The sequence below is a fragment of the Cinclus cinclus genome, chromosome 9 (assembly GCF_963662255.1).
Source record: "Cinclus cinclus chromosome 9, bCinCin1.1, whole genome shotgun sequence".
Classification (NCBI taxonomy): domain Eukaryota; kingdom Metazoa; phylum Chordata; class Aves; order Passeriformes; family Cinclidae; genus Cinclus; species Cinclus cinclus.
Window position 1 is genome coordinate 15,946,066 of NC_085054.1, and position 288,358 is coordinate 16,234,423.

The 288,358-nt window shown below is 39.0% G+C and overlaps 1 protein-coding gene across 1 annotated transcript; it reads right to left on the bottom strand.

Annotated features, from left to right (window-relative positions):
- Positions 1-32,430: 32,430 nt before the first annotated feature.
- On the bottom strand, positions 32,431-233,251 carry CNTNAP5 (contactin associated protein family member 5). The gene is made up of 24 exons (XM_062498016.1): positions 233,239-233,251; positions 232,676-232,786; positions 225,096-225,289; positions 180,095-180,242; positions 172,981-173,184; positions 170,918-171,102; positions 167,151-167,294; positions 156,773-157,037; positions 154,291-154,440; positions 152,672-152,843; positions 135,776-135,882; positions 122,667-122,786; positions 110,810-111,010; positions 83,686-83,842; positions 74,863-74,990; positions 74,514-74,684; positions 72,210-72,428; positions 66,240-66,479; positions 64,709-64,933; positions 49,884-50,014; positions 48,335-48,419; positions 38,713-38,931; positions 33,618-33,689; positions 32,431-32,627 (listed from the first exon to the last, which is right to left on the bottom strand). The coding sequence occupies exons 1-24, from the start codon at positions 233,249-233,251 to the stop codon at positions 32,431-32,433; spliced, it is 3,858 nt and encodes a 1,285-aa protein (XP_062354000.1).
- Between the last annotated feature and the right edge of the window lie 55,107 nt (positions 233,252-288,358).

Consider the following 288,358-nt stretch of genomic DNA (forward strand, 5'->3'; position numbering starts at 1 on the left):
ATACTAACAGCACTATAAATACCCATTTTAAGGCTTAGAATTTCACCTGAGTCCCACTAAAGAAGATGGAAAGGTATATCTTGATGTACATGCTCTTTGGATAATATTTTTTACCAGGGATTACTGTAATTCACCTTTCCTTGTTCTTTTAGGGCAGTATTGTCAAAACTCTCACTGAAGAATTAATTATGAAAGCAGGTGGTGTTTAAGCAAATGCTTGTGCTCTCTTCCCCTCTGGTGAAGTAATGGAGGAACTGTACAAATCACACTGATTGCTGCCTGCCCTGCCCCATATAAAACAGACATTTTCTTATAAAGTCCTTAGAAATCTTTCAAGGGAAAAGTGCTATGCAAGTATTAGGTAGAAGTATTGCTGTTCCTATTTGTTTTAATTTTTCTCTAACGTTGCGTACAGACTTGTGTCTTCTGAACACAAGAACTTGGCTGGACAAAACCACTGCAGAATTTCATCTTATATTGACTGAAAAACAAATGTTTTAAAAAAAAAGGATAATAAGGAGCACTGACACTAAAAAAGACCTGGAACAAATTGCTTAGAAAGGCTGTGAATGTTCCATCATTGAGCATTTAGAAAGAAAGGGCAGACAAACATCCATCACAAAGGAAGACACGTTATTGGGAAGGGGCAGCAGAGTACAGAGAAAGTTGAATTCCTTCCTAAAGGGGGATCTTTTTTAAATTTATTCCAAACATAGCTTGAGGCAAAATAACTGCACGTTAATAACCAGGGCCATTCTTTTCTTCAAGTTTATGTTATTTTTGGTGGTACCAGTTCCAAAATTTGGGAAATATGTGCTGGCAACTGTTCCTGTGGAATAACACGGCATTGCAAAGGGTGGGTCCAGAGTCTGCTCCTAACAGCACTGAGCAGGATCATCAGTCACTGTACAGGGTGTCTGCTCTACTGCTGCTCACCAGGTAGAAGGCAATTACAAAGGATACAGAGAAGAACCCACCAGGGAAAGTCACTCCTCTCATTAGGTTCTTTCATTAGGCTTTGAGAAGACACGTTGTGTGTCTGTGAATCACAGGGATGCACATCACTGAATGTGCAGCAAGCAGGAATATCTGGGTACCTACAGCACTGCCAAATCCCCCAGCCATGCAGCTGGGGCCAGATGGAGCCTCAGTTCCTTCTTTTCCTCATGTTGTGTCCAGCACAGCTAAGTTACCACTGCCACAGGACTTAGCTGTAGCAAAGGAGGACCAGGTGCAGTTGGGTTCCTTGAGAGAGGTAATCTTTAACTTGGTCATTCCTTTTTGTTGGCAGTTGCAAAAATCTGTCTATTCCTTTGTTTTGACTAGACTGTAGGGTGCCCTAGATAATATCTAAAATCTATAAAGAATGTAATATATACACGTGTGTGTCTACATATATATGTGTGTGTGTGTATGCACATACATATATGTGTACATATATTATATACATATGTTGACATATAAAATACAGAAATATAATAATGTGTGTATCAATGTATACCTACTGAAGACACAATAAAGAGATGTATAAGCCAGGCAAGTAATAAATTAAGTTTATGTTGGTTTTGGACAGTGCTTTCCTGGCAGGAAAATTCCTATAGATCATTCTGTCACTGGACTGTGGTTGGGAGTTGGCCGCATCTCTGAAAAAGTCCTCTGCAGAATATTGTCTTCTGCAGATAAAAGTTGAGTGGCTATTTCTGTAAAGGAATTTTGTCTCTCTGAGCACAGTTTCAGGACACAGCTGCATTTACGTGAACCTTGTTATAGCATTTCTTAGATCATACCAGAGAGACTTATGACCTTCATAAAGCCAAGAAGGACAAACATAGCTGCTTTAAAAGCTTTTAGGAACTGATCATTTTTCATGCCCACTTGTCTCTGGCAGTTATAGTAAATTTGCTGTTCTCTGCATGGCTCCAAGATACACTTTGCCTTATTACAGAACCACAACAAAAAATACTGTAGTAATATATGATTCTGGCTTCAAATGCAGTTGTACTGCTTTGGTTCATTTCCATTTCCTTTTAACTTAGTAATATTAGCTAAACACCAGTGGTTCTTCTGCCTCTAAAAGGTGACATCTAGAAGTCCACAGAAGTTTTTTTGTTTGGTTGGTTGGTTTTTTTTGTTTTGTTGTTGTTGTTGTTTTTGTTGTTTTTTTTTTTTAATGTACAGCTTTCTTAGGTCCAGGTGTCCCTAGAAATATTATTTTTGCTATAGTAGTAGGTACTCACCATAATCCAGAATCCTGTTTTGCTCTGCTGTGTGTACTTCCTAAGGAACAAGACCATCCAGTCTCAAACAATGTATGATTTCTATGGTTGTTATTATTATTATTATTATTATTATTATTATTATTACTACTACTACTACTGCTACTACTATTATTTGTTAACTAAGCAGCACAATGATTCCCAACCTTAGGATTTAACAGGCCAGAAGTGAACTGGCAAACAGAATACATTACTGCCAGAGAAAGCAGGAATCCAAAGGATTTACCTGGACCTGCTGATCTGCATGCTATAGAAACAGAAACAATGCTCTTCTGACACCAAATATCTTATTAATGAAATGTAAGACAAGATAAAAGGTGCAGACTTCTTTTTGGAAACAAATGTAGAGTTGTGATAAACTCTCCTGAAAGTTCAACCTCAAGGACAGCTGAGTCTTGCTTGATTTTTCTTATCACTGCTGTGATATAAATAATTAACACTTTGCTAGAAAGTGTCCTTCAGGTAGAAATATACAGTCAATTAAGCTGTCCTTAGTATAGTTATTCTATTTTTTCTATCAGTTTCCAAAACCAGTATTTGTGCTCCTTTTTTTATTAAAGAGAGAATTCACCAGGCAAAAAAAAGCACAAAGTTAACCGTGCAATAATTCCTTGATGTTTGTTTTGAGATGATTTGGCTTGTTTCTGTTTGTTCATGTAGCAGTGGAATATGCTTTTTTCCCAGGTGGCACTTACAAGGGTTTCTGGCATCAAGTCTGCAAGGCAATGTGTGCCCAGGTTTCAAAAAAAATGGCTCAGTTTCTGAATAGAGCTTAATAGCTCAAAATGGAGATTGGAAACATGCAGAATATCGTCCTGTGGGGATTTTTATAGAACTTGGTCAAAGGCAGTAATGTTTGTTTTTATTGATATTAACTAATTAGACAACTTAAAATATCCTCCCTCTGGAATAGAATTTGGTAGAGCACTTAAAAAATCTCAGTTTAGCAGAGGAACAGAAAGAAGGTCATTTACTTTTAATTTTGATAGCAATTATCCTTAAAGTTTTTCTAACCCAGATATATCAACATTAGAAAATAATGCAATATTCTAACAAAGGAACAGGGAAAATTGTGAATACCTCGACTTTTTTTTTTTTTTTCTTTTTAAGGAAAAAAGAAACAACTCACAGGAAAAGCTCAAATTATTTAGGAGACCTGTCTTAGCATAATAAAGGGGGTGAGATGCAGCTAAATCCCACATGTGAAAACAGTCTCTGTGTTCATTTTGCTGTGCTGGTTGTGAGGGACCTGCCCATGGTGGTGGCTTCCTGGGTTGATCAAAGTCCCAAAAGGAAGATGCACCCCTGGAGAGGCATCACTGCAAGAGATTCCTGCCAGCCAAAGATGTAGAAGAACTGACTCAGGCAGTGGAAGTCAAGATCTAGGGAATTTATAAGACTTCTTGAAAGGAAAAAAAAAAAAAAACAGATGCTAAACAAAACAGCCTCGAATGTGCAGGCACTTTTATTTCAGAAACCAAAGCTGAACATTTCTGTGAACTGAGATGCTACAAATACTGCAAGATTCATGATGAATTATTGAGAGATGGTAAGACTGCAATTTTTGGAGTTAAAGGAAATGAGGTCTATGCCATGTGACCCCTCCCTGAAAGCTCATTGTCACTGACACTGTTATATACTTTACTAGACCACAGAGAGCAAAATATCTTGTGGGTTTTTGGTTTTTTGTTCTTTTTTTTCCACAGACCTATTCTGGAGCTCAATAATGATGATTCACAATGTGGTATTAAACATTAATGTTCTTTACAACATCTGGAAAATACTGACTGGAAAATTAGGAGGAGATTAATGTTTCTTCTGATATTTTTATCCTCTTCACGCCTCATCATCATGCCCACTGTACCATGAGATCAACAAGATTAGATATCTTTGAAATATGCTCACCAGCAGAATATGATATTCAGGCTGAGGTAAGAAGATAAGAGCAACTGACCTGCAAGATTAAGGTGACAAATTATATATCCAACAGGACATCTTTGTTCTAAATAATTGAGGTATGAATCCATGATGCACAGTTGTGTTGACTTCTCCTCAGCTGAATTGTGAGTCATAAAAAATATAAACAGTGTTTTGTTTCTGATTGTTCATGGTTCAAGTGAGAGTGAATAACATTGGTCGACACAGAAGATGCAGGGAAAGAAACAAAGAACTTTGAATAAATAAAATTAAAACCATTAATAAATAATGCATCTTTAAATTTCATAGTATATAATAATGTAGCCTATAAAACTTATATCCATGTAGTATATATGTATAAATAATGTATCTTTGGTAGATACTAAATTTATAGATGCCTATTCAATACATCTATGTACATAAAATATATGCATATAATCTATAAAAGCAGAACATTTGCATATAAATATATACATATATATGATATATATATCAATGATAGATAAATAGATAGATAGATACCTAAGATGTAGATATAGATAAAAATGTACATGAAAATCAAAATAACCCATTGTCCATCTTCCTTGAGAAGTGCTTCAAGATGTAATTGGCTCAAAATTCAGAAGGATAGGTTAGACCTTGGGAAGAATCCTAACAATTATGCTCATGGATCATATGGAACAAAATAGCTTATGCTGTCAAAAATGAGCATGAACATCTGCTGGTCATGATATAGATACATTTCATCCTTAAGATTGCCTTTCAGCATCCTGCTAGCCTTATGATACTATATCCTTCCAAACTTTTAAACTCTGAACATCAGTAATGTGTTTAACTGAAGTGATGCAGTCTTGAAAGGACATATTGCTTCTATGGATTTATCTCTTATATATGTATATATATAAAGGGGATATCTAGTGAAGAACATGCTCCTCTGCCCAGCAGAGAGTGAGTTGTTGTAGGGTTTAGCCACATGATATAAAAGAGCACCTAAGCTTAAGTGACAGTGCATTATGAAAGTGAAATTAAAGTTGAAAATGGTCAGCATTTCTGGGAAAAGAGGTGGGGGGGCAGGAAAAAGACAAACAGCCAGGTGTATTTGTGCTAGTGATTAAATGTTCCACTCAACACAGGTTTTAATATGACAATGGGGAAAAGCCTAGATTTCCTTCTTTCTGTCAATTACTCGTTATTTATTGCTCAGAATTTTATGCAAGCACATGGAGGGTAACTAATGCATCTTTTTCTTATGACAGTTTCCAAGATTTTTGAAGGAATATTACAGGACTTTCAGGATAAGATAAAAAGGAAGTGGTTTGAAAAGGGCACCGTTAAATAAATGCATTCTAAAATAAATGTTGAGTAATTCAATCATCAGAATGTATGAAGAGAATAAGCTCCAAAGTGAAACACAGTGACCAAAGAAATTAGTGGAGCCAAGTTGCTAAGCAGAGATAAATAGGGGTCTAATTGGTTTTATACATCTCAATTGAGGTACTTATTCATGTGCAAAAAACTCACAACATTAAAAATAATTTGATTTAGAAATTGTTTTCATGGAAAGCATTTGGTATGAAGCTCCTCTATCAATGTAATATAATGACAGCAGAAGAGAAGATATTTCCAATTAAACACTTGAAAGCTTCATATCCATAAATTAGTTGGTAGGCAATAGAGTTTGTATGAACTGTGACTGAATGGGAAAATATGTTCTCTTCAGAAAAGTCATGCAATTGAATGGCATAAACAGGTTCTCTAAATTTTAGGTCAGTACTTATCTTTGTAGTTAGATGAGAATTATGCTTTCTAATATGTTTAGCTGCTCTCTTGTACTGGAGGATATCAAAGTAGCTTAAAATATTTATAAGATTTAGATTTAGACTCAGAAGCAATCAGAATCACAGAATATGCTGAGTTGAACGGGATCAAAAAAGAGCACTGAGTCCAGCTCCTGGCCCTGTGTGTCCATCCCTCATTAACTTTCTCTTGGGAACTATTTTTTATTGGTCAAAGTTAGTTTGGACTGCCATTACCCAGGACTTTCCAACCTCAGGCAGATAAATAAGATAGTAGCTAGATTATCCAGTATCATGCCCTGGTTTTTTTACTCCTGTTTTGTTCGTACCTAATTCTTGCTGCTCAGTGAGACAAGAGAGGTGAGAGCAATATATTTAATAGCTGACATATTCCAGCTGGTGATGGATGGGAGCTTTGGGCCTGTCCAACTCAAGCTGGAATTTAACATGGATGTCTGACCAGATGGAGTCTTTGGTTGCCAGAGTTTTCAAGGTGACCTCTGCTCTCTTACGCAAGGAGTCTCACCTGGTCAACCTCCTTCAAAAAATTCACAAGGATCAAGGGCACTAGTTCCAACAGTTTTGACCCCATTGACTGAGTCCATGTGGTCCACATTTCTGATGGATAGACATGCCCAAATGAGTAACTACCCTAAGAGTTTAGGACAGATTTCATAATTAATTCAAACTCCAGCTTTGGGCTATATGCTTCTAACCTGGCTGCTTTTATTTGTCATAAAGAATGCTGTGGGCACAAGAGCCCTGTGTTTGTTGTGTCTTTGTGAAGAAAACCACTAAAAAATACATAAATTTTGGCCAGAATACTGAGAAAATCCTTAAAGCAGTAGCTCAGTAATGCATTTTGTGAATCAGCCAAAGGTGAAATCAGACACTGACCTTCTATATTCTTAGAAGGAAACAAGAAACTCATGGGCTCTGCTGTTTGCTGTAATTTAATGAAACATGCATAATTCAATGAAAAGAAAATAATCTTCTGTCTGAAAAGCATAGCTTCAAGACAAAAAGATATGTCACATATATACTGACATCACCAAATTAATTTTGAGTTTTGAAATACTAAGCTCTAATTAAAATTGTATTTCAGTAAATGGAAGGTTGCAATAGTTCAGATTAAAAAAATAATGTAGAAAGGTTTTTTTTCTAAATGGAAACGAGGCCTGTTTCATACCCTTCAAACAAAGTTTTGAAATATGTAATTTTGTTTCTCAAAGCAAGGTTTTGTGTTTTTTAACTGACATTATGGTCCTTGAATATTCTGAACATACATGGAATAATGTTTATCTCCTACATGATTTTCATCAAACTTAATGTCCCAAAAGTCCATTAGTAAGGAAAAAGAATGGAGAAACATTTCTGAAAAACTTGTGCAATGAATGATGAATGACAGCCACTCAGAAAAACAAAGGATTTATTGTTTTTAAAATAAAATTAAGATCATCAGATTACTAGTTTTGCTAAAGAGGGTTGTCATTTAGTACTCAGCCCAGACAAAAGGATATCAAGTTGAAAGTTTTGTGATTGAGGTGGAGATGTGATCTGATTCACCACACCTCACTTTGGAGATTTGGATTCTGAATAGCAGAAATTTTTTCCTCAATTAAAAGAGTAAGTATTTTTTTCGAAATTGAAAGCTGCTTACCCACCTCTGTCCCTGATAGGAAGTATTGAGGATTGGTGACTGAACTACTTCCCTGGGCATCCTGTTCCCATGCTTGAAAACACTCCCAGTGGAGAAATTTTTCCCAATATCCAATCTAAATCTCCCCTGGTGCAACTTGAGGCTGTTTCCTCTTGTCCTATTTCTTTTAATTAGTGAGAAGCAGTGACCCTCACCTGGCTACCATCTCCTTTCATGTGGCTGTACAGAGTGATGAGGTCTCCCCTGAGCCTCCTTTTCTCCAGGCTAAACACCCCCAGCTCCCTCAGCTGCTCCTCACAGGACCTGTGCTCCAGACCCTTCACAGCTCTGCTGCCCTTTGGACATCTTCAGGAATGGAGGTGAAGCCAAAGAGCAAAGAAAACAATCTTCTCTGCTGAAGCACTGAAAACTTGTTCTCAGGAAGCCTAAGGAAGGGAATGTATGTCAACCAGGAAAGAGAGCAGGAAACAAAATACTGGGGAAAAGTTGTCAACCCCCATGGCACAACTGGTGACTCCTCTGCTTTCTGCCAGGTAGCTATTTCAGGGAGGTTTATCATCCTGGTGAGTTATCAAAATGAGTGAGTGAGTTATCAGAAATTATCAGCTTAAGATTAATTTTTTAATTGTTTTTATTACATGTTCCCAGTCAAAGGCAGCAAATGGCAGAGACTGTCCCAAAGCCAATGCAAGAATTTCCACTTTCCATAGGTTAACATTGATCTTTCTCTTCCCTCTCACTTCTGGGCTTCATACTAGAGAAGCAATCAGCAGAAACCCAGCTAATTTGAACACAGAAAGAAATAACTCGGTACTGGAAAATTTTTTAACCTGTCCACCTTTAATTTCCAGCAACAAGGGAGTGTGACCTCCTTGGGGAGCCTGTTCCCTTTGCTTGAGTTAACACAGTAGAGTCAATTTTCCCACTCACGTTTCACACAGAAGGCTATTTCCCAGCTGCCAGAAGTAGATACTTTGCTGCTTTTAAAACTTGAGGAGTTCTGTAATTGCAACATTAAGTTATTCTGTGCACAAAAATCCTTGATCAGTTGCTGCTCACACAACAGATGCCAAACTTTTGGGTTTGTGCTATTTTCTTTCTTTTTCTATTGAAAACTTTACAGAAAACTGAATTTTTCTTCAAGAAAATGAAAACCCCACACCTTTTTTCCTAGTTTGACAGTCCTAGAGGATATTTTTTTTCCCCTGACCATGTTGAAATGATGTGGTTTGGTCTATTGCTTAAAATGAACAGATTTTATGTCGAATGTATTCAACAGGATCAGAGTTATTTTTAACTGCGAAAGTGTTTTATAAGATCTGGAGTTAATACTAAACATGCTGTTTACTAGAGGTAATGCTCACAGCTAGAGAAGTTTACAGCTGAGTTTAGCCCTTCTGTATTGAACAGGGTACATACTTTTAAAAACTTCTCTTGGAATACAAAATAACATTAACATCTGTTTACACATTTGTATATGTATATCTTCCGGTGTGTGTGTGTGTTCTTCTGATCTCTGAAGCTAGCTAAGAAATAAGTAGATAATGTTCTTTAGAAAGTGTGTCTCGCTTTAAAAGTTTTCAAGATAATGAAATAAATGAGCCACTTATAAAACATAATGCACTCTAAATCCATTGACTTTTGAATATATAATATCAAATAATATATAATCTTTCTTGAGGGTATATGTTAATTTTCTTACAAGAACTACAGCCCAACTTCTTAAAGGTATTTTACTTTTTAATTCCCAGGGAAATCAGTGTGGATTAGGGACTTAAATTGGCATTAGACTTTTAAATAATTTTGAGAATCTGGATATAGTCTCTTAGCCACAATGGTATTTATAGCAATTAAGAAAAATAATACTCCAATTATAAGTATAAAGTAGTTTTCATAATTGACTGAAACATATCTGTCAATACACCAAAGGCAGTGCCTCAAATCTGGGAACACTCAGTTGTTCATTGAAATTGTTATATGTGAGAAGCAACAGGACTGAGCCTTGGCTAACACCTGGATACAGGTTGCCCGTAAAAAAATGAAGGAATCTTTCAGTTGCTGTCTGCTGGCTCCTGAGGGATCCAGTGAATGTCACCAATGCTGTCTAGCCACAGATCCTAGCACTGTGTCTTGTCCATGCTGGCAGCTAGATTAGGTCACTTGTCCTAATCCCAGTACAGGCCATCTACTTGTCCCATCTTCCCATAATTTCATTCAAATGCTGCATTCCATTTTGGTTTTGTGTTGTTTTCTAGACCCTTGAAATATTTACTATCTGCTAACAAGTAACAGTTTTCTTCTGCCCCAAAGGTGGCTGCATTCATCTCTGTGGTGACTGAAATCATCCTTGGGCAACATTCACATTCATAAAATGCTCATGGGCACTCAGATGAAGATGATGGATATGGTCTACAGGGAAGAGAGTGTTTCCCTCCTGCCTGACTAACACAGGTGGCTGAATTAAGTCAGCTGGTGCAAGTATACATATAAACACAGAATTATATTTATATAGCTTTATATAGATTATAAAACCACTGCATTCTCACCAGGCCATTGTGAGTTTTTCCCTTTCTGCTAACTTGGTACAACACAGCATTCCCATGCATTTGTTTTAACAATCACTTTCTTTTTTTTTTTTTTTTTATCCAGAAACTGTCCTTTCAATTAGCTGCTGCTAATTAAAAAAAACCTAACAAATATCCAGACTGTTCTGAAAACTGGTGATAGTCTATGCATTAAATGAATAAGGACAAGTAAAAGTTAAGCTCATTAAGGTTTACAGGGGTTAACGAGCAGGAACATTAGTTGAACATTGCTCCGAATTTTAAAGAGAGACTTTGCTGGCATATGAGCTACCACAGAGGCTGGATCTGAAGAGATGTGTGGGGACATGAGCAAAATATCACAGGTGAGGGCAAGAATTTACAGACATCAGCTGCTCCAGACCTGCTGTCATGGAATAGCCAGTATGTTGTGAAAACATAGGCTAGGTTTCCCTTTGGATAAAGAAGGATAAATGGCATTAACTGTGTGCTGCAATGGCTGAGAGCAGTGAGACTTGGAGTAAAAACTATTGCCTGGAGGCCAAGCACAACAGGGCCTCCCACTAGTGCAGAAAATCATAACCATTTCTGTCTGTCAGGAAAGTCAGGAAGCCAAGGCTTTTGGGGAAGACTGTGGCCAGTAGGACCAGGGAAGTGATTCTTCCCATGCACTCAGCACTGGATAGCCTGCACCTTGAGTCCTGTGTCCAGGTCTCAGCCACAGAGTTTAGGAAGGACACTGTGGTGCTGGAGTGAATTCAGACAAGGGCAGCAGAGCTGTGAAGGGTCTGGAGCACAGGTCCTGTGAGGAGCAGCTGAGGGAGCTGGGGGTGTTTAGCCTGGAGAAAAGGAGGCTCAGGGGAGACCTCATCACTCTGTACAGCCACATGAAAGGAGATTGCAGCTAGTGGAGGTAGGGCTCCTCTCCCAGGCAGCCAGGGACAGGATGAGAGGACACAGCCTCAAGCTGCACCAGGGGAGGATTAGGTTGGACATCAGGAAGAATTACTTCACAGGAAGGCTGATTAGACATTGGAATGAGCAGCACAGGGAGGCGGTGGAGTCACCGTCCCTGGAGGTTTAAGGAAAGACTGGACGTGGCACTCAGTGCCATGGTGCGGTTGACCTGGTGGTGTTTGGTCTCAGGTTGGACTCGATGGGCTCAGAGGTATTTTTCAACTTAATTGTTTCTGTCATTCTGTATGCAGAGAGGAATTGGTACAATATACTGAACTCTGTTACTGCAGAATATGTATATATATACATTATATATATATATATATATATATATATATATATATATACATACACACATATACACACACACATAAAAAGCATGTGGTGTTTTATTTAACTGCTGAGTCTGTGCTCCATGCCACATTCTGGCACACTACAACATTCCCAAACAGCTCTCTTAATGTCCAAACTGTCAACTGCAATAATCTCCAGGACAGGTTATTTAAAATAACCAAGCAAGAACCTTAAACCAAACTGAATTAAACAAACCCATTTTCCTATTGTTTCAAACAGACCCAACTAGTTAATGCCTATAAGTTAATAAATGTTTCATAAATTGGGTTCAGCCACACAGATGCTGTGACTGAGCTATCCAATAGAATTTGTATTCTGGAGTAAGGTGGCCACTATTTTTGTAAGGCAGCAGAAGATGCTTGTATAGGCAGGAGGAAGGTAATAAATGTCATTTCAATTCTTCCAAATGTGGATGATAAGGGGTAATATGAGGGTGACTGGGAATAAGAAAACCAAATCTAGGTAGAAGCATAGGTGGAAATGACAATTAGGCAAAAGCCAAATTGAGCCAAACCAGGTCTAACAGTGGCAAGGATATTTTTATTTTTTTTTTTTTTAAATAGAGGATATAATTAGAAAAGACTGAATTCCTCATGTACATACAGAGAATTCACTCTTGAATTAGGCCTTGACAAATGGTGTTTGCTGTTGGCATCCTCTCTGAGAAGTGGCTGGTTGTTTTAAGGTTCTCTGTGAGAAGGGCTTGGCTGATTCTAGATAAAGAAATGGGCCTGCTTTGCATAAAACTACTAAACCACATGTATTAAAGACTTGAACTCTCAGATCTCATGGGAACCTGTGACATTTACCTCAGGTGTTGACCATGCTTTAAGCATATTTGACCACTGCCTGGTAAAAATTCTGCTAGGGGCCCAGTGCATTGATTATTCCAGAGGAAGCTTCCCCTAGTAGTCAGCTGAGAAAGAAAACAAATCCCTGATGACTTGCAAAGGCCTTGGCTTCTTCCTGGTATTTTTAGGTAAGCTGAAGTATGAGGTCTCTGATGCTCAACAGTTTCATTCTGGCTTCCCTGAGACCCAGAACCCTGTATTACAAAATAGGACTAGCTCTTTTAATCTTATCTGACCTTTGCTGCACAGATGTGTTTTTCCAATTCTTCACTCATCATAACTTGTCTGCACTACATTTCTATGTGAGGAAAGCATTAAAAATAATTATAAAGAAAAGTATCCACTGAGTTCTCAGCAGAATGGTTGCATTTGAAATTATTCTTTTGTTTTTCTCATGCCCTGTATTTTAGGATCTTTGAGTAAACAGAAGTCAATTAACTTTCATCTCGCTCTTTTGTGAGCATCTTATTAACCTCCAGTATGTAAGGAAATGTGTCTGAACAAAGATGCAGATTATCAATATTAAAAGGTCATTTTCATTATAAGTAATGAATGGGAGCATAACTGGGGTACTGAGGGATGCTGTGGTAACTATTTTTGTTTGGGGCCTAGGGAATAGAAATCAGCCAGTTTGAGTAGCACAAAAATATTACACAAAGTTCCTTTGAAATGGTGACTTTCAATACAAGGTTAGGGCCTCTACAAGTGGCACCATCTTTGCACAATATTAAACCAATCGTCTGCCCCAGTAGTAGCTGCAAGATGGGACAGCCAGCAAATGCTTAACAAAGGCCAAACCAAATGCCAGAAAATCTAATCTGCCTGCAGAAAGATGCAACTCTTCTGATAAGCCTGGGCCATGACCCAGTCTGTCTTGAATCCTGAACTGGAGAGTTTGTCAGCCACAGCCCAGGCCAGCCCTCCTCTGGCTCATGGTGTAAGGGAGGATTAGCATTTGTTTCCAGGGGCTAAATTGCCACATTGTTAGATTTTGTTCTGGTTTTTGTTTGTTTGGGTTTTTTTTGTTTGTTTGTTTGGGTTTTTGTTGTTGTTTTTTTTGGGGGGGGGGGGGGTTTGTTTTGTTTTGTTTTTTTTTGTTAACAAAACACACGGGATCTTGCATTTGGGCAGGGTGCTGTGGAGGTCTGCCCCTTAACCTCTGGTGGTGACTTGCACTGAGGTCTGTTCCCTTGATGGGAAGATTGGTTCCCGAGTCTGCTATTTGAGGCACTTTTTCCTGAATTGTGATTTATTCTTTTCCTTCATGGGAAATTACATCAATTTGCTACAGATCAGGACCATTACAAGTGCAAAAATCCTCTTTAGAGATTTGTACAGACAGTTTTGCAGATATTTGACTTCTTGAGTAGGGGAAGGTTTTTGCATAAAAAGCTCACCTAAACTGAGGAGTTTGTAACAAAGAATGCAGCGACATGTTTATTTCAAGTCTTAATTTTTTCAGCATGATTTGAAAACCACCCCATCTTCTTGGAAAGTGTCTGGCTTTTTGGGTGAGAATATACAAATGAATGTTCAAATCAAATTTTGCAGACAATGCCTGTAGATATTTTGACTACTGAACAGAGGGTTGAAACTATTTCCAAGTCTATTATAACTGAGGGGAGATGGAAACGTGTAATATTTTGGTCCTCTGAAGAAACCAGACTCTTGATTCATATGTGGGAGCACTGGGTATACAAAACATTCTGAATGTTGCCCCCCAACTAAAGGCCATTGTGAATTGGTAGGTGGTGTCAACACCACAAACGTTCCCTGTGGGGCAGTCCTATCATGTAAGAACAGTTAGTCTTCAGGAATTAGGAATGCATTACCATAGTGACTTCTAAGGCACCTGCCACTGAGGCTCTGAATATTTTAGTGGATGCTCTGAGCTACTTCAGGGTATGAAAGCCTCCAGGTGAGAGAGCTAGGATGATATCTTCAAAGAACTTATTCAGAACTGGGAATATTCGAAGTTGCCTTGAAGATATTTTTAAGTCCTCACTTTTTGTAGTAAGTAGTTATCCTTTGCTTAGGTATCAAATATTTTAGCAAATTTGCTTGAAATTCAACAAAGTTTTGACAGAAAAGAATAAAATATTATTTTCTAAGACTAACCACAAAAAGGGAGGGAAGATAATTAGGAAACAAAAAATGCAAAATAAACAGGGCTTAGTAAAATTGAATAAAATATGTATTTTTAATTAGTTTTGCTGATGAAAATGACAGAGAGTTACAGAGTCAACTAACAAAGGTGTTTTGCTACACTGTCTGTCTTGAGAAAAGTACAATAGTTAGAGAATCTTCGTAGAAAATCATCTCGAAAGCTCTGAGGATTTGGTCATATGATCTAGGAGATCTGGGTTTACTGAATATGTTCTTTCAAGACTTCTCCTGACACGGGTGAAGAAATCAAAGCAGGAAGTTTCGCCAGAAGAAGAACGAACGAGCTCTGGTTCCGTTTGGCTTTGGATGTTGTGACTGAACTATCCGCTCCCTCCTAATGAAATAAATCCAGGGCCGAGCTTTTCCCGGAGCTGGCTCCAGCTGCTGTCTTTCCCCAGGCGCAGAGCAGGAGCTCCCTTTTCCGATCTTACGGGCTCCGTGCTCTCTCGAAGCCCGGAGGAGCCCGAGGCTGCGGACCGCGCTCCCCGGCAGGGCTGGGAGCGGCTCCCGGCTGGAACACCAGTAGATGGCGCTTGGGAATGCGCAATCCGCACCCGCCGGGAAAAGGTCATCTATTCCATCCATTCCTGCCTCCCGCTGATGAAGGATTACAGTTGAGACGCGACTGTCTCAAGGTAAACCATAGCAGTAACACGATGACCTGTAATTTCTTAAAACAGAGAGAAAGGCAGAGCTTTTTTTCTTTTTTTTTTTTTCCTCAATACACCCTGGAAATAATTGACTCACTGCATTTCCCTCCCAATACAGAGATCCTCTGATGGCTCTTAGAGTGATGGCAGCGTTTGTCTTTGGGGTTCAGAAACCTTAGTGGAAGTTTCAGCTGAATAATGGGACTTCCCCTGAAGCTCCCCCCCCTCCTCTGGTGTTTTCTCCCTTTCTGGTTTCTGGTCAAGGCGTCCCCGGCAGGTTCTGCAGGAGAGTTCTACCCAGGACAGGCAGCCTGAACACAAGATGGGTTTTAGAGCATTAAGTTAGGATTACTGATGGTGGTGGGAATCACCGCTGAAGCAGCTGCAGCTGTTCCCTGTGCTTTGAAGGGACCACAGCTGTCCTGGTACCAGGCACCTGGGGTGATGCTGCTGTGAGTGCCAGGGAAGTGCCTGCTACAGGAAATGTTTCCACTTCTCTGTGTTGCCTGCTTTAAGGGAAGGGCAGTAAAATTCTGCTGCCTTTGATGACCTGGTCCCCGCACTTTGTCCAAAGCTCTGCTACCAATTCTGTAGTGCTGAAAGGCTTTTAAGCTAGCTTGGATCTTTTCATTATATTTGTGCACTGCAAGTTAAATGTCCCATAACCAGCTACTCCATTACACAGCAAAGGCTAGGCATTTGTTGTGACTGAACAAATAGCAGAAAAGGTGAAAAATGTCAGGTGTAGGGGGGGTGTGTGTGGAATTTATGCAATTTTTCATAGAAACGACTTACCATTTTCCTAGCAACTTTACCACAAGGGACCTCAGCTCTGTAGATGGAGGCAAACAGCTTTGCTTTAATGTGAGAGAGAAATTCTGCTAGCACTTTGCCAGAGTAATGGGCACAATTATGCAGCTTTGTCCCCTGACAAGGCTGGCATTGCAACGGGCCTCTTTATCCCAAATGAGCAGCTGAATAATATTTTTGACAACTTATTGTGAGGAAAATGCAGAGTGTTTTTGAAAAAGGGCTTGTTTTCCTTTCACATAGTTGCAAACAATTTCACCTTTTCTCCATTGACACATAATACACATCTGAGCACCCCTTTCTAGCCTTATTAATATGGCATATTTCATATCATGTAGAAGATTTTGAATAATTTACCCATGGAAATGTTGACAAAATCTTCGTATTTCTGTGAATTTTACATATGCAAATAAATCACTGCTTTTCCATTAAAATTTATTCTAGAATTCTTATTACCCTGATTTAAATTTGTTTTTTATAAACCTTTCCTTTTCAAGTGGCTTCAGAAACACTAATCCAGAAAACCATGCAGCCAATCTTGGTGACCCAAATCTGAATTTCCATTTTATAATGGCTTACAGCATTGGTTCAAATGTAATTATATCAGTGAGAATTTTTCCATGAATCAAAACCTGGCACAGAGACACTTAGTGTACAAATGTACACATTTGTTTTCTATTCCTTGAAAGAGGCAATATTCCTACTCCTTTCAGTTTGTATTGGAGCAGGTACTAAATATTTTGGCCAAGTTGCACAGTGAGTTAGTTTTAGTGGAACAGAATTCAAATGATTTTACTACACTGTGAATTCTTCCCACATTCATATAATTTAAATCTTGAAGAGAGATCAAATCATTCATTAACCTCCCACAATTAGCCCTAAAATATTTTATGAAATTTAGAGCCTTCTACTTGCAGAGAGGTTAAAAAGGTAAATAGAGAGAGAAGAGTGTGGGTGAGAAAGGGAGGAAATATCTCATTTAGGTCTAGTTGACCCTTGAGCACAGATTAAATGGATGAAGAAGAAAAATGAATAATTGCAAAAATGAGAAAACAGAGAGAATTTGACATCTCTCTGGAGGATGAGGGTGAAAATGCATGCATGTTAGGATGCTTGGCAATTCTTAGCATTCAGAGCAAAGCTGGCTACCATTCAGCAAAATCAGAGCACTGTACAAAACTGCAAAAGTGATAATCTTTCAGAAAACAAATCTGTGGGTAAGATAAGAAATTATCTGGGGAAATTTCTGCTGAGATATTATGATAAGGGTTAGAAGGTAATTCAGTAAGTGTAATCCCATGGAAGGTGTGTAATAATAACAAGGGAATTTAGTTCTGGGAGAAATATCCTAGTTGGGATAACAAACTGCGTCACTATCTATTACTTGGTGGAGAAAAATATAAGCAGCTAATTAATGCTTTGGGGACTTAGGAGGAAGAAAAAACAACAATAAAAAAAAAACCAACAAACCAGAGTTCTCCATCTTCCCTAGGGATAAGGAAATGCAGGAGGTAGAAAATGATTTATTAGTTTTTGTTATTTTATTTCAGCCAGAACTTTGTCAGAGGACTACAAAGCGTAACTCAGCTTTAATCAGTGTAAATTTTGAGCTTGATTCATTTCTGAGTAGCGTTAAATTTCACTGGGTTTATAATCATATAAATGCAGAGCTCTCAAGGTGATCTAGTCCTTAATAGTTACTGGTGAATGTGGCCCAGTCATTGCATTAGTTAACTGTACCATAAGGATGCTAATGAGGGGAAGGGTAAGTCAGTAATTCTTTGCTAGCATAATTCTAATGAACTCTGAAGGAATTTATTGTGCTGTAGCTTGTTTCTTCTGAATAGCATTGTCTGTAATGCAAAATAGCAAAAAGAACTTTCCGTGGGGTGGAGAAAGTTAGGATACATATTTAGCAATAGAGGTTATTTATAGATAGAGAAATAAAAACCACCAAAATACAATACAAATCTGAATATAAGCCATGTAAAAATAACGTTTCGAATATAGGGTCTCTTGAAAAGCAGTTGTTAAGCACTTTTAATGGATGTGAGGTAAAAATGTACAGATACTGCAAGAGAGGTCATGGACTGTTTGACAATTCTGGGTAATGATAGGAAAGCTGCTGGAACAATAGAAATGGGAAAAGTAAGGTCCCTTCTGGCTCAGTCAGAAGATGGTTTTGACCTATTGACGTAACTCAAGAAATTCCTGCTGATCTTCCAGGGAGCAAGGGACTTTGATTCAGGTACTGATGAACTGTTAAAAGGCTCCTGAGCAGCGATGGGGTGGAGTGGGAAGGCAGGGGACAGTTTTGAGTTGAAATACCAGTGTCCTGACATCTCAGATGTAAAGTCTGTAAAAAGCAGTCAGCTTCTCCATTTCACCTGCATGTCAAAAGCTGCAGCTTGTATATGGTCAACATTCACTGGGGAAAACAGCTGTTCACTATTTTTTAACTATGCTGATTACATTTAGCTCAATGCCTCTTTAAACCCGAACTTCTCCCTTATCACTGTGCCTCTGAGAATTCTGTCTTCTGGCAGAAACACTTTGAAATTTTTTTTTTTTTTTTTTTTTTTTTGCCTATGAGGTGCAGATGTTTAGCAGCAAGCCTATTTTTCTTTCTTTGCAAACTTTCCCCCTGAAAATACAAAAGGAAACTTCATCCAGATTTCACGCCGTCCATGAAATCAGAGGGTTATCTGTCAGACTCATGACTTCACTGGATTTTGTGCCCATGTGTGAAAAATATAGATTTGATTAAAATGGGAACTTGTGCTGCAAAGCTCTGCATACTGATGATGTTTTGAAAGGCTGCTGTGCTGTGTTTCAGTTGACAGTCTGCATGCTCTGTGCACATCACACATGGGCACACTTGTTGCAGCTTCACATTGTGTGTGAAGGGGGACTCGGCTTGCAAAGCAGGAAGTCAGCAGCTCTGCATTGACAAGGAAGTTAAGGGTGAAATTTGGTAGCCTACATATTGGCACTTGGTACTATTACAGACATTTTTGGTTACACTGCTTCTTCTTTATCTAGTATTCTGGTATTTCACATGAAGTCCTCCATCATGTCTGCCAATAATGCATTTTTGTTGCATAGTGAAAATGCCATTAGAACTATATTTTAAGGAAGCAAATTGAACATGAACCCCTAAATAAGGTTACTCACCATGAAGCTGAATCCCATCCTTGCCAATCAGTCGTGATGGATTTCAGCCTAATATTCACTGTCCACAAAACTTTTGAAGTAGACAACAGTACCTCACCTTAGAAAGGCGTCAATTTCTATTTAATCATTAGAAGATTCTGTTCCTGTCTTTTTTATCTATGCTCAGTCAGCATTAGCACACTGTCTGTTACCTTCTCTATAGACATAAGTCCTTTCTAATCCTGGCCAGGCTTCCCATTCTCATGGGTCTACATGTGCTGCAGGTTTGTGTTTGGACTCTCAGTGAAGTATTCTGAGTGAGAAAGTAGCAGACAAAATCCATGAGTATGAGAACAAGACTCAAAATGTATGTGAAATGATTTTCTAGCTGTGAAAGTTTTTTTTTCTTTTTTTTTTCACCCATTTATGCATACTGTTAAACCTGTAAAGTAACACTGATAATGACACTACTGCTTTTGCATATTTTGCCTCAGGCTCTCTCGTGGTGCTAAGCATCCAAAAACCCACGAAAGTGAATTATGTTTGTGTGGTTCCTGCCCACTGATCCTGCCCAAATGAATTTAATTAATGCAATATTGGAACTTTAAGCTCTTCTGAACATAGCTGGAAATTCCTCTGCTCCAAATTCTTGTGGTTGATTAATAATATTTTTTGTCTTGGTTCTGGATCTCTTTCCATAGTGCATGCAAGGTAGTTTATGTTCAAAGGCAAGGACAAGCTTGCTGTACCTTTGTCTTTTGGTGATGATAAGTTAGCGCTTCATGGTATTTCTCTAGAAACTTTTTCTTGTACTAGACTATGAAATAAACAGAGACATTCCATAATGGAAGCTCTAGTCTGAAACTACCAGAAGTTAGCGTATTGCATAAGATGGCGAGTATCAGTCCATAAGAAAACATCATGGAGATTTTGACTCCAGAAGCATAAAATCCTTAAAAATATTCACAAGTCTTCTACAAAGATTTTAGAATATTATGAGAGCACTGTCAAATCAAATGCAAATTTAAATCTAATTAATTCCCTACAAGGGTAACAAACCCCTCTGCTGTTTAGTTTACATGAATATGTTGCTAGACTGGGCCTGAAGCATAATCCTCAGCCAGAAAATAGATGTAGGAGATGGCTTCAGATCCAGAAAACACTTCCTTGGTGCTGCATGTAGTGCTGCAGTGAATGTTTCCAATTTCCCATCCTGGTAAGAATTTTCTGTAGGCACTGCCCAGACCCAGGGCTGCCATTGCTGGAGTGAACAGAAGTGCCACAACCCTGGGGAGACCCATTGTCCCTCAAAACAAAACAAAATAAACAAAAAAAAAAAAATAAATGCTGAGCTCAGGAGCCCCCTGAGACTCTGCAGCCCTCCTTCAGTTAGGCTCCCTTTCAAACACAGTTCCCCTAACTACAAAAAGCTGTCTTGCTGCTGGACCTGCCAGCCCAGTGGCAGCAGGAACCTGTTTAGCAGATCTTGTTGTTTCAGAGAGCTGCTGCTCTTCTTTGGAGAGCATTTCCATTTTCTTTTTCATCCCACTCAATGAAAAATCTTCACAAAGCTCTAAAAAACTTTTTCAAAGACAGTTTTTGTAATGAAGTTGCAATTTGATTCTTCTTTGCCTTGAGATGTCTGGTCTTTTCCCTCTAAGATCACCAGATTTTTTTTTGTTTTGTCTCATAATGGAAAGAAATATTAATTATTGTTTTTTATTATTTATTTTAATAGCATCAAAGTGTAACCTCACCAGTAGGCAGCAGCCATGCTAGGATCATGAGAGGCACAGGAAACATAGGGGCTGAAGCAAATTTAAAGGTGACTTTTTGAAAGCACCATAATTATTATATATTGGCCAATTTGTGGCATATTATCTCCTGTAGCTTTTAGTGGATCGTAATACATTCGCTAAATGTCCTCAGTATCCCCATCAAACAAGCAAGTTTCGGTTTAGTCAGGCACACACCGCACGAACCCCGCATGTCACTGAGAGCCAAAGAGATTTGTTTCCCTTCACCTCCTTGTACATGCAGCCAGCAGCTCAGCACTTGAGCTGTGGTCCCAAATGCATGAGCCTTGTGGGTATTTGGTGCCAGTCAACAAGTGGGATTTAGGATATTAAATACCACATGGGATAAGAGCCAAGAAGCAGTGCAAACTTCTTTTGCCTTAGCAAACTCAAGTTCTTCTGCTTTGAAGGAAAGAATTTATTTATTCCAAGGAAATAGTGATCAGGGTTTTTTTTTTTTTTTTTTCAATAGCTGACAAGGGGAAATGTATGCCAGAGTGAGCTTACACACACACACACACACACACACACCCACACACACACATATATATATATATATATTTATATTTATACAGACACACCCCATATATAGGTTCATGTAGGTGTAAGTATTTTATCTGGTGTGTGTATACATATTGGGTGGCTGAGTATATATCTATATATACATATATATATTTGCATGTGCACATATAAAGCAACACTGGTCTTGAGGAATGACTGATTTTCTTTTGTTTTTCACAGCAGTGTCTCAAAGTGATACGTTTGGTTTCAGATCCCAGGACTATCATCTGCCCTAATGGATACATGGAGTCCCTTGGGACTCTCCTTTTATTCTGCAGTTTCTTTAACTTGATGATGTTGAGGAGCCTCTGGATCACATTTTAGGGATCCTACACAATAGTCTGTTCTGGAAAAAAAAAATCCTTTGCTCCTGCAGTAGCTTTCTTATTGCAATATTTACTGAACCCTTGGCAGTGTTGGGGGTGGAAAGAGAACCCCAACATCATTTCTTCCCTGTCACTTTTTAAATGGTCTCCTCCCAGCTGGAGGCAGATTTTTTTTCTTCACAACAGCTTGCGGCCTTTTAGGAGGATGGGGTGAGCTAATAAAAGAAGATTTTTGCTTAACAGTTTGGGGCTGAGGTGCTTCCCCATCCTGGGTACAAGCAGTAATATGAAGCAGAGCTGAAGTCTGTGCCAGGCAGCTCTTTTCTGATGCATGAGCATTTGTAGCAGACTCTTAAATCATACTATTGGTGCCCAGTCAGTGTCCTGGTTTGGAAGGTGGTTTGGGCCCCATCACTGCAGAGGTCTGAAAACATTTTGTTAGAGAAGAGTGCCTAAAGAAATAGTTAAGACAGTCAAACAGGAAAAGGGCTGCTGCACGGCAGGAAGGGATTGAGCTGCTCTTTCCATTGCTTTGGCAATAGGACAAACTGTAATAGGTTTAAACAGAGGCAAAGGCTATTTAATTTAGGCTTTGAGAAAGGAAGAGAAATTATCTCAAGCTAAGAAGAGGTAAATACAGACATCGCCGGCATGGGGGTTATAAAAAAAATATAACTTTGTATGGCTGCTTTTTATGATCACTTGGAGGCCAGCAGGTATAGAAAAATAAGCAGTGACTGCAGCTGCCTAGTACTTACACTGTGGGGAAAAAGCAAAAATGTGCCACAGCTGACTCCAGCAGGGCTCCTGCTTTTCTTTCACAGCAATGTGCACTTAATGGTATTTGCCTGTATACATTAGCCCATGGGCCTTTGGTTGAAGGAAAAAAGCTTTAATGTAAAACACCTGCTACTCATGTGGAAGTTGTGAAAGAGGCTTTTTTTCCTCCTTAATTCTGCCTGATGATAGAAAAGGAAAGCAGGTGGTGAGGAAGAATGATATTTGACCACAACCTACGATGATATCTTGTTCCCTATTCCAGACATTACTAACTAGCCATAAACTGCAATAAATGAAGTTTTATCAGTCTGCCAAATAGATATATGCATTTCCATTACATGAGTGCAATTATTTAATGTAACCTCTGAATAATATCTTTAACTCATCGTGTTCCTATTCAGGAAGAAAGAAGCATAATGCATTGAAAAAAATACCAAAAAACCCCAAACCACCCCAAAATCATGGGAGACACTAAAGCACCCATTTAAGGTGTTAAATAGTTTTTCTCTCTCCACTCAGAAAAATGAAAGTCAATTAACATTGACATTTCCAGACTAAGCCATGCAAACTTAATTCCCAAGGTCTGGATTAAAAATAAAATGGTAGGAGATTATACTATCCTTACAAACCTTTGTAAAGTTACTGCTCCCACTATATTAGCTATGAAGAAAATCTGAAAGATTTATATAGTTCTGGTTTTTTGTATTATTTTTAATATTATTTTTAATTTTTTTTCTGAGTAAAGCAACTCAGTGTGGAATTAATTGTTACTTGAAGTTTTGTCTAAGACAAGTGCTACCTGAGCCCACCTCCTGCAGCCACCAGAGATAAGGGGACACCAACAGCAGGAGGGTTGTGTTGGCAGGATGGCTGTGGTGCCTCCGTGCTGTGTGGCTGGCTGTGGACTGGGATGTCTGGGCTAGGCTGGATCAGCCCCATGAGAAGGGCACTGTGCACCACAGCCTCTGGAGCCACAGCGTAGGTATTGCAAAACTGTCCTGCCACAGAGCTCATCTCCAGGCAGGACTTCAAACCTCTGTGTTAAACTTACCTTCTGGGTGACAGGCTGTCCAGAAATCACAGGGGAAAATAAAACTCACAGAAAATTTCCTAAGATAATGGGACCCACATCTCCCCTGATAATATGAAAATCTTTAGCTGACTGAAACACAGAATATGCAAGAACTAGAAGTTTATGGTGAAAACTGAAGCAGATCTAAGCATGTGAAACTCTTGAAAAAGAGTCCTTCAGTCTGTACTTCCTAGGATGTTGCTGTTTTCTAAGTTAGTGTTTATTGGTTCTCAGTTGATACTATCAAACACTGGGATTTTCAAAGGAGACTAAGAGATTTATGTGTTCAGCTTCCAGGGAAGGGGAAAAAATAATCAGATCAAGCACCTAAAGCCAAGACTGCATCCCTGAGAGCGAGCCACATCCCATTTATCATGCTAGGGACACGTGTGAAGGCAGCAGGGTGTGAGTGTGGTGCCTGTGACAGCCAGAAGTGCAGCTGTTGTGTGATGGAACAAACAAACCCTGGATGTTTCTGCATGGCAGGCTGGGGAGGAGGAATGCTTGTGCACACATCTGTGAGGGTACAGTGCTACAGAGCTGTGACCAGGCACGTTTTCTAACCAAAACCAAGGCATATCTGCAGGCACAACTTTTAGTCAGCCCACCAGCATTAATGAGTTATGTCAGGGATGTGGATGATGACCAGATTTCCTCTGACATTAATTTTTAGCCGTAGCTGAAGTCAAGAAATCAATAGTATCATCCAGTGAGGTATGTTGGCTTAGAGTTAACATGTAGACACCTAAAAATTAATTTTCCCACAACCGGTACTTTTTAATGTTCATTCAGCTAGAAGATAAAAACACAAGAGGAGGCATTTGTCTTCGACACAAAATCATACAAAAAGTCTTTTTTTATTAAATATACATTACTTACAGTTTAAGTCTTCTGTACAACAGTAACCATAGAAAACAAAAGAAGCTAAGGCTAAATTTTTTCAATCCCTTAACAGGGTATTAAGACATGTTACATTGTCTACAAAACTGACTTTGACTGAGGCAACGTCCTGTGGAATTCTCTTTAGAAAACCAGATAGTGAAAGGGGAATAATCTAAATCTCCATTTAGCTTTTTCATTTATTTTTCCTTTGCTAATAAAATTAACAGAGCTCTAAGAGATTTATTTAATACAATCTGAGTTGAATAAAGTAAAGTGAATGATGACGGGCTCACCTGTAGAAAGAACCAATTTTTTATTATTACAAATACTTAATCTCAGCTGCCATTTTACCTTTTCTTTTTTTTTTTTTTTTTTTTTTTTTTTTTTTGGGGTGCCTTTATCCATTAATATCTCATAAAATCATTCTAGTGTTAGTGGGCAGGTCCCTGAGTTGGTTGACAAGACACCACACACAGATCAACCTTCCCCAAACACAAATTTTTGGAAACTCCTGAAGGTGACTTAAGCCACATAATGGGCTTTGTGGAGCTGAAGTTCATTGCCTTATCCCAAATTTTATCCACAGTTCTGCTAGAAAACAACACAATTTCAGTGACTGCAACTCTCATTGACAGCAGTAAGGGAAGACAAACATAAGGTCCTGACTTGGATCTGTGTATGTCAGCCCGAGTTTGCAGGAGATCATCAAAGCAAGAGCAGTATGAGGCTAAATTGATCTGTGATGTACCTGGGTTGACCTAAACAGGATTACAACCATCTCTGAAGCTGTCTCTGTTTCTTTCACAAAGGGGGTTTCAAAGCAGGTCAGGTACAACAATGTTAAGTTTCTCACTATCATTAATATATAATAGTCTGTGTTATATGTTAAATTTGCAAAAATCACCAAGTAGAGATTTTTATGACAAGATGTCTGAATAAAAGAATGTACCTCTTTGTTCTCCTAAACTCCTGAAACTTCAATTCCACTGTGTTGTGAATGGAAAGTGAGGCTGTGACTGGCTGTATCTAAGCTTTACTTAAGAAACAATCCTTCTTCTTTCTTGACAAAATGGGTGCTGCACTGGCAGGAATGACAAAACACATCAGAAAAGGGTGTGTCTAAAGGATGCAAGAAGGAGCTGCAAAGGACATGCAAAAATGAGTAAATAATTTCCCATGCAGAATTCATTCCAAATGGACTCTATTTAGGGCTGTGGGATCGAAATTTGTGAAGAGAGTTATGACTAGCATATCAAAAAGTAAGTGGTGTTTTGATGTGAACAGCAGTCCGTAATTTAGAAAAACGCTGCCACAAGCATCCTAAACAAAGGATTGGAAAGTCTCTAAGCAAACACCATTCTTTGTACCCAACATTTGATTAAATGTTATGATTGAGGGAAACCATTCTCAATTCTCCTTTGGGTTATCCAGGAGAGTTCCAGTTCTAACTGGGGAGATTCGGATCTGGTATCAACCAGAGTTTTGAAATCCACTCCCATGTCTGAAGCACATCTCTGATATTTTACAGATCATCAGAACAACTATGTTTCGGTGGATTAAGTAGAAATTCATTCCATGGCAAAACCCAACCACTGAAAAGTACCTGAAAGCCTCATATCCACCTGATGGTTACCATGCATAGCTTCAAGCAGAAGCCAAGAGCTGTTGCCTCCTTCACTGCCCCATCACAATGGTAGTTTGAATTGTTAATGTCCTCTTTTCCCCTCATCTCTAGGTGAATATATATTTCCATGGTGGAGTGCAGTCTCCCTTCTGGTTGAACACCCAGCTGACATTTTGGTTTCTGTAACTGCCAGGAGAAAAATCATAATCTTAATTTGAATTGTGAAACAAGCTCCTCTCAAGCTCCTAGCAGCAACTTGATAGCTCCACGTGTTAAAGGAAAAGGAGGGATAAAGAAAACAGAGGTGAACTAGATATGGAGTGACATTCTCAACACAAACTGTTGCCTTAATCCTTCCTTAGCTCGGCTTGTAGACTCAGCACATTACAAACAACAAACATTGAGTTTACAAATTACAAGAGTTCACCAGAAAGTGTGCTTTTTTCCCAATTTTTGTTTTTGCCAGAGTAACTTAGTGCAAAAGATCACAAAAATAACTACCAATACACTGAAATATTCAAACTCTCTATATGCATGTCTTGAAATAAACAATCAGAGAGAAAAGCTACTTCAGACCCAAAAGAAGAATGTGTCTAGAAGTTTAATGTACAAAAGTAGCAGGGAGGAGGGGGCCGCCCACACCGAAAGAGGACATGAAGAACTTTAGACTGGGAAAGAAAGTGCAGCAAACTGCAGAGCCCAAGGGAACAAATCATGCTTTGAAGCTGTGATAGCAACCTGTGAAGAAAACCCCCAAAACCTTCAAAGACATGGTGAAACTCTAACTGTAGTCAAGCAAGAAGCCTCCCACCAACCTCTGAAGACTCTGGATAAGACCCTTGCTTTGGCAGGGGTGTAGATATAGCACTTGGCTTGTTTGATAAGTAGGCATTTAAAAAAGAAAAAACTGCATGAAAGCTTTGCAATAGCACTCAGAAGGTCTCAGACTTTGCTCAGGTCTTTTACAAAGTGTTCCTTTCTAAAAAATAAAATGGAAAAGAAACTCCTTCGTGTCCATGAAAAAACAGCAGTGCAGGAGAATACTTGAAACCGGTCTTGTTTAGGGAAAACTTTGTGTAGGTGAAAGCAACAGACAACAATGGCATGAGATGGTCAAAGAGGTCGAGTTCTGCCTCCTCTAGAGTCTTCTAACTTCAAGTGGAGGATGCATGTCAATTGACAGGCTTCCTTACAGAAGGAAGGTTGATTTTGTTCTGAATATGAGATTTGTTTTTTTCAAGGATTCATCTCATTAGGAACTTAGGGGTTCTGAGGAACCAGAACCCCTTAGGGATAGGAACTTACTATAAATTAAAAAGCCAGCAAGTATCAGACATAGCTACTTGGAGCTAACAGATGCCAGGATATGACAGACAGGAGACTTCCTTCCTTCCTGGAGCTGCAGAGATACCCTGGTATCATTTCAAATGGCACCAGGCATGTGGAAAGGCATCTGAGGGGACTGAGTGAGCTCTAGATTCAGAAATTTGTGGACCTGGCTTCATGTATGCTATCTGCCAAAGCCCCCATGTCAGCCAAAAAAATGGATGCTGGATCTAGAACAGACTGAAAGGAGAATTATCCACTTCCCCACCAGTGACTGATCAGATTGTCACTAGCTCAAAGCACTACTTTGAAACTCAATTCTCATGCATTTGGCTACAAGGAGATGTATGAATTTACTAGGCAGAGATGTTTGGTGTAATTTCAGATGCAAGGTGTCCTTCACTGACCACAGCTGTCACCTCAGTACAAAAACAAAGTCACTTGTAATACCCGTGTAGATGTGTCTACTGGATCTTCTAAACTATTGTAAAATTCTGATTCATAGACATATTCTGCTAGAAGTAACTTATCTATTGCCAGGAGATTACCCTATCTCTATAATCAATGGAGAAAAAGAGGCTTTTCTAGTAATTCATTTTATCTTACAGGATGTTTGAGGCATTTGCCCTGTGCTCACCAACCACAGGGCTGGACAGGACTGGGTGACAATTGTAAAACAGGCAAAACCAAAAACAGTAAAACAGTAAAACCAAATGCAAAATGAAACAAATCCAAAAAAATTCAGATAAAAGCAATATCCAAGTGCTTTGTAGGTCTCCATCTTATCTTCAGCAAAATCAATAAGTGACTTCATTAGGAAAAGATTCATAACCCCTCACCATAGTGAAACAATATGATATATTGATTGCTCCTCACCCAATATGTGAAATACTTGATCAGCTAAATTCTAATATAGTCAAAGATCTCATTAAAATAAGGATTTGGATTACACTTTAAAAATTGAGCAATTGATAAATAGGATGATTTAAGTCTAGCTAGATGAGGTTAAAATAAAGACAAGAAAAAGCATCTCATTTTTGTAATCTGGTTATAGTTTTAACTTAAATGTCAGGAGCATCTCATGACTGAACACACTCTGATAATTGCACAGCTCTATATGTCTCATTTTTACAGTCATATTTACCCTGGTGGGAATTCTGGCTTAGCCCATATGAGTTAAAAGTATGTCTTTTATTTGGCTTTTTCATGCAGACCTAACCTAAGTGCTGAATCATGGCAAGAACAAGGAAAAAATAAAAACAGTGTACAAGTTAAAATGTGACTCAAAACACACACACCGTCCTGCGTCTAGTAAGTGAAGAAAATAATAGATAATTAGATAGTTAGATAAAACACTAACTGCCAATTACATAGGTAACTTACTTAGGACCAAAGTTTTATTTCCAAAAGAGAGATGGGACTAAATTTTCAAAGTTATTTAAATGTCTTGTAGTATATTAGAACATTCCAAAGCAAGGCAGACACAGAAATTAATTAGAGTTAAATGCTCATTTTGTTTGGTCACTTAAACATTGATCCACATCCTCAAGAGACTAAATTCCTTGTAAAGCCTATCCTGCACCCAAGTGGCAGCCAAGTTAGTTGGAGTTAGCTTTCTGACATCCAGATTTCCTTTGTTTTCTATAGCCAAGCACTAGAATTCACAGAGTCCTTCTGGGCATCCAGCTCAGAATGCATGACTAAATATCTTTATAAGCATGGTCAAGTCTTTTCTGGAAAACAGGAATTTTCAGTGCCTAAATTAATATCTAAGAGACTTCATAATTTCATAGTCTAAAAATCCCTGCCTAGCAATAACAATTTTCAGAGGTTACATATCATATCACCAAGAGGAAAAGAAAGGGACAGTATCCTTCTACCAGTCCCTTATTTCTTTTATGAAGCTCAACTTGGGGAAGGAAGAAAACCCAAACAGTGCCTCCAAACAACTCTTTGACAGACTCAGGTTTTCCACTGAATGAAATCTGAAAATTTAGGTATAAAAAGTATTATCCCCTGGCTTTACTGAAAAAATATAATCTAGAATGATAGCTAAAAGAAAAAGGAAAAACAACCCATTTAAAAAGAAACATTAAAAAAAAATTTCAGAAATGGTTTTAAATAGATGGTAAAAAAGTTCTAATTTGAATGAAGAAAATTAATTTTAGCTCAAGTAGATTTTTTCAGAACTGTATTTCTTCTCTTTTACAAAAAAAGAAATATTAATTGCCTTAAGGAAATCCAATTATGTCCTCACTAAAGAAAGCATTAGAACAAAACAATTTAAAAACAAAAAGGAGTTCAAGTTTAGAGTACTTCATTTAGAATATTTTAGCTATCTTTTAATGAGAATAATTTTGACATCCTGATTTAGAAGTCCGTACAAATATGTTCATTTTTTCAGCCCTGTAGCATAAAAATCTTCCCATCTCAGTACATCCACAGCTATAGATGCATGTCTCTGTATACTCATGCATACATTCATGTGAAGATCTTTCTTTTTACAGATGCACCTAGCTAAATTTTCAGTGTTTTACCTTCCTGTTCCACTCTTCATAGAGCCATTTAAGCACATTAGCACACCAGAGATGTCTCATACAGAGGCCATTTCAGAAAAGATGACTCAAACATGGGCAGAGGCACCCATGAACTCTCCTATTCCTCCCTTCTGCCATGCCAAACAAAGCAGCTTGATCTGCAGGAAGGAAAGAGAATAGATAATTGCTTTGCCAGGATTTTACTGCCAAAAGCAAAGCAATGTTAAGAGAATCCAGCTACTGAGTCCATCATTCCACCACTCACCACACACTGTCAAGTAATTGTGTCACTCAAACAGCCAGTGTGTGGTGAAATGGCTTCAGCTGACCCTGGCTGAGGAAGAATGGCACCAAACTAGCTTCTATATAAATAGCTTTATAAAATAGCTCAGTGAAGAGTTCTGGTTATAGGGCTGGCCTGATATTCCTCTTCACTTAAGAATGATGTCACTCCGAGACTGCTTTCTCTTCCCTGAACACTCCAAGAGAAGTGGTAAAGAATCACCATATCCAAACAGTCATTTATTTATTTATTCTTCCTTCTCTGCTCTCTCCACTCATTAAAAAAAACTCAAACAAAAAAGTCGAACAAATAAACACAACATACCTTTCCAGTGGACTGCCTTGAAAAACAGCACCTGTTGCATGTGTAAGACCATCTCTAGTTTGCTGTGGATTATTACCTCATACTAGGATTTTTTAATTTTTAATCTATGTAAAAAGGACCACTGTGTGGAAACCCCAGGATGAGTGCACAGGCTGCAGGGCAAAGAAGGAGATTTAGCTGCACAATCAATTGTGTTTAATTAATTCTTATCAAGAGTACTGCAATGAATAAGACTTTTTTCCCCCCTTTAACTTTAGGCTTAATTCTACCACCAGCAAATTCTACATACTTTTTAGAAGCCCTGCAAAGGCAGATGTCACACAGACACAACAGGGCGTTCAAAACCTCACTGGCTGGCACTTCTTCATTTCTTACTTTTTTGTGATTGTAAAGGAGGCTTTTCATCCTTGCACTGTAACCATGCAGCACAAGTAAAATGGGCAAAACTGGATTCTTCAGTAGTGTTCCCAATCAGGAAAGGACAGAAGATTTGAAAATGAAGGAGTGAAGATTAATTTGAAGTAGAGTGTTTGGGATCTCTTTGTTTCCCTAATGTTCTTCCTAGTAAAGAGGATATATGAAATATTACTAATATAATATTATACTGTTTAGATCAGACCTCTCTCTATTTAGCTTTGAAGAAGTTATTCCAATTTCTACAAATAGGAAATACCAATCAATCTTTCATGCAGTTTTGGGAGGTTTTTTGAGGAGTAGGATTTATTTTTCCTTTTCTTTTTAGAAGAGCTGGCAGAAGGTGTGAGTCATGTTAAAGATTCAACAATTTTGGTTTTTTTTCTCATCTATGTTCTTTTTCTTTTCCACAGTGGCAACAGCGTTTAACCTCAGTGTGTGATAATCCTCCATGTGGCATGAACAGGCATATGCTCATTTCTAACATTTCAGACAAATACAGAGCACCTAAGTCCTAGCAGCTTCCTAAACCCCTTGGAGATTCAAGCTATTATTTTCCATGCTTCAGCTAGGGTTATACTAGTGTATGTTGGGTCTACATAGCCAGCCTTATGAGATGGAGGTGAAAAAGGTGCATGGGAATGATATTTATTGTTGATACATATATTGTTGGAAAAGTACTGAGAAGCCTACAAGTTACAGTAAAAGGACAGGAGTTTGGGGGAAGGAGCTTAATGAGGACAGTTTTATTTTCCTTTATGTCATACCAGCTTTTCAACTGGTACAAATTGATTTAACACATTAATTTATTTAAACCAATAAACAATATATCAATTAATAACATTTGAGAAATTGGCTGGTTCTTTATGATTGTTGTAAATGAGCCCGTGAAATAAATCAGGTGTTCTGATCTCATTCTTTCCCTCTATCCTGTCCCAGTATCTGCAGAGCTATGTGTTCAACTACTTTACCTGTACTTTACATAGTCCAGCTCTAGTGTGAAAGCAATGACTTAAAAGGCTCCAGAGGAAAAAAAAAACAACCAAAAACAACCAACAAGTAAATGCAGGGACTTTGAAACATCCAAGAACTGATAGCAGCAACCAGGTGTGCATGTGGATCTTATTTTGTGTAGGATGGGATAACAGGTCTCTTGAGCTGCAGAAGTAAACTGTGATTGCCAGGCTCTTGTGCAGAGAATGAGGCACTGTGACTGTTCTCAGTGTTTCCTGTGCAGGGCGGTCTTTTCCAAATGAAAAAGGAGTAAGCAAAAAATGAGTGTAAAAAAAAATCAAAAAGAAAAAAGGGAGGGAGAAAGGGCTAAAGAAAAGGAGGTTAGGGGAGGAAGAGTAAGAGGAAATTGCATTGTCCATCAGATAAAATATTCCCGTTTGCACTCGCTCACTGTGTTTTGCAAGTCAATGTCAGCTTTAAAGGAGCTCTCAAGGTTTTCTGGGTATTCCTTCTCCTTTTTCTGGCTATTTCGATGTGCTTGTTTGTGTTGATAGAGGAATCTGCTCATGATGGCAATGATGCAAAAGATGATGAATATCACAACTGCTATTACACCTGTAAAGGGGTAAAAAAGGAAGGATAGAAAGAGTGAAAACCAAAACAAAAGCCTCAGTTACCTCAAAAATGCATTACCAATGCACAGCAGCTAGCTGGTATGATAGATCAGTTCATCTCAGTCCATACACAACCATATATCTCTATCAAACCCTCCCTGGTAGTTTCTATTTTGTCACCTTAACAACACTTAAAATAGGGCATGAATTGATATAATTGAACTAATTTCTGTAAAGTTATGCTTCCACTGGAAATAAAGTTAGCGCAGTGTGTTTGCTTTTAAAACACTAGATCTGTATGCTCATACAAATTCCTGCTTTGTCATATCTTCTGTATTATCTCTGGGAATCCTTCATGAGCCTTGTACGCTTTGGTTTATAGCTTCTAGATATTATCAAAGCAGCTCACTACAAGGCATGCTATAAAACAAACAGAAATAAATTGTCTTCTAGGCTGTTACAGGAAAATTAAAACCATACATGAAATTATGAGGACAATATTCCCCAGTATATAAATACTTCCATATAAATGGGTGAGTTCCACTACACCACCAGATTACAAAGAGAGAGCTCGAAATACAAGATATGTGAATACTCTGCAAAGTATTCACCAGGGTGGTATGTAAAAAACTGCTACTTAGCTGGGTCTTAGAACACAGACTCACATGGAATTAGAGAACACCTGGAACCTCTGGAGACCATCTTGCCCAGAACCCCTGCTCAGGCAGGCAGTCAGACAGAGTTTTGTTGTATTTTAGAAGACTCAGGTTCCTGATGATCCATGTGTGACCACAATAATCCATAATGCATAATACTTAGGTAGCTTGACACAGATACATGCTAATAAACAGAGTAGATACTAGACCTACATCAGATTATAAAAAAAAAAAAAACCCTAAGACTATATTCCATGGAGCCCAGACTTAAAGTCTCCTAGATTTTTGCCTTGACAGAATTAATTTTTAACTGTAGTCTTTAAAAATTAAGTTACCTCCAATCACAGCTGAATCACTTCTGACTGCATTGGTGAGAGGCTCTCTTTCATCTGTCTTCCCAAATGGATCTGCAGTTGGTTAAACAAAAGAGAACTTATTTTCTGTATCAACTGCTCATTTTCTCTGTGGCTTAGACAGAAGTGTCCTCTTACTCTCATGAATTCTAATCTGTTTTCAAAAGTTGTGATTTGGGGAACCAGAAGGTTCTGAAAAATAAAGTGAGTTTGCAGAACAATTTTCTTATACAGCTTCAGGCGCAAATTCTATTAAGGGTAATATTTAAAAGGAAACAGAAAGTTTCCCACTAACAGCTGAAAGTGTTTCAGTTCATCAGAAGAATCAGAGAGACATTTCAACTGAACATCCTGCTGGGAGCTTTTCTCAGTCATAGATGCATTGTTATCTTTTTTTTTTTGTTACCTAAGAAATTATATCAGAAAGAAGTCAAAAGAAAGGGATGCTTGCAGATGAGATATAAAATTTTAATTCGATCCCACGAAGAGAAGCAGTCTCTGCTTGGGACAGCTTCTTGGGACAGATGATTTTAGCTCTGTTACAGAAATGCAGTGGTTACATTGGATCCAAAACAGAGAGGGATCAGAAATTAACTCATATTAAATGTTCTTTGATGTTTGAGCTCTCTTGTACTCTGTCTCTAAATGACTCTTGTAGAAACACTAAAACAGCATGTCAGCTACTTTACTCAAATTCAGATCCAAATCTGAGGGGTCAAGGCCTTCCTGATGTCAGTGGAGTTGCAGCAGTGGAATTACTTTTGAGTCCAACATGTTTCAGAAGATGCCATGTTTTCTACTGCTAGCTGAATCCAGCTTTTTTGCACATTCACATTTTTCTTTTCTCTTCAGCTTACCCTTTCCTTTGAAGGGATTCATATTTGTGTGTCTCCCCTTTACAAGTCTCCAGGCTATCATACACAGAATGTGCATAGGGAGAGAGTCAGGGATCACTGTCTCTGCTATGTATTATGCAATGCTCTGTAAAACTCATCTTTCTGATGCTAGAGGTGAAAGCCTCACTGAGAAATTTAGTGTTGCAAGGTTTATTGTAATTGAACAGCCTCACCTTACTAACAGACTCAGCCCCATTTTGGCATGCCATTGCTGAAGAGAACATTTTTTTATTGAAACAAGCAACAATTTCATGTCTGTGCATGAAGACACTCTGAATCATAATGATGGCGGGTTTCTACAATTTAGGTTCTTAAAGGGGACACGTTTTCCTTATTATCTATGTCAATGAGACCAGTCCCAAAGAGTTGCAAAGACACGAACCTCGAAGAGGTTTTGATGCTTTTAAGAATGCAGCTCTTCTTGCAAGTTTTAGGGGTGGAAGAATTTTGGTTCAATCTCATCCATACTGAAAAGATGCAGTCCCTTGACTGAGCTACAGATACAAAAGGGACTTCTGGGGCCCAAGTGAACACCTCCAATACACCCATTACCACATGAATGGTAATCACCAATTACAGATTTGAGCCCTCAGCTTGAAACCTATTGATGAGAGTCCCCTTGCCTGGCTATTGTGTGCACAGAGTGACATTCCCAAGAAAACAGTAGTCATGGCAATGCTTCATCTCATATACTACATTTGTGGGGCTGGAATGGGAATAACAATGTATTTTTACACACAAATATAGAATGCATCATAGAAAAGCTTTGGCTGGAAAGGAAATATGGGGGTTATTTAGCCTAATCTCAGGCCTGTGATCATAATCTCAAAACAGGACAAAATTCAACATTAGATCACAGTTGATAATAATTTTGTACATCATCAATAGATTAATCTCACTTTGTTTTTCAGTATATATTGAATTAGTTATATATATCAAAACTAGTAATTTAGGGGGTTTTTTGGGCTTTCTGTTAATCAAAGAGGAGAAGAACATGCAATTATTTTATACTCTTAGATGGCTGACAAAGATTGATAATGTGACTCACTTGTTTCTTTCCACAAAATAGAAGAGGAGAGCAATCATTATTTCAGACTGAAGATGAGTTAACTTTCTGGATAATGAAAGTTTGGTGAGATATTTTTTACCCCATCCCTCAGCTAAAGCCGGTGAATTCAGTGACAATTAAAAATTTACATCTGTTCTACAACAGTTCTGTACTAGAGAAAAAATTGCAACTGGTGCCAGTGCATGGCACTAGTCAAAAAGAGTAATGAAAAATTATTAACTATGTATGAAAAAGTATGAAATCATATTTCTATATTAAAAATTGTATAAGATGTTATTTGTGCCTAAAAGATTAATAAAGATTTGATACCTAATGCAACCAGCACTCTACTACTTTTTGGTTACCAGAACTTAAGCACTGAGAAGACATCAGAACAAATGTTGAAGAGTTTCATAATGGAGGCCAACAGCCACAAGCCCCAGGAATTATATTTTGCCTGGGAAATAAAATCAGGATACAAGGAGAGGATGGTTTGTTACAGTGCAGCAGATGGCCTGTGATAGCAGAGCCATGCCCAGCGAGAAGACAATAAACTCTGAAGCCAAAGAATAGCAATACTGCGTCTCATCTAAGACCTTAACAGGGCATCCTCCTCCTTTAAGATAAAACTGATGGCATTACAACTTAATTCAGTGAGGTTGGAAGCCCTCCTGAGGTCACAAAGCTACCTAGAAATCATCTAGTCCAAACCCCTACTGAAATCCAAGTCTATTAGAGGAAGTTTTTCAGAGGTGTATCCATTTGGGTTTTGAATATATCCAAGGATGAAGACTTTACAACCTCTCTGGGCCTCATGCCACTCTTCTCACCAGGTCTGTATCCTGTGGGATTCTTCCAAGCAGGTCCATGAGAGGGTCAAAGGTTGCAGTCATGTGTTTCTGCCGTTTTTCCTTCCTCTGAGGATCTTCACCATGTCATAACTGCTACAGCCAAGGCTGTCCTGGCATATCCCTAGCCAGTCAGAACTCATTTGGAAATACCAGGTCCAGCACAATTAGCACAATTGAGACAGAGCTTCACTTTCAGAAGGAAATCTTTTCTGTGTAGTTCCAGACTTATGAAAGTATTTGACATTTTTTACTTTAAATGCTTGAAGACCTGCTCTCAGCTGAAGAGGACAGGCAGCTCAAGACTCCAGCATTCACACAGCTGAATCTCCTCTGTAATTTTCACAGCATTTTAACATTAAGAAAGAAATACGATAGGAAAAGTCCACTGTCTCTATGCCATCAATATGGAGCACAAAATAACAAAATCCTTACATGTGCCTCAGCGAGGAAGAAGGAGATCTGCAGATCTTTGTTAGATATCAAAACCACAGTAAGTCAACTCTCATTTTGTATTTCCTAATCAGAAGAAGTGTGTTCAGGTAACTGTGTGAATGAATTTTATTCCATATCTGTCTGTGAGGAAACTTTTTTGAACACAAGTATTCCTTTCTGAAGGAAACAGCTTCAATTGTTTTCAAGTTACAAATATAGAAAGCTTTTTTCACACACATAAAGAGTTTTCCTAGTGGGCTTTTTTGTTGTATCTGCACATTAGACTATAGACGCAGACATGTACAGCCTCCTTTGAAGTTCTAATTTTCTTCTCAGACACTCAATAATGAGAAATTGGGAAGTGATGAATTGAGATATGAGCACTAAACTTGAAAGTTAATCCTTGACTCTGTTTTCTTTTTATTTCTAAAATGTGTCCTTTCCATGTAGAAATGTAATGCTCAAGTACATCTATAGAAATTATAATTTGTTACAAATTGGAAATTTTTTGAAACAAGATTCCACCGCCCATTGCTTTTACTTTAGCATATAAAGACATGAAGTCTTCAGAACTCACTTGTTCTAAAGATCTTATTCAGGCTTTAATCAAATCCAGTGTGAATAGTGAGACTAGAATGTGAGATAATTCATCACATTGAGAGGAAATCATATTTTAGAGCACAGAGTGGCAAGACAGGCATGAGTTTTTATAATAATTCTACATTTCTGATGCAACAGTGCTTAACCTTAACAATAGACTGCAACTGATTGGATGCTTTAAATATTTAAGTTCAAATGCTACACTCTGCTCTGTGTTCTGCCCTGAAGTTCTGAGCCTCAGGTTTTACTGCTTTCTAAACCCCTTAGAAAAATGAGATCATTGAGGTGACAGATCACAGGGCAAAGAGTTCATATTTTCAGTGTCATTGCCCATTCAGGACTCACAAGACACATTTGTCTGTGCATCAGAGCAGACACCTCAGACAACTGGAGGCACTGAGAAGGAAGTAGGGGGCTGGGGAGGAGCACATGCACACTGGCAGACGCTCTCCAGAGTAATCAGCAGCCTTTTTCCCCATGCAGAATGCTAATAGCATCATTTGTTTTCTGCTGAATATCTTAGGCAGAAGCTGCAGGAAATGGGGATTTGATGCAAGTACAAATGTGAAAGGAATTGTATTATGATCTAAACCATAGTTTTATTAGTTTTCAAAAAGGAGAAAGTAGCATTATAGGTCAAGGGGCAAAAAACAGCCTTTAATTTGTACCCTTTTCTGGTCATTAAGAATTCTGCCACATCCACTGGTGACTAAAGCAGCAACTTGATTGTCCCTGTTCATGGCGACAACATTTCCAGCTGCTCTCAGTTTCCTTCTCTGCATACAAATTCAGGTATGCAAAATACATCAGATTCTCAGAGGACAGCTGCAGGATTGTGAAAGATACACAAACGATTGGGATCATCCTGCTGGTACTGCTCAAGTAGTGCTAGCTCTCTCTAGTCAAAGAGAATGAAGTACAAGAATCCAGTGAAGTCACACGTGTCAAGGGGTTTGTACAAGAGTTTTTGCTCATTTCTGTTATAGTGAGAACAACTTTGAATTGCTATTTGTATGACTTCTATTTCTTTATCACTACTGGGATACAGAATCTGTGTAACATTTATATTGTCCTTTGAGATCTGCAGAACCAGAATTATCTGGAGTGGACAGGAATGATAAATCAGGTGCATAACCAAACTTTCAAAGCTTTCCCACTATATCTTTGGGATTTGTTTGTTCTAGGCAGGCATGTTTTAGGTGATCCAGGAACTTCGTTACCCTCCCCAGTTCCCTCCCAGCAGGTCATACCTGATGAAGAATATATTGTGGTTGCTGTGTTCACGTCAGCTTCCATCACGGATGCACAGCTGGATTGTGTCAAGGAACCTTTGACAGTCACGGGAGCAATGCTGGGATGGCGTAAGGCAGCCTTCAGGGGAGCAATGTGGTTGTACTGAACAGAGGACAGGCAGCCAGTGAAACCATAGACGTTTGCCTTGGAGACTTCAGGGTCCAGGGACAAACTGTCTGCGGTACAACAGAAAAACACTCTGGCAACTGACAGTTTTAGGAAGGCATTAAGAAAATTAATCCTCTTTTGCCTTACCTGCCCCTTTTATATCGATTATCCAATTTTAACTGTTCAGGTTCTCCTTCAATAGCTACAAGTTCTCCCTTGCCTGACCCATGATGTCCCCAAAGTCCTTTCTCTAAAATGCTACTTACCTTGAATTGTCTTGCAAATAAAAGCCTGCGCTGCACTTTTTTCCTCATCAATTTTCTATACTAATGGACAATACCTACCACAGCATATCTAGTAACTATGACAATAACAACAAAAACAACAACAATAATCATACTAGTAATATTAAGTAAAATAGCAACAATAAATACCACAGAATTCTGGGGCTGATACTCTTTAACTTTTTTTTTTCTTTTTTTCTTTTTGCATCTGCTAACAGCATCAGTTGCACACATATGGAGAAAGACCCTGCTCTCTATTTTCTGTCATAAAATGGTTTATGTGGCCTGTCACTGAATAGCTTGCTACCTCAGCTTCCCATTCTTCTTGAAAAGTTTATGATTCAATTTTTGCGAAGCACCTATTCATGTGCTACTACTTTTTTACTATTAGAATTCCTAGGAATCTTCGTAGTTATGAGTCAGGCTATCACTCTACTAGCACCATTTCACTAATAAAATAAAGAATGAAACTACATCTCTTCTTATCAAAATCAAAATTAAAACAAATATCCCTTTGTTACTTTCCAGCATGTAGATAAAATAGCACAAATAACTCATCTGTTGGTATGTGTCCATTTAAATTTCATAAAGAGAAAGTAAGCCAAAGGCAAGTTTTTTATCTAACCATAGAATGATTTGGCTTGGAAGCAACCTTAAAGACCATCTCATTTCAACTCCCTGCTATGGACAGGGACACCTCTTGCTAGACCTCGTTGCTCAAGGCCCCATCCAAGTTGGCCTTGAACACTTCCAGGGATGAGAATCCATAACTTTTTGGGGCAGCCTGTTTCAATGTTCCACCTCCACAGTAAAAATATTAGTTCCAAAAGTTTTAATGTCAAAGATTGTGTGGCAAAGTCAGGAAAGGGCAGTGAAGCCATTTTCTATTTTCTCCAAACTCACATTATTTACTTTCCAGAAATTGAAATTCATGCTCCTCAGAGGTCTCAAATAAGATGCACTTTATATCTAGGTCAATCAAACAAGAAAAAAAGCCTGCTAACAGAAAAAAAAAACAAAACCCAAACCCACAACTTTCTAGCATCTAGAAAGTTTTAGTAATACTTCCAATGACATTGGGAAATAAGGGTTCCTAGCTTTTCAAGTTTGGTTTCAAATCTTCAAAGAATAAGTTGCTAAATTTTAAAATAAAGTCAAATTTTTGCATTATTATTATTAAAATACAATGGTTTTACAAGTGGTCAGGATTTAGAAGTCTTCTCTCAAAGCTGACATTGCTATTTTAATTATATAAATATTTTCATATAAGAAAATATGTAGTAATCTCAAAGCCAGCCCAAATCACACATTATTTTTGTACTCAAGATCTGTGACTGTTATGCCATACACCTAGAGGGAATTAGCTGAGAAAGATTTCTAACTATGTTTGAGCATCTTTGCTGAAGTGTAACACAGAAGAGTGTGGCTGTTTCTCAGCAAAGCAAGGTACAGTATCAGCTTGCTCTCCCAGGAGCCTTACAGGAGAAATGCTCAGTTTGCAGAGCTGTCAGGGGCACAGCCTCTGAGCTGTAAGATGGGAAGGGAAGCAGTGAGGCTTTGCCACTGGAAAACCAGCAATCTTGCAGAAGTTTACATTTGCCCTTCTGAAGGTATGTAGGAATTGACTGCCTTTTGATTTTTAATGAGATTTTGGCTGGAACGTTATAAAACAGACAAAGAATTGCTTCCAAGTTCCTGCAAGAAGGTTTATGTATACTAAAAGACTGATTTACAGTATTTGCCATCTTTGTTGAATTTATAAAACCCTTTGTAAACATTCCTACACTCAGTCCTTATTGTTTTCTTAGCTCTGACACAAAAGGTGAATTTGTTGCTATATTTTATAACCAGGCAATCTCAGTTGCTCTGTTCTACCCGAATGTGCAAAAAATAAAGCCTAAGAAATAATGCGTTCCTCCTTCATGGTACAGTAGTTGGAAAAGCCTAAGATTCAGTACTTTTACAGGCATTTTTAAAAGTTACATTAAGGGCCCATTCCATGAGCCTTTTGTCAAAGTAAGCTTTGCATGAATGAGAACTTGGAGATTTGTTGTTGAAAGACTGAAATTTGGAAAAAAAATAAAAAAAAAGAAAGAAAGAAATCAAAAGAACAAACCAAAACCCCTGAGTCCTGTGGTAAAAATTCTATGTGCACTGATACAGTTTGCTTTATCATACAGCTTTAGGTGTGTGCATACAGCTTGAGGTCTGTGTAGAAAGGAGGGCTTTCACTGTTCTCAACGAGCAAGCTGCACAACTTGGCTGTGAATGACTTGTGCTGCCCTCTGAATTCTTGAAAGGATCATGTAAAACTGTGATTATGACACGTTTAGCTCTATGAAAGGCTTATTAAAGGACACTCTGTCTTTTGAAGGTTTTGCATCACAATAAAATGTTTTTTCAAAAGGTGTTTTCACTGTATGGCACAGTGCACAGTCAGAAAAGCAACTCGGTGAAGTTCTATGGTCTGTGCTGCAACCAAGGTCATAAGAAACTTCAGTGGCCTTCCTCTGACCTGGCAATGCTGAGAATCTTTCCATGCATTTCACTGGTCTGGAAAATCACACAGAATTGCTGCTGATGGCTTGGTTTGATCTGACATTTTAGCATTTCATTTTGGTTCCCAGCATCGGAGAATGAATTATTTTGGCTAATTTCTCCACAGAGAATAAGAAGGTAATATTTTTCAGCTTTTAGTAATTAAAGCGCTCATTCTCCACAAATTACGTTTACCCTACATTTAGGAAGCAATTTTTAAGCTTTATCTGCTGAATTGTGCATAACTTGGCCTGGCTGCTTGTTGGATCCTGTAGTTGATCCCTGGAAGCTCTCTGATATGTCACAGATCAGCAAGCTTTATGTTGGTTTTCCATGTATTTGCAATGGCTTTCCATGATAATGAGGATTAAGTCTAACACCTGGTTGTATTTTTTAAACTTTATGGATTGCACCAACATAACTTATACGCTGATTTATTCCTATTCAGAAAATCAGTCATCCTGTTGCCCTGATGTTTCATTATGCACCTCTGCCACATACAACACACTTGTTCTAAGAGTTTAGATAAAGGAACTTTAAGTCTTCGTATCTCAGTAACAGCAAAATAATTTTCATCATGGACCAAGCATCAGTCTTCCCAGTAATGAAACAGCAAATTGACATAGTAAATGACAACAAGTAGGATACGCAACTGCAACCATAGAGAAATCAGAAGTGTTATTTTTGTGCAGGGAGAGTGGGCAAAATACCCTTTCTAAAGGTATCACTGTGTAAAACAGGACCATAAACATTATTCAACATATTTCTGTTATTTATTTATAAAGAAATATTGTTTTCATTTCACTCAGAAACTTAAACCTCATTTTACCAAGGTGCTGAACAGGACTGGCAAGACTGCTCCCTGGACATTGTCACCAGATTTGAGCCCATGACCTTAAGGTAAAAGGCTCTTGTAGTCTCCACACACTGCACCTGTCTCAGAAGAGCTGACTACAGGGCACTGTGCAGGTACATTGAAAAATGTGCTGCTGTGTCCATCAACGATCTCAGTAAACACTGCTGACACTAATCATTGCGTGAGAAAGAGCAGAAAGTGTGTCTTGGGTTAGACTGTAACCCAGAAATATAATTTTGGAATAATCTAATTTCCTGGTGTGAGTTTGCCACAGAGACAGTGGAGTGAAAAGCACAAAACTTTTTCCTGGTTACAACTGAGGTCAACCAGTTAGACTCTTGCTTAATGAAAGAATAAATTTGAATGGGGGACAGACATCAGACATTCAGTGCCCCACCCAAGCACTTGTGCAAAAGCAAGAAACAGCAAGAGCAAAGTAAAGGCACCTCTTATGAGGCTTCCCAGGAATGAACAGAACGCCCAAACGAGCACAGTGAGCCTGGATTTGTTTTGTTGCAATTGAACACTTTGTGCCGAGTGCAACATCTAGGGATTTTATTTCATTGGGCTTTGCAGAGATAATTTAAGGCATGCATTTATTATTTTTTCTCAAAGACAGCATATCATTGAAAATGAGGCACTTGGAGTTGCAATGGGAAATTTGTTATGTATCATATTTGACATTTGAATCCTAATCTGTCACAACACAACCAGCCCTATGTGATTCTGCACGGGCTGAAAATATAATCTATAAAAAAAAGAAAATATGCAAGAAGATGGAGAGATGATGCACTAAAGAATATATGCTTGTCCCTGAACCAGACAGCTAAAATCAACTCAAGTAGCAAGGATTCAGTCTAAAAATAAAAACTGTGGATCAAAGCAGATGACCTTGGACTCCTATTTAGGCAGAACTGTCATCAAGAAAACAAGTGTTTAAGCATGGTGTTATGATCATAGGGTAAATTATATTGCTGGGGAAGAACTGGGAATAGATCTGGCCTCTTTTTGATGGAACTTGATGGCATTATTAGCTTAGACCGTGGATTGCTTGGACTGCCTGGGGTAGCCAAACTTTGGTAATTTTAGGTGCTTGCCATCTTGGTCCCAAAAGCCTCTCCTCTTTTATCTTATGTAGTAATTTCCATTTTCCTTAATGCTTTACTAGGCTACTAGGGGGAAAACCAATGACTTTTAAAGGTACCCTAAAATTCACCTAGGAGCTCTTTGTTCACAATATGGTCTAAGAAATAGGTATTTAGAATAAGAAGAGTCTGAAGTAAAGAAATGAGCTTTGCAGTGACCAGAGGAGTCCAGTATCCCGTATCCAGTCCAATATCTCTTGCAGACACCGTTTTATTGTTTAAACTGCAAAATGTGATTTGGTGAGCTTAAAAACATGAAGGTCTTTCTATTAAAACAATAAGGGAAAAAAAGAAAAAATGGACTTAAGTATTTTTCATAGAAAGTCTCCAGAAGGAAGTACTTTTTTAAGGCAGCTTTTGTATTTCAGAGTTAATGACAACTTACCCTTTGTGATTTAATTATCCCATTTTCATATATCCCTATACAATATTCTTGGACGAACTGCTCTGTGATCTCTTCAGTGTACAGATTCCATTTTCTCCTCATGAACTTTTAATAAGAAAAGCTATTGCAGAAATCATAAGGATTGTACTGCACCTACATAATGATTTTAATAAAGTTACTTTCCAGATAAACTTTCCTTTAGGTACACTTTTATCAAAACTGAATGACTCAGTGGAAATCTGAGTGTGTTTTAGCTTGGCCTTTACAGATAAAAGATATCATGTTTCTGTGTTAAAATACACAATCATTTATGCTACCAGTCTGGGAAGGTCTGTTAATTGAGCACTTTGAAGACACAAACAAATTAGCTCAATACCAATAGGTTCTAAAGAAATACTTGCAATCTTTTTCTTAAAAATCCTGTTGAATCCTTTCAGTGCTGCCCTTTTACTCTGGAGTCCCTACACAGCTACCATATTAAGTTGCTCAGATGCAAATATACAAACAATGAAATTCACTTCTCTGCATCAGAGATTATTTTTCCCAGGGACAATAATGGTGAAAAATTTAGACATGTTGGGGCACAGTACAAAGTTTTCAAGGATTTATTAAAGTAAACCCGCAAACAAATAAATCATATTTTCCATGGTGATAGCAGCTTTTTGTAGACAACACCTCAATGCATGCAGATGTTTTCTCTGAGATCAGAGAATTACAAAATAATTTGAAAGACACCTCTGAAGGTCATGTAGTTCAATCCCTTGTTCAAAGCAGAGCCAGCCTCACAGTTAGGTCAGAATGTCCATGTGGTTAAATACAGCAGTATGATCTCTGCAAGGAGCACTTAAAGTAAATGAACTGGGACTCTGGTTAAGATTTCACTGAGGCTTTGCCATAAACTGTATGACCCACTTGGGGCCTGAATCCAGTGCTCACTAAAATCCATGGAAAAACTCCCATTGATACTGATGAGCTTTGGATGGGTCCTTTTGTGTCCTGACTCTATATTTGTGAAGTAAAAATGACAACAAACGACAGGATAATAATATTTTTCTATTGCTGTTGGGTACAGAGAGGATGAATTCAACAGACGTCTGCTGGCTACTTGAATGATGCTTCCTTTTACTCCCTTGTCTTCAAAGCCACACTTATATTTAGATTGATCTTTCCAAGGCAGCTATATGGTCCCATTACTGTGTATCTGAAGAGCTCACAGCCTTTAATGCTTTTATCCTCCCAGCACCCCTCTGATGCTGGGCTGTTCTATTATCTATGCTTTACTGATAGAGAAGGGAGATAGTAAAGCTCAGACTGGTTCCAGTGGGAATAAAATGCCTGCTTACCTTTATATCTGCACATAAATGGCTTACCCAAGGTCATTCAAGTAGTCTGTGACAAAGTGAGTGTCCCTATGTTTTGAATTCCAGGTGAAACTCCTCTGCCTTAAACAGAGGGATTTTTCCCCAGAATTCACAGCTGAGTGTAAGGCAACCATTGGAAAAAATAAAGCCAGTTTGAAAAGAAGAAAAAAAAATAGAGTATAAGTACCTAAAGAAAGTGTAATGGGGCTGGGGTGGGAGCCGTAGAAGCAGGGGAAACACTATTATTTTAAAACCTGGTCATTTTATAAAAGTGCATTTCTCAAAATTTCCTGCTGTCACAAGAAAATCTGGTCAGGAAAAAGTTTCAAGCTTTTATGATGTCCTGCTGGAAGACCCCTTTGAGATTTCCCAGTCAGTGGAAAATTAATGGTGGAGTCAAAAAAGAAGGTATAATCATCTGATTAGGCAACCAGGATCAGGCTGTAAGAGCAGAAAAATGAGCAGTGGTGTGACAGGAAAGAAGAGAGACAGATTTTCAGAAGATTATAGCATGGATATGTAGGACATGTAGAACAGAGAGTTTTTTACGTTATTCTCTTTCAGTGGACCCTTACATTTCTTAATGAATGCCTTTAGGTGTGTAATCCCAGTAGCATCCAAACTAAATGCTACAGGAAGCCTATGTCTACTCCAAAGCATCACATACCTCTGGAAGTTTATGCTTTGCTGAGGGCATGAGCAATAAGAAGGAAAATCTTGACAGATACTGTTTTAAGTCATCTGTGTTTATCTGGTGATCCACCATTAAAAGAAGCTATAGTCAATAGTATAAATGATTATTTAATATATTTATGTATGTTCCATATTCCCAAAATGAGAATGTCCAGATCTCCTTTCTGTATGAAAAAACAGTACTCAACACTGTACCAGTAGGAATTTCTAGCTTGGTTTTGTTTTTTCCAGCATGGAATAGTGCGTAACCTGAGTAAGTTTGGAGAAGATACAAAATTGTGAAGAGTGGTTGGTAGATCAGGTGGTTGTGTCACCATTCAGAGGGACGTTGACAAGCTGAAGGAATGAGAAAACAAGAACATTGCATTTCAACAAAGGAAATGCGAAGATCTGCACTTGGGTTAGAAAGAACCCCATCCAGCAGCACTGGTTGGGGCTGAGCAGCTGGAAAGCAGCTTTGCAGAGAAAGACAGCTTCCCAGTGGGAGAAAAACATGGACTTACTGGAGTGAGTTCAGTGAAGGGCTACAAAGGTGATTTAGGGACCAGGGCATCTCTCCTGTGAAGAGAGGATTGACAGAACTGGGACAGGTTATCTTGGAGGGAGAACACTGAGCAAGATCTGTGATTTTGTGAGGGCACAAGGACTCTATCCAGCACAGCTATCCCACTCAGCTGTGGGATAATAGCTGGAAAATTAAGGTATAGAAGAAACAGTTTTTGGAAATTCACTCAAAATATGTAAAATAAACTGTAACTGGGGGTAGACTGCAGTTAAAGTGATTTGCTGGGACGAATTGTGTGATTACCAGTAAAGCAATAATATCTTTCACCACCTGGATGGCCAAGTTTATGGCTTTAGTGTCATTACAAAGCAGGAACTATTGCTATCACTAAAATGAAATCCCAATGAACTTTGGGGTGAGATATAAAAGATGGAGAAAAGTTGGTGGTGCTCAGTGGAACCAAATGCCTGACCTCTGGAGATACACCTGGGCTTTTTGGCTTTGCAACAACTTGCACTTGTGAAGTTAATAATGTTTTTGTGACTAAATCTAGTTTCTCTCCATAATGCTGAGCTGTACCATGTCAGCTTCCTGGCTACATTTTTGAAGGTCTTTGTGCTACCTTCCATCTTTCTGGTTAGTAAATCCTTGCTTTATTGATTTGGTGTCTATAGCTGGAGTTCTAGGTAGAGGTCAGGATGTGTAATGCTCTTTCAGATTTTCATCACTAAAGCTGACTGTTGACAAAATGAGAATTTTAGCTTAGCTCTGAGTAGGGCTGAAAACTGTCAGGTGCCCAAACCTGTTCACAAAGGCTTTGAAGATGGCTGCATTCTGAAAAAAACCCATTATATGTAACTAAAGGGATAATCAGTACTTAATAAAACGAGATGCAGAATGCACTATTGCGTTCACTCTACATAGTTACACTGCACAAGCAGGCACTAGAGGATGTCTACACTGTCTGTCTAGCTGCCAGTCCCACAGGCCTCCTGTGCTAATAATGAAACATAAAATTGCAATGGTGACTCAGGTGTCAGGCTTGATATGGAATTCCAATTTGAGCAAAGGACTGAATTGCCTGTAAAGAAGGAAGTATTTAAAATCTTACTGAGAAAGAACAAGACACTTATATAAAGGAATATGACATACTTGACAATAAAAAAGAACAGTTCTATTTTCCTAATTTCAGGCAGGGCTTTCCTGGTCTTGTAATGGCTTTGTAGTGTGGATGAGGAAAGATCAAGAAGGTCCATGTACAGAACATACAGAATTATGGCCTAAGTGCTATATACAATATTCCTCGCAGAATTCAAATTTAAAAAGACTGGCAGTGCAAAGAAGGTAGAGAGGATGAAGGCTCACTGTGCTGTTCTTATCATTAGAAAACAGAAATGGCTGGAGAGGAGCAAGCTTCAGTCAGCAAAATGGTATCATTAGGCCAAGATGTTGCCCTGTGCAGCCACACAGGCTGTATGAATCACTTCACTGGAGGGAGCAGTTGGAATACTTAATATTGCCATTGGGGCACACAAGTAAAGCTGCCAAAGTTTAGCATTGATGATATAAATAGGAGCACTGCAAAGCTCAGGCCAACTCTCAACAGCAAAACCATCTAAACAAACCCCCAATTCTATCAAAAACCCAACACACAGCACAGCACTGTAACATTCAGGAATCAGGAATATTTTTAGTAGAACCTACCTGTGACCTTGCCCAAAGTGAGTGACTTAATGGCCTTAAAATCAATCTCAGAAAAGTTGTGTTTGAGTTTGAGGACTTGATCAACCTGGAAAAGGTCAATAAAATTATTTCAGTACAACAGCACATGGACACCCCTAGATCTCATTGTACTGCAAACTTCTGGGAATCTTCTCAGCTGCAAATCAGTTAATTCTGCCCCCAAGCGTGATTCAGTTTCTAAAGATAGCAAAGTGAATACTCTTTGATTTTAGCATGAGAAGCTGAAAGGCATACCAGAATAGTCATATAAAGGACTTTGAAGAAACTTCCCCTGCAGAAAAGCTTAAAATGTTTGACCCTGAAATCCCCCTGCTTCCCAAAACCCATGTCTAGTCACTTCAAAATACACTCAAAGGAGGCTATTCTAGAAATGTATTGTGAAGAATTAGTTCTGCACAGAAGAAAACCACAGAGCAGCAGACAATAGAAGACTGGTACTTCAGGAAAATCCTGGATTTTAGCATAACCCTTCTTCTTAAATAATGAGGCCTACCCACGGTAGTTGTGTGATGTTATTTTACCACCCAGAGATGGAAACCATAAAGAAAAAAAAAAAAACCCAAAAAAATCTGTGCTGTGTGTTTTTGTCTTCTCATTCTATTCCTTAAGATGGACTCTGCCACACTTCCCTGCTAAAAGATTTTTTTTTCCCAGATGTAGCCAACCTGTTTTCAATATGGATGGCTATAATTAGCCTTAGAAGAAAAGCAGAAGGACCAGTATGTTGGTCCTCTTCTCCCTGCCTTGGAAAAACAGATGATGCAAGGAAAGAAGGCAGAGGAGCAATTTTGTCCCTCATGAGGTTGTCACACTCAGCATGGCTTGCTTCTAGTTTCTAGGATGGGGCACTGCCATGTACATGGTGGGTGCACCCTGCTTTCTCTCAGCTTCTCCTTTTCTGTGAGAGGATAAGGCAGCTGGGGTCACATTCTCCCTTGGGAAACATACCCTAACCAAACTTAAATTCATCAGCTGTTTTTTTCCCTTCTGCAGCTTTCCCATGGTCTGTACTGAGTGTTTCAGTGGAGACTACAGATCACACAGACATCCCTACATCCCAGACCCACTCCAATGAATGTCTGGCCAAAGGTGTTTCCTAATTCAGATTGTCAGAAGCAAAGGGAGGACCCTTCAATGGAAAACACCACAGTTGGGCAGTCTTTGAATAGGGTCCAAATGGAACTTTGCAGGAAGTTACAGGGCTGTTCTGCTGAATCAGTGTTAAACCTTTGCCTCCTGCTGGTGATCAGGCACTGAGATCAGGGAGTCTGATCCCCAGGACCCACGGAATCACAGAATGGCTTGGTTTGGAAGGGACCTTAAAGATCATCTTGTTCCAACCCTCTTGCTGTGTACAGGGACACCTCCCAGTAGACAAGGCTGTTCAGAGCTCCATCCAACCTGGCCTTGAACACCTCCAGAGATGGCAGTCCACAACTTCTCTGGGCAACCTGTGCCAGTGTTTGTGGCCTGAAGCGTTATTTAACACTCAGCATAAGCCATGGCATACCTGAATGATGAGCTCTCTGCCTTCTCTGTTAATCTTCACATGGTGCAGCTCTCGGTTGGCAAAATTTCCAGAGTCAATGGTGAAAATGAGGAGCCCATCCTTACTCAGCTTGTATCGGACCTGTAAACTTCCTTAAAAGCAGAGCAAAACTGTATGTATAAAACCCGTGTCAGTAATATAGTATCACTCAATAACTTTACACAACAAATAGCTCACATTCTTTTTATTGCTATGGAGTAACAAGGTTAATAAGTCAAGAAGAAGGTCGAAAGAGTTCAAGCTGTAATGAAAAGTGTGAAGAAAATAATGTATTGGAGGAGCTTTCCTTCCTACTGGGTTAACAAACTGCTATGGAGACACATAACTTAATGAGTAACTAAGTATATCAAAGGCAAGTGTGCCTGTCTGCAGGTCAGAATGAGCACTGCCAGGAGCTGATCTACATCATCCTGTGAGGAATCACTTCCAGCAGAGGGCATGCAGGGCTTGCACTGCTCTACTAAACTAATAATGCTGGGTTTTTATCATCCAGATGTAACAGACAACACAGAAGACAGTGACAACTCTAAGAATTATAACTTCATTTCAAACAATTAAAGGCCAGTACTTATATTATCATTTTTGTGTCATAAAGAAGCACCTTTACTTCTAACACATCTGAAGGGTTTAATGTAATTCACATAAAAATGAATGCCAAACATCTCATTCAATCTTGTTCTCAAAAAAATGCATTGTGACTTCCAATAAATAACAGTACCATAGTGAATCAAAATGCACAAGGAAACAATGAATCCAGTATTAATTTTAATCCTTTAACAAATGACTATAGGGAATACGTAGAGATGATATAGACTGATATAGATAGATACAGATGCTATATGGACACATGGAACTACATATGGCATAATCTAAAAGAAAACTATTCTGGTAAAATCTTTTCAAGCACATTTTCCTAGGAATTAAGTAGCAGAGGGAAAAAACAAAATCTGAAATTTTTAAACTCTTTTTATGCATCAGCAAGCAAAATACATGGAACTGTAGTACCATAGAGCTAAAAAGCTTTTCTGGTGCTATTTTTTACTGTCTCCAAAGAGAAAATGAATGCTGACAGCACCCCAACCCTAAGAAATGGTCCTGTATTTATACCCTGCTCTGAAAAGTGTCAGGAATTTTTCCACCTCTACATGTCTCCCAGTGAAGTTGGCAGTCCTTCAAGATGGAATCCCTAGTCTAGTTAAGGTCATTCCCCACCCCCTCTTTTCCTTTGGCAGGGTGTTTTCCTCCTAAGAGCTGTACTTTAAAAAAAAAAAAACGTTTTACAAAATTCAGTGTATCCCAGATGAGCACTGACACTCTCTGGGATTTGTAGGATAGAAAAAAAGTTTCTAAAATCAAGAGAGAATATAAGAATGAATTACTAGGATGAAGGCTTTTTAGCTGATTGAGAGGTCTGCTGGATCAGGAGAAATTTTAAAGTGAAAATAAAAAGAGAGTGATAAAAGGCATTTAAATTCTCACACATAGCTATGGACATTAGAGGGGAATTTGTGAAGACATCAAGGTCAGTAAAAGCTGCTAAATTATTCACTGTGATATTATAGGTCCCAATTCAGCTGCCCCAAATCGTACTACACAGCTCCCAGCCCTCATTGCATAGTGAGGGCAAGGAGGTGCTGTCTATCACCATGACTGTCACACTCAAAGGTCCAAACCTAAATCACAATCACATTATCTGGTACTGGACAGAAGAGGCATCCACAGGGATTAACAGCACAAACATCTTAGAAACACTTTAGAAAAACATGACAAAAGAAGTCCAAGTGCAAGGAAGCTCTTCAGATTTTCTCTAGGCAGTGGGAGAGCTGATAAAAAGTAGCAAGGTTGACTGACCCTGCACACCACAGCCAAGATGACCACGAAGTGTAAGCTGAAACTAATATATGATAGTCTAACACACTGGTTCCAACTAAAAATCATGTCTCAGCAGAAGCACTTTATAGGCTGCCTCTTTCCTTGAGTCTTTGAAAGGGATGTAAAGCAGAAAATGAAACAGGACCTGGGTGTGGTCTGTGATCTTTGTAAATGTGAAAAAAACTTCTCTGCTCTTTTTGAAGGCTATGAACTCACATGTATATAAAATTATAATTGGTACTACTATATGCAGGTGATCAACCTCGACCACCAGCACATCTGTATTCAAAGGGAGCCAGCATGGCATGTAGTCTCTCCAGGCTCTCAGCTGCAGCAAACAGGGATTTACCCATTGACTGTGTCAGGAAAGCACTGATTTTAAACCAGAAACCATCTGTTCTGCTGTTTGGGAGAAAATGGAGGAGGTTCTTGGCATCCATTAAGAATAGGTCTTACTTTCTGAAGTGGTGCAATTTCACCTTAAATCACGTAGAGAGATCGGTCAATGGCATTTTATTTTGTCAAATCGCTTTGAATTCCAGTGGTAACTTTTTTTTTATGGACAGCTGCTCTTCAAAATTATTGAATTTAAATTGGCATCTTGCTGGAGGCCAAATTTGCATTAATATAAACCAGAAGTACACGGGCTCATCTTTTGAGGTGTTTTTGAATTTTCACCTTTGTGGATGACAGCTAATTTTGCTTTGCATTCAATACTAAAACTTCTGTGTTCAGATTACAGAATAATTTTCCTGGCATATTAAATTGACATTTTGTTAGTTGACAAGCAAAATAAATGGATTGTTAATTAGGATTATTATTAAGAATTTTATTTTGTCCTCTGAATTTTGATTATCTGGTCCACTGACTTTCTCCATCATATCAGCCCAGTGTCAGTAACTGCAAAGTGAAATCAGTGCATAAACCAGCTCTATTCTCCCTATTCTCTATTTTGCATCATTTTTGCCTCACAACAGGGGTTCATACTAATCATGGGCAAAGTAATTTCTGTCAGTCTTTTTGTAGTCATGTCTGTCATCCTCTTTTCAGCTCTCCATGTCTGAGCACGCAGACCTGGACTGTCATAATGCTCAAGCACTGCACAACAAATTGTGTTCCTTCTCTGAGGTACGCTGAATTGCTGGAGCAATTGTTATTAAATCAGTAAGGAAGGGAGAGAAGGGAAAAGAAAGATATCCTTCTTTTGGCCTTGGTCTGGAAAATTTTAGTGGGCACATTATCCCAGCAATATTAGGTAAGTGTAGATTCACACATGATTATTGTAGTTATCCATCTCCTTCAGCTTTGAGTTCTGCCTCTGGAGCAGCCTGAGAGGGAGGCAGGCTTAGCTTAACCACAGTTACCGAGCACAGCACGGCTTCTTTTCAGCACTTCCTGAGGAAATAATTCCATGTGGGCTGCCATGCTGCTGGGATGATACCACTGCCAGTGTCAAAGCTGGCTCGCTGCACAGAGCTGTGGTCTTCAGCCTTCAACCTGCAACACTAAAACCCATGATTGCAGGGCTGAATGACATCTCCCTGATGACATCAAACAGCTCAGAGCCATTTTAATGGGATTCCTGGGGGTTTCCTTGTGCAGAGAGAAGTCCTGGGAAACAGAGACCAAAGGGCAGTATTTATGCCATCTCATGCTGGTGACTAAGTCTGAGGTGGCTCTTCTGAAGCAAAGCACTCCCAGGACACTTTCAATGATGATGGAGACCAGCACTTGTACTTGCTAGAGGAACACTAATGATCAGTGTCAGCATAACCAACCTCCAGACAGCTACAGGAACAGCATGGTGCCTTCAAACTTTTTTTTTTTTTTTTTTTTTCCTGAGGATAAGCTGCCATAGCAGCTCTTATGCCTAGTGGTAACAAGGATACAAAACTGGTTAGAGATTTCAAAGTGTTCAGTCTGAAGAACAAAAGAAAAAAAAAAAAAATTCCCAGACTGCACAGTGTGAAGAAATAGTGTGGTCATGGTGTTATGTATTCTATGTCCCAAACCTGTGCTGGTTCAACATGCCAAAAGGAGATCTCCTTTCTTCTGTCTGTGTCTACAGTAGCATCTGAGTGGAATGTCAGAAATAATCTGTTGGCTTTGTGATCTATACCCACCAACTTTACATTCATTCTGGACTGCCAAAGCCTGTATTGAAACTCAAATGGTAATTTTAAAATCATCATACAGAAAAGGGAAAATGTTACAGAGTGTTCTAGCTCAGGAAAAGACTCCCATGTTTGAAAGACCTCACCAGTGCTAGGTATTTGGCAAAAAGGTTAAAACAGCTTTCTAGAAAAGAGAAGTGGATTATCAGGAATTTGGTCTGTAAATCCATAATTTTTAAGTCAAATTTTTGGCACACATGTCAGCAGGACCACAGGTCTTGTGTCATTTCATCTTGAAGGATCAAACAGCAAGGAAGGGAATGGCATCCATTGGAGTCTGAGACTTCTCTGCAGGACCTTTATTTATGGAAACTGGTTTTAAACGAGCCCAAATTGAACCCAACAACTCTTGCCAACTTCAACAGCACTTTTTAATGACTTAAACTGTCTAGAGCAGCTGGTGAGACATCCTGCTCTGCTCAGAGAAGCTGAGGTTAATTCAGGGAGCACATGTGGGTGACACACGTAAAACATACAGATTTATCACCATCATGTAAAATCATTTACACATTTAAACCAGGGCATCTGACAACTCTGATTTGGGGAGAATATGTATGTATGAAATAGTGAAACACTGCATTAGACAAAAGGGCATTGGACTACTCCTGCATGTCTTGGTGCCTCAGAGTCACAAAGTAAACACACACACAGTCACACCCAGTAAAGTGTTTAGGAGTAACAGAAGTTTTTACAGCTGTCTCAAATTGACAGTCACCCTTACTGGACTGCTAGACTTTAACTACACCACCACATGCACCCTCCAGACTCACCCAAGCTATAGCTGAAAGAGAAAATAATTAAGGAAAGCACAGACTAAACAAATGATGGAATATATTAGTGAGGCTACTGATGTTGCAGTTATGAAAAAAAAAAAGTATAAAAAATTTGAACTATTTAGCTCAAAAACCATTTGCAGCTCATGAGGCATAAATGTTTGCTCCTTCCCGATTTCAGAACACCGCATGACATTTTTCAGTCATCTCTACCACAAAATATATCTCTGGGAACTTGCACAGTATCAGTGTAGCAGTGTCCCTTTTCATAGCCTAGATATTTAAAAATGAACCACCATTTTCTTGGTTAGGAGCAGCTGGCTTAGAAACATGTTCCTTAATTAGCAGCTTCTCCCCAGGGATATTTACTCAGTAAATTTACTCTCCACTGGAAGTGCTGCTGGTGATTTTAAGAACAGAGCCCATCTCTTCAGTGTCCAGTGGCATTTAACCAAGAAAGTACTTGCAATTTTTTAGGGGGTGACTCCTGCTATTTGTTTTGCATGAAAAAACAAAGAAGAAAAACTGTTGAACATGTTTGCAGATATCACTACACAGCTATTACACTTTCTTAAACATTACCATTTCATAGGTTTAAAAGAAAAATCAGCCACTCAATTTTTTGCAGTCTCTTCCTATAACAAAAAAAAAACAAACCAACCCCTCCCCCCCCCCCCCAAAAAAAAAAAAAAGAGGAGGTTATTTGAATGTCTCTCACTCAATGCTTGAGACATTCAGGACTCAAAAATCATATTCAGGCCATCCTATATTAAAAAAAAATAAAAGAAGAAAAACAACACTTTCTCTTCACATTTCATTTCTTCAACAGAAAAAAAACCACACACAGCAAAAGAAGCCTATCTGGAGCCCCGTGACCTCAGTTCACTTTACAATCCTGCTAGACAGCTGGACCCAGATTGAGATTGTCACTTAGACATCAATAAATGTAGCTGGTTCCCCTACATGACTGAGAAATGTGTTTAACCTTCAAAGACATCTCATTCCTAACAGCTGCCAGTTGGCTGAACACAGGCTGACCAGCAATTAACATGGAATGGGCAGATGCTTCTTGCTTCAAAGGTAGAAAATACAGCAAAATCTAAAAAATGACCCAGAGGATCACAGTCAGAGAGCTCATGATGCACATACTGAGTGGCCTAAACACAGAGCTTATTCCAGTGGTTTTAAGGGGACCACTTATCTAAACAAAACAGCTCGTGTACATGGTGATGTGGCTGGATCTAAAATGGGAATAGGGCTAACCCATGGATGTGGGAAAATAATAAACACTGTCTCTCCAGTTCAGCTCATGGGTTAGCATACACAGTATGTTTTTTAGCATATGTTTGTTAGCATACACATATGCTTTTATGTACCCTGGAGGCAATGGACAGAGCACTGCCATAGTTTGGGATCTACCAGCTTTGCTGACAAATTGTCCTCCTTCTTTATGCCACAGTTTATCCACTGGTGAAATACACAAAAGTTCAACTGCTGGAAAATGACAGGAAACCTCTAAGGGAGAAGCAGTTTTAAAAACCCATTATTAGTCATTATCATTATCTCCACATTCTTAGGCTTTTCTTTTTGGTGAAGGAAGTGTTTACTGTTCCTTTTACTGTGATGCAACATTAACTATCTTTTTTTTCCCTGAAGGTGATTGAATATAAACATGAAGAAGAGAACTGAGGGTTTCAGTTCCAGTTAAATCTCCCTGAAAGCACCTGCTTTCTGATAGAAGGATTTATTCTAGTAAACTTTAAACCATGCTTTTTCTACAGATTCTCTGAAATTTTAAAACACTTTCACTTTAAGAGCCTTCATTAACAAAGGCTATCACAGAATCATGGAATGGTGTGGGTTGGAAAGGACCCCAGAGATCATCTAGTTCTAATTTCCCTGCCATGGAGAGAGACATGGGAGGGCACACCTCTCATTAGACCAGGTTGCTCAAAGTCCTTTCCAAGCTGGTCCTGTAGACTTCCAGGAAGGGGTATCCAAAACTTCTCTGGGCAACCCATTCCATGTCCTCAGCACCCTCACAGTAAATTTCTTCCTAAAATCAAATCCAAACATACCTTCTTTCAGTTGGAAGCCATCCCTCCTTGCCCCATCACTCCATACCTGGTAACACATCCCTCTCCAGATTTCTTGTGGCTCCCCTCTAAGTACTAGAAAGGCTCAAAGTCTCCTCAAAGCCTTCTCTTATCCAGGCTGAACCCCAGCCCTCTCAGCCTGTCTTCACAGGAAGGGTGCTTCAGCCATCTGATCATTTTTGTAGCCCTCCTCTGAACTCGCTCCAACAGGACCATGTCCTTATGCTGGGACTCCAGAGCTGTCAAGGGAGAATCCCCTCCCTTGACTTGTTGGCCGTGCTGCTTTGGATGCAGGGACCGTGCAGGGTCTGGTTGCCTTTCTAGCTTGTGAGATCGTGCTGCCAGCTCACGTTGAGCTTCTCCTTAACCAATGTTCCCAAGTAGTTTTCCTCAGGGCTGGCCTTAACCCATTCTACATCCAGCCTATATGTGAGCTTGGGATTGGCCACAGTCATACTCAGGACCTTGCACTTAGCCTCGCTGAACTTCATGGTATGAAGCCTCTGTGTCATACTATAGGGCCCAATACTCATATCTTTGCTCAAATCTCCTTTTCTGTCTTCAAACACACACGGGATGCCAATAGTCTCACACTCAGACATTCAGGCCCTGTGGTTTACTCACCTTTGTATGAAGAAGAATCTTGCCAGGCTTCCATCTCCCTCTATGTGTTTTAATTAAGACTCTCAGAGCAGCCAGGATGGCAGGAAGACTTTTTATCCATTACCCAGCGAATGGAATATAAAGTATCATCCTATGAATTTTATTCCAAAAGTTTAATCTTGCTTTGCAAATTATGCAACATTGTTAACGCTGTGTCAACAGTTCTTGGGGGAAAAAAAAGACAGACCTGTTGTTGTGATGCCCTGAGAAAGTCATCCCAGCCTGTCCTCACAGAGATTCTGCCCCATAGTTTCCATTTCTCCTAATATCTTTTAACCATTCTTTTTTTTTTCCATTTTGGCAGTACAGATGCTTGTTCAAGCAAGGACCCGTTTCATGCCAACCTAACGTATAGCCATTATGTTCAGCAATGAGAACACAGAAAGAAGATGGTATGAGCAGGGGAAAAAAAATGAAGCAATTTGAGCACTGCATGATGCCTGAGCAGGAAAGTGAGCAAGAATCTTTTAGACAAAACTAGTGAAAAGTAATCATACAGTTCTTCTAAAACCTCCTTTTCATTCTTAACTTGTAATAAAGGCAGCACAGAATTTTGTGGATTAATGGCTTTCTGAGGTTAATGATGCTTGTTTGTGTTGAGCTCTAGAGGAACTGCCTGACTGGTCAGGAATCTCTGGGAAATTTTCTACTCCTCTAACCAGCAAGTCCATCTAAGGATTGCCTATGTCATGGGCTATGCCAGTCTCTGTGAAGAGAGAAGTCAGATCCTTTAGTGAGTGACCTCCTGATTATGGCAACCTTTCAAGGGAGATATTTGAGTTTAGAACTAGCTGCTACCACTGGGATACCAAGAACTGGTTCCTGTTCTTAAGTCATCTAATGGGAAAAATTAGAGGAAGAATGAATAATTTAGTAAAACTCTGTTTGAAAGAACCATATAATGGTTACATTACCATTGTAATGACTTTTCTCTAGTAAAAAATATGCTTATACATAAAAACTTCCAGTAGTTTACCTTCGAATGCATACTTTTGTGATTTTGCATAGAATCATGGAATGGCTGAGGTTGTAAAGAATCTCTGGAGGACATGCTGTCCATCCCTGTCCCACTAATAAGACCCTTCAAGTCAGCTGCCCAGGGCCATGTCCAGATAGCTTTTGAATACCTCCAAGGATGGAGACTCCACAGTTCTCTAAGCATGATGTGTCTGTACTCAGCCACCCTCACACTAAAAGTCTCATATTCAGATGAAACCTCATGCATTTTGATTTGTGCCCATTGCCTTTTGAGTGGCCTTGCAATGATATCTTCCAGTTCTCTCAGCTGATGTGGCTGCATCCCACCATGGCCCATGGATTTATGTGTGCCCAATTTGCTTAATGCCCATTCCCTGATTTGATCCTCTTTCACCAAGTGTACATCTACCTTGCTCCAGACTCAGTATTTGAAGTATTGCTCTCCCTGTTGTGTACAAACAGATACACTGCTCCCAGACAGCACTTAAATCAGTGGTTCTGCTGGACAACAGTGCTTAGTACACAGGTTAGTCCTGTCCACAACACGGATAATCTTAAAACAAAAACAACTGCAAATTTCCACACATCAATTTGCAAGGTTAAAACTTTCAATAAAAGGAGTTCTGAAATACCCTTATTTCAGAAATACTGAAGAGCATATGTATATATACATGCACATATTTATGGAGCATCTATTCAGACAGGACCCTCTGCTCTTCCTCTCATTCCTTTCAGGACAATTCCAGGGAAATCCAACATAAAAATGACTTATCAGCTGGGAAATGTGAACTAGGAACACAAGTCTTCTGGGAGATAAACACCTCCTGTAAGCAAATGGAAACACAGGTTTTCTTCCCAGCTGATTATCTTCAGCCAGTGGTCTGGAGTTTTATGCCAGACAGCAGTAAGTTCAAAGTCAGTCTGTACATAGCCAGAGCACAGATCAATTACTGAGGCTGTTAAACCTTTCCTGCTCTTCATAATCCGATTACAGTTCCCTTGTTTTCCCTTGTGGGTCTCCAGAACATCTATTGGCCCTCAGTACAGCAAAATAATCTTCATGAGTACAAACATGTCCATGAATTCAGCTAATGAGACAGATCTTTCAGTTCTCTCCTCTTGGAAAGCAGAGACAGAGATCTGCCAGAATCCTTGGCTGAATGTTATGGCAGTTTCTTCTTTCAAGTTAGTTTTGCAGACTTAGAAATTTTAAGTGCCATACGCTAACACAAACATAACATAAAATTGTGTTTGGGTGCCAAATCCACCTCTTTCCTCAAAGACTTTTTAGTACTGGAGTTGAAGTGAAAACTACAATCATTTCTATCTTCTGTGAAATGTGCTTACAGCATGGAAACACCTAAGTGACCAGTGTGATTTCTAACAACAGAAGTTTCTCTCTTTAGATAAATAAGGTGATAGATCGTGCCACCCCAACCCTGCCTACTCATGGTACCAAAACCAGCTTCTCATTTAAGGTAACTGGGAAAATTTCTTTTATATTCATCATCACTGATCAAACTGTCTCTGATCCTTCATTCAGTAAATAACATAAGATTTCAGGGGCCAACTGCAACAGTTGCTTGCAATTATATTTAGCAGACATAGATGCTATCTGCCGCATAATGGCTGTGAACCAGAACTAGACTGGGAACCATCCTCAGTCACTCACAATTGCTTGTCTCCTCCACAAAGCTGTTTCCCACAGTTCCCAACATGATTTTCTTTCCTGCTCCTGATCTGTTAGAAGTAACTATACCTGAACCTTGTCACCATTTCCCACTTCAGCCACATACACTGTGCAGGTTTTTCAATGCCTGATGCAAGTCTGTAGGGCACAAGGTGTCCTCAAAAGAGAAGACAAATGCACAAGCAATAGTGTAGTCAAGAGGCTCTTTCTGAAGCAGTTAATGTCCCAAAACTAAGACAGGAAGGGAAGGAAGCAAAGAAGAACCAGAATAATCAACCCCTGAAATCCACCTGAGTCCTATTTCCCCAGTTTTAGTTTTGACCCATTAAACTTCAGTGTACAGTGTCAACAGGATCAAAAGATTCCTTGCCTTAAAGACTGAACTGGATTTTTTGCATCTCTTTTCCAGTCAGTGAGAAAAGCTTTGCTTGCTAGAGATGCTGCTCAACATACTTGAAGGTAAAAACAATAAGGACAATTTACATGCTTTCATTGGAAAGGCTGTTTCTGACTTAGAGACAGGAGGAGATTACAGGAGACTATGTGTTTGTAAGAAAAAAATCAGTAGCTTCTCACTGACAATATTTTCTTTTTTTTTTTTTTTTTTTTTGAGTGTTAGCTTACCTCTGTTACATATTGTGATTTCTTTTCCTATTTCAAGACTTTATAGGTCAGGGAAGTGGAGCTGATATAAATCCTGCTACTGTATGCTGAGTATCTAAGAATTACTTAAGATGTTTTCATTTGTACTGTTGTTTTTAACTGTGCCTTTTTCTTTGTATTTAATCCTTCCTATGCAAAATCAAAATCTCGCTTCTCCAAAATAAATGGAGAACACAGCTCAGTGTGATGGCAATACATGCTGGAAATTGGAAAAAAAAGAACTCAAATTGTTTAATTTATCATGAGATTAATAATAAATACAGAAATTTTTTCAATCACTCTAACATAGTTTGAGAATCTATCTCTCTTCTTTGATGCTCGATATCTGTTTTTTTTTTTTTTTTAAGTAGATTAGGAATCATATTGTTTCCATGGAGAAAGCCAACAAAACTGAGACTCAAAGACTTGTGAAAACATTTTTCTAGACAATATATTTCATCATAATTATATCGCATTTGATTTTTTGCAGGGGAGTAGGAAAAATGAAGAAAGCATAAATAAAAATATTTGAAAATTCTTTTTTTAAACATTTTTCTTTCCCATCATTTATTACCTTTAGGGAGCAAGGCAAAGATAATATTTCAAAGGTACTGGTAACTTCGTGAAATCATATAATTGCAAAAATGTACAGTGAAAAGCTAGCTTGGGAAAGAAAAAAATATTCTTTTCTTGGTAGTATCTTCCCATGATATAGATAATTTGTGTGGATTGACACACTGAGAAGACTAATTAGAGATATTTACCCATTTTCTGTAGCTTGGTAATGGGCCCTATAATTTGAAATTCCTACAGAAAGAGATACTAAAAATGCCAATCATTACAGTACTGCTATCTCTTGGATGTGGGACCAATGGGACTACATGAGTTTTACATGCACACCCACCTATATATGTGTGCATGGATATGTATAAGTATATGCATATATACACACATCCATCTATATACCATACATAGACATATATATGTAGCAGTAATTTAAAAATCCATGAAAGATTGGAGAGGAAAGGAAGATGCTCTTACATGCATACAATTTTCAAATTACATGTATGATTTCAAGGCATCAGTACTAACTAATGGAGGAAACAATCCCAAAGTCATCTTTAAAGACACCACCTTTTGAAACCTTACCTGAAAGTTCCAGGACATGAAGGTAAGTGACACAGGTAAGAACAAAGTCTGTGGCATGGAATATGTTCTATAGGTGGAAACTACTTCTAGAAGTATTATATATATAAAGATTTATTGAAATCAATTGGTTTTAGGAAATATTTCACACCTGACTGAATTAGACCATAGCTGCCTATGCAAGTTCACTTTCATATAAGCCATTTTAGTATACTCTAACTATGAATAATCCTTGCAACCAGTTTCACTTTTTCAATGTCAAATATTTAACATGAGAAGTCAGAAGTAAGAAAAGCATTCTTCTCATAGTCACTTATATTAACTAATAATTTGCCTAATTATTTTGTAGATAATAGAAAAGAGGAATAACAGAAGCAGTAGCTTCAAAAATAGTTACAAAAGGTGAAATATTATAGTACACGTAGATTGTTCCTACATATTGTTTTAACAAGTGAAAAGGGAGTTGGGATTATGGTAAGGAGTATTACTGCTCACATCCTAAGTGAGAATGCCCATTCCCATTTCTCCAGAAGCCTAACCTTTATTTAACCAATCAGCTATCCAGCAGGGACCTGCTTATGTCCTACTATACACTGTCAGACTCAGCAAGATTCCTTGAAAGTGAGCCAATAAGAAAGGAGGAATCACACTCACTTTTAATGCTACAAAGGACATTGATATTCATAGTCCAGTAACTTTATGGCAAGCATAAACCTCTTGGAGGAAGAAAGAGTAACATATCTGAACAGTATTTTCATTGGAATAATTTCAATTCCAACAAGACAAAAAAAAAAGTGAAAGGACATGAAATTTAACAAATTAGTCCATTTGGGACAAAAGGCAGAGAATATACATGACTGAAATGGCTGTCTTGTAAAAATGTCACAGAAGCATGCACTGAGTAATCCTGAAGGAGACTTTCAGGAGTTAACAAAGGTCAGCTAGTTATTTTAATCATTCTTTGCATATAGTGCTACACTTTATAGTCCATAATTTTGGAGCCTGACTCTCACCAATCCTCTAAAACACTGTTACCACCATATTACAAGTGACTAGAAAGATGTGTAGATCTGAGAAAAACACCACTGTTTGTAGTGCCTGACTGTTCTGTGACCTGCTCCGCGTGATTTCCACATGTACTGAGAGTGTCTGTCTCCATCTAAGTCAAAGCTGAAATATGCAAATGCTGCAGCTGAGAAAATGATAGGTCGTTTTCATTTTCTCAAGCTCTGCTCCTGCTGAGCTGCTACAGGACATCCTCATGTCTTGATCCCAGCCCCTTCCCCAAGCACTATTAGAGACCCCCTCCTAGAGCTCCACAATTATAGGTTGCTTATAGTGTATTCCATCAATAAAAGTCAATTGACTCATGTTTCTAAGGTCATTTCAGACTACTGTGGCAGCAATAAAGGTGATTTAAATGGATATTACATTGTGATTAACTTTAGGGCTATTTCCAATTACCTGAGTGGCATCAAGAGACCTGAGTGTAACTGAGAAGCAGATTCCAAGGTTTTACCTCAGCAGGGGATAACCTCCATCACCCCGGAGCTACACACTAGAATATTCATACATCGGAAAATCACAAACACTTGTCTACAGGAGCAAATTAGACACAGAAATCTGGGACTGGACAGGAGAAGGTTAGGATCACCTCAATAGTCCCATCTCCCTGACAAAGCTTCCCTTGGAGCAGATCCATTCAGGCAGTTACTATTCCAGTTGCCTCTCCCAGGGATTAGGGTGCCAATCCACTATCCCATGCTTATCTCAATGCTACCCACATGTAATAACCAAGAGAGAAACTACTGCAAACTCCATATTGAGAATAAAACCCTTTTTTTTAAATTTTTTATGGTTTCATTTGATGGTACTTGAAAGCTTAGCTATTTTGAAATTTTCAAAGCTTCAGAGTGGTCTGGGTCATTCGGTCAAATCATTCAACCACATTACATTAACTTTCTATTGTTCTGCCATAGGCTACTGAATCACCAATAAGCTTACTCATCACTTTCAGTGCTCCAGTGCCTGATCACTCTTGAAAAATTCAAATTTCCCATTTGTCTAGGATGATGTTTGTCTGAGTGAGTTTTCTGAAAGCACTGCAAGGACTCAGGAGCCACAGATTTACTGAGAAGACAATAGTCTATGCCCCTAAAATCTTTACACAATTTCAAAAAGTACCCACATCAAGTATCTTTAAACAAGAAATAGATTTGTGCCTCATGTTTTGGTCAATTAACTTAGAAAACTTTGACATATTCTGGCTTTGATATTCAAATGACCTTATTCCATTGAAACAATCCAGAGAGGGGCAATATATGTGCCAAGATACAATGCAAAGGACAAAATTATAGTATATTCCTGCATTAAGCACTCTTGTACATACATGGTATTTCTCATTCCCTTATCTTGGTGGCCTAATGGATCTCACTATGGAATAAATAGCAAGGAATTACCATTGTACAGTCTTGCCAAATGGAAGTCAAAGAACATTTTAAGCCCCAACAAGGAGATTACTCAAATACTGAATAGGCAAACGTAGCACTGAATGCTAAATAAAGGGACATAAACAAGCGTGATGGCCATTTCATGAACTGAAGACCATGAAGTTGATAAAGTTGAAGAGAAATGAACTTAAATCAGTGCAGAATTCTATACTTTTCTTCCCCTAAAACCCCACAAACAAACATATAAAACCTTAAGAACTTCAGTTACATAGTCTCCCTTGGGTGGCACATCAAGACCTTACCATTCTTGGAGAGAATCACAGCCAAATATTCATGAAAGTAGGTGTTGATATACAGCAGGAGACTTGGAGTGTGTGCTGTGAGAAAGCTGAATGCAATATTCTCCTTGGACACGACAGCATCCACATAAATGGCAGAGCTTGAGGTGCTGACATTCTTTGTGACAGGATAAGGCTCTTGGAAAGTATAGGTAACAGAAGTGCTGGCTTCAAATAATGCAGACACCTCTGAAAACATATATGAAACAAAGAAATTATTTCAGCTACTGCATTTTCAGATCTCTGAGGCAGGAATGAACAAGAACTAAACACCTCAGAAGTAGAACACAGCAAAACACCCTTGATCCAGCTAAGATCAGCCTTCCTTCACTTATATAAGAGTGTGTCCTTCCTTACAGATTGTTTGCCTGGCACAGAAAAAAAAAAACAGTGTATGGAGACATAAATTCAAATATTTCAGTGCTGGAATCAGAATTCCACAAGATGGAGCAGCCCAAATGTCTGTCAAATAAATATTTGTTCACCATCTTCTGAAAGTGACATGTAAGGTAATATCCTCTGTCTTGCCCCCACAATAGATTTGTTCTTTCCAGTCTCCTTTTTGAAGAAGTTAATTATGAAAGCAACACGTTGACCGAAGACAGCCAGTAAGGGAAGCTGTCTTCGGGACCATCAAATGAAGAGACATCTACCTGTGCATCCTCAGAACTCATGGTTTTCCATTAAGCAACTATGCCAATTTGCACCAGCAGATGATGCAGCCCACTTAGCAAACCTGTTGCATTTGTGAGGTGGGGGACACCCATGGAAATTAGAAATTCACACTGCACCTTGCTGTCACTGAGCAGCGATTTTGCTAGTTGCAAAAAGCATGTTTTCTAAAGTAGTTGTTCCATATTTGCCCTGCTTTTTTTTCTGGGGTTGACAACATCTCTTATGAGCCACCAGAAAGGTTCAGTGAGGAAAAATTCACCAAAGACTGAACCAATGCAAATCAGTTTTCTCCTGAATGCTTCATGCTTATTTTAAAAATTTCTTAACGTTTGGATGGGTTGTCGCGGGAATGGAAAAAAAAAAAAAAAACAGCAGAAAAAGACTACCTCTTTTTGTCACATCAACACTCTAAAACTTTGTAAAGAAAAGCCTTAAGGATTTGTTAAAGTGAGCAAAATAAGATGAGGTTTAAAAAATAAGCAATCTAAACATTCAGGTATGGTAAAACACGTGCTATAAAAAAATTCACCCCTATTTCCTAATATCTGGGGATAGTTACATGTGGATTACAGGAATCATAGTGAGATAGAGTGGTAACCTTTATTAGTACAGATAACACCATGTTCATTTCTGAGGCCAACACAAGTCAACAAAAGGAGGTGTTAGAGCCTGTTTAAGATAAACATTTAACTGAAGAAACAGCTGATAATATAACATCTTGAGATATGGGGGACACCAAGCTGACACTGGTGAAATGGTGCTGTAATTCGGAGTTTTTGCACCAACGACTGAAGTTCTTGGATCAAAGCTTGCTGCCTACCTTCCTTGCAGAAAGGTCCTTCATAGGCTGAGTTGGTACAGTCACAGAAGTAGCCATTATACTTTTCCACACATTTTCCTCCATTATGGCACAAGTTCCCATAACTGCTGCAATGTCCTGGGCATCCAGGTTTAACACCAGGTGTCATTTTAGCTCTTTCCTCGAGGTCAAGTTTCTGTCCATTTAAATGCAGAGATCGAATACATCCCAAAAAGCCTTTCTGTCTGGAAGCTGTTCCTCCTGAGAAAGAGAGAAAAATGGACAGGCACTCATAGGTGAGTCTGCACAGAAATCAAAGCCATGATGTACAATTTGTACATCAGGTACAAATATGAATCCAAATATTTTAAAAAAATATTATATATCAATGCATGCAGTGGCAAAAGATGGACAGCCCTGGAAACTAAAGTTATCTCTCTATTTTTATGAAAGAACTAGGAAGCTGCATGTGACACTTTCTTTTTGTCATTCTTCTCTATTTTGGCTTATCTACTGCCCTGTCTGGCATTGAAACTGCAAATTCATTTAGGAGAAAGATTAGCTTCTTTATCTTATGTCTGCATATCACCAAATACACGAGGAAACCAAACCGAAAATGTTGGGGTTTTGTTGTTTTTTCCTATTTGTTGCCTTAGTACAAACAACACCCTAATCCCAGCAGCAGGAGAGTTACACGTGCTGATGAGCCCAGCTAGCAGGGATGAATCATGTTCAGCACCAGCCCTGATGGCTGAAGGGAATTTATGCATGACTGCCCAGCCTGATGTGTTGCATGTCAACAGTGGTTGTAGGCCTGAAATATGAGTTCAGTTCACAGATGTGTTATTTATTACAATGCTTAAACATAATTGCATTTCTTCCTGAAGACCAGAGCTGTATGCAAGAGGGCAGGTCACTTTCTACAAGCTAACTAGCTTCATATCTGTCAAATGAAACTGCTAACAGTGTTACAGCGAAGGCACTTTTCCATAAGAGGTAATCACTGAGAATGATAATAATGATGATTGTTGAAGTTCTCTATGAAAATATAACCATTTTTCTTATCATATGCTTTTTTTTTTTGGCAGTTGCCAATGTTCTGCTTTTGAAGATACTGCAATTTTGATTGCTGCTAGGAAATCTAATTCTGGTTCAGGAGTTATCAGCATTTGCAGACTTTTAGAAGCTAGCTTTATTGGTGATTCTTCTGCAAAAGTAGTATGAAAAGAAGTTATTATTCTTCTGTAGAAACCGGCTCTCTTTCATAGTGTACGACTTAAGCGATCACATCACTTGATAAGCCCTAGCAGAAGAGCATTTGTTTTTTTCTATAAATTAATTAAAGAAAGACTTCTGCAAACTAAAGAGAATGCAGCAACAGTCTGAAAAGGCCTGGTGTTCTACTACACCATGCCGTCATACTTTTCTGTCTGGAACACTAATAGCAGAAATGCTGGATGTGAACTAAAGTAATTGAACTATCAATAGTATGCATGAGACACATTTATTTCATGCTCATTTTTTGACACCTTTCTCAGAGAAATAAATATTTTTACGTTGCTCTTTAGCCAGCTATTGTTTCAGGTGAGCAGATGTTAGCTTGCTTATTTTAAAGGCCCTCTGACGAGAAGAATCAGACTTTCTGCATTTGCTGCACTGCACACACTAATCCTTTTGTTTGGAGATTTTGTCCCAAAACAAAACATACCATACAGATTTTTCAGTAAACTCCCTGTAAGTAGAAATGGGATTTCTCCCTTTAAGGCTACTGGTTACTCTGTTTCCTTTTGCATTGGATGCCACCACAAATTTTACAAGGATGAATGACAGTTTCATTGCCTCTTCTCTGCACACACACAAATCCCAGCTGTGACATACAAAAAATGATAAAAACTATTGCTAACTGTTCTATGGATGTCTTGTTTATTGTACTACTCGTATTCTTACTGCTCTCCAAAGCACTTTGGAAAGCCATGTAAAGTTTTTCACTCTTCTCCTCTTCTATTTTCTGGAGAATATAGAGCTTAACACAGAGCAGCTATATGATCCTAAATCCACACAGCATTGATTAAATAAATCTACTGCTTATTTTCGACAGTTTTCTTCAATTGACTAGACCTAATCTTTATATACATTCCCACAAAGCAGAGGAAAAACTGAAAACAAACATACAAAACTCTTCCCCAAATTAAGCTTTGCAGAATCTTCCAACTCTAAGCCTGATGGACTATAGACTTTAATAGATGACACCTAAATGTTTTATTCAGGAAAACAGATTTTAGGATAAGCCTAAGGACCATAAACACCAAGGTTAAGGGTGTGCATTGCTGAGTAGAGGTGACAGTCAAATGAGCCATGCTTCTTTTCAGCAAGGTGTTCATACAGCTGAATTTTTATGAGGAGCCTTTGGGAAAGGAAGAGAGTCTGAGAGGAGGGAACAAGAAGCTCACAACTGAGCACTCACAGCATAGCCTAGTGACACAACTGGCTAAACAATTAACATTCTAGCAATGAGTTGAGGATTTGCTTTAAAAAAAAACCCAAATGACTTTTTGTTAGTAGAAACTGGATTAGGGAGGCTGAAAATAAGTATTAAGAGCATTTGTGTAACTGATACAAAGAAAAGGAAAGGGCAGAGAAGTATAGGAATCATAAGCAGGAGCAGGAGAACTTTCTATGCTGTTCCTCGGAAGACCCTGAAGTCGCACTTTTTAGTGTCAAGCTGAAAGATATGAAAAGCACACAGGATACACAAAGAGTTAGGCATTAATTCTGCCTCTTGGCCTCCAGAATATTCCAAGGTGTCTACAAATGCTTTTAAAACCAACAGCACAAAATAAACTTCTTATTTTCCTATCATTCCCTCTCTCTGTCTCCAGAGAAAGTTTCTCAGATGTTGACTTTCTCTGGGTTATGTTAACTTTGGACTGTCTACAACAGACAGAGGAGATTCACCCAAGGATTCATTCTTTGCTTACTTCCCCTCAAGACAAAACCAGGAACCCAAACACTTAGCTTTGCTAATTTCCTAAATGTACCAAGCAAATAGCACAAAAACTTCTGACCAAAGCTTTGTACATCAGATTAATTTCTCAGAATTTTTATTTTGCTTCTCTGATCTTACCAGTCAGAGTTCAAATCCTATCCTCAAACTGGTCTGGGAGGACAGTCTTTCCTTTCCCCATGATGGAGCCTTATGGTCATGCCTTCACCAGTAGGCAAGACAGGGCTTCATGTCAGACTACGCCACGAGATGATGACACAACTACTCCAGGACCACAGACAGTGCTGCACTGTACAAAACCATCTCACTCATACTGAGTGCTGAAAATGACTGTCCATTGAGAGGAATGGTTTTTGCATGCCCCTTCTGAGCAAGTAATTTGCTGAATTAGCTTGTTACTGGACAGTTTGGTGCAGTTGATGTTACTTGGCCTTCACATTTGTTTGGGGTTGGCTCCTTCTACTGCACTTTTTTCAAATTTACAGAAGAAATCTGGCCAGGTGCAAGGATATCTGTGCTCTGACAGGACTATAATACAGTCGGAAGCAGTTAGATACCTAGGAAGCACTAAGAGAAATTGAGAAATGGTTTTCTAACTTCTTTCTAACTGCATTAAAATCCAAGCTTGTTTGAATGTAGTGGCAATGCAAAGTCATTTTTCTCTTCCACTTCACAGACACACAGAGCTATCTCAAAAGCCTGCCACACACAGTCATTAAGGCTGGAAACCCTTAATCACTGTCAGTATGCAGAATGCTGCAGAGACAAATACATTGTGGATTATAGGGGGAGTAGGGAGTAATATTATGTGCTGCTGCTTCTTTCCTTTTTACAATGGCATTTATACTTTTATTTTTCAGATGGGTTAAAACTCTCTCTGCATGGCTGAGGTATTAAATCCGTAGCTTTTTATTATGAGATTCAAATGAGACTTTCAGTAGAGACAAACTATATCACATCTGTGTACTGCTGGACTTCTGCCACCTTTCCCCTGGAGCACCCGGGGAGAAATAGTGCCAGAATCAGGAGGCTGCCCAGGTTTCCAGCCCTTCTGACAGCTCTCTGGAAAACTTAGCAAGTCACAGATAATTTTGGCCTTCAATATGGCAGAGTTAAGGCCTGAAAAAGCACTCCCAAACTCATTTGTTTTTCTGCCCCTTTTGTTCATGGTTCAGTGAAAGTGTGGATGGACAACAGACTGCAACATATTTATTGCACAGTGAGACCTTTTCACCTCTTTTCACCTCATTTCACCTCACCGCTGAAATGAATACCTATATCCTAGAGTTTTTTGTAAACACTCACTACAATCAGAATACAATCAGTTGGAAGTCCCTGCTGGAATTAGCTGTTCCAACATGTTCCTTAAAGCATAGCTACATTCAGAAGAGCTACAGATTCACTTCTCCACTTCTTCACTTCTCCATGCTGTGGCAGGTACAGGGCTTTGTGTTTGTCTTTGCTCACAAGGGCTCCTGTTGGCACATTGCTCTGGTGAGGTCCTAAACTACCATGGATTTTCATGACACAATTCATCAGCCATGTCACTTTAAAACCACCATGAAATTCACACAGGTAACCTGTTTATTTTGCTGAGGCTGAGCAGCAAGCTTACAGGCAGATACTGCTTTTCAGACAAGAGATAGTAAGCAGTTGATATATATGACATATCTAATACATGACCTATGATAAACCCATCATATTTAACCTTTTAGAAAGAAACAACCAAAAAATCACCAAGTGTATTCACTAAATCTCTAATTTTCCTAACTAGAAACAGTATGTTGGCTACATTTCTCTGATGTTTCTAAGGTGTCTGGCAGCCCAAACCTGCTGCCTCCCACAGAACATGTTCTTGGGATCAACGTAGTACTTGAAAAACAACTGATTATCAGCATGCTTCATACCAGAAAACAGAAACCTTATACTGTGACTTTCTTAAGCCTCCCTTCTGTGAGTTCTCCTCTCCAGCAGAGTCTAACAGAGATCATTTTAGGTATAAATCAACAGCTCTGTGGGAAGGACTCCTGACATTGATGGAGCCCTATCTATTTATTAACAGATTAACTATTTACATTCAGAGCCCAGTAATTACTGCACACATACACAATTAAAAGCTCAAATGAATACCCTGAAACCTGCTAAAGTATAAGGGTATGAATATACTTTATTAAAATGCACTGACAAATCAAAGTTTGCTACAGCATTTCAGCTAAGTAAAAAAATCCATGTTAAGGAAGGAATCACAAGTTACTTGAATGGCCCTGCACAAGAACAGTTACATCCCACTCCATCACTGAGCAGATTAGTCAGAAAGAAAGCATTTGAATATACAAAAGAGAGAATTCCCTTCATAATCCATTGTCATATTAACAAATAGAAACTAGTTGCAATCCAGGTTTCTTGTGAGAGGGTAATAAGTAAACAAAATATAAGCAAAGATTTTTCTTTCCTCTTTTAATTTTCCTTTTTCTCCTTTGAAAAATCACTTTCAAATAAAACACCTGTATTTGCATTGACTGTGTTCATACCTCTCTCACTCATGGCCTCTCTAGCCAAATAAGGGTTTTGGTAGGCATGCTTGAAGGAACAGACTTTAAAGACCATACTGTCTTCAGGCTGTGCTCCAGAAAACTTGCACGACAAATTTTTGACTTTTAAAATGTGCCTAAAGAGAGAGGTCACATTTCTTACAGCATTTTACACAGCCAATGCTGCATAAGAAGAAAGGTTATCCACTCTTTGGCAGCAAATACATTTCAAGAGTTTGACCCTGAAAATACCATCGAGTACAGCATGGTTAAACTATGGTTTGTGCTTTGACTGTAAAGAGAGTTGTTTGGGTTTACTTCACGTTGCTGTGCAGGAATAGAAGAAGAGAAAGCAACATCAAGCCACCACATATAAGCTCAATGGTGAGATAAGAGCATACATCACCAAAGTATATGAAATACTGTTATCTACAGGAACCCTTGGACTGTCCCTACCTACAAATAACTGGCTGTTGAGCTGCAGGCGGAAATGTCCCTCAGCAGGGGCCTCCAGGACCTTCTTGGGGAGGCTGTCCACCTGCAGAGAGGTTTGCTTGAGGTTCCTCTCTGCCCGGACATAGTGCCACTGGTTGTCATTCAGGGGTGTGGGAGACTGCACAGTGGCTTCGGTGGGGCCGTTCCCGACATCTATGGAGAAGGTGATCTCCTTGGGGGCTGAAACACATAAACAGATGTGAAGAGGAAGTGAAAGTCTGAATTAAATCGTGGTTTTGACATCAACAAATCTTACATAAATATAGGGTCTATTAACTTTTATGTCAGCAAATAGTACAGGATCGTTTACCTCCCATCTCCTACACAGCAGTTTATACATAAATTTAAGCCTGCAGCCTCACTGTTTGATCTCTGCTGTGATTAGGCTTGGTTGTGGGTACCCATCTTTTCTTGTTATAAAAATCACAGTGCTCTAGAAATGGCACTCTTTTGGAAGTAAAAGTGCCGAATGCTGCACAAAAGTCACACAACAGTCCGAGAAGATTTTGGGCAAACAGTGCTAAGATGGGAGAAAGGACGAAGATCTTTCCAACTAGATCTTTCAAAATGCAAGCACTTAACATAACTTGGCTGCATGTGGTATGAGAGAATCCTACAAGCATTTGTTTGCCTAAATCTGACCCAAGATGCATAGAAAAATAGATGAGTGAAACTACTTAATAGATGATCTTAAATTAAAGCTGTATATCTAACACACATATAGAAATATTAAGGTTCCTAGAAACAGGGCAATAGTTGAAGAACAAAAGTCACATAAGAGAGTCCACCCTTCTCTGCTGGAAGCCTGAAAGGGGCTAGAATTTTTTAGCATTTTTGCTTCTGAATCATTTTCCTCTTCCTAAAATGACAAATGCACCACAGAGACCAAAAACCAGGTCCCCATATCACACAAGCAGAAGATTGTGGAAAATTCCTAAAAGCCTTGTTATTTCACGCCCAAAAAATTGGATAGGTCTGGTTTTGGAAGCTGCGTCTTAGATAGTTAAGATAGGAAATGCTCAATAGGGATAGACAAAGATCTATTCTGAGCCTCTGCATCTGCTAAAAAGTCATTTCCCTTTGAAGCTGCTGCTCCATGGAGCTTCCTTGATAAAAGGCCTTTAGGCTGCAAATTCCATCTGGCACCAAGAAGCATAACAACAAACTACTGATGAGAAGCCTAAGTCTAAAAGATTTTTTCCCAAACTTTTAAATAACTCATTTCTCTATGAGTACAGATATAACACATATCCAGAAGCTTTCACTGAACAATCCTCTTAGTCTACACTATTTGTTGTATTTGATGCCATTTCACATTTTACTTCTGTATCCTTGAGATTAAAATGTATTACCCTGAAGTGCAACCAAATTGAACCTTGACGTGCAATTAACAGTAAATCACACCTCATTACCTTGTGATAATCCACCATGACATTTACCACTGGATTAATGAATCAAAGGGCCTTGGGGCCCTGTTTTATTTAATTTTATTTTGGGGTTATTATAAGCATATTATTAAATTCATAGCACTCAGTTTGTTTTCCCTAAGCTTGACAGAATTTGGAGTACACATGTCATATTTCATGTCAAAGCTGTCGTACTCTTTTGTCACTAATAAATATCTGAAGTCATCACAACAGGAGTGAGGCAAAATCTCACTAATTAAATTCCCTGATATTTTCCTTATACACTGAGTAGCAGTTACACTGCACTCACTTAATAGATTTTGAAGTATTCAAGATCCATTACAACTGTAACTAACTTATTTTGCATTAGTGTCCTGTCCTTCATAAACTCTCACCTTGTAGCTGTACCATACACACTGAGTTCCTCTGAAACACTTGAGCTGCATCAGACTGGGTATGTTAATGACATGGAAATAAAAGTAACCATCAGAACGGTTGCATTAAATTTTTCCACTTTCAACCAAAATTACAGCCTACAGGTGCATCTAACCACTATTTTCCCCTGGAGAGCAAAACCTAAGTATTAGTGCTGAAAAAAAAGAAAAACAAAAAAACCCAACATTTGTTTGTTAAAGAAAGGCAAACCTAGCCATAACAAGATTGTGTGTTGACCAAGTCTATACAGGGAAATTTTCATAGAAGAGGTAGGCAAATCTAGATAAAAGAGTCTTTATGTCTCCCTCTTATCATCTCCAGGCACCTCTAACCATCTAAAGATGGAACAAAATATGTCCTTCCCAGTTCTCTACATCTGTTAAATTGGGCAAAACCATCAAGACTTCTGAGCAGTGAAACTTACAGCTTATTTCAATTCGTATGAAGTCTTTAATCCCAAGGTTTTCCAAGAACACTCCGGACACGGCGGTAGTTTTGAAGAAGAAGGAGATGTCCACACTGACCTCGGCGTGGAGCGTGGGGAAGTGCAGGTAGGAGGCCTCTGTGTTGAAGGAAGCAGCATTCCAGAACTGCCCTGCAAACACAACCCCCTTCTCTATAGTTAATTGGCACAGGACAGCAGCTGCAAGCTGCATGTGGAAAGACACCTTTTATCAGAGAAACAGGGGTTTTTTATAAAAAAAGGACAACAACAACAACACCACCAAAGGAACATTCGGTACCTATGGAAATTGAGAAGAGCTAGTACTCACTGTCTCCATAGCAACGCAAAGGGCCGATTTTCCAAGCAGCCTCAGAATTTGATCTGTTTGTGTCAGTGATCACAATCTGAGTTACAGGCAAATGGTCTTTGAAAGTAAGGAGGCCGGTATCATTTGTCCTGGATTTCAATACACAAACAGAAAGAGACAGATTAACCACAACCCCCCCAGCATTCCTCATGCAAGACAATACTTAAAAGATGCTTAGTTAAAGATCATTTGCAGAATTACCTGGAAGAATTATGACAAGTACACACTGTTTAAGATAAATATGTTCCTATGTATGCTCTATGTTTATATGCAATACTGACCACTGAAGACACCATTTGGATACATGGCACTGGCTGGGATGGGCTGTAAACCTGCTTCAGCTGCCATGCTGACTAATGGGCATTAATGTAAACTGGGCCCTACTGGGTTTCCTCAGCAGGATTTATTTGCTGCAGATCAGGTCTAAGTCCAAGTTTACATTTCTGTCAAGTTATCTGGGGACAGATAATGGTGTTTTACGCTGGCTTTATGCTTTACCCAAGCAGGAAGAGGACAGGTGAAGCCTGATCCAGCATGCTGTTTGGAAGGGGGAGCCAGACAATTACTGATCTAGCTTCAAGATGGCTGGGACATAACTGACCCTGCACACTGCAAAGAACAGCTGCATTGGCAGAGTGGGTTCAGCCCGAGTCGATCCTTTGCATTGCACACCAGTGGACATTTTGGTTCAGCAACTGAAATACTCAAGGTGGATTTGCTGCATTGTCAAACTTCTCATGTTTGTTCAGCTGGGCTTGTTCTTCAGCTGCTACTAATACATGGCTGCTAAAAAGGAAAAGAAAGATTGATTCTTAAAGGAAAATTTGTTTATTTTTATTCTGAGTCAGCTGAACAAGAAGTTGTCCTCAAAATGCAGTGTAATGTTTTGTGGCAGGTCCTTAAGCCAACCGAGTGGCTTTGGCTCTGGCAGGGTGCACATTTGTGCATTCCTCCCAATTAGCTTCATATGAACCCTGACCTCACCAGAGCAGAACTGCCCTTTTGAGATCTCTATCGACTGATAATAGAGAGGTGAGTGCTACTGAATCTCATCCCTACAGTGATGTGTTTTTTCTTCTCCTTTTCTCAAGGTTAAGGTTTGCTGCACATCTGGACACAAAGTGCGGCAGAGCATCCTTCATGGAACCAAATCTCAGTAGTTTTGGAGAAAGGATCTCTACCTCTGCACAGCCCAACAGGGCCTAGACTCAACTCACCTGTCTGTAATCCCAAATTTATACCCACTGCTCTTCCAGGCAGGTGCGACGCAATGCCTCAGCAAAAAGGTATCACTGTTTGAGTGATAACACTGCCAGAGTCTGACATTCCAGGCAGGATCCCAGACCTGCCCATATCCTGCTTGTAATGCCAATTTCCATAAATGTACCTCAGTGTAGTTCCAGATATGGGAACAGACACAGACTTCTAGCAAAGAAATAATAATCAGGACAAACACTGCAGCTGTGCTCTCACACACAGCCTCAAATGTTTGCTTGGCTAAGTGCTCTACTCTGATTAATGTTAGATGAAAATACGAGTATTTTGATCTTTTTCATAAAGGCTGCATACATTGCATTTATTTTTCATTGCTTATAATTGCATGCAGCATAGTTAATTGTCTCATAATGCCAAGGGGAAAGAGAGGTACCCTCTCCAATGCTAACATTTTCTTCTTGCTCCAGTGGGTGTCAGACATGCAAATAATTACAGACAAAGTGCAGCAAGATGAAATTCCCAGGCACGAGGCAGAGTGAGGCCTTCAGTACAGACTCAGGAGGAAAATGATCATGTATGAATCCAAGGTACATGGTCTTGGAATCTCTTCAGAGCAGACTCTCAGGATCACACTCACAGCTTATTGTATCAATATTTAAAAGTTAGCATAAATATTCTTAACAGATTATGAAAACTACTGTAACAAAAGCTAAATTATTTTAGTGTTTCATAGGAAGATAATTAAATAAGGTATTCCAGAGTCAGAGGAAGAAGAGTAGGCAGAATTAATGAAAAAAGGCAGAAAGATGCATAGTAATGGGACATAAAATATTCAATATACACATGAGCAGCTAAGCTGGTATTTTCTTTTTTAAAATATTTTTTTTCAGAAACTGCAAAATATTTAGGGAGGTTTCCTGCAAATTTATTTAAATTTTAAAAAATAGTGCAGTCTTTTTACTAGCTATGATCAGCATTAAAATAAAAATCAGTATCTTTCTACAGTTAGCACTCAAAATATCTACAAAAAACCATGAAATGGTGACATTTTAAAGATATCTATTCCACATCTCTGAAAACTGCATTGCTTATTAGATATTCTGCTGTATTGCATGAAGTTCTTTTATATCAAATTTTATGACTGAATTTTTACTACTTATATGCCAGTGTCACAGTGAACTTTAGTAGCATATCTCAAGTGTGAGAGAGAAATATATTCTAGAATTAATAAAATCTTCACTTCTTTGTTAATGCCTTGAAAACTCAATCAAGCTTCTCTTCAAACTTAAATAGCACATTTTATGCATTTTATTCTCTCACACATGGAAAAAAACCCTCATATAATGATATGTATTTTCACACAGGCAGACATTGAAATAAAACCTATCAGAAAAACATTCTGTCCTTCAGAGAACATGTCAGTGTGAGGAACAACATATCTATTGTTGCAGTTAATTATTATTATTTCATAGTAGGAAACCATGTTTCTGGTGAAAGATCAACACCTAAGTGATTTCAGCTAAGAAAAGCAGAAAAGAGAGTGGAAGACACTGTGAGTGTTTCAAATTCCTGGTATTCCTTAAATTGAACTTATTTCAGACTCCATTTCCTACAAAGCACCACGATTCCTCTTCTCTATGTGCTACACCATGGCAGCCTCTCAAATGCAATGTATTATTCCAGAGAGAGCAGCAAAAGAGCTTTGTGCACCTGTACAATAACTTCCTGGAGGCACTGCTGTGGCACCACAAACTACAAATATACCAGGGTTTGGACAAAACATTTGAAATTTTGCCTGAAGGGGGCTTGGGGATCACTTTTCATGTACTACACTTTTCAAATAAAATTGCTATTTTCTGATAAAAAGCATCTGCACTCTGATGTGCAAATACATTATTTTGTCTTTTAAACAAAAGTAAAACCTTGTTAATTAAGATTTATTAATTTTGTATTTGTTCCCAGAGCTCCTTTTTACTTATATGTATTTTAATTTAGCACTTCACACACTTGAAACCAGATTATATTTGCTTTTCCACAGCTGCTTTTTAGGTTAGTCAAACCCACTATTTATTTCTCTTTAGTGGGTTTCACATGGCAGTCTGTGGCTACTTCCACCAAGCACACCCCTTGTAAGTTAACTCCTGATTTTACAAAAATCAAGGCAGGTTTTATCACTTTCCTGAAAGGAGTCTTCCGATTACAGAAAATGGTATGAATAAATTAATAAAGTTGAGAAGTTGACCTGCTTACCTGACCTAGCACTCAATTTTGCACAGAATCAGATGAAATTTGGAATGTTTTGAGGGTGGAAACAACCCTCAACAAACAGATGTCTTTTTTCTGAGCTCATTGTATAAAGGATAGTGTCAATTTGTCCCTTTCCACAAGCAAAACCCAAACCAAATAAATCCAATAACGCCCTTTAAATTAAATCACTGAAAAAACAATTATTTATGGGTATTAAATACAGTTGGATGTCATTTTTTTATCTGTATTAATTAATTAATGCATACATCTACCCAAAGGACTTCTGCAATAATCTATGAGCCAAGTTGCACATCACATGAATGTTCTATGTATGGACCAATTAAAAAAAGATGAAAATAATTTGCTACTGAAGGTGATAGTGTAGCAGCTGGATATGTCAAGGTGTAGTAAAGGCAGACTCACATGTACATAACAAATAACTATTTGGATGATAACATTATGAAACTATTTTTCTTTTTCCTTTCTACTACTAAAAGTGTGCTCAACAAAACCCTTGCTTGATGGTGTTCTAACAATGTGAGCCATCATAAATTGCTAATCTCTAGGTAGACATTTCCATATTTTTTATAACAGATGGTAGAACAGTGGTGCCATTAAACATAATTTATTCTCATATGATCCCCTATTGGTATGTTTTTCTCTTGCACATTAATGGAAACTCTGGTGGGATCTGAGCCTCAGTGGCTCAGATATTCAGTACAGATTTTCAGGAATACTGTACATTTGGGGAAAAGAACACTATCATCAGCAGATGGCAAGGAAGAACATAAGGAATGGGCCCGTGACACAAGCTTCTATCAGGAAAAGTTTTGAGGCCTATGCAGGACATATCATAATTAATCCAAAGGAACACATTTTATTGCTATCTTGCCCATGAGCCATATCCAAAAATGTTTTTCTGGGTAAAATAATGTACAGTCACAAGAAACTAAAAGACTCCAGCACAAGGGGACATACCTAACAGCTGAAGGCAAGATGCACTGCCTGTGTTTGCCTGAATTAGAGATATAGAGTTGGGTAATTAGAGTAATGAACTGCTTCCTGCCACCTCAGGGACCTGCTGCAGTCAGCCCTCTGCAGGCAGCCCTTCCTGGTTGTTGACAAATGTAGTCATGACAGCAGACATCCAAGACAACTCTATACAGGCCAGGTCACCTCTGGCAGGGTTTATTTATGCACTCGTGGGCTCTCAGGAGATGCCTGCACTGCTTCTCAGGAATGGATTCAGTGTGGGATAGTGACTGAACAAACAAAATCTGTCAAATCTGAGCTCGTCAGGGTTTCTCTGCCCTGCTCTCCTCAACCCTTCCAGTTTTATCATCCTTGGTCTGGTATAGCTTAGCACAAATACAGCTCATCCAAGCCGGGCTTCATTCACCTCCATTTGGCTTTGCTTCTCCTCAAACAGAGCTCAGTATATTATTTACACATCTGAGAGACACAGTGGGTCTGACAATAGTAATATCCACCCTCTACTTTGTTCCCCTTATCATGTCCTGTGGTTTCACGGATTCTTCTAGTGGCCCAAAGCCACGATGCAGAGGTGAACGCTTGTTACTTTGGAAATGGCAAGACTCAAAGATTTAGCTCCCCAGTGAAGAAAACTGTTCTGTAAGACAAAAGAGGAGGATACTCCTCAATTTTGAAAAATAAGACTGCAGAATGGAAATAAATGATGGCCAATCAGCTAATTGTTTGAATCAACACCATCCACCACACTTTGCTGAGATGCCTGAGCTTCTTGCACAATATGAGTTCCAAAAATGCCTCTATTTCTGTACAAAATAAAAAGCTGAAAAGCTCTCCAAATTCACAGAGTTTCCAGGTGATTACCATCAGCATGGTTTGGTTTGATGACTGGCTTCAGTCAACATTTGCATTTGAAGTGGAAAATGGATTCCAGATAGAGAGACCAAAGTAGCAAAACGACTTCAGGACAGTCATATGCCTCACCTCAGCATGAAAGAGTTTCCTCCCATTTAAATGCAAGGTTTGGTGAACACCAAGACCTTAACTGCCAAGGCAAGAGAATTTTGCTTGAGATGAAAGACAACCTGGGAGAGGTATTTGAAGATTCAAAAGATCTCATGATAGCGCTATCCTGTCAGTATCTCAATAATGATTTATTCTTTCAGTCAGTTTAACACATTTCCCCAATCAAGAATGCATTTTTGTTAGAAACAAGTTATATATTTTGAAAAACAATCACTAATATATCTCATCTATTTATAACTTGTCCCAACGTTTAACTATTGTCAGTGTGAGGGAATAGAAAGACAGAGAGACAGAGAGACGGACAGAGAGACAGAGACGGAAAGAAACAAAGAAAGAAAGGAAGGAAAGAAAGAAAAGAATGAAAAGAAGTAAAAGAAAGAAGAGATTTTCTGAACTAGGTTTAGCTTCAGCTTGAAGCCACTGGATTTTAATGAATGTTTCCACCCACTAGCAAGTGCTTAGAGCAGTCAGATATCTTTCCTTTTTTTTGGCAGCAGATAGCCAAGACATGTCTTACACCTTTTCCGATCCCTTGCTTGGGTCAACAAAACAGGAGCAGTTGCAGGTGCCTCTGTTTCCTCATCAGAGATCTCCCATTCTCCAGAAAATACCTTGAAGATGCTCCACTATTCTGAAGTGATAGATTTCACTGTCATCGTACTGTGGAGTTTGGAAGAATGACAAGCCATATGAAAAAAGATACTTATCAGTACAATGCTTTAATAAAAATGAAGGTGAAAAATACAAAAGCCTTCCCCATCTAGAATGCTTAACTGTAGATCCCTATTCATCTGGCCAGGGGGACTAACTTGATGTCAAGTAAGAGCCAAAAATAGCAGCTGGCTCAGGTGTCTGCTCAGATATCATTTAAAAGTCAGCATGCCTAGAAGTGCATATTGTGTGCTGCCAAACACCTGGCACAGGACTTTGTCAGGTCTTCTTTCCATTGTTTATAATTTCTTTTGCTGCTCTGAGAATTTACTAGCTTCTTCTGTACCCAAGACTTAGTTTAGGGAAAATAAATCAAAGCAAAATCCTAGGACTGTCTCCTCTTCAGGAGGATGCTTCAGCCATTCTGGAGTTTCTACCTTGGAGCAGCATGATTTATCTAAAAGGAGCAAAAATGATTTTCTGGTTTTCCACTCTGCAGCACCCATTTTATTTCATGCTGAGGCAAATAAATGCATCTACTGCTGTCTTGCTCTTTCCACTATAATGTATAGCAGGTTAAAGTCACAGTTCAAATCTCAGCAGGTTTCAGATTCGAATGCTCATTATATATCAGGGGGTCAGTGTTCTAGCAGGGAAACACAAAACCAATCTTCAAGAAGCATGAAATTTCTTATGTTTAGAAACTCTACATAAAGGTCAGGGTTTTTTCAGCTTTTATAAAGCCAACCTCCAAAGTAAAATTTTCTCATGGATTAAAAACCTAAGCAACTGAATCTCCAAACCAACAAACAGTAGGCAGTTTAGTGGAGGTAACTTTTTAACTATTCTGTTATTATCATGAAATTAGGAGAAACAAGTTGCTCTCTGAGCTGCCAAGGTAACGATGCATGATTTCCAACATCTTCTCCCATGAGGGTTTTCCAAAATCTAATAAAAGTGTACGCTTCCTTAGCTTCTTTCTTGTGGGCTTTAATTGGCTTTTCCTCCTCAGCCTGGCATAAATTTTCATAGAATGTGTAATTTTACTTCTGAGACTTCTCCTTCTCTATCTAAGATGTCTGAAACGTGTCTGCTTGTTCAAAATCATTGGGGGTGTGTGGGGGGGAAATGGAGATAAACACTCATAGCATAACTTGTTTACGTCTCATTTCCTGAGGAGACTCAGCTGAAATATTATAAAACTGCATTTAGCTTGCGCCTTGAATTGTTTTTTACAACCTAATGGTGCAGTGCCCTGCAGTCTAAGACTACAACCCCAATTTCTGCCAGAATAACACCTTTCTCTGCTTGAGCAGTGAAAGATGGAATGTGGATCATGAAAAGAGCCAAGCACCAGTAAAAACAGATGCTAGTGATGCTCATGTGCAAATCTCGTCAAAAGTACATCTGATAATCAAACATTAAAGAAACAGATCAACATGCACAGTCAGGCCATTCAAATTACATTCATAAGCCAATATTTACATAAGCATCTTCCTGCAGAAATCCCCTTACATCTACAAATTTTGAAAGTGAATAGTGACCCCAGGGGTTAAAGGCTCCAAGCAAATAATCACACTGTCTAGAAATCAAGTAACCAAAAAAAGCCCAACACTTACAGTGACAAGTAATTTCAGATTTTTATTTTTTTTATGTTTTAAGACCCCTCACCATTCCTTTCTACTCATTTTAAGTGAAGGTTTCACAGGTCTAATTCAGACAGTGTTTCAAACACAGCAGCCTATGACAGCAAGATATTTCTTGTCTACTTCCATTATTCATAATTGCTGAACTACTCGAGATTACAGTATTGTTTTCTCTCCAATAAAGGACAGCAGATCCTATCAGTGAGTGGTCTAGAAGGGAGACTGAGTTGAGTAAAATGTTTACATGTATGTTCAGTGTTTCAAACTGTATTTCCAATGGCACTCATTTGGTATTTCAGTCCCCTCAAACACATTTGGAAAGTTCACCAACTAGTTCTTGGTGGCTGGAGTGTCTCTGAAAGTGCAGAGAATGACAGAAGATTGTGAGGTGGCCTTCCTAAATTCATGCAGCATCAGAGCACAAGAAAGGTCAGAACTCAAGGAAAGCTTTGAATTTTCATTTTGAATTTTCAACTCAAACTTCCTACAGAGACTGAACCAAAGCCTACAGAAGCTAAACAACTCTTCCTAATAACCTACTAAAAGAAAGTTAAGGCACATTATACTGTTTCATAAGAAAAATATGAGAGTGTATTCTAGTACATATTTCTTGTTTAACTGTATCTGAATTTTTCTGTCTAGGCCTCAACTTCCTGTTCTGATGTACAGCTATGAAACAAGCTCATAGAGCCTTTACCCACGCAATGCTCCAGCTGAATCAAAACTTTAAAGGAAATAAAATTACTCAATTTAGCATTCAGTAAAAAAGATTTCTTTGAAGACCACCCCTCCCAGCAACCTGCTTCAGCCAGATGTCTTTGGTTCAAAAAAGAAATTCAAGGTGAAATCAGAAATCCAAATTCTAGTTTCATTTGCATTCTTATCAGATTACACTGAAGCCATTTAAACTTCCTGAACTGCAAAGCAGGAAAGATTGAAGCCTTATTGCCTTACTTGCTATCCCCAGCTCTTCACACAGACACTGCTATACACATGTGAAAATTATTACCATTCTTCTCTATCTGCGTCACAGTTGCAAAAATATCTCATATCCAGACAACTTTCTTCCAATCCACATGCACACTGTTGAATGCCCGGAAGAGATCCTCCCCAGTAAAGATGTTTTTCATTGGCACGGCCAACCCACCAAGCAAATGGAATTCCATCTGGATGAGAGGAAAAAAAAGGGGGAAAAAAGAAAAGAGAAAAAGAGAGAGAAAGAGAACTTGATAAGCAAATTGGATTCTTGTGAGAAAGCAAAAGAGAACGGAGGGGGTCATGTTAGACAATACTCAAAGAAAAAATGCAAACTACAAAGTAAGAAGCCACAAATTTTGCCCCAAGTTCCATTTTATAGAATACATGTTGAGAAAGCAACGGTTCTGTTGTAATCCTATTTGGTTTGAGACACAGCTGTTTCACCTCAGGGCTCATGTGCCAGTCATGCACAGGATCCTTGGCACCTTTCAGCTGCAAAGACTTTGGAATGGTGAAGCCAACACCACTGTCTGCACCAGCTGTGTCCAGCGGTTTTTGTGTGACACTGGGGGGGTAGATCTGATCACTGAAGGAGACTGAAAACAGTTCTCCCGCCACAGCTCACACCGTACAGATTGTACTGTACCACACAGTATTGGACAAGGATCTCTTTCAGTGCCAGCTGGTGTTGCAGGAGCCTCTAGCCCTTGACCTGGACTTCTTACCTTAAGAGTCAAATATAAAAAATAAAAATCTACAGTGTGTTATAGAAATAACACACTGATCTACTACTATGAACATAGTTCCTCTCAAAACTAAGACTAAAATTTCTATTGGTTTCTCAGGGAGGAAGATTAGGAATTTTAATGTGTTCTCCATGGGTGGAATTTGCAAATGTAAACCTTGATGAGATATTAAAACAGGTAGGATGTGAGTGGGGAAAAAAAATATTTCCCTGCTTGGGAATTAATTTATCTCCATGAAGCTATTTTCTATCTACAGGAGCTTTAAGATCTATGTATTTATGTTAACCAAGACAGTTTTTTTTGTTCACATTTCAGAATCCGTTATGCATCAAGCATTAATAGTCAGAGTAAGCAGAATCTGATGTAATGAAATTCACAGATCAACATTTTCTAAGACTGACTTTGTCTTCCAGCTCAGCTAACTTTTTCATTGACTCCTTAATCCTTAAATCAAGAAATGTAATCAGTTATACATACAGGTAGATGGCAAAATTTAACAAAAATGACATATCAAGATTTTTTGATCAAAGGAGCTTGGAAAAATAAACTGTACGGCTAATGAAGAAAGATGCATCAATTTATTCTTCTGCTTTACTAACATTATTAGTAGGGAGTATTTCTCATTATACAAGGCAAGAAAATCTAAATTATGAAATGCAATCAAGGTTAACTGTAGAATGTAAGGGACTAATTAAAATGAGTTTTAGAATCACTTGGCAAAATTAATTCATGTTTATTTTTATTCTAAGCTTAGACTGCTGAACTGTAAATTCATGAAAAAAGGAAAATAAAAATAGGAAGAGCAACTCCACTCTCATGATACCAACAATTAAGACATGACGAATTTGACCAATACCCAGAGGTACTCATTAGAAAAACACAATCCAAGTACATCTAAGGATTCAACTTACAAGAATGTACACATTCATTTTAGGTCTCATATTATTGTCAACACATTTATACTTTCTTTTCTATTCAGCTGATTTTCTTGCAGAAGTTGATTGCTGCAGCCAGTGAAACAGTTCTATACTATATTATTGGGAAATTACTCAGTAAAGCTTGAAATAGTAATGTTAATTGAATAAAAGGGTGATTTGTCTAGGAGTAGAAATAGATATTATACAGAAGTGCTTAATCTAATTTTAAAAGTGCCCATTCTGGAAAAAAAAAATATTTAGATAAAGATAAATTCTTCAGGCGAACAGCCAATAATGGCGTTCATTAATCAAATACAATCTGTGTCAGTTTACTTTGGTGGAAGTCATTGTATACTTAAGCATAACAGTGAAATAAGCAATCCTTCGCGTGTATTAAGAATAAGTAATTTTCTGACGTCTTTTTCAGATCTGTTGTTACTTGTTTTATTGAGCAATAGCAAGTAAATACATGCACACTCAGATTTATGGTACGGACTGGCAAAGAGGTAGAAGCACCACAGTTTGAGTCATTTACAACTAAAATACAGAGCTAAAAACCAGAGCAGTCAAATTTATAAGAAACAATCTCAGATCGTCAAGGGAACAGGAGATAAGAAAACTGTGTCTTTTCCAAAATTCTATTTATTAGGCAGAGTTCTGCCACCTTTACCCAAGACGAGTTGATTTTTTTCACTAACTAGTCCCCTAGAAATCAATTGTAGTATTAAGGAAAATTATGCCCTGATTCTTCAAAATTCTTGTCCACATGCTTAGTCTTTAACACATGAAAAATCAGAGCTTTTCAGCAAAGCTCTTCCAAATCTATGATACTTCGCCAACACCTGCAGAGTTTAGGAATTCTGAAACTTATATTGTATGTCGTATACCTGTAATCTTGAGGTAAAGCAGCACTTCACAAACAATGCCAATCAATCCGAGTTCTTTCCAGAAAGTTTACACCATTATACCTTGGGAGAGCTGGAGGATGTCTTGCACTGAGATTCAGGTTGGTCAGCTTGTGTTGATTAAAATTCTTTCTTCTAAGTCTGTAGCTTTCTTGCAGAATCTTCAGTTCTGTAATCATGGTGCTACATTTTTTTCAAAGCATTATCAATTCTCCACCACCTCAAAAAGAATTAATTTCCCTTCTGTGGTGAAGCCACAGACCAAATCAATGACGTTAAGCAAGGATTTAAAATTACTCCATCACCTTATGGTAACATAAGTCAGTATAGTTCTACTTTAATATTTCCAAGCTAAAAAGTCCATTAAAAAGAAATGCTAATTCTTCATTATGTGCTTACACTGTTCCTAGCAACATATTATTTAGCAAAAAAGGTAGTCAAAAGCCTACTGCACAATTAAAAGTATTCTTTTCCATGCATTTTTTAATATTTATAATGGAAAAAAAAATCCTCTGTTTGAATTTTTTTAATGTTGTCTTTGAATTCCATGCTATGGTTTTGAAGGAGAATATGTGTGAAAAAATATCCCAAACTGAGTAAAACAAACAAGTCCCAAGTGAATGAATTCACCAATGGCAGAACAGTGACCAGTTTTTTTCTAGTAACTTCGTTCCGCACTGCTTAAGCTGCCTTAGGAAGTTTTCAATTTTGATAACAAAAATCTTCAAAAAAGGCAATTTTTTGGTTGCATTTCCTGCGAAGGACAGGATGACAGTAATGTCATTGTCTGAAAGCTTCTAGAAACAGCTGTGATACTTACACCACTGTTTCTTACCATAATTTAATATAGTATTATAATAAATATAACCTAAGCATAATATAATATGAATAATGCAATGATAATAAGATATAATTGTAATTAATTATAAAATAATATTAAATAACTGAGCAGGCAGACCAAATTTTGTATCAAACCAAGTACTCCTTTATGCTGTTAGGCACAGTCTATAGAAGGTATGGCTGGCATAGATCTTCTGAAAGGAAAAGAATAAGGGGTATCATCTTCTGTGGATTCCCTATTCAACAGCTGGGTGTGTGCACCCAAAGAGCCAAGCAAGACTCTGGAAACTCTGACATATACAACACTGCAATACATGGACAAGAACTGAGTCTGTGCCCTTCCAGCAAGGCAGGGAGAGCCAGGCTCTTCTCCATTGTCAGTTCTCCAGCAGATTTCCCAGATCTGCTCCGCCAGTGTGCTTAACCCAGCTGCTCACTGGTAGCTCCCTGTATGGAATCTGCCTCAGCAGCAGCAAGGCTGGCACTGACCTTGCTCTTCACCAGCACAGAGGCTTAACAGACACGTGGAACTGGTTTCCAGTGATCTTTAGGAGATGCAGATTGAGATCAAATTCACCTGCACTGCATGTCTGCCTCTTCTAGGGACAAGAATGGCTGAATATGTATTTGGTGTTCTTCTACCAGCTTAAAAGAAACTCTCTTCTTAAATCTCCCTCATAGTGACAGTTCTCTCATTTTCTGTATTAGGAGGCACTGACATTTGTAGCAATACAAATACTTTTCAAAGGTTTAGGTTCGCTCCTGTTCTAAATGGCATTTTTTTCAAAAATTATTTGCATAGGCACTGCACTCAGAAGCTAAAGGAATGGCAGAAGTAGCATATTCCAACAGCATTTATACACACTATACACATATCACTGTGTTTGTGTACAAATTTCAAGCAACTACTGTGGACTCAGTTTGCCTTTATACAGGCGGAGTCTTAGTACTGACTTTTTATGTTTATATAGTGTGAGTTAAAACAAAGCCAGGCATTTTTAGAAGTATTATATTTAAAATATCTGTCAAGATTTGTCTGCATGATTTGTCAGTTTGTTCTTGCTATGGCAACAAACAAAAATCTAATTATGGAAACACAGCAAGATAAATTGGATCCTGTGTTAAATTAATGTGCTGTACAAACCTAAAGTCTGACACAGCATTTACCCCTAAGACAGTCAAGGCTTCTGGGGTACCCAAGTTATTGAAACAGGTCAGTTAAATGTCTTTTTGACCACCACTTCGGGCCAATTTATTTGCATTTGTCTTTTAAAACACTGAAAGCATACTGTATTCAAACAACATAGTCTTGGCAATCTTCATGTTCATTTTGTCCTCCAAATTCAAAACAAGTTAAGCAGAATGAATTTGTAAAATCTTACATCAATAAATTTTACTGATGAAAATGTTAATTAATTTACATCTATGTTGTTTTCTCTTAAAAAGAAAGGCTCGCATATCAATAGGCAGTGAAAATAAGCAAAATACTGATTGTGGAATTGCACAGAGAAATCAAAGCAAATTCTTTGAAACATCACTCAAAACCATAAAATGTTTGTAGTAACCACCTCAACAAGATTAAATCCTGCAAATGGCTCACCTGATACACTGAACAATATGTGAAACAAACAGCTAACAGATTATTTTTCATAAATGTGTCTGTATATAAACACATACCTATGAGGAAATTTTAACCCAATAGCTGAATTCAGAGGCCAAGTCAACGTACAAATTATCATCTCACATAATCATTTTATAAAGGCTCTTGAATAAATTGAGAAAGTAGTGAGAAGGGAAAACTGAGTCAGTATTTTTGCAAGGGTTTATCATGGTCTTGGTTGCCCACATCAAATTTTTTCCATCGTAACATTTTTACAGTCTTTTATAGTTTAGAGCCTATTATATTTGCATATAATATAAAATATATTTATATTTTATATTAACATTCAATTGACATAAAACCAGATTCTCTCTGTTTGACTTTTCAACAGGGGAAAAAACAGAGTTTTGATAAATCAAATCAGAAGTATTTAAAATAATTCTGGACAAAACAAAAAAAAAAAAGACAAATTGGAGAAATACTCCATACTTAGTTGAAAACCCATAATTAATTCCTTCTTAGAGGCTTTTTATTCAGTGAAGAAGTCTGTGGTATTCATGACTCAGAATCTGTATTCGTTTAAATAACAACTCCCACCACTGGGAAAATAAACTGGTAACTCAAAGCAGGGTGAGCTCAGGCTGCATTAACCAGGACATGCTGCCCATTCTTTGAAGGGGATGCTGAGATTTAAGGGTGCAAGTGCTGCTCCTTGGTTTACAGCCCTCGGTGAGAGTCTCATGGTGCTGCCATGTGGAAGCAACACCCACCCCCCAAAATGCCAGGCTTTCTGCACCCCACTAACAACCCTGCTTCAAAATCAAGATCAGGTTACCTTGGGGAAAAAATATGTTACATGGACCAGGAAAAAATGAGAATCCCCGATGACATGGTTCCTACGAACATTATTTACTCAGTGAACCACCAAGCCACCCACGTGGTTTTGTACCACACGACTCTACTTACATGGGGACACATGCCTGTCATAGACACAATGACTATCTAATACTTCCTTCCTTTACTCAAAACCTTCCCCATGGCAACTGTACCAGTTTCATAATCCTTTTTCTTTCTTACAACTATAACCCACATATCACTGTCCTAATTTTCAGGGATGACAAACATGCGATGGAAATCACATGTGGTCAAACACTGCACCAAGACATTCACTTTTTGTATTGCGTACCAACTGTGCCAGCCAACATCGCTAAGCATCTCAGTGAATTTGATTAAAATTTCTGCTCAGGTTTTGTCATCATTCAAATCGGCTATCCAAAAGTGAAGTAGTTCTGCTAATGCCAGTGGAACTACCCAATGAGCACGATCACAAAGTTTGCTCCTCATTCTAAAATTATTATTTTAAGTGTGGATAGGAAAAGAGGGAAAAGGGCAGTACTTCGCTGACACTTTGTTTCTTGTTGTACAGCTTTGCTGCCAAGGTGCACTGCTTTCACAGAAAAGCAGTTGAAGTAATTGCTTTAAAAACACAAAGAAAAAAAACACATAGTAGCATTTGTCTGCTTCTCTTAAGCAGAGAAACTTCTCTTCCTCTGGAGCAGCTGTTATCACAGTGCGCTCTGCTCTTCTGGAGTTGTTAAGATATTCTCAGAGATGAGAATGGGCAGAAAGAAGGTAAATAAACATGGACTTTTGCTTATTGTACATTTAACAGGAACCTAATGAGCCGAACTGCTGAGTTGCAATGACAGAGCTAATGCCATTGCACACTTAGAGTGCCTCAGCAAAAGCAAAATCATCATCAAGCTTTTGAGAGACAGATTTGAGAATGAGCATAAGGATTTCAAACCCAAACACTTTAGATGCTGAGGAACATGAAATCTACATCCAAATTAAAATGCTGTGCCTCATGAATGTCCCAGCTGAAGGCTAAAGAAGGCTGAAAATATTATAAGTACTTGCATTCTCCTCTGCCAGCCCAGGCTGGATTTCTTTCTCAATAAATTTTTGGCCAAGTGACAAGTTTACTGAAAGATGCAAGTGGGACTCTAGCCAACAACAGAACCTATGTGAACATCTGAAGGCACACAGGTTGGGAAGGACAAGCAACAGCAAACAAAGAACCCAAAGAAGATTACAGCTTTTAGGGACAAATGGCAAAACAGGAAACGGCAGCTTTGAATCCTCAGCAATTTTGTTGAAGATGAACTGGATATCCTACCCTGCTGAAACAAAATTCCCTTTATTTTCTGCATTCCAGCTCACCTTCACTTCAAAACTGTCCCTCTTGCTTTCAATTCCTTTTCCTCTTCCACATTCCCCTTTTCTTTTCCCATTTTCTCTGTTTAGTCTAAATCCTCCAGGTAAATTCAGATAAACAAGCCTGACACTGCCATGACAGATAAGCCTATGACATTGATACATGTCCTGCCACATCTTTATTCTGTACTGGGACCAGAAACCCATGAGTGCTCTGGATTCAATTGCAACTGAATACTGTCCATGGACAGGCCTTAGTGGGCTCCAACGCAACCCTGCCTGAGCCAGAGCAGCAGCTCCTGCTCAGCAGATGTCTGGATTTTTTCTCTATGTCATAGGTACAGGCAGTGGGATTAATGGTAATAAGATGAACGCATCATTCCTTGCCCTCACACTGCTCAACCATCTCTTCCATCCTCATCCTCATCACCGGTATTCTCTCACCCATTTCCACTGGAACTCCATCTCGTGAGATGGCTCAATACAGTGCCCAGGGAATGGTCCTTCATTCTTAATCAGTTCTTCTGAAGAAGTATAAAAATGGTTAGTGATAATAAATAGTAGCGAGTGCTGAATTAACAGATTAATAAAGAGAATATAAAACAGATTATGTGATTCCAGTTCTTGTGAACATGCTATGCAACACTGAATGATCATGTGTAATTTGGGTGTTTTCTTCACCTGCAGCAGACCTGCAACACTCCTCAGTGGTTCTCTAGGGCCTGAGGAAGGCAACAGGAATGACATTGCAGCCCCCCTGTAGTCAGACAGTAACACAGCCCACTCTCTCTGTGTCCTACTGAAGTCTTATCCATATTATTTTATGAGCTGGCTGGTTGAGGTGCCCACATGGAATGGATGAAAGCATGGAAGACATGAGTGAGTTTATAAGTTTAGATACATCATATGCTCTTCAGAGCTTTCTTTTTTAAAGCATTTTATAATGCATGTGAAAGGGCCACAGGGAAAAGAGAGAGCACTGAACTAATGCACCTTATAAAATACTGCAAGGTGAGAGTAGTAGTTTATCACAGCAGTTTTTGTTCTTAAATGCTATTTAAGTTTTCATACATGAAAGCACTTTCAGAGGCTAGAAATAAGATTGCAGAGGACAGAGGGGAGTAATTGAAGCATCAATGACTATGAATGGTGCATCAAACCATAACCAATTAATTTCACCTCAAGAAAACTTGGTATTTAACTACTGTTTGTAGAAATGTTGAAGACAGAAAACTTTTACAGAACAGTAAAACTACATTTTAAGCAATTGTCCCAGAAAAAGCTTCCAGGAAGAAACACTTTGTAGCTCATTAAATTACTATTATTTTCCAGGAATAATAATGGATGGATCCAGCAATCAGTATAGAAGCCTCCAGCTCCAGTGAAATCAGGGTGGCCATGCTGCACTCACTGAGCATCAGGCTGTTTACAGAAGACAGAACAGCTGAGGCTGGAGAGGACCTCTGGAGAGAGTTTAGTCCAGACTCCTGCTTCTAATTGTTCTGAAACAGATTCAGGATGTAAGAATTCCTAAGAAAAACTCCATGGTTGTTACTGAGTCAGGCAAAAGCACCATGTGCAGGTATGCAGCAAGTGATATACAGGCCTGAAGGACTGATTTTTAAAGGGGGTTAAAAAAAATATTTATATATTTGATCCATTTACTCTTGAATTATCCATTGTGACAGCTCAAACCCTTGGGATTGGGCAGGATGAAGAGTAATGACCTTAACTGTAGCACTTTGCACCTCCTGCACTCCATGTAGAACAACAATGGAGTCCCAGCTCTGCACAGCTCCCAGGCTCAGGTGCTCTCACCTGCCAAACAGCCTGAGCCTTTCACCAAGAAAGCCCAAAAATCCTAGGGCTACAGCCTGGCCTAATAGTGCTCTGAAAGTCAGGGTACAACTCAGAGCAGGTTGCTCATTTATGAACACAAGGCAGCTGGAGTAGAGTTAAATTAGGATTAATTCAATTCTTGCTAGAAATCATGGACTGTTGGCTGGATTACGCCCACAACGGATAAATTAGAAAAAGAAAATAGATAAAATGGGGACATTTGGGACATTTAATAGGAGACTGCATAAGTTACAGAAAAATATGCTGTGGAAAGCAATCTTTCCTTGGTCCTTTGGGAGAAACTACACACACTAATAACAGTTCTTCCCTACTCCTTTATTTTGAAAAGTGTCTGAGTAAAAATGGAATTACCTTACTCAACAGAACTGTTTCCTGTATATGCAGGTTTAACTACCAGCATTAATAATGAGAAAAGGATCCTTATTATTACTTTTTTACCCTTGCTCACATCGAACCAATACAGTCACTAGTGGCTCAAATGGACTGTCTTCAGATTTGACAATCCTCCACAAAAGACAGATTAATTTTGCTCCTATTGCAACTTGCAATGGCAGCTTCTAGATTCAGGTATAGAGAATCTTTATTAACACTATTGATTCATGATACAACAAGAACACACCTTGTCCTTCAGCTTCCAGGTTAACACAGCACAGCTGACAGTTATAGAATAACATCTATTTCCATGGGGTGAATCCCACCAGAAAGTCATTAGGACAATGCAATTTCTACAGTGTACCTTTTTGGAATGCAACCACTCACTGGTTCCTGTAAGTGGCTGATCCTGAATTTCATGGCTCAGATTGATCTCAAAGAAATCAGAAAATATATCAGTAAATATGCTGAATATCTGAACTGGAGTAAAAATAAATACTCTTAATAGAACATAAATTAGAAAAGATAATAACATATTGCTAATCACTTTAAAGCTGCAATCCCTAATTAAATAAATTAGAGGATTTTCTTAAAACTGATAGTAGCACTCTCAGATATTATTAGGATGGTGTTTCTGTTTTGAAAAGACACCTTTAGAAAATGAGATCACATCTCAAGTTCTTAATCTCAAGTTTCCTGCAATATTACTTGGGTAAATGAGCATCTTGGGTAAGAGGAAAGTCCAGTATCTCTCCCCATGCAGTTGTAGATAAAGACCCCTAAGTTTGGGGGTTTTGTTTCTTTTGCTTCAGTTTTGGATTTCTGTTTGTTTGGTTTTTGTTTGGTTTTGTTTGCTTTTAATGGCAAAAAAGAGCTGTAAAGTCCCTGGGAAGAGCATGTAATATATCTATTCTCTTCTACAAGACAGGCATTGTAAACAACAACAAAATGACACCAACACCCAGAAGAGAGCTTAGAAAATAATATAAGCACGTTTCTGAGCCTTACACCCATAATGAGCCAGCAAGGCAGCTTGGACTATAAACCCCACTCTGAGCCTCTCCTCCGACCCTTTTGTCACATCCTTACTGAATTGAAATCTCACAGGGTGAGCTGAACTGGATTGCTTATTTTTTGTTCTTAAAGTGTGTTAGTTGGCAAAAGACAACTTTGAGTTGTACTTCCTATGATCAAAAAGTCCAACACAGTAGTGCAGAAAGTCTGATTTTAAGCTGTTTAAAAAGAACCACCAACAAATAAGAAAACCAACCAACCAAAAAAGTGAACAAAAAATTTCCCAATAACTTGTCAAACTGCATTCCAGAATCTCTGAGAGGCATTGCTGCAACTCATTAAACTTCTTTATAGTCTGATGTGTTACAACACATTACAGAGCAATGGTAAATAAATAACTGCTGATTTGACACTGCTTTCAACTGCAGAGCAATTCTGCTTTCCTCAGTGTTACAATTAATGTCAGCAGTTAATGCCTTAAGTGGTGGAATCGGGAGCTCAGCTACGATAAACACATGCAGTCAGATTTCAACTTAAGGATATACCCAAACTGCAGCATGGAGTTAGTTCAGCTGTCCCTGTCTCAGGCTGCAATTACAGTTCTGTTGGTCAGAGCAGCAGGGGCACCATTTGTCATCCTAAGGAAGGCTGGAGTGCTGTGAAATTGGGCACTTTGGAAAAATGCAGCTGTAGCAGAACATATGTATAGGCAAGACCATGAAATGAACTGGCTCCAAGCCAGCACGTAAAAAGAAAAACAAGAGCATGTAAATGAAAAAAAAATCATAAAACACTGTACTCAGAAGATGCTTCTATTGATATATCCTGGCCAGCCTTAAAGGTCAGGATGACAGCAATCTGTCTTCTCTGTGGGATTACTTAATCAATTTGCAGCTCTTTTTTCTTCACCCTGTTAGCAACAGGTTTATATCTTTCAAATAGATCTTCTAATTTTTGCTGCTTAATTGGTCTCAGGCTCCTGTGTATCTCTCTATACAGCTTCCTGTGTATCTCTCTATACAGCTATAACAAACATGGGTGTGCATTTACATTCCTGCACAGACTGTAGTGGATAGAATATGAACTGTTCAGCTCTGCTCTGTAGCTCTCCTGTAACTAACAGAGATTATTATGCAGCTGAAGACAGTTTTCTGCTCCTGGAGCAGAAGAAAGAACTGAGCTGTACTTTAGTACTGCAGTGAATACTGGAATGGGCAGAGGCTGCAGAAGAATGACAACCATGCAACCTCAAGAAGCTCTAGTCCTTCCTCTCTTTCCCTAAGCTGAACAGGCCTATGTGTCTTCTGTCTTTAATGGTGAGATAAAGAACCAGCCTTGGAGCCATTCTGTCTACAAGCATCACAAAGGGAGAATCAAGAACTTTACATACAAAATAACCTCTACCATAGGCCTTTCATCCCAGCTGAAAAAACACAAACCCTTGTGTGGGCTGCATCAATGCCATGAATCAAAAATCCGTAAGATCATCACATCCATCACCATCTTTCCTTCCTGAGTTGAATGAACTTTCCTCTAGCCAAGTATAACTTACTACAAATCCTGTCAACTACTGGCTTGAAGAGACACAGGCATCTCTACCAGGTAGTGGTGTTTGGGTGGAAACAACACAACTGAGACATGTAAGTTTTTCTCTAAGACCGGTATAAGATTTTAACCAGGTATACATGAATACATTAGAGTCCTACAAACACTATGCAAGAAGGGATCAATCCGTTCCATTTAACTGTCTAAATCATTTGCCCGCTTTCTTTTTAAATATGGAGCCCTAGAGGAACAGGCATCAGGGGAAATGAAGCAATGAACAAGGTCAAACCCAAGCCTCATATGTAAAATATAAATCCCTGTGGGAAAAACTTATTTTAAAAATATATGAGACCCTCTCCCTCCAACCTCTTCTCTCTACAGATATGTTTCATGCATATATACACCTCCATAATAGAAGTTTTTCAATGCAGATTTTTGCCAGGAAATTAATGAATACAAGTTACACATTTATGCCTATAACACACTTTAAGGATTTTCTCCCATCTGAAGAACAGAACAAATGCAAAGGCAGATATCACCCTGATGCATGCTTCATTACTAACAGACTGCAGAAACAATCAGCAATAAGCCATCTCCTGCAAAGAAAAGGGACAGCTTCTCTCCTCTAATCTCAGAGCTATTTCTCTTCCCTCTGTCAAACAGCATTTAGGAATGTTGATATTCTGCTGTATATTTTTCTTCCACTCACAGGCAAGTGGCCAAGGTAAGGTGCATTTGCCCAGAGGTTTATGTAAGAGGTATCTGTATGATGCTGTAAATTCAGAGATACAGAAAACTGAGGAGTATAAAGAAAGCCACCCCTAGCACAGGAAGAAATATTTTTTTTCTGAATTTAGATTACTTTTCCACATTGTGAGCAAAAAATTTAACCATAAAGCTTTGCTTTTAAATGAAATACATAAATGACTACCAAACAGCTGTCCTACTTAACACCACTATGTAAACATCTGTTGACATTCCTGCATGCAAATAAGAACATCAGCTTGCAAGTCTCTTAGACTCAGATTAGTCTTTATCAAGTCCTCACCGAAAACATGGGGGTGGATGCCAACTATTCTGTGAAATGGGAGGAAAGGAAAATCTTGAGCTTTTTTTGAGAATTGATCCTTGGAGAAAAGATGGATGATGGAGAATACAACAGAACTTAATTACATGCAAAACCCCAACATTTTTCAGTGTGTTTGCTTTAATGGACGTTTCCATTCCTATCTCTCTGTGGTGGTTTCCTACTTCATCACATATTTCAACAGCTTGTTTTATAATTGTCTGTATCAAATTTTTATTCTTCTTTATTCAAACCATCCTTTGAAAGTTCCAGGGTCCCAGACCTGCTCCTGCTGAGCTAAATGGGATTCTTGACATTGAGGTGAATGGAAACAGGACTGGGAAGGCTGTACGCCTCATTAGATACACGATTCCACAGCACCCTCTAAAATTCTGCTGAACTCTCCCTTTCAAGCAAATAAAGCTGGTAAACTCAGAGGCCATGAAATGTCACTATTACATTTCAACACTTAAACTGAGGTACCTGATGAATTAGCCATCTTCTTGCCAGGCATCTTTGAAAACTGCAGCCCCTGAGGGACTTCCCCTGGCCGTTACCACTTATTGCAAAGTCAAAGAGAGAAAGCTAAGGTTATTGTTTTGCCTGTGGAATCAAAATATGCTGAGAGGGCATGTTATTCCCCAGACTTAGAGGTTTATTGCATTTCTAATTCACACCTAAGGTCACCATATGTCAAGTGAGTATGCATTCTGCTACCATGGCTACTGCCATCATTTTGGCTCTAATGCTAAATAGTTCTAGATTGGAACAATACCGACTTGGAAACTGCATTAATTTAGTGCTTATAGCAGAAGACTGGTCTTCTGATTAACGATGGAAAATTAGATGTTCTGGTTCTACCCTTGCATTTATCAGACTCTCCAAAAATCACAAAAGTCATTTAATCACTCTCAACCTTTGTTTCTAGATCAGAAAGTCAAAGAACTAAAAGACCTGAACAACAACAGTAAACAAAGCTAGTACAGCAACAACTGTGTCTTCTCCACTGAAAAAAAGTTAATAAATTAATCAGTGCTTGACAAAATTTCATTCAGCAATTAAAAACACAATATAAGGTTTGAAATCTGCTACTTGTGTCCTGACAGGTTTGCACCATGGTGGGAATGCTTCCCTTTGCATAATGCATTAATGTGAATTTGACCACACAATTGTCATTCCTTGTCATTTAAGTAGTCTTACAGTTAAGCAGCCATAATTGTCCTTTGGGTGTTATCTTAAATACATTAAAAAAGAAATTGAATGCTTTCACCACATTATAGCTGGGACACTTTTTCAAAGCTAATTTCTATGTGTGTGAATTATTCATGATACACTTCAAACAGGCTCTTCCGGATAACGTAATTGACCTTGTCTGCATGAAGCACCTACTACCTTGCCTTGGGATAATTTAATCTACAATGTGGTCCATTATTCAAAGGTAATGTCTTTTCATTAGGTTAGGCAATATATTATCACTCAACTAGTCACCTAATTCTGCATTTAGCGTATTCAAGTTTTCACTTTTTTTTTTGTCATAGGTTACACTCATCATAGCAATATCTCACATTTAAGTAGCATGATATTACAGTAAGACAGCATTCTCTTGATAAATGGAAGCAAGACTTTGAGGACTCTAATTTCAAGATTTACTTGTGCATTTTAAACCTCAGTTGGCTTTGTGTTTTCCATGGGTGAAAGTGGAAAAGGGTATCTATTCAGTAAAAACTAGTGTAAGGTCAAAACACAACTAATGCACCAGGTGGCAGAAGTTATGTAAACTCACATACAGTTCAGTGGAAACCCTTATGTGTGGATGAAATAGATGCTAAATCATACGTATGACATATTTATAACACTTCCACAGTTTGATTTTGCTGTGTAGAGAAACCCCTGGTTGGTCTGCCATGCAAGGAAGCAATTAGCAATGCTGGCTGTAGCTCAGGCTGGCTCCAAACCATTGCAGCCTGCTCTGTAACAGACCATTATTAGGACCCAATTCCCTGCTACATATTCCCTTGAAGGACCTTGCTCAGTGAAGACCAAAGTAACTGATTATTTTTTGCATATGGAGTGAAATCTCTGAGAGAGAAAGCTAAACAGTTGGGCACCCAGCTCTCTCCTGTGCTCCAACTACTTTGAACCACTTTAGTAGAATAAAACAGCTCTGAATGTATTTTAGTCAGCCACTGACAAAGTCCTCCTGCATGAGTAAACTCTCGAGTGGCACAGTGATCTAGAGCAGTTCCTGCACCAGTCCCACTCCTGGCTTCAGCAAAGGGCCAGAGACGGTATTCTAATTTATATTGCACCACTCCACTAACCAGGCTTAAAGATTCCTCTCCACCCCTCTCTACTTCAGTACTGCAAGGTCAACCTCAGTTGGAGCAGAGTGCTGGCTTTTTCAAACTATCAGTGCCGAAGTGTTTAGCTGCTGATTGTAAACACTGCATTAACAAGCTATGGATGAAATTATTAGCTCCTCTAAATATCTGAATTTTAAAAATGTTTCTCTGTTTTTTTATTAGTTTGTTTTACACTAAAGTGGAATTTATTGAAAGGTGTAAAAACTAAGGAGTTAATCCACCATCTTACTTGCCTAAATCAGTATAATTATACTGAATCCAGTGGATCTGATCCTGCATATCTTTGAGCTTTGTAATTTTTTAGTTGAATCATTTGCTACTGTAGCTTCTCTCAAGCTGTCCATTAATAGAATGTTATGATTATGCTAGCTATTCAAAGCTTTTTAATCATGTTATATAAACACAGTTCAGTCTATGAATTGTTTATCCTGATTAGATATTGTTTGAGCGTTCACTTAAAATTATGAAGCATTGCTTTAGAGCAGAAATAATGGCAAGGGTGTCAGAGATTTCAAGGTGTTAAAGTGAACATTCACTCTGAAGGTCATTGGCTGAATTCCTGTTTGCGTGAATATTCAGGAACAATCTGCTCACGTGTTGGAAAATTTCTGCAAAGACAAAAATCTCACTATCATTGTCCAGACTGATATTTAAATAAAAAAAGAGTAATGAAAGTTATCAAAGTGACACTGAAATTCCAGTAAAACTGGAGTGAAATAGGTGATATTTATAATTTTCCATCAGCTAAAACAAACCAGCCAAGGGAAGAGTTGTTCCAAGCAAGATAACCTGCAACTGGCCTGGCTGCTAGATCATATTTCACATCGGTCGAGTACCTTCCATTGTGTAACCACAGTTGTGCACATTGATGGCTCCTCTTGCTATAATATGGCTATGTTTACCCATTAGTTTCTGCTTTTGTGCCACAACCCAGCAACTGTGATATTACAACTGTTCTAATGGTCTGTTTCACTTTGTTCATTTACCTATTAATTTTGGCAATGGCATATTTCATGGAACATAAATTTCATCCTCTGAAAACATGACAACCTGTAGTACAATATGGTCAGACAGATTCAGGAGCTTTTTATGGAAGTAAAATGAACTGTCCAGGGTGGTATTTTGGAAAGAACATACCTCCCTCTGGAGGCATCGCTTGTATCTAAGGTGATTACTTCAGTACTAACAGGATGCAATGATTCACTCAGTAAAATTCTGCTTCTATTAAGTAGATACTTCTAATGTTCTGCAAATTGACTAGTGGCCCTAGAATGTCTCACAGAGGCAGTAAACAAAATACAACACAATCTCTTTGTCTGAATCCAGAACGTAAGTTCACACTGGGAAGGAAGGGACCTAGAAAGCTTCCACTGCTTTGAACATGGAGGCTCTGGGAAACAGGACCCCAAAGCAGGACCTAAAAAAATGCTCATTGCAGGAGACTCTTTCCCAATTCGATGACGGATATTAAAGAAGTAAAACAAATGGATCAAACTGACTTTGCATTGCCAAAGAAAAAGCCAAAGGGAGCTGAAATAGAACCTACTTTAGAAGACAGCTCTTCCTAGAATCCCATCTTCTGCTGTTACCTTAGCATTCAGTCATTTCTCCCTGAGAAACAGCCCCTAAACTTCTGCCACGCTCCAAAGTAGTTTCATGAGGATAAAAATCTGAGACTTTAAAATCACAGTGACAAATAGGAGGCAAACAAGTGCTAATGTACAGAAACCCTTTAGCTCAAAGGAGAAAAGAGTAACCAACACTACTTTGTCTTGTACCAGGCTTGACAATATCCATGTGGCCCAAAAATGGATTACAGCCAAATTCCATTCTTGTTTTTCCTCCTAAAAGGAGGAAAGAAGATTTACACATATCTACATAAAAATAAAACCCACATACTTTCCTCAAAAGAGAGAACTCTATCTGTATGAATACATAACTTTATGGACCCTACTGACCATTTGAATCACCAGATGAAGAAAAGTTAGTATTTAAAGAAACATGTAATGAAATTGATGTTACCTCTTTTTTTTTTTTTTTTTTTTTTTTCCAGAACCACTCTTCATATCTCTGGCCATTTTTTGAAACAACCCATCATAGGCTTGGAGTCATCAGTAAAACAAACCTCTCAGACCTGAACAAAAAAAACCAGCCAGGAAGTGTTATCTTTTCCTTCCCAACAAATGTTACTATGAACATTTTGATCACGTTGAATGAGACAGCCTGAACAAAACTGATTGCAGTCTAAACTACTGGGAGCACTTTTCATATGTTATTAATGTTAATATACTGAAATCACTACATGTTATAAATTAGACATGTCACTTTAAACTTTTTGGGGAAATGGAAGATCTAAGGAAAAGGGGACATGAAACTAAGCATCCTGGATAAACAAAAAGTCAGTACACAAAGACAGGGACGGAATCTAACACAACAGCAATGGTCCAAAGATCTATGAAAGAGCTTTTGTTCCTATCCTGGAAGGAGACAGACATTTCTCTATCTGGCATGGTGAGAAAACATGTACATCTCATGTTAGCCCAAATTAAGATTTCTTTCTAGGACCCATGGAGTGTGTCTCTACTGATTCTAGAAGGCTTTAGATATTAATCACAACCTGGTTTTCTAGAGAAATGAGACATATTGAAACATTCTACATGAATTTTTGTACACAGTGCAAAATCACAACTTTTTCCCTTATCTGGCTGAATACACCAAAAATCCCATTATACCCCACCTGAATATATTGTTACTTACTTTGCAGTTTGTTAGGTCCATAAAAATTCATGGGATCACATCTTCCTGCTAAATCACCATAACTGTGGTGACACAAAAGCAAATGTGTCTCTAAGGAATGACATGTTCATTCTTCCACTAATAGCACAAGGACAAGGCACAAGAGGTACCTACAAAAAGCTCACACTTGGAGTGAAAGACATCAGAGGTGTTCAGCTGAGAGGAAACACCTGTAAGGCTCTTTTTTTGTGGCTAAAAGAATTTGGCCATTGGTTTTAGAGGGGTTCATTCAAATTGATCTAATGGCCCATTCCAGTTTCTGGCAATATTGGTGTCATTTGTAGCCTGATGCCTCAATTTTCCCCTTTGCTAAACAAGAAAGCTACCTTTAGAGGAGAACTGGAAAGATTAATTGGTCAACCTTTCTAACTGATAATGTTTAAAAAAACAACAAACAAACAAACACACAAGACAAACTACAAAAAAAACCCCAAAAAATCTTTTCTACAGGGGCTTTTGAATTCTGCTCTTGAGAGTAAAGGAAGAAGGCTCTTGATGTCTTCTTGAGTCCTGGACAGCTCAAGTGGGAACTTGGCTAAACCAGTCTGAGTCTTTCTCTTGTCAAAAGGACTTGGAAAAGATTCAGGCTCAAAAGCTCTTTCATTTTTGTTCTCAATCTTTTGGGCCAAGCAGATAACAGAAAAGCTTCCCTAAAAAAGGTTTTAAAAGGGTTATTTTCCTTCTGGTCACCACATTTTTCTAGCTACTTGTCAAGTCTCAGCCAGATCTGCTACTCTTCAGATCAGTCCAGGTGTCAACAATTCTAAATTGATTTTAGATGTTTCTTGCGAGTGAAAGAAGTACACAACTTTCCCCTGCCCCCCCCCCCCCCCCCCCCCAGTGTCTGGAGATATTTTCTCAAAGTATGCTTGCTTATCCTCTACATTTTGCAGTGTAAAAGGAGGCAAGATACATGTAGAAGAGCTACTTTTATGTCCACTTAACACCAGACAGCTCATGTAAGAGTATTCAGTTTAGTGCTTCTCTTAGGGGAGATTTTTGTACCCTTGTTGTTTGAACACCAAGCAATTCCAAAATGCCACCTTCAGCTGATCCTCATAGATTCTTTTCTCCTGTCTCTGTGTTCATACTTTCAAACATGAAAATAAATTTTCCACAATCTACCCTCAAATTGCAATGGAAGTAAAATTACTGGACTTCAGATTTAGAGGCAATGAATCTGAGCACTAACCTGTACAAAATTCAGAGCAAAAAACGGTCTTTATTTTTACCATAAAGTTGTGTTTTATTTTCTCCTAATTACTTACATGATCAAGTTATGCTATTGATCTTTTTGTGTATAGCCTCCTAACACCCCTGTTCTCCTGGACAGCTCAAACCACTTCAAACAAAATCTAAGAGTAGGAGTTTCATCCCACCCGATTTTCTGCCAGTGCCTTGCTATGCACCTACTTTTTTCCCCAGGTCTAAAACAGGAGTCAAATGAACCCCAAAAAATACGTAAAACTGAGAGATTACAGCCACAAATCTTTTTTATCCTCCAAAATAATGTAAATACCAATGGAAATTGCTATTGCCATTTACCATTGCCACTCGTGGCATCTTGGTAGATGAGAACTCTTCCACTGCTATGATTTACATCTTCTGCTCTGCAAAATCAGAAAACATCACTCTCTTTACTGGCCCAGATTTGACAGACAGATTAGTTTAATGCCAGGAAGACAATCTGAGTGCAGTAGAGGCCAAGATGTTTCAAGTAGGACAGCTGAAAGAAGCAGACAAATGGAACTGTGATGAGAACACACTCCCTGCTGTGGCTCTAATGAGGGAGAAGGCACACTTTTCTGCTCAGGCAGCAGTCCTGCTTTCTTCCTGGAATGGAGGACAGGTTGCTGTCATAGCTAATGACCCACTAATATAACAAACCATGGATTAGCTGTTTGTTTCTAATCATTATTTATTTATTTATTGTTAACAATATCCTGAGTCCTGCAAACTAAAAAACAGAGCCTATTCCTGTTCACAATTAAGAGAATGTTGGCTGGAATAGCTTGAAAGAATTCTGTCCTTCTTCCTTTCTTTAAACTGTGTTTATGAATAGTTTATACAAGTGGGTCTGTCAAGCCAGAGGTATCATTAAGATGTATTTGGTTCTGGCACACGTGTGCCTCATAAAACTATCCATGTCCAAATTCTTATTTGGATTGCAGAATTCCTTGAACTCAATGATTTTACTGAGCTATGAGCACTTACACGATCCCACAGATTTCACAGGTTGAACAAAATATATCACTGACTTTACTCCACGCCAGAAGTTCTTTGGCATCCAAAGTCCCAAACCAACAGATTGTAGAGGTCAAGTAAACATTTTGCAGCATCAGTTCACATCACTGACTTCCTCATAGAACCACCAATAATAGTGTATGAGATGAATTCCAGAATCCAGGCTCAAAATCTGTTGTCTAGATTTACATTTCATTTACCTGTCCTGTGTACCTTCATTTATAACACAAGGTCAAGCCTCCTGTATACTGGAAAAGATAATTTCCACATCAGTAAAACACAGTAGATCTATTTATTTTGGAGTACTTTCTATGTAAATATGCTTTCTATGCAAACTGTAAAAGGTCTCAAATGAAATTAAATTTGATAAAATAAAATCATAAAATAATATGAAATAAAAATATAATTCCAAAATTGCTCATTAGACTTACAAAAATAAAAGAATTCAAAGAAGGGGAAAACTTGAAACAAACACACAACAAAAAGGCAACAGAAATATCCAGTGACAGCAGATGTATGAAGGATGTATTCAACATACGCAAACAGTAGTTAACCATAGAAGCCCTCTCCTCACTACTCCATCAGTCCTCACTCTAAGAAGTATTTTTTTAAATGTACCTGACACATTGTGTCTAAAGCAACACAGTGTTCAGCAGAGCCATCCCAGGAGACTCCTGCCTTGCTGGTGTCAGTGCAGAATCATGTCAGGTAGCATTAATTATGTCAGGTAGCATTATAAGCTTGCCTTCTCCTGCAGTGGGTTTCAAGGAGGGAACATGCTTTCTTTCCACTGTGTTAGAGGCCATCCAGTGTATGGCTGAGCAAGGATTTATTCCCATGTTTCTCCCATCATTTAGCCTCTTAGCAGCATTTTGATCTCAGAGACACACAACAAGACTGGATGAGAAGGAATTCTGTGCTTGCCTGGCAGCTATAGCACACTGTACCTCCCTGCCAGCTAAGGAGGACAGTATAGGGCAAGGGGAGTAAAGGGTCAGGAACTGGGATAATGATATTTCCACTGCTCACAGGTGTGTGCAGGTTTCATGCCAAGTTACCTCTGCCATGCCACATGTGTTGTATTCTGATTAGGCCCGCTGCATTTTAATCAGCTGCAAACAAAAACCAACATAGCATCTTTAAAAATGGTCTCTAAATCTCTCTCTACAAATAAAGGGGGTGTATTGCATTACTGTGGTAAACTCTGCTCCAAAGTCTCAAAATACAGCACAAGCTGTCTAAAGTTGTGCTTGTGAGAAGCTGTCACTGCCACTTTGGGGGAGAGACAAGGCATGGTGGTGGAAACACAGATGGCAAGTCAATCATTCTCAAAAAAGGGATCCTAATTAGCCAAGAATAATCACAGCACACAATCCACACCTGCCACCTATCCACCACTCCTTCAACACATGCCTCTTTTTGAGGGCAGACTGCCCTGTTCTATGTTATTTTATGCAATAAAAAATAGTCTCCGGTAATGCAATAACAATTTAAAGTTATTTTGTACAAGAATAAATAGTCCCCTGGTAGTGCATTAACAACTGAAAGTACTGGAATGATAAACTGGAAATTATATTTATAAGACATAAAATACTTGTGAGCAAGACCACATTAGTAAATGACTGCTTGTTATGGGTCACTTTATATCACCTCCTGATGCATCTCTATAAAATACTCCACCAGAACTCAGGCTTCAGACTCCTTTCTTCAAAAAGATTTACTCTATAGTGGTGAAACTTTGGTGCAAGACATATGTCAAAAAACTGTGGGCACTTCAGGTGAAAAAATGAAAGTCCTACATGAGTAACTAAAAGCACTATAAAAGCTCTGGATGAGCAGAAAAAATGTGTTTCACTGCATCCTCTAATACAAGAACTCAGTGCACTGAGCAAAACAGTAGTTAAAACCACATTAAAAAATGTAGTTCTGTAAAACTGTAAGTGGGAAACTCCTGGAACCTGCTTTCCTAGGAGGCTGCAGGGCAGGCAGCCTAATAAAGTTCAAAAAGTGATTAAACAAATTTATGAACAGCAGATCCATAGTGTATACTAAAAGGAATTGGCGATAGCATAAACACTAATGCCCTTATTTGAGCAACTGTGGGTGATGGGGACATACTGAGGGAAATGCTAAAGAGTTCAACTTGTGTACTCACCTTAAGCTGCACCTCTCCAGCTGCCACTACTGAAGGCAGGACCTGAAGGACATTTCCTAGCACCTCATGCTCTCACAACTGGCCTCATCTGGAGCCAAGGAGGGAGCCTGCACAGACAAAGCTCTAGCAACATAGAAAAAAAAAAGTTGACCTGTCTCAGCAATGGAATTAAGTCTGAACTAAGAAATTTTGATACGTTCCCTGCTGTGAGGCAGCACTACATCTTTCCCTCCAACAGAGAGTTACGAAATGCAAATGCAGTGGTTCACCAGTGAAGGCAACCAGCTGTCTGGCATAAGGGATCACAGACTGTGGGACATTACTTGGTGCAGCTTGGCACTGAGATGTGGGAGTAGCTGGGAGCCAAAGGGGAGGAGAGGAGGTGGAAACCTGGGTGCAAGTTATAGTCAGGGAAGAGGTCTGTAGTTTAGGATGGATGTAGTTTAGGATCAATCTTTGAAATCAAAGCTTAAGTGACATGGTGTAGGAATTCTACTGGAAAGAGAAAAAGAAGGAAGGAGTCAGGAAAATCCCACCACCTACAGACATTCTTATTTCTTTGATTTTGCTCTTGGACTGATCTTTTCTCAGTCCCTGCCTACACAAATGTGCTATGAACCTGACAGACTGTCAGCCAAGTATCGCAAAGCAAGTTATGCTGCCACTGATATAGCCATCACTGTGCTAAGTCCTTGATAAGGTGGATGTGAGGAAGCTTCCCAGGTGACAAGCATTTGAGTCCACCCACTGCTTCTAGAAAACTAAGGAAATTCAGTCAAGAGCTGGGGGTTTGTTCAGTTAATCTTTCCATACCTCCAAAAATTTTGGATGTTAACAATTTAAGTGTGCATCTGCACACATGCACTTATCCTTATACACATGCTCTTAGGTAATGCCTGAGATGCTCCATGGAGAAAGGAAATCAAAGCCCTGGGGGGCTACACTTCTTTTCATATTCTCAGAGACCACATTTAGTGGTAGCTCAACCTTCCTGCCCACCCTGCTTCTCTCCTGCTTGTTTGACTTGGCCTCTACTTGTAAAGATAAATCTGTAATCTTTCCCTAAGAGTGTGGATTACTTTCTGGATTACTTTCCTAATTAATGCCAACTCTCAGATTTGCTCTGGTTATGGGAGTGTTTCTCCAGCAGGCCTGAGAAAGTCACAGGAGACTTGTGATTTCTGGTCATACAAGTTTCCTTTGCCACCTTCTTAAGGAAGACAGCTATGCCTTGATGAACAGGCATCTATTGTGGTGTTCTGAAAATCTGTCTGATGGCAGAGATGTACAAACTACAGTTCAGGACAATTTAATTTTTGCTTTCAAAGACAGGCTTGCAGCTAAACTGTAGTATGACAGGGAGAACCAATAAGGCTGTTCCAAACAGCAGGAGGTGGAGATGAGTAAACTCCTCTGCCAGTTTGAGATGAGTGAACTCCTCGTGCCAGATTGCACGTCTGACACATTGCAGATGTAAGTCCAAGAAACTCAATGGGGATACTACGCTCAGTCTCACCTGCTGAGGATGTGCCTGTGTCTTCAGGGCAGGAGGGAGTAGCAAAAGAAGAAAGAGAAATTCCTTGATATAAACTGGAATGATTTTATGCAAGCCAGGAGCCTCCCTGGGCTTCTCTCTGAGGCAGCCCAGGATGCCTTGCTTGTCCCATTTGCCCCCTGTCAAATCTGTGAAAGCCAAAATTGCTACTTAACAGCATACATCTTTGCACTATGATGCAAAAGGAAAGAAATGGTTTTATTGCTTCTCTGTGAAATTTGATAGTATTTACATCCTGAAGATAAGGATTTGGTGTGTTGGTGTTATCAGCTGTAATATCCTAATCACATGTTCCATCTCCTTGTGGGAAAAAAAAAGGAAATAAAAAGAGCAAAGCCCAGAATGAGAGTAAACTCAGCAATGGATTTTATTTCTTGCAGGAAGAGGAACTTTTATAACTTTGTCAAGATGAGACACACCTCTGGGAGATGCCCTTCCATCAGGCATTCACCAGTGGGCTCAGTCCAGAGGTAATGATGAGTGGAGACATTCAGCAAGCTGGATTAGGTCAGGTAACATTTCCTGCTGGCCTACGGATGCAGTATTGTAATTAATACATGGGCACTGCACACTGAATTCTACAGTCAGATCAGAAGTGTTGCTCATTAACAGCAATTACACATTAAGATACCCTGGTAACACAGAGGGAACACAGTGCTTCAGGCATCCAGAAGTCAAAGTCAAATGAAACAGAACCCAAGGGTTTTGATCTTTGCTCTGTTGCTCTGGCCCAAAATCTGGCAAAAACCACACAAGTGAGACCCTTCTGCAGCAAGTCCAGCAGAATACCCTGAAGTCATTCACACTTGTAGCTCATTCAGTTTTAGGAGTAGTAATTCCTTAACTCCTAGAAGTCTTTAAGACACCTGTAGTGTTCAGCACTAGAACTCTTCAAGACAAGGATAGTGTTCAGCACTACTTGGTCTCTAGGCTCCTCTGTAATACAACAGCATTTCACTACAAAATTAATATCAATTAATAGATCTTGCAGAAACAAATGCTTCTCCACAAAAATACTTAATACTCGGGTAAGAACAAATTACCCTTACCTTGTAATCTGAAGAACTGAAACGTTATTTTTGAGCATGCTTCACATTTTGCCAAAATTAAAGCCTTAGACTACTGAGAAAGCTCAGGATGAAAAAAGGAAAATTAGAAAGTGTAATTAACAAGCATAGAAAAGGAAGGAAAAAAGAAGGGAAAATCGTTGTGTCTGCTACATTCACAGCAGTAGACTGTAATCTTTTTTTTTTTTTTTTTTTTTTATTTCTCAGATGGAGCTGCAGTAAAGATTAAATGAGTTGTGTAATTCTTGTGTGGTCAACTGTCAAGACCACAGTGGTGCTGCACCAGCAGCACGAGCACAAGCCAGACTGCACACTATCCTCACATCCTTACCCTTGAGGAATCAGCCACAGCTTTGGTCCTGGACAAGCAGAGGATGAGGTGCCTGTCAGAAGCCCTCTTAGCCAGTCTGCCTGTTGTTTGATAGCTTTAGCCCTGAAGATACACAATTCACACACTGTCAATTCACACAAGATTATCTTTACTTTTTCTTCCCCAAAAGTTTTGGTTCTCAGGAAGTACCCCCAGCTTTAGAGAAGCCCCACATACAAGAGTCATCTCAAAACCCATTCACAGTGTACATTCCTGCATAGACATGAATGAGTACCTCACAGAAATGTGCAAAATTAAACACATGCAGACTTGCTATACTATTGTGACGTTCATCCTTAAAGCAACATTTTGGAAATAGCCTCTGTGGGGTTTTATCTTCATGCCATATCAAATGTGGTGTGGGAAACAGAAGCCAGCAACACTGGAAATACTTGTAAGATACCAATTCCACCTCTTTATGAGCAGTTATGCTTATATTTTGCTTTCTTTTGTGCTCCACCCTGGATGCTGATATTAACATTTCATTCTTTAAAAAAATATTAGCAATACAAGCAATTCTTGGCTGGTAAATCTCATGATAACAAAAGACATAATTCACAGCTTTTAACAATAAACTGACTGTAAGGCTGAATTGATTACTGAATCCATAAACATTCAGTGTTATAGTAACTTTGCTGGAACCAAGAGGGTTTTGACACATCTCATTAGGCAATGTGGTTTCAAGACAATGGGATCTCCCACTGCAAGCTCCCCTTCAGGCTTTCCATGGTCTTTCTTCTAAACTACAAGCAAATTTAAGAGTTGCTAATAATCAAATAATCACCACAACCATACAGATGTTACAAGTGACAAAGGAGACTTTGAAGACATTCAGAAGTCTGTCCTTAATGTCATTCATCTCTCCAGGTAAACAAACATAAAATCCTGACATCAAGACTCAGTTGACTGGAAGCCAGACATCCTGAGTAGCCACTGGAAATTTAATACTGCAGAGAAACAAACTGATGAAACTCTCTGCCTTTTTTTTTTCCTGTTATACATTAGCCAAGGGGAAAAAAAAATATATATATTCCTTCTATCACAAGCAGAAAGTTAGATATACCCCAGAAACTGTACTACCAAGTATTTTACACATCACATTCAGGGCTATCGGACTCAGAAGAGGTTACACTCCTCCCTTACATAACATCATGAGTCTGGAGCAATCTGGATTGTTTTTATCTTTAATACATAGGTAAAACTGTAAATGAATAAACACATTATTTGCCATCAGCTAAATACACTTTTTGTGATTTCCATCACCGAAGTTTTCAGAGTCCGGACGTGCATGAACTTAAAGAGTGAAAACTCCCCCAGGGAGGTCAGATCCTCTTGAAGCAGAGCACAGGCACTGCACGGTAGAATCCAAAACAGTAAAAGGTTCTGCACTCTCTCCTGTATTGCTACTATTAATTTGGGATCTTTTTACTGTTGTTTTTTTTTTTCTCTCCTCAGCTGCGGTATGCCCTGTAGCTGCTGTACAATGGAGTTAAGAAGGAAAGATTTGGGATGCTGGCACTTACTCGGGGTGTTGAGGAGCCGGGACTTTTTGCAGTAGTAGGCTGTCTCCTGCTCGCAGTACTCAGCACTGTTTATCACGGCCTCCAGCTGCTCTGCACTGCTGTTGTAGTTGAAGGACATGGTGTAGGGCTTCTCTGGACCAGCTCCTTGCACTCTGGTGAGCCCTGTGCTGTTGTGCTGCACTGCAGTCCAGATCTTATCTTCTGTTAAATGAAAAATGATTGAACGGGAGGTTAACAGCAAAACACTTCCAACAAGCAGGGAACAAAAACCAACTGAAATCTAACATTTTACTGCAGCAAACAGAGCATCAGCAGGACCCCAGGCTCCAAAATGGGCACTTTGTGATGAACACCAATAGGTCTGTCTTCATTAAAGGTCGGTGTGGCCCACAAAGATGTTTCTCCCTGAACCAGCTCAAACAAACACTGCAGTGCCTGCTGAGCAAGAGAGAAACTACAAGCTTCCTGGGAAGCACAGAAAACCTTCAGCTTCTTCTATTACCAGATATCTGTATAAAATTAGATACCTTTCAAGCGGCTTTGTCCCTGAGAGAAAACACATAGTAATATGGCTCATAGGGGTAACACTCACCTTTCTCCTGAGAGCACAGCCCACGCTGTTGTAACAACAAATGGAAGCAGAGAACTGCGGCTGATGAGCTTGCACAAGCTCACCATGAACAGAAAGCACAATCTCTTGCCAGAAAGTTAAACTGAGAATATGTTCTTACCACCCAGCTGGAAGTCAGATCACTCATTTCACTCAGTTCTCAGATTTTTCTGCATATAAGTTGAATGATGCCCTACTTGGATGACAGTACAGAATGCCATATGACTTGGCATCTGCAGTTAACTCTAAATATTGATGCTTTTCCATGCTGGGGAGCCTATTCTCATTTCCTTAATTTCATTTACTGGCAGAGCAAGAGATTGTGTAGGTGACAGAAAGCAAATCTAAGCTTAAGCACAACCTGCACCCTACAACAAAGCTCACAATCAGCATTGGAGTTGGCATAATGAGAACAAGAACACCACATTTGGGAGCACTCAGCTTCCAGGGAGGCTTTCTCCCAGCTGGTTCTGCTATGACAATGGGCAAGGCAGAAAGGACAACCTGAAGGCCAATTTGCTGAGCTGACACATTGTTAAAGACAAACTCTTTAAAGACGATTCGCAGGACTGAGCCCTGCACACGCCCAACACTATTAGTAAGAGTCACATCCAGCAAATTTCCTCTTTATCAAAGACCCTGCTTGCCTAGGGAGGATACAAGATACTGACAGGGCAAAAATTTAAGGCAGCAATTTTCAATCATTTGATGAGAAAGAGATTTCGATCTCACAGAAAAATGTAGACAGTAACAGGAAAAAGTAAGATCTAGGCAATAGATTTCTATTTTGTTATTTATACTTCATCAGGGAAACCTTGATAACAATGAATTGTATCTTTTCTAAGCTGGTTATAAAAACTGTGCATTTAAGGATTCAGATGGTTTTACCACATGGCCTGGCCTGAGTTCTTGCAGAGCCTGAACTTTCCACTAACTCCACAATACACTGGCATGATGAGCCCAATAGCTGTGTGGACACTACAATGCATTGCAGTCAAAGTATTTTTTGTAGAGCTACAAATATCCCCCAGATTACTTCAACAGAATGCTAATAGGTATATAAAAATCCTAAATGGACTATCTATGCAGACACTCAAATAATTTAATGGATTGTCTTTATGGAGCCATTCAAATGACAGGCAAGTAACAACAACCATCTGGAGACTATCTGCATAGGTCTGTTCCAAGACCTGGCTGCAAGTCACAGAGAAATTAACTTGCATTAACTGTAAGGACAGTTTACACACAGCAAACCACATATTCACTCACAACCCTCTCATATTCCTGTGATGGTAGAGAGTTTACTCATAGGTCTGCAATTCTGTGGTTCTTAAGAGACTTCAGGGAGCTGCTTGTGGACCCGTGGAGCTGGAGCTCAAAGAAACATTACTGCAATGTGTGATACATAAAGTCAGATTAAAATGATAAGAAATACTACAAATTTATTGCTTGTAATACTTGTCCTAGTGGCTGTAATCACAGTGAACACTGCAGCACAATACCCTGCACAGTCCTGCATATATATCCAGCACAATATACTTTAATGACTTTGTGACAGACATCTTGTACATCTTAAAGTAGTGATCCTTATCAGCCAATCCCTCTGTTTTCTTTTGCTCTCTCAAGGCAATATTGACAAGAACAGAGTGGATTTTTCAGAAGCAGTTTAGGGTGAACTAACTTTCCTCTCACAAAAGCTGACAGAAGTTTTACTCCTGCCTTAACTGAAATATCTACTAAAAATACAAACACCAAGTTGCTGATAATGTGAGACAAAACCAGATGATGGAATAAACTGGTTGCTGAAATTCCAGGTGGGCTGTCAAAAGCATCTCCCCACTGAGAGTTCTGAACAAAATTTTAAGAAAATGCAATAAAAATCAATGCTCACAACAGTGGCTACAGTGCTGCTGAGGAAGCAGAGCAGCCTAATGCTCTAGCTCTACAGAGGTTAACACCACTGTACTTTCCAGGCTGTGCAACAAGAAAGGTGCCATGTGGGTACCTGAAAAGTCAAAAGCATCAAGGGCTAGCAATCTAGAAGCAAAGAAGGATTACTATGAAAAGCTGATTAAAAATAGCACAGCACAAAACTGTCTTTCAAAAAAAAGTGTTGGAAATATAATTAATTGACACATTTGAAATAAGGTTGGACAAGGTATCAGCAAACATATTGTAAGCAGCCTGCATTCATTAACAAGAGTGTTGGACAGGTAAAGTGACAAGTCTTCCTCTTATCTTCCTTCATGATTGTTCATTAATTTTCAGCAGTCTTGTTATCATTACAGCTGCACACAGCTGTCCTGAGATGTGAACTTTGACATTCTAGACCTGCTTTTCTGCACAGGATCATTTAGAAATAAGTTGACCTATTTTCCATCCTCTAGTTTACAAAGGGAAAGAAAAAAAAAATCAAGTTTCTTCCTGTATTCAAAGTAATTGTGTTTTAGCAAGTACATCAGAATGGAGTTTGAAAAGTTATAGCAGAAGAGAAGAATTCTGAAGTTACATTTCAGAGATTTCCTAATCTACACATGCCTGGTCTGTTAGGTTTAATACTTTTACAGATCAGATCTAAGCTTTAGTGGTCACTTCAAAGTTTCCCTCTGTGTTTCACCTCTGAAGTAAGGGTGACCATCAGTTCAGCTTCTCAAAAAAGATCTGTGTTTCTCTCATTGATCCAGTGACAGGAAAGTCACAGCCACCAGCAAACTAACCTCGGATCAGAAGGGCAGCTCAACACAACACAAATACAAAAGAGCTGGTGGTAACAAGGTGAGAAGAGAAAAAGCAAAATAAATATATTCTGTCATCTCAGTCACACTTCTTCCCACTTCCCAAGGAAAATGTACTTCTATTTAAGAAATCTGCATGTGAGGTGTAGAGGGGCAAGGTAATGAATACCAAGTCAAAAACAACCTGCTACAGGAATGAAGGATTACATTCACATCACAGTAAAAGACCTCAAGAAACAAAGTTCCTTCTTTCAGAAGGACACCCTTTTGTTTAAATGCAGCAAATGAGAATGAAAATTATTTAAATTTTATATTACTTTGGACTGAGTAGAAGAGCCAACAGTGCTCCCTCCTGCATCTCCACTGGTCGAGAGAGAAGTTACTAAGAGCTGGAGGGCAGTAAATCCTTGAACTCTTCCAATAAATACCAAGACCATTGCATCTGCTTCTATAGATAAAACCACTCATAAATAATCCCAGCATTTCTTCTGAAGACCATCACCCTTCAGATCAGCCCTTGGGGTTTATTCAAACCCTAGTTTCTCCACCTCAAACTTGGCAAAAATTCGAAAAAGATCATTCTATTTTCTCAAATTCACTTGCACAAGTTTAGCTGCTCCCAGAATATCACTGCCTGGCTCAGAATGAGCTCAAGGCATTCTACTCTCACTACTCGACTGACAGGTCCTCTGAAGCCTCCTGAAAGTGATGTGTGAGCTGGCACTGCGGGCAGGTTCAGGACCTGTGTAAGACACGCAGCTGCCACCTGAACGTGCCCACAGATCACACCAGCAAACAGTGCAACAGCTGTCTGCACCTCAGCTCCCTGTTTGCCATTTGCCTCCAGAGGCACGCCTCTACACCAGTAATGCCCACAGCTTCTGAAAATGGGGCTTCAAATACTTGTTCCTGTTTCACAATGCAAGGGTTTTTATTTAATCTTTGCTCTGTTCTGTTTACATGTTTTTACACAATGACACTGTAATCACAGATGCAAACCAAGGTGAGTGCCACTACCTCCTTCTAGTCATTTCCATACCTGGAAACTGTTAAACGACACAGATAAAGCTCTCTTCTCATGTATTTCAACTAGGAAGTTATCATGTTTTTACATCTGTCCATACTACACCTTTTTTTTTCCTGTTTACTTCATTTAATGAGCTCTCCCTGCACTTTTGAATCTGCAATGAGAATTAAAAAGCTGTTGTCCAGGCATAGGTTACTGTCTATTTTTATCTTCTATTACTCCATTCTACTTTTTTATTACTTTCTCAGCTTGGTAAAATTTCAAACTAAACACAAGCTGGAAGTCATTCAAAACCAAGTAGGAGACTGCAGCCACATCTTCTATTGTATAACATGGAATAGTTTAATGCAGCCCTGAAAGGCAGATTTCCTAAATGCTTGTTAAATTATTTCCATAATTCAAAGGTGACAATGCTTTAATTTCAGGGTAATGCTGCAGCTTTATGACTTCACAGTTTTATTTAATGGTCCAATTCACTAGGATATTATGCTGTCTGCATTTGGCCCTAGGAGATGCTTTTACAGCATGGGACTGCAATGCATTAAGCACATTTTAGACTCTGTTTAGCCTAGCCCATAGTTCTATCATCTTGCTGGAAACCTTCAAGTTGCTTTTGACGGCACACAGATTAAATTGTGGGAAATTAGAGCAGCTGGAAAACTGGCTTTCAATGAATTCTGTATTGTCTAATTCTCATTTTTATTCTTCAACTTGAAATATCCCTGTAGAACACATTCCACCCATACAAACTGCATCATTCCTTTGTGATTTAGGAGGTTTGTCACAAAACAAGATTATTCAGACTGATTAAATTGCCAACAAGCCAAACATACGGTAAATGCTACATGAGAGAAAAAAATAACTCTCAGAGCTCATACGATGCATTCATTTCATGGTGCTCCACACTGAATGCCAAATTTTATCCTGAATGCTGTACCTGTAACTAAAAGAACAACCATAAAAAAGACAACACTTTTCTCCTTAAACACTGTACTGTTCTAAGCTGCAGTGGCAGGTCAACTCAGCTGCTCTAATATACACTCCTCTCAAAGGATATTAAAAGACCAATTTCTTATCACAGACAGCTTTATTTCACTGACTCCAAAGAAGTGTTTTCTCTGAAAGCATTCCATTATTATTTTTTATGTATTTTTTTTCTGCTGGCTGACCTAACAATACATGCTTCTGCAGCTTTTTTTCTGCTCATCAGCTTCCTCCTGAGTTCTGATTCAGCCGTGTCCATCCAGTGTAGAAGCACTGCATTGCATTCAAGGCAACTCTCAGCAGAATGACCATGCCAGATGTCTCTGATGGATGACAAGACACCTCTTTTGTGACATCTCGCACCCTCCTTCCCTGTGTTGTGCTGAAGCCCAGAGCTGGCAAACCATTGTCATGCCAGCCTGCTTCCTGACAATGCTCCATTTCAGTAGTTCCTTAATACAAGGCATGTTACAATAAGCAGTGAGAAATGTTCCCCTCCAAAAACTGAGGAGGCAGTCATTAATCTGTTTCCTAGAGCAAGGTGGACACTTCTCCACTCTCTGCACTTCTGGAAACTCTGCAGTCCTCTCTGCCTCAGTCTCCTTCTTCTAGGGTGAGTGTTGAGAGACTCAAGTCATGTTTCTGCCATTTCACATGTCTTGTGATGGCTCAGACATCTGCATGAGCCTAGCAGAAAAGAAGAAGAGCCCACAGAAAACCTGCTGTTCTTCAGCTGCCCTACAAGGGGGTTGGGCACGAAACCTGCAGGGGTGCAGCATGGCAGGAGACACCCGTGTCTGGGGCAAAAGCATCCACTCTTGTCAGTGACATGGACAGGGCCACAGCTTGCTTCTAACTTCTGAGCACTGCAGATGTGGCAGGAGAGGGATTAAGTTGCAGTAAACTTTTGTTAAAAGGTAATGACTAGAGAAAAATATCTAGTTATGTTCTTCAGTACTAGAATTTCCTTAGGGGCCACCTGCAAATGTGACAGTGAAGGTGGCCTTCAGGACTTCTGTCATGATGTTCATCTGAAAAAAACCAATTTCATTGAAAGCAGCAACACTGCTGTTGACAGCACAATGCCTTTGACATTATATTCACATTAAAGAATTTTTCATTCTGTAAGGTTCTGGAAGAATATTTCATGGAAATTCGAAAGAGAAACATATCAATTGTCAAATCTACAGTGTGCCAAGAGACCTGTAGTGTTTGAGGGATAAAATGTAAATTTTTAAGGGCTACTTTAATCTAAACACTAGTAAACAATTTGTAATGAATTTCCATTTGTTGTTTTCTTTTGTAATAAAGTCAATCTCAAGTACAGACAGTAAGCTACAAGGTAGAGGGAGTTTGACCATTTAAATAGTTGTTCCAAAATCCTGTAGCTGCAGGTATTAAAGGCAGAATTAAGGGCATGACCTTCTCCTATCTGTTCTTCCTTCAGCCTGTCCAGAGGCTGAGAATTCACAAGAGAATTTCCCAAGTCTGCAAGAAATGTAAAAAGGGCTGAGTACATGGTGACTCCATGTATACAAAGTAAAAGGAGATGCTTTCTGATGGAAAATAGATTAAGGAATTGTATAAGCAGATGAGCTGAGACTCACATGTTGAAACAAAGGGAAAGATAGATGCCATCCAATAATACAACTGATTGTTTTAGGAACATCAATGGAGATATGTAAAGGAAGAATAAAAAATCTTAATCACTGTTAGCTGAATGGAAAAAAAAAGGATGCAATTTGTAAAAAACTGCAAGTATAATTTTGACAATCTACTTCACATCTTATTAGAATTCTTTATTTTTTCTGAGACTTAGACACAATTTCTATACAGTTTTTTGAGACAGAGAAAATAAAACTTTCTTTTTCCTGCATCCGAGAAATTAGCAGTATTTGCACTTTGATATGAGACTCCAAAACAGAAATGATCTGCAACAAATAGAGATTATTTTTTGTTAATTTTTTTTTTTTCATTATGGCAGTTTCAGAAAAGATCTTGGACTATCAGCAAGACCTGAGATAAGGATGCATCTTTCCCCAAACTGCAACCCTGGAAGAAAAAAAAAGGGAAGAAAGGAAAGGCAAACTATTTGAAGACTGGAAAAATATCTGGCAAAGATAAACTGAACCATTGATCTAGTCACGGCAATTTCTAAGCATTATTGATTTGATAGCCTAGGGTCTGAATACTGTAAAACAGCATCAGTACAGAGGTACAGTGACAGGAAGACTCAAGTGTACTGTAAGAAAATCTTTCAGATTTCAAGGGTAAAAGTTACTCAGAAGGAGATGAGAAAAAGGTCATTCCACTTTTCAAACAGGACAGCAAAACAAGCACATGAATGTAGATTACATATCTATAGGCTTTGTCCTGGAGAACATGGTTATTAGCATTTAAGTAGTACTCCAGACAGACCAACAGATTTCTAAGCAGCATGAGAAAAATAAGCCTCACAATGACAGAAAGACTGCCAGACCTGAGGTTCAGGGGGTCTATCAGTCTTCTTTTCTATTGACTGTTATGAATCTTCAATTAAGATTAATTCAAGTGGGCTGAATACCAAACAATCAGCCTTTCCCAGCCCCAGTGGTTGTTCATTACACCCAAGTATGACACAATGCATTCTTTCTGCACTTCATGCCAAAATGTGCAGCCATAGACCCCCATGGGTAACTGGAGACCCAGGAGAAGTGAGCACAGCTAGCTTGCAATCCCATGTGCATGATGTGACAAACCTGCCAGATCCGTTTTCACAGCACCCAGTACAATCACCCCAATTTAATGATCCCTGCATGGACTCATTCACATCCTCCTGGTGTCCTTCATGGCATCCAACTACATCCAGTCATGGCTTGGGCACGTATATTTGGTTCACTTCCCCACACTCAGATGCAGATTTGGTGTTGATTCCTCAGTGTTTCTTACAACTGATGAATTTCCCCGTGAACGTGACTTTGCTCTTTTGCAATGGGTATATAAGGTGAAGAAAACATTATGGTAATAAGGTGCTGTCTTTTCCTTTAAGATTTAGTTTTGAGGATTTTGTCTTTCACTGTCATTGAACTGTCTCTCTTCTCCTGTTGTAAGAAAATGCAAATGAGCCTTGCTTCTGTCAGGGAGGCCCATGCATTTTGAGTCTTCCCACTCTAAATAGTACCGGGTTATTTACTTTTAACCTCTCTTTGCTCAGATACCTTTCTATGCCTTTGATTAGGCACATTAGTGTTCCTGGCAACCTCCTATTTCCACAACATATTTTACCTTTAGTAGAAATAAACAGTCCTCAAGGTAAGATCCTTTTAAAGCTCTTCATACACTCTTCTCCCTTCTTGACCAATAAACATGCTATTAAATAGTAGCACGTCATCTACAGTTTTTGTCACTTTGCTTTTTCAGACACTTCTTCAGACAGTGGATAAGCACATTTACCCACTCTAGTATCAGCTATTCATCAGATATTCTGTGACACTACAGCTAGATTTCTTGCCATGCTGAAAATTGACTCTATATTTTTTAATATTCTTGCTTTTCTCTTTTCTCCCTGTAACATTTCCTTTCCCTTATCTCTCTCCCTGTTTGTGTAACTGTCCAATTCCCTCTCAACGTACACAATCACAATTTTCTGCTTTATTCAGAATTAGCAGCCCACTGCTGAATAGAAAAGTTGACAGGCTGCAGAGAAACCACTGCAAACATAAACACAGTAAACTACCTTGAAATGTTGATATTTCCATATCCACATCAGACACTGGATACCTATGACCAGAAACCAATATGCAAGAAATCTGGTGTATATCTGCCCCAGTTAATAACTGGTTCCAAACAAGTTTCTTATCTGAATCCCTTCAATTAAACAGGTAAAAATGCTGTTAGAAAGAACTTTAAGAAATTTAAAAGAACTTATATTAGAATTAGGGAGAACATTTAAAAAAATGTAAGTGAATATTAAGAAAAACACTTTTCTTTAAATGCAATGATGCTGCTCATTTCTGACGATCTGATTTCTTCTTTGAATTCATCCTTCACAGATTAAAGATACTGTAAATCCCAGAAGGCATTAGCTCTCTGCACCTCCACTTTTAAAAACATTAAATGAGTCATTGCCCTGAATTTTCCATTCCACTCCATATTCTTCAGCTGAAAACGTTTTGGGCACAAGAAGGTTACTGCTTCTTGAACTGTATACAGAAAGAACTGCCAGCCTGAGTAAAATAAAAGCTTTATTTAGCCCAGGAGCCCACCTCTGCCTCTGAGGGTGAAGAGATACCCAGGGAAGCCAAAAGGTTTTCCTGAAGGTCATTCCCATTTCTCAGTGGTCACAGCTGCCTGGGTGGGAAGCTGCTACTAAACCTACTAAAGGTGTTTACTTGCACCTTCTGAATCTATCAGACAGCACTGGGGCTTTTTCCAGATGGGTTTTACTCCCTGTCTTGATCTATCAGCTTCCTTGCTGTCCTGTGGTGGTTTCAAGTTTAATTCATTGCATCAGGAAAAACCAAGCAAACAAACAACTTCCAAATCCTGCTATGTAACCATTTAAGTGTCCCTTAGCTCATATATGATGAAAAAGAATAAATTCCTCTGTGTTTTCTCTAGGCCACACATGATCTCCAGGCACTGTGACACTTCTGCCCAGTCATCTTTTTAATTTGTTTAGTCTCCCCACACATGGAAGCCATCCACATTCATGGCCATCCACGCTTCTCCATTCACAGGAGGTGTGGTACAGATTTATGTCACTGAACAATAATATTCTTTTTGTTCCTTATATGTACCTAATGTAACAACACAGAATTTCGTATTTTGCCTTTCCTTGAATATGGGTTACTTTCAGAAAATAAAGCAGAAGCACCATCTGAAAAAAAAAAAAACCAAACTGAGAATCCATGCCTGTGTACACAAAGTAATATTTTTCCTACTTTGCACTTAATCGATTACTGCAAACAATTTTTATGAGAATAACAATAAGGGAATTTCCCAGAGAGAAAAGAAGCTCTCGTGATTAAGGCACCAAAACCAGACATAGTTGACACAGAAGCATAAGTTTTCCAGGCTAGGAGGTTCTGCCAGTTTTCCCCACTTCCACTTTTCTCATAACCAATGCGATGAGCATGTCAGCAAGTTCATTACAGATAGAGAGAAAATCAGGCATATACCTTCTGGATTTCTGCCAGATAAAGTTTATTTGAGGAAAGCAAATGCAAAGTGTTTGTCAAAAATCCTACTTCTTCAGCAGAGATAAAAACCACTGACAATGTTTTGATCACACATATTTATATGATAAATAATAAAAATGAGCACATTTCCTATATTGAAGATCAAGGAAGGATATTCAGACAGAAAGGTGAAACTCTGTTTCAGTTCTTAGGAGATTGAACACTGAAGGAGACACATCTCATTAAATATTTGTTACACCTGAATAAAAAACATACTTAATAATTAACTGTTGTGCATTTAATTAACATAATCATTGCCCAATTAAATAAAAATGAAAATTTAATTTGAGGCACTTTAAGTACAAGGAGATTAAGGATAAAATATGAATATCCTGAGTCCTCAATTTTCAGCACGGAGTGTGGAGGTGATATGTGGCAAAGTAGTTCAGCCAGAATTAGCAATTTAGAAAGGGTAATCAAATATTCCTTCATCTGCACCTGGCCACAGGAAGCAAAAAATGCCAAACAGGAGACAGCGTAGGAAACTTCACTTCTATTTCAAATATAAAAAGAAAGGGAGCCCTAGCATCTATCCCCACCCACAATAAGGTCCTTATAAACTTTTCTCATATTCTTTTCCTCACATTCAAACAGGACCCACTTAAGGGAAGAATTTGCCAGACAGTTATGTTCATTTGAAACGATTCTTATTTTAAACCTACAGAACTATAAGATTAAAAAGCCTCAACCACCAGGTCACCTCGCCAGGCTCTTGCTCTGTAACCCATTTCTTTGGTGTCCTTTCTCCTGAGATCATCATGCACTCTCCCCCATACAAATAGCAGGCACAATCAAAGCTTCCACTCTATGGAGTGCCAAAGGCAGCACACTTGTACAAGGGGATGTATTGCTGCCTACGTCAGACCAGAAGGGTTTACAGCTAGCTCAGTGAGAGGAGTTCAATAATAATTCCAGAGCTCATATTCTAATAAAGCAGAGAAACCCTTCAGTTACAAAATAATGGTTTGGATTCTAAGTTTCTACGTCTTTAGTAAAATACAAACATCTCATCAAAAGTTATGGTATTGTGAAGTGCCAATTATAAGATGCAGACACTGATGTATATATCACTTAACAAGGCACGTCCTTCAGACATATTTTAAAAATCACTTTTACGTGGATCTTATTTAAGGAAACATCTCAAAGTGAAACCTTGGTTACAACTTCCCTGCTTATTCCTCACTACTGAGCTGCATTGTTGACATGTCTATCATTCTACTTAGACCACCTCAAATCAAATTAGACCTGACATCAGGCAGCCAAGTCAAGGTGAGGTCATTACCTGTTATATTGCAAAAAACACGAAGTGGTCCCAGTGGTCCACTTCCATCAGAATCGATGTAGAAGAAACCTGATGTCTTCCCTTGGTGTCGGTAAGCCTCACAGGATTGTTCATAGACAGCTTTAAAAGAAAGAGAGAGTGATTGCACAGACAGACAGAACACAGACAGACACGTTTTATACACAAGTACTCTGTTAACTATTGTCATAACATACCCTGATAGCACACAGCTGATTAGCATGTGAAATCTTACTGCATTTGGGCTGAATCCATGCTCAAAATCAGACATTTATTTAACTCTTTCCTTGAACTTAATACAGGCTGGCTTTAAAGATGCAGGTACTTGCTTTATTTTGGATTGAGGTAAGTAAATACTTAAATAAAGGGATATGAACTTACAAATGTGACATATCCAGTTATGAAGTGGTATATATATTTATCCATGCATGGTATTTCAATGACATACCTACAAACACGCAGGTACACATGATTTATCACCTACACATACACTTAAGTCTTGCCAACACAGATAACAGATATTTTTGCCAGTCCTCACATTCTCTGCAGGATAAGGTCAACAGGAAGCATTAAAGCCTTACCCTAATCTACTGTGCAAATGAAATCCACTGTCCCCCAGCAGAAAAGCTTAAGCTCAGACGTGGTCTCCAGTCTAGGTGATATTTTTATGCTTTAGACCTAATTTTATACAACCCTTTCTCTCTGCTTATCAATATTCTTCTCTTGGATTGTGAGTGCCCATGAAAATCCAAGTGGATAATAAAACAAGCACACCAGGTCACCAAGAGCAAGAGAAGAAGGAAGAAAAACCCAGAGGTCAGTACAATCTTTGTATTTGAGGCATATTATCAGGAAAGATATAACTGTCACTTCATAGGGGCAAAGAGAAAAGTCCTGCAGAGGCAGTCCAGAAGTATCAGAAAGTCACATGTATGATCCTGGACCTTGAACAATAACCTTAAATCCCATTTCAGGAGAGTTGATTTTTTTTTTCTCCCCACCTGCTTGAACACTTACCTGATTATACTGACAAAATTATTCTCTGTAACAGTTTATGACTGCTGTGTTGAGGCTGTAAATACAATTGCAAAGTTCCCAGTGCTTTTCATCTGAAAGGAACTCAGAGCTTTGCAGGTTGATGGCAGGGCCAGCACTTCTTCACCACTTCTAAACACAATTCCTGCAGAAGAGAGCAATGGCTCCACAGCAGCAGGAATAGCTCCTTTCTCCCACTCCTGTGCACACATGGACTCACATCCCTCCTTTTCCCACATTCCCTTAAAGAAACTTCTCTAGTGAAACTTATTAAAAGCATAAATAGTGAGCCTTAAAGTAGGCTTGTCAGAAGTAAGATAGTTCATCACTTAAAAACTGGGCATTTCTTCACTTCTGCCAACAAAGCAGAGTCACAGTTCTAGGGGCTCTAATCCAAACTGGCTGTGGATTAAGAGTCTCACTGTTGAATCATTTGTGCACTCACCAAAATATGTTTTTCTCTTGCCATTTCTTGCCTGACCAGACATCTTTAGGAGACAGAATATCACTGATTGCTAAACAAGCACACCACTATCCTTCCCAGGGTTAAGAAGCTGCTTAAGGTACTCAGTACCTGATGAGACAGTGCCTTAATTAGCATCCATCCTATAATAAAAAGAATTAGGAAAGCTTTTTCCTCACAGCCTGATGTATTCAAGCATGGTAGGGAGTCCAGAATATCTCTAAATTCCCACTGTGACAGCTGGCCAAGAACACATATTAAATGCAAGTTAAATAAAATCCTCAAACCAGAACCTATTCTTCCAGTGTTCACAACCTGAGGGGCTGACAGAGAGTCCCTGAGTTGCAGAAGTGCTGACAGAAGCAGTGGGCATATGGAGGTCAGGAGAGAGATGGTAACAGGCAATTAAGTAAGCAACCAAGGAATCATGGTTTGATCAATTTGCAAAGTTCTTAAACTGCAGTTCACTTAGTGAATTTGCTGTCATCATCGTTACAGGACACTTTATCTTGTCTCATTAGGGAATATGCCAATTGCTTCCTCTGAATTGTTTGCTGAGTGTTTTTGAAGACAAAGGATGGAGCAGGGGTAGAGACAGAAAACAAATATGTTGTCAGTGAACTGGCACAGCAAATCTCATTCTTCATCACAACTTGTTCTTTCTAAGTGTTCTTCTTGACTGTCATTTTGGCTGAAGCTCAGATATACTTTTTTCAAATTAGTAAGGAAAGATGTGAAGATTCTGCCATTAATAATGTGGGCAGATTTAAACAGAGATGATCCACTCATCCTCAGATGGCCTCTTTGTCACTGTAATTTTAGGGGGAAAAAGGCTACATAGAGCTAGAAATCAGGCTAAGGGTGCTCAACTGGTATAAATCTGAAAGGATATACAAGCTTCCATAAAGCTACAGTTATGTCTGCCAGAAGGAAATCCATCTGGTATGTTTGCCTTTCAGTTGTATGAGAAATCCAGCACTACATACTGGGAAGTAGCAGGAGAAATGGGAAAAGGCTGTAAACCTTGAGCTCTAGCACATAAAACGTATTCCATTGTGATTAGTGAAAAGTGGTTTTGGTGGGCAGTATTTTCACATGCCTGTATCTGTAGCACTCGGTACTGCACACTTCTAGACTGGAAGCAGATGGCTGATTGATTTTAATTCTCTTTTTTTGATATTTTTTTACTTATAATGCATCCAAAATTAAATTATGCTTGTTTTCCAGTCACTGGCAGATGCCCCTACAGACATTTTGAGTGCCCCAACCATTCCAAGCTCTGCTCAACTCCTTTGTGGCCTGAGATGATTTGTTTGCTTCACAGTAAAGTTATGCAATCCCATTTGCTGAAAAAGGCCCTATTATGCCAGTAACAAAAACTTGAAGCCATCTTTATGGGTCCATGAAAGACAAGATCTCTTTGCAGTCATTATTCTCTTTTTGCAATCAGAAATATCATATGAAAGTATAAAACAGACAGTCAGCTGTGACTGTTAAGACCTCAGATCCTCAACTTTGGAAACTGCCTTCATACTTACGTTCTATTTTGTGTCAGGCTTCTCTGGTGCAGATGGAGTTGGGTTCATTTTGGGAATGCTAGGCAAACCAGTATTGTAACTGTCATTAAAGAGTCACCAATCATTTAGGCATACAATAAGGACCCACTTTCAAAAAGCAAGCACCAAAGGAAATGATGGAACTGTTGACAGGTGCACATATTTTAATGGCAAAGAGCATTTGAAGTAATTGAATCTTTTTAATAAAGGAGGATGAATTCATAAATTCATCATTTCATTCAGAGTAGCATCCACCATGAATTTTCAAACATTATTTTAACAATATTTTAAAATTAAGTACAAAAACTCAAAAATTAATTATTTTATTCCTTTCCATGAAGTAGTTCAATAGATTTTATACTTCTATTCCTTCAAATTTGTTTTCCTATTGTAAATTGTTCACCCAAATGGGACCAAAACTACAAAAATAACATTCTTCATTGGTTTGTTTTCCCATTAAAATACTTTTTAAAAAGCATAATTTCAAAAATGAAACCTTTAACTTGTCTTTTGTCTCAAAGAAGCAAGAACAGCTTATCAGCTTTCCTTCTCCAACCCTCTCACGTTTTGTTTTGGATTTTTTTAATTTTTTTTCCCTGAATTTTGATTAACAGCAGCCACTGAAGATAAAATTATGGTTTCCAGCACCATTAGTTTCAGTGAGCCAGAAACACTGAAAATCAGAGTTTAGGGCTCTGAGCTCCTGCTGTGTTTCCTGAGCTGCCACGCAGCAGTGGCACTGCAGCTCCCACAGGCAGCAGGGTGGAGCTGATTCACAGGGCTGCATTCTGGCAGTGCTGGACAGAAAGCGATGCCAGCAGCCCCATGAACCCACATCACCCCCTGCAAGATTGGCCTGGACTTCACTGCCAGGTATGGCTGGTAAAAGCCTTAGGGTGAAATAAAAACAAACAAACAAACAAACAAAAAACCCAACAAACAAACAAACAAAAAAAACCCACCACCACCACACAAAAAAAAAAGAACAACAAAAACAAAGCAAGAACAACAAAAAACCAAAAACAGTGTAAAAGATGTCACAGATGTTACAGGGCTATTGCTGGTAACTGGCTACACCACAACGACCAAACAAGAAGAATGCCTCCAAGGTCCCAGATTTAGTAAGGGAAACCATATCAGAAATACCTGCTTTACTTGGTCACAAAGGATGTCTTTTATTGCCCTTTTTTTTCCCCAGAATCACTTGTAAGTTATAACACTGGATAGACCCTATGCTGACATTCTTAGTCAGTGAGGATTTTTTTAAAGGCTACTGCTGTGTTTCACAAAGAAATTTAAAATCCTCCCAGAGCTAAATGCCAAAAGTGATGCAGCCTGAGAGCCCCATTCCTTAGAGCAAGAGCAGCTTCTTTAAGTAAGTGCTGTCTGTGGTGTTGCCTTTCTGCTAGGATGGGCTGTGCTGGTGCATGCACTGTACTCACAGAGTTCAATACATCCAGCTCCCAGCCCCTTCTCAACCTCTGTTAAACACATATAACCAAATTTCTCCCTCAGGTATCTCTTTCAGTCAAGTATCTCAAGCTGAACTAGCTTTTCAGATCAGCAGCTCATCACATCAGAACATTTGTTTACAGCACTGCTTTACTCACTATTCATAATGCCCATCTTTTCCTTTAATTCTCACTTTTCTTCTTCCCAGGTACTTAGGAAATCATTTGTAAAATGTTGATCAGTATATTCACAGAATAAACACTTTACCCCCAGTTATAGTAATATCACCTACGAGTGTTTTCATATTTTCTTCAATACAAACATTCATAAGCTCAAAAAATCAAAACTATGGCTCTGAAATGGATACATCCCATGTTTTTTTCAAGCCATAGACTACCCCCCATCCCCCGCACCCCAGAAATAACCTAGCAAATCTATAAATATTTGCTTTGATTGGTCATGATTCAAGCTATAGATCCATGATTCAGGCTTCAGTGCCAGAAAAGCATCATCAGATTTTAACATAATTTTAATAAAACCGTTCTTTGACCATTTTTGTATAAAAACCTTTTGGAATCTCATTTCCTAATTTCTGTTTCAAGACGCTTATGGTTGGTCAGTGCATGCAAGTGCTCTCTGTTACTCCATAGTCAGATCTGGAAGGGCCAGGGTTGCTCTTAGTTTGGGTCTGCCGTTGAAAATTCAGCCTTGATTCAATATGCTTCACAGGCCTGAAAGCTTTTAAATATGAGCAACTGCATCACTGTTCAGTTCTCTGAACTACCTCAAACCTGTTAATCCAACTGTTTCAATCGCAGTTCTTAAACCAGAGGTGATTTTTTTCCCCTGCCATAGCTGAAATCTGTAAGAGAACATGGATAACTAAGCACAAATATTTCCAAGGTCAAACTTCCATTTTTTTCCAACATAAGACCTTTTTTGTCCAGTGTTCCACAGACTGTCCCTTACTGTATTGATATCTGGCTTCCAGTCTTCCTTTTGCCCTGTGCAGGTCACCTGCAGTCTCCATGGCAGCCTTTGCTAAGCACAGGCTCCCTGTTCTACTGTGGAGCTGCTCAGCAGATGAGCCTTTAGTTCTACTTTGGCTAAAAAAGGAAAGGCCATTCTTTGTACAAAGCCTTGAACTCCTGCAAATAACCCTCAGGGAACACTCTCCAGTGGTGAATGAACCTGCTATTCACCCAGTAGCATGCACCTCTTACCCCATATTTAAAATCCTGCTTGCTGTCGGACCCAGTGTAAAGGCTACAGTGACACTGTTCAGTTTTGCTGCTGGGAAGACCAGGCAAGGTAAACCTCTCTCTGCTGCACCCAGCAACCCATTAATAATATAGATACCACCAAAAATGTTAAGTTCCAAACAAAAAGTGATTCTTTTTTTCCCCTCAGAGGACTCTTTTCAGATTTAACGGACACCAAGATAATCTTCCTTGAAAAACAGAAGCAAACCTTAAAATTCCCAATATTTTGCTCCAACTGTATTCCCAATTACTTTGGAAATTGATTTCATTGTATGAAATGTAAGCTAGGGATTCAGAATTTGAGCTGTACTAGTTATGATTACCAAAATGAATCCTGTAGTATTCTTGCTCCAAGATTAGATTCTCATAATGTAATAAAAGCAGCTGATGATTTTCAATTTCTCAGAGGGATAGAACATTTTATATGATATAATAAATAAAATACATTAAAGGGACCTAAAGAACTTTAATTCTTGATTTCATTGAGAGGTTCTGACATTGTCCACTCCCAGCTAAAATATAGCAGCAATGTGTCGCTTTTATAATCTCTAAAAATTAGAAAGTCATGAAAAAATGTAGACAGAATACTTGCAGCAACATAATTTCAGATTAATTTAATAATTTTGTAATTCTTTGCACCTTAGACAAAAAGAGTAATAATAACCCCTACAGTGATGATCATTACTGTATTCAGAGGTGAGAACTCATGTGCTGGTTAGACTGGAGAGGCCCCAGGAAGAGCTGGGGATTCTGCCAGGATATTCAACCAGCCATAGACTGACCTTGGGAAAACACAGATACACCAAATGCTGAGCAGGCCAAATTAAGCATCCCAACAAAATGCTCCATAGTTCTTGGAGGCAGATCAGAGACGACTCTTTCAATCTCTGCTTGTGTAACTCAGGCTTGACAGATCTGCTCTTATAGGTTTGGAGTAATAAGCAATGGACAAAATATTTTTCTAAATAAAAAATAAAGCAATACACAATGACAGGTTTCTTATTTCAACATCAGAGGGATTAGTACAGCAATGAACTCAAGGAATAATCATCATCATTCTCACCCTTAAAATACAATTGTCTTGTTAAATGCCAGAAAATGTACTCTCAAAACCTGGATTGTGACAGCTATGCTCTTGACAGAATAATGCAGTCTCTGCTGTGACGTGCCTGGATAACAGACGGCTTATTTTCTCCTTTTTAAAATATGTACATACTCATCTGATAAAGAATATGCTATTTCTATAGGCAGAATTAAAATGTATTTTATCGCAGGGTCATGTAAATGGATGTTCAGGAGAGATACTCCCATTTCACCTGGTTCTTAGACAATCTCCTACCATCCAAGCTAAGGCTCCCACCGGGCAAAGCAGGAAAGGTCGTGTCAAGCCATCCTCCCCTGTCACTTCCCTGCTGTGGCTGGAAGGTGGCTGTGACAATCCCAGACCCCAGATGAGCGCTGGTACAGGGTCACCTGCCAGCCCTGCTGCCACAGGAAAGCAGCCACAGAGACCCAGACCATTGTAAGAGTAGTGTTGGAGGGACAGGAGTAATCAAAGAGGTGAAGGATGCTGTGCAGAGTTCAGTATTTTGGTCTTGCTGAAAAGTCCACGTGTCCCTCAAGGGATGGTCACACCTTGACTTCAAACAGGACTGAGTGAGTCCCCCACATGCTCCCTTCTGCAGGGAAGTCCCAAAGAGGAATATTCAACATATTATTTTTAAGGAAATCTCAGGCAAAGGGATTTTTTTTTTTAAATGAACACCACTAAAGGGAAAGCATTAATAACACAGTAACTTATTACAAAATAAACAATGAAAATTCATACTCCAAAAGCATGGTGTGAACAAAAATATGCAGGAACACCAAGTACAGTACTGAAGGTTTGATAAGAGTATTAAATGTATTTTCTGTACTCAAAGAAAACGAGTGTGTTTAAACACACATAGAAAAAAATCTGTTCTGAGTACCTCAGACAGGAGAACTGGCTACTCAGGATATGCTAACTGCACTACCAAACTCACTAGTAGGCATCTGGCAGACTGAAATTCCCAAAACCTCATTTGCCCAGCCAGCAAACTGTACACATCTCCTTACCTTGGAACACAGGAGAATTACCAAACTCCCAGCTGGCATTTTAAGATGCAGCTCCAGTACTGCTAACAATCTGACTGAAGCTATATTAAGTTTTTCAGATAAAAAATGATATATGCAGTAAGCATATTAATATTAAAAAATACACATTCAAAGCCTGAAGTTATGTCAAGTTTATGCCATATCAATGACTATATGACATTTTCATTATTGGATGACTCTCCTCCACCAATTACCTAGGCCAGTAAGACATATGCCTGTATGTGTGAGATAGATCACACACCAAAGCAAATACCTAGAATTAAATTACATTCTGTTAATTATCACCTTGCAAAGCTTTGGGACATGTTGACAACCCCGGAAAATGAGGAATAAAATCATTATTTTATATTTCTCAAGATCTTTTATATCAATGTTCAGCACTCTTTGGAATTAAAAAAAATCATGCAAGACTAAAAACCACCTGAAAACTATCATAAATAAAACTGATAGAAATACAGAAGGGCAAGGTGAGTCTTTCTATGAGACTAGGATAACTCACAGAAAGATAAGATTACTAATCATTATCTTGCAATTCAGTTATAACATTCTGTATCTCAGGGCCATTTTACACTGGTCTACTGCTCTCACTATCAGATGATAATTACAGGAATTAATAATATGAGAGGAATGACTATGCAACTTTTCAACTACGCACTTTCAATTAATGCATATATTAATTTATATAGATAGATATAGACATAGATATAACTATAGATAGATATAAATTAAGCACAGTAATTCACTTATCTAGATTTCCCTCTACCTCTCTTCCCACCTGTAATTCTGACCTACCTTCAGTTGCCTATTCTATGTCTAAGATGGGACAGCCTCCCTCTACAGATGACAGATCTCAGAGGTGCTCCACGACCTTACAATGGACGCCTTATCTCACAGTGAGATTAGTTAAGTTCTGAAAGCAGCTCACACTCCTTTTTATACATAGAGAGAGACCAGACCACTATCTTAACTTGGATATCACAGTACCAGACGACAAAAGACAGATTAGCTGAATCCCACCTAGCCTTTTCCCCACACTGTGTACTAACATCAGTGTTTGTATCTGAAGGAGGAAAAGAGAAAATGAACATTACATTATTATCTGGTTTGTTATGTTCACACAAGTGATTACATAATGGATTCTCTCTTATCTGGATTTTATCAGACTACTCCAATGTCTGACAGACCAGCAGGCTACCCACCACACTAGAGAAATTGGGAAAGCATCTGTTTCCTAAAGGCTTCAGCTGAGCTCATCTTCCAACCTATCTAAATGCAAGCTATGTGAAGCACATTTAAAAGATAAAGCAAAAAGCAAAACCATACATTTTAGAGATTGAAATGTGATTGTATCCTCAAAGCATGGTCTTAGCTACAGATAAGCTCAAGTAGCACTAAGTTTTAAAAGAAAGAGCCCACACAATTTCAGTAGATGATATAGATCACACACCTTTTAATATATCTGCAAATAGGATCCTGTTTCCAACAGTGGTGGAGAAAACTAGGGCACAACAAAACTCTTACACAGTCAAATGCAAATTGCCAACAGTTGGCTTTATATCCTACAGGGTTATTCCATGACTCCTGGTTTCCCCAAACTACGGGCAGTGAAATGGACGTCTGGAAACAGCACCAGTTCTATGCTTATCATGAAATTGTACATCCACATGCACTTGTGAGAGCAAGGCAGAGAAAATGCTTTGGGGTTTCACAGCTACAGAGAGTACAGAGATGGAAACACAAGTGCTTGTCAGTGCTGTGACTAGCCAGGGAGAAGATGTGAATTGCACCAGAAGATGTAATGATTAGAGGTAAATCCAAAAGGGGGAAAAAATCCAGCCAAAACAAACCACAATGAAAGACTTGGAAGGCATTGATAACATTCCATGTGGCAGCTAGCAAAGGCGCATTAACTGTTACGAAACAAAGACATGCTTATGCATCAGGTAATAAGCTTTGCAAGAAACTACCTGTTAGAAAACACTGAGACTAGTGAAATGCAGAAAACATACACAGGTTTTAGCAAGATTTTACTTGCATTTACAGTTAAGTTCAGAGAAGAGAAGAATGGAAGCAGGACCATATGACAGTTCAGTGTGAAACTTTCTTAGCACAAAATAAGGCTTTAATGGGACAGGACCACACCCTTTTTCAGTAGTGGACCCTCATCTGGACAAGGCAGATTGCCAAACTTCCTGTGACAATTTAGGAGCTTTCAGGATCAGAAGGGGTTTGGATTGAACAGGAGGATACCTGAGGTGTGCATGCAAGTAGCTGCCTATAATAAAATTATGGAAAGGCCATGTCTAGAGCCAGGCAGTTCATTCCATGTATCTTCACATGCACACTTTTGCTTCATCCACACATCTTGAATTTCAACTACCCATTTTCAGACATGCCAAACACAATTTTGTCCCACATATCTGATATGCTCTTGCAAATACTGTCCCAGCTGTGTCTTCTATCAACTTACTGTTCTTTTCTGACACTAATTCCCTTATGTTGCATCAAATGCAAACTATTTATCTTTGCTTTTCATGGCACATTTCCAACCTCTTTACCTGTCATGGCTCTGACATTTGCCTTGTCAAAAATGTCAAACTTCTCTGTCCATAGCCTTAAAGTTTTCAAACAAGCACATTATTGCTTTCTCCCATGCCACTCCATGTCTGCAAGCACTCATTTCTTCCTCTTTTTAATCTCTACCTTGTGACTATTTTGGTATAAGAAAGCCTAGAACTAATTATGCACCTGGCAGACTGAAAATGCCACCTGTGATGCTGATGAAGCCTTTCTGGCATTCCATCACCTGTGCCAGCATGTTTTTATGCCCTCAGAAACTTAACTGCAAACTCTTTGGAGAAGAGATAGTATGTATTGTTAGCTGTTCCTCACAGCAGGATCCAGTGCGGCCTGTGAAGATTTGGAACTAAAAACAAGACTGCTTATGTGCCAACCATAAAATGTATTTCAACATTTTGCATTTGATGACATGATGTTAGGGAAAATTTCTCTCAAGATTTCCATTCTTAAAATGGCAAGATCTCCCAGTCTGAGGTGGTAAGACATAAACCAATTAAATCTGGCTTGCAGATGCATGCCATGCAGTTCTTCCTAAAAGCATGTCAAAGAATGGGTCTGTTTATGGTTTTCAACCAGTGGGCACGCACCTCTTACCACACCAAAACAAGACAAAGCCTATGGTTCATGTAACTCAGACAAAAAAGAAATCCAGGCAACACTGAAACAATTCACATTGTTTTGCTTGCAGTAGATTGTCAGCTAAATCTTTCCCTTGCTGCTGCATGGATTTGGGTCTGAAGGGCAGTTTAATAAAAGAAATAGCCTCTACAAAGTGGTATAAGCTCAATTTCAGGACTGTCAGCATCACTGTTCTAGAAAAATAAAAATCTCTTGAGGTTGTGTTTCAAACCATACAAAATTAGATGTTTTGCTTTGATAGAACTACACTGAATTACATGATTAGAGAGTTTCCTGTACATTGAGGGTATTCTGGAGTTATGCTGAGATCACATCTGTGCCTTTCATATACCTGCTAAAAGTTACTCCTCAACATCAACCACTATCAGCTAAAAGTGATAACACCTCTTGTTCTGCAAGTTTCTTATCAACAGTCTGCATTTGCCCACTGGCTTTGAATTGGTTTCACTGCATATTTCAAGTAGATGAATGCATTTCTCCAGACTAATGTTGTTTATCAGCACTGCTTGGCTTACAGAGTAGCTGGCTCCACAATCTAGCTGGAATCAAATTAGCTGTTGATAAATCAGTTGTAAATAAGTTAAGCAGGTGAATAGCTGTACATCACAGGTGTGCACAGCTTAACACAAGAGCTTCCTGAGAAAATTTTCAAAGTAATTTCGCATCAGTGAACCTTAAATAACTGCAGCTATGTATGTGTCTTTGAAGTGCAGACATGAGTTGACAGAAGCAGGAGGCTTCACCAGCTCCATGGAAGTGTTTGTGGGGAAAACTAGTCATGAACCAGTTCTCTGTGGTAATGAGATGGTCTCCTTTGGACAAAAGCCACACTGAGCTGGCACAGACATAATGTGCCTCAGACCCCAAGCTAATACAACAGCACACACGTAGCCCAGAGCTGAGTGTCCCTAATCACCTTTGACAGTCAATAGTCACAATTCTCTTCCATCCCCAAGGAGCCTCTTCTCACCACCTGATTTTGGCCACCTAGTTCTGTACCAGTCATCAGCTGGTGTAAATACTCTGCTATGGCCTTACAAGCTTTGAAGAGTTGTGATGCCTTTTGGAACAACAAAAACAATGGACAGAAAGTAAGCCCTCTTTTTTAGAACTGTAAAGTCAGCATTTTCCTTCCCTCTCTTCATCTGGCTTGGCATAATTTCCACACAAAGCCTTTGGCTTCCTTTGTGTTTACAATGTAGAATTCAGGTGGCAAATCTATGAACAGATCTCTCAGCAGACTCTCTTGTCAGCTGCATACCCCACAAATGCTTTCACTGTTAACTAGCAAACCATTAAAGTCTCCAAAATGACAGTATGGTTGCCAATATTCTCAGCTTCAAACCACTAAGTACCTTTTCTTTTCTTCTGATTTTAGTTTTACAGAGAAAAAAAAAAAATCCATCTCATCAATGTCATCCTATCTGCGGTCCAAGTGCTCATCAAGCATCCAGAGTGGTTACAGTTGTATTCCTGGAACTGTTATTCTTACTGGCTTTTTTCTCCTTACTTCCTTTGTTAGAACTGGAAGTTTACCTTCATTTACTATTACCCCTTTTTGTCAGCTGAATGAAGAGGTTTTATTTTGGCTTTTTCTCTCTATCTTTTACCAGAATCAAATGATTTTGTGCCTCTACTGTTTGATGAGATTTTTTTTTTTAACCTTTAAAACGCCTTAATATTCCTTTTGCTGCGGATTTCAGTAACTGAATGTTTCTGTATTCTGGTTAATAGCAGCAGCCTGAAAAACAGTTCAGCAAAATTTCACAATCATATACTTTCAGAAATTGGGTTCCTGCAATACAAACTTTCATATGATCTAACAACAAAGTCCAGGGTGGTAAAATTGACTTAAAGCACCAAACACAGACTAAAATCAGCCCAGCTAAATTCTACTTAATGTCTAATGACCACTGTGATCATGATGTGGACGTGACACAAATTAAAACTGCACGTGGGTTTACTTACAGTTGTGACAGGTGGCTCCCATGTAGCCTGTATTGTTACAATCGCAGTAAAAAGTGGTCCAGGACTGGGAGCATTTTCCTCCATGTTCACAGTAGTTGGGTAAACATCTAAATTGAGACAGTTTTAAAAGTGTAATTAATTATAAATATTACTGCAAAAATAATGTGCTGAGGGAAAAAAAAAAAACAACAAAAAAACAAAAGCAAAAACAACAGAACTGTCTCAACTCCTCATTAAGGCAAGAATTTCCTAGGGTTGAATTGCTGTGTAATGAAATAATTATTTCTTTCTCTGTGATTCATGTCCAAGCACTGAAGAAAACAACATTTAAACGATTCAGAAGATAGGTAAAGATCACTCTAAATAAAAACATTCCATTTTTTAGCAACTAAAATGTCATGAACTTTCTGACCATAGAGCAAGACAAGTAGAAAGTGAAAATGCTATTGAAATCCTGTTCCAAAGGAGAATCCGCTGTTCTCAGATTAAACGGGCACCACTGTTATCAAAATTAGGCTGAGTTACATTTGTGGTAACACTAACAGCATGCAAATCTTTGAAGTGACAGGAAAAATATGCTTCAATTATGAGTTCTGTACTCTCTTATTTTCTTCATTTTAGTTGGTGTGCCTCTGAAGTATTATTGTGAAACAAATTATTAAAAGAAGAAAGAGGCACAACAGCATGCAGCTCAGGAAATGAACAGAAATAAAAGCTGTGGGAGATAAATTCAATCTCCAGGACAAGAAATGAATGCTGATCTGAACTCCCCTGGTATAAACGCAGCCAGTGCAATGGAGTTACACCAGCTTAAATGGAAACAGATTGTTCTCATATTTGCCTTTTTTTAATTTTATTGTTTTCCCTCTTACTTTATATTAATCTCTTTTACACTGTATGTGTGACTTCTGAAAAATAAGTAACTTGTTTATACTGCTGATTCAATTGTGATGGGTGGGTGGAGAGGAAACAGGCAATCAATTTATCCTTTACACTACAGAACTCCATTAGGATTTGCTTTGCTGTAATTTGAGCTTCAAAACTCTTTCAGTGCCCAGATCTTTCCAAGGTGTTAGTGTGAAATTACTGATGCTACCTTGATTTTTTTTCTGGCTGAACACGTGGTTTTATTGCAGTTCATCTCATCCTTAGGAAATGTTTTTGCATTTAAGTATGTATATAGCCCTCAGCAGTGGTTCTCAATCTGTTTCTTCTGGATTACTTACAACTAACACCCATTCCATGCATGCCAGCAGAAAATCTGTATGTCACTAACAGCCATGTTCACCAGCCCTCTGAGCCTCATCAGCCAAGTTTTCATCCATTTACTTGAGTCCAAGGCTATTTGGAGCTGCCAAACCTTGAGAACCCAAAGGAACCTGTTTATGTGCCCAGAGGCCTTTCAGAAGAACCTCTTGTCCTCAATATGCTCCATGCTCATTCATACAAACTTACATCTATTCACCTCTATCAGTATAGTAGGACCCACAGCTGGTCTGTGGGTTACAGAGGGTCAATGAATGAGGCTTGTTTTGAGAAGTATTCTTTGACCAAGGCTGTTGTCATGGAGACCAGGAAGAGAAGAAGGAGAAAAGAAGATAACTAGGGGAAAAAACCCCTCCAGTTGTGGAAAGTATTTTTAGAAAGGCCCTGGGAAGAACAGAGGTGGAGAATTTCCCACAAATGATTGTTATGTTGACTAATTGCTACCAGCGAGGAAAGTGTAAACTGTGTGGAGGGTATAAAAGAGTGTGCTGCTGTAATAAACAGGTATTAGCTTTCTGAAATGTTGTGTGCCCTTTCATATGTCATGCCTGCCCTTACAGAGACATATCAGTAAGTCCAAGATTCATTCCAGAGCACAGGTTCACTCGATCACTCTTTATACAATTATACATAAAATAATAAAGGTCGCATAAAAATATTAACATGAAAGCTTAATTATTTTATTAATGCTTGCTCAATTACTGCAGTAATTATTTAAATACTAAAGAAATAAGGAATTTAAGCAGAAAGTATGCTATTTATAACTACCTGTAACATTTTTTCAAACATTTCTATAATATATTGGTCTTATAAAAATCATTGCCAAGTCTTTTATTAGGCATTGAGCTCAAATACAAAATGAGGACAGAATATGAGAATTACATTCCCAGTTTTGTAGCTCTCCAGGAAGCTCTTTCCACTGCTGTGGGAAAATGTCTTGTTTCCAAAACAGGGAACAAAGGGCAAGGCCAAAACCGCTGGGTTTGCACTACCCATCGTAAGGCAGGAATTCTGAGAAGGGATGAGATGCTGGCTTTTAATGACATGCTGGACAATCATCTATCAGTCCAACAGCCTGCTGGTGCAGTGAGAACCCAGCCAGCTCCTGTGCCATCACACCTACTCTTGGCAATACTGAAATGAGATTTAAAGCTTTGGGTCGATGCTGAAAAGAGCAGGAGCAGCCTTCTGGGATGGTACAAACAGGACTGTGTGGTGTACCCTGCACTCTGCTGTGCCCTGCAGGACCCTGCCAGCCACCTGAACCAGCAGCTCCATCCCAGAGGCAAAGCACAGGGCTACAAGAGCTCAGTGGTGGCACAGGTGATTTCACCTGGGGGAGCACATTTACTCATATTTGTACTTCACGGGTGCCCTCAGCACCCTGCCTTTAATTCCACTTGCTATTTAGTGATAAACACTCCTTTATGTCACCTGTACAGCAGCAGTTCTATTCACATCACAGGGAGGCTGGTGAGAAGAAACGCATGATGTTACTAGTGCTCTTTGGAGAGAGAAAAAGAGTAGTGCTGTGTTAGTATCATAAATTACATCATCAGTGTAATGGAAAAATATGATTTCTGCCTACTTTCAACTACTTTTTATTAATTAACCCAATGCAGTAGAGCTAATTACTAACCATTTGTAGCTTGCCAAAGGCCTGCATTAGAGGCTTACCCACATCTATTCCCTTAAACCAGTTTTCTTCTAAAGAATTAATAAAGATGAAGGTCACTTCTTTTTTCTACTTGTCTTACGAATGCAAACACTTTTTCTTCTCCCAACAATGCACAAAATGCAAGTCAAACTAACCATGTCAGCTTTTAATGATATTCATAAATTCAGAATTAAATCTTTTTTATTCCTTAGTCTATTTGCTTTAATTAGCACCAACTGCATTTATCTTGTTTTTGGTCAGATAAACTAACCCTTCTAAGAGCTTATGAAACAAATTTCTTTGCAACTTTAATAATTACCATAATCCCATTCTAGCTCAGCAGTTGTCTCTTCATTAGAAGCAAAATTTTTCCTAAGTGTGAAAGAACTCAAAATTAAGAAATAGCTATAATTAAAATTAATCAAGGCATGGATAAGTCACAGATTGTTCCATTTGTGAACTGTCTTAGATCCTCATGTTGAAGGATTTAAACACATGTAATTTAAAATATAAATTAATATTTGCATTCCAGTAGGGAAAAAAAATTAAAAAACACTTTTAGCAAAAAATGCAATGGTATTACAGAACATTTCATGGACAAAAATTTGTATCAGGCAGCTCCTGACCTATTTGTAATTGAAATGAACAAACAGCTAAACACAATTTTTCCAAGTAACATAAATGAGACACTTGAAAATTTAAGGATTTGCCTATGAAAGTAAAAAAAAAATAAAAAAATAAAATGCACATCTTAGCTATCGAAGTGAGCAATGTTCAGAGCCTGCACAAAAGCCTTCACTGTCCTTGGGTGAAACATTCACTTCCAAAACCATATCTGTGCTTCCTTTGAAATCAAAGGACAAACTGCGCAGACATTAGGGGGGAGAAATGTGGGCCTTTGATGGGAATGATGAAGAAATAACAATGGCAAAACTACTTGAGTGGGAAGGCTGAAGGAGCTCTACACATTTGATGTTACACTTGATTGGAAACAAACCCAGTGTACTTTCAATAAGCACCTCTGAGATTCTTATAGTCAGCACAGTATATCCAGCACTATACTCTTCCTAAGAGGAGGGAAAGGGAACTATCACAGAGAAAAAAAGGTGAACACCCCCTAAATATCAAGACTGTAAATACATGTAATTTTTAGATGAGCACTAAGTCCCTAAAACTCAATAATGCTGTAATAAAAAAATAGATGAAATTTTGGGAGATTATCTATCAATAAAGCATTGTCTTAAATATTGTGTCAAATTCATTTTGTTTCAGTATGTTTTTCTATTTACAGCCAGCACTATTTCATTTTTAATTAATAAAATTCAACATTAAAAGAGATTACTTCATACAGTGGTCATATATGTCTGATGACACTCATGGTGTTGCTGTAACAGACTATATTTTGCTTTAGTAAAATGGTGTCTTTCCACTAAACTCAATAGATTGAGGCCAATTGCAACAGCATTGATTTTAGCCCTGCTGTGCTGAGCTGTAAATCTGGGAAATTCCTTGCCAAAGGTAATTTTTGATACAAGAAATGGCTTCAAGGGGAGACCAGACAATCATTTTTAAGAGAAATTTAGCAGTGCTACCAGCTAGATAGTGTATAGCAACTTCAGAGGTTTACCAAGGGGAAAACTAATGAAGATCTGAGAGCATCAGAAAAAAAAAAACCTGCAAAAGTACATTCCACTCTTATTTTCCCCTGGATGTCCTTTTTGTGGTAAAATAGTGGGGTAGGTGTCCTCAACTAAAGGAAGAAAAAAGAGCTACCAGAACCAGAGGAAGAGAGAAAAAGTGTGTAAAAGAAATATTACAATGGGCTACAAAAGAATTAACACTCTTCAGACCTCTGGTTTTCCTCAGCAGACATTTCCTCCTAATCACCACATATTCCAAATTCTCTTTCCTCTCGCAACTCTAGAAAACCGATCAACAACTTACTAAAAAGTCTTGTGGCATTCTTTATTTTTTATTCCTTTAAGTCATCTATGTTTTCTTTCCTTAATTTATTATGTGATGAGAACTCATGGAGTACAAAGAGAACAAGATTAATGTAAACAGACAACTCCTCTTTTCCGTGATGGAAATCATCTGGTCTATTCTACTGAATTGATGTAAAAAACAAACCAACAAACAAATAAAGGAAACCAAACCAAAATAAAACCTCAATAGTTTATAATAAATGTAGGTTTTTCTTCTTTGTAAAATTTGCAAAAGTTAATGAAAGGACTTTTAAAATATATTATTTCCACTGTTGGTCACCTTGGTTCTCAGACCCTGCACTTGCATACCACTGCGAGACCAACATTTAAAAGATCTGAGCACTGATGCCAACAGCCCTCGGGCATGTGAGTAGCACAGAACTGTGGAGGAGGTTGTGCTGGGACTGGCACTAGGGAAGGAAAAGCCTGTTGTCTGTGCCTTAGATGAAAGGCATTCTTTTAAGGTTTGATTGCTTTGTTGTTAGAATACCTACATTTTTAATATAGGTAAATGTGCTGACAGTTTGGCTTAGCATCAGCAGAAAGGATTTTATATAAATAAATCTGAAAAAGAAAAAAGGGAAACAAATAAACCATCCTGTACAGACAGCTGTTCCATTTAGAATTCATCATTTTACAAAGCAAAAGCAGAAAAGCCATCTGCAAAAATCAAACAAACAAAGAAAGATATGATATTATATTCTACTTGCATCCCCATATCTGGCCTTTAATTTACCATGGCATTGCACGTGCCATGGATTTTTACTCTAAAGGAACAGCAGCGGGGGTGAATGCTGTTCAGGTTCCCCCCAAACTCAATTCCACACTCAAGTGGGATTTCAAAAGCTAATAAATTAGCCCCTTACCTACTTTCAAACTGCATTTTTTCTCCACAGGGGTCTCATTCAGGACAAATCCCCTCTCCCACCCTAGTGAGAAGTCCCTATACTCACAAGGACAAAGCTAACTTTCTCCAATTTCAGCATCTTTCCACATGCAGAAGTCACTGCAGTTATACGAAGACATTCACCCTGCTCAAGCCAATTTTTTACCCACCCTCGACAGGATTTACTGAATGATACTGATGAAGCTGAAGCATCTGGCCTTTATTTTGCTCTAAAACAGCATTTATACAGAATAGTGAACACTTCATGGCCCTGGATTGTAATTTTCTGCAGCTGGTATTGCACGTATGAAACAAGGAGAGGGAAAACACAGTCAAGGAAGGGAAAGCAGAACCAGTTTATGACATTATCCAAATAATCCTAACATTCCTTTTCATTCTCATTAAAGAAACACAAAGCCTAGAAAACTGCACCCTTCTCACAGACACCATTTTCCACTGTGACTGCCTACTTTTTCCTGGGAATTTGCTTTGTACAAATATTGTTTTGTTGCCTATCACAGAGCAAGAGCATCTGACAATGTGCAGATCACATCCCAGACCAAGACCAGGAAACTGTGCTACACTGTTTTATTGCACTTCATTTTCAGTCACCCCTTAAGCTATTGGAGAGAAGCTCTGCCATTACCTGTATTATTCAGCTGCTTTAAACACTAGAATAGATATGAGGAGATGAGGGGATGCTCCTCAGAATAATAGGGATTTTAATTCCAACACTCAGGCTTTGGATGCCTGTTGGTTTTCATTTTTAAAATTTCTGCTTTTCTGCATCCTATCCTTCCAGCTTCAAACCTGTGTGGTATTGAGAGGATTCCAAGATCACACTTCAAAATTACACTACAAGGGTGTAATTCCAGTAATTTAGTTCCGTTAGTTAGCATGTCTAATTTGTGATATAGGTGCATACTTTAGGGAAGGGCCCAAGAGACCCTTCAACTCTCACAGAATATCATGTTGTCCTCTATTTCTAATATTATTTTCTTCACTGCATAGCGATCATTACAAGGCATTAAGTCATTAAGGCACATTTTTCCCTTTTTCATTTCCCACCATGTAACATTACTTGGATTTAAGATATCTTCCCCATTCCATTTTTGAATCCATTTTCCATTCTCAAACCCCATTCCAGTGTTCTGCTTTGGGTTTAGTACAGAGGAAATAGAAAAAACCCACAATTTCTCTAAGGGCAATATGGTGAGAAATAAAGACACATTTCTAGCAATATCTTAATTTTTGCTGAACAAGCACAAAGCAAAGTGTTTTATAAAGTACCAACCATGAGAAAGGAAAACTTTTTGAAAACTTCTTCCCATTCTCGTTAATTAATATATGAACTAGAAGACATGAAACTTCAGTAGGCCTGAGCTATTTCTCCACTGAATCCTAAAACAGGCAAAAGAGACAAAAGATAAGGAGAAAATTTTCACTCACAGGACTGAGGTCACCTTTTTAAGGTGAAACAAAACATCAGAAGGACTCCTTATCGGGACCACCAGTTACAGATCCCTGTAACTAGCCAGGACAGTCTCTCCTGCAGCATTTAAAGGAGAAAAAAAAAACAAAAAAACAAACAAACAACAAAAAAAAACCCACAAAAAAACCCCAAAAAACCACCAAAAACACTAGATCTGGGTATTCCAGCATCTGAAGGTGTGCAGTCCAAATGCTATGTTTTGGCTGAGGATGAAGACATAGTTGGGCAATTCTCAAAGCAAACTTGGGATTTACACAAAATCAGAAACATTTTGAAAAAGGACATGACATCCCCTAATGTCTTCCTTCAGCTCATTCCAGCTTTGGTCACCATCCAAATTCAAGGAATGTGATGTAAAAACATCCCACTCATTGCTACAAAACCAAGAAGGGAGACCAAAAGAGGATTTCCTGCAAAGAGAAAATAATGCACACTATAAAATAATTGTCATTTCTGCAGAGAAGTCACTAAATAATGAAGATAGAAAAAACTACAGAGAATGAAAAGGATAGATGCCAAATTAGGGGCTGGGTTTTTTTTAAATTATTCTTTCTGCAGTATTTATTTAGGCACTGCAGATATTTATGTGGGGTTAAATGCAATACTAAATGTTTGACATTTTAATGCCAGCCTGGGGCTCTAACAAAAAAAAATTAAAATTCACTGGACATAATTAGCCAGAGTATCTTTCTACTTGCATGGCCAAGCTGGGGGGGTGAAAGGATGATATGAAGTTTGGCTTCTGCTGCAGGGCATCCATTAAAATCTAAGAGAAGAGTTAAGAAATATAAAAAACCCCCACACTTTTATCGGATTTATCCTAACACCCTTCACCTGCAATAGTAATTAATTTCCCAAAGGCCCATTTTGACAGTACAACACATTAAACAATGTTAAGTTCAGCATTAAAAGTAAAGGAAGAAAAAGAAAAATAAATATTCTTTGTTACAAGTAAAAATTGATAATAAAATATAATAGAATCTTCAAAGGAAATAGGCATAAAGAAGGTTTTAAAAGGTCAACTCTATTTAGCAAGGAAAAAAACACTTCAAGCGAATTTATTTAGAAAATACTATGAAGAATTTTCCCAGATAAAACATGGGTAGGGATAAAAGAATAGGGACAAAGGACAATGTGTGCCGCAATTGAAGCTGTTGAGGGAAGCCAAATTATGAATCAACTCCATACAGTCCTCCTTATTGAAGTTAAAACTGTAAATGCCAATGTCATTGCAGTGATTATTATGGATACCACATGCCCCTCTCACCAACTGGATTTGCTGGGAGAATTGGAATATCCAGATGAATCTTAGTTTGATAAGGATGGTAACATCAGTGTGTGCCTGTGTCTGCTCACTGATGCTAGAGAGATGGGACACTGCCAGGCCTCAGAAGAAAATATCTGAGTCAGGTTGTGTTCCTCATGGCACATCACTGGAATTCCCATGATGTCCTGCAAGATGTGCCATCCATCCAGCTGCCAAGGTGAATTCAACACAAATATGTTTTTCCTCTCCCTCTCCCCCAGGTCACTTAAGGGAACTGAAGTCCCTGGTGTTGTCCTTGAAAAGTACTGTCAGTATTTGCTACAGCAAGGGTAAGGTGCCAGCCAAGTAAAAATAGGACAACCCAGTCAGAGCTTCACCAGTGCAAAATCACCATGAGCTGCGGCAATCAGATTAAAGTACTTCAGCAGCTGTAGACAGGGAGAGCAACACATGCATTATCTATGCAAACTTGTGAACCTGAGCCTAAAGAAAAGCAGGATCTGGCTACCCTCATAGTTCCTTTATGGATAATGACAGGCTTAACACATAAAAGGCTTTCCTAATCCAAAGACAGCCAGTCTAATGTACTCAAGTGAACATCATGTATAGAATTTATGACAATAAAACAATGGGTGTACAACACCATGCTTCTCCATCTGCTTCAACCCCCTTCTGCCCAGGGAAACTGTCACCAGAAAGTCTATCACTTCAAGGTATTTCACTTCTGGCAGGATCAACAGAATCATAAAATTTCAGACTCCTTAACAGAGTTTTCTCTATCACCGGGCAACAAAAATATCTCATCCTTTGTGACAGAGCTGAGGAGTTAAAAACATTAATGGAACCAAAGTCATTGTTATTGGTTCTAAGAGGATTTGCCTCAAAAGCCTGGTGAATGCAAACAGAGGGGCAAAAGAGACTATTTCCATATGATGTGCCAATTCAAAAAAAAAGAGACCACTTTTCTCACAACAGCTCTTCAGCACAAATTACCCCAATGGCAATGCCTCCTAAGCACCTTTCCTTAGAAACTCTGGAGGAGCTAGTAGGGGAAACCACACCAGATCTCACCTGTTTGTGTACAGATAGAGTGCAAGAACTCCTGCAAATGGAATTTTCTTCTCCAAGACTAGCACTGCAAAGCAGTCTGTCCCACTGCATGCAAGAAGTGTATGAGGTTATTCAAGCCATGCCTTCAAGCTCCAGGCAACACTGCAGCCCCTGCTGCTGTATTCCAAGGGGTCCATCTGTGGTAAGAGCAGCCAGCCTTGCTCAGCCCAAAGGGAGCATCTGTGCTGTATGATGGAGGACTGGAAATCCACTGCGTTTCTGGAATGAGGTTTAATGATTTTCTGGCACATTTTCCTAATAACCATGGTAACTCTTGAGCTGCAATATCTCTCGAGCCCACATTCCTGCATCTATTCTCTGGATGCCAACAGGATGCCAACCACAGCAAACAACCAACTCAGCTTCAGGACTAGAGCTAGTATTTCTAGTCACAAAATTTGGCATTCGAGACAATTGCTGAATGGGAAATCCCAGAGCTTCTCATTTCCGTGGCCAAATTCCCAGCATCCGCATATTTGTTTTCCTACCCATTTCATTTATTTTTAAATGAGAGGCTGAGTGAATTTTCCCCAGGCTATGCCTTCCATTGTTGGCCCACACACAGACAGACCCACACACCCACTATTTCCACTGACACAAAGGAAGAGAAAACATAGTGCAGAATGTATTAGTACTTAGCAAAATTCACACAGAGATTCAAATGTATTTTGAGATTAGCACAGCTATGACACAATATATTTTGTTTTTGAACAACAGAGGTACAGAGAGCTGCATACAATGAAAACAATGTTTTAAAACTTGGGACTTGGACTTCCTTGTCCTAAGTTTATCACCTCCCTCCAGACTTGCTTCAGATCAACAGTGCCTCTCCTTCAATTTCCTTACTCTGACAGTGCCACAGCAGAAATGCTAATGAAATAAGTTCAAGAGCATCCCACTGAACACTTTCCCAGCTTCCAGCCATCTGTGGCTTATGAATTAATGTACGCCTTACTGGCTTTTTCCTCTACATTTGACCTCTACAGCATCTAACAACATCCAATTTGATGCTGTGTAAGATTTGAACTTCTGAGAAACTGCACATTCTTATTCATTATTCACCTCCTTCATGCTGCTTCTCATCGGACAACTCTGCCCAGCTCTCTCTTATCCAGGCTGAAGAGTCCAAGCTTGCTTCATCTCTCCTTGTAGAGAACAGTTTGTAGCACACCAAAGAACAGAGTGCCAGTTTTAGAAATAGCCATGAGGGCTGAATGACAGACTTCCAGACTGTGCAGTCAGAGCTGCACCCAGCACCTCCTCTGAGTGGCCCAGACAGGACACACTCCCTGCAAAAGGCTGGTCAGGAGGAGGTCAGTGAATACATCCAACTGGATTTGCATTTCATCTTTTAGCAACTAAAATAGAGGGGTGGGAAGGGATCCATACAGAGCTGTTATCTTGATTTACTAGGGGGAAGATGCTTCTGTAGTTATGCAGTGCTTCAGTCCCTGCCTTCTCCAAACTTCTCACCCTCATTTACACCACACCTGAAAGAGAGACAGGCACCTCCAAAAAGTCACAGGGCCTCAAGAAAACACAGAGACGAGTAGAAGGGAATCAGGTTACTTTTCAAAGAAAAAAACACCATTAACCATAATGGAGTTTAACTACCATTATAGACATCATGAAATTTGCAAAGAAGATATCCCAAAAAAAAAACCCGGAGCAATGAATTCTGTAATCACATAGAATTCTTCTGACTTGTAAAATTGAAGCATGTATTTTTTAGAAGAAAAAACAGTAAATCATATTAATAGGGACTACTGCTCCTTCTCTCCCATTTCATCTATATCTATCTAAATATGTCTGGTTACTAAAAAAACCCCAAAAACATAACTTTGGGCAACACAGTCCCTTACTCACAGCTGCAGCACTGCCTTAGATTGTCTATGAGACACATCTACTAAAATGAGCTTTGTCACAGGTCTGAGACTTCCTGAACTGAATTCCTTAAAGATTTTTCCCATGTTTTTGGTGTGTTAGTGCTTTGGGTTTTTTTTGCCTTTTTTGTCGTTGTTGTTGTTGTTGTTTTTGTTGGGGTTTTTTTTGTTTGTTTTTAATTTATGTGCTCTTATTTTTGACATTTCAGAACCTCCAAAGCAAGAACAAGGCCCGACCGTTTCAGCTGCAGGAAAAGCCTGAGCTAATGCCAGAACTGGAGGCAACTTGGAAGATCAGTCAGTCCATGCTCACACCCCAAGGCAGGATCACCCACACCCATGTTCATTATTTCTCATAGACTCATCTAACCTTTCCTAAAGCCTCCCAGTGACAGAGGCATGACAGTCTCCTCAGGCAGTCTGTGCCACAGCAGCTCTCCTGCACATCCTGGGCAGAAAGGATGATTATTCCCTTCTGTGCTGCAGCAGCCTTTGAGCACCTAAGACCATTATGCTGCTTCCCCTCAGCATAATAGTTAAAGAATTTAGCCAATCTTTCCTTGCAAGGGATGCTTTCCAGTCTTGTTTTGTGGTGTTTTTATTTTTTTTTGTTTGTTTGTTTTTTGTCGATTTTTTGTTTGTTCGGAGGAAGCCTTTGAAGAAACAGTTTGGGCTCTGTACATTTTTATGGAGAACAGACTTTAGAAGCATGACTGCTAGGAAGCCTGCTAAGTGTTTTCTAAACAGTGTTTGCTCATCCCCCTGCTACTCCTCACTTGGACACATTCATTCACCTGTTTTATTCACTGGCTGATTTAGTTTCATAATTTGTCCAGCTGCCAGTAACCCCAAATTTCAAAATGAAGGCAGTAGATACCAAGAACCTAGTCTTTTGGTATCAATGCTGTGGCTCAGAGCTCCTGGCTACATCAGGCTAATAGTTTCAAGCATGTTTTCCCTCTAAGGTAACAGGAAATACCACATGAAGAAAACAGCAAGTCTCTAACTGCATCCCTAACCCATGTCCAGGAAGCTCTGTGGCAGGGTCAAGAAGTCTTTACAAACACCGTAAAATACTGAAGAGGGAAATGAATAAATGAAGACATCATTAGGAAAAAGCCATTCTCTTGTATGCTTTGGATTTTTTTCTTCTCAAAAGCCGAAATACTTAGCAAAGTCCATCTTGTGTTTGTAAAGCCCCTAACTTGCAGGTGGAGGACAGGGAGCTGACCTACAGCTAGAGGCATAGTGGGAATCAAGAGAATGGAGCAAATCCCTTCTGACCTACTGCATCTATAAGTAAACAAATTTTGATGCTGCTTACCACCTCCCCATCCTTTGATATTTACACCCTCCACCCTGCAGATTAAGGGCCAAAGACAAAAGGCTTATTCCATTCTAGACTGCCTTAGTGGTCAGATTCCTCTGGAAGTTTTTAGGCTTGAAATGTCATCCCCAGAAAATAATTTCTTTCCCCAAAAACACAGTGCAAAACACCTGCATGGTTCCTGTAGCCATGGTCTATATGACACTGAACTGAAAATAAATTCAAAGAGAATCTCTTTTTTTTTTTTTTTTTTTTTTTTTTTGTCTAGGCTTATATCAGATGGCTTTTGGCCAGGGATGGTCAATGCAGTGCACATCCTGCTACAAAAGACTGCTTAAAGATAGCTCCTTTTGTCCCCAACAAAATGTCTCTGAATTCAAGGACTTCATGGCACCTTCACTTCCAGGCATCTCTGCTTTGTTACTTTCTGTTTTGTACCATGCCATGCAGGGGAAATGCCAGCATGGTGTACAAAAATGTGTTTTCTGATTTATTAATTCAGTGTAAAGCAAACAAGTCCTAATTTGCACTCCTAACAGAGTGTAAATCCTGAAAAGGCAACAAAAAAAAAAAGAGGCACAAAATGAAATCTATTTCCTTTCAAAGAAGGAACAGATCTCCATGTCTTAGCACAATATTGTCTTAATCTCTCTCTACATCTCACTGGAAGGGGGATAGATGGCCGGCAGGCAGGACTTCTAACACTTCGTAACAGGAGCAGTGCAAGCACCACCGGTTGAAACCCCCTCAGAAAAGACTGAGCAGTCTGTATTTGGTTAATCATAGTAAACATATATACTAGAACAAAAGAAAAAGAATTAGCTAGATTAGCAGAAGGCAGGCAGTGGGGATAATTCCAAGAGCTCTACACATACATTGCTACCACAAAAAAAAATGCTTCCTTCTACAAATTCTATTTTCCTGTTCCATAAAGCATTGGGAACATTTTACAGGAGCAGCTTTGTCTTGAAGCAGACAAAGAAGGGAATACTTTGCAGGGCTTGTGGAGCAGACACTGCTCTGACATGAGTAGATTGGGGATGTCTCACACAGGATGTGTCACCTAAGGAAAACCTGCAGGTACCATACAAGAGGACTGCAAGTCAGACATTAACTTGATATACAGCAGCAGAGACATTAGTGATGCTGGCATTGCACTGAGGGCTACAGAAAAGCAGTGCCTTAATAGGAGATGGTGCTAATGAGCCTTCTTCCATCACCTGGACAGCCCATATTGCTCAAGACCCTACCATGTCCTAATGTCCTACCTGCTGAATTCAGCTCTCACAGATATATCCTGAGCTGCCTAAGCAAACTGGACCAAAGTGGCCACAGTGTGGCCTTGTTCACAGGATCACTAAGGCTGCAAGAAGCCTCTGGATGTCTCTGACAAAAGCTGCCTGCTCAGAGAAAGTTCAGCAACAGGGTCACATTCACTTGTTCCCCAAAAGCACTGTCTCCCTAGCCACCAAATGGAAAGATTTATTTCCTAAGAAGCAGTTACTGAAGAATGGGAATAATAAATACAGGGAACAGGAGGCATACATGGCAAGTTCATTTAAGCACAGATATTGTTCAAATACTAGAGATGAGACATTAAGGCTCAGTCCTTCAGATGGCTCCATCTAAATCAATGGAACCTCACCACTTGAGACAGAGAATCCCAGGGTATATGTGTGGGTGTGTGCATTATAAGCTTGCACAACTGGAATCTCTCCAAAATGTGCTGCTGGCATCAATAGTCATCCCAATCTATCATCTTCCAAAATAAAGTCATTAATTCTCTTTTTAAGAGCAGGCACAAGTTACAGTGAGCTGCCGAGCCCCTGCTTTCAGAGTCCAAGTCTGAATGAGCTTGGCCTACAAGACTGTAACAAATAAACTGATTCTAAATAGAGGGATAGTCCTCAAAAGAGTTTTTTAGCTTAGATAACTAAGACAAATGTCCCATTTACATGTTAATTAAACTACACAATTCCCAAATGTGTTAAAATTGCAAAAACGTGTGCTTTACAGTGCACACAGCAATAAATCTTAGTATTACAGAGCCATGGAATATGCTGAGTTGGAAGGGATCCATGGTCCAACTCCTGTTCCTGCAGAGGACATCTCCAAGTGTCTCACCATGTGTAAAAGAGCATTGTCCAAACACTTCTTCCTGAGCTCTGTCAGGCTCAGTGCTCTGACCACTTCCCTGGGGAGCCTGTTCCAGTGTCCAAAAGTCCTCTGGGTGAAGAACTTTTTCCTAACTTCCAACCTAAACCTCCCCTGACGTAACTTCAGGCCATTCCCTCAGGTCCTGTCACTGTCACCACAGAGCAGAGATCAGTGCCTGCCCCTCCTCTTCCCCTCATGAGGAAGCTGTAACTGTGGTGAGGTCACCTGGGCTTGTCCAGCCTCTGTCAGCCAGCATCCCCAGGTCCTTCATTAGATCACACATAACTTTTCTTGGTCTCTGTCATTGATATATTTAACAAGAAAGGTGGTGTTATGCAAAACAGTCCCACTCTTGTTATGTTAGGACCTTTGCCCTAAATAATTTTATGGTATGAACACAGACTTATGCTTGCCATCCTTGAGACACCAAAAGTAAGGAAGATATTTTCAGTAGTATCACTGAGTTGCACATAACCTGGACTTGGTGAAGATACTGGAGATGTCCCACAGCACCTCTGCATCATACCAGAAGAGTTCTCTTTTGTTTCAACATACAATCACACAACGTGCTTTTAAATGGTCCACTCCACATCCTAAATAATCTGTTTTTCCAAGAAAACAGCAAAATTCTCTCTCTCTCAGCTTCTAGGAATATGACACTTTGCTTCCTTTTGTAAAATTTGCTGCATCTTTTTCCATTCTACCTTGGAAGGGTATCTAACTAGGTATTCTATCTACCATTTCAGGAACACCAAGTATGAAATTCCCATTTCCCTGAATTCAGTAATCATTAAATGTGGAAAGAGATTTGGTCAGCCAAATCAGTAATTTTTCCATATAAATTAACAAAAATGAACATACAAAGATGAGCACAAAGGTCTTGCATCACAGATGTTTTGCCCACTTATCAAAAGACTGCAGCTCCAGCAGGCTGATCCCTCCTACAGGAAGGAACAATGGAAATCAGCCATCAACTTCATCTAAGTAACATGTCTGAAAAAAAAGACATTAAATGGTTGCGGTCCTAATGCATTTCCAGAATATCCTTATTACTCCCCAACTAATTGAAGCATAATAAATTTTCCATTTCCACTTTTCAGAACTTAGGTAAACAAACAAAAGAAAAAAATTAAAAATCGAAGAACCTCTCATGCCACATACTAACCTCAAAGTACACACTTGCACACATGATTCAGAAATATTTAGACAGTAAAAATCCATAAGAAGCAAAAGAGAAATACAAAATACTTTAAAAACAATGGTTTCTTATTTCCTTTCTGCTGTTTATGGGAAAATCTGGGGTTCCTGTCAGGTTTCCTCTTAGGAGGGTTGTGGATGACTATTTAAACTGAAATGTTTCTCTGGCAGATGCAGATATTCCATCATTATATTGTCCCACTGAATGGGCAGTATTGCACATGAGATGTACCATATCTTCATCATGAACGTGCTGTAATGGCTAACAAGAAAAAATGTAGATGATTTATTTAAGCAGAACCAGCTTATATATTAAGGGTATGACATGTTCTGATGAATCAACTAATTTTTCCTTCTCTTTCATTTCCTCTGGAACTTCAAAGCAATCAAGTGTTGTTTATGCATAAAATTTAATCCTTTCACCAATCTATAGTTTGATTGAATTTGCATACTCTATTTCCTACAAGTCAATGTGAAGAGAGCCTCATGTAATTGAAACCATTTCCCCTCCAGTCCTCCTATCTTTGTTGCAGTATTTTCTATTAGTAGCTCTATTATGCCTAATATCTGTAATGTTGGCAGATTAGAATTTTCACGTAATGCAACCTGTATTTATAAACCAGTAGGATGAAAAAAGAACAAATACAAGAAAGAGGAAATAATAATTACCTGTCTTTGATGCCACACAGATCAATGTGTAAATCACTAAAATTCCCCAGGGAGCCTTGCTGAACTAAAATGAGGTCCTTGGGCTGGTTATCAATAAAGATGAGCCTCATACAGCCTTGAAAGGCAGTAATGGGATTTAAACACTGGGAATCGGTGAAATTGTCAGGGCACCCTGTGGAAAAAAGACAAGAGGCAGAGAAGAATATTGGAATGTTCAACTATTTCTGCTGGGATTTCCTGATGCAAGAACTCCGAGGCTTACTATTCCAAATGTTTTTATTCTTTCTGCTATGTAACCTCCTGTGTCATAAATCCTCCAGTTAGGGCAAGGGGAAAAAAAAAGGAGGGGGAAAAAAGAAAAAGGAAAAAAAAGGGGAAAAAAAAAAAAATAAGAGAAGCCAGACATTCAAAGTATCATAGTATGAGATTTTGAAGTTTTCACCTTGTGAAACATACTTGTGCTGACCAAAATCAAAATGTGATTTTTTTCATCTTCTTCAAAGTCCACAGTTGAGAGCAACTAAAGCATGAGTTATTAAAAGAGTTGTACCAAGTGTAAAATAATTTTGGGTTAAATTCTGCTGCTGAAGCAATGTGCATATGAAAACTTGTGGGCAGCAAGAAAGCCATTTGTATCTGAGATTCCCCAGTATTTAGACAGCTCTGAGATCCAAAGACTGCTGTACATCCTCACTTACTTCTGTATCCACGGGGCTCATCAAGATCAGAACCATACTACAGTAAACACTACGCAGAAATATATTTGATTAAATATATGACAGTTAATGACAGTCCCTCTGTCTAAATTAATGCTTGCACTCCACTCCAAAAAGCAGAAAATAGCATTTTTCAGGGATTTTTTTTTTTCCCGTTTTCTAAACTGAGCTAAACCTACCTTCATTTAACGAAAGAACGTTGAACATAAATACCTTTGAAGATTTGAGCCATATGTCACCTAAGCTCCAAAAAGGTCACTGAGCCTGATCAGAGCAGTACTATCTACAGGAATGCTGATAACATTAATAATTCTGAGGCTTTTTAACGAGGGAAAAAAAACTCCAAAACCACTCATGGTGAATACAGCTTTGCAGATTTTGCATTATATTGTCAGATAGATGTAGGTACCCATTAAATACCGCTACCAATAGTCCACTTTTACAGCTCTGCCTGCTCTGTCGCTTCCAGGCTTGACCAAGACCCTTCAACCTGCCCAGAGTGTTGAATGCAGTGCAATTCAATCAGTCACAGGATCACAGGATCACAGTATAACTAGGCTGAAGAGACCTCCAAGATCATCAAGTCCAACCCATACCCTAACACCTCAACTGGACCATGCACTGAGTGCCACATCCAGTCTTTTTTTAAATACATCCAGGGACGGTGGCTCCACCTCTCCCCAGAAAAAGCATTCCAATACTTTATTATTCTTTCTGAGAAAAACTTCTTCCTAATATCCAACCTATATCTCCCTTGGTGCAGCTTGAGACTGTGTCCTCTGGTTCTGTCAGTTGCTGCCTGGTCCTCACCTTTGCTCTTAGCTGCAAGTAGTGCACCTGGGGAGAACTCAGTGGTGAGCATCTGAGGATCTGCATCAAGAAAACCTCCCTGAAACAACCTACCTCCAAAATAGTAGCTGTTCCCAGAGTAGATCCTTGAGACAGTGGTTGCATGGCTGGCGGTGGCAGCCTCGTTATCCAGCGTCAGGGTAATGCGATGCCTTCTGGCATTGATGTTAACAGAATGCCAAAGCCCGTCGTGGAGATTGGTGCCTGGCAAAAAACATGGACAAAGTGAAAAAAAGACGTGCAGAAGACAACTGTGTTCTTCAAATCTCCTTTTGCTTTCAACTTGTGACCACAAATATGCAGTTGAGCTATACAAAGTGGGATTTATAGTTGAAAAGAACTCATTACCTCTGGAAACAAGATGGCATAGAAGAAAGGGCCCAGGAGAAGGGACGTTTTGAGAGTATTTAAGTAGGTCATCTCACATTTTAATCTAACCTGGTACTACTGCAGGCATTCATCAAGCTAGCCTGATCCTTCACCTTTCTGGTAGCACACTGTTACTATTTTGGGGGTGTTTATGTTTATTTTCTGCCTGTTGGTAAATGCTTACAAGTCCAGAAGTGTGCACAGATCTCTACTGAGCTTCTGGTACTAAACACATGCATGAGGTTGCAGAGGATTAGATTCAGTGAGACATTCATAGCGTGTTCTCAGGCTCCAATCTGAAACCTGACTGACTCCAGTAGGTATCAGTAGGATGTGTGTTTCTTAAAACCCTCCAGCACCAATGCAGCACACAGTATTATTAATGGATGTACAGAAGTTGTAGAAGGTTTCTACATGGATGTTCTGAGAATTGGGATTGTTGCTCTGACCAGGAACCTCTAAAGGCTGAGGGATATACTGGGCAGTCTCTTTGTCTTCTAGATGCTCCTGAAAACTGGGAAATAGCCTGTCTTGTTTCCTTATTCTGAAAATCAGTGCTGCATCCTGTGGCTCTTGAAATACCACCACAGAGCTACAAAGAAACTCCACATCCTCTATTTTGACAGCCATGAGAATCAGTGGGCAAGCTTCTGAACCCACACACAGAGGTGCAGAACAAAAGTAACCTAATTACATTTCAAAATATGCTACCATCAGGCTGAAGCCACTGAGATCAGGCACGGACAACTAGTATTTACCTCCCACCCTGACAGAATATTTTCATTAATGTTGCTTTCAGACAAAACAAACAAGCACTTAGGAGCACAAAGAGGTGTGAGAACAGTTCAAAACAAAATTTTTAAAAAACAGTGTGTGTTAGGTGTGTGTAAAGCCATTTCACTACAGATTTCAAAATGAGACTACTTACTCAATAATGGCTGTTAACACATGCACAATTACCATAGAATTAGAGGCTGGTTTTCCAGCAAAAAATGGATGATTTTTCAACTAGAACAAGTGCATTTTGAAGTGGAATATGTTAGGGTTTGAAACTATTACAAGAGGAAATAGATCCCATTTGGGGGGAAAATAGGTCCATTCTTGAGCAAGCATGAGTTTATTGTGAGTACTTGACATCTGCAGAACATGGCACAAGCACTTTCTGCCTATTTCCCACGTAGAAGTGGGCAGTTTAGCATGGGATAGTCTGGACCCAGGTTCATAATTTCAGAGCTGCATAAAAACAAACACACCCAATCAAATATTGACATTGTCCCAGCTTTGTCAACAATTTAATTAAGACTATTGCAAAGGCTGGAATCTCAGCTTTCAGTGTTCAGTTGAAGCAAGCTATGGCAGTAGCAATCTACATGAGTAAGGATAAATGCAGGGCTGCCTCATTTGCTATCATAAAAGAGAATGAAACACGCATACAGAACAGCTCTGCTTTGACAGCTCTGTCAGTTTTTTATCTCTCCTTCTTTTAATAGATACATCTGCCCTCTTTTAGTCTGTACAGGGAATATTTTAATACTACATGTTTCTAAACATCTGCCCTTTTAGAGAATATATTATTATTGTTGTTATTATCATCATTATATTATTTTCCCCCCAGACTTTAAATCAGAGTGGCAGCCCTATTTTACACTCTTGCATCCCACCAGCTTCACTACACAAAGCAACTTGCAAAGTGGGTAAGAAAGCCTAATAGGGAGTGTAAGGAGAGGAAGCCCATGGTCAGCCACTCTTCTGAGAGTAGCATAAAGGGGGAGTCCAAAGCTACAGTCAGAGAAAGAAAATCAGCTCTGAGCCTCCCTTAACTTCTGCTGGGGAAAGAGGCTGCAGCTGAACTGGCTCCCAGCTGATTTCAGCACAGTCTGAAGATGGGAACAGGAAGGTCTTCATGTGACCTGACTAAAGAAAATTGAGCGTGACTACTTAAGAACAGAGAGGCTCAGCTAACTGTCAGTGAGATTGAGTCCAGAGATTTCAGGATGTCAATTTTCCAAGCTTAGATCAAGCTGTACAGAGCAGCTTTACCAATGAAAAGCAAGAGTAAATTTAAAAGAGAAAGGAAGATTCCTTATTGCTTGATCCTTTCATCCCATGGAGCTGAACCTGTGTGTTTTAGAAGGAGACAAGTGAAAGTAAACAAAAAAATAAACACCTTCAGCGATTTCCACTGGGTTCTCAGTCTCCTTTTGAATAAGTAGCATCAATCTCCCACCATGGAGGTAAACCAAGAGATGCCCTGAGTTTTCAGACAGCTCAGTAAACAGAAGTAAGCCATCTTTATTCCATGTTCGGAACTGGAAGCTGACTGACAAGCCATCAATTTGAGCAGTGCCAGGGAGCAGCAGGTAGCTTCGACTGGAGCTCACAAAGGTGATAGGAACAATTTGTGGTTCTGAGCAAGAAAAGGTCACATTCCCCTGCAAAAAAAAAAATAAAAATCAAACATAATCAGCATGACTTTTTTTCAGTCATCCCAAAACATCTTTAGTTAAATAAGCTCACTAGAGTTCTAATTGCCCTCAAGGCTGAAATAGGTATTATTATTCAGACACATACCTTTGGAAATCAATAGGAATGTATCTGTCCATGCTGGGAAAACATTTCTAACTTCAAAATTTTACTTTTAGCCCAAATGTTGAGGATCAAAAATCAAAACCTTACTTCTTATAAGGATCTAAATGTAACCAAATGTCCTTATCAACGCCACATCTTAGTTTATTATCTCAGTCACCCAGCCCTGAAATCAATGGTGCAATTTTCCCAGAAGAGAAGCACATTTTCTCAAAGCAGTCTGCAGAATCTGCAGCAGCTCGTCTCACTGTAGCTGGTGGAAGAAATGGCTCCATCAGTTTGCTCAGGCACTGTAGATTACCCCACCAGGTCAATCAGGCCATGGTATAAACTTTAACAGCATATAAAGCCAGGATGCACTTAAGGAGCCACGTCTTTCAAAGCCACTCCAGGAGACTGTTGCAGCCAGCTGCTTTCAACTCAGCTGCTTTGTAAAATACCAGCTGTAATCTGATAACATCGGAGTGTAAGGCTTTCTCCATGATAAAACTTCCCATCAGAGCCTGTACCTCACTCTAAGAGGATAATTATAACGAACAGCACTTGATGGATGTGCAGGAAGTTGCACAGTGCTTGGGGAATTCCTCTCCGCAATTTCGGACAGGTGATGGAACTCTCAGAACTTCAACTGGTGGAACTGCTCCCTATCACTTTCAAATGTCTTTTCAGTCTTTATTTCTTAAATGGAAAATAAGGTGCCAGAAATAGAAAAAGTTATCACTGGATGAAACAATCCTTGATAGTTACTTATCTATATGGAGCTATCTGCATAGTACCTGTCCAGTTCAGAATGCTGCCTACCAGATCTGGCAAAAGGAACCCATGGGTATATCATATTAGCATGTGTTTTGAGATATAAACCAAAGCTTATCTGAACTCCACTGAACATTAGTCATGTGGGAAGTGGGATGTAAATTTGGTCTGAGCCTTTAAGAAGTTTCTACTACCTGCTGGGATTTGTCGCATGAAGAGATGGCACAAACCTTTTTTTGCTATTGTTATGTTTCTACCTCAGTTTTTAATCAAATTCAGGCCAGAAGTCCTGTCCTGAGACATGATCAGCAGAGAGTGCTGATTGCAGGGCCAATGCTGGGACATATGAACAGGACATGTACATATCTTTCCTTGCTTAACATGCTCAGACTTCAAGCTCTGAAGTCTGACTTCAACTTTAGCCTCTCCGTTGTCTAAACTGAAGCAGAGCAGGTATCGTTTCACCTGCCATAAGAGCATGCACAAAGGTTGTGCTGCAATATTCTGTGTAAATGGGATTGAAGGTGCATTCAGAAGACAGGCAGGAGGTGTTTCTGCCTTTTGGGGAGTTCTTTTTCACGAGGTATTTTTGTTACTCTTATTCAAAAATTGAGATCTCCATGACGTAAGGGCCATTGCAGTCAGAGCTAAAAACTAGCCAGGATTTGTAAAAAAATAAAAGGAAAAAAAAAGTTGAGTAAAACAACTGATGCCACAAGAACTTACATCAATTCAACTGACTAATTTAGGAGGGAAACACCTTAAAGCAACATTCCAGAGCAAAGCCAGATGATGTAGTTAATACACACCATTAGTTGCTGCCATCCTTACACTGACCAACCTGTCTACCTTCCTAGAGACAGTAACATGAAAACCTGAAAAAAAGACATATACAACTGTTACTTTGAAAAAAAACATTTACCCACTGAAGTGGGATAGGTTCCCTTTACAAAAGTTGTTAAATTTGCCATGAGTGGTATTCTCAAACAAATTACTCCAGCAGGTCTCAGTCAGAAAAGTAAACAGCTCCATCTAAACCTTCATCTGATCATGAGCATTTTGCTTTAATTGGCAGCAGCTCTGGAACTCTCCAGGGTATATGCCAGATTTCTGGCAGACACTTGATTTTATAATTGAACCTAATTTAACTGAAAAGTAAAAGCTCATTGGCTAGGAAATGGGATAAGAACAGTATAATCCCTAGAGAAAATAAAGGAGATGCTCAGCTCTACCCAGCTGCTGGAAACTCTAGCTATAATGTGGCATTTGAGAATTCCATCAAGTCCATCTCCAGACTGATTAATGACTCCTCTAACAAGCAGTGAAATCTTTACAAAATAGTTCTTATTGTTCTTACAAGAGAAAACTTCTGAACCTAAAAATGCAGTGGAGATACTTGCAATTTTTTCACTGGCTGCCATGACAGTTGTCTTAAGAAAAGAGTGGAAGCAGCCCAGATTTCTGTAGGCAGGGTAAAGCTTTTGAGGTGGTTCTTATTCAAGTGAGATGTTGCACGAGCAGGCAGCAGCATGTTACAGTATTTTAAAGAAGAACCAGAGCCTCTCCTATTAAAAGAGAATGGAAGAACACAGTTGCTAAGTGATGAGGATAAAAGTGGATTACATAGAAGATCCTCTGAGCCATAAACCTCATCCAAAACTGACTGGAGACTTTCCAGTGACTTCTGTGGGACTTCAATAAAAACTGTATTACTTTAATGAACCATTTCAGTCTTTTCTGGCCTTTCTTCATGTTGTATTAGGTATTGTTCAAGGAAGAGAGAAGACAACACCACAGTCAGAGCAATTGGTAACAAGTTCCTCATACATCTTCTTTGCTCTCAGAGAATACTAATCAAAAATAATATGCACTTGGGAAATTATTCAAACTGACAGCTGCACTGCAATTCTCAGCACTTAGCCTACCAGAGAATCCAGGCCAAGATCACAGCTTGAAAAGGAAGAACAATAAATGAGTATTTCTGAGCTCTCATTCTACCTGCAGGTTACAGCATCAAATGGGCACTTAAACTTTCCTCATTAATCACTCTATGGATACTGTCCAATAAAAAGGGTATCTTGCTTTCTGCAGAGGATTAGAAAGGATGATGTCATATGACAGGTAAAGGGACTAAGATCCCAGGCTTGGCTGAGATATAAATGTGGTGAACTGGCAAGAATTTCTCCAGCTTCAAAATTGGAGGACTACTTCTAGCTGTGAAGGGACTGAGTTTGCAGACAAATTTACAAGGAGAGTAACAGAAGGAAAAGGTGACCTCTGATGCAGTTCTAAAAGGATAAGATGAAAAATTGGCATTCAACTCTGAGAAAGTGGATTTTGAGAATGAGGGAGGTTCCATCAAGCTCTGTTTTAAAATTAACTCTCTCTAGAAGAACAAATGTCAGGAGACCCATATATTTCAAATACCTCTGAAGACCATTCTGAACACTAAATGAAAAGCAGATCAAAGTGAGACACCAGCTCTAGCATTCTGAAATACTGCTGCAACCTGGCTTCAAACAGGACACGGAGCACCAAGGTGCACGGCGTTCCTTCTGTTAGGATGGGTCCTAACATGCTGATGAGTGAGCAACCAGTCCATCCCAAAAGCAGGGGACCAGAAGTTCCTGCACTGAGATGGGCTTCTATTTCTCTGAGAAACATTTCAAAATGGAAATCTGAAAGCTTTCCTGATCCAAGTTACATTGAAACTAATATGGCCCTGTGATAATCAATCTCATGGCAGAGGACTCCCCTATCTCTACTTATGGCAGGTATCATGAATTCCACTAAAATATTAGTTGTTTATCACATTGATTTAACGTCTTTTACATTAAAATAATACTCCCAATGGGAAGAAAGTAACATTTAACAAAAATAGAGATGACTTAGAAAAACTGAAACATTGCGACCATGAGAGAATCAGGGATTAGATGTTTGGCTGGACCTTTCCAGATATCTTTAGCTCAGACTCCTAAGATGACTGTGTCACTGGCCAGAAGCAGAAAAAAGGATTTTACCATTTTTATGTCCATAGTAACTGTACATTATTGTTTCATTACATGGTGCTATAGTTAAGAGATGCTGCCAAAAGAGCAAATACAGAAATATTTGGAAATATTTGACATAATTTTTCTCAGAGGGACAGGAAAAGGGGAAAAAAGACCACAGGAGGAGACACAAACATACACAGAAAATAGTGACCACTTAATATTTTTCTCTCTCTGGTGTGTTGACTATGTCTGGATGCCAGATGCCCACCAAGCCCCTCTATCACTCCCCTCCTCATGAAGTGGGGGGAGAAAATGAGGGAAGAAAACCCTCTTGTGTCAGCAGAAAGGCAGTCTAATAAAGCAAAAGCAAAGGCTGCACGCAGAATCAAAGGAAAACAGAAGACTTAATCTTTGCTTTCCATGAACAGGTGATGCTTGAAGCAGGGTTTCAGCATGTGTAGAAGTTGCTCCACAATAATAAATGCCTCTTCCCTTCCTTTTTCTCCTGGCTTTTATTGCTGAGCAGACTCATTTGGTGTGGAATATCCCTTTGATCAGTTTGGATCATCTGCTCTGGCTGTGTCTCCTCCCAAGATGTCACCCACACCCAATCTCTTGGTGAGGGGGAGTATTCACTTTAAGCAACAAGCAGGAATGAAGCCAGCCTTTCAAATTCACCTTGCTAGAAGTGAATAAGATAGATGTCTTGAATCAAACTGGCAAATTATTACAGTCCAAGTCCAATTTTTGCTCCACTTCAAGGTAAAGTGATCTACAGCTTATTAGTTTTTATTGCCTGGAACAAAACAGCAGCAAGGAGATTTTTTCCCTTCATTATTATTATAAAAAGAGAACCACATCTACCTTAAAATAGAAAACTGTATAGAAAGCAATTCCTATCAGCTTTTTTTTTTTATGTATTACTTTCCTTTAATAGATGTTGCTCTTTTAAATTCCAATTATCTGTGTATCATAGCACAACACCAGCCTAAATGGTTGGTGTGAACTGCACACAATACAGACTCCTGACTGTGATGGGCTCAGCTTGCCCCCTTCTGTTATGCCAAGTGCCAAAGAGTTCCTAAGGCCTCACCAATTGGAATAATACCTTAAAAATATACTAAAGCCTTGGCTTTGCAGAAAATTACATTTTCTCCCATTTTCCTTATCCCCTGCTAGCTCCTATGACAATAATTAGCCATCTCTCTTCCTCTCCTACAGGGACTAACAGCCTTATCACCTCCCACCTTGAAACATCCTCCTCTGCTCAGCAGGCACTAACTGCCCTGCTCATTCAATTTGACTATCCAAATAATGTAATAAATGAAATCCTGAACAGTTGTTTCTAACCTCTAATTTGCTGGAGTCTGATGACTCTCAAAAAAGCCTTGTTTGCTCAGAAACATGTAATTTTTTTCTGCATGTCATCCAGACTTATTAAAAAAGTATGGTCTGCCTCCCCAAAACACTTGATTCACTTGTTGTCATCACAACTATCAAAATCCTAACACAAAGAAATTTTTTTATCAAGGAGAGTTTATTAATGCAGCTATGTGCTGGATTATACATTTGCACGCTGAAACTCTTTAGAATTGTGGACAAAGCCAACTGAAATCAATGGGAAAGATGTCATTTAAATAGACTTTATTTCAAGACCTCAATTGAGGTGACACACTTAATTTCTTTCAAAATAATCCTGTTATACCCTTCAGCAACAATAAAATAGAACTTTAGAATGAATGCTATTTATATAGACTTCCTTGACATTCCATGCTGCAGGTAGAATGCAAAGGAGACTCATCTGAAGACCCACAGCACACACAGAAAGAGAAGAAAATATAAAAACCTGTTTATAAAAGAACCAGATTTCCTGGAATCTGAGTTCACCTGCCTTACATAAAAAATAGAAAATTCAGTTCTCTAATTGTGTGACCCAGCATTTCCATTAAATAACTGAAATTTATTTTTAATAAAATAAATAAAACTTTTTTTTTTTTTAGAAATTCAACTTGGCCCACAGGAAGTTGTGAAAAATGTCCAACTAAAAATTTCTAATATTTTTTATATAAGATTACTGTAGTCTTATTGGAGTGCAAAAAATAAGGAAAAAAAAAAAAAATCTAACTTGTGATTCTCCAGACCTTAGGAGGGGCCTTCACAAATCACCAGCCTGATGCTCACAGATAGATCAACACTTGCCAGAGCACTTTGGTAGAACGAGACATTTGCAGACAAGTAAATTCTTCTCAAGATGAAGGTATCTCAAATCAGCTTAATAAAATAGCATGTTTGGATTCTCTATAAAGAGAATGAATTATTAGTTTACATTCTCCTGTCACTAGGTATCTTTCCTTGCTCTTTGATGCTGGCAATTGGTTATTTCCCCAAGGCTCTACAGCGATACATTTACATGTCACCACATCCCTCGCTGTGCTGAGCTGTCACTCTCACATTCAACATGGCAGGCCACCATAGAAATTCAAGCATATCTGAGAGCTGATAACTTCTGCTTTACAGTACCCTGCACTCCTCTCGAACCAGCACAGGGTTTGCTTTGCTAAATAAAAATGCAACTCCAATTTCTATTAGCCAGAGGTAATGGAAGAGAAAGGGAGATGGTGTTTTTCTCAATTTCAGTGAGTAAGTAGGGTGGAACATTGAGAAGACCAAACACAGCATCTTTTCATGACCTCCTAATTTCTTTTCATCAGCTAGAAAACTTCCTATTTTGGCATCACAAGTCAGTGAAGCACAAAAACAACTTAAGACCCTGCCACAGGTCACATTTGAGCAGCTCCTAAAGGTGCAACCAGAATCTAGAATTAAGTAACCACTGGTGGAAAGGATCCTATATTATGAAGATGCTGTAGCTATTTTTTCTCTTATCTACTCTCTCAACCAGATGCATTTAGCAATCCTAAATAGATTTATCTTCCTAAATCTAGCCCCATGTCTTCCTGCACCTACATACACTCTTAACAAACACAAAATCTCCCAATGAAGACTTCTCTGTCCCAGATATCAACAGGTCAAATTTCCTTCTCTGAAGAACAATTTCCCTTCTGCTTCTTGTAAATGTGGCTCTTACTTGAATATTTTCTTGCCCCTACTTAACTGCCCAAGAAATGTAAATGCTGTGCTATTTCTTATAATGAGCAGACTGCACTTCTCTTCTGTTAAGAAGACATTTGCCCTACTAGTCAACAGGGCAAACCCTTAGATTACTATTTTAAAGCATTTTATGAGGTCTTCCAAGGGTCCACCCTATGACCATGACAGTGGGAAATTACAGAAATTTGAATTCTCATAACCTTTTGTAGTAATTGCTTGGAAAGCACATAAAAGATTCCCTATAGTTGCCCTGTATTTAATGATCAAGAGAAGGGAAAACAAAATGCAAACAAACATCCCAAAACCAAACCAAACCAAAACAACAACAACAACCTGAAAAAAGCAACAAACCAAAAGCCCAAGGAAACAAACCCCAATAAACCACAAAGCCTACAACATGCCATGAGGGGCAGACTAAACCCCAGAGAGAAGAAAGATAGCCTGTCCAAACAGGCAGTGCTATGTAGGGAGGTTAAGTACCAGGCAATACAAAAATGGAATTCTGAAGGCAAGTTCCAGTTCAAAGAGACAGGCTGCCTCGTTATCTTGAGATGCCTTCTCGAGGGGATTTATTGCAAGTCTGAAAACTGCAAATGAGTTACAGAAAAGAACAGCCAGAATGATAATCACAGCCACCACCCAAGAGTACAATACATACCACAGCACTCTGTTATTGACAACCTGTAGCTTCTTCCTCTGACTTTAAATGCAGCCAGTTTGGGACCATTATTTATACGGGTGAGGAACTACATCATAAGAGCAAAGCTATACCTCCAAAGCTGGTGTATCATTCTCCTGCTTGTGTGAAAGATGTCAAAAGTGGAAAAAAAAAAAAAACAAACCAAAACAAACAAACAAAGAAACACAAAAAAACACAAAAAAACCAAACAAAGCTGATGGGTGTGAAAACCCCCAAGTTTGGCTCATTGACTGTGGCAACATTCACAAAGGCACAGAGTGAAGCACAGAGTGAGTGTTGAAGTCTGCCTGCCTTTGGAGGCAAAAAACTAATGTCTCTAAGCATTAATGGCTTCCTAATCCCAAACCAACCAGTTTGTCATCAATAATCTTTTGCTAGGAAACAAAAGAACTAACAATGCAGAACCATCCTAGGTGATCTCAAGCTTGTGGGAAGAGAATGTAAATATGTAACATATTTTTGGAAGGAGTAGTTAAAAGTCTCTGCTACATTTAATTATTCTCCTGTGCTGATCCTTTCATTGCATTTCCACTTCAGACAACCTTAGCCACTACAAAGACATGAAGCATGCAGCTCCCTGCAGAAAGAGCTTCTTGCTTTATAACTTCAATGCACTTTGAGTAAAAGCATTTAGTGTAGAATAACTGTGACAGGCAAAAGACTACATTTAACAAGAACAAGTTATTTTAATTTGAGGAAGCTAACTGCTAATGAGTGGGGAAGAGCGGAAAAGGGAAAGGGGATCAGCCTGAATAACCAACAAATACTTTATAGTTGCTAGAAATAGCTAGGATACTAAGAAAGTTGGAAAACAGATTTACAGGGCCCATTTCCTAGAGAAGAGTGTTCATCCAAGATTATGAGGCACTCTGAGTGTGGCAACCTTTGCATACCCAAGTGTCACAGACACAGCACAAACTAGCTCATAAAGCTCGAAAAAAGCAGTTCAACAGCTTGCCTCTGGAAACCATGTTGTTGATATCATCACTCATGTGAGAGATTGAAGGATGGAGGCATATCACCACCTTAAATTCAGAGAAGGAACTGGATTCCTAGACCTTTCATCGAGAATTGTCTGAACCAACTGTAGTGATAAGAGTTTCATTGCTTGTGGCTGCTCACACCCTCCTGAGAAAAAGTGCATTGCAAAATTCTGCTGCTCCCCTTTAGAAAGGCGTTCCAAAACAGCCAGTTGTTTAATGACCTAAGAAGCAGATAAGGGCTCTTTGCTCCCCCTTTTACCAAGTAAGCTGAGGGGAACAGCAATTTAACACAGTTCATATGATTTGTGCCTTTTGAGTCCTCAGCCAGAGCAATCAAACTCAAAATTCTTACAGCAAAGTCTCTCGGTCCCAGGCAAGTATCCTGGAGGCAGTCTTGACTGCCAACACCACAATGAGGAACTTCTCACTCATCATCTTTCCATTTTTCCAGCTCCCTATATATTCAGCCTCACTCCAGGTAAGGAAAGCACAGAAAGAACTTCCTTGGTCTTCTGGCTTGCTTTGTTTTATGTTCAGTGTATTCACACACATTACTAGGAACTAGAAGATACCATGGGAACCAGAAGCAGTTTCATCTCCATGTTTTCCAAAGACACAGTGTTAGCCAAAAGGCATTTATCAAAGCACAGCGTAGGAGTGAGGCAAAAGCTGAACAGAGTTGAGTTATACAGTTTGTCAAGGCTTCACGGGAATGTAGTTCATTCTTCTTGCAAAATAGAATGTTTGTTATTTTTGTGATAAATTCAAATATATCTGCAATTTTGGACATTATTACGTGTTAAGTTATATTTATGGTTTATGTTATCAAACTGGATAAGACTGTAGCTCCTCTTGCTTTGCCTCTACCCTTCTACATTAGAGACAGCAGTACAAAGTCAATGGTTCTCAGAACTGCCAATACACTGACTATAAGGAGCAGCACAAAGGAGACTATTTCCAGTGATAACAGGAATATTTTTTCTCCTCTATAATATGAACTGAAGTATCAAAGTAGAATTTTGCTAGTGCTGTACTTCCCAACGGTGACAGAGAATGGTTCAGAAAATAAGATTTTATCTGAGTTAACCAGGAAAAAAAAAATCACTATGACTTCTATCATGTCATTAAATATACACATTTTTATCTTGAAAAAAGATAATTAAGATGTTTCCCCAAGCAAATTCTAATACACCAGAAAAAAATCAGAGAAATGCATTGGTTTCCACATGTGTCTCTCAATAACTCTCACCACAGGAGCCAATGCTGGCTGGTGTTAACCTCAGCAATATCATTTTAACAAGCTAATTATCCCCACAGCTATCCAAATCTGAACTCTGCTCATTCAATGCAGCCAGCAGCACCAAGAGAGCACAAAAAGCATGGAAGCAGAGAAGGAAAGCACAAGGTACTGCCTCTTACCACAGTATAGATCTGAGGTTTGCGTCTTTTGGCCAGGTCAATTATATTGACTCCGTTGTAATAAAGGTTCTCAATGCACCCATGGAAATTTTTCCTCTGAAAGGTTCCTGGCTTGCCCGGGACAGGAATCCCTCCGAAACTGAGCTTTTGGAAAGAATAAGAACAGCATTATTTATAATATTATACATATATATACACATATATATGTGCACATATATATTATGTTACATTGTATTATCATCCCAAAAGCAAGAGAGCAGAGCCCCACTCCATACACCCACTTGGGGTATTATTTAAGGACCAATTCCCACCAACATCATCACTGGGAGCACGAGGCAGGGCCTGGCCACCTCTCAGTGGAAATTACAGCCTCCATGGCATTCCTCCTGCTGGAGAAACACTTCTGGCACAGAGAGCTCACCGCTTCAGGAGCAGCTCTGAAGTGCCTTGGCACACCAACCTAGTGCCACCAGCTCCCCTCCCAGGGACACCCACGCAAGGAAACATTCCCAGGGTGTGCAACCCACAGCCCCACTGGCCCAGAGGCTGCAGCCCACAGTGCTCAGGAACCTCTGAGTGATGGGGGAATAAAGTCTCCCTGCCCTCAGAGCTCTGGGTTTGCCTGGGAGCTGCAGTCACTCCTCTCCACCAGGCACTTGTCTGAGCAGTTCTGGTTTCAGACAGAGGGAGGTACTATCACATACACAAATACCCCATTTGCTCCTTGCAATTTCACTGTGCTTTGGTCTCTACAACAGCCACATGTGGCAATTGGGACTGAGCTCTGTAATAGAGAAGTTCTGCAGGCAACACATTTGCACAAAACTTCTGCTGGTTGTCTAAGTACTGGCAGATGTTAACACTGTGCAGGTTACAGCTCCTCACTCAACTGGAGAGCTGAAAGCCTCAGGAGGACAAAGAACCTAAGAAAATAAAGCTGCCCAAATACAGCATAATTGTGAAAATTCTGAAGAAAAGAAAGAGAGAGAGCAAAAAGAATAAAAATAACCCCCACAACCCCAAATTATTCTGATAATCCTACCTTCATTTTCCAAATGTCACAGCTCATTTCTAATTAACTTTACTGACCTTTCTGGCAAGGCAATACTGGTGGTACCACTAAAGTTTTACTCATTTTCCCATCACGGCTAGCAGCACTGTGAGTGATACAATGCAGGTGGGCATCCTGCAGCCACCACATTTGATCAGGACCTGTGCTGCAATCCTGCTGCATCCCCTGCAGCAAGAGCACGCACTGCCGTGTGGCACTGTTTATATGCTGACTGCTGCTGAAATGTGCTTAGCCCTTTTCCTCTGTCACAGTTCCCAAAGCCTTACTCAGTTTATTATTACAAAAATAAAGGGCAATTTGGGGGTTATTTTTCCTCCCACTTCACCTAACAAGCTAGGATACGTAAGCAAATGAAACCTCCCCGGGTAACCCTGAAAACACTTACTTGAAAACAAGTTCTTAATGAACTTGCACCTCAATTGTTTTAATTGATCACTTCAGAGAAATCAAGAGCGAACAGACTGCTACTTTACGTCACTTGCAGGTTTGTTATTGACATGAGGGCTTATCAGGTAGCAGTGTTTTTGTTTGTTTGTTTTTTTCCCCAATGAGAATCATTAGTTCTTTCTAAAACACCAGACTTTCCTTCTTTCATGTTCTATTCTCCAAGTCTCCTGCTCTGGGACTCTGTACTGGGGTTTCAAAATCAGAAGAAAAATCAATATCAATTACACCAATGTATTATTACGAAAACAGTTTCCTATGTGATCGGTAATAATTTTAATTACAAAAGTAATGATTTTATTACCCTCACTAAGGCCTTTAATCCCTAAAGTGTGCCGAGATAAACTTTCAGTACACTGCATTGCTGCAACGTTTGACTGAAAAGACTGTCTCAGTGCAAATGGAGGAAAAACACACGCTGTGAAAAACTAAGCTCAGGGGACAAGGTCTGAGTGCCACAGTGGTTGGTGATGCTGATTTACAACACCTGAAGATCTTTTCTAGCATGTTCCCTATTTTAGAACATTTGGAAAAATGTTCTGCAAATTAGATTGAAGCCTGCGTTTCCCCTAACTGGCATCAAGCAAGAGGTAAGAAATTTTATTATTTTGAAATTAGAAAAATTAGAAAAACTGATGACTCAATTATTTGGCTTTTCTCAACTCCATCTTAAAAGCAGTTACAGTTTTGGCCCCTAATAGTTCAATCTAAGGCTGTTGAAGGATCCCACTGCTCCAAGTGCTGTCCCTACTAAATGTGCTCATGATTTGGTAGAGCAGCACCAGGGGACAGGTACCACTCTCTCCACCCTGCTTTGTGTAATGCAAAGAAAGTAATTTCATCTGGAAGATGAGAGGAGCAGAGGGCAGGCACCTGCCACTGCTGAGCCGTCTGCTTTTTTTCCCTTGGGTGTGTTGGAAAATGATCCTTTCCAGAGAAATGAATTCCAAGTGCAAAGGGGAAACTTGTGGTCTCTGAAGCAGTGAACCGTGCCAGCTCAACACATCCAGACAGGGTGATGGCTCTGTGCAAGCATGACCCTGAGCCTCGTGGGCAAGGGAGACTTGGCAGAGGAGCACAGGGAATAAAACGGAACACGGGTAATTTGCACGCAGGTGTGCGTTGATGGCGAGATGAGGAACTGCCTTCCATACAGATATGATGATATATTTTTTAATGTTTCATAACAAGGGTTTTAAGGTGCTTTTTTAACAACTATCATCCATAAGCACTGATAGGGTGATATAAATTGCACTCTGCCACACCTTGGTCTCATCACACTGGAGGAGACACCAGGCTCAGGATTATGGTTAGGCAGGATGTTTCCTCTGTTCAGGTCTTCCCTGCTGAGCTGCTCTGGCTCCCTAGATCAGCATGCTCTGCAACATGCTCAGATGTGAAGGGACCTGGATCAGAGCTGGTGGTTGTGAGAATCATAGAATCACAGAACTATTACGTTTGAAAACAACCTCTAAGATTGAGCCCAACCCAGCAGCATCATGTTCATGACTAGACCATATCCCCAAGTGCCACTTCCATGTACCTTTGGAACACTCCCAGTGAATTCCACCTCTTCCTTGGGCAGCCTATTTCAATGTGTGACCACACTATCAGTAAGGAAGATTTTCCTGCTATCCAATCTAAACTTCCTCTGCCACAACTTGAGGCCATTTCCTCTCATCCTGTCATTTTCTACCTGGGAGAAGAGACAGACACCCACCTCGCTAAAACTTCCTTGTTTTCTGGAGGACTTCCATTCCTAGTGGGAATACAATAATTTTCACTTGTCCATCTCTATGTGGAGAGCTTAATTCAAGAAAGTCACATCCAGACAGACGGACGACTCAGGGCTGGAATATTCCCAAAGTCATGCTCAATTCAACGCAAGGATGGTGCAGAGTGATGCCATTAAAATCATATTGGCAATGATAACACAGCTGCTCCCTGAACATTTGACTAGAAACCAGGCTATGACTTCTCACTTATTCAAAGTCTGCCATACTTTGAAGTGTAAACATAACACAATGCATATTTGCACAGAGATTGGCCACTTTCTGATGCTGGCACATATGGAGTTACACTGACATAGTTTATACTGGTAATGTATGACAGGAGCTCTCTAGGAAGGAAATATCAAATAATGATCTTTGCTGGAAGGAAACAGCTTATAGGATGGTTGCTTTCCATCATATCCATTTTATAGCAATTCATACCTCAACTCACAGGTTATAACCTAAAGGGCTTTACACACCTCATAATCAATATCCAAGTGATCTGAATCCCCCTTAGTTCGGAAGTGCTGGGTGTGCTTGTCCACTGTGAAGTTCACTTGCTTGTTGAAGCGTTCTATGAGAACCGAGTGCCAGTGCTGGTCATCCAGGAGGCTTCCCAGGGTGACAGACGTGTGGCTGTTGCTGAAGTGCAGGTTGGAGTCCCCTGGAGTGGCACAGAGAAGCAGAAGACACTAGAGTTACCTCCAGACTCTTAACTGGAGCATGGGGACTCAAGGGAAGCACAGAGCAGAGCTCCATGATGCAAGGCAGAGCTCTTGGAAACAGATCCTTTTCAAAGACTGCCTTAGATTCCTTGGGTCTCTTGTTCACATATATGTGTGTATATCCCCCCCTTAACTCACGTTTTCCCCTGTGAAATCCTTGTGATGATGAACAACAGGTGTTATTGATGCTGCACCCACACATTGCAGCAGAGAGGGCATTACTACTTTGTTTGTACCCTTGGTTCTGCCAGGCCGTTTTGCTTCTGGTGGCTTAAGAGCTTCCTTTGAGTAGAACCAAAATCTTCTTTCTAATCACATTAACAATGACACTTCACTGTCAACTCTGTGCTTTCTGCATTTTAACAAGAAAATTGTACCTGTCCATTTTCACAGGCAAAAAGGCACAAGTCAGTGAAGCAATAAGAGTATTTTGTCATCTCATAAAAATTCTTAAACCTGGCCTAGCTCTTCAAAAGTACAGATCACAAGCCATAAAAATACTTAGGCCCTAACCTGTTAATTTCAAGAACTCTTCGTTTTCCAGCTGGCTACATGTCTGCACACTTCAGAGCCTCTCCCTGGAAGGGAGTGTGTATCCTGTTTTACATTCCCGCAGAATGCAGAGAACAACACATGCTCCAAAACTGATGCAAGCAAGATGCAAGCAGATTCAAGAGAAGTCATCAAAACCCTTGCCCATGACATACGAATGCAAAAAGAGGACCTGAAATGGCTAAAATTTTGTACACTTGGGGCTAGAGCTGAAGAAAAAAACCCCAGCTCATCTCAGAATAGACATGCACAACAGTATCTCCTCTGGAAGAAGTTACCTAATATTATTATTTGTACTATATTGTAATCCTAGCACAAAACACTGTGTAAGAGGACAATTCAGTGTGGTATATTCCTCCATTCAGAGCTTTGGGATGTAGTTTTTGGTTCAAGTAACATTCAAATCCCAAATCATAAAATTATGCATTATCATTTCCAATCTTTGCAGAAAAAGAACGAAAGAAAACACAACTTGGGGACTCAACAATTAATGAGCTTATGTAAAAATGAAATCCAACAGCTGTGTAAATTAATTACTGATTTTTAAAACAAACATAATTAAGCACAAGGGGGAAAATACCCAACTCAAATCCCTCAGTATGAGAAGCATGAGTCAGCAGAGACTGCTGAGGCCAGTACCATGGGACACCCACAGATGAAGCCAGTGAAGATCTTGCAGTAAGGCTGGGACAGTGGATATGATCACCCCTACTGCAGTAGCTCCTACCATTATCAAAGGCTTCAGTATCTTCATCAGGAAAGAAAAGAAACATCCTTCTACATAAAGAAATTAAGCCAGCCTTTCTTCTGATGCTCTGATCCAATATGATTGCACAGTGTTAGCCTTACATATATTGAAGCAGGAATATTCACAGTTTTCAAGAAGGAAACACACAGCAGTGAGCACAATGTTTTGACCAAAATGTTAACATTGAAATTCAGTATTCTCAGCTCAGCTCTGAATCACTTAGTGAATGTAAAAAAATTAGACACAACCCAAAAATAAACCTGTTCTGCAGTCCAAAGAGCACTCCCCAAGAATCCTGTCCTTAAAAGCAATACCAAAAACCCAAATGTAAAAGGAAAAGAAAAAATGTATGTGAAGAACAGAACTAGCCAGTTGGAGAAGCCAAGGTCTCTTCTCGGCTCAGCTACCACGTCCAGCATGACATCAGCACACACAATGTTTTGTTGAAGAGTTTGCAGATACAGTCCAATATAAATAATAGATTTATATGCAGAACAGTAATCCTAATTACCCTTACCCAGGTTGAGGTGCAAGGAGAGTTTCCCTTTCTGCAGTTCCAAGGTTATGTAGTCTCCACGCTGTCCTTCTCCATGGAACAAGACTCCGTCCCCCTGCATGCTCTTGAACTTCAAGGAAACTACATCTTTGAATGTGCTCATAAGCTTCTGATTGAACCTGTAGAGAAGTGAACTTCTGCCATCAAAGTCTGCAATATCTGACTCTGGAAGAAAGAAAATGGCAAAATGGCAGGGAGGGGCAGCATCAAAAGAGGGACTGTATTTTTTTCAGGATCTTTTAAAATACAATTTGGAGTCAGGCATTATCCTGAGTGTACAGGTTGTAGAGGTCATTTAGGCAACCACATTTTATCTATTTCCAAACTTCTCCCTCTGCTGGAGAAAGGGAACATGAGGATAAAACCAGAACTCCTCTGCACTAGCCTTCCTCATACAACACTTCTCTCTCATTTAACTTTCGAGAATAGAACAGGTGCTTCTATTATATTCAGATCTCCAGAACATCCCTTGCCATATTCGCTGTTCATCTCAAATGCAGTCATGATGTTATTCATTACTTTGAACACTTCAGTACTCACTCCACTTTTGTAGCTTCACAAGAGCCTGTTGAGCTGTTCCTACATGTTAACCATGCCTGCATCACCCTTGCATTCAAATAAGGATCCCCTCAGCCTCCGAGGGCTGGCTGCTTGCTTTTGATGGGCATTTATCAGCCATGTTTCTGCATGCAAATTGACTAGGCTGGCAGGAGTAGCAAAATATCAAATCAAAAAGCTTTTGAGGAGATTTCACGGGAACTGGGCATCTAAACTGATTATGCACCTTTGAAAATCCTATTAAAAACATTTTCCCCTTCAGCCAGCCTCTAAAATCCCAATCATTCTAGTAGGAAACAGGCTTTCTGTTCCTCAATTGCAATTAATATTTTCTTTGGCAGCAGCAGCCTGCAGCACTCTCTTTGCTTTATAAACTGGTATTTTAAGCAAAACATATTTTTAAAAGAAATTTTAAATGTATCTATAACCAGAATATTTCAGGTAGCTTTAAATACTTTTAACCATTGCACACAAACATCTGACTGACGTGCTTCAAATCCAATTTCTATCTAACTGCAATTTGATACAATATTTTTGTATAAACCATCAATTTTTGTCAATTGGTATTTCCTGTTGTTAAGAAAAAAAAAAATTAAGAATACCAGACTATGAAGAATCTGAACAGAGTAGCTACTAAACTACATAACTATTGAGGCATATGCACAAAGCCAAGTAACACCTTCCTAGTGCCCAAGAAGAAAGATTGTAGATGTCTTTGTTTGCAAACCATACATTTCAATGATAAACCAAAGCTACCAGCTTTCTATTTTCTTCTGAAAAATAACTCAGAGGTTCGTATGATCAGGACTTCCAGTCAGCAACTGTATTGTGATTCAAGTCAGTAATTTAAGTCACCTAAACTCCATTGAGAGTTCTGTTATCCTTTTAAGCATTAACACTAGTTTCATCTGCTCCTTTTTAAAAACCAAAAATAATAAGAGCTGGGGGGAAGGAGAGTTTTAACTTTTGTGTGTGGGTGCATATGTGTGTGAAAAATTTAAAGAGGGCTGCAATTTAAAACTATTAAAAGCTCAGAAAATAAAACAGCTGTTAATGATTTGTTACCATAGAAACTACCATGAAAATTTCTGTCCGTCAGTATGACAGTTTGTACAGAAGTTTGATGGCACACTTACAAACTTGCAGGGAGCACAACATTTAAATTTGATGCAAAATTCTGCAACTCCATAGCCAACTTCATTCCAAATCAGAAGGCAAGTGTGGTTATTTTTGTTGTTGTTGAGGGTCTTTTTGTTTGTTTGTTTTTGGTTTTTTTATGAGACTAAAACTACAAAGAAACTCAGTCCTGGGAAAATTCACTCCGGAAAAAAACTAAGAGCAACTTCTTATCTGTGATGTCAGAACTTTCACATTCCATTTCCCAACATTTACAGAACAGGTGCTAGTTTAGGAATTATCACAAATACAAAAGTATTCCTGCCATCTGTTTTTAAATTCTAAATTATGTATTATTACAATAGGTGAATTAGAAACAGCTCCTTCAGCATTGCTGACTTCTCTCTATTGACACCTTGACTACCAGTTTCTATAAGGGGAATTTAATTGTTAGTTTAGTTCTTGTGAATTTCCCCTAACTATGTTAAATACTACAATTTGGTTAAGGTATATCACAAATGTCTTATAAAAATGGTTTCATTTCAACACAGGCAGGAATTAGGAGATAGCTTATAAAGAATATACAGTGTTTGATTTCCAGAGCATTTTGCAACTAAAGTTGATTTTCCTCCTAGCCCTTAAAACCAAAGGTACTGCAAGAGCAAGGGTGCACTGATTCAATGATGCTGCAAAAGCAGCCCATTTTAAATCTTTTTTCTAAGATCCAAGGCTCCAGCCAGTCTAAATTCACCCTTCAGTTCTTAACTCTGCACTAAGCCACAGCATAACATGACTTCTTGAAGAGCTCTCCTACTGACATTTACAGACTATATCACAAAGGAAAACCTGTTTCTGAAAAGCTCTGCTCCACTAATTATCAGTTGTGAGCACATTGGCCAATAAATAGCCCTGAATTAAATGGGAATATGTCAAATAAATGCTAACACTGGCAGCCAAAAGTCACTAGTGGCAGTTTGCATGACAACAAATCATTGGTTCCTGTTAAAAACAGCTACTTCAGAAAACCTGCTTAGTGTTTATTCAGTCCATGTATGTCCATAACCCTCTTGCAGCAATAGAACGAGGATCCAAAATGTTTCAAGTCTCAGACAATCTGTAGTAATAACAGACTAAAACACAACATGTGATTTCATCCTGCACTGCCTGCTGGTGTTCTTAGGCTCCCTGAAGACAGACTTTATTCATTCTGGGCTCTTTTCTACATTGTCTTCATCAACAAGGCTGTTGACAGGCTGGCAGCAGTATGAGAGCACAGAGTTTACTCGTGCAGCAATCTGCTCCCAGCAGCAGAGAGGATACAGAGCCATACTTAAGACACTCCTTCCTCCTAGTGACTTTGGGAAAAGTGAACACTTAGCAAAGATATTCTAAACCAGGAATAACTCTAGGAACATGTTGCCATGTGAGACAGGAACTTGCAGTCTTGTGCTTGCACAATTAACAGAATCTTTAACTGTTGGCAGAAGAGAAGAGGAAAACTCCTGCTCTGAACAGATGTGTCCCCTGGCCAGTCACAGCTTACTGGCTTGAATGACCCTAAAGCCATGCCCACTTCCCTCTCAGACACACAACCCAAGGGATGAATGTGGATGACTACTTCAGAGGTGACTGTTCTGCCATGCAGCTTTAACCCTATCACAAATCTCTGCTTCATTTGTGTAAGCAATCATTTGGGTATTTGTCTTGTGCATTTGATTACAAACACTATTGGTCAATGACTATCAGACATTAAGCAGTTCTCTGCAATGAGTTCTTTTTCTATTGCATAGGAAGACAAAAGAGAGGATGAAGAAAGGTGAAGGAAAATAAGAAAAAAAAAGAAAAAGAGACAGAAAAATAATCCAGTAAAAAATTTCATTTAATAGAAAAGCACAATATCAGATCATATTCCCCAAAGCAATGGCAGAAAAATATGAGAAATCAGAGTCCAGAACTGCAAATGAAGAATTCTGCTCTCAGAAGACACCCTGTCTCACACCCTATCATTGTTTCTCCTGTGGTATCCCAGTCTGTTAACTGCACATACTCCCAGTTCTGCTGATGCACCTTGGGCTGTTAACCAGTTAAAGAATATGATCAGCATCTTCAACGCAGCTATAAATCTTATCCTATAAAAGCAATTGTGTCAGCAATTTTCTTTTTTCTTGTGCTAAGCTAACAAGACTTTTCCCAAGTATAAAGATACACTTGTCACCCCTTGCCACCTTCAGCATCAAAAGCAATTGGTTTGCCATTTGTCTGAGCATGTCCTCTGCTGCAGCTCTGCTTATCTATTACAAATTCACTGCTGGAGCCACTGCTGCAAAGGGACAGCACGGGCTTACACATATTTCTGCATGGAACTTTCCATAGAACTCATCATTAATCCTTTTCTGAACAGGAAACAATGTATGTTTTCAGATCATCATCTCCTTCTTATTGCAGTACCTATTTTGAAGATACCAGATGAGATCTTTACTGGAATTTCAAATAAATGTAATAAATTTTCATTTAAATACACACTTTCTGAAGAAAGTAAACAATTAGCAGACTATCTGTGAATTACAGCTTATGTGATGGCCTCTTATAAATAAGAACTTTGATCTGTATAGGATAGGACCAGGTACACTCAACCTGAAACAGCCTTTCTGTTCAAAATATGTTTTTATTTTTCCAAAGAAACAATGTCAACTGGCAGCCAAATAGAAGGTAAAAAGAAAAAGGGAAGAAGGAAAACAAACAAAAAAAAAAAAGACAAAAAAATGAAAGCCCTTTTGTTTGACAGGGAGACTTGAGAAATAAATTCATAGTAAATTGTTTCCAGCAGAAGCAATAAACAACAGCAAGTGCCATTCAGCAGCACAGTACCACCACAGGCTAAGATACCCACTTTGGCATCCAATGCACACAGCAAGATTCCTGAGCAGTGTTTTGTTGCTGTGTCCTGGCAGAGTGTCACCTGGCAGGTGACCTACAAGACTGATGCCTTCCACGTGCCCCCTACTAAACAGTCATCACTGAAAGCTGCACTTGCAGAAGTTAGCACAGGATTGTGTTCCTGGGACCTCTTGAGCAGAGAATACTACATAGGAGAGTCATAAGATGCCAAAAATGAGATAACAGAGCCTTCTGCTGCCACAAGACTGCCACATTCCCAAAAGGGCAGCAGGGAAGCCATAGGTGGTTCTTACAGATGGATTTGCATCAGTTGATGCTGTCTGTACTCTCACCATCACATCCCTTCCTTCATATACATAACAGACACACGTATGAAGATGGTGCACATTCAATATACTTGTTCTAGTTCAGTTTCTTTCCTGGCTTATTCAACAGCCTGCCTCTAGAAACTTAAGCTATGTAATTTTTATTTTTTTTCCCCCAGATTATTAGTATTTCTTGCACTATAACTGAACATGGTGGATGAGTCTGTCTGCTATCAACTTTACAAAATGCAGTTATGTAGTTGTACACCAGCCCAGGATCTGCAGCAGATATTCTGTCAGTATACCACTAAAGATGACATTTTATAAATGATCAAACATCTTTTGTACAGTGCTGGTGTGTCTGGGTTAGGAGTAGCCAAGTCAGCGAAACTATGTAAGCACAACTTGTAGACAGGTATTGCTTGGCATATGCAATCTGCCAGAGAGAAATGTGAATGGCACATTTATATAAATGGAATTAATATTTCAACACCCTGTAAAAGTTTTATGAATCCCTTTATTTCTTTTCTGGCTCGCTTTAATCTCATACCTTAATTCCACACAAGCACTTTTATTTCCTGCAACTGCAGGGTACAGGACAAAGATGAAGGCTTAGATGAAAACACAAGGCAACTCAGCCTGCCAATGACTGTGAAATCTTCTTCCTATCATAGAAAATACAACCACAGTCTGACATGAAAGTAGTGCTCACATAGTACACCACATGGACAAGCACCAAGAAAAGAAAAATCAGCCACAAAAGTTTTAATCTTCCCAGAGTTCAAGTTCTTTTTGTTACACAACTGCTTGGACTGTACTCTTCACTTCAGAGGTCTGGGCATCATTAATAGAAAAAAGTTCTTGAAAACAGGTTACCTGCCTGTTTCAGAATTATGCCACCAAGGGCAGTTGATTTTGAATTTCAGATTTCAGTTTACATGTTCACTAATATACCTGGAAAAGGTCTCTCACCCTAATGACTGCATCCAGACCAGGCTGTTGTAGATCAGTCTGAGTGCCCGTACAGGTGGAGAAACAGCATCTAGAAGAAGCTGAATGGATGTGATAGACCTACATAGGGACCATAAGAATCTTCCTGTGAAACCACGTGAAGCAGTCCTAAGATCCATGTGCAGTGACAAGGCCCCAGAGAGTCCTGGAGTTGTGTCTTTGTTCAGTGGGAACATGTGAATCAAAAAGTTTAATAAACTTCTTTCATTTAGCTTAGATGAATTTAGGTTGTCTCTCAGACAGTTTGTATGCTTATTCTATTACAGCCCATTATCTGTGCTTGGGAGGAACAGATAAGAACCTAAGCAAAATGGGGAGATGTACCAGTACAGTGGTGTCACATGATGGTCACTTGTGCCACACCACACCAAATTTATCAGTAAAATGCTGTTAATCCCCTGAACATTGCACAACAAAATCTCCCCCATTTCCAGCAGCATCTCAAGTCACAAAAATGAACACAAAGTCACCTGAGAAACAAACACTGGACTTGCATTTCCTCATGAGTGGACTTCCATTTTCTGCAACAGAGCAGCATCACTCCTTTTGCCTTTCATTCACAGTCTGCCATGGTCATAGGTCACACATCTGCAGCACTACAAGATTTGCCACTAAAACATACCAAGTCAGAAACTTTTGCAGGCTGCTCCAAAGCCAAAAACACTACAGACCATATCTTCAAAGACCATCACATGTTAAGAGTGGCCCAAGAAAGCTATCATGTAAAAGCAATTAAATCAGGAGACAGGTTCTCTACACATTGAAGCTATGAAGTCATCAGCCTCCAATACAACCAGAGCTGCAAAATCCGCAGCACTTAGCAAAGAGGTAGCTTGCCTTAAACTCAGAAATGAACTGTTTAGGCAAATATAGCCCAATAAGGATCCCAATTAGCTTTGTGACCTCCAGTGGGCAGGAGGTTTTGCAGCATCTGACTGCCTGGCACTCCCAGAAGCAGCAAATTGCTCTGCAGTGGTCTCAGCCCTGAGGAGGTTTCACCAGCTGAGCGAGATGGGCAGCACATCCCTGGGCAGAAAGGCAAGAACAACTACTGAAAAAATAAACAATGGCAATGTATTTCATGTTACATTTTAGCTCATACAACTTTTACTGCACTCTTTCCACAGCACCGCCAGCACCAAGTAAAAGCTCTTTGATAAAATGTGGGTTAAGATGCAGCCACTTACTGTAAGAGCAGCCGAAGACCTCAACTCTCAGTCCTATCCGCCCACCAACATTCCACTTCAGAGGGATGAAGCGCAAGAATCGAGCTTTCATGGAGTGCAGCAGTTTGTGGTGAACCACACTGTCAGCATTGCTGTTCCCTGTGAAGGCCTGAAAGGACAAAGAGCCTTGGTGAGACATTAAGCAGCAGGAGTTGAATGCAGCACTGTGAACAAAGGCTGTGAACTGCCACCCTTCTTCATGATTCTTAAGTCTCAAAAATTACTTAAAATTATTTAAATGGATTGTCAAGTTTTCCTCTAAGTGCTGCATCTCTTAGGAAAGGAAACAAGGAAGATGGCAGTGCACAGAGCACCTCAGCAGAGTGGGGGATGTATACAGTTACAAAAGCAGGTTGTAGATGGGGACAATAATGAAGACGCTGCACAATTTCTCCAAACCTAGGCTATTCCTGTGCACTATAATACTCCATCATCCCCTAAAATAGTCAGAGTCCCATCAGCACAGTGAAGCCTTTGATTTAGCCTTTGGTGCACTCATGGAAGTACTAAATAATAGACATAAGCCACTGAAGTTCTTCAGTCTGGGAAGAAGAACAGGACAGTGTGCTTCCAGATACCCAACAGAAAACTCAGGCAAGGAACAGGAAGAGATAAAAGCCTGAGTAAGCACACAGGAGAATAAACATTTTGACTGTGTTTGCACCCGAGAGAGTTAAAGCATGCAAACAGTAAAAATAATTTAATTTAATTTGTTACCTATTTAATTAATTGCCCGCAAAGCAAGCCAAAATTAATGGCCCTAGTCAGAATTATAACTTAACAAGAGGAAATTCTCTCATGGATGAAGAATGACCGAGGGATTTCAAAGACAAACCTTCAAAAAACATCAAGGCTGTATTCTTGCCTGAAGCATTTTCAATTCATCTTTACACCCTTATCTGTAATATTGTCCCAGGAATATCACAGACTTCCTGCAATCCTCAGAACATTTGAGCAATTCAGCTAGGATTGAAATTTAAAGCTAAGAGTTTTGTAAAACATGAAAACCAAAGAGAGAGCACACAAAAACAATCTCACAGGAAAGCCATATTTGTAAAAGAGGTCCTGCATTTTGTAAGCATAAAATTTCATCAGAAAAAGTTGTGCCAGTTTAAAATGCTTCTGCAGTTCAAAAATTGGCACCATTCACCTAAACAATGCAATTGTACACAAAATTGGAATAAGCCCATTAAAGCAGACCTATAGTTCATTCAACCACAGTCTGCCACAGTCTGGTTGAATGGTATCTTAAGGAGATTAGGAGTTCATCTCCACTCAATTTCTTTTCCTCAAACGCAAGCATTCCAACTTTTTTCCAGATGTCATTATAGATGCTGTAAAACCTCAAATGCAGTGTATTTTTGTTTTACTAAAGTCAGTGTTCAATTGCTTTATTAGAACTATATTAAATAAACAATATTCTGGAATATTTCTAAGGCACAGTCCTTTGAAACTATAGCATGTTTATTTCATTTCACCTTAAAAACGGTAAGTGAAATTCTCCTCTATACACAGTAAGCCTTATTTTCCACCCAGTCAGGAATGCAGAAGACCACATATATCTCCCTTCCTAAAACATTCTTTGCATTTCATTGCTGTTATTGCCTGCCTTTGAAGATGAACAACTTTACTGAAATGATCTCTCACAATCCCAGTTACCTCCTTGAAAATCCAACACTTCTAAACATGTGATCATATGCTGGTTTTGGCTGAAGTGTAGTTAATTTTCTTCACAGTAGTTTGTTTGGGGTTGTGTTTTGGATTTGTGTTGGAAACAGCATTGATAATAGAGAGATGATTTAATTATTGCCAAGCAGTGCTTGCACAGAGTCAAGGACTCTTCTGCACCCCACCCCACCAGTGAGGAGACTGGGGGTGCACAAGAAGTTGGGAGGGGACACAGCCAGGACAGCTGATCCCAGCTGACTCCAGGGATATCCCATCCCATATGGCATCATGCTCAGCACATAGAGCTGGGAGAAGACGGACAGGGGGACGTTCAGAGTGATGGAATTTGTATTCCCAAGTCATCATTACATGTGATAGATAGAGCCTGGCTGTGCTGGGGATGGCTGAACACCTCCCTGCCCATGGGAAGTGGAGAATTAACTCCTTGTTCTGCTTGCAAAAGTGTGGGTGGATTTTGCTTTACCCATTAAACTGTCTTTATCTCAATCCATGAGTTTTCTCATGTTTAATCTTCCAATTCTCTCCTCCATCCCACTGGTGGAAGAGTGAGCAGCTGTGTGGGCCTCAAGCAATGGTTGGGGTTAATCCATTACAGACATGCAAAATTATTTCTAGTAGGAGCTTATCAGGCTGAAAAGGGGGGAAATGGTTATTCCAGTTGTCCTCAAAGCTTTTCTTTTCCTACACCTCTGGTTCTGAACTTTTTAGGTACAAGATCTTGTTTTCTCCAAGCATTATGCGACAGTAACCTCTCACAAATTAAGCTACATTATTTTTCTTTGGAATGGAGATTCTTCTTGATATTAATTCAAAGTTAACCAAATACAGCAGATATGTTTTGAGGAGTGGAACAAACAGTACTTCTATATGTCCTGATCTTACTCATACTGCTTTCCACTTAGAAGCCAATTTTAAATTCCAGCAGAGAGCCTTTCAAAACTTTTTTCCTTATATTTCAAGTGAAAAATCTTGTTCTCTTCAATAATGAAATTGTCAGTAGAGAGTAAGCCTCACAGTCATAGCTGTGGCAGTCCTCATATTTTTAGTAAGACACTTATGGATATATAAGACACATAAAGGAGACTGTTGTTTTCTGTTTGTTTGCTCCAGAGGCTCATGTTCTTGGAGTCCTGTGATTATGTAAATGTCTCACCTTTAATAAGATAAAAAAGAAAGAAGGAAAAACAGCGAAGGGAGAATAGAGATTTTCCAGTCTTCCCAGTTATGAAGAAAAGCTTAAAATGCAGTGACTAGAGTGAAAGTAAAGGTGAAAAGAAAGAGACAAAAGAAAAAGTACACTTTAATACTGAGAAACAAGCTGGGGTGCCCAGCATACTTTAGGGATTGTCTGTGCCATCAAGGACATCATTGTGGTTTTGCCAGGGAAAACATTCACACCTCTACCACACCCACTGCAAACTGATCTCATTGCCTACCCACTGGTATACTGCTAGGTATCTTCCCTCAACATCTCAAGCAAGAGCCAGAATTATTCACATTCAACCTCCTGCCCAGGTCACTCCAAACCTGATGGGCAACTATGTAAAAACATCCTTCCCACACTGAAAGAGCCCCACCAGTTAAAAAAAAAAAAATCTATTCAGAGGTCCAATACTACCCTTAAAGCACTTTTTTTCCTCAATCTCCTCTAATAAGCAAAGAGCTAATGACCCTTTTGGGGAGGAGAAATGCACATGCAAGGCTGTACCCATTGATCTGTGCCTACAAGATGGTTTTATGTGCTGCTGGCACATCCCTGTGTTCTGCTACCAGCAGAGCATCACTGTGTGTGCACCTTCAGGATTGCTTTGATTTTCCCTTCCAACTCCCACTGCTATACAGATCACCTTCTGATGCTTTATGGACCACCTGTGGGCTGTAGACCATTGATTGAATGATACCAATTGCCACAGACGGTCACTTGAAAACTTAAGATCCACAGCTGACACAAAAAAAAAATAATCCATCCATTAAAGAAGATGAAACTAGGATGCAGTACCAGATTTCACAGTCCTGGAGGTTCAAATATTGATTAACAGTAAACCTGTCGGTGAGAATGGCAGAAGTCCTCTAGAGAAATGGTCTTTATTACAACTTGTTGTTGATAAGGATTAATTCCCAGGAAAAAAATGACAAACAAGTGCAGAAAACAAAGCAGTTGCATTTCCCATGCAACACAGTTGCTCTGGGAGAGAGAACAGCACTTCAATCTGTGTATTTTAACAAGCCCTGTAAGCACAACAGACGGATGATTTACATGGGAAATTCTGCCTCTGGCATTCTATGGGGCTTATAAATCAAAGAACTCCATTAGTGCCAAATTTTGCCACCAGCTCCTTGAAGGCAAAAGCTTTTCCCCAGTGCCAGCGGCCACAAGGTTAACAGCTGGCCAGGGCTGCCCCTCAGCCCAAGCTTGTTTCACAATGCCTGGCTGCACGGTGCTCCGTGGTGACACAGACCACGGCACCACAGTAATACTTGATGAGGCTTTTTTTATGAGCCAGCAAAGGCAGGTCCCACTGGCATGAAAAGGTGAGGGGAGAGCAACTGCAGTGGTTTGGAGCAGGGTCTGACCGGCTCAGTGCTGCCTCTTGGGCAGCAGCTGCCAGCATGTAGGGAAGAATGGCAAATGAGACAAGCAGATACAGTGCTCCTCCCAATGCTCACCTAGTTCATGGATTATAGTGAAATAGGAGAAATGGAGTTCCAGTTTAAATTAAAAAGAAAATTTTGAAAAGAAGCATAAATCTCAAAACTGCAGTTTTTGCCTGGAATTTGCATGATGAGTCTCTCAGGAAAAACAATGATTCAACTAACTGGACTATTTTTACAACTTTCCTATTCAAAGGGAACCCAAAAGCTGTTCAAGGGCAGTTCAGGAAAATGTCACACAACTGTGGTGAAATATGCCAGTTTGATAACCCTGAAGACACGTTCTTGTTTCTTTACCTCATGCATTAATTCAGAGCTATGCCAGATCATACCAGTCAGACTTGATGAGCTTTAGATCACCCTTTGGCCAAACTCTTAGACTGGTCTCCACCTACCAAGAGACAAGTGGAAATTTGGTGCAAGCAAGCGTCTGCTCATGAAAGCCTGATTAACTCAAAATATCAGATCAGATGCAGGACTTTATCTCAGCCTCCCCCAGCATGAATTCTCTGCACACCAAATGGCATCTTATTTACAGACTTGTAGAAGGTGGCTCCCATAATGGCTCTGCTCTCCCACTTTGTTAGGCAGTAATGGGATGGGTTCAAAATGAGTATGCAAGCAGCAACATCGGCACAATCCTCAGCCCTGCACCATGAGCAGGCAGACCTGAGGTTAACTACCTGCTAGGGGAGGTATTTTAAGATGTACTGAAAACTCTCATTTCTGCCAAAGTAATCTGATGAATTGAACTGAGGGGGAAAAAAAAATCAGATTATAAATGTGCAGAGGGCATACAATGCAGATGTTAGCAATTTACAACATTTCAACCTTCAGTAAAATAAATACAAGCAAGGAAAAGAGCATTCCACCTTCAAATCTCACCCGTGACATCACAGTGTGCTGTCTCCCGTGTCTGAAGAAAAGGACAAGAGGGCACTTGATTCAAGCTGTCCGGAGCTTAGTGCAGGAACCAAATGGACACAAAAAGCAGCTAAGACTGACATAAATCCCAAAATTGCAATACCTATAAATAAAACAATTACATTCTCCCCTTTGTAGCCAGATGAGAAAGATCATGAGCTAGGAGTCTGTGCTGCGATACATAACATACTTCCTGGGGAATGACTCCCAAGTACTTGAGTGTACATCCACTTTGAACAGAGCATGAATTTTCAAGGAAGAAACAACACGAAAATCTGAAAGAGGAAGGAGATAGCATCGCCTACCTTCTCACATTTTCCAACATGAAACAAACTCTGACTTTCATCTTCTCCAAAGGCTGTGGGATTTCAGTTCTGCTGAAGTTTGTGTTACCTGGAATGCAACTCAGAGGGGCTATTGGGTGTGGGTACCAAATCCAGGTTTGGGGGAAGCCAGTGACTAAAACCAATACTGCCATAAACACAAAATATGGAAACACAGAACCCTCTGACTTTAATGGGATGCTACAGGGTTTCTTTTCACAGAAAAATTACACTGCATCAGTTCTTGCTAGATGCACCTTAGGCCTAGACAGGCTTTTGGTTACAGGTTTCTGCAATAATGAGAATTTTAAAATATATATATTTTCTGCTGCAAAACAAAAGTAACTCTCGGTTCAGGCAATTGTAGAAACTTGCCCCTTTCACCTCAGCTAAGCCCTAAAATGCAAAAAGATATAAAAACTAAAATATAATTTCAAAGTCTAAATGTTTGGGATTTTTTCACATTTTACCATTTCTACATCCTGTGAATGCCAGCGGTGAAAAATGTTGCCTTGCTTATGAAATGGGAAAAGTCCTGCCTAACACATCAAGCCAGAAGTGTTGATACCTTGTCACAAAGGAACACAGTGAAATTGCTTTGCTGTCATCTCCATCGCCCTGTGTCCAGACTGGGAGCTGCTAAAAGCTCCTCCTTGTTTGGAGGGTGAGTTCAGTGCAGCTGCCCAGTTCAGGAGTTCATGGCAGGACCTGGCCCCCAGGAATTGTTCTCTTTCAGCATCTGGCCTAAAAAAAATTATTTTGTTTGAGGGGAGCAGACTATGGGGAGAAGGAAAGGAGGACTACTCAGCTCCTTTAAGAGCTGGAGTTTAGAGCTCTGTTTTCAATAGCACACAGCTACATTTGGCACATGTATGGTAAACCTAAATACTCTGTTTTCCCACCTCTCTTTTTCAAAAGGCAAGTTAAATTTTCTTTCAGTATTCTTTCAAACCATCTGTAGAAACAAAGTCAATTTACTTGGAGGAACTTGCCTGTTTAGGAGAGTAAATGGGAGATTTTTGCACTGATTTAAGCAAGTTTCAGCCTGAGCCCAAGAGGAAACAGCTGTCAGCCTGGTCCAGGGACCATAAGCTGGAGGGCAGGATGTGTCCATTTAACACATCAGTCACCTCTGAGCATGTCTTTCCACTTCATTCTTTCCTATACATGCACCACAGTCTTCATGAGAAAAGGTAAACAGTTATTTCTGGTTAACTGGTTAATTCTGGTTATTCTGACCTGATTTGCCTGACTCATGCTTCAGCTTCTAGCTTGAAAACTATGACTCAAGCCAGATTAAACCCTATTCTACCTTCATAAAGAGAAGCTTCCTTTCTGCTTATGTTTCTTCCTTCCCAACAGCAGCTACATTTTTCTCTGTGAAACACCCATCCTTGACAAGAATCTCAGAAATAATATTCCCTGGCATACTGTCAGACAATAACCTCAGAAACAATATCCCCTGGCGCACTGTTAGAGCTGCTATTAGGGAGGAGCAAGGTGGGGGGGGTAGGGAGAATAGAAGAGGCACCTGTCAAAATTATCCTCCCAAAACGTATTATCTGAGGAAGTGACAGCTTTCCATCTCATTCCTTTACCCCCTAAAAAAAAACCAAAAAAAAAAAAAAAATTTCTACAAAGAGGTCGTTAAACTTCCCTGAACAGCAAGGATTCAAATGACTCCTGATCAAGCAGGAGTCCTACTGGGACCGCATTACACTTGGTACTTATTGAGGGGCTGACTGCTGTGCTCCAGCCATGCAGTGTCCACCTGGGCTCCCGAGAGTTATTTAGACACCTCTGAGCTGCTGGCAGTTTCTGTACAAGTAGGGGAGAGGACATGCAGTGATGTGTCAGGGTCCGTACTAATTCATCACTTCCCTAAATGATCTGCTCAAGTGAGAAGGTTATTTGCTGCTAATCCACCCCATTACACTGCGTTCATACCTTTCTGTCTGGTTAGTTACTTTCCAAATACAGGAACAAATGCTGTTAAGGATGTCATTAACATCAGATAGATGACTGCCCAAAGTAAACTACATTTATATTAAGGATGTAGCTTATTATCCTTCTGCTGACGGTAGAACTAATCACAGCATTTTCAATAAAATCCACCATTTTTACATCACCAAAATATTTTGCAAGCAAAAGCATTAAAAAAAGAAAAATAAAGAAAAGCCATTTAGACAACCTATATAATATTATTTTCTATATAGGTCTGCATCAAATTAAAAAAAAAAAAACAAAAACACCCATGTGTAATGATGGTGACATTAGAAACATGAAGTTTCTTGGATCCCTTAAGGAGAGAGAAACACTTCTACTTGGACCAAAGAAAATGAAACAAAATATTGAAGAACTTTTTAACCCTTTGCGCATTTTTTTTCCCTGTTCTGATTCACACCTAAAAATTCTGACTTGCTTTGTTCAGCAGTGCCTTTTTATACTGAAATGGACAGTTTGATCTTTAAACAGTTTGAATTACTGTCAATCTGTTTCCAGAGTCTGCCAAACTCTACCTTGGCAAAGTCTGAGATTCTGCATCCACCAGTGACCCTTTCCAATAGGCAACTTGGGTACAGTGATGTCTTTTGAAGAAAAGCAAATTTACCAAATGGATAATACACAAGCTACATCACTTGACCTCGGGGTGAGAAAATAGTCTCTGTCTTCTTCCCTTTCCTCATACAGATATAGCCCAAATGCCTGATCCAATCTGTAGTTGGGCAGGTTGCCCTTCTTTTTTTCAGCAGTGAACCAAGTGCAATTTCCTTACTGTGCTGAGACACCCTTTGCACACGTATGTGAAGTTGTATCTCACAAAACTGCAGTTCACTGATGGTGAATGCATCCCTATCTTTAGATTTTAGAATCAGCTTTGTCTTTGGAGCACCTGGAGGTGAAGCTTTTATCGCTGTTAATATCATCACTGCTACATAAATAAATAATAATAAAAGCAAGAAGCAAGCAGCAAAATTAAACCTGTAAATTACACGTCTAAGGTAAAAGTCAGCAGCTAATTCCTGCTTCTGCTCAGCCTCCTGCACTTCATCTTAAAGACATACATATACATAGCATTTTAAGCTAAATCACAACAAGGTTAAATATTTCCCTAGTACCTTGACTAGATTAACCTTAGCCAACAGGCTGAAACTGCTCTTCTTTGCCAACACTAATCATAGATTTCAGCTGTTCTGCATAAATCTCATGGAGACCTTCATGCTTTACATTAAATTAGTGGGATTAACAATGCAATGAGTGTGTTTATGTCTGGCAGTGTTGGGGAACTCTGGGAACCTTCCCTGTGTTTAGCTTCATCAAAGTACATTTAAATAGCTAGTGCTGTACACTCAGTATCTCTCTGGTTGTAATTTGCCAGACGGATCCAGCAAGATGACACCAGAGAGGTGTTAGTTATTCCATGCAACAGTGACCTCAGATGAATATTGTGTTTCATTATCTTACATTATTTCGCTGTTTTAAAGTTTGATAGCATTTGCATTTGGATCAGTGAAGTAATATGCTACGAAAGAAGAAAAATAGCCTTGATTTTCCCCAGTGTTCCACAAGCACTGAAATGCAGGTGCTTACACACACATTTTTTGTTATACCCTTCTCCCCCCTGCCCCATAGCAACTTCCATAAGGAAGAAAGGAGAGGTTATAGTAGTAAGGCAGCTCCCTTCTCAGGGGAACAGAGGGTTCAGTACATTTGGCAGATCTTCCTCTTATGGAAGTCTGCGCCCTCCCCAGGGCCTGGGTTAGGGACATCATCAGGAAAATTCCTAACCTGGTACAGCCCTCAGACTATTTATTACCCACTACTGCTCTTTCATGTGGGTGGCAAGGAAGCCACAACCCCACCCCTTAGAGCAGTGAAACTCTGCTCGTGTGCATCAGCCATAGTCTTGGCCTAGTGAGTTACACAGACTTACCTCTAGCACAGGAGGGCTAAATTTAATTGACATATTTTCCTCCTACAAAACCATTACTGTAATGTTTGCAGCATCCTACGTTTGAGTCTTGGCATTGCACTTTCACATTGAGGTCCATCATTGAACCACATTAAATTAATCTTGAGGACACAGAAGCAACTTAGAGAAACCACATCTCCTCCTCCTGCAATAGAGTAAGATGAGCTTTTGCAGCATATTGGCAGGCAAATGTGCAATGTCTTCCAAATGCATGCCTGCCCATTAAGTTTCAACCACACATTTCATTATGCCAACCACACCAAACAATCCTCAGCAGTGGGCTCTGAAGATCATGATGGCCTCTAAACTAGAGGACAAAAAAAATAAACAAAAGCAAACAAACAAACAAAAAAAAAAAACAACAAAAACTTTCTGTTAGGGATCCAACAAGAAGGGCTGAAATTCTGACTCTGCACTGCAATTTTTGCTGGAATACAAATAACACCTGTTGTTATGGTAGGACATATGGAGTCGTGATACACTTGGCAGGCCCAAGATCACATCAGACCATCAATAAAAACTGTTCTACTACTTTTATTTTAGAAATTAGAAGATTATGGGAACTTCTCAGCAAGTTTGAAATTTCAGTGCTTGTAAAAAACAGATTTTGAAATGAGGATTACCTCCATGTGGATGAACACAAGGGAAGGGAGGTAGAAATTGTTTCTTTCAACAAGAGGAGTTCCTATGCAATAGATGTTTCTGTAAATGTGCAAACTGGGATGCATCACACTGGACTGTCCCTAGGACCTTCAACAACAGTTTCATTCTTGTCCTTTCCCCAGCAAGGATCATCCTAGAGAACCTTTTTCTTGGTACTCACTCACTAAAAACAAGATACAAGATGATGCTTTTTCTAAGTTCCCCATTTTTCCTTCACTTCCATACAGTTTTTCCTTAAATCACAGCTAGGTAAACACTTTAAATCTAGAAATCTTAGAAGCCTCTCCAGTGGTATCAATATTTCCCATTTAAGTATGGCGAAATGGGTCAGAGTTGTGGAGGGGGGGAAATATGGGCAAAAAGGAGGGAGTTGAGGAGAGAGGAAATCAATAGCTCCTTAACAAGCCCTTTTCCTGAGGTGTGAAATCTAGCACACAGGGCTCTTTTATTCTTTTTATCTCCTGATCATAGGTGAAAGAAAGGATCCATGAATAGGACCCATGAAAGAGCTCGTCTTTAGAACAAGAAATAAGAACACCTAACATTTTTTGCAAATATTAAGATGAAGGCATTGTGCTTAAGGTGTTTTTCTTTTTATCCTCAAAGCATTATGAGTAGCTACATCTTGAAAAGTAACAAAGAATGGAAAAAAAGAAGTAAGTGTTTTTTAGACAATGCAACCCACAGAGAGGAAAATTAACCTATTACAGGATTTCCTTTCAAACCCTTTGCACACAGCGAGGCCTGAATAATAAGCTGGGCTAGGATGTATGTTCACAGTTCAGTCTTCAAAGATGAGCTTGTTCTCTGGCAAACAGAAGAGAACTGTGCAAATATACAAATTTAACTTCTAGTAAAGAGGGACACTGATATACCCTCAAGTGCTTCTCCATCAATGCAACAGTCTCATGCACATTTGAACTCACCAAGTTTCTGCAGTATAGCATTAATGAACACCTGAACCAGTACCCATGTGGAGAACACACAGCTTTGACAGCAGTTCTTTAAAACACCACTAAATCAACACATTATGACTAAAGGGGAATGCAGCAATCCGACAGGCTCCATGATCGTTTATTATATGCTATCCCTGGAGAGTGTCATATTAGCATTTTCAAAGAGTCCAATTTCTCCCCATACCAGTGTTCATGTGACTTACTGAGCTATGAATTGTGCTGAAGTCCATTGATTGCTCTTGATTAAAGGAGAGAAATGGACAAAATGCACTCATTTTAACCAATAAAGCACAGTCTCAGGAAATTCAGACCAAGCCTGTCAATACAGGTCTCTATGGTTATGTCAAAGGCACATGTGCTAATTCTGGAAGTGTCACTAACTTGTAGGTATGAAAATACATCCCAGAGACATATGAGTGGAAAGCAGCCACATTGAGGAGGCAGTAAAGAGTTCAAATTTCACAAGGATGCAGTGGGAAACACTGGTAAGAAGAAAGATGCTACGTTTAAAAGAAGCTTAGAAGCCAATAGAGACAAAGAGTGACTACTGACCTCTCTAACTTCTTAAAGGATAGAAATTCTTCCACATTAGCATGTTAGGTCTGGGTTATTAAAAACATGACCAGGTTATGTTATTTTACTCTGTGGTAAATAAAGCATTACAAAAAGATCCAAGACTACAGAAAACGGAGAGAAACCTTTGTCACCTTTGAATAGGGAGTGTAATTGTCCTATCATTTGAACCCCAAATTTTAAAAAACAAAAATGTGTAATTGCTGGCATTGGTAGGCAAGGTACCCAACACACATACACACACACACACACACACAATGTATTCTTTAAAATGAACCAGCACTCAGGAGGATGAAAACACTGCTATTGAGGAGCTTCTCTGCAACACTGTCCACTCAAAATTGTAATTCAACACACAGATGCAGAACTGTACGCAAACTTAAGGTATTATTTTAAAGCAGAGATTAACCTCAAGGAAAAAGAAAAAAACACATAAAACCTAGAATTCATTAGTTAAAATTAAAAGTAACAACAGGATAAAGTATTTTTGGAACCATATAAGCATTTTAAAGCCATATTGGAGATTTAAAATAAATCAAAACCACTTATGCTGAAAACAAATTTCTTTATAAGGAAAGAAGTAAAAGCCATCTGGTAAACTCAGACTGAGAAGCTATTTCAAGTCGGAAGACTTTCTTCTAAAGAAGTCACAATTAAAGGATAAAAATGGAAATTTGGATCAGCTCTGTAAGTACAGAATACCAGCATAACACAGAACTTGAAAAATTTTTAATCATTTGATATAAGGCATAAGAACCAGTAATAAATACCTTTCTGAACATGTAATAAGAAGAAAAAAACCTGACATTAATGCTGCAAGACAGCCTTGAAAAAGACAAGGCCATTGCTGAGATAGTAAATTAATTCTTTTCATGAGAGTAGAGTAAAGGATACAGCTTAGGGTATTTCCAACTCTAGGCTCTTTTTCAGTTATGGGTGAGAAAATTACTTTAAATTGAAGTACCAAATTAGCATACAAAATAAACAGAGAAAATCCACTAAGCTCAGTTAATATTCTTCTGCAATTTAGAAATTCAGTATAAAATTGCCCAACTGTTAGTGGTGATGGCTATCCTATAAAGAAAATGTACTTCATTAGCAGAGAAAGAGAAGGTGGCTAATGCAGGGGCATGTTTTAAGAGGCCTTAAGACAGACCATGGCACCCACTTACAAGTAAATCCATAAATTAGGAGAAATTATTTTAAAACCCAGAATAAACAAACAAGCAGATCATTATATAATGAATAAAAGACATATTTAAGAGGAAATACAGACCTTACAAATTTATTATTAGCCTTCAGAGGAATCAGCTTATGGATTGCTAATGCTTGCACTTTCATCAACTTTTGCTGAAAACCCCTGAAAGAAAAGAAACATCCAAACCAACCTCATATGTGACAAAATAAAATGTGCATTTATGGGGATCTAGTGTGATCTATGCTACTTCTGGCTTCCTAAATGTCCTAGCAAAGAAAACAGAGTGCAGAGAACTAGAACAACTCGGTGATAAAGTTAGTCTGAAAAACTGTACCAGGATCTGATTGATATGGAATGATCAGGCAGTAAAATACAAAATAAAGATGATCAGAAAATGTAAAGCACCATACCACACAGACAAAATCATCCTCACCACACACCCTGTCTGAAACAGGTTGGAAATCTGCTACTGCCATTCAGGAATCCCAAAGCCTTGTAAACCGCTGGAGGCAAACATCAGTTCTGAACTCAAAAATGGCCAAAACCCCAAAGAAGTTATTAGGAAGTGCAAGAAAAACAAGAGAACCAGCCATCCAGAAAATACTGAAATTACTTTATATATTAACAGCTATGTGACCCCAGCTTGAAAACTGAGACACTTTTGTCTTTCCATTTGACAAATATATAGTTGAATTGGAAAAAAAAATATAGAAAACAGCCATCAAGTAGGCCAATGATATAAAATATCTTCAGAATGTTGAAAGATGAAACAGACAGGGATTTTTTAGCCTTAAAAAAATTATGTCTGAAGTAGAATACAACATGGAGCTATAAAATAATGAATAAGAGACATAGCAGGGGATTGGGGAGTTATTATTCATGTTTACTAGAACATGAAAGCCAAACACCCAACATAATTTTCAGAAAACCTGTGGACCCAGCAGCTTTTGTTCTGCTAGGGATTTCTAGATGTGTTTTCTTGTCAGATTTCTAGGTCTGTCTATATGAATTGTCAAATCTATTGCTAAATTGTACTGATCTCTTCACCAACCCTCTAAAGAAAAAACAAAACCTCAGAAACCATAAAACTAATAAAACATATAAGCTGTTAGATAAAGGGGTATATTGAGATTCATAATTATTCAGTGTCTCAAAACATATGCTGACAGAAAAGTTGAAAAACATCTATTCCTTTTCCCCCAGTGAAACCTATTAAGGAAATTTCTTATTTGAAGCTGGTGATATTTCATAGGAAACTGTGAATAAATGAAAAAAAAAAAAAAAAACAACAAAAAAAACCCAACTAATTTTATTTGTGAACTATTTATTCATTGGCTTATTTTCCAATAACTACACTGAACAGGAAAAATCTGAAAAACAATAAAAATCTAATTTAATTTCAAAGTTTCTCTTTGAAAAATGTCACCAAAAATGATCCTTCTCCTTGAAAAAAACAACCCCAGTTCTGACACAGGTAGTTTTTCAGAGAGAAAATGTACCCATAAAATGACTAGTCAGAACCATGGCTCATAACTGCACAGTTATTTGGAAATCAAACACAGACCAGGTATCATGGTCCATTAGTTTCCTTCCCCTCCTTCCTAGTCACCCAGCCTTACAAACTCTATCACACTTAGGAAGATTCAATATCTGAATGGACATACACACTACTGAAAAAAAAATATTCTTGGTGTTCATTTTAATGACATCCTAACTGCTCAGAATATATTCATTACTTTCATTACCTCATTCCATTTCTGCCTCAAATTCATCCAGAATTGAAGAAATTAAGATTATCACTTGAACATTTTCAGACAGCTCTTATTAAAAAAAAAAATCTTTATCTTTGGGTTGGACATACCCTGCAGGTGTCCCTGATGGGAGTAAGAGCAGGGGGGAGTTCACCAGGAAGCTGCTGGAAACCTCAGGAAACCAATTTGCCCAGTTGGCCCAGCTTCCAGAAGCATTTTAGACCTTTATGTCAGCCAATGGGCACAAAGCCAATTGTGAACATCTCAGCTTCCCCATCTCCAGAATACTTTAATTATGCCAGCACCCAGACAGCTCTTCCTCCAATTGCCACCCCATGTTCATACCTGGAACAAACCAAAAACACTGCTACTCAGAGAGAGCAGAAAGGGAATGGGGAGGACACATCCATCATCACCATCAAATTTTGACAAAATTGATGCTATGAAAGCAGCACTTTTCTTTAATACATCTAATTTATGCCACAGTTTTGCCATGGCTTAGACAAGTTCAGCTAAACTACAGCGAGCACTATCACTTATTTATCCTCTGTGTCTTCAAGACATGGACTTTATCCCAACCACCAGGACAAATTCCTCTTGTGGCAGCTCTCAAGGATTTGCAGACTTTTTCCAAGGTTCTCAATCCAAGAGCTATTTTCCAGCTCCAAATCCAAACAGATGGAGAGGGACAAGCTGGGGAACACTCCAGCTTCCAGGCCTTACAGCTACACTACCAGCCTCCCTACCCAGTGGAGAGCAGCTGGCAGAAATCAGGAGGGCCAGGACACGCTCCTAATGTTCATGAGAGCTTTATTATTATCTATATCTATCATCTATAAGGAAAACAGAACTAAACATTTGAATCAGATGAACTCTTCTTTCTTTCCTTTTGTACCATAAAGGTAGATAAAAAAGGTCTATTTCTAAGGTCAGCCTAAGCATTAGTTTTCATGACAGTTGGGTCAAAAATCACAAACTCTGCCCCTCCTTACCATAATGACCCAAGGCATGATCAGATCACTCCAAATACAAACTGCTTCAAGCACCTTCCTGTGCTGCATAGAGCAACTTCCATGCCTGGTGCATGGAACAATGGACATAGGTCCATTGCAGAGGACAATGTGTGAGTTGATCTGTGCCCCACTCTAGATAAAGGAAATAATAGCACAGGACACGGAAAACCCACCTGTGAGCTCTGACAATTAAAGAAAATTAAATTGGAGTGGACTTGAAAGATTTTGGACTCATTGGCTAACAAATGTTACAAACTAACCTAACCTGTGCCCATGTTCCCATTAATTATGTAATATTTATGTATTAATTTCTCTTTTAGTGAGCTTTATTTAATCATTCCTGTCCTGAACTACCATAATACTGAGAGACTGCTGTCCCTCTAGACAAATAGAAAAGGCTTTGCCAGCTGACTTGGAGGTCTCCTTAAAGGACAGACAGTAGCATTTGACAGCTTTGCTCTGTCATTATTTGTTACAAAATCATAACCTCAAATCAAGGATCCACCAGGAACTTCACAAACCATCTTTATCACTTGCACAATGAACCATTCCTAACTGGATTGAAGGGGGGTTGAGCAATCAGTCTTGTTAATTGCCTTCAATCAATTAAAACATGTTTCTGTTATTTCAAGCAGGAATGTTTGGTTTTGTTTGCTTTTTAACTCAGACGTAAAATGTTTTATTTATGTAAAACACCCTAAAAAACTCAATCTTCTGTTGAATAAATCCTGCATTTGTAAACACAAAAATAAAATTTATGCCCATATAATGCAACAGGATTGAGAGGTGAAATAATTGAAGAAAAAAGACAAGGCAATGAGAATGTTTAAAACTGGGACTCAGTCTTTTAACCCATATGATTTCATATGTCTAAATGTGAGTTTTTACAACCCTGTCTTCATTTCTGCAGCTTTGGCTAACACCCGCTCATCCTGCAGACATGTAAGCAAAGGGTTCTCCACCTTGACCCAAGAAATTGGAAAGGGCTGTAACATGACCTATGTTTATTTGTTATGTTGATGCTACAAATAGCTCTCAAATAGCCACTTGGACTCCTGCAAAAGACTAACTGCAATATAAACAAATCCAGATGGCTTTGTTTTGACATATGTAAAATCTTGAATCTGCCATCAGACTGATGTGATAAATCTCTAGCTTTCCACCATCCAATTAAATAAAAATAGCCTATTTTTACTGCTCAGGCAGATGAGCGCACAGCTCTCACCAGGGTAATACCCAGGGCATTTTAAACTATCTCCAAAGATCTGGAAATCCTAAATGCACACATTTTTGTATCCCCATTCTGGGAATGCACATAAGCCCTAGTTCAAAGACCTATAGCAATGAGGTTAATTGACATTACATCTTATTGCTCCTTCCTTCTAATCTGGCAGAAAATTCATCTGGCCCCAGAAGGAGTTAATAATACAACACTACAGAGTGTTTGGTGTCTGTAATAGTATATTTCCTCAATGCATCATGGGAAAAATGTGCTTAATTGAATTATGTAAGTGGAAAGGTTCTGTGATTTTTTTCTTTTTATTTTTAACCTTCCAAGTTTTTCTTGTGTTTCTTTTTCTTGTGCTCATTTGTTTTAAATGTTGAATGTAGGAAATAGACTAAAACAAGAAAAAAAATAAATAGGGGAACAATAACGTGACTATCTTGTTTTTTAAATGCATTACTAACTGCCCCACTATGAACTCATCAGAACATAATTAATGTCAACTTGGAAATATGAGCCTTTTTTGTGCCTTTTCTGGAGGAGAGTGGGCATGTGTGGGAAGTGATGTATAGCTGTCATCAAAGCTTTTTTGATTTGATTTTGATTCCTACGTGTGAAAACCTTACCTAACCCACACTGAGGAATCAAAGACCTCTGCTGAGGAGTAAAAGTCTGCCCTACTGACTATGTGCAATGCTAGTTTATGTCCCTGAAAATTCTGCCTATCAGGCTCCCTCTGATGACTGACTCTAATTACCCAGGGCTAGAAAAGCCATTTCAGATGTGCCTGCAGCAGCCACTGCTGCTTCAGATGCATCTACTGCACCACTGACTTGTCTCAGTCATGTTAACCCAACATGCTCCACCAGCCCTTCACAGAGGCTCTGCCTGTCCTTGGCTTTCTGCCTGCTTGTCACAGGAGGTTCTTGCAACCATTTTCAACCCAAATCTTGGATTTGCAAGGCAAGACAGCTTCAGGAGGAGTGAAGAGCACAGTTCAGCAACAAACAGTGGTTAACACACTGCTGGGAAGGCACACAGCCAGCTCACCTCTCAAGGTTTATGCTGATCTGGACAACAATCCTCACCATACTACAACTGATGTACTATCTCCTGAGAACATGATTAAGGAATACCATTAAAAATATTCTCAGCAATTCATTCTTTCATCACTGAAATTCTCATTTCACGGGGATATACTTCACTCTATACTTGAATTTTGTTTTCATAGAATGATAGAATGGTTTGGGTTGCAATGGATTATCCATTATAAAGATTATCTAGTTCCAGCCCCACAGCCATGGGCATGGGGTTCCACTAAACCATGTTACTCAGAGCCCCTTCCAGCCTGGTCTTGGCTTGGCATTGCTGCAAACAGAAGACAATGCATATTGCTGTCATCACAGCTCCTGTGTGTATATATGCAGAATGAAAACTGGTGTCACTTGCATCTAAACCCTTGCGCATTCCACTTTGTGATTCAGAATTGTATTTCCTCAGTCACAATCATTATGTTTTGGGTGGATGTGGTTGTTAAAGTAATATGCAATTTAAGAAATGATACTGTAGCAAAGTAGCTGCCTACTAAAACAACTCACACTGCAGATAAAGATGCTCTTGCAGTCTATTTTTAGAAAAGAAGCAATACTGCTGAAACTGCCTTTAGCAGTGAACAGTTGTATTAAAAGGCGTCAGGTAGGTCGAGGAGATGGACAGAAAACAGTTTTAAAAAATGGGGAAGCTTAAATTATTCAACGTGCAGAAATGCAGACATACAGTAAAAGTTTTTACACAACTTTTACCCTCCATTGTCCCTTGAAATAGTGTACAAGAAAATGTACCTAATTTATTGCAGTAATATGACACCTTACACTGAACAGCACCTAAAACTCTTTCAGCCTAGCACCAAAATTTCAAAGATAGTGTGCTCATTCCACCTAGCCCACAAACTACCTGCCTCCTGGTATCCATGATTTGACAATTTCTTGTGCTTCAGTGCTTGTGTATCTTACACTTACTCTGTTTTGTCCTTAACGACTTGCCAAGTCTGCATAATACTCAGCAATGAATATGAAAATATGAATTAGATTTACCATTATTAGAGATAGCCAGGAAATCATATTTCTTCTCAAAAGTGATCTCCACTAACAGCCCAGACTGTTCTGTACACATCCTGAGGTGCCCACAGAAATTATATTCCTTCTATGCCATTGAACTACTTCTCATTCTGACACTACAATCACTCAGCTCCAGCTCATCCTGGGCTGCACAGCAGGAGGGCTAATTCAGCATTCCTGTCTAGCGTACTTCCAAATGAATGCCACAAACTGACACGTTCAGCTGTTGCATCCCCAGCCAATTTCAAGTGCCTTGATCCCACTAAAGAAAGAATGAACCCCCAGTGTTGACTGAACCGAAAAAACCCTGTCTTTCTCACAAAAGCATCATGTTATTCTATCAAATAACATTGTTTTCTTTTTTAAAGAAAAAAAATCCAGCATGATTTTCAGTGACACTGAGAAAAAAAGCATTTTATAATAGATTCTCTTAACTTTGGCATTTGCCAGTTAAGATGCATTATACAACCAGCAGAAGTAATTACAGCTATTTAGCAGGTTAAACAGGAAGAAAAACAGGAAGAAAGTTCACCAGTCTGTAGTTTAACATACCCGGGCTGCTCTCAGGGTGGGCACAGTTTCCCTGGTGATATCTGAAGTTCATTTACTGAGCTCACAGTTAATGTGGATCTCTTGGCCTTGTCTCACGACGCTGCACTGACTGATTACCCATCTTCCCCTGATTCTGCACCCCACTCCCATGCCAACAAAAACTAACTGCATAAACCATAAGAACTTTCTAACATTCTCCAGATGCAACTCCATGGACTGAACAATAGCAGGATACCAGGACTCACAAAGCCATTCATTTTTTTTTTGCCACTTAATCCAGACAGTCCCTGGGTCCTGACTTCTCATCTGTCAAACAGGGGTAAATAATACCTTGTCAGTCTTTTTCACCTACTTACAGCTTCTGTTCAGGACAAATCATCTCACTTGATGGATCTTCCTGGTGCATGGCAGCACACAGCTCTGATCTTAGCTAAGAACTTGTTCTACACTTCTGTAAAAATCCTATAAAGTAATAGCAATGTAGAAACATATTATCTTTCTCTCTTGCTAGGGAACCATTATCCAGAGTCCACCAAGCTATTACCACTAACTGCAGATGTCAAGAAACTTGACATCACTTAGAAGAGCTAAGAACTGAAAAAAAAGTTCCATAATTCAATTTATAAATGGTTTTCAAGGTATACAGAAACTGCAATGGCTAAACAGTGGATGACAAAAATGGGTAGAGGACCTGTGAAGTTACAAAACTTTTAGAATACAAGCAGCTTGTGAAAGGAAACTAATGGATTTTGATAAAGAAGGGAAGGGAAGGGAAGGGAAGGGAAGGGAAGGGAAGGGAAGGGAAGGGAAGGGAAGGGAAGGGAAGGGAAGGGAAGGGAAGGGAAGGGAAGGGAAGGGAAGGGAAGGGAAGCCTCTAAGAACCCTTTGGATGTTGCATAATGTTTTTGTGGAGGCCATTTTAGGGGGAGTCTCTCACCTATAAATCAAACAAATACACAGCAATACATCCCAGGATCCTGTCACATTTACAGTTAGAAAAATTAAACAAACAAATTCAGTCTGGCATATCCCCTAAAAGGTACAGAATCATTACTTATTTTAAAAGGGAGACTTCAAAACTTTTTCCATAGGGTTAAATAAAATATATACACTGGTTTCAAAGAACATATGCTTGTTTAACCTGGAGTAACTTTTACTTCTTTGACAAGATAGATATGCTGCATCCATGGCTAGAAGTTGAAATTACTGACACAAGCTGCAGCAGCACACTTTAGGGGATCTAAGTGCAATGATTCTAACTTATTATACTTCCTTGTAGCTGCTCTGTGCACCTTTGATTGATGGCAGAATTAATAACAATTTGTATGTTAAATTCTTCATCACAGATGCAACTTTCCTTTCCCCAGCCAACAGAATTTATGTTTGTAAGGAGGCATCTTAGGGATGATAAGAACACCTCCAGGATTACATTCCCCTTAAGATCTGTCCTTTTAGACCTTGTCCATAATTCAAATGGCTTATCCAACCAAAATATTGGAAAGTTCATAAAGCTGACCAGGAGAAACAGTATCAATTTTACTGGGGCTGTTTATATTTCAAAATTATCACCTTGCTTTGGTGGTCTTTCTGAAAAAAAACTCTGATCTAGTTTTTCAGGGCCTTTAACCAGACAGGTTAAAGGCCCTGAACAGACAGGGAAAAATTAGGTGCTCCTGCCTGTTGCAGACATTTAATAGCAGCAAATATGGACCTCTCACCCTAGTTCTGAGCCATGCAAGACTCAAATCACACAATCAGATTTGCTTATTTCACCCTTACTTGGTTTCCCACCACTTCTTGGTTTCTTTGGTATCTACCAGCATGCTTGCACACCAACACATACACACCCATTCATCCATCGTTCTTTGTCAAAAATATTAAGGTTGCCAAGCAGGTATTAAAAAGCTGGGAAGCATCAGCATTCCCTTCTGTAGGTTCCTCCCCTCCTCCCTGTCATATGGTCATTTATTATTTCTGCAGGACCCTGGCTTCAGTCACCAGTGGAGAATGCTTCTAGAAATCTCCAGTTCTAGATGCAGTACCTCAGTAAAGCAGGCATTCCCAGTAATATCCTCATCCCTGCATAACTTGGGGGTGGGGAGGGCGGTCACAGTAAATAAGCAAAAGGGAGGAAGCCAGAAAAAAAGTAAGAGATTCATTTATAAGGCCTGTGAGAATACACTTAACCCCACCGGCGCTTCAGAGATGGAAATACCAATTATGATGTACCAGTTTTATGGAGACAATCTAGAAAGACAATGAAGAGAGGTGTTCTAAAATACTGTTTACATTTCATCAAAAAATGCTGTTTCACAGGAAGAGCTCCTATCATCTACGACAGCAAGGCAGACTAACGGATTTCAAGGCTTCCAACCACAATTTGGAAATTTGAGGCTCAAATCCATTTAAATAGAAATCAGTAAATTTGAACTATGCCTTAAGGGATAAAGCCCTGGCTCACTTCATTTAGTGCTGGTACCTCTCTGGACTTGCTTAAAAAATGCTAATCCTCTTATCGAGAGATTGATCTGGAAGTGAGAGAATGGTCTCAGTGACAGGTCACTCCTGCCTGTCAGGCAACTACTTATACTACTTGGCCTTCAATTATTTTGAGAGGCCACCTTGTGGACAGGGTATGAGGAAAACCACACAGATGGACATGCCAAGAAGAAGGAGCAAGCGTGACTTTGCTGATGAGAGAAAGGCTCAGGCCCCAGCTGCCAGGAGTACGCCTGTACACCACTCAGAGACTCTTAAATGCAGAGCAAGTATCCGTTCCTGGGAATAGAGGAGGTATTTTATTCCAATAGCTACCTCTCGCTATCACCAGGGCTGGTCTTTCTGATTCACAGCAACAATTTTAAATGCAGCTTTCTAGCAGTGCAAAGAGAGTGGCTCAGTGCCTTAATGACACAGCAAGGGAGGCAACAGCTCTCTCTGGCACCAGGCATGTTCTGCTCTCACTTGTTTTTAACAGGTCAAATTCTTGTTTTCAGCCCATGCTGTGGAGAGGGGGACTGGGAGGGAATATAAAAAACTATTTAAAATGCTGGGATCTGATTTTTTTCACCAGGTAGCATATGCAGCTTAAGTAAATTGAAATTTTTCTTCAAATGCATATAAACTCTTGAAATAGTTTTATTTGCTTCAAGATTCCAAATTCCTTGTGATGCAATTAACTTTCAAAAAATCATAATAAACATGTCTTTTGGATGGTATGAAAATAACAAATATTTGTAAAATAAATTTTCTTATTGAGTACACTTCACAAAAAATTTCCCAACAAGAAATTAATAATTATGGGCCTGGAGCTGGGTTTGAAGATCATACAGTGAGTAAAACTTAAGATGGCATATTGAGGAGAAAACAAAATATTTAATGGTTGCTCATTAATTAAAGACTATCCATTTTTTATGCTGAAAGGAATGGAAGATAGTGTAAAAAAATAGTTTGTGATCAGGTAATTAAAGCCCTTCACACTGCACACACATTAGGGGGTCTAATTAAGTTTGCAATGACATTTTCTATCCTTCAGGTTTCTAACTTCATAGCTTAATAATGTTCTTTTAACATTTATTTTTTATTTGCAATAGCTCTCTGCAATACCCCAACAAACCAGTTATGCATTAAGATGTTACATATAAATGTATCTGCTTTTGATCTCTTTTAAAAGAATTTCTCAGTCTTTATACCACAGACATAAAATGAAATATGGAGCACTTTCTTCCCTACCAGGAAATTCAATATCTCTCACTCTCTTTTTCTTTTTTTTTTTTCCCCCACAGACACTTTGAGCCCGTAGAATACGCTGCGGTGGGATCTCCATATTTATTCTACTCCAGCTTTGGAGTTAACAGCTAAAGAGCTCTCAGTTGCACAAGAAACAAAGTTGATGACATCTGTACCATAGATCTATAGATAAGGTGGGATTACCACAAAAAACAGCCTTTTACAAAATTCTCTATCATCTACAGAGTTCTCTGCTTTTCCCTATGAGCCTGGGCAAGCTGAGTAAAACCAGGAGAATCTTCAATCCCATTTTGCTTCTTTCCACACTCTTCTACAGAGTCAATTAAAAGTAAACATTGAATTGTTAAGTGCAAAGTATGCTGATGCAGGAATCTTCCAGTGTGTGAAATACCATTGGCTTTCCTTTGCTTCTTTAACCCAATAGAGAAGGAAGCTTTTCATACTAAACTTTAAAAAAAAATTAACTAGAACCAGTTGTACCCTAAGAAACCATCCGGTGGAACTTCCTGGGCAGAAACCGATGCAAAGTTCCACCCGGACATGAGGAAGAATTTCCCTATTGCACAGTGACCAAGCAAGGAGCAGACTGCCCAGAGAGGGGGTGTGCAGCTTCCCTCACTGGATATACTCAGGAGCTGTCTGGACACCATTGTGTGCTCTGGGATGAGCCTGCCTGAGCAGGGAGGTTGGACCAGATGAGCACTGTGGTCCCTTCCAGCCTGACCCATCCTGTGAAACATGACACAAAACAGAGGTATCACTTAGTGTTGTGCTGATGAACACCACCTTTCAGCAACATTCTTATAATCTTGCCCTCTTTTCATGAGCTCTGCTTTTCTCCAGCAGCCGATGAGCCCACACCAGGTGCCTTTTCCTCTGCAGCATCTGGGGGGGGCTGATGATGCCTGGGGTCGAACTGCCCAGCCCCACACTCAGTGCTACTCAAGAAATGGGGAGGATTATAACTAATATCCACACCCCTGCTGCACTGCTTCTGTCCTTCCCCTAGGATTAACAGAACCAACCACACAGTATAAAAATACAGGTTTATACATTAAACAGAGCAATGCTTATAAATTACCTCTTCTCTGCAGTGGACACATACAGCCAGCACATCATCTTATCACTAAGATTTTTCTCCATCTAATTCTATTTTCTGTTCCTCAGTGAATATCAACAATAACTCATTTAGCTTTAATGACATTAAAAGTAGAAACTGTCCTTGAGATAGCATCTAATTTTTCTTTATGAAAGCCAACATAAATTCTATGTACGAGGTCTCTGACAGCTGGGTAATAGAGGTGTTGTTAAAGTGAGCTAAAAATACAAACCAAGATAAAAAAAAATAAAAAAGTATCTTTCAGAGGAATCATTAGAGAAATTGATGAGGTCTGTTTGCTTTCCTTGCAGTCTCTGAAGACATATTATGTATATAAAGCAGGGAGCTAACACTAAGTCTGCCACACAAAGATACTAGTTGAACAGATCTTGACCTTTGCTTCCATCTTTACAATAAAGATAAAGGTTATTACAGTATCTGTGCAAGAGCCCCTTATAATTATCTCACACTTAACATTAGTAAATGAGAGTTAGTAAAACTGTAGCCACCCTCCCCCTCCCCCCCACCCCCGTGCAGGGGGGGAAAAAGGCAAATAAATATGGCCCATGAAGTCCTAGAACAAAATGCAAAATACTTAAGGAGACTAATATTGCCTAGGCAAGTAGTTCTACTATTACCTAACTTCTTAACTTTCTGCTTGACTTTGTAGCCTTGCTATTTGTATACAGTTGTGTGGATGAGTGCAATTATTAATAGATTTGAGAGTCTGATATGCACAGCTGAGTGTTCCCTACTGTGGGAATAACAAAATTAACACTACCGTCTAGGGATTTGGGATCTGGGATTTGGCCCCTCTAATTTCCTCCCATCCATGACCTCACAACATTCTTGTAGTCCTCCTGAGTTGCCTGCCTGTTTCTCCAAATGGAATAAATATTCCTTTTTAACCTGAGTTACAGACAAAGAGAGAACAGCAGCTGAAAATAGAGAAGGTGTATCATTACAATCAAACCACAGAACTGCTTAATGCGGTGTGGTGACAATACCAAAGACATTCCCACTGACACTTCCATCTAGGAAATGCCAGTCTACAACTGCTCTCAAGAAGACACCTCAGTCCTGGTCAAGGACATTCCTCCAGGTTGATTAAATATGGATGGAAATTTTATGTTCATATCCCAAGCAATACAAACTTTTAATTGCTTCATAATGGAAAAAAAGAAAGTATCTGCTGAACTGAGAGTTTTGTGGGAGAGAGGAAACATCAAAGTTGCACATTTTTCTGTAGTAGCTACTACCAGAAGGGAAAGCATAAAGGCAGCACACACCAGGCTGTGCTTAGAATGATATCAAATGATATCACTGATTTTGCTCAGCACTTTTATGTGTTTGAATTACATGTGTAGCTCAACAATATGAGGTCAGCATTACAGTTTGTCCTGTGTAGCATAAAGTAGCGAAAGGAAGAAAATTTTGTGCTCCTGGGACAATTTTCTTGCAGCACCTTCTTGTTCTGACATCTTTAACTGCTCTCCTCAGGGGAAAAAAAAAAAACAAAACCCTCCAACATTTGTGGAATTATTTTCTAATATATTTTGTCAAGGACATTAACTACATTCTTACTTTTACTGTCTGTCGGAATAAAAAATAACAAAATCATCCTATTTACATAAAATGCCGATATGAGACAAGAGCTGGTTCCTGGAGCAAATCAAAATCTTGTAGCATGCCAGCAATATATTTCACCATCATAAATGTTATGCATGACTTTATAGTTTGCCACATACACGTCAGCCTGCAATTAAGGAAAGGGCATCTTTGAAGTTACCAGTCATGACTGCTAATAAACCCCTTTTTACAGAAACCCCCACTGGAGTCTGAAAATGCAAATACAGATGCTCTGCCTGGACTGCAGAACAAATAAGCCTTAGAGGCAGCCCCACTGCCCTGGCCCTTCATTTGTGCCCACTCCTTTTTGAAGTGCCTTTGCCCCTCCAGGCCATTGCATCCAGATTTCCAGTGGCAACAAGCATGCCACCAAGGGTGTCAGGGAAGAAGATGGTGTGGTTCATACTGATATTTGGGCTGAAAAAAGTCAAGGTGCATTGGTAAATGTGCTTTACTATCTCCAAACTCCTGCATTTAGGGTGGCTGAAAAGCCCTGGGAAATCTCTTAGTCCACATCTCTCCTAAAAAAAATCAAATACATCAGTTTCTTTCATCATGAAGGCCTAACCTACTTTTGAGAACAGCTTCCCTCCATTCCCTTAAGAAAAAGCCAAGAGAAAAGAGAATTAGGCTTTATGCATCCATCCAGCCAAACTGTGATTAGACATGGAGTAGTACCCAAGAGTAAATCATTCTACAAATACTAAACTGTGTTTCTGTATTTGACTTGAGCTTCCTGTAAGTCTTCACATAAGTCTTTTTTCTGTTTGTGCTTCAGTTTCTCCAAGTTTGGTTCCTATTCCTTTGTTACTGGGTAGTGACAGTATCAGTGCACTGAGTTCTACAGTGATAACTCTTACACATCAGTTTAAAACAAAAGAATTTGTGTTACTGCAAATAATTGGAGGGAAAGCCAGTATTCTTGAAAATGCAACACAGTACATTTGAAATAAATAATGATACACTGCAAAGTGCACCTCAAAGATAGAGTAGCTAATTATCTCGAATAAAGATTTGGTGCACCATCAAGTTATCACTGCAAAACATGACTTCCATAAATGTTATCTGGAGAAAGCTGGTAGGAAAGACCTTAAAAACAGATTCCTAAAGCAGAGTGGAAAAAAATTGTGCCTTCTGACTGTTGCTCTGGCTTGCTGGCACTTGTTCTGCCAAGAGACAGCAATTTTCTCCAAGTCTGCAAACACTAGCATTTTAATAGCCCAGATGAGTAGTAACCTTTGACAGATTTGGGCAGATAAGGTGGAATTAATGTCAAGTTCTTTCTGAAGGGATTTATTTACCCTCTGTTTTGTCATGGATATTAAAAGGTCAGATCCAACCCTGATCGTGAGCATCATTGCATATCTCTTAATGCTTTCAGGCCACTTGGATCATGAAAACTAAGAAAAAAATAATACAGCTAATGTGAATATTAATTTGGAGGGTATCTGATAGCCTCAGGAAGAGGAAACATCCCTCTCGGACACCTGGCAAGATTACATTGTAAATCTAGACTTACATGAATCCAGGCTAAAATGCAAGCAAACTTTGTGAAGTCATGCTGCAGTGATCACTTACACAGAAGAATATTAATTTGAAACTTGGTGATTAGCCAGCAGTGATGCAGAAAAGTTGAAGGTCATGGTTTTGGCCAAAAAAAATAGAAAAAAACAATTGAACAAAAAGATATAAAAACTCAAAAATAAAAGTTAAGACATTTTTGTACTATTGGTAAATCTTGTCATGCTAATTTTCTAAAGTGAGTAATAAAGAATTATTGGTAATTCTGGATTCACAATTTATTAATAGCACTGCAGGACTACACATTGAAAATTGATAAAGTATCAAAGTATCATCAATACAATACAGAATTTAAGTGGCAGTACATAACTTCAGATCCTCTCAATTGGGTAACCCTAATATTTTGTCAGCCCAATAAATTTTTTTCTCCCCTTAATTTTCAATAAAAAAAAAAAAAGCCGTATCTACAGAGTTTGCAGCCCAAAAACATAAAACTCATTAAACAACAATATTATCAATTAAAAAAGTTAAATTAAGCTTTTATTCTCAGTTCCAAGAATTAAATACAGCAAAATTTAATACCAAGATACAACAAACTTTTCAAGATTTCGTCAGTGTGCATGCACACAATATTATCCTTTGGGGCCAGGTATTCTTACCAGCAACGCTGCACTGTCCAGTGTACAGCTCCCTCCTTCCTGCAAGTGCTACCTCTTTGGCCAGGATGTTAAGGAATTACCTTCCCTGTCCAGCTGCCCAGGAGCCACCCTGGCAGTCACCCTCTCAGCACCTGAGCTGGGACCGTGGCACATTCTCAGCTGCACACCCAATCCTCACAGTCAGACCAGGTTTCCCTACCAGCCCCTAATAATTTGATCTTGATGCAATAACTAAATAACAGCTTGAGCTGGTGTCTCCAAGGAGAGACTCTGAACAAAGGAACCTCTGGGCTTTTGTGCCCTCACACTCTAAGGCAGGAAAGTCTAAGGGTCGTCAGCTCCTGTCCCCCAAGCTCCACCTGCAGCTGCTCACCGAGATCCCTGCACTGGACTGCAAGAACACTTGTCAGTACCTTGCTAAAGGGAATCCAGGGGATGTCTCACTCTAGCACAAATTATTTCCTTGATGAGAACAACTTAAAAAACTGGCCAGCACTGGTAACAAAGTCACCAGGTGTCCCAACTGATACTGGAGCAACTAAACCCCAAGCTGAAGAAAGAAAATTCTGACTAAACTGTGGCATACTAGAACATGAATAGCATTATTCAGTATGTATTTCCAAAGAGTCCTTTAAAGTTTTGCCCACTGGGTACCAGGTCTAGAACTGCCTCCAACATTACCAGAAAATTGCATCACACAAGGACTAATGAACCCTGGAAATGACCCTTGGGATCACATAATCAAGTTCAAGGTCACATGCAACAGACACAAATAAAAGCCCTACTTACAGCTTTCATTTTGAGAACAGTAGTGGACCTGAATTTTCAGTTGTATCCTAACGTCAAAGGAAAATGTAAAACCTCCTCTCTAACTATATAATTCTGTTGTCTAGCAAAATTAGCACACAATGACTTTTAGAGAATTAAGCTTGATGAAATCTGGAGTTGATGACATTTCTTACAGGAATGACAGTAAGGTATTCCCTTTGCTACTTCTCAGAGAAAGTAGTGAACTATATTTTTCGTAGGCACTACATTAATGTTTAATAGCTAAGTGGCAACAAAACCTGCTCTATAAAAGTTAATAAAAACACTAAAACAAATAGTATGTAAGCAAATTACATTCAGCAAAGCTGCTAGCAGGACTAAATAATATAAGCAGCAAAACTACACTGAAGAAAAAAACAGAAAAGAAAGGTAGAAGGGGGGGGCAGGTTCTATAGAAGGAACTCTACCAATCTCTGTAAGAAGACGACTCATTGATCTAAATAAACACTAAAATCTGCTGATCTCCATGTAAAGCAAGCACCTTCATTGGCATAACCTTCACTGTGCCCCACAATAGAACCTATTCCAGCACTTGCAACTTTGCTAGCTTTCTTTGTCATACATAGTTAAGCTTTTTACTGAATGAGCAACTGCAAAAGTATAGTACCTTGCCTCAAAGTATTCTGCTCATCCCTTACAAAAAAAAAAAAAAAATCAGTATTTTATAAATGTGGTTTTAATACATTTATTACTACTTTGCTGCTCTACCTGCTATTTCGCCCGGTAGAAAGTTGAGGTAATTTTTTGCTAGCTCAGGTGTTTTGCCCAGTGTCACTGACCATCTCACACCTCAGCATGCCATAGTGGCCCAAGAAATCTGTGTCTGCTGCATATTTTTAAAGCAAAGGTCATGTCTACAATACTGAATTAGCCCCCAAATGCACACTGATTAAGCAGCCTTTGCTCCTCACATGCCCCTGACTGTCAGCCCTGCTAATTAGTAAATTCTACCCACTAAGCTCCCACACCTAACATGTTCTTCTCTTCCTTTTCCTGGGAAGTGCAAAGCAAGGAGTGACAGTTCACATGTGAGATAAAAAAAGAAGCAAACTAAAGAAATGCCTTCTGTTCCCTTATAGATACTTCTAAAATACTCTGATTTAACACCTATAAAGGAGATACCTCTGAAGCCCCACAGAGGAAAAGAACAAGTGACAATTCTGTTTGATTGAGTTCAAAGTCAACTTGCTCGAAGTTACTCCAAAGTTTTGTAATGAGCCCTGGAATCCAAGATGTTGAAGGACACAGCTGCAGCTCCCTCAGTGTAGAGGCTGACAGAGGTAACCATTTATGCTGCTTAGCGAAACATAGGTGCATTTGCTCAGACAACAAGTAACTGAGTGGGTTTAACAAGCAGGATAATAGCTCAGGGTGTCATTTTGATCTGAATACATAATTAAAGGGGATCAAGAAAAGGCTCAGGTTCAGAAGTGGCCTTAAATATCTGCAGCCTAATTAGGATTGATTTTGCCAATCACTGCTCAGAACATGACTCTTCTGCTTGACTTGTTTCCAGTAGAACATGTCAGCTGCCTAGAAATCAGCACAGCTTCCACAGGCACTACCCACCTAGAAAATGGTGTGGGTTCAAACCTGGCCTATGATGCTTAGATACAAATCCTATGGGCTGCTATCTTTTAGCTTTAGATTACTCACGACAAGTGCAATCAATAAGGCTTGTTAGCCTGAGGCTCAGACGGGCTGCAGCTGTTTTTTCATCTTAGCCTGTACGTGTAATGTGATAGGGCAGTGAGGGGGCACAGATGAAGTGGCTTGTTATTTACGACAATATCAATCAATGCACTGTATTGCTAAATGAATTAAGTAGCATTGCAATAACTGGCTTTTCTGCTGCAACTTTGGTTTTTAAAAATTGCACAGAAGAGTGATATTGATCTGCCTAAGTCTACTGCCTTTTTATTTCAGTTCTTTTGCAGTGGAACAGAGACTCTTCTACCACTTCCCAAAAATTTATGCAACCATAAAACTAGATTCATCTAAAGAGTCACAAAAGAATTTGATTAGATTTAAGCCTTTAATATTTAAAACTTGGATCCTAAACCTCTCAGGAAAACATCTGGTTGACCCAGGAGATTGAACTCTGACCATTTGACACAAAGGCTCCCCAGTTTCCTGCAGCCCTGTTTCTCTGTATACCAGTCAGATATTTTGCTAATGTTGTACCTTCTGAAGGTGGACCTACTAAACAGGCAGTGGTCTCTTATGCCCTTGATGTCATTACAAACTGAAATGGCTGGAAAAGAATACAAGATAACAAGAAACAGACACCTTGGGAATGAAACACCTGTGCCCATTTGGAAGTGAAGGACTTGGGTTCAGCTCTGCATCTCATCTGAAGGAAGGCTCACCACGGAGCCATCATTTCTCTCATTGTTTGCCACTAAGAGAAGAGTCATTTCATTCTGGCTCACTGGGCCAGAAGATCAGAAAACCACAGGGAACCTGAATGAGTCTCTGGGCCATAAAAACTCACCTTATCATGGGAATACCTCAGGAAATGAAGCATTTGGTGTTGACCAGCTGTGTGTTTCCCCCTGAGGGAGATCCAAGGCATACCAAGACCTAGAAGAATGATCCAAGGTAGCAAGAAGTACATGGCTGTGCAGAGATAAAGAAACGGTGATTCAAGCAATATAAATGCTGCAATTTCATCTTGCAACCAGCTATTAAGAAGGTGGAAAAAGTTCAGTCTATTTGCCAAATCTGAATTACAGTGAACCCATTCATATATCCACGTGCTTGAAAGCTAGTAGGTATAATTGGGCCAGGAAGGGAGTGATTAGCATGTGATAAAGAAAGTGTCTAATTTTGCGATTTAAGACAAAGAGATAACAGACAGGGCACAGCTCACTGTCTATGGCTGCTAGAGATGTAAGACTGCCTGCACTGCTTCTTCATCTGTGACATTTTGTTTATCACTCTGCCTGCTGCTGTCCAGACAAATAAACCCTCCGGGACCATTTGATGCTGTATAAGGTTTCATGCCTGAATGCATAAGGGTCCCTAGAAGGCAGCAAGAGGTTTCTAGTTAATTTGTAATCTTGCAAACAGCATCGAAACTGATGTTCAGCTTAACGTGGAATTCTGTGGTAATATCCAGGAATTTGGCTGTGCACCTGGACATCCTTCAGTTACTCTTTAGCATGCCTCTTTCTTTTCACCTCAAAGTCAATGGCATTTTTAATTTTGGTATGGTCTTTTTTTCTTTTTTTGTGGAGGGTGGAGAGCTTTGGAGAAAATATTTTCTGGTTACAGAGCTGTCATAAACACAGTCAAGAATAAAATGTCTTCATAAGTAATGAGGGCTTTGGAGGCCATAAAATCAGATTATTTCCTTGAATGACAATATTAAGATGGAGACAACCAGGGAAAGGCTTTGGTGGGCATGAAAGCAAACACAAAAACACAAAGCCTGGATCCACCTAATTGAATCTAATTTGACCTCTGAACATTCAGCAGATAAAATGCAGAAAAGGTGTGTTTTGAAGTGTGAATCAGTCAATTTTTGATACTCACTGAAACCATCTCCAAAGAGGAGACATAGATGGCTTCTGTGTGAGGGTTTAATTATTGGGGGTTTTTTAATATTTTTGGTGGTTTGTTTTTTTGTTTTGTTTTTTTTTTTAAACCTGGAAGATGAAACAAGCATGTTTCAAGATTCAATCAATAATGAAGATTCTGTTAGTGTAGATCAGACTTTGATTTGGTATATGCAGCTAAAGGAAATTTGCTTCCTTCCACTTCCCTTTTACAACCAACTGTATGAAGTAAAAGTCTGGACTAATTCCAAGGGACTAAACCAATTATGATAAATAGCTAAATTTGTGAATATGTAGAATCAACTAATCATTGCATAATTACTTATACTCCCAAGGCTATGGTAAAAATGTGGCAGCAGAATCATTGTTATTTTTGTCACAGTAATTATAAATCATCATTGTTGCATTCTTGCAGATATGGCTGGATGAATGCCACCTGAAACTCTGCCTTCCCTCTGTGTCTCAGATTTGCTTCTCCACTGTCCTATGTATTTATTTTTATACATATACACACAACTGCTCTGCATGTTTGCCAATAACTCTTGAAATCTGCCTTAAATATCTGTGAGTCTTTAATTTCATAAGAATATTCCTTGCAGATCACCATTTCTGTTAACCTTTATAGTGATGTATGCATAACCACATGCACGTATTTCTCAGGCTGGAATAGCACACATATTTTACAGGGCTATAACCAAATAATGTCCATGGACATAAACCAGTGTCCATAAACATTGATACTATTATAAGCCTTCAAATACTAAGGCTAAGCACTAAATGCTGACCTCCAGCTTGGCAGAGGGAAAAGAAGAAGCAAAGTTAGGTGAAGGATAATGTGGAATTCGAGGCCTTATTTCATGGCAATGTACTGCTGCTACAGTTTGTTTTAAAAATCAGACTGCAGATATGCATTTGCTGATAACTCTGGCCATCCACAAAATGTAGGCAAAATGAAAGCCCCTCAAGATGAACAAATTGGCAGAGAAACAGTTTTCCAGGGAAAAGGAGGAAAAAAAATAAAAGGAAAAAAAACAAGCTTCAGAGCAAATAAGACAAGTAAGTAACTTTCAAGTTCAGCAAGTTCATAATTGCAAAGCCCCTACTCTACAATATCTTATGCTGAGCACCTAATTACAGGTGTGGGATGAAATCCAGGCACCACTGGAAGTTTTATTACAGAGTTATGTGGAATCAACATTTCAGATTCCCTCATTTCTAAATTGCTATGCTTCATGGCTCATTCTGTAAATGTAAATGCATGAGTTAAGTGCCCATGTGTTTGCCAGATCACGGGCTAAAACCTTCATTCAGATGAGTAGTTACTTGTACCTGAATAACCTCACAGATTTTAGAAAGCACTGTTCAAAGTCAGTTACTATTTGCTTTAAGTAGAGGTAACAGGAAGTGTCCCACTAAAAAGGAGTTGTAAAGAATTTCTAGAATCAATATAAATGTTTTTAGATCCCTTTCCCCTTGATAATTTCCACTGAGGATTTAAACATACCTCTGAATTCTATAAAAAAAAGGCTATCTAGGTTAATCTCTGCTATTCTCTTACCTATAATATATACTCCAGCTGGAGAAGCAAACAAAATCAAAGCAGTCTATTGTGGCCCAGACTAGTGGGACAGAAGAGTAGTTAAAGGAAAAAGTAAAACGTGAGAAGAAAAAAAAAGAGAAAAAAGAAGGAAAGGAGCATTAATGGATAAGGCATTAAGATGCCTTTTAAATTCCTACAGTACTCCCCTTCTCCTATGAGGAAAATTCAACCAACACAGCCAGAAGCTACTCGACATGACCTTCATGGCCATCAGATTTGAATCAGTTTCTTAAAGGGTGACTGTCTTTCCCTTTCTTTGTGCATATTTTGATGAGTCTCACAGGTTCTGCAGACAGCAGGATAAGCAAAGCACATCAGAATATTTTCCCCTTGCTACAGTACCTAAACTTGAGATTTGCTAACAAGGAGTCGCTACCTGTAAATGTGTCAATCATGAACTACATGACTGTGACACAAATAAGAACTAGTTGAATTTTTTTAAATCCTTCTATAGGGATAGCCCTGACTTTGACTGACTGAACTTTGTTATGGTTTGTTGGGTGCAATTTGTTAATACTAAGTGCTCTCTAGAAAAGTCAGCTGCACACTTCAGCTGTCTGCGCTGACGTAATAAGAAACTGGGGTGCCAACTCTGGGATCTAACACTGCATAAGACATTATAAAACTGTTCTCAACACTAAAACCAAGATATTTGATCTCCCTTTTAGTGGAAACAAAACCAAGAAAAAGCACATTTCAATGCACTAATCTCAAGCCCAGTTCAGCATAAATTATTCATGGGTTTGGTACTATACTTGTGAATTTGTAACAAGAAATAAGCAGAAGTTAGAAAGTTTAAAGATATTAGAGTGCTTATGAAGGATCACATATTGGATGCATATAAAATCCTGAATACATACATCTGGAACACAAATTAAAAGCAAGGGAAACTATCCATTGTAAAGACACATAATGAACAAAGTGATAGATGCTTGAACAATGATTCCATTGCAAAACAATGTAGAAGCCATGACGTGGAAATCTTTCCTAAATCTCTAAAGAATAGTTTTTTTCCAGAGACTGCTTTATGGGAACAATACTGACGTGTGCCCTCTTCCTTGGAGACAAAGTCTTTTCCCTGAAGTACTGTGTGATGCAATAAGGCAATATTTGTAAGGCGCCCTTCAAGAGGATGATTCTTAGTATCTGCTCTCCTGACTAAAATCTATCTCTATTAATTGACTGAGCACCAGAAGGCTTCTCAGGAGACATGTTTTCAGTATTTTTCCTTTCCTTATCCTATTTAACTTTTTTTTTTTTTTAACTGAAGGCTAAATGAGAAAGCATCTGCTGAGCATATGGAATTTGCAAGTATTACCATTAGCGTATACTGCTAACATTAAGATTTTTCCACCAGGCACACAAGTATTCCAACTGGCATACAAACACTCTTGGTCTGAAGGACTCAGCAAGGAGAGATGAGTAACTGTGGACCAGCTCTGTAGTGCAGCATGAGCATTTATGCCCAGAGGAAAAGGTCGAACACAGAGGAAGTAAAACACACTTGGGATGTTTAGAAAGTCACCCTGTGTCAGCAAACTGTATAATAAAATATAAAATCTCAATCCAGAACACAGACTGCAGTTTTCTTTTGATATTAAAAGTAAACTCCTGCCCTGCAATCTTAACAATCTCAGTTTTCCCCCAAAGGACACAGAGAAAAGATTTGAAGGCATCAGCCAAAATTGGCTATCATGCCAGTGCCAAAAGAACCTGCACCTCTTGGATCCATGGGGATCTATGGAAGGAGAGTGAATTGAACTGCTAGTCATTGCCAGAATTGCTTTCATCTTTGAAACAGTTCCCAAGCAAAAGGTGTAAAATGCTTTTTGGATCAGCTTTCCTAAATTAACTAGGACAAGTTTGGATGTTTTCTTGACTTTCTATCAAGACAAAGACTCTCCTGACGCAACCATGACATGGGTTTTAGAACAGTAAGTCTGATTTCCAAATGGAAGTTATTGTAAATGAAATCGTTAATTTACGACCTGAACCTAAACTTGAAATACTTCAAGGCAAAGATTTTCCATACAAATTCTCCGTAAAATCTAGCAAACCTCATCTCAAGACAGCTGGAATCTTCTCCAGAGAAGACTTGTCCATTCTCATCACTCATATGGGAGTCTGCATGTTTAAAACAATAATGTGACTCACATTTAGCTTCTCTGAGCACAACAGTTGACTAGTTTTTATTTGAATCAAATCTCATCCCTTCCTCAAGGTGTAAATGTGTCAATATATGGAACCTTCCATCATGTTTCCAGAACTGCATTTGTACCTTCAACTTAATATAAGAATACTTATTCCCTGAAGGGTAGAAGTCCTTCAAGTACTGCTATGTCAGGATCTACTCTCTACTTTGGCTTGCTAACAATTCATTTTCATGTTTTAGTACTAACCCCACAAATGTTAATTAAGTCCTATAGAGCAGGTGTAGCCAGCTCCCCAAGTGTCAGAGAAACACAAAACAATTTCAGTTAAGTTAAATTTCAAAGGAACATAGAGAAGCTTATTTATTCCACAGATAAATTTTGTTCTTACTTATTTTTACTCAAGGGATCTTCTAAGGATTTCTATCTTTCCCCATTCCCTAAGAAACAGCTTTGAGAATCAAAGTACAATTGGTATAATGACCTTCAAGATTTATGATTATGTAAGTGTTTTGAAAGTTCTCATGCACTAAAATTTGGAAGTCACTGAAAGAATGTAAAATATGCACTACACATCTGGAAAGGCAATATATTAGAAGAGGTTCTTCATAATATGAATAATAATTGAGTATCTTTTAAATTATCACTATTTTCACTAATTGTTCTTTTTAAACCAGGGAAAATATCCAATAAAATCTATTAAATATTTGTATTTTTATATCATTCATTAAAGAAACACTGTTTCCATACTTGGAATATCCCAATATAGGCACAGATAGTTATAAAATAATAAATCTTTTAAAACTCATTTCTTAATGACAATGAAAACAAATAATTTTAAAGTTTTTTATGCAAGGTAAAAAGTCCCCTCTTCAGCCCAAAAAAATTAAATCCCTATTAGCTGAAATGACTAGGGGTTTGGGAGGAAGCAATTCTGCAAAGATCCTATTTCCAGCACTGTAAAGATGATGTCAGTACAGAATTTCTGGTTTTACATAAGAGTAAGAAAATTTTACTTATCAGACAATTCTAATTATTAGACTACACTTTTTTTTTTTAACATATAAAAGGCATTGGTACCTGTGTTCATTCGAGGAAGAACATTTCATTATTCTTACAGTTCAGGGATCCCTGAGGGGATAGGGCCCCAGGGACAGCTACAGGCTCCCAATAAGACCATGAAATAGCAATACAGCAGAATATCCACCCCGCCAAAGACACTTGCAGAACATTGGACCTTTGACAAATAGCCTAGGAAAATTAAAGTCTTAATAAATCAGGGTCCTCCCCATAAATCATCTGGACCTATCTGTTTTTCCATCTCCCTATTCCTGCATTGCCACTATGCAAAGATCCAATCTTAGTGCTAATAGAAAGTTTCTGTGAAAATCACACTTTTTCAAGAAAGCACCTCAGAAGTAGTTTGCAGGGGCCTCTCTGCAGCTGATAGGGGTCTAGCAGCAGGAAACACTGGGTTCATTCAGCCCAAGTGGAATACAAATCTGCTAACCAAGGATAAAAAAAAAAAAAGAGGATAAGCAGAAATGAAAGACCCTCAGTTTCTGCTGATGCTGACTCAAGATGTAATTAAACTATTCTTTATTTCCATCTTAGATACTGAAGCTCTGGTCACTGGCTATAGCATTCTACCTCTCCATCTGTCTCTCTCTCCCCCCCATCTCCATTTCTCTCTCCTCTTTCCAATCAGTTTACGTGTCTCATCACTAAACCTGCTGTCTACATAAGAACACACCCCTCTGCCAGTCCTGGAGGGGTTGGCGGTGGTTTGTTCATTGCTTGCCTCTCTTTCTCATATACCATTTTCACTAGCCACAAGCACTATTTCTCTGCTCATGAGCTTCTCACTACAGGATTAATCCAACGCTTAGAAAGGGCTCAGAGCAAAATCAGTAAAATCTTGTAACAGCTACTGAAGACCTGAACACCACAACTGAAACCAGTTTATTTATTTGGATTAATCTAATCTAGTAGTGAATCAGTAGAAGCGAAGTGACACTTTTTAGCAGCAAGAAATTTGTCTTATTTTACAGTACATAACACTACAATAAGAGGACTCTCGTCAGTTGGTTCCTCACCAAAGAACTGGTTTTTCAGACAGCTAGAGCCACTCAGTCATTACAAAAATGTACCAACTTACTGCAAAGAAACTCACTGAGCTCTGTAGACATACGAATTACATATCTACTGGTTCCATATTTATTCAGCATTTGTAAAGGCACCTATTTAAGCCTTCACATGCCACAGAAAACATAATTTGTAAAAAAAAAAAAAAAATTGAAACATGGTCTACTGATATAAAAGAGTTGCTGGCTAAACTCCACCATCAGGGGAAATACCCTGTTTTCCACATTAACCATCATAGCATGCCACAAACAACGTTTTCTATCTTAGAAGATGCCTAGAGCAGAAAACAACACCATTTTGGCTGTGGCAGACAAAACTGCTGGAGATGGTTAGAAGACAATTATGTTTTGGGACCAGACATCACCAACCAGACCCATGCCAGCCATTCTTCCCACGCCAATCCATTCGGGCCAACCCTATGGAGTCACACCCTATAGTTAGCACAAAGCAGAAGAGAGACAAGATCATAGTGAAGACCCAGGATATAGGAATGAGAAATTAGAGAACATTTCTCAGCCTTCCTGTGTGAAATGGTTACAGGAAAGATGCACTTCAGGCAATTTACAAAGGCATAAGAGTGAGAAGTCAGTAACAACAGCACAAACTGTCAAAAACCATGTTTCCTGCAATTTTTTTCTGGGTCAGAGAGAATTGCTGCAAAACACCAAGCACAGAGAATTATAGCAGACATTGCTGATGGATAACATGTTAATATCAGGATGAAACTCTCTAGACTCCACCTTAATATCACTTTACAGTCAAACAACAATAAAAACACATTGTAAGGTCATGGAATTCATACAAAATTCAGTTAGCTTAAGGCTAACTCCAGTATCTCAACAGTAAAGAGTTATTTGAAATCTAAGTGTATCCATTTTATTCAGACATAAATCCATACAGAGAGCACTTAACAAAAACAGATATACTGACACTTTGAATTATCCTCCCAACAGAAGAACTGCCCCAGTGATATCAAGAAAGACAGATCTCCTGAAAATGTACTCAGGAGGCCATGTTTGCAGCCAGCTCAGTAAGTGAAACCAGAATTAGAAGCAAATTAGTAACATCCAAATGGCATCTCAGAATCAGGCAGTCAAATCTGAACAGTTTTAATTACAACAAAGGGATAATGTCTGCCTCTTCAACATCTGTAATAACCTATCAATGAAAACTTCTGGAAAACCTTGCTTCCCTGCAAGCAAGAGTGAATTCCTTTCTTCATTGCTAATTGAAAGTAGCAATTGGCTTCTTGTTTCTCCTTTTTCTTTTCTTAGACCAAAGGTGATGGAAAACAAAATAATCCATAGGTATTTGCCACTTAACACCTATTTGACTGGCAATAATTACTGTGGACAAAGGAGTTTAAATATATCTTAACACTAGTATAGCAGGAAGCATTCTAACAAGACAAGCAGAAACTCATTCTCTAAGCCAAGCAAACAATGTGGGACTTCTCATTGCTACATGTGGAAATTTGCTCTGGTCTTGCTTGGAGGGTGTTTGGACTAGGAGTGAAAAGATGCTTTAGAATAAATTAGTGCAATTATAAATCTGACAAGAAGATTAATATTCTAACTATGTTCACAATAATTAACTCACCAAAACAGTTCCAGAGTCATTATCCAGCTAGGGTGGAATGGGAAAGTTTACAGCACCCCTGTAGATTTATAAGCCAATTAAGGGTGACCCTCCTCTAGATTTCATTAGAAAAGCCTCTGGTTCAGCAAAAGCTCACACGTGCAAGTAAGAAGTTTCCCAATGAAAGGGATTGCAAGGGATCTTTATCACCTCTATTAAACACTCTTCCTGCTCCCCTGGAAATTACATATTCTTAATACATCCTCAGCCTCCTGCCAAGTCTCCAGCTCTCACACAGCATCCTTGCACCTGCGAGAAGCGCACCACCACTAGGGCAGTGTTCCAGGAGGGGAGCCCTGCTTTTTTCCCTGCATGACCAAGGTGCCATGGTCCAACACTAGAGAAGCACTTCAGATCTTGTGATGCAGCTCTGGGGTTAGGGCTCACAGCCCCTCTCCCACCCAGAGCCATCTTCTGCCTTACATGTGCAGTGGACAGCAGATTTATCAGTGTTCACCCACCAAGTCAGCTGATAACAGCTGACCATTACTGACCAGCAAACTTCTGTTCAAGGTGCACTACATGTGCATGGGACTGCACAGTGTGAACTATCTCCTTGCTACCTATGCCACTTTCCCTCTTTATTGCCTTTCTGCACAGATTCATTGTTCTAATATAAAGCCTTCTCTGCCACTGTCAGAGCAGTCTCCCTTTATCTCTAATTCCACAACTTCCCCTTCTCCTTTCAAAACTTTGTACAAAGAACATCTCTTTTTTCCTTTTGTTGCATACATCTATGCCTGTTTCATCCCTTCCTTTGTGCCTTCCTGCATAATTGAGTTTTTCAGCTTTGTAAAGTATTTTTCAATATAGATAGCATAAAAATTGCTATCTAAAATGAAATAGCATTGTATCAGAACCCACACTTTTCCCAGTAAAATACACAATTTGGACTGACTCAAGCTGTGATGTGTATGCAGGTAAAGCAAATTCTGAATTATTCAACACTTAAAAACACTGAAAAATCATTTACTTGTTACAAGCAATAAGATTTATGTTTTATGTCTCCCAATCAATAGCCAGTGTGTCCACACATAGCTGATTTATCCATATTGAAAATATAATTATAAGTCTAGTTTGCTCTGAACCACAGAGTCCTTTTGTAACAAGATTATTTAAATACAAATGGGGTTGGAAAATTGGTTTTAAATGGCTAATCTGTCTTGTCTTCAACTCCAGCTGCACAATTTACTAACATCATAAACACAGCCTGAGTGAAAACTTAAAAGGTTTTCTGATTCTCCCCGCGATCTGTCTATGCAGTCCTCATTAAAAAGGAAGTTGATGGGAGCTGTATGCAAGCTGGGAGAGGAGGATAATAAGCCTTGTAATCTCTATAAAGAGAAAGGGATTTTTACTGGTGATATGTCATATATGCTGGTGTGCAAACGTCTGTCTTGCTGGCAACCCAATAAAGAATTTATGCACCCAGGTCTCCAATGCACTGCAGAACATCTCTGCCATATGGGTGGACCAAACTTATACCCACAGGGCTGTAAACAACTCCTCGGAGCATCTTGCAATAGGGACCATCAGATATTCATTCATAGGATCATTCAGGAAAGTTTCATCTGGACAGATTCACTTGGAGATTACTGAAGGTCCTGTGCCTTCCTGCTGTTACCACCAAATGTGGCCAGTGTCCTGGTGACATGCAGTGGGGAGAGGCTGGGCCAGTGCACGCACCTCCAAGGGAGCACTGCAGTGTCACCAACTGGGAATACACCATGACTTTCTTCACAATTCATGCACAAGGGCTGGGAGAAAATGCAGATCAAGTCTGACTTGGGTTGAGTAGAATTTAAGGATGGCTAATTTGCCACCTCACCCTGATAGAGGAAACTACTGCCCTAAATCCTTCCTTGACAGACCATCCCACCCACCCCAGGATGGAGGGGGAAAAAAAACAAAAACCAAAAAAGAACAAACAAAACAAAAAAAAAAAAAAGAAAAAAACACACACACACAAAAAACCCACAGTGGGATAATACTGGGTTTAACTGTTAACTTCCTTCATAACAGTGTAATTGTTATGGGGGTCTGGTTTGGGTTTGTGCTGGAAACAACAGTCTTGAAAATTGGGGCATATTTTCATTTCTTCTGAGTGAAAAACATCACTGAACCAAAGCCAGCACAGATACAGATTCCCAAGTCTGGAACTACCATACCACACTTGTGGCAGATTGGTACAGTGTAGACTGCACAGATTGTGACAGTGGAGGACACCCTGGGGGGCTGCTCTCCCAGCTCTGTGAAATGGTCCAGTACCTTAAGTCAAGGGCAAGAGTTCTTTCCTAGGGCTGTGCATGCAGAACTTCCCTTGCAGCTATTGAAAAGCCAGATGTTTAGGACAAGCACCATGTTGTGCTTGTCCTCATTTCATCTAAGGGTAAGAAAATGCCTTTAACATTCAGCTGGACAGCACACTTCTATGCTTCTTCTCAGTTAGAAAAAACCCTAAGGAAAGGATAACTGCCAATAAAAGAAGAACACTGCATAATTTGAAATTATAATTCTATACATGCTTCTGAAAGCCTCTTCGGCTTTCCTCTTTGTGCTCTGAATGGCTCTCTAGATCTAATTTAATTCAGTGAAGCAAATCCAAAAGTTGCAGGGAAAAAAAAATCAACTTTTTCTTTAGTTAGAATAAAAATTGTTCAGAAGGAATTCTTGATCTTCATTAATTCCATGGGTAGACATAGAAGCTCCTAAGTGTTAATGAGACTTGCCAGTTTAGGTGGACTAATGTATCTAATGAAATGTCAAATGAGCCCACTTTGGATTTACATTATCAGATATTTCCACCAGGAAAGTTTGGTGAGACATCCTAACAAACCCTTCAAGCCCTCTGGGAACATGGAGCAAATGGTTCTTCTGGTCTAGAATTACATTAGTTGCTCACTTGGTCAGTGTGGCTCCTAGAAACTAAGGCAAGGAGAGAATTATCCACATTCTTTGTTTCCTTTTCCACACCTAAAGCCTATTTCATTTTTCCTCAATTATATAGAAAATTATGCTCTGCAGTCTATGGTGGTTTCCATTAGAAACATCTACAAAAGTTATCTCCCAGAAAGCAAGCATCCAGGTCTGCTGAGGTTTTGGAACTTGTGTCAGGATCTGCCCTGAATCAACTTCATGCCTGATCACTCTAGTAAAACAAGAGAGTCTCAGTTGCTCATAAATCCTAATTCACTGTTAAATGAATTGTTCTTATCCTCATGTGAGATATTATAGGTGCTAGATAAGAAACCCATAAAATGAATCCTTAGGGCATTAAGATTTGCTGTGGTAAATTCTATGTGTTCCCTTTTCAAATTTCCCTTAAAGAAGAAGAAAATTACAAAAGAAAAGCAAAGTTCAACTGTTTCCAGAAAGAAAAGAACTGAAAAGTTTGACATGTAATGAAAAATTAATTTGTCCTAATATAAAATTTTAACAAGCCACATAATATTTTCAGGCAAGCAAAGACTTAACTGACACCAAATCTATAAAAACATCTCAGTATGGACTTCAGATTCCCAGGGGTAGAAGTCAAGAGATAGATTAAACGATCACAATACTCAGCCCAAAATGAAATTCCACTGCTTATTATTATACATATATATATATGTACATATATGTATATATACATATAAGTATTGAAGTAAAAACAGCCTAACAACATTTTAAGTGACAGGTGAGACACTGGACAACTTTATGACCATCTTAGGAACACAGTTGCTTTTCTAAGGGAAGAAGGATTTCATTAGCTTTCTGTGAATCAAGCCATGATAAAGCAAAGTGATGATCCAATGGATTTTAGATGCACAGGAGTTCACCTCCCTGTACACGCATCTCCACTCGGGGAAAAATTAAGCAGACCTTCTCCCCTCTTCCTGCTGTACTCCAACTCCCATCACTCACAGTCATTATGTTCTAGAGGCAAAATCTGCTTTTGTGACACAGCATTTAAACAAAGTATTAACCAAATAAAAATGCAAGTCTACTTGGTTACCCTTAACACGGTCCCCTTTATTTTCCTGAAGACTGTTTCTTTTAATATACTTTCCTGCTATCGGGGCTATTGATCCACAGAACTACACTACATAGCATGGGGAGAATCCCACCATTTTTTATCCAGTCACTAACAACTGACATTTTCAGTACAAAAGGAAGGCTTGTAAACTTTTCCATCCACACCTGTGGTGTCACTGTTGCCCCATGCACTCCTACCAATAGCACCTGGCACAGCCACACACTGAACCTGTGACACAGCAATGGTCAAGTCTGCATTAAAGTATTAGAAGAAGCCTTGATCAATTTTAGTGTTTCCTAAATCATCCCACAACCTATGATGCAGCTCCAGCCTTCTCCAGCTGAGGAGCAATTTACCACCCATCTTCCTCAGCATGATCCCTCTTGTTCTGGCCAAACACGTATAAGGCATAGAATTAATTCTCATCTTTCCCGGAGAAAGCACGGAGGTGATTAGCCGCATTTACCCCGGTGTACCTGAATCAGAGCCAACCAGGCACAAAAGCACACAGGTCATTTTAAGTGCCCTGATCATCCTCATAGTCTGAAAAACAATGTAGTCCTGAGGGCCTAAACTTGTATTACACGGACAGTTGGTGACATAACCCATTTAAATCAAACACCCCGTGGAGCTGCTCAGATCTGCTCTCTCACCACTGCTGCACTCCTCAGATGCAAAAGCAGAGCTGCTTCTCCAGATGCCCAAAAGAGGCTGAAGCAGAGAAATCTGGGGCCAAAGGCAGTGCCAGTTCAGACCTACCCAGACGGCGTCGTCCTGTCTGTACTGCTTCCAGTTGCGGCCGGTGTCGCTGAACATCAGCGCGTAGCCGGTCACCCAGTCCGAGCTCCCGTACCTGCCCTGGGTGGCCACTGCCACCACCTCCACTCTGTCCCCCAGATCAACCTGGAGCCACTGCTGCTCGTTGGACTCCAGCGGGGACCAGCCACCGGCTCCTGAAAGATTGGATGAAAGAATTTAGATGACAATGGCAACACAAAAAAAATTATGCTCGATAAAGAATCATTAAGTTGTTTCAGGTCATCACAGAGAACTCTACTTGAGCATGTGGCTGTTTTTTTCATATTTTAGTATTGGGAAATACACTACATGAGGTGGGCTTCCATCAGGTTATCTTCACTAACCTAAAGCTCATGAGGATTTTCGAATTTCTAGGACATTTTAAGGAAATTTAGTATTTTTTAGCTGTACAAACATCAGTGAAGTTGCTCAATCATCGGCACATGCTCAATCACAAAAAAAATAAAAAAATAAAAAAAATAAAAAGAAAAATCATATCTATTCCCTCCTTGTAGTTCTGGGAATGTGGACTTGTAACTTGCAGCTTGCTTTGATATTTTCTTTTTTGCTATGTTCTGAAAGAATTGCAAAATGTTAGTTATTTTGATTTGAGCCCTATTAAGTATTTGAAAGAATGGTTTAATTACAGCTTTTAAATGCGTTTCAGATAAATTTGTTGTAAAGCTAGAAACCATTTGATTGAACAGCTAAAAGGACTGCCTTCACACTGGAAAGTAGGCTGTCTCTGACATGAGCTTGTAATTCATGTTTGTCCTTTAAAAGTAAAGATCTGCACTATTCCTTGAATTCCTTTAGAGGTTAAACAGGCCTGTGGTAACACCAAGCCAGTGAAACAGAACTGCAACCACTGCTTGCATTTTACCACTTTGCTCACTTCAGTAAATTGGGAGATTATGGTTAAAAAGAAAATCATTCCAGACTGGAATATATTATTTTATGGTCTCCTGTTTTCTTTTACACCCTAAAATACAGGCTGTGTTTATTTTCCTTTAACTTGTTTCTCCTCCCACACATTTATTCTCTGCATATACCCAGTGTTCAGTCTCAGCAATAATCAACCAATGCAGCTTTAAAGAACACAAGCCATCAACCAAGTAGCCAAGACAGCAAATTTTGAGGCTGCCACTGCTTCTGCAACCCAACATCTTTTTGTTTTGTCATTATTAATGAAGTTTGGAAAAGTACTCCAGTATGACTACACTGAACACAATCACATTGGGAATAAAATGAAACTGATGTATCTCAAACTTGCTCCAGGAAAAGTTCATTGAAGTGAATAGAGTTGACAGATTAATAAATGTCATTTCTATCAATGAACTCAATTTCAATAACTCTGCACTTCTACAAGCATCTTGTTTTTCCTGGATGGCATTGTACTTTCCCACTCACAACTGAAATCCCTTTGTCTATGAGTAGGTGTTAAAATTGTTACTACTTGCAATTTATTAATATGGGATTCATCTGAACTCCTGAAACAGAATCATTCCAATACCTGGAATGGAGTATTGTTCCTGCTCCCCTGGATGACTCAGCCTTCATTCCTCTACAAGAGCTCTCATGGGAAAAGTTTGCAACCAAAGCAGTGCATACTGCTTCTTACTGCCATGATTTACCCTTTTCAATCACAACAGAAGTCTTCATCATTACTGATTATTTTACCTGCCCTAAATAGAATCCTCTCTCCTATGAGCAAGCCATGAAACACCTAATGAGAATACTAGGAATTTCATCAGTGATTTATTCTTGACTACTTCATAGCTCTTAACTCCATACCTATATATAGCTTATATAAGACTATAATACCTCCTGTTAAACATCCGAACAAGGTTACATCTTGTGCTACCTTTTTTTTTTTTTTTATTTTGATATTTTAAGGTACAAACTACAGAGCTGTATTCAAAGACAACAAACTGCAGATTTCTCCTACACACAATTGTGACTATTGCATGTGGGAACCAAGAGCAAAATTCCTTTGGATTGTAATATCCAGTATCTAAAATAGACTCTGAACACAATAGTTGTTGCTTTTTTTTTTCCTCCCCCCATGCCCCCCCAAGCTTTACTCTAGGAACTGATATGATACAAAAATCTGCTTCAGAAGTTCTGGCAAAGTTCTTCCATCCATGGCTCAAAAGAGTCTATTCTAGATGTTTTCAGGACATGCCAAAATAAAATTGGCATTTTCATCTTTCCTTCATTCAACATAGAAAATGACAACTAGATGAAAGAAAATAACTTACAACAAAAATACTTGGTGAGTTTTCCATTAAAATAAAACACAAAAAACTTGCTTTCTATGTTCTAATTTATACATAAGCTCTTAAGCCATGCCTGTTAGCATGGATGATTCCCAGCAGTATGCCAAACATCATAACTAAATGTCTACTTTATGCTGTCTCCCTTCTGCTGCTCGAAGTGGCAGGAATGTGATACACTTTTCACAAAAGTGTTTGGCTTTACTGTGCACTGCTATTTTCCAGCTTGAGCTCAACACCACAGGCCTATAATTTTGAAGTCAAACAAATGATACACACTGAACAGAAATTTGGGAGGTCTGTGCTGAGCTTGAGCCCTAAAATCATAGATTACATGGTGTCTCTGAACTGCATCACTCTTCACACAGGCACATTTGTCTGCTGGGAATGCCACTCTTTAGATCTAAACACTGCAGACACCACGCTGACACCTGCTCGTAGCATCACCTCTCCAAAGCTGGTCTTGCAAGAAGACATCAGTTACAGGCCATGTCTTCACAGAACAGCAGCTGCTTCATATATTTTTTTCCTGTGGAGAAGACAGCCTACCGTGTTTCCCTCTTCCAAACCTTCCACCATTACTATTTCCACAGGTGGACAGTAATTCTGACAGTAAGAATGGCAGCTAAAATCCATGCAATAGCAACGCTGCATTGGCTGCATGACTGAGGGCAAAACTGAAGCTTTTCCCACTGGGCCTCTCTCACTGCTGCTAATAAAGCAAACACATAGCTTCTGCTTGCTTCTCTGCTTATCCCAAATCCCCACCAAATACTGCTGTGAGTGCCAAAAAAAAAAATGTTTTTCCTCCACATTTACTCCATCATACAGAGCAGGTGGCACAAGGTATACTGGCGTTTTCCCAGTACAGTCTGTCTGCACACTGCATTTACACACCTCATTCCTCATAGTGTGTCAACAACCCATTCAGTACTTTTTTTAAAGTAGCAAAAAAGTACAACCAAAGCAGAGCAACTATTTAGAGCCCTTTGCTCCTCTACCCCTTCTTGATGCTTGCCCTGTGGGCTGTTTGCCAGCACAGGCCCAAGACAAAGGACATGAAAGTTCTAATAGGCAACAACACGGGCTACTGAAGACACAACTTACAGGACATCAACTGCTCTGCACAGATACAAGCATAACCTAACATCTTCCTCCTGCAACTGGGCTCAAAGATATTGAAGAGGACCATATACCTTTTATTAAGTATGGCATAAATGCAAACTGGACAAAAAATTGGCTTTGATTATGCCCATCAGATCTGCACACCTGTCTTAGGTGTGTTAAAATGTCACATTGTCTCACATAAAAATGAGAGAGACAGGATTCTCAGTATTCCCCCTTTCTGCCCACCAGGTTCCCACTGGCATTGACAGGATTCTGCACATTGTGCGACACCACCATTCCTCACAGCTCACACATTTCACATCTTCTGGGGATCATTTCAAAGGAGGCATTCAACACTGTATGGGGAAAATACCCCACTGGAGAAACAATACCACAGGAATCTGACATATTGTTCATATTCTCCATGGCAACAAATCAAAATGTTAGAAATATGTGGAGAGCAAGGATCTGATGGTTTCTCAGTTGGAGACCCATATGATTCCAAGAAATATGATCAAATACTTTTGTTTCTTTTTCAGACTGTTTGTATATTTTGCCATAGTTGTTTCAAAATTTGCATTTAAGCCCAGTGTTACACAGTCAGTGCTTTTTGATGTTCCCCAGGGCTGCTCAGGATGCCCACACTTATTTGTAGTTGATTATTACAAAGCAAAGGGAATTATTATTTCCACCCCACAAGCCTTGCAAACAGCTCAAATGGCTTTATATAGCACTAAAAACTCCTGGACTTCCCACTGCAACTAAGTGCTTCCCTGCTGCAGAATTTAACTTCAATGCCCACATCAAACACTTCCTGGCCATAAAATAAATTATTTTTGACACTATACATGCTTTATTTTCTCATGCATAATTGCCTATACTGACTACCCAGGAGAGCTAATAAGAACTGAAAAATCTTAAGTGATGCAGTCATACTATAGCAATTTTCTTATTATTTTTCATTATTTATTTACTGTATACAAAAAAGCTGATGAATCCCTTTCACGGGCAAAAAAATATATTTCATACCTCAGAATCATATTTATCAGAATTATACTAGCTCTTTAACATTACCAGTACAGATTTATCAGCATTTTAATTAAGTGCTTTCAGCCATTTACACAAAGCTTTACTCATGAGTACTTTGTGTGTTTGTTTTTTGAAATGGCACATTCCACTACTGCAGGCCTCTTTTGAAAAAACAAGAGCCTTTTACTTATTCTTATCTATTACTGAATAAACTTGATGAATTAGAACTTTCTGTCAATAAAGGACCGGGTTGTACTTTATAAATTCATCTTCACTTGTTGCATTCATGCTTACATTAACAAATATATTCATCTGGCTTTCTACCCAGAGGCTTTGTTCCTTACAGCACTGTCTTATCAGTTACAAGCAAAGCTAACCCTGCTCATCAAAACATTCAACATTATCTATCCGAAAGCCACAGCCCAGTCCTTGTTAGGAAATATTATTCCTGAAAAGATATCTACTATTTGCATTCAAGTGATAGTCAAAGAAAGTTTCTACAGCCATCATCTACCACTGCTTGCTGCTCTAACCCAAGCTTAGGCACTGCTCTGGCAAGGGCAGTCTCAGTTCTCTTCCCTGTAGCTAGTATAGGGCTAATTGTGCTGCAAACAGTGTTGGTATGTAGAGATGTTTCTGTTCTTGCTGAGAATTGCTTACACACAGGCCAAGGCCTTTTCTGCTCCTCACACCACACCACTAGTGAGGAAGGTAGAGGTAAGCCAAATTTGGGAGTGGACACAGCCAGGACAGGTGACCCCAACTGACCACAGGAATATCCCATCCCACATAGCACCATGCTCAGCATTTAAAGCTGGGGGATGAAGGAGGAGGAAAAGGGGGATGTTCAGAGTGATGGCTTTACTTTTACTGTTGTGATTCTCTCCCTCATGCCATGTGGGGAGTGTGGCTGTGTAGGGCTGAGTTGCTGGGGTTCATCCATGCCGTGTGCCCAACATGGGCCTCGAAGGGTTTGAGATAATTAGATTTGACTGGAATGTAGTAGATTGAATGTACAGCTGTTACTGCTGGTTAGCTATTAATCAGCAGCTTCTGTGTTTGCCATGAGGCTTGTTTCCCTTACTGCTCATTAGAGTCTACTGCTCATTAGTAGCTACTTTTTGCTGTACTGCTTATCACCTGACTGCTGGGCCTGGGTACATTTTGATAACAGCATTGGCCATGCTCCTGAGCTGGCAAGTGGCCAGGACATCTCTGCTGCTCCTGTGCACTGGGCAGGCTGGAACTCCAGTGTGAACCCAAGTTAAAAGGGGCAGTGACAGTGGGCAAGTCCCTGTGGCAAAAGGACAGCCCAGGTGTCTGTGGCTGTGAAGAAGCCCATGCCAGAGCATGCACATCTCAAAGTGCCTGTGGCTGTGGTCACATCTGTACCACAGCTGGTTCCTCTGAAGGGATGTGGTCCCAGGGTAAGTGCACACTGCAGGAGGCATTCCTGAAGCACCACAGCTGTGCATGAGGCCATGCTGGAGTATATCAAAGTGTGTGGCTGTGGCCAAGCCCAACCCGAAGCAGGGACGGCAGCCATGGGGAAGACAGGAGCAGGTTTACTTCTGAAAGGACTGCAGCTGTGTAAGGCCATGCTGGAGTGAGCAGCTGTGTGAAGCTTCATCGTTTTTGGGGGTTAAGCCACAGCAAGTCCCTATATGAACTCTGCCAGCACTACATCTGCACATTCCTACATAAGTCCATGCAGCAAAAGAATTGGACAAGGTAGAGTTTAGCTTCTAGATCCCTGTGTTGGCCTCAGCTCATCAGTTATCACATAAGCATTCAAAACACAAAACAAAAGTTGCTGAAACAACCTCCTTACTTGGGGCTTGGTTTCAATACTTTATCTCCTGTTCCCATGACTAGTGCTAAAAGACAGCATGGACCTTATCAATGTGATACTGCATTGCTGAAAAAGTAAAATATCTTACTCCTCACTACATGACAAAACTACAGTGGGACAGTTAACTATTTCAATTTCTGACCTTAAACTGAAACCACTGTCATAATTTCAAACATGGTTAATATCTCTAATATAGAGTACAGCCAGAGCTTGACTTGCAATATTGGTTTTGAACCTCTTCCTTCTTTCTAGAGACAAAATTAGTTATTAGAGCCATCTGCACAATCACATAGGCATAGCTATTCACCATCTCAGCCAGCAGTAGGAGACAAACCCAAGTATCATCCTCAATGTTTACAACATTCTTTGTTGAGCAGTTACCATATGACCTTTTATTTGCTGAGGAACTCTGGTTCAAGAGTTCAAATACAATACTGTAACTGCCATCTAACACTTTCTTAATGGCCAAGCAGCTCCTTATCATTAGTGCCAAGCATATAAGAGAGCCCTTTACTGTCTTTCTATAGATTTATCAAATGGCGTTTGATTAGAATACACTTCAGGGATGTTTAAGAATGAGAATTCTCATTGATTGTCAATTAAAATGTTTTTTCTGATTGATTTTAAATTTAAAACCTTGTAGTGATCTTTCTAGTGTTTTCTAAAATTAAATTCATATGTAATATGATAATACAGGTCTTTTCACTTTTAGAAGCTCTACCTTGGAAATAAGATGAGAGCTGACAACCAAAATTTGCAACAGGACATTGAACGATTCCCTGAACACTGCCAACTTCTCCTTTCTGGTACTATGCTTCATATTCATAATTCCACCTGGCATGTGAACTCATTATCTGCACCTCAAACATTCTTGAAAAGCTGTTTTTCACATTCACAATTTCTGCGGAATTGTGTAATCATTGAATTCCACTGCAATTTTATACATAATTGCTATTGTCTTTAACACCTACATTTTAGAATAGGGTCTCAAAATTAATGACCTTTAAACTCTTAAAATATGGGAACTCATCCAAAGCAGAAAGACTATCTGAAATTCCTTAACAATATCTCTACAAGAGAATTGGAGATCTTCAAAATTATTAGAAGCTTTCTCTAGTAAAGGAGGAAATTGCTCCTACATAGCACACTCTCAGGAGCATAAATTAATGGCTCTATTCAACTTGGCTCTGAATGCACTGCATACAAACAGCAGAGAAAGATATTTTCGTAAAAGTGATTAAAATTAATAGTTTAAGCATTTCATACTGCAACCTTACCATCCCGCCTGTTGAGTTTTGCAAAGCTGGGACCGTGAGTACTGGAGAGCTCAGAGGAACTGGTAAGGGCAGCTGAAGGTAAGGGAGATACCAATGCATCATCACAATTATCTAAAAAGGAAAACAAAAAACACAAAACATTCAGAGGTCATCATATAACCAACACATAATGCCAACTTGTGTTATTTCTAGGTGGTGTTTTTTCTACTTAGTAGTCAGAGAGTGGACACACAACACTTTTGTGCTTGAATTCACATGTGAGAACTGAAATTAACTTTCCAGAATGTCCCAGTCTGGTGGGACAGCAACCACATGGGAGCTGCTGTTAAGACATTGAATACTTGAAAAACTGGAAAATGCTGTCCTTTCAGGAAATGAGATTTGATTGTCTACCCTGCAGTTAAAGAGGGTATTGACTCTTGTGCAAAAGCCACTGGAAGAGTGCAGTAATGCCCTGGCAGACCTTAGATAACACCCCAGGTGTTCTGTGTCCAGTACAGTTTTCCCAACAGGTATGCAATGCAGGAGTTACCATTTCATATTTCACTGTGGAAGTAACACACAGGAACATGCCATGGGGGCTTTTCAACATGTAAAACTGTGTCCTGACCTTCACAGGTGTCTCAGGCTGCACTAAAATTTCAATATCTGAACATCTCTCATTTCTTCCCCAAGCTCACACAAACTGGTTTTGTTCACTTACATGAGCAGCCTCTATATTTCTCCTCTCTTTTATTCACATCTGCTTCTGAAGGAGAGATGGGCTAATACTAACACTCAAGTGGAATTTTTGAGCCCCTAATGTTCGAACAGCTATGGAATGAAATAGAGTAAATTTTCTCATTACAATGCTGTCACATAAACACTCAAGAACATAATGCGGGGTTTCAGTAGGGAATAATAATAGTAATAAACCCCTTTCATTTTTAATTGAATCTCCCGTGGAGCAAACATGGACCTAATTACTGTAAAAGGCCTGCAGGTCACCAGGATCTCAGGCCACCACAGTGTTCTTGCACTCAGAGAGTAAATAACAGTTTGTAAGGACTGGGGGGGAGGGGGGTGGGGGGAAGGAAGGGCTACAAAAGACAAAGAAAAAAAGCAAAAGTTACTTGATAGTTACGAAAATTAATTTAGATTATTCAAAGCCTGAGTGATACCCTTTCCATATTGAGACATTACATTAAAATATTTCTCATCTCTTTCTACAATGACTCTCTAAAACAACACAGATACTTTGGCAATCAAAAATCGAGCTCTATATGAAGGAAAATTAATGTAATTAATATAATTTATATCAGTGCATTGAATGATGGATCTCAAAAAACAAACTTCTATAAAATACCCTTTCTATCTCTTTGATTCCCAAGAAGATGCCTAGCAAGATAAGCAAGACAGATAAATTAGGGACTAGTCCGCACTGATGTTGTAGCCATAAGGATAATTAGCCAACAAAACAAGTATCATGGTCCTGAGCAGATTCCCTATGACCTACACCCTTTGAATCTCAGAGAATTTCTGAAGGGTCTGTGGAGTGCCAGTCTCCTGGTACAACATGAGATCAGGCCATAACTGTTCTATTTGGACATTAAAAATTCCCAAACAAACCAACTGTAAACTGAGGGTCTTAAATTCACTGTCACTCATGACCTGAACAGAGATTTAAACAAAGACTGGAAATGGTAAGTTCACGAGGGCAATTAATTCACCCAAACTTCTGCATTCCATAAAACCAGCAGAGGGGTTGGGAACTTCTCCAGAGAAGGTCCAAAATCCTAATGGACAGATCTACAGGACTGTCTCCTACAGCAACACTTAATCCACAAGGCTGAAAATAACTGAATGCAGAGATTTCACTTTAAACAGTGTCAAGACTGCTGGCTCTCTTCAGTTCCCTGTGGTTGCTCCTGGGCCATGAGAGAACTCAGCACATCAATCAGCCTGTGACCCAGTTGTCCACCGCTGGTCCCCAAAGGCAGGACTGGATACCTGTGGGATACCAAGTATCTCAGCACCACAGCAAGAGGAAACCATTTCAGAACAACACATTGAAGGTTTTCCCTGGGATCTCTAGTGGCTCCAGGCTGAGAAGTGACAATTAGTGCCTGTAACTATGAGATGCTTTGTCCATATCCTTTGCTTCTGCCCAAATGCACATTCACCTGTATATCTCTGTTGCTACTGAAACATCATTTCCACACTGAATTCTGGGAAGGGAAGGGAAGGGAAGGGAAGGGAAGGGAAGGGAAGGGAAGGGAAGGGAAGGGAAGGGAAGGGAAGGGAAGGGAAGGGAAGGGAAGGGAAGGGAAGGGAAGGGAAGGGAAGGGAAGGGAAGGGAATTACAGCTAGGAAACCTTCCCAGAATTAATACCTAGCTATAAAAACATGTAAGTTTAAGGCTTCAGGATTTAGGACAACATTAAAAATTTGATGATAGTTCTGAGAGCACCGGGACTAATACAACTAAACTTTGAACAGATAAGAGAGTAACGATTGATTGACTCAGAGTACATGCAGGAATTTCCTCCAAGTGAAGATTATTTTTGAATGGATACTCTGACAAGATGCAAGGTCACTCTTCTGCCCTTCACTCAGTCAAAACTAACTTTGCACTGGAGGTTGAACAAAGAGCTCTACATGCACAGACCTACAAATGCAGAATATGGCACAGTTTTCACACTCCAAATGAAATCCCAGAGTACAGCAAAGTGCTTGGGATGCACCAGTCAACTTGTACACACATAACAATCCAGATCATTTGCAGAACAGCTCTCATACATTCCTTGTCAGAGGCCCAACACACATTTGAGACTGATACTTCTTTGTAAAACTTAGCTGAAATAGGGTACGGACTTCAAAAAGTTGGGACGTGCATGCACAGTGAAGGCCATTCCACTGGCCCTGCTTCCATGAAGGCAGTATTGAAAACAAACAAACCAGCCACCAAAGACACGCCTCCAAGATTAAAAAAATCCAAGAAAGGAGGTTATTATCATGTTTCCTTTTGTGAGGGATGCAGACAAGAAAGAGATGAAAAACTGTGTTTATGGAAGATCAGAGAAGACCCAAGGTAAAACCAGAAGCAAAATCAGCATAGCCTGATTCCTACCATATAATCCTAGCACACACATTTCAAGAGGCTTCATATACCCTACGTGATGTGACAGAAAAAAAAAAAAAAAAAAAAAAAAACAAAAAAACAAACTTATTTCAGGTGCTTCCACATTCACAACTCCTTACCTGTAATTCCTGACATATTTCTCCATTTGCTTTGGAAGTTTGCCTGTCAAAACAGGAATCTTGCTTCTTGGAGTTAACTGCATTATATGCCTATTAAAAATACTGGTTTTAACAACGAATAATTCCACACTACAGTAACATTTAAAACATCTGGACACTCACAAAAGCACATTTACTAGCCAGTTGTTCAGTTGTTTGCTCCTATATGTTTTCCTTGACAAGCTAATGAGCAAAGAAATAATGAAAAAGAGTATCTAGTTGTACACATAAGCCAACTTTTTTTATGCAAACCACACAATAATACAGATGTTGATTTGCATTTGAGAAAAGGGTACTGACCTTGAATATGCCAACTCCTGAAAAACAAGCAGTTACTGATAGCATTTACAGTGTCATGAGTATTACTAAAACTTCCATAAGCATTCTTGCTTCTGGAATTAAGAAAAATAGTTACATATACAGACCTGAATTTTTCTGGGTTTCATTCACTAATGATTTTTAGAAAAAAAACTATTAAAAAAAAAGGAGAAGTTAATCTTTTTATTTTCATACCATGAAGTTGTTTTATCGATTGGTTTTGATTCTTTTCTTGAAGCTTTAATTATCCTCCAAATAAAAACAAGGAAATATCTTCTCCCGCTTTGCCCATGTATTTTAATGTTTTTACAGAATGCTTTGGACAATCCCAGAAATAAAAATGAGTTCAAAATTATTCAGGTGACATCTAGACACTTTGAAATGTGCCAGATAACACCAGCTTTAGCTAATACTCTACAAAACAGAATTTCAGAGAAGGCCTTTTGTCCAAATACCTGATTAAGCTCTGTATGTTGTGAAGGCCGTCAACATCTGTGACATGTATGAAAAAATAACTGAAATATATGTACCAAGTCCTGGAGAGAAATTATTTCAAATGCTCCTGAAGAACAGTAGGTTTCTCAAATACAGCTAACATATTACCAAAACAGAGTTTGCACAGAAATCAGAGATTCAAACTGAGTTTACCAGTTCTTCCAGGACACATTTCACACTGGTGTTGGTAGGCTTGACACAATCCAGTTTATAACCACCTTCAAGGCTGAGACAGACTTCATCAGCAGCAATTCGTACAAATTTAGAAAATTGCTGATTAGTGGGCACTGAAAATATTCAGAAAATCGCAAACCCCAGAAACTCATCATGGTCACACTAATGCTTCTTAGAGGAGGTCTTTTGAAGAGGATCAATCCCTGAAATAGAGGCAGGGTCATTTCAGGCCCAAACTGAGATGTGTTAACAAACCTGTCCTGCCCCTATTTCCCTGGTTCACCTGAAGTATCAGTGGGACAAAACACACTGATTTCCACTCGTGAAGGTCACTAACATGTCCTGAACAAAAGCTTTGATAAAGGGGACACCATCATTGAAACATCTCCAGTCCCTGGGCTCCAAAGATTTTTCAAACATCAGCCTCTAACTGCTTTTTGATACTGCTGTACCTTCACTGGGACAAATGTGCAGAAAATACTTCACTGCAAATCTTGACTTTTTTGTTTTTTAATGCGGTAGTACATTGTTTGTCAAGATCTATCATTATAATAAGTAATTACTTATACTGGTACTTACACCAACAATCTCAAATCACCATCAATGCAAAGCATTTGACAAGCCACAGTAAGACTCAGATCTATGCTGCAGCTACTCTTCTAGAATCACAATAATATCAATAAGCATCATAAGCACCACAAAATAATATCAATACCATGAAAGCAGCACTCAGAGTAGGAATACGGGACTGGTGTTACCCAATGATGCAACTGAGGGAAGGGTAGGGGACAGGACATATAGCATGCAAACTATTAACAGAGCCAAAACTGCCTCCTCTCTGCAAAATACAAAACCTGAAGATGAAAAAGGAGAGAATTATAACTGGTTTAGTCCCATGATGGAGTCAAAAAGAAATTCAGAAGAGAGTAACTGTCATGCCTCCTGCTCTATCCCATGGTAATAAAAGCCATTTTAGGGGAAGGTGCTCTACCTTAAGAACACGAGGCCTGGCACATCACCAAAGAGCTCCTCCAAGAGACCTTGCCCAAACATCTCTGCTGAAGCAGATGCAAGAGGTGCAGGGAGGGCAGCAGTGCTTGAGAGCAGCTGTGCCAACCCTTTCCTGAACCACAGTCCTTGAATTTCAAAGGGAGTTTAATAAAGGCTTCACAGAATCACAGACCTTTTGCATACTGATAGCTATTTAAATACAGATATGTCCATATAAACATGAAGGAGATTTCAGGGTAAACCAGAGGCCTTGTAGCTTAGTCTTAAAAGGTCTCACTTGGAAATTAAAGGTATATTATTTCAGTGAGATTTTTGTTGCCAAGATATAATTTTATTCATTATTAAAATACCAGTGGAGTTACAGATGGTAGTGAAGTTAAATTGTGTGCATCATTTTGATTGCAATTGTAAATTGTCTCCAAACTGGGATTTGAAGTTGAGAAGATTCACTGGTATTTATAGGCCAGATAAAATTCCTCTTAGCATTACCCACTTAATGGCATACTTTGTTTTAAAGATGCAAACCATGCGTTTTGTACCATGCCTCCTAACAGTCCTCAGGAGTGGCCACTGATGCCTTTCACTTCATCTGTTTTTATCCTGCCTTCTGCAGGTACAATTCTCATTTGAAAAAGCAAAAAGTACATACTTGGACTTACTGTGGAAATTAACCTTCAGTGTTATAGTCCAATGAGATACATGTGCATGGGAGAAGCAGGAGATTCTGTGAGGGGTAAAAAAATATATACACAAAAGACACAGGAACTGCAGTAACATGGAATATGGCTACAGATTTGTAAGAGATTGAGAGATTATTTCCACATCAACAGACCCTACGAAAAGCTTCTCATGGGAACTACCACCTACAACCAGGTTCTACTACCAATTTAATTACTTTAGTAAATGATGCTTAAAAACATGACAAGAAAAAATAAAATAAACCCCAACCAACCAGTGTTCTTCTGTAAAAAGAAATTCCGTATTTTTTCTTTTTTTTTTTTTTTCCTAGAGACTGGCTACACAGCTAGGCACAGCTGTGAACTCCATCTGTTAGCTGAAATTCATGGCATATTTTTCAAGATATAAGACACTGGAGAAAGTACTTAACAACACAACGTTCCTTTTTCTCTTTGCACTATACTGCAAATAAACGTCGACAGTTAAGCTAATCATGAGCTCTTCCTAAGCAACTGTAAATTACATAAGTGTTCTTTCATATGCCTGTAAAGACATGAAAATATTACTCAATCAGTGCATTTATAGAGTATATTTTATCAGTGTGCACATATAACTTTGTCTCACAAAAAGTGGTCAAGTCTGATTTTGAATGACTCAAGGAGCTGTCATAAAACTGATTAAATACTAAGTCTTATTTTTTTACTGAAACAAGCATGCCTGCCTTGTAACTCCTACTCACAATAATGAAGCAGAATTGTGTTTGGGGAACAGAGTGGCAGGGCTCAAACTATGACTTTCAAATAACCATTAGTGCATTTCCAGTAAACTAATATGCAGCAGCAATTCTTGTTTACAGAAGGTGAAAGCAATTCAGACTAAGCCAATTACCAACAAAATATAGTTAAAGAAGAACAATCTAAAGTTAAAGGAAGAAGTGTTCTCCAACTTCAGCCCTGTCATAGTCCATGTCATTTAGGTGAGTCATGTCTGCAGCTACAAAATGAAGGTACCATCACTTTATGTTATACTACATGCTTTTCATTAGATGAGAGGCTCATTGTCAGGCAGGAATGAGCTGTTGTCAATGAACAGCAAATCCATCACAGAAATCCGTTTTTGACACTCAAAAATTACTGCAATTGCTCTAAATGGAAAACAAATAAGGACCACAACAAAAGGATGTGCTGATTCAGCCTTCCAACATTTATATTTCAATGAACAGCCTGCAAAAGCATATTATTGTCCAAAGCCATGATTTAGTCTCAGCAGGTGTAACAGCAACTGCCAGAGATTCTTACTACTTTATTCTCAGGATATAATGCTTCTTGTGCCTATTTTCCTCTCCTTACCACATTTCTGCTATCCTGTTAACATAACAGTGCTTGATCTTTGACCTGGGAGCAGAAACCTACAAAGCTGACAACTGATGAAGCAAGTTTTATACCTGAAGTCTGCCCTTTTGACATTTAACACACTTTAGGGAAGAGACATTCTTAAATCCTCTCACACTACGGTAGGGAAATGTATCCTGAGACTACCTTTCCGTACAGGGAAACACAAGCAAGTGACTTTGTCAGCACAGGCAGTTTCTGCTACATTATGAAAAAAAGAAACTTAAGAAGGTGGAGGCACTTTTATCTGACCACACAGCATCACATCATCACAAACACTCTTTTTATCTTGGCCTAGATGAGACCTGTTACTCACTCATTTCAAACAAAGTTGTTTAAACTTTGGAAGGTTTATATATACCAAAGATCAAGACTGTATTTTAACATTTCAGAAATTTTAGCATCACTCACAAGAAGAAAAACTTGATGCCTTTCAAAAGCATCAGTCTTTGCTACAAGCATCCTCTGTTCACCAGAGCCTATCACTGAAGGAGTTCAGGGCGCCATGGATTAAGCCTTGGATTCTAAAAAACAGAATAGCATTTGCCTTAAGATAACATAACACAATTAAAACAACACTACACTTGCAGGAAAAGATGTTAATGTATGTGCACCCATCAGCAAGACAGCCACGATCATTATTAGAAGAAAATTATGATCAGAGCAAGATCATCAAGCATGATCAGAGCCAGCTGGACTGAGTTCTATACATATTCACCTACAGAAAATTAAAATGCAGAGGGAGTATGGCAGATTTTCTGCTGATGTTACTCAGTGTTAAAATTGTTCAGAAATTCATTGGTGAGGCAGTTTTTCTAAGTTTTCCAAATACAATTTCTAAAATGAAATGTAAATACCTGTTTCACTGAGAATAAGATCTGTTGAGGAAAAAAAACCCAAACAAACAAGCAGGAGAGAAATAAGAAAAAAATTCTGCACAAAAGCAGCAGCACATGGGTTATCATGATGACTACAACATGAAAACCAGTTTGGGGAACACAAGTGCTTTATTTGTAGGTGGGAGAAAATGAACATTCCAGATGACTAACACCACTAATAAAAAAAGATCCATTTTGTAGTAAAATTTGGAAAAATAATAATTTCAATTATTTAAGTAGAGACATTACATATTCTAGAACTTAATGTTCAGCAAAATGAGACAAAAGCATAATTCTGACTATGTAGAATCACAGAACACAATCACAGAATAATTAAGGTTGAAAAAGACCTCCAAAAGCATAGAGTCAAACCTTTGATTGAGCATCACCATATCAAGTAAGCCAGAGCAGTGCTATTTCCAGTCATTTCTTGAACACTTCCAGGGATAGTGACTCCACCACTTCCCTGAGCAACCCATTCCAATGCTTAACCACACTGTCAGTAAAGAAATTCTTCCCAATGTCCAACCTGAACCTCCCCTGGAACAGCCTGAGGCCATTCTCTCCTGTCTTGTTAGTGATTTCCTGGGAGAGAGGCTGACCCCCACCTGGCTGCAACCCCCTTTCAGGTAGCTGTAGTTAGTGATAAGGACCACCCTCAATCTTTTCTCCCACCTCTCCAAGCTGAGGAATCTTTCATGCAGATGGACATTTATGTTATTCCCCACATTCTGAGTCACCTTCAAAGTCAGTGTGCTTGTGGCAGCACTGCTGCAAACTTCAGTGAAGCATCTCAACACCAGCTGCTTATCACCATCACACCTGTGACCATGGATACCTAAGATCAGACCTGTAAGCGAAGACACTGCTGCCTTTGTAGAAATGCACAGTGTTAGCTGGGGTACCTTAGAGAAGAAAAACAAGAATCCAATTACCATGATAAGCTTCCTTTTGGGAGTCACACAATTTTCATTAATTCACGGATGAATGCAAAAAGGAAAATTAAGGAAGAATCAGCCCTTTGTAAGTTCTTGCCTTGTCCTGCCTCCCCAGCACAGTACCATGGTTCATATACTCCCAGGTTCTTTGAAGTCAGACAATTTACCCCCACCATGGAGCCAGGAGCATCTGCATGAGTGGGATGCCTCATTCCCATTCTCTCTTTTTAACCCAACCACTGCTTCAGAAGAGCAATGAGGTTGGAAAACATACACCCTGTGGGGAACTCAGCTTTTACCTCCCGAAAGAAGATTTTTCTGTTCTGGTTCCTATGGACCGCTATGGAAAAGGGCTCATTTATACAGGCAGACCTTGCAAAGACTTTCAGACAATGCCATAACTTTGTCTGGTAAGGTTATATTGTGCACATCTAAATTTAGAGCTGCTATCTGTAAGCAAACAACAGAGGCAGATTGTGGAATGCTGATGAATTTCACAGGCATGCCCAGCTAACAATGCACAGCAATTTAAAAGCCATCAATAACCAAGACGCTGTCCCCTGAATTTTCAAATCAATCATGATAAAATGAATTCAATTTTTATTTTCCTTTTGAATCTTGGGTGAACTCATGGATAAAACTGATTAAAGGGGAAAGAATACACAGCATGGGATTCACTAAATGTGTTCTGTTTGGAGGGGTTCACTAAATATTTTCAGTTTGGAAGAGAGTCTCTTCAAATTGTGCAACATGCAGGATGGCACAGTGAAAACCAATTATAACTCTGAGAATTTCAGTGCATCCCATAAGGCTGAGAGAATGTTCAATTTGCAGGCTATGAGCAAGGATTAACAGAGATGAAGGTAGCAGTAAGTGCCCATGTACCGTTGCATTTAAATGTAATGTCATTTCAAGGGATGATAAGTAATCATTTCATGTCTCAATAACCTCCAACAAAAATGCCTTATTTAGCCCCAAAACACCAATTTTTAGACTCTTCTATGCAAGTTAATGGTTTAGATAAGGGACAGGATTGAAAAAAAGTTCAAAATTCCCATTCTAAAGCAAGGTGAATTCAGCTTTGATGTCAGTTTAAAGATGAAAATTTTCTTCCAGGCATTTCTTAGGGCACTGTGTTCTCTCTTCATCAGTCACAGTGGAATTTGTAGTGCCACAGGAGAAAAGAAACATACAGATCTCTTAAATTTAACATGATAGCAAACAAGCAAGACAGTTTATACACAAACTTTTTCTAACTACCCGTGATTATTTTGAGAATCAGTATTTGAGACTATATTGATGCTACAGTCTACATCACAAATTTATGCAACCTTAGGCTCCAGTCCCATGCTCTGAACAAGGCTCATGGCACTGTATGACCACAGCCCTCAGCCTTTATATCATTGTAATTCTGGCCCATAACTCAGACCCACTTCAGCATTTCTGTCATCATATTTTCTTTGAAGTGGAAAGTATTACCTAACCCTCTGCAAAACATATCTGCTAATTTTCATGATAATTTGAACCCACATAGTGTTTTCTGCATTATTTCCTGAGACAGGCAGTAACTCCTGGATTTAACACAGAACACTGGAGGTGGAGGAGAAAACTCTCATAAACTTTATGTGAATACAGAATAAGAGAAAAAGAAGAGAAAAGGACATACGCAGAGCAAGTAGGACTGTTCAAGTAAGGATTATGTAGAACTTGTTCTGCAGCAAGTTCACATACATTCAATAACAGAATTAATAAATAACAGGTATAAAAGACACTAAGGATTGCAGTGCAATATTTATTTCACATGGGGCAAACAAAACTGGGCATTCTTCATTTTAAAAAACACAGTGAAAATTCAAGCAACTAAAAAAAAACAAAACAGCGAAATTTAACAAGATGACAGCTTTAAGGTATTGATTAATGTATCAGTTTGAATGCCAGCAGAACTCCAGCAGTCAGCTACCTTTTGTTTTGTCTAAAGAGGCCATTCTTCATCCAACAAGGAAAAAGGTTCACTTTCTATCAGTAATCCTCCTTGTGAGGATCTCTGCAAACAGTATATATACATATATGTGTGTATATATATATATATATGTATATAAAAGTCTCAATTAAAGAAAAAAAAAAAAACAAAACAACCAAACTCCTATGCTTCATTTGTCACCTGTCATAAACAGTATAAAACCTGAGCCATCTTTGCTAAATTACCATAAGAAGCCTTTCTGGATACAGTTGTCAGATGTGGAACAATTTGGGTAATAATTTGATAACTTTATTTTCAGATATGGCAAACAGACAACTCCCCCATGCTCCCTAATTGCACATCATTTTGTTTAGACAGATCCAATTCCTTCAATACTGAATGACTAGCTCAAATGCTTTCACATATAATTATGGCTCAATTCACACATACTTTTTAAAAATCAAAGCAACTCTATATATTAAATCTTTTAAACAACAGAAGAAAGAAAGCTCAGATGTGTATTTTCTTACTAACTTTAAATCAAATTCAGATCCTGCTTGGATTTCTGCTGGTTCACATCCCATTTTAATCCACAAAATCCCACAGGTTTTATCTCTTCAACAAAGCAATTAATAAAGTGTGACTCAGGCTATTAAAGGTTTGTTTTATGCCCCTCTCAATCCCTAGAGATAAATAGAAATTGGTATTCATTTTGAGCCTTTTGAAATCTGAATAATTTCTGCAAAGTCCTGCAGCCCTGAAACTAAAATCTAATTACCTGCAAGTGTTTGCAGATGTAAGTATACATTCAAACTCTCTCTCTTCTATGTGGCAAGCTTTTTAAAGATCAAAGAGTTACCTCTAGCCTTGAGGTTCCTTATTTGAAAATGCACATTAACATTTAATGGTGTCACATTCCAAAGCCCTACACACTGCTTTGAAAACATATCCCTCAGTGGTGAAAGAGCTTTCCCTGCTGCTAGCACTAATCAAAGGGACAGGAATGTTTTCAGAGAATCCATGGCCAATGCCTCCAACACAAGAAATGCAAAGCCTGGTTATCTCACAAGCAGTTATTTGAAACATCCTCACCCACTCCATCAACCCAAAGAAAAAGTGAAAGAGGTCTTTCCCTTCAATTTTGCCCTGGAGGAGTCAACCAGCAGACAAGGAGTCATCTTACTGCTTTCCTTGCCATTGAAGAGGATCACTCATGAAACTCAGAATCAAAGAGCAGTTGAGGTTGGGAAGGAGCCCAGCAGATCACACAGGGTTCCCTACAGCAACTTGCCCAAGATCAGGTTCAGACTCACATTAGTAAGGCTCTTCCCTAATCCTCAGGGGCAGTGAAACAAGCTTGAGTCTGTAGATTCAGTAAGTCTATATATCCTTTCATACAACAAAATGTGGAATTCAGGAATAACAAGGTTCTTGTGGTGTCCTGCTGGGCTTTAAGTTGGAGAAACTCTATGAAAACATTCCTTCTGTGTCCTACTAAGCTGAACAGAATCAGGTGAACTTCCGATAAATTATTTTTTCCAGGACACAAGCAAAACTTTAATATGATAATATCATCTCTAAAATTGTGCTCATATGATAATGCAGAGCATTAAAGGGATGATTGCGAGGAAATTGTCACATTTTAAAGAAAGAATTAAGGAAAGGTTATAATTTTCTTCTTTTCATCTGTATTATTCCTATTTGTTGTCTTATTTCTTGAAATGGAAACCAGTTCCAAACCAAAATGCTATATAGTTGCTCATATTTAAGTGTTTCTTTGTGTAGGTTTTTCCATTGGAAAGGAACATCTAAAACATGAAAAGATTCAGGGATATGATTAAATAATGGAGTGGAAGGGAGGCATATAATTTGTTTTTTAACCTCAGGATGCTTCAAATTGTGAAAACAAGGAAAACAAACATGTCAGAATGTTAATTCTAAGGCATATCCTCTGTTATCCAATTATTATTAATTGTATGAATCCTGGGTTACCCAAACAACACTGAGGTTGGACCACATTACTAGAGACCACATAAGACATCACACTGGCTTCAGCTACTGTTGAAATTGCTCCTCTCACCTGCATGGTAACAAAGGGAATAATGAGGGAAAATATGGAAGTCCCTCCCAGTAGCCCCATGAAGCTCCAGAATGACCTGATGACCAGTCCCTGTCACACGCTCATTCCTGGAAGGTTAAGTGGATTTTGATGAAGCCATCAGCTTCAACTGCAAAGAGCTTGAGCCAATGCCAAATGAGGTCAAAGGGATTTTTTTCCCCTCCATTAGCTTCAATGAGTTCTGAATAAAACCCAGTGGGCTCCAGTGTGCCTACTAATTGTTAAGGGAGTTAGAATTCCAGTAAATCATTACAAATATGGTCACTTGAAACCAGAATGACAAAGGGAAATTACATGATTCCCTGCATATCTCTGTGTGAACCACAATGTTAAAACCATTACAATGTAGCAGAATTTAGGAATACCACCTCAGGTGATGCAAACACCTATTATTACACCAGGTTAATTTCTATTATCCCTAATTCCAGAGCAATAATGCCTCAAATTCAAGTGACCATGTACCCACATCAAACTCCCTAAAGAGCCTCTCCTGCTCTCAAGGGTAACCTACTTTTCACAAAAATATTTTGAAAAGTCATGTATATTGGTACAAAGCAGCGACTGATTCAAAGGCCACATGATTTAGGAGTAAAAAGTGTAAAGTGCAAAAGTTTTGTAAAGATATATGCTTAGTATAGTATTATATATAATATATACTAGTATATAACATATACATACACAAGATTTTTTTTAATAAAGTGAGACCAATTTGTTAATCAAGTTCCCACCACAGTGACCCACAAGCTGCTGCCATCCGAATTTCACGCTGAACCATTCTTTAAACATTGGAGACCAACACGATGCTATGCACCCTTTATTTAGCTATTACCCAGAGGATGTTTATAGCATTTTGCCATTGCCCTGGCTAATACTTAAGCACAATCAGAGTGGTGGTATTCCATTTCAGTTTCTGGCCTGCACCAATGTCACCAGAACAAGTTCACGTCCGTGTGACATTCACGGACACGCTCCGCAGCCGCTGTCCAAGCAGGGCAATGGCTGTGGGCTGCACACAGCACACCAAGCCAAGTCTGGTTAAATGAACAGAAGCAAGCCCAAGCTGGTTTGCTATTCTAGTTGTAAACAGCAGTCCTAAGTGCAGTAGGGACCATACAGAGTAGCAAATGCAGACAGCAAGGGACAAAGCCCTTTGGAATGGTGCTTTATATGACATTAGGAATGGCTTCCCTTCCTCTGGCAGGGCATGTTACTTTATCCCCATGATGCAGAGATGGAAATGAGGCAAGAGACAAGGTCATACAGAAATCCTTTACATTATGTGGGAACTGAACAGCCTTCCAGAGTCCCTCAACACCGAAGAGCTTTGCTCCCATTACTATTTTTCCTTGTTCTCATAGAACAACAAGTTATTTGAAACTCAACAAATGCATGAAAATTGCCAGAATTGAGTCAGGGAAAAGGATTGAAAAACTAAAGGAGAAAATTAAGAATACAGGCATTAGGAGAGTTGAATAGGACAAATACAATGAAAAGAGGACAATCATGGACAGTTATAGCCTTCCATTTTTAAAAGAGCTCAGATCTGTTAGGATGGTGTTTGAGTAAAGAAAAATGGAGTACTATGAGGATTGGTGGAGTGGAAGCTAATTTAGGTATATATCTGGAGCTTAGGTTGATTAGGTCATTCACAGCCTGAAGCTTTCTGGCCATAATAAAGCCTATTCCAAACCATCCCTGCTGTGTCTCACTTCTGTTTATTTGACTAGTTTTGTTCAAGGTCCAGATTTGGCAGAGCTTCTGTTTCCCCCAAAGTGCATTTCATTTTCAACCATCTGCTAAAGACTCCAAGCCCCTTCTCTGAAATTTGAAAGATTTAATGACAATTAGCACGAAAATACTCTTTTTAATTTTATTAACAGATTGTAGAATCAAGAAAACTCACAGGGGAAAAATGCATTAAATAGCATTGCTTTTCCCCATCACTAGACCTGCCTACCAAGTGGTACGTACAAGGCACATGTGGATAGCTGCAAAACACTTTGAATGCACAGCTACAACATTAATTCTGTAAGAACAATCACAACAGCCAACTTGTGCCATCATATAGCTTTACTGACTCCAGTAAGACCTTGTAGAGATGCACTAAGCCATATGCAAGTCATTCAACAGAATCATGTTATTTGGTTTCAACTCCCCTACCTCTGGCCCAATCTGCCAGATCCCTGACTCATCCCCTCCTCCCCAGTAAACGTTAGAGGAAAGCATGTTCTCACACTGCTGGTCTGAGAAGTTCAAGGGAATAAGACTTCATCTGGAAAGCTGCATCGCTGCATGATGCATGCACTATAGGGCACAACTTCTTTATTTTAAATATTTTAATAAAAAAAAAAAAAAAAACCAAAACCACTTACGTTTCCTAAGAGATCCATAAATTCATGACATTTCGATATGAGTCAAAGGCTTTCATTTCTTGGAAACTGGATTTTTTAAAAAATACTCACTGTCACTGCAGAGACTCTCAGCTTCATAGTAATTCATGTCTTTGGCAACTTTTAGAAACTTGACTTGCGCTCTTAACGTAGTAAAACAAGGCAGACATGTAATTATGCCCTGAAAATAAAATCTTTTGTAGGCTTTAGCAGTATCTCAAACATTAACTGAATTGGTTCCACCTGCCCGGTGGTCAGATGGGCAGTCTTGAGACATACCTACTTGAGACTATATATCTAACTATTTATATTTCCTTCAAATGAGAAATTATTCTCTCTTTTGATACACTATGAAGTCAAAATATTTAATTTTCTTTTCAATTAGGAGAGACATCAGGTCTTTCCCTCTGCAAGCTCATACCCAACCCTGGTTTACAGCCTCAATGGAAAAGTACAGCCACAGTTTATGGCCAGATGTATTTATGGCTCAGATTCCACTGTGTCTTCCATATGCCCAAGCCACTGATCCTTCACAGGACCATCCAGATCACTGCAACTCGAGTCTGCTCTCAGAAACAACTTCATACCAGACTATTCAGCCATAGTTGGGGGAAAAGCATCTTTTCAAAGAACTTGGCATACAAAAACTCCCTAGAGTATTTTGGGAGTTCTGTTTGCTTTCCAGCCCCCTGAGTTATGTAACCTGAAAACCTTACATTTCAATGGGCTAAGGATACAAGTCAGAAGGTGAGTCACCTGTGTTCATACATACATTTTTACTGCATTCTTACTGCAAGCACAACTTAGTATTTTTGGAAGCGCCAAGGGAGAAGGTTGGATTTTGGTGCTAATGGGAAAGCAACAGCTAATAAATCAAGCCACTGCAGCATGAAAATATGACTGGTGCAAAATTAGCTTCTGTATTTCCATGCCAACCAGAATGCTTACTCATTCATAATGAAGTTTTTCGCACCTTATGTAGTCAAAATGGATTTCTGGCAACTTTTACTATCATAATACTTTGCTTAACAGCAGTGACCCTACAAAGAAAAAGTGCCTTTTGATCACACAAACAGGGACTAGGTCGCCAAGTCCTGCTTTCATATTTTATATTATTAAACCCCTAGCAAACAGCTTTGGTTTAACCAAGCAGCATTGTATAGTTCAACAAATACCCCATAAAGATATAGGCCATTTGTACAAGGGAAAAGCTTTATCATTTTAGAATTTGTTCTATTTTGAACACGAGTTAATTTCCAAACCTGCTAACCATTCTTTCTCAATACATTCCACAAGTTTTGCACATGCAATATCAGTTAACATTTATTTTAAACAAACTCAAATTTTATTATACGTTCATATTAACTTGGCATATGAAATAAGGGGTGCCTATATATCTCTATAATTCAACAGACTGGGTATTGAAAAAAGCTTCAATCAACAATTAAGATAGAAAAGTACTGCAGTAAACTAGAGTATCCACCTCTTGTTTGAACAAACATCAATGTATGTATCTGCATTCCCCTCCTGGGGGAAAAGACCTGAATATTGCATAATTAAATCCCACAGATATTCTAGGAAGGATTTTTTACTTGAATAACTTATTTTAAGCAAATGCCTTCATGGCAATTTATTTCTTAATTTCTCATTTTAAGACCTTACACTGGAAATTGGAATTATTATTTTCACCCAGATCTGTGATGGACCTGCCATTTACACGTTTGATGTAAAAGAAGGTTATTTTTCTCATTTTATCATCTGGCTCAAAGAAGCTACAGACTGGAACCTATTTTCAGTTCAGACCTGGAAAAAAAACTGGTATTCTAAAAGCAAAGTTTGATTTTAAAGCATTATAAGTTGTGGGTTTGTTAATTTTTTTGTTTGTTTTGTTTTTATTTTTTTTTTAATGGAACTTACCAAGCAACATCATTTGCATTGTTCTTAAAGGTTCTCCAGGACTGGACCACATTTTACTCTTACTAAATTCTTATTACTTATCTTTTTATACTTGAAGGTGGTTGTTTCTGTTCTAGATGGCTATAAAGATTCGTAGTTAACTGTCTTCACCTCTTTTTTTGCACTAAACCAGAGGTGCCTCCAACCTCTGGAACCCAAAGGTCTTTTACATCCTGTTACTCTGAAGCACTCTGCAGCCCAGGCACACCTCTCTGGTGAGAGGTGACACTCAGTCTTCCCCAGTAGCTCTTTCCTCCCTTCTTCCCAAAGGATCTGGGAACAGCTGGTTTCACAGTGGAAGCTTATGAGACAACACAAAGCCTCCTCAGAGAAGAAAGTCCTACCACTACTGCTGCTGGCTCATCCTTTCCCCCATCCTTGGAAAGCAGCAGAGGAAGCCCTGGCACAGTGCACTATAGCAAAGTACCCTGGCTGCCACTGGGATGGAGAATCCCTTGACAGCCCTTCAGGACCTCCAGCTGTGCCTTTACAACCAGACACTGCAGTCTCTCCTTGACAACGTGCTCCAAGCCACAGCTCATCTCCTTTTAGTCCTCCACTGTATCACGCCTTCATTTTTGCTAGACTTGCTAAAAACTGAACCATCACATAACACTCTGAGTAAGTTTGTCTTTTGGCCATTTCTTTATGATTTTGCAGGTGATTTCATCAACAAAGGAAGGCTTTATTTGCTGAACTAGATGCACCAAACACTGTCACCAACTTTTTCGATCCAGGCATTTCACTACAGGCTTTGTTTCACTACCAAGTCAAAAAGACACAAACCCAAATCCCAGAGGATTCATTTATACTTGGGATTATCCACAACGGGTTATTAATTGTGAATGGCATGGGAAGAAACTCCTGCAAATGGATCTTTACACAGTCTTGCTCTGTATCTAGATCTATGGATTTCTAAGGATTGAAGGGACTGTTACCCTGCTTAACCTACAGAATAACCCAGGCTCTACAACTCTGCAGAGCTATTCTTATACCAAACACAACAGACTGTTTTTGTATAAAGTACTGGAAAACTGATTCAAAGTTTGGGTTGTTTTGTTTTTAGGTTTGTTTCAGTTTTTTAAAATAGATTATTTGTCATTTTTTACTGGCCTGCTTGCATATAGGCGGATTTCTTTAAGAGAAGAGCAAGTTAAAAAAAAAAAATACAACAAAGAATTTGGAGTAATTTTTTAATGCAGAGGAACTACTTTATCTTCTTTAATGTGCATGAGGAACTACTTTACTTTTTCCTATTTTTTAATGTGCAATCTTGTGCTTCCTTCCTGCACTGTGAATTACTGTAATCCAACCATTATTTTCATCTCTGCACATTTGCAAGGTCAGCACTGACTATATCCAGCTCCCCCAAAGGCAATTCTGAAAATGTTCCTTCCTGTATTTTTGCTGCATAAGAACCCTAACAAAGGTGTTATTTAAAGATCCCCCCAAAGCCTCTGAACAGCAGTGCTACACAAACGCACAAAGTAAAGCTTTGATGATAAAATTGGGGGGGAGTAGAAAAGGGGTTTGTGTTCATGATTCAGCCCCTTAAATTAAAGACAAAATGCACATCCCTATGAATCTCATTCCACCTCTTTCATTCAATCCATACCAGTGAATATCTCTAAACACCCAACACATTTTACTAAAAAAAAAAAAAAAAAAAAAAAACAAAAACAATCCCACCCCATTTTTTCCACGTGTGAAATGCATAAATCATCTGCTTCTCTTAAGCACCAATTTTCCTTCAAATCCTCATCTTGCTTTTCTGAGGAATATGACTGATGAAGTAAATTAAATAAGCATATTCGGAAAAAACAGCAGCTGACTACTTTGAGAACAAAACATTTTAGAAAAGGAAAAAAATTCCACCAACAGAAACAAGAAACACACACATTTTAGAATATTTACAACAACTGAAAAGTCTAATTTTCCTTTTGATCCAATATCATCAAAATACAAACACCTATTCACCTAACAAAGCAAAAGGCTACAACATAAACAACAAATGCTCTAGGTCATTAATATTTCCTATTTGTTTCTTTTTGCCTACATCCAATAGAGAGAGGATACTTCTTCACACAAATAGCAAGATGTAGCAGAACATATAATTTTTTTTTTTTTAATTTTAGTACCTTTCACATACAACAGAAAGTACTTTAAAAAAAAATCAAAAAAGCATAGCCCAGGAACTCAGTAATAATGAGACACATCCTCTGCTTAACTTTGTATCTGCCAAAATGTAACTCCTCGTGGTAACTTTATTTTTTTATTTTTTTTCACACACTTCACTTCTGGACTTTTGAACTCAAACACTCACAAATGCAACCATCCACTTTCTCTCAGCACAAAATCAATCATTTGTCACTCCCAGCAAATTGCACATAGCCCCAAGAGTTATACAAGCCCTGTAAAATGCCTATAGAACCCACATGTTTCTACCTCCAATTTTAAATGAAAACAGTTTAAAGGGGTTGACCGACATCATGGCACCAATTTCCACCACTACACTCCCACACCAAGAATCTTTCAGTTGTTTTTAATTGCTCTGCTTTTCAGCTGCTGGGTCATGAAGACAAGTGCCATGCAGAGGCTTAAACAAGCAATATTGCAAAAATTGTTCCTGTGAAAACAAACAGAAACCAGTAGAGAGGTCAAGATGTTACCAGGGCTAAATAAAAACAGAAGACATGCCCCATCCTGGAAGAATCTTGCCTGTAGAGCTACAGCCAAAATTCTGTACATTACTACTAGCAATAAACTCTTGGGGTAATTTTATAGCAGTGTCTTCTCTTTCAGCCAATATAGTTCAACACAGTTTTGTACAGGGAAGAAAGTTAGTAGTTTTGCTGTATGAGTATATTTTTTAATGTTGTACATTGAATTTAAGGATTTTTTTAATGCTACCAAATAGGAAGCTATAACAATCCCAAAAGAATGCTCAGAAGCAACAACTTACTGCATGCTTAGCCAAAATGCCTCTGGGTCTGTTTTCATTTGAAGGATTTCTCTTCATTTTTTTGATAGGAATAAGCATTCTGGGTGCTTGAATGAAAAGAAGGATAAAGTTTTCAAAAGATACTTTGCAGTAAGAGGTTACCTACATACAACCTAAGCAAAGGGCATAGCAGTACCAAGTCTTTTGGTGAATGATCACACAGTTTTGTAACAGAAATATTATCTAGAGACTGGAGTATGTGTGAAGCACTCAACTCCACAAAGCTAAAGAAAAAAGCTTACATTGATAGTGCAGGACCCTATTCCCAGGACAACAGCTGCAGAAGCAATGCAAACATCTTTCTTCTGTCACAAGCACAACGCCACAATGGCAAGAAGGTTGCAGCATACCATTTATGCCCACACCTTTCTTGTTAAAAAAAAAAAAATGAGGGCAGAACTCTTCCATATTCCAAATTAGTAAAAAAACAGAAAATAGGCAACAAGCCAGATGAAGATTGATGGAAGCTGTAATCAACAAGATCTGGAGACAAAAGGCCACACCGTTAAGAGCTGAAGACTACAGAATACCTTGAAGTACCTCTCCAGAAATTAGTTTATCACCATTATCAAGAGGTACCTCCTTGGATATGATAAGGCATTGTCAACTTGCGCCCTTTATTCTCTGCAACGAGTCCACTTGGATGTGCTCAACTTGATGCTTGCAAATTCAAAGATGTGAGACAATGAAATCTAGGATTGCAGAGTATAAACACTTTTAAAAATCTACTTGCTTAAACACTTCATAAGATAAGTATCACCTTCCCCTTTCATAAGATCTTACTTTTATTTTTATTACACCATTTTCCCTACACATTTAGGACTTAAAAACACCTACTGGAAGCCCTGTAAGTGATAGGGAGAGCAATTAGCTCTTAGGGGAAGAGGCAGGAGAGTTTTAAGATCCTGTATCTTCATGGAGCACAGGCATATGGTCAGCTTGTGTGTTAAGAAAAAATACCAGCCAAGTAAAGAAGAGATTCCACCCATGCAGAAATCAGTTCTTTTCTTAGAATAAGCCTCAACTGAAGGCAAGTAAGACCCATTGTCATGTGTTTTGTATCAGTGGCTCAAAACCAGGCACATTATTGCTACTACATTGTGATTACCAATTCATTCAGGGATGATGCAGTACAACACAACATAGTCCTGCCTATGCAGAGTATATCATACTTACAGTATGATAGGAAAAACTGGTAATAATTGTAGAGGAGATGTCAGGCCCAGTTTTTATATTTACATTTGGGTAGGCTCAGGGAAAGCAACACCTCAGGACATGTGAACAAAATGCAGATCGTTCAGGTTCATCCCAAGAGTTTTTAAAGCAATGCTGGAAGCAGAAGTTCTACAGCTGCTACTACTGGAAATCAGAGGTGTTGAAGCGCCAATGAATATCCCTCTTGAGGGGAAAACACACCTCTTTTTCCACCTGTGAAACTTTTGCACTTCCTTGAGGCTGAGTGCTGTGGCCTGAAGGGCGTGACTCATGTGCAAGGACAAGCTCAGGAGATGAACTGGAAGGAAAAGCCATGCATTAATAGCCAGTGCATGCCAATGCATGTGGTCACTCAGCAATCATGCCCTGTTACCTGTCTTCTTACTGGGGAGCTCCCCAGGAGCAGCTGAGCTTTCACTGCAGGCTTTGCTGCCTGCAACCAGACCCATGTATCCTGTTTGTACCTTTCTGACTTCCTCCCAATAAGACAAACCTCAAAAGGTGGGAACTTGTCCTTCATTTCCCTACAACTAAACCTGCAAAAAACATCATTACTAAGTTTTCTTTCATTTGAATGTAATTTTATCAATTTGGGAATATTTAATTTTAAACTGAAATATGATAGAAAAAAATTCCTGTGAAGCCCTAAATGTGAGGGTGTGAGGGAAAAGAAAAAAACACTCTTAGGATATATGAAACAGTATTTTTCTTGGGCTTTGCTATTTCCTTTCATTATTATTTTCTACCCACTTTTAGAAACAGAGGGCAGCTACCCCAGTCAATATTTTTCTAAAATACTTTATTCTCCAAATCACATGACTGGGTATGATAACCTCATCAGAAGCAGCACTTGTGGTCCTATATTGAAGAGACCACATTTATGTCTGAAAATTCTTCTGCAGGGCTGTCCACCATCTCTCTTTGCTTGTAATTGCTCTATCAGGAAAGATCAAGACCTATTGGTCCCAAAATACCTGTGGGGAAAACTGCGGTAAGATTTTTGTTTGGTCGCTGCTTTAATTTATTCTGGCACTGAATATGAGAACAGAAAACCAAATTTCCTCACTGAAAAACCTTCACTGAAGCAACAGATAGAACCGTTTATCTCCATGAAACTCACCTATATACCCTGGCAAATCAGCTTGCCATAATGAAGGCTGCCTTTGCTGATTTACCTCTGCACACCAGGTATTACCTACATCTATACAAGAAAAAAAAGAGAAGAAGCTGCCTCTCAACAGAATTGAAAGTTACTGCATGTGCAGGAAAATGTGCCCTCTCTCTAACTCATGCTAGCTTAAAATGTATTTTCCACCACAGATACTTGTGCTGAAAAGTAACACGGATCTCAATTATTTCAAAGCTTCTTTTAGCTTAAGACAAAACTGAACACAGAGTTAAAGAGACCAAAAAAATCTTTTAAAATAAGCCTCACTGCACAAAACAAAAGCCCTCTTTAGGTCTGAGCAGGAATTGGATGCACTACATCACTGTCAACACAGCAGTGAATATTTTCATAGTGAACACTGAGTGGCGAAGTAGAGCTCCCACAGATAAGGAGAGCACTCGGGACTGCAGGCAGGGAGTGTGTTCTGAGAGCATTTCCAGGGGGCTCCTTGCTAGAGAGCAGTAAGTAGATTCAGAAACACGTTTGGAGCTATTAAAGGTGCTATAATCAACAGCTACTGCACTTTTTATTTTTTTTTTTTTAAATAAACAAAAGGGGCCAATGTCCCAGAAGTGCCAGGATCAATATTTGTGAAATGCCAGTTGAACCCTCCTGGATCTGAAGTCTTTCATTACACAGCCCTGGAATCCTTGGCTACAGAGGGGCTCCAAGTCACTCCTCAGCAGATAAAAATCAAAGCCTGGGCAAAGAAGTCTGTAGGGTGATGGATACAAAGGGTCATTAACCTCAGGAATTCTTCTACAGAACCACTCATCTTCACTCATGATGAAAAACATGAAGTGGATACAGTAGAAAATAGAAGAGAAAGGCAGTTTCTACCTTCACCTTTGTCCAGGAAATCTTGCAGTCTTCTGAAGTAGCAAGACGGTTTCTAACAGGGATTGGTCTGTGGAAGGGTTAAAGCTTCCATAAATTCACCTGCTATGTGCAGAGAGAGACTTAGCATCACGATGAGCAAGCACAGGGGTTTTTAGAAGGGTGGCCTCCCTGTATCTGCCAGTCAGCAAGGGGTTTCTATACCTTAGAGTGTATAAAGGTAGTTTCTATTCTCACCTCCACATTCACCACTGGCCAGCCTGAGAAGCCATCACTGCTTCTCAAAAAAAAAAAAACAAACAAAAAAAAACCCAAAAAAACAGTATCATTGTATTATATTAGCTTTTCCTTCTGCATGTCAACACCAGCTAGAGCAAGATCCACGCTTTAAGGACTTAGTCCTTAGAACACTTTGGTGTCTTCACTACCCTGGAGACCTTTTCATACAGCTTTTGGGCAAAGGAACTGCACAGATGTCTTAATTCCTTAAGTGCTTCCCATGATATAGCTGGGATACAGACCAGTGTCAGCTCTGAATTATCCCTGTTTTCAGTCTCCCGTGCACAAGTCATTAAGTTATGAATTGGTTTAAAGGCATAGTTTGGAAAAAAGAAACAAGAGTATTATTAGTTATCATAATTGATTGCATTAGTTTTAAAGACAGCTTTGGATACAAAAAATATAATTTTGTTTTTACGTCACCTTTCTTTTCTACTAATTGCTGCAGAAAACATTTTCATCAAAAAGGGCTGAAAGCATGTGTTTTTTAAAAATCACAGTAGGAACAACAATGACAAGAAGACTACATCTTTATTTCTCTACCAAGATCTACCTGCCTGACCTGGATGAAGATCTTAAAATGAGTATTCTATAATATGCATATCTGCAGGGAGGAAAGATGAATACAATCAGTCTGAGGTAAAGTGCCAGCTGCTGAAATCTAAAAATCAAATTTATCATAGATGCACTAAAGTTCTCTTAATCCTCCAAAAGCCATGAAGGTTTTAGGAGGGTTTTAGTGAAAGGAAATTGAAGCACTCCTGCCTTCAGACAAATTAGGACAGAAAAATCTTCTCCTATGCTTAGTTGGTCTTAGATTACCAGATTCAAATGGTATCTGCACTTCCATTGTCACTCACTACCAAGGTCTGCAGAAGGTGGTGTTTCAAAATGCTCTATCATTTTTGCAAGTATTATAAGCACAAGTGCACCTGAAAGTCAACAGATTTTATATTTTCATATTAGTAAAATTCTCTTCATATAACTTCACATGCATGATACTGATTTACAGTAATCTTTTAGGTGATAAATATGTATGATATTCATCAACAGAAACATGGCTGCACTTTCTTCCACACTGCAATTCACCTCTGCAGTGTGAAATATGACTTGAGGCTTTTAATTTCTTCTGTTTAATAATAAGTTATGCAGAGATAAACAAATTAGATGTCTGCAGCTTCTAGTCTCAGCTCACACTTGAGAAAAAAGACATTGTCAGGGTATTGTACAAGACTTATATTGTTTTGTATTTCCAGTTTCAACCAGGACCTTGAGTCGTCCAAGCTGAATGAAGCTAGAAATAGCAAGAGTATACAGTAAAGTAGATACTTAATTATTTTGAATTGTTTTTATCTCATTTAAAACGATAATGCTGTTCTTCCTAATAATAGTGTGAATCCCATGCAAAATATCAATATATTTCCACATGTCCTTCAAAGACAAGCTGTGGTGCTGGGAACCCAGCCCGGCATATTTTTATCCTCATGCCAATTACTTCAGCCAAAAGACTTACTTGACATATTTAGGAAGGATTTATTTTTATTTAATGTTCAGCAAGCAAACAAGGACAAGTCCTGAACAATGAATGAGATAGTAGAGGATACTACAAAAACATCATTAATTTCTGCACAGCACTTCAAGCCAATAGTACTGAAGTTACCACTTTTCTTCTTTTTATCTAATTCCCTTAAGGTATCATACTAGTAAATGGAAGTTAAGATCACCTTTCTACTTTCCTAGACCTGTCTGGAAATTTTTGTCATGATTCCCTGCTTATCAAAGCCAGTTTGCACAGACTCTTAGTCTTCCATGAGTATGTTTTCTCTGATTGAAAACCAAAGTGAAAACTGACTGCATGCTTTTAACTCACCAATTCTTTTGTGCACATCTTCTTATTCAGCAGACTAAACTCAAAACATGGAGACCCAAACTGGCCCTTGCTTCCGACCCAGTTTGCATTTAGGTTACTTTGGTATAAATTAAGAAAGTAAGAACTAAAGGATGTGACCTTTAGTTTGTAACTGCAGAATTTGAGATTATATCAAGAGCCCTTTTCTTTTCACATAAGATTGCTAGTTTTTCCACATAAATACCCTTGTCAAACACAGCAGAAATACCTGGTCAGATTCTCCAGATGGCATTTTTCAAAATTGCCCCTGGGGTTTTGTGTGACTGAGCATAAACATCCCCTTCTATACTCAGATCCTGACACTGTCCACTAGACCTTTATGGCTCTCTGAGAGATACAGATCATCCTAAAGAACATATTCTCAATACATTAGAGGTAGAAAATATTCTGTGAAAGTATTAGGTATGCCTCGGTCAAGTGAGGGTCTAGTTGTGAAAAGGAGAGAAGATGCCCAGGTAACTGAATTGTCCTTAAACTATAATAGCCATTACCAGGCAGATAAGGTTAACTTGACCCCACCTCAAATAGCTCTTGGGTGTGAAAATATTAATTATGTAGGCACAACTGCACAAAGTGAGTTAGGAGTAAAGCAATAGTTCACTTTTTCATTCTTGTATTTATCACCAAATGCTATTTGTTACCCATGAGATGTATGAATACAACTTCAGCTCACTTACAGTACTGAAAACCTATCTCACAGGTCTGAAATTTGAATGCTAGCAAACTATCTGCAGAAGAGATACACATTTCAAAGCAGCTACCATTCACTTGCATCTCAGCTGCAATGCAAGCCCACAAACTCTTTCCTCCAGTCTTCATAACTGGAATTAAATTCAGCTTTTATTGCAGCTATTCTGCAAAACAAAAGCATTTCCATAATAGCAGGAAAAAGAATTAAAGCACCTGAACCCGTAAACATATGCCTGAATTCTATTTTATGCAGTGCTGCTGTTCATGTATAACATGCTGATATACAAATTGTACAGAAAATTCACATATGGGGTTTTGTGGGATATTCATACTGAAGGGCACAACAGTACCAAGCTGAGGATAAATGCTGAAAACAGCAGCAGACCAGAATTAAACTTGTCTGACATTTCAGATCAGCAACATTTGAGGACAGCAGCACTGAGGAAAATTTTTCTTAATCAAATCCCAGGTGATATTCAGAAGGGGAGGATGACAACATTATCAAGCCAATTCCTCAGCAAAAAGAAGCTGAAGGTTCCTCTAAGATAAGAATATGACACACTAAATTTAAATTTTTAGAGCTATGGTAAATTTTAAGCTTGCAGAAGGAGAGTGATTGGCTACAGCAAAAATTAATTTTTCTCTGTACTTGGAGAAAAAGCTAAAAGGTAGTCAGAGCAGGACTAATTCTGCCCTTGTAGAGCTTGTCCTGCTGATGTTATTTCCAGCTTCACCCTGACATTCAGTCTCCAAGCTAAAACACCATGAATAAAAGGGAAAGATGCATGAAAGAGAATAAAATTCTCAGTTAATCCACAACTTTAAAAAAGAAACAAACAAGCAAAAAATTTTTTTTTCCTTTAATTTCTTGCAGGCTAAAAGAAAATGCAAGATTGTCCTACAGGCATAATCTACTTTCTAATTGAAATATATGCAACTGTTACAGTGCACTGCATTATTAAAGGTAACTCAGTAATACAATTTGCCTTAATGATAACTGTTTAATAACCACAATGAAATATCACATATGATGTTTTAATGAGGATTATGGCATGTTAATTTCAAACTGAACAATAGGGCGTGTAATGTAATCCATGCCCTGTGTACAGTTCAACAGCTGCTAACGTGTTGGACTCATTCGTACTTGTGCCTGGCATAGGTAAATAATGACCCAATTACAGAGCTGCTTGGTACAAATATTTATGATGTCAGCTACTTTTCAGAACACCAAAATGAAATTCTGAGGACCCCATTCTACCATTTTCTTGATCTTTTGTGCTTATACCATGAGGACAACATTTAGAGCCCCAGTGTTCTTTCATTTATCTACTTTAACTTGAGAACATATAAATCAACTACCCAATATTGGCTATATTGACAGGCCTAAATAAAAGTTTTCTTTTCATGCCACATGTAAAGTTTCTGCAAATTTGGTACTCTTCTATGCTACTGCACAAGTCTGAAACCAGCTCCCCTCAGCCATTTAATAGGTGATGGTTCAAAGTTATAAAGGCAGGCAATCATTTCTTATGATCCAAGTACAGTTCTTGCTTCCACTGCTAATATCATCCACAGCAAACAATTCCCACCAAGTACAGGACTCTACAGTGGCAAGCCTAAAGCATGAAACACAATGAAACACTGCTCCTAACTGAGCATGTGTTGAAGGTGTTATTCTCACTAAAGCACTGTGTCACCCAACTGGCACAATCACTTCAATGATTCCTACAGATTCCAGGGGCTATGAATGAGTAAAGAAAACCAATAAAGGTTATCCTGAATTACAGGCCACAACAGCCATGCTTTCTAGAAAAACCTGGAAGATGGAGGTTCAGGTAAAATAGGAGTTGTATGCAAAAGATAACCTTTTGTTGCAGGGAAAAAAATAAAAATAAAAAAAAATAAAAATAAAAAAAAAACAAGCAACACAAAACCAACTAAACTATAATCCCAGACCTTGCCAGGAGCTCCCAGAAAAGCCATGCAGAACAGAATCCTTCCCTTGCAGCATGGTCACACCAGAATACCTTCAGCTAGAACTGAACCTTGATCTTCAAGACCCTGGCCTTTGGGAAAAAACAAAGGGGGCTGCAATCCTTGCCAGCAGTGATGCTTTGCTTCCCTGTAACTCAGATGTTTGAGCCCCTCCCTTTCCACAAGCCCCTTGATGGAAAATGGCATCAACGGGCTTTTTTTAAAAAAATGTATTTATCAAAATAATCCCCAACGACCATAGACCCCTCTCCATCATTTAGAACTAAATTAAGATTGCTTTAATCACAGGAAGGCTAAGTAGCTGAGTTTTCAAAAATCCTTCCCTCCCCTCCGCATTTTCAGATGATTACATGAGAAGCAGCAGACTAATGTAAAACAAAACCTCTTTTCATGCTAGGAGGATATTTTAGTATTGGGCTTATGACATATCCTGTTTCATCTGAAAAAAATACCAAAAATATCATTAAATAGTACACACTCACAAAAAAAAAAAATAGTCTATCCCCACAAATATATAAGAGGAATGACTGACATTTCTCTTCTAGCCTAACTTTCAGATAAAATATGAAAATCTAAAATGGTTTTAATTGTTTTTTTTCAGGATTGAAATATTTTTCAAAAAGGATGAAACATTTTTACAACTAAATTCTTTATTACTTTCCTTCTAATATGTCTAAAAACTAGAAACAGTAAATGGAAAAAAAAATACAGTCCACAATGGCTGAAATTCAGAAGAGATTTTTCAATGTTTCTGCCCTTCTTTCCCAGAAATATACACCTTTCCAAGATGGCATCAACAGATATAGCACCCAAACCCAGCAGGCTCATTATGACTTTTTTTCCCCATGCCATTCTAAATTGTTTAAATTGGAAAGGAAACCTGAAGCTGTAAAAAGATTTCAGCCTAAACTTTAAGGCAAAGAAAGTTGAATTTGCAGGAGAAAGAGAATTTAAAATACAACAGTAATTTACATTAATAATTTTGAAGAAGCAATGACACACCTGGTTAAAAAAAATGCCATTATCTTTCAGAGGCTTGATTTTGATATATCAATTTTTGGTGGTCTTTCTTTAATTGAAAAAAAAAAAAAACCAACAAAAATCGAACAAACAAAACCAAAAATCAAACAAACAAACAAAACCACAAAGGTTTTAGTAAAAGGTCTAAGTCAGAAAAAGGAAAAAATAAAAAAAAAAAAAAAAAAAAACAAAAACAAAAAAAAAACCACCTTTAACTGATTGTTTCTATATCCAGTCAACAGCTTCCAAACCGTTACAGTAAAACATATGGTACCAACTTCTCTTTTTCCTTTCCCAAAACTCCTTCCTTTATTATTCTAAGATGTCGTAAGTTAATACAAGGATGTGCAACTCTCTTCTCCTCACTGCAGGCAGGGAGTCAGTGAGAAGAGACATTCCTACAGGGAACAGCACTGGACATAGAAAGCTGCCAACTCACCCCCCTCAAAGAGCCACAAAGTGCTGAGCTCTTAACTCAGCCAGACAGCCTCCCACCAAAAGCTCCTAAAAACACCCCAAACGAGTTGTGGACACAGCACAAGATGGTTTTCTTCCACTGCCAGTCTTCCACTTAAGGCTCTTCCTGGTGTTCAGAGGCAGCAGGAGCTGTGTTCTTGAGAGACCCTCAGCTCCCCTAGACACACGGAAAGGGCCAGCTCTGAATGTACACAATGGCTGTCTTGAATTATTTAGGATTATATGAACAGGTCATAATGTAGTCAAACGTGCCAGGAATGAGCATGGCAGAATGTGGGTTCCTACAGCTGTCAGGGTTTAAAAACAGGGGCTGTGTGAATGCTTATTATTTGTTTCAGCAGCTGGTTACTTTAGGAGGGAGAAGCTAAGCTCCTTGGACATGTGCTTGACTTCCTTTGTAAATACTGAGCAACTGTACTACAGAAACACAAACAGTACTGATATGGTCAGTGTAAGAACATAAGTGTCCAACACGGCAGATTTTCTTCTGCGTAACTCAGAGAGCAAGTGTTTTGTGTTAAAAATCTATGAGCAGAAAATAGAATTCAAGGGAACCAATCCTTTTGGTTTCCCCTCAAACACAGTTTTCACCTTTGAGGCTTGCATGCACTCAACTCTACCACAAGTAACTGGCAACAAAAATAATCTGAGCTTTCCAAGACTACTTGATTTCCATCTTTTGGAGCATCTAAGTCTTCTTTGACAAGGGCAGGGCAATAAGGAACAAGTAAAATAGGAACCATCTGAGGTTTATCCTTCCAGACCTAAGGCACCAGACTGACTGAATATTGTATCCTCTTCACAAATACCCAGCCTCTGGGAAAGAAACTTCAAAAAAACATCATCCAGGACTGGAAGATAGAGAAGATGCACAGGCAGTTCAATAACAAGACACTTTTTTTAAGAGAAGCTTATTTCTAGATGAAGAGCATAAACAACATACATGACAAACACCATACTGGAATCTTTTATATTGGGCAGATGTTGTTTCCTCAATGATGCTATATGACCAAGAAAATTGTTTGCCAAAATGTTTCATTTCATTTTGTAAGATATGCAAGCCACTGGTACACTTGCAGAAGTTGCTATTGACATATGAAACCAAACTTTTTCTCCTCACTGCCAATTCCTTAGTAATTATAGTGCAAACCATTTATCAACCAAACACAAAAGGAACTTTTTCTTTCTCTAGATTTGGTGAAAAAAAACACAAACCAAAACCTCACAACTTCACTGTGGAGACTGTCACCAGTATGAAACTGCTTCAAAAGCACTTTAAAAATAAGAAGTTTAAAGCACACACAATAACACTTGTAACAGCTTCTGAGACAGCCCAGACAAACCTTCAACACACTAAAAAGGAGTATGCTCTTCTCTGTAGTAGAGGGAGAATGCAATTTTTTATGTATATTAAAATTTTTCATTTGCTCTTGAGGCATGGCCCTGCATAATACAAAGGAAGAGTGGTAACCATGCTTCATCAAGGAAAAGAAGCATTACAGAAGTGATATATGTTTAAATGTTTTGGAATAAACACATCCTCTTTGTTAAGAATCAGTTACTATAATTTTAATTGTTTAAACATGGAGTACAATAAAATTCACTTTATTTTTTGCAAGTTCTGTGTTGAATCCTCAATATTTCAGAGCATCTCACATTACAGCATCTAAACCCTAATCACAGCCGTTTAGAATTACAGACTATTGTGCTTTGAGGATTTCACAAGTAATTTTCTCCTTTGCATCTCCTTTCATTTTGCAAGTTTATAATTCCCTATCAGTGTGATGGGGTTTGATCCCATCGTACCTTTTGTCACACAATGATTGCATTCTCTGTAGGTCTTTTGATGATCATTCTTAAGCTTGTTTGGAATAGGATATTGTCAGCCAGGCACAAATGAAGCAAGGCTTTACTGTATATCCCTTGTCCCATCAACATGCTTTGAGACTGAAGGATTTGAAATATATGAAAGAGTAACAGGATGTACACAACAATTCACTCTGGCTTGCTGTAGTAACCCAATCTAGAAGTAATAAATGTAAGTTATACCTCAACCAGATCTAAAGTGTGAGGGGGAGGGAAGCACACACCTTCAACTGTATTGGAAAGGAGATGCTGCTCCACATAACATCCTTCTTTTACTTTGGAAGATTAGCTGGTGACTTTCTTTCCCAGTACATCCTGGATTAATTTGGGTGAAAGAACAGACTTTTTGCTTAGGACAAGCGCTCAATACACACAATACACACACACACACAAACCAGAAAACAATGGCTTCTCTTGACAAGCAAGCATTAAAAGTGCTGTATGTTGTTTAAAGCAACAGGTTCAAGAAGCAATCAATACTTTTGTGAGTAGCTGTGTTGGAGGCAGGAAACACCATTGTTCTATCCCTTTCAATACACTTCCTGTATTTCCCTGTCTACCTGCTACTTCCTCACTCTGTGGACTGGATTCCTTTCAGCCAGTGCTTCAATAACCATGGTCCAGTACCATCAGATACCACTCTCCACCAGTTAGCTTGGGAGGATGCTTTGAGACCAAACTGCAGCTGCAGCAGGTCAGAGACAGTAAACCAGTACGAGATCTGGGGATGGCACATCTATGACCAGGCACACATCTGTGTAACTGGAAGCTCTACATAACTCCTCCCCTAAACAGCACGCATGGCCCTTCAGAAATATCTTCCCTTGGGGCACCAATAAAAAGCACTAAGCAATGAGCAATGCTACTGAAGCTAAAGAAGTTACTGCTCGTACAAGAAGGATTTAAGTAAAAATTTAAGGGAGGAAGTATTATTAGTAATTACCTGGTTTTCCTTTTACCCAGCTAAACAGCTATAGGAGCCATGCAGATGTTTTTCTACATTTCCACTACAATGGGACTATCTTCAACGCACAAATTAATTGGCAAGGACTGGTCTCACAAGCACTCACTTAAGGTTCCAAGTGCAGCAACAACTACATAAATCAGACCTTACCCTGACTTCTCAGAAGAAAACTAACCTAATTACACTATGACATTTCAGCTGAAATAATAAGAGCAAAAAGAAAAAAAAAAAAAGGAAAAAAAAATCCCCTCACTTCATAAACAACTTTTTTCATAGACAATACTTTTTTTCATTGCTTAATGACATTCTACTGCAGCAAACAAATTCAGATGCTCCTTCCTCCCTAAGCTAGTCATTTATCTTTTAATCTTTGTGACTTCTCTTTTATTAATAAATACTGCAAAATTTCCCTCTCTAGTGATGCAGCTCACTTATTGCCTTACTAGCTTCTATTACAGCTGAGACTTCCATAATTCACTTTATTTCTACTCCCAGTTCCTTTAGCTAATAGGCATAATTTCCCCTTTTTTCTTGGGGCTGCACACAGAATATCTTCTTAGCTTGCCTCATTATTTTTGACACACATCTTTTCCAGAGACACATACCCTGCAAGTCCATCCTCCTGCTGGTTTTGTTTGCAGCACTATACATTTGAAGCCTCTTTGGGCTTTGGCACATGCATGGCAATGTCTGAAAAATTCATTAAAAGAAAAAGTACACACATGAGCAGAGAAGTATCTGCTCCTTGTCCAACTTGTTGCAAACATTCAAAAAGCCCCTAGCACCCAAGTAATTATGAAGACAGCTTGAACAACTTAAATATTAAAAATGCATTTTATTATTTAAACATTTCATATGAGGAACATGGAATCACTGCAGCAGACAAAAATCAAGGTACAGTCAGAATTCCAGTGCATAATATGTTGTCAAAAAAAAAAAAACAACAAAAAAAAAAACTTTCCTGTATTTGGTACAATATAAATTTACAAACCCTGCAGCACAAAGAGGGAAATTGCCTCCTGTTAACCTTAAGCACAGGGCTCTGCAACAAAGCTTTGGTCACAGCTTGTGAAATCCCTGCTTTGTAGCCATAATAAATTCACTGCCAGTGTCTACTGAGGTACCATTCTGTTCAAAGTCAGATCACCCAGGAATTTTGAATTATTTACAAAACAAGCAAGTGTATATTCCCCACCTCAGCTATGCCATGGTGTGTATTGCCTTGAGTGACTGTGTCACAAACACAGCAGCTCGGGATGAAAAGCAGCAGTTTGGTTTAGGGGTTTTTCTTGCATTGGGTTTTTCTGAGATGAGAGATTAGAAGAAGGAATCGAGGGCAAGACAGACCCAGATGAACATCCAGTCTCCTTGATTCCCCCAGAGACTCACATGCACACAGACACCAACTGCCAATTTATGATTAAAGAACATCATCTTTTAATGAGGGGACAAATCCACAGCACCAGGACAGATGCATTTGTTTCTTGAAATGTACATTACTGAAGCTCTGCCTCATTCCTTGAGAGCTGCTATGCTGGCACTGCTCCCAAAATGCTGCTGCCTTCCTTAAGAGAATGAAGAGCAAAAAGAGGGCAGAGATAAAGAGGATTGCTCATGCTCATCTTGGTGGATCCCTATAGTAACTTCAGTCCTGCTTTGGCTTTCCTAACCCAAGTGAAAGTGTCTCTGTTACCTGGCCTATTCACAGATTAACCTTAGTCAAAAATCTTTCCTGCTGTTTGATAAGGGCCACAGTTTCCAAATCACTTCATTTCAAATATACTTTCCTTTACACACCATAGAAAAAGTATCAGTTCTCCTTCCCTCCTCCTGAAAAAAGGCTTTTAAAATTCTAGAATTCTTTTGACCTTCTAGTCTTGGGCAAATTAAGGCTGGTAACCTATTTGAAGCTGAAGACAAGAACATAGAAGTTAACAGCTTCCCTTCATTGCTTTCTGAGCCACCACAATGCCTTTATCTCTAGCTATTATATGCCTATCTTGATTGGGTTTCACATAGATCCCATTAAAAGTTACAGCATTAAGCATTCATGCAAGATGTGCTTAATAAGATACCCGTAGTTAGATGAGCTTTATTTCCATTGGAGATCCCCTCCAGACCCACAGTTACTGTATGCTGTTAGTCAGACACCAACATTTCCCAGCAGGCTGCACAAGCTCCACAAACTTCATAATGTGACTCCATACAGAAGCAAGATCTAAGCAGTTCAAAGCTTCAGAGACTTTGACTAAATAACCAACTACTACTGGCCCAAAAGCCACTACAACAGTTTAACCAAAATGATAAGAGCATTTCCAAGATGCCACAAGACTATACTGAGACATAAAACACTTTCCCAACAGTGATTGCTGGAACCTGGGGCTCCTCCTGAAAACCACCACCTTCCCCACCAGGTGCCCCACTCAGAAGAAAAGCAGCACATCATTGACCTTTTACAGGTTCAAACTTCTTCTTGTCCTGTACATGGAAAGATTACTCCATGTTCTTACTGGTTTCTCAGTCTGTGTCTCACTGCTGCATCTCAGCAGCTTTCTCTCTAAGGCTTTTCCCAGGCCAAGTATTATCCAGCCTTCAGGTTCTGAGCTAAGCACTCCATTACTAACTACACCACTATTGCAGAAATGGGTGGAATGCAAATAAGAGCTCCTAGGGACAGTCTGGGGAGTCCTGGACAGTTGGACACTTGAGGAATCAAGTGAAAAATATAGGTGAATAAAACTTGTCAGCAATCTATCTTCCTCAAGCACTGGGAAGTAGTAACCAGGTGCACTGCTCCAAATTACTCCAGCATATGTATCTGACAATAAAATCCTGTGCTCTGGACTACAATGCAGCACTAGAGAGAAGCAGTCTTTGCTCTGCAGTGTCCTACCTGCAAGCCAACAACTCAACAGCAAATTTTAACTTTTAATACAGAATACCAAGCACCTCAAAAGGCTCCTGTGCCAGAGGAAGAGAGAACAAAAACCTAGGTCATGCAATAGCATGAAACGTATTCCAAGGGAATGTTTCTGCTTGGTCTCCATGGTTCTGAATACTCAGTGAAATTTTACAACAGTTCTCTTGGCTTCCTTTTCCCCCATGCAGCCATAATCCAGTTTACTAGACTTTTCTTATTTCTGCATTACCTCTTTACAAGATTTGAGAAAGGACATTTACCCCTGGCTTCAATCCAAAAAACACACTTAGGCATACTTGAAACGTGAAGGACACAAGTGGTTCAATTGTAGTCAGTGAAAGAGAGCATACATCTAATTTTCACAACACCAGCTGTCCAGCAAAGTCCCATTTTGTCCTCTTTATTTTATTAAACTTTACAGCAAAATGAGACCTTGAAATTCTAAAACATTGTTATTACTTTCCAAATAAATACAACACAAGATGAAGCTTTCTGATTGAACATCTAACTTAGAGGAAAGCAGAAAATCTGGCTTATTTTATCTCATCTAAATCAAGCTGTGCCACTTGAGTTGTTGGAAGATTCTTTATTAGCCACTCTTCTTCTCAGAGCCATAGTCCTTGTTCAGAGTTCCTCTTTTGTGATGTTTTGTGGTGGGTTGAGAAAGGATGCAGATAGCAATACATTATGTGTAAGATAACTGAGCCAGAAAGCCTGATTTAGGTAAGAAAACCAGCACACTAAGACCATGAAAAATCCAAGTTTTTGAAGCACCAAAGCAACTCCTATATAAGTATTTAATAGATCTAAAATATTTTGAATTAAATAGTTTACTAAGGGTTGCTGCAGAAATATAAAGATGAGCTTCTGGGCATTTTTATTTTACATTTAAAAAATGTCTCAGACAAGGATGTTTCAGTCTGAAAGTACTGCAAATATACAAAATAAATAAATAATAATAATAATAATAGTCACACATCCCAATTAATCTTTAAGGGAATTAAGCAAGTGGAAAAATTAATTCACTTCAAAGAAACAAAGGCCAGGAAATTTAGTGATATTGTCAAAAGGCTGCTGCAAGTATATCCTGAATGCATTTTATTTGCAGTATGTTTGCCAGCACCCAGATTGCTCTATGTGTGTGCTATAAGACTTTTGGTTTTACCTGATTTATATATGTCAGTTATGGTAATTAACCCCAGGACACACACATGTACTTTGTACCTAGCTTGGCTCCCAAATTTACATCTGATATTTATGCAATAGACAGAATGGAGGCAAAGGGAAAAGACATATGCAGCTTGAGATGGCTAAAATACAGCTTTTCTGTAAGAAAATTTTCAACTGTAAATATTCACACCATGTCTTGTTCTGCAGGTTCTTATCCCCTCTGCTTCCTAAGGCACTGAATTCTTGCTCTCTTCCCTTTAACTGAGAGCTTTTTGAGAAGACTGCTGTTGGCTATAGATTTTCAGGATTTTTCTTTTTTTTTAGCTTAGAACTTTATTTTTCTTTCAGTTGCATTTGTTCATTATAAAAAAATTATGCTTTTCCACTCTTACCCTCTTCCTTTCTTAATAAAGGCAATCATGTAGCTTTAGGTCTGCAAGTGAATGAAGTCACTCCCTGTTAGCAGATACTTCTGTAGCAAAACATTGCTCAGATATTCTTTGTCAGGTTGAGCTACTGATTGCTTAGTTCCAGAATGTGTCCTGTCTGAGTAATGCTCCTGAAACACACGTGCATTAACATACATGGGAGAAGAAACTTTCACACTGCTGCAGTGATCTGTTTCAGCCATGAAATACGGTATTTTTTTATTTACAGAGCAAAATGATCACATTCCAAACACGAGTTTGTTCCTTCAGCTGTACTGAAGTCACCTCCTGACCAGCTATGAATTTATACATTTCACTGCAAGAATATGTTATTTACTTCTTGGTGACACTGATAGATGCCTTCATGATGTGTTGGAATTTGTACCTAATCATGCAGACATAATGAAAATTATCATATGGCCTTTAACTCTTGTAAATTACTTTCTTTATAACCAGAAAATAATCTTTCTGGTCATTTCTCACTCACTATGGGACTCTGAATTTTGCAGACCTCACTATTCCAGATCTGTTTCCTCTCCCCTGGGCTTTAATTACAGTGTCTCACACATTTCATATGTGATTGCTAGGTAGGACAGGGATGTCTCTACTCAGATTTGTCCATATGTTCCAAGAGCTACGAAGTTGTGCCTAATTTGTGATGCTCAGTCTCTTTCAGAAAACTCATCTTTGATCTGACATAGCATTCTACAGATTCATATTTTTAAGACTACAGGTAGAATATGAACATTGAAATTTATCAACAAGCCTCTAGTTTTGGATCTTAACTGACAAGTCTGGTTGCAAGTGGAATAAATCTATCTTTTTCTGGAAATTGCTGCAGGGATACATAACAGTATAAGGAAGAAGTATCCATTTTGTAAAAACTATTGGGCTGCGCACTCAAAAAGATACCTTTTCTTAATTCACAAAGGGTCTTTTCCATCAAAAATACACACAAAATGTAGTCATGCTGAATTAATTCTCAGGTGTGATACTAAGGAAAAAATAACCAGGGGAGGAAAGAGGGACTACCCTATTGACACATGGCAAGAGCACAGCTGAAACCACAAATGTGGTTCTGCTGGAGCACCTGTGGCTCTGTTTGTTCCATAGATCAGGATACTTGCAAAGTCAAAAGATAATTTTTGTATTTATAACCCAGGAAGATCATTACTAGTTAGGCAGGGGCAAAACTTCTATAAAAGAGATCAACATAGCAATTTCAGAAGGTTGTGGTGTTTTGTTTGATTTTGCACCTACTTCTGAATTTTCGACACTGTTTCCTACTGACAAGCCCAGGGTGTCTGTTCCATACTAGTTATTTTCATAGTGTACAGTTATTCACATGGACTCTGCAATTATTTTCCTTGGTGTGCATTTCTCTGATGTTTTAAAGAAGGAACAAAGCTAGTTAATAACACCCTATTAAATTTCAAAACTTTTAGTTTTCCAAATGAGTATTGCATACTGCCAATCTGACTTTATTAATGAGTCTGAATTATAGAATGTGTTCTCACTTGATTGCTACTCCTTATCTACTACTTCAATGTATAGAGATTCTTCCCTCCTAAAAGTACAATGGAAACCAAAGCTAAGAAATACATGGGTTTTTTGGTGTTTTTTTTTTTTCCAAGACAGCAGGAAATATACATACAACAACTTGTCAGGCAGTAATTGCTCTTAAGAAATACAGGGGAAAAAAAATCAGTTAAAATGAGTAGTATTTACATGGACAAGATGTTTATTTTTACATTGAATTATTTGCCATATGCAGTTATGTGAAATGGATCCAATTTAAATACCCTGAATGAAGTCAACCCACACATACTGTTTAAGATCATGGTGAGTTTTCCACTGAAGAAACCATGAATGTAGCAATACCATCTTAATTATGCTGCTGTAGGACATGAAATTATCAAAAGGATAAATTTAATCCTTGCCATGCAGCTCGAATAACTGCATTTAGGAAAGAGGAAATGAGATTAAGGAAGAAAAGCAACTCCCACACACACGCACACACCCACACGCACTTGTTGCCAGTCCTTTGTCTATCTCAAAATCACACTTGCCTGAAATGCGTGTGACCCAAAAAACCCTGAAATTATACATAGGATGTAGTCATTGTGAGATTCAAGTGTAGGAGGAAACACAGGGAAAAAACTGAGACTGAGTGTGAAAGAGAATCTCCCCCAGTTTCCTTAAGCCATCAGCATCTTTGGACACCCCAACAGCACAGCTGATCTCTTGATCTGAACCAGCCCTGAAATAGGCAGCAGGAGTTCCGGGGTCTTAAAAACACAAACAGCCAATAGCAACAAATAACAGCTAACATCCAACTGATGACGAGATATGTATTTCTTAAGTACTACCATTTTTCAACTGATTTATGTCCTTACTGATAGTTGGTAGAATAAACTTGTTGAGTTTCAGTATATTTAAGTCAGAAAATTATGAGCTGCAGAGAAGTACCAAGAGGTAGCCAAGAAAAATAAAAAGGGAACAAAGGCAGCAGAAGGCAAATAGTTCTGTGCTTTGTTAAAGGGGGTTTGCAGTTCCACATCTACAGTAGAAATCCAAAAGCAAATACAGAAGTCCTAGAATGCACTTATCTATTTACAGTTAGAGCAGAATGTGAAGGGGTTTGAGATACCTTGGACAAATGTACTTCTGTGAACATTTTGTAGTCAATTCCAGACATTACTGTAGCTGCTTCAGGCATCAACTCCAAAACACAGAAATGACTGAAGAGAGGTAATTACAGGTATAAAAGAATTGAATAACAGAAAAGAGATGTTTGGCATTGTTTGATCTCTCTTGTTGCCTTACAAAACAAGCTTTTGCAGCATTACAAAAATGAAATATGTGAGATTGTTAGTAACAGGTAGTAAGATCCCTCAAAGGCCTCCATATCAGTAAATACAGAGCTACTCTAAGAAGGGACTTCTCTAGGGGTTGACAGAAAAGATCCCATCCCACTGTTCAATGAGAATGGAGTTAATTTATTGGGATTTTACACATTGGTTTTCTCAAATTGCCTTACACAGCCTATCCTGAAAGCCACTCAGAAGTCTAATGGTGCCAGGTGTGGCTGCCTTGTACTGTCTCCAGACTGAATGTCTCATTTGCAAATTTTTCACACTAAACTTAGTAAATCATCACAACTTTTCAAGTGAGTTTGTTCTGAACCTAAAGATGGACAAATGGAGCAGAAATTAATCTATCTCTACAAAACTTACCTCTACTGAACTGTTGTGAGTCTTAAAATAATGCCATCTGTTCCTCCTAGGAACTTTATTAGTAACTCGCTGTAATGTAGTTAAAACCAAACAAGTTCCTGCTGAAGCAAATAGGGGAGGCTGTGTCAAATACAAAACTAGGAACAGGAAATAAAACAGATGCTCAGTGCATTGCTACTTTTCACACCTAATAGATGGAACATTGAAAAAAACAGTACTTCCTAATAGGTTTGTTATTTACAGGTGAAGTTGTTAAGAACTCAGCGGAAAAGAATTGCACTCATAACCCAACAACTTGAATCTTCTCAATGTGTACTCAAATATAGGTTGGACTAAAAAAAAAGAAAAAAAAAAAAGAAAAGAAAAAGGCTTGGTTACAGCAGAGCACATGTAAAAGACCTATTTATGGTATAGCACTCCCCTGTTCAGGGGCACCAGGGCTGTGCTTCAGAGCAGGTCGATCAGGATAACTTGCAAACATCTACTTCTCAGAGATAAGCAATCTTATGACATTTAGCCAGTGTGGTAACTATGGTAAGTTCTGTTTTTTCCTTGTAAAAGGAAAAAAAAAAATATCTTGATCATTATGTATGTTTAATGCATATCCCCAGACAGGTTGTCCCAGTGTGGGTAAGGAAAAACTCCCTCAGCTCCCTCCAGCAGCACAGCTGAATTGGGAGTATCAAGTATGGAGACTCATTGGAAAAGAAAGGTCCTGATGTTGCCAGCTAGCACAGATGTCTACCTTAAAAATGACAATGATGAACTGAAAAAATTGATAGGAGGTTATGTGTGAGTAATAACTGAGATTCTGTTCCGGGCTCTGCCCCTTCTTTTTCACAAGGGTCAATGCAATCATCCATTTCCTCCTGTATAAAATTTGGATTAGTAGCATTTATTAATTTACGTTACAGTTACAGAAAAGATTAGTTAATATCTGTGTGGTAATGTGAATATATCAAATGGGCAATAAAGATTAAGTATGCTTCCCACTTCCATCATGAGACAGCTCACACCCACCTGTAATGTGTGAATTATGTATTTAACATTTTAAAGCTTCTTTCATAAATCACTCCCATTTGTCCAGAGGAACACAGATGGATTCTTCAAAGCCCTTACTTGTAGACATGCAAAATGCCCAAATACAGGCACTGATGCAAAGCTCAATACATTCACGCAGGAATTTTAGATTCCCATTAAATTTGCGGGTGTGTCATAATACTGAGAGAAAAGAAAGAAAACACTTTTTTTGGCCTAATCCCACTGAGTTTTTCGAACTGGAGATAGGGTTGTTGTTTTGGGTTTTTTTTTCCTTCTACATGTCTCATATCTCATTTGTTAAGTGTTTTGGGGTCTTCTTTTGCACACACACATGGAGGACTTCATTTATGTACTGTACAAAATGTTGTTAAACTTGCCTAAAGTCAGCCTTTGTCTCTGTGCTATCATTATAAGGTTCATTTTATGGCTAGCCAGCTAATAAATAAATAAATTCAATGCAGCAGTCCTCCATGTAATGAAAGCTTCCTATATATTGTTCTCAAACTACTTCTGCATTAATGAAAACATTATTACTAGCCACAGCCTAAGTGCAATTAATGTAAATGCCATGAAGATTCTACTCATTTTTTCCCACAACTTAATTGGGATGGTGAGAGTTTTAGTAGCTCTGCACCTCTTTCCCCTAAATGAAGAAAATCTCATTGTCCTTGCAATTCTTACTTTCATTACAACAGCAGCATGAGATGGATTAGGTCCCTAATGAGCCTTTCGAATGAACAGCTCTGTGAACTTGCTAAGGCATTGTAGTGAGGAATGTACATTAGTTAGGCTTCAGCCTTTACAAATTAGCAAAAATTCAACATGAAAATTTCCCCCCTTCATTTTCCCATCACATTTTGAAATGTAGCATGTTGAGAATAAAATGGTCCCACGAGCAACTGCATCAAAGCCTGGTATCTGCTGTCCTCTAGAAAGTGTCCTCCTTCCCCTTCATGTCTGAAGATTACTCAAAGATTTTTAAACCTCAATAAACTAAAATTATGCATTAAGTCTCTCCATACCACTCCATTTTATTTATTTATTCTTAAGGATAGTTTTTCTCATATAGCCACAAGAGGAGAGGCTAAGAGCAGGGCCATGAATGTGATGGGTTCTACACTTTAACAAGGGAACTTGTGCCCATTTAGTAGTTAATGCTGGGGCAGAACCTTTAATTTCCAGTGGAACTCTACATAAATACGCATGATTCAATACCTCTCAAAACAAAAAATCCTGCTTTCTTGATCTGAAAATCAAGCCACAGGAAATATCAGTTGTGGTCTAGTCACCTCGAAGTAGAAGTCTACTTCTCACAGAGTGACCCATGAAATCTGAACCACCCAGTGTTTTCTTCCCATACACTTTGCTGGGTGAATTGCACTGAATCACAACACATGCAGTGACTCCATCTCCTAGCTAAAGCCCAAACTCTGACCTAAAATTCCTTTAAATTTTAATAATGTTCCAGTTTTTCTCTAATGCTGAGGCAAACAGTGTGCAGTACCTCTGAACACCTGCTCCTATTATAAATATTCATACTGCATTGTTTACATTAATACTAAAGTAGGTGTGTGAAAAATGGGTATGAACAGAGGTAAAGATATGGGGACTGTACTTTAAAATACAAGAACATTTACTCTGGAGAACAGGAAAAATTCCTTTATACTTCTCCTACCATGATAAGGTATGCATGTTCAGCACCCATTAGCAACAGAGGTTCTTATAAGAAAGTTTTTATCCTGAAGTAGTTTCTGCAGCAAGAAAGAACAAGCTCCACCTTGGCAGGGAAGACAAGATGACAAGGGTTTCCCTGGGGCACCACTGAAGCTGATTTTTGTGAAGCAAGGACTTTTCCACAAGGAAATTACCAGGGAATCAGTGTGACAGCTGCCAGACCCCCTGCCTCCAGCCCTTCTTTTGCATTTCTATCCCCTCTGTGCCAGTCCCTATAGACAAAAGCAGTGCCCATCTCCATAAGTTCTGTCCTGACTATTGAAGAGGTGCAACACAAGGATGAAACACAGAAATTCATTGTAAAAAGACATAGGTAGGTCCTATGAGGCTTTTAAACCCACGCAAGGTCAAAGTCTTCTTGCACAGCCTTGGTAAAGCTAATATGACAGAATGCCACCATGATGAGCACCAGAGGTGGACCTGGTAGAGTGCCTGCCTCTTCTCCCTGAAGTAATTCCATAATTCTAAATGTGCTTCCAACCTGGGGGAAAAGAAAAATAAAAAAAAAAAAAATAAAAAAACCTTTTTCCCTAGCAGATAAATTAGAATCAAGAACTTTTAAAGTAAAGAAAACTTGAGACAGTGACTAACTGACTAACAAGTCTCCCCAGTTTACCAGTGCCCTGAATGGCAGGTTATTTCCCAAGGCCTATTGTCAGTCCAGCACATATTTAAAAGATCAGCAATGTTCGTGTTACAAACATTTCTTCACTATCTGCCTCAGGTCCCTAGAAAAACTATCCTATATTCCCACTAGGGCACGGCTGTGTACCTGATAAGTGTTCTAGTGGCCTGTGATGGTTTCAAGTAAGGGACTCTGCTTCCCTCTCAAGCTGTCTACCTGTTCGTCTCTCTCTTTTCCTGCTGCTGGCCCAGATGTGCTACAGGGAATTTTCACCCCTTCTCTCTTTCCTCTTCAAAAGTGCATTGTCAGGACAACAAGCAGTCTTCAGTACTGCTGTCAGGTGACACTTCACAGAGCATCAGAAAATCATGCATAATCCTTCTACAAGATTTGAAAGTTCATTGTTTTCAGGCTACTCAAGTAGGGTTTGAAGAAGTTCTAACGATGACCATTTTTTAAAGTGGCTTTGAAAATGAAAGATGAAATGATGTAACAGCTGACAGCTGTTTCAAAATTATTTTCCAAACCAGCAAGCCTGTATCAGAACCAACCAGTTTTTAATCAAGGAAAAAAAAAATCTGTTGGGGAAAGGCTTCAGAAATGCAATAACCACACTATCCATTTACCCTGATAAAGGCTTCCCAAGCAATAAGATACAACCTGGCAAGACAAGCTCATTTTACCCTGAGCTTGAGATTGTATCATAACATAGGCCTATTTGAGAGAATCCAGAGGGCCACAAAGATGATCAGAGGACTGGGAACCCTCTGCCATAAGCTTGAGAAAGCTCAGTTTGTTCAACCTGGAGAAGAGATTAGAGCACCTGCCAGTACCTGAAAGGGAGCTAGAGAGAGACTTTTTACCGGGGTATGCAGTGACAGAACAAGGGGTAATGGTTTCGGACTGAAGAAAGGCACATTTAGGTTATATACAACAAAGCAGGTTTTCACTCTAAGGGTGGTGAGGCACTGGAATAGGCTGACCAGAGGAGTTGTGGATGCCTCATCCCTGCACGTGTTCAAGGCCAAGATTGGATGGGGCTTTGAGTAACTGAGTCTAGTGCAAGGGAAACCTACCAATGGTAGGGGAATTAGAATTAGATGATTTTCAAGGTCCCTTCCAACCCAAACCATTTCTTTACACAGTAAATTCCACATGGAAGGTGCTTTAGTAAGATTTTTAAATAAAAACCTGGTGTCCTGCTGCCCTTTCAAAAAGAGATGGTGCATTTTAGGTGAAGGCATGCACTCTGTATTAGGGGATGAAGGATCATATGAGGGGGGAAACACTGTTTTGTGCAGGCAGGCAGCATTAAGACAGCTTCTTATCTCAACAAAGTTAAAGGCTTGATCTCAAATACCTTGTAATCAAGTCTCTGGGAACATGTAATTTAAACATTGTTGCAATAAGGAAAAGAAAAGGCAAAAGGCTGCATTCATAATTCATATGATCTCAGCCATCTAAAAAAGAAGTTTCTTAAACAAAGTACCAAGTTTTATTCAGATAAATGCCAGCTCTTGAGCACCTTTCTTCAGTATTATAACATGTCAAATACTGCTAGCCAGACATCTAACAAGAAAGATGGAAACACAAGGTCTTCTCTTTGAAGATCTTCACAGAAATCACAAGAGGAAGCAATTCATATTCTTCATGTCAACTAGGACACTGATTGTAAAATTCAGACACAAATATTTACTTTGATAATGACACATATTTGTGTGTGCTCAGAGAGCACCCTAAGGCTGCTCTGTCCACACATGCAGGGAGAGACACAAGGATCACTGTCCTCCAGAGAAGGGAAAGGCACCTGACATCAGCTGCTCCAGGCTGCCTGACCCCTCCTTACGGCACCTCTTGCTCTCCATATGACAAACAACGTCAAATAGCTCCACATGGCACAGGGAAAACCAAGCACCAAATCCCTCCTCCCAAGTCTCCCTTCCAGGCAAACCCTGGTGGTCAGATCCCAGCCCTCTTCCACAGCAAAGCAAAGTCAGAGACTGCCCAGAGCCTCAGCTCTAACCAGTCACCACTCAATGTTTTGACTGAGATACTTCATGATGCAAAATGAAACTGATTTGCACTACTTCAAATGCACCACAGTTTAATTAATAATATCTCTCTAGGCAAGCTTTTGTCAATTTTGTGTTCCCTAATTCAGTTTGTAGCTGCCTAAACACAGGTCCTTCATGACTCCATGCGTTAGCCATGAATGAAGTGTACATTTATATGGGGGGAGGAAACATCATTATAAACTTTGTGCACTTTGTTAGAAGGATGTATCAGCACTTGAGATGCATTCAGAAGTGGCTGTAAAGGCTGCCCCATTTTCAGCATTTATTTTTCCTCAGTGGCTTGTATTATAACTTTCAAGGTAAGATACTTTTTTTGAAATAGCTGCTCACATAGTGATTTTGGACCAGGAAAAGGCTAGACCCCTCTTGCCTCACACAGCCTGTTGCTAGTGATTTTCCCATGTATATATACTCTGAAATGCATGGAAGCTGAGAAAAAAAAAAAAACAAAAAAAACCAGGTACCTTTCTGCATCCACAGTGCTGACAACAGTAAAACCAAATACTTTCCTTGGCAGCAAGTTTTAACAGATATAACCTGGAGGATATCCAGGAAAGTGATATTAGTAGCACCAAAGTACAGCTCTGATGGAATCATTCTTCTGATCCTAGAAATGCTTTTGAACCTGCTGTTCATTGCATTTCTCATCTGTTCTGTTAACATGGGAGCAATTTTAAAAAATCTACTTGTTTTATCAAAGGTGAGAGCATTCCTTCTAAGCATCAAGGTAAATTAAAATCTGTATCCTAAATCTTTTGCCAGAGTTTAGGGCTGTGATTAATTTATTTTTTTTTCTATTGGAAGTAAAAGTTCTATGACAAAGTACTGAATAAATGGAAAAAAATATCTGCAGTGGTGAGGGGGGAAAAAAAAAATTTCCTTTCACCTGAAATACTGCTGACTGGTATTTACGGCCAATTCCTGGAAGCAGTGGCCTGTGGATCAACTGTGGCCGTTTATTCCAGTCATGAAGTTCACAGGAAGATTATTTTCCATCATATTATTGCCAGTGAACGCTAGCATATTTCTTAATGTGCTCTGTGAAACATGTTTGAGAAACCTTTAGAAAGGAATAGGTCTCTCTTCAGCCCAGAGCTCACTGCACCACCAGTGCCAGACAGTGCCAGAAATGGTCTCTCCTTCCATCAAAAATGTGAATTAGAAATAAATGTCAACATGGATATAAATATATGAAAACACACAACACAAAAAGTCTTGTGGTGTTTTGGAGATAGGCTCCAAAATGCATGAAGTGTAAAGGGAATAAAGATAGGAATCTTTTTGTAGGCATATAAGAATTCCTTCTGAAAGTACCCTGGACCCCTGGGGCAGCCAGTTTGGAGCTTTCCTTTGTAGCTCCTCAAACCCTGTCCCTGCCACCCATCATTCTGTAATTCCTTTGCATTTCATGTGCACCACCCCTAAAAGCATTTCCTAAAACCACTCTTACTTTGTTTTTTTTTTTTTTTTTTGTTTGCTCTAAGGGACCTTTGCGAGTCATATGACAGGAGGGAAGATTTAATCAAATTCCTAAAGGATAATGTCATCTTTAGATCATGCTCATTATAATTCATAAGCACTTCTCCACTTGACAGCTCTTCAGTTGCAGTTTCAATCTTATGATAGTTTTTTCTTGAGAGCCCTTTTCAATTTTCCACATTGCTAATGGAGCCTGAGGCAAAGCTAAAAATCATTTGGGCTTCTTGAAAGGATCAATAATTTTTGTGTGCCGTGCATTTTAGAATACATCGCATCACTGACACAAGCGCTGTCATTGCACTGATAAATATAACACATCAAAGAATGTCAGAAGTTTTCACAACACATTTCAAAAAATATCCAATAACTACCTGCAATCCCATGTGCAGCAAGCAGCGTTAAGTAAATCAGAGACAAAAAAAGAGACTTAAAATAAAGTTATCAGAAGACTGACTGCATAAATTCTTCGCCAAACACTCATTTTCTCTGTGTCATGGTTTACACGATAGACTGCGCAGAGATAGAAGATCTAACAGATTCACTACTTTTAGGCTTATACCACAACAAAAGCTGAATGAGCTTTTTCCATCACCCATCCAAGTAATGAAGGATATCTGAGTGAGTGCTAAGACATGCTAGACTCAGTTAGCTCAATAAATTATTCGTTCAGCACCATGCAGAGCAAATCATTTTAGGTGGACAGAATTTTTGCTTGCGCTTCATCCACTTACAAGACAAGCAAAAGACTGCAATGAAAGAAGGAGAAGGAAAGCATCATTAACACAGAGCTGTGTTTTCCTCAATTTAAAACTCCTAAAGAAATTGCTTATGAAGCATGCTGGGGCTGACAAGCTGAGTGCTACTCTGCTCAATTTAACCCTTGCCAAGAGCATGTCACTTAAGATAGGCTGAAACCTCAAACAGACTAAATGGAAATGCTTATTTCTCAGGGAAAGCAAGATTAAAGCAGCAGTAATCAGACCACATAGCAAATGTAGCTTTACAAAAATTAATCTCTCATAAAGACACTGCAGGTTCAGATTATAAAGAGGGAAAGAAACATAGGAAAGATTCTTTACTGCTCAAAGGCTGTTCATAAAAACATTCATTTTGACCAATTATTGTCTAGGCATGCCTAAGAAAAAACAAATTATTTTTAAAAACAGGTGCTACGTCTCACCCCAAACTAAATTATCAAAACTTTCCCCTGATTCTAAAGCTTCTTCTTTCCCCCTTCTGAGAAATCAGACAGACAGATAGACCAGGCAGAAAAGAAAGACAGAGAAACTGTAACTTATTCTCTATATTCAGAGAACAAAGTGTCACAGGTGGATTTGATCCAGTTCATTTGAGGCATAAATGAAGCCATTTCATTGTGAATATATGCTCAAAATACAACTGCTTTCTTGCCATCGGGTGGGGAAACTTATTAATGTTTTTCCCCTGCTTTTCCAACCTGTTGTACAAGCAGTGAGAGACCAATCCCTGCCTCAGGGAGGTATTGTGTATGATGGAACAAGCTGTACTTCAGCTTTTGGATCCAGAATTTTGGGAGGATTCCCCACCTGGGAATGTCTCTTTTTTTGGTGTTGGGAAGACATTGAGAGGCTCTGTGTGACAGAAAAGGAAGCTTCCCACTGGGAGAAGGCTGGCCACTGAAGATGGGAAACATGGAGGGTGCTGCCCACATCACTTAGAAAAAGGGCACAGCTGGAGCTGTACATGAACTGGGCTGGGAGCACAGCTGGAAGGACTAAGCAGGAACTCTCTCTCTTCCATGCCCAACTATGCACAGAGGTGGTGCTAAATAGAGGGCTTATGTGCTACCTTGAGACCCACTTAGCCTACAATTAATGATGATTCTACTTTCCCTCCCAAGGCAGGTGTTATAACTCTTCATTAATCTGACTGACAGATCTCCTGCTCCCTTTTGATTTAAATAAAATTTGTGAGGTAAAATACGAGATTAACCTATGGCTCACATTTGTGTCTTTTTTTCCAATCTGTACAGGGAAACTGCCTCAGTTCACCATGCAGAAGTCCAAACAAACATCATCTATGCAGTGGCTTGTTTTTCTCCGGCTACATATTTCTTTTGCCGACCTTGTTCCTTTGCTGTAAGCCTAAATTGTTGCTTCAAAGTTTTAGTAGATGTGCCTTTAATAACTCCCACATTTAGTCCTCATTTAATGTTACACCACCCTTTCATCAGACCAGCTCTCTTTCATCATTTTTTCTGAGCTAATTATTCAACATTAGCTGAACTGAAGTGCATTTACCATTCATTAGGTGTTTCTGAGCCAGAGATGATAATAGGATACAATACTTCTTGGAATTCATTGTGGCTTCTTATGTACTATGTTCCCATGGTTTAGTAGTATGTTTAAATTTGGCTTTGAGTACCATCATTGGGAGCAATTTGTATGAATAGCACAAATTGCAACACATGAAAGATAATGCAGAGCAGCAATAGGAATCTTTACAGCATCCCCTGATCAAGCCAGCCTGCTAAAATGATGCAGACAAGTCTCCAGTCACTTCGGTGATACAGGATTGAACCCAGTATCTATAAAAAGGGGTTGAGTCCACTGCAGGCTTAATGGCAGAGATTCCTGGTGGGATGTATTACAGAGGCAACAAAGGAACTGTTAAAGAAAAGAGCAAGAAAAAAGTCTGACATGTCCCCAGTTTTTTGTCTCATTTCCATTTGTATTTAAATTTCATTTTTATGTTAAAAAAATGGAAACAGGTTTTGAGAGAAAGAGAAAAATAATTATCAAATCTCTCCTTCCTGCTTCTTTATTTCTCTCCCTCCAAGTGGAAGGACTCTTTTTTTCCTAAACTACTCCAGTTCTGAAAAAAATTACAAAGCTAAGAAATGAAATAGGGGAAGGGAGAAAAAACAGGAAAATAAAAGGGGGTAGAGAAGGAAGTCTTAACTGTTTGTCTCTGAACTAATAATAAAACTAAATTAGAAGCCCCCTTTTTATTAACAAATTAAACTAATTTCTGAGTAACAAAACTTTTCATTCCAACTGGCAAGCTGTTGCATACAGAAACACTTTGAATATTCTTAGCCCATTTCTCCAGAGGGATTCTCCATGTCACACAGATCATTATTTTGCTGCAGCTTTTTCTCTGCATACTTTCCCTCTGTTAATGGCTTTTGGAGTCCATGTCCCTATGAAAGGGTAAAAATGGTGATTTAAAATTCTTTTTTCTTCATGTCTCAGATTACCTCTGAGAATTCTCAACACAGAGTTACAAAGATCCACACTTCATTTTTAAACAAAGTTTAACTTTGACTGTAAACCTTATCCTTCTCCTCAGTTTTCTACCACAATAAATAGGCTTTGAGACCTATCATTCTCTGGGTATCTTCAGCTACAGTCACGGGGTCAAACTAGAACCCATGGAGTAATACCTCCCATTCCTAAAGCTCTACACACTAACATTTGCTAACTCCCATCCCTCAAGTCACAAAGAGGCACTAAAGTCTAAATCTGAGTGATATGCTGAAAACAGAAGTTAAATATTGTACAGGAAAAATATTCCATGTTCAATATTGATTGTTTTCTCTAAGTCAGAAGGCAAATAGCTCAGTTGCTCTGTGAGGACTGCTTGACTTAACAGAGGAAAAAGTTTTGGAAATCCATCCACAATCTGTTTTCTCTTCCCAGGCATTTAAAAATAGAACAAAAATGCTGCCCTCACTGACCAAATATCACACTTGTATGTCATCCCTGATATGGTCAATCTACCAAAACACATCATATGGGACTGAAGATAAGACCAAGGCCACATTAGAAATGCTATAAAAGGCATGTTTAAACAAACCATTGGTGAGAGAAGCCACAGCCAAAATCAAAATAGCACAAGTGGGTTTGTTTTACTGGAAGAGAGGAGTTTGCTGCAGGTCCCTTTGGAGAAGACAAGTTAATAAGATTAGTGATGAAAAATAAGACACTGTATAAAGCCAGAGAAGCAAACAAGAGAGGCACCCGAGGTTAGTTGTGGATTATTGCTCTCAGTCTTCATGTTGGCCAACAAGAACGAGGAAAGCAAGCCATGGATGTTTACAGCCAACACACCCATGGACACAGCCCTGGCTCAGGGCACCCACGGGGCTGTCAGGGCACCTGCTTGTTCTGATACACAGCGTGTGTTGATGTAGGCACACGAGTGCTTATCAATCTTCATGGAAATCTGCTTATTTCATATTGCATTTTCACAATAACCGTTTTCCATCACGCAAGAGGAAAGTTATGTGGATTTTTGAACATGACAGTTCAAACTTTTTAACTGTTTATCCCTCTTAGCAGTTAACCTAAATTACATAATTATATTCTAGGTAATTTGCTACTTGTAACTATGCTTCATCATCAGAAAAATTATTCTTATATTTGCCTTTATAAATATGATACAATACATCAAGTATTTTAATCTTGAAACAGTTGCATCTTAAAACCAAAAAAAACTAGCATGTATTGTAAAACAAGGTAACTACATCAGAGAACCAAAAAGCATGTCCTCCTATCTTGTGGAAATTTGAAACTTCAATGGTTAGTTATGGTCATTCCATTCTATTCCCACTTCACTCTAAAATAGAACATAAATTGAAATAGTAAAAAGCATATGCAAAATAAGATTGGATTTGGTTCAGATCATTAGAAAATAAACTGAACAACAAAAATACCAATTAAAAAAATGGAGTATCATTAAAATGTCAAAACACACCGATAAGTATTCTGTGGCTCAACTGACTCAGCATTTTTGAGGAGAGAACAATAAAATTAAAGCACTACCAATCCACTCTCCTTGCTTCTGTACAGCATGCAAGAAGATCCAACAAAATGTGGGTATAAAGTAGGTAGTTTGTTCAAGCCCACAAAAGAAATCTTTCTTCTTAATGATGTTGTCCAGCTGGCTAACTAGCTGCAGTAATTTACAACTCTCATTTCTGCATTAAAAAACCATATAGCTTTTAGAGAGGACAAGTGTGTAGACTTATCTAGACTGGATATATATATATATATATATATATATATATATATGCCTTAAACTGCAAAACCTTTTAAACCATTCTAATCCCATTAATTCAAAATTTAGAATTTGTTTTATTTCTCAAATGAGATGCTAAATGCATCCTACAGAAATGCTCAGGTTCTGCTTCATATAGAGGCAGATAAGATGCAAAGAAACTCTCTTGTCTCCAGAGAACCACATTATATTATTCTATATAGCTCTGCACAGGCTTTTGATAATTTTCCCACATGAACATTTGAAAACTGCTATAAAATCTATACACGCATTTGGATATTTATTTACTTACTTCTGGGTACATATTTGTATATATAATTATACACACCTATGCATAAAGTATAGATAATTACCTTTGAATGCTTATATACATAAAACACACTTATACTTGGGTGCAAATACAACAGCATTACAGGAAACAGGAATGAACTTTGTACGCCAGGTTCCACAAAGTTTTGGACCGCATGGTTTGGAAGAAAGGACTTTCCAGAGGCAAATAAGCACTAAAGAGAGGACGTGCTAGGCTAGACCAGATAAAGCAGACTCTGCCATCTCTGAGCTGCCCATTCAGGCTGAACATCCACAAACCCCATCTGCAGTTTCAGATGAAATTATGTGTTTTCCTGCTTCTAGAAGGGGTTGTGTCTCTCTGCTTGGAAGGTGATTTTCCTGAAATCAGGAGTATTCCGAGTGTTTTTCAGTATTATTATATTAAAGGACCCTTGGTTTTCCTCTTCTTTCCACTTTATGTACACTTTCACCATAAAACAGCACTTCCCACATTATTTACTACCTCTAAGAGAAGAGAGACAGGATTGCATGAATCAGCATGACACAGAGCTGTAGAAAAATACATTTAATCTTGAGGAAGAAGTAACAAGCTTTGGACACAGGCTGGACTGCAGAAATCCAGGGAAGTTTACAGTGGTAAGGCTGAAGGACAGGGAGGACAGTGATCCTGAACTTAAAAGTGGTGAGAATTAGAGCGATCATGGGAGAAAAAGCAACTCACCCTTTGGATTCTTTGACTTTGAGACACAGATTAGTCATTGAATCAGAGGGCTGAGCAGAATAAGCAAGAGGAAAAGAAAAAGTGCAGAAAAAAGAGGTCAAGCACTTGCAGCGTGACTGAAGACAAGTTGAAAGCTGGTGAGAGAACTGACTAAATGGCAGAGACAGAAATCAGAGCACATCGCCTGCATAAAGGTCCTTCTGGATGTACTCTTTCTTCTTATCAGAAACAGCAGCAGGCTCTTGAGCAGAGAGCTTGAAGGTGTAAGGGTAACTAATGATGTCCCTTTCTAGGCAACTCCTTTGGTATTCTTAAAATCAGTCGTAACCAGTACAAAGAGTCCACCCCTGACACCACAGAAACATTTCAGGGCATGGACTGTACAGTGAAACAGGGGAAGTTTCATCAGAGATTGCTTTCTTGGTAATGCAGAGCATCACAACCTCACTAGCCATCATTAAATGAGAAACGATACCAAGTCACAAATTAGAGTAATTCTTGGAAAGGACTGCATACAAGTCAAATTCCTAATGACTCATCTCCAAAAAAAACTGCAAATGTCTAATTAACCAGGATATTGAAGCTATTCAATCTTAGAAAATTATTCTAGTGTCAAAAAAAGAGTACAACAAAGCAATAACAAAATATAAAAATTGAAATGATGGATTTAATCAGGAAACTCTTTGAATACACCCCATTTTTTTGTTTTATTTTAGTAATTGTAATAAAATGGATTTCTGTAAAAGCAGCAACATTAAGATAGTATCCTGCTCTGTATGAAGAGCTGACAGCATGCACACCTACAGCTTTTCTGTTAAGATGTCATATACAGGTAAATGCACACACAGAAGTCAGTAGAAGGATCTGGAGGTATTATTCAAGATCAAATTTCCAGTGATCTAAACAGTCAGCAGAATTCAGGACACAGCATCTTTTGAGCATTTGATATCTCATTGTCAGGGCTGACCATTATTTGCTTTCAGGATGGAGGAACTAACATTTAGATGATAGAATGAAATAAATAAGTTAAATTCCTTTAAACAAAGGGGAAGAGAGAACTTAGATTCATCAGCTCTACACACTTTTCAATATTCAGAGTCAATTATAAATACTTTTCTTTCATTCGAACCATTCTGGATTCTGATCCTTTTTACTGGAACATTTGACTTCAGTGAGCACACAGAGTACTGAGTTCAGTTTACCTTAACTATGTTATTGCTTTTCTAAATGTTAAGCTAAAAATTAAATCCTCTGGACTGAACTGAAACATGTTAGTATTGTAAAACACAACCTCAGTAGTCTTAATGAGATTCTGTAACCATTTACTTTTCAAACTACAAAGGCAGGTATTTAAATGTTAAAAAAAAAATAAAGCATCAGCCACAGAAAATGTGACCTAAAAATGAAGATAATTTACCCAAAGATTCTTAGAAATAGCTCTTGGAGTGCTTTTTCAGTTGTTTTTCTATCAAAACTGACCAACAAAGAAAACCATTCAGCCATTTCTAGAAGACAGCCATCTAAGACAAATTCTTTACTGACCTGAAAAATATCAATGTTTGTCTGTTTATAGAGAAGTCTTTTCTATTACCTTGCTGATTTGACACACTTGATTCTACCAGAATTTCAATATTTGAGGGACTCAGCTTTTGATCTATCTGAAATGATACCACAATGCCCAAGCAGCTGGATGCTGCCAGACCTGGGATCTTTGACAAGACTGGGGAATTGAAATTGCTTTACCCAGAAAAAAGAAATATAGCACAAAGCTAGGGAAAAGAAGCCATTGCTGAGTCTCTTGCTATCAAGAAGGGGAATACTGAAAGCAGTACTTGTACAGATGGGAAGGTTCAAACTCATAAAGGAGATGGTCCTATTTCTTTCCAATTTGCACCTCAACATGTTCCTTCAGAAG

Coding starts and splice junctions, on each gene's coding strand:
- CNTNAP5 (XM_062498016.1), bottom strand. Junction 111,011..122,666: donor TGTTTTTTGCAATATAACAG/GTAATGACCTCA, acceptor TTCATTTAACAG/AAGATAAGATCTGGACTGCA. Junction 33,690..38,712: donor CACAATATATTCTTCATCAG/GTATGACCTGCT, acceptor AACCAACTGCAG/ATCCATTTGGGAAGACAGAT.